Genomic DNA, 277,133 nt, shown 5'->3' with positions numbered 1-277,133 from the left:
TTACGTAGTGCATATTGTTAGTATCTAAAAAAGTATAGAAAGAGGAGAAAGTAATAGAAATTCGCTGCAGAATTTTAATGCTTATGCAAATTCACAAAATCCAGAGACAAAGAAAAAGAAGAATCGAATAGAAATCGTATTGTACGCAATTTTTTTTTTTAGTTTCTTTTTTAGTTTTTTTTTATAGAAACGCATACATTCAAAAGTAGAAATACACAAATACCTGCAAGCTTTTATGTAGTAAGTACATACACGCCTACAAACACACACACACACCCTCTACCCTCACCATTACCCCGCGTAAAACCAAAGCAACCCAGGGCAGACCAAAAACCAAAAACAAGGAGCGCAAAGTAGAAGGAAAAATGCGTAGGAAAACTTTTCGATGCCACACAAAGCAATACTCGTAACTTATACGATTAATTTTCTTGGTTGAATTCTCATGCCGTCTTTAGCTTATAAAGTGTAGAAAAAATAGAAGAACGCAAAAAATTAAGGACATATTTATAGAAGTCAAAAGTTAAAGCAAATTAGCGACTAAGAAGTTGGTAATCACATTGTCAGTAAGTAAGTAAAGTATAATCTTTTTAGGCAATACATATGTACGTATATACAATACATATGTACATATATTACGCGTATACAAACTTGCGTTTCACATTAACAATTCTCTTATTTTCTCGTTGTTTTTTTTTTCTTTCTTTACACAAACTTGAGTATCGTACACGCTAAAATTCCGCCCAATAAATTTTGTGATAAGTTTTTGACAAAAAGAAAAAATGCAAGTAAATGGATATTTAATGAAATACTATAAAAAATAAATAGCATTTGCTGTAAAAAACAAATTTCAAGCGAGTAATTGCAAATAATTACAAATATCATTCTAACACTACAACACTTACTTTTTTTGTTTTTGTTTTTTGTTTTTTTGTTTCACTTTTCACTGCATCTTAAGCGTAAAAAGAAAAAACATTATTCACTAACTAATATCAAAATGGCATGGAAGTACATAAGTGAGGTGTGAACTGGCTATAACTGCTTTGCAAATAAGTATAAATTAAGGCGCATAATAACTAAATAAATTGAAAAACTCATGAAAACCAAAAGTAATCAATGTGAAACTGCTACCTACCTTATAAAATGGAAAGAGTTGCCAATGTAGTTGTATTTATTGATGAAGAAAAGCTTTTGAGTGTAAAGGTGAATATGCATAGAGCAAGTAAGAACAGGAGAATTTGATAAGTTCTGATTGTCGCATGCCGCGCTGAGTAGAGGAGTAGGAGTCGAAGTGAAAATAAATAAATTGATATTTAAAAAATAATAAAATTATGAAAAATAGTAAAATGTTTATTTTAAATCAACGCATTAATTTATCACACAATTAAGGTATAGTTAAATTTTATTCAAATTAACGTGAAGCGCATTTGTGCATTAAAGTGTAATTAAATTTTGTTCGAACTCATGTCAAGCGCTTTGAGCTTTCACGCGAGCTTTTTCCAAAGCTGCAAGCAAAGCTGATAAACAATTTTCGGAAGAGTTGAAAAAGGTAAAACTACAGAAAAACTCTTCTATTAAAATTTCAATTCAGTGAATAACCCTATAAATAAATTTTCTTGAGGCTAACGTCTCTGAAAGCAAAGTGGTGTTAAAGAAAATTCAACAGAGTTGAAAAAAGCAAACTCACAGCAAAGTTCGACTATAACAATCTCTAAATTTTCTTGAAGCTAATGCCAATTTAATTTCAGCTTTTACACGAGCTTTCCCCAAAGTAATGGTGAAACAGCTTTTACTCCATTTAAAAAATATAAAACAGTTCAGGTAAATAACTCTAAATCTAAATTTTCTTGAGACTAAGATTAATACTGTTTGAGCTTTCACACGAGCTTTCGCCAAAACGATGGCACATCAACTTTTGCTCAAAGAAAAAAGTGTGAATTGGATTTGGTTCAGACCTAACTCAGCTAAATTTGAACTTTTACATGAGCTTTTACAAAACAGAAAGTCAAATCCTTCTAAGAAATCTGCAGTTCAGTTAGACAACCTTAAAACTAAATTTTCTGGAGACTAAAGTAAATTTCATTTAAAACTGAATTTGGGCAGCTTAATTTAAACTTTCAAATGAGCTTTCGCCACAACGATGACAAAAATAAATTTGTTCAAATAAATAAAAAAATATGGCAGCGAAATTGGTTGAGACTTACATCAGCTTAGCTGAAAACCAAGACTTTCTCAGAAAACTTCTGTTCATTTAACTGAACTGTAACCGTAAAGCTAAACTTCCCTTATGCTAAACCCAATTTCATTCGAGCTTTTGTACCAGCTTTCGCCAAAACGAGGGCAAAACTACTTTTACTCAACGAAAAAAATATAAAATGGATTTGGTTCAGACTTACGTGAACTAAATTTGAACTTTTACATGAGCTTTTACAAAACCGAAAGCCAAATCTCTCTAAGAAATCTGCAGTTCAGTTAGATAACCGTATACTAAACTTCCCTGAGGCTAACACCAATTTCATTAGAGCTTTTACATTAGCTTTCACCAAAACGATGGCAAAACAACTCAAAGAAAAAAAATATAAACTAGATTTGGTTCAGACTTACGTCACCTAAATTTGAACTTTTACATGAGCTTTTACCAAACGGAAAGCCAAGTCCTTCTAAGAAATCTACAGTTAGGTTAGATAACCGTAAAACTAAATTTTCTTGAGGCTAAAATAAATTTGATTTAGAGCTGAATTTGGTCAGCTTAATTTAAATTTTCACACGAGCTTCCACAAAATGATGGCAAAACCACTTTTGCTCAAATAAGAAGTATAAAAGTAAATTTTCTTGTGACTTATGTCAGCTTACTTTGGCCTTTTCCTGAGAAACTTCTTCAAAACTGAAAACCAAAGCCTTCTTAGTAAAGATTTTAAATAATGGTAAAACTTAATTTCCTCGAGACTATTATCAATTTCAATTAACCTTTCACATGAGCTTTCGCCAAAACAATAGCAAAACCAGTTTCGCTTAAAGAAAAAAATATGAAACAAAATGTTGTTGTGACCTACGACAGCTGAAATTGAACTTTCACATAACCTTTTTTCAAAACAGAAAGTCAAACCCTTCTGGGAAATCTTCAGTTGAGTCAATTGAACGTGAGAACAAAAATTTTTTAAGGCTACCATAAATGTCATTTGAGCTTTCATGCGAGCTTACGCCAAAAAGGAGCTTACCCATTTTTAGCCCGAATGTTAAATCTGTATTGCTGCAAGTCCAGGCCAACATCACAGGAGATAGCATCCAAACTGCAAAACTTTTGTAAATTGATGTCTACGCGCTTGGTGGATATCAAACATTGATTTACGCAAACGATGCAATCAGATCGCAACCAATATTAAAATCCGTAAGGAGAAGTGGGCCTGAATTGGATATACTCTAAGAAAACCAGCGATGGTACGCAAGAAATACCAGCGATGGCACTAGAGTTGAACCTCATGAGGTCACAGGCACAGAGGACATACCAAAGTATACCGGTGACGCAATCTTCACGAGGAATTATCCAGTAATAATTTAACCTAGATGCAAGCCAAAAATTGAAAAAGTGGAAATCATTGCATAATATTTTTTTGTGGTGGGTGACGTACGATTCTAAATGCCTTTGCACTTACAGCGACCGTCATTTACTGCGTCGTGTTGTATGGGAACTAAATCAATCTCTCCTCTCCTTCTGGGGAGACACCCTTTCCAGTACTACTTTTTGCATTACTTCGGGAGGACCCAGAACAGTATCCATAAACACCTAATTCTATTCACCCACGTCTGGGTGCACCGTATTTGTACCCAGCTTTCATGCTATAGACTCGTTTTCTTGTGTCGCTATCTGTGCGGCATCGCTTCACTGTGTCGAGGTCTATCTTTTTCCCGTAATACGTCCTCGATGTATTTCTTTACCGCGTTCCAGCTGTAATTACGCTCGCGCATTTTGCTGATTATGTTGCTCGGCACGAAGTCGCCAATCTGCTTCTTCAGAGCATCTCTTTCCGCGAGCCATCTGTCGCAACTGAAAAACGTTTGATCAGCGTCATCGCTCGGCGCTTCGCAGTACACGCGCTTGAGATCGCTTACTTTAACCATGTGCTATTGGCATCTCCGGAAATATCCATGGCTCGAGAGAAGCTGAGCTAAGAAGTAATTCACTTCGCCGAGGTTCGTTTGGACCCATTTTCCGATTGATGGAAAAAATTTCGCCGTCCATCCGCCACTCAGTTCAGTGCAACCATCGGCCTTGTCACCGCAGTATGGTCTATCATCTCCATGCAGCGACGCTAGTGATGACGTGTTTCTTCTTAGAGTCCCCCGACGGATATCTCCCCGCTGATCGCAAAGACTGCAGCGCCTGGGGTAGGCTGAGGTAACTCTAAGTGCCGCTGTTCGTTGCACAGCTTCCAGTGTTTTGCGCTTGGTTTTGCAGTTTAGCACCACAATTCCCCATACTTCGCTGCCGTATAGGAAAATTGAGTTTGTGGCCGCCATGATTAGTCCTCCTTTGCTCTAAGTTGGCCCACCGATGTTTGCCAATTATCTGCTTAGCATTCCCGTGACCTTCGCTGCTTTGGTAGCCGCATGCCGTATCTGGGCCCAGAAAGTAGGTCTGCATTCAAGTGGAATAGTGAAGCTATTTCACTACTTTTTGGGTCACTAGGGACATGTGACGGCCGCCGTAGCCGATTGGGTTGGTGCGTGACTACCATTCGGAATTCACAGAGAGGACGTAGGTTCAAATCTCGGTCAAACACCAACATTAAGAAAGACAGGCAGGCAATGGCAAACCTCCGAGTGTATTTCTGTCAAGAAAAAGCTCGTCATAAAAATATCTGCCATTCGGAGTCGGCTTGAAACTGTAGGTCCGTCCCTGCATTTATGGAACAACATCAAGACGCACACCACAAATAGGAGCAGGAGCTCGGCCAAACAGCCAAAAATGGTGCACGCCTATTTGCAAGCTAACCTCAAGTCGCAAGTGACTTCGTGTCTTCAAGATGACTTCGGAATATGTTTGGCGAGTTTCAGGCCGTGGTTCTCAAGCCATATTTGCGTCCTTATTATAACTTGGCTTAGCTTCCACCTAGCGTCTTCGATGTCCCGGGTGGTGTGACCGCCACTATATCGTCCGTTAAAAATAATAATAATGAATTTTTCACTGCTCTTTAAACAGATTAAAGAGTTATCAAAAGTTTAAGTACTATTAACACATTTTTGCTGAAAATTGTCGAACTCTTCACTGTCGTTACCAGATTTTACCTGGCAATACTTTATGTTAACTGGAGCCATAATATCTGGTGCAGCGCTCGCTTCCACTCTTGAAAAAAAAATGAATTTGCGTTACTTTGAACTGTAACTTTTTTTTGCTTCACATACTGAGACATTCAGCAGTGCAATTAACGCATGATATTTCTGTCTTTTACACTTTGAGCTATGGAAATTGCGCTTAACAAATTTTAATTGACTTTAAATTCCAATGAATGACTGTTGACATACAAACTTGAAGTGCGCATTGCTCTGTTGCATGCAAGGGAAATCTTCAATATTTCCACTCAGATCATTAAACTGTTTTATGCATATTTATTTGAATCTATAAAAATATATAAAGATTGTGTAACAAAATACACCGTTAAAGTTTACAAAGAGAATGCAACGAGTAAGTGAAAACTATAAAGATACTAAAGTATATATGTATATGTAAATGTATGTATATGTATATGAAGCAAGTGATGGGAACAGATGCGAGTGCTTGAAGAATATTACAAAAACACGAAAAAAAACAACATTCAAAAACGAAGGTAAAAATATGATAAATGATAAATGCGATAGCAAACAAAAACAATGGCAGATGCTAAAGCAAAAAATAGCAGCAAAAACAAAGTAAATTAAATAAAAATCACAGCAAGGCGAAGCGGCAAAAGGCAGGCAAGAAAATATTATACAAATATACAAATCAGCATTATTGTGAAGTGATTGCCGGTAATTGTGTGAAAACTAATAGCAAAGAAAATAATTCTGTAATTCTCCCAACTACGGAGAACTGATGAGTAAGTAAATTAAGAAAATATAAAAATAAGAGGAAAAATGAAAGGAAAAGGAAAAAATTAAAATAAAATTAAAAATAAAAATATTAATAAAAAATAAAAAATAAAAAATGAAAACAAAACACGATCACAGAAAAACTAAATACAACCAGCAGCTGTATGACTCTATCAATTATAAGCATTTTTAGCTAATAATTACAACAATTGCTACTTTGATAAAATTCGAGAGAAAAATAAAAGCGAAAACAATTTAGAAAATACTTGCAATGAGAAATTACAGCGGAGAAAAAATTAAAATAAAAAATAAAAAACTTACAAATACATACATACATGCATACGTTTATTAAGAGACAAAGTAATGGAAATAAGTAAAAGCAAATAAAAAAATATTTACATGTAATTTTTGTGCACTCATGAGAATGAAAACTCACTAGAACTCACAAGCAACAGAGCAGATAGAAAGTATAGTTTAAAGGAAAATAAGAAAAATAAAACTGAAAAAAATATGTATATGACTAAGTATTAAGGATAATGTGCTTTTTTGAAATGATGAATAAGGCAAATAAAGAAATCAATTATTATATGCGAGAAAAGGAAGCAATGCAGAGCAGCATTGGCAAAAAAAAAACAAATAAAAAAAAATGTGTAGTGAAAATGTTTGAGACAAATATTATTATTTAGTATGAAATTACAAAACAAAAATAACACACACACACAAAAATACTAAAACACTAAATGCAAAATACAAAATACAAAATACGAAATACAAAATACGAAATTCAAAACTACAAAATACCAACTACAAAATATAAAATACCAAACACAAAATACCTAATACGAAATACAAAATACAAAAAACCAAAATAAAAAAAATAAACCAAATAGAAAAAGGTAGCATTTTTTTATTTCATGCGGAAATTGGCTACGCATCTCAAGTAAATCGATTACTGCAAATCGATTTAAAAGCCCCGGCACTTAACACACGTAAAACGGTATACAAGCACACTCGATTACACACATGCTTACATAACTCACACACACATACATACAAACATACGAAACAATCATGTAAACACACAAATTCATGCAAAGAGTTAGAGCAGCAAAAACAAACAAAGCAAAAGACAAAGACAAGAACATAAAAAGCAAAATCATAAATTGCAAAAACACTACACTAGTATTAAAAACCAAAAACAAAAACATGTTTGTAATAATAAAAACAAAAAATAAATAAAATGCTCCTACTTAAATTGCAGTTAAGTGCTTACATGAAAGTGAAATGTTTTTTGAACAGCCTCCAGCCGCATATCCTTTAAACAGTATCCATGCGTATCGATTATACACACATACATACTTACATACATATACATATACGTTTTTTTTTTCAAATTCATGTGCTATGCGCATACCTACATATGCATACGTATAGAAACAGATAAAAACATGAATCGACATATAATTACATACGCATACATACGCCTGCATACATATACACTCAAATACATAATTACATACATACATTTTATTTCAATTCATATGCTATGCGCATAACAAGTACATACACACATATGCATGCATATACAAACATAGACAAACATGTATATACAAACATAAGCATACATAAGGATACATAAGCATACATAAGCAAATATAAGCATACATAAGGATACATAAGCATACATAAGCAAACATAAGCATACATAAGGATACATAAGGATACATAAGCATACATAAGCATACATAAGCAAACATAAGCATACATAAGGATACATAAGCATACATAAGGATACATAAGCATACATAAGGAAACATAAGCATACATACACAAACATAACATACATGTTCAATCAAATTCATACATACATAAATTTTTTTTTTCAATTCATATGCTATGCGCATAACAAGTTCTACATGCATATGCATACATATATAAACATGTACATACATATATAAATACATAGAAAGTACATACATATGCATACATACAAACACACATACGTACATACACCCATATATATGTATGAATTTAGCCGAAATTCTGATAGCTCAATAAATTTAATTAAATACCGCACTACGTTCCTTCTTACAACACTTACAAACATATGTACACACACACACACGTACTAACCTATGTATACACACACGCATGTATGATGCATGCAAACCGTGTGTGTGTGCATCGCCCAACAAATCCAAACAAGCTAACACGAAAAACTAATTACGACCAATAAAAACTGTTTGCCACACACACACGAACATGTACATGTCCACACATAATCCGTCATACCCACACATATGTATATATATGGATATGCATATATATTTAGTTTTCACTTGACGCATTTACATACATACATACAACTAATTTCAGAGTTAATATTTGTAAGCAGTACTACAACAAAACTAACAAACATATTTACATCAAATTATACAGTGCGTACCACAAAAAGGCTTACATGCAAAATATGTGCCAATGTATACCGAATCAGAAATGCATGCACACATACATACAAACTGCGGCATATAATGACCAACTTTAAAGTTTTTATGCACTACAACAAACATACACATAAATATGTGTATGTGTACGTACATGAGTATTTGCAAAAGTGCAACTATGTATGTATATGTGTGTATGTGTGGTATATGTAACATAATTGCATTACGTTTTTTGGTGCGCTATGCCATTTGCAGTTACCAAATAAGTTGTTTTTATGATATGTTTTATTTATTGATAAAATTCAAATTAATAAAAATCATTTAATGCTAAAAACAAAAACATCGGCGTTTTAATGGAATAATAAAAAGGGTGCGGCAAAAATTCGCACAACATTTTTATTACACGAAAAACACAATTTTTTCAAGTTGTTATTTCTTTATCTTCTTCTTCTTCCCTCTTCGTTCAATAATGTGTGTGACTAATTAATTAAAACACATTTTTGTGCCAAAATTCGTTTTTATTCATCAACATAGTCCCCTTTTAGGGAGATACAATCATTCCAACGCTTTTCCAATCGTTCGATACCGCCTTTGTAAAATGATTTTTCTTTGCCTTCAAAATAGGCCTCAGTTTCGGCGATTATTTCATCATTTGAGCCAAATCTCTTACCACGGAGCATCTTTTTGTGGTCTGCGAAGAGCCAGTAGTCGCTGGGGGCCAAATCTGGAGAATGCGGTGGATGGGGAAGCAATTCGAAGCCCAATTTGTTCAATTTTGCCATCGTTTTCATTGATTTGTGACACAGTGCATTGTCTTGGTGGAACAACACTTTTTTCTTCGCCATATGAGGCCGTTTCTTTGCGATTTCGTCTTTCAAACGCTCCAATAACGCTATATAATAGTCGCTGTTGATGGTCTGCCCATAAATATTATTCCATGCGCATCCCAAAATACAGACGCCATAATCTTGCCAGTCGACTGCTGCGTCTTTGGTCGCTTTGGGCGGCTTTTACCGGCTGCATGCCACTCAGCAGACTGCCGATTTGACTCTGGAGTGAAATGGTGGATCCATGTTTCATCCATTGTGATGTACCGATGCAAAAACTCCGACTTATTGCGCGTAAACATGTCGAAACAGCTCTTTGAATCATCGATTCGTTGTTGTTTTTGCTCCGGTGTGAGCAAACGCGGCACCCATTTGGAAAACACCTTTTTCATACCCAAATGTTCGTGTATTATGGTGTGTACACTACCTGCTGATATCTTTAGAATGTCAGCAATCTCCCTCACTTGCACTTTACGGTCGGACATAATGATTTTCAGTGTTTTTTCAACGTTTTCCGGAATAACAGCGTCATTTGGCCATCCAGTAGATGGAATGTCATCGGTGTCTGTACGACCACGTTTGAATTCGGCATACCAATAACAAATGCTTCTTTTTGATGGACCAGAGGCCGAATAATGTTTTTCAAGCCATTCCTGGCATTGAACAGTATTTTTTTTCATTAAAAAACAATGATAAATCAGCACACGGAAAAACTCAAAAGTAGCGTCACTTAAAGCACTGTAACTTGTAAACAAATGGTCGGATTAACATATGATTTAGACATTAAGCCTAAAAAGGTTGCCAACTTTCGAAACAAATATTGATTTAGTACTAGTGCCGCCATCTATGTGTCAGTCACACACATTATTGAACGTCCTGGTATCATCAACATATACCAGCAATTGTACGCTCTTATAACAAATCGTACTTTGAAGTGTAATGGCATTATAAGTATATAAAGGATGCCGACAAGAAAGATATAATACAAAACTGTGCCATCCTACAAATGAAAAGGCGAGGAAGGAAATAAGTGAAAGTGGAAGTAAGGAAATAAAAGTAAGTACATATCCATATAAACCCAAAGGTTTGTTTATTTTTTGTACTGACGTCACTCCACTGTCAAATTCGCCAAACACAAAGTTTGTGGTTCGCGGATGGCGCCACCTATATATTCTCTACATATATCGTGAAGTATAGATTTATATGGAATGGAATACCATGCAAAATGGCCACAATTTAAAAAAAAACCTGGTGAATTTCTTTGCCATTTCTTCTCAATTATCCAGTATGTTACATTCAAAATGGTATAGACACCCGTTAAGATAACCGTAGCTATGTGCCCTCCGGTGAAGAGAGGGTGCTGAAATCCCGTTACTAAGTTCTCTGGACTTAACCATTGATCTCTATCTGGGATCACAACATCATACTTCCTACCGAAGCTAACATAAGGCACCCTATTGCCCGCTGGCATCGAGAACTGTGTGCACCGCTGCGACAACTGATGGCATCTGAGAGTGGGCAGTGTTTTCTTCGTTTCCCCAGATGTTGGATAAAACAAAGTTAAAGTGACTATTGAAAGTAAAATGGGCGTCAATACTATAAGATGATTGACAGCGAAAGTGACATGAAAACAATTCTTGGTATTTAGAGATATGGCAGAATTACTACACCAGCGAACGAGCGCATTAATTTCCCATTGCAAATCATAAGCATATAGAAACAAATCGGCAAACATAAATCATTAATAAATATAATGAAGAGTAGATTAGGTTTGGCAGCCGCATCGCACATAGAGACAACGATGCCACTTAGACCACGAAATGGGTCCGTTGTGAACCGCGGGGGCTGAGCTACATTTCCCTCTCCATATTAAACCATCCTGAGCTTTTGAGAAAGTGTAAAAGGTTGTTGATACCTAAAACGTATAGATTATCTATATTCGTTAAGAAGTAGGATTTTAAAAATCGGTTCCTGCTTCTGGCTAGAGCCTGGGCATGTGCAAAATGGGTGTTGAATTGTTTCCAACTCCTCCTCATTTCTGCAGCTACGACAGAAATCATGCGTGTAAACGCCTAATCTCCTTGCATGATTTCCTATGAGACAATGTTCTGTGAGGGCCCCTACTAAGGTCCTGATTTGAAGTCTATTCAGTTTTATAAAACTCTTGGACAGACGTAAATTTAGCCTTGGCCATATTTGCCTAGCAATTTCACAGGTGTTAACGCTAATCCATCTTTGATTTGCAGACCTGATTAATGCGCCCTTAATGAGAAGCTTACAAGTTGCGAGAGGTATCTCCATAAAATTACTTTTGTCTGGCAAACTGGTACCTTCTCTTGCAATTTGGTCTGCCCTACAGTTTCCTGGTACATCTCTGTGGCCTGGAACCCAGCATAAGATTATACGATATTGTTTGGCCATCTCATTTAGAGATTGGCGACAACGTAAGCCACTCCTTGATGTTGATTGGAATGCATCCAGCGCTCGTAGGGCAGCTTGGCTGTCTGATAGAATGCAGATATCCGTTGATGATATTCTGTTAATCTTTAGCCATTTTACGGCTTCATGGATAGCGTTTATTTCCGCTTAAAAAACACTACAGTGATCCGGTAGTTTAAAGGATTCGCTTATAGAAAGCTCTTCGCAAAATAACCCTGATCCATCACCGATGTCCATTTTAAACCCGTCCGTGTAGATCTTAACGGGTGTTGGATCTTTTTCAAACCATTCCCGTCTAGAAGGGATTTTCATTAGGAAATTCCTTTCGAATCAGTTACTGGGTATATCCGTGTAGGAGTCTAAGATGGTTGAATGTCCATGTGTGACAGTCTTCCATTGTGAGCTCGCTTTGAGCCTTAAAGCGGAGCAGGCCGCTGAGTATTTGCAGAAGATATCTAGGGGTGGCAGATGTAGTATGATATCCAAAGCCATGGATGGCGTGGTTTTCATGACGCCACATATTGCCCCAAAATTCTGCCTTGTGGCACCTTCAGCACCACTGAAGATGCTATGATGATAAATAAGATTTCAAATATTGAAAGAAAACAGAATTAAAACCAAGTGTGGCTAATTTACTTGATAGAATTGTGTGAGCTTTAGATAAGTCCGTTGGAGTCAGAGGCCCGAAAAAATCATGACTTTCAATGACTTTCATGCTAGTCAATTGCTCTATTCTGCAAAATAAAAAACATAGCATTAATCAGTTATCAAACTGGCAAAAGAAATTAGTTTTATTAATAGATAATCTTGTGTCTGATCGATGCTTTTTTTTCAAAATAACCAATATGGCGGCCTCAGGAAATATTTTGCAGATTTTCGAGAAAAAAGCTGACAATTAATTGTTGAAGAAATTCAAAATTTTGGAAAAAAAATTCTTCAATCAGGCAAGAGTTTTTTATTCTTTTCAAAAGCAGTATAAATTTTATTGAAATCTACTAAGCGGCTTTTAAGTTACAGGGATCACCAGTTCAAAAAGCATAGTTTTGAGAAAAATGCATTTAAAGTTGTGCTATCGATTTATGTAGAGTTATAGGAATTATTTAATTACATACATCTATTCCTGGGCCATATAGTAGTTCTTCAGCCGTCATATCAGCTTCCAAAATATAGATGTGTTGTTGCCTAAGTAGCATTCTACCTTCTCGAATGTTATCGTTAGCGCACTTATCTGCCACTTTCATACATTCCTTTTTTCGGCATGCTCTAGCCTCCTTTGCTAATTGTTAAATCACTCGAAAAGTATTTGTAGGAATCACTTCAAATTTTCACACAATATTTAATATCAGACAAGATATTATACTTTAAGAAAATGCAAAAAAGAAATTCCATTTTGAACTGAAAACTTCTTTAGAATCGTTAGGAGTAATTTGAGACTCGATGAAACGAAAAAGCGACACCAAAAAGAAGAAGAAAAAAGATATACGTATATATATGTATGTATAGAAAATGCTTCATTACCAGGCACACAGAAGGATGGCATAAGCAAATTTAAATTTGTGAATTTATATATGTATGTATATAAGCGGATATATGTATATATGTTGTGTGTATGTACATATGTGCCTCGCCACAGCAAAACATACGGTAAAATTTCTCAAGAAATCCAGCGCGCATTCATAGGCACAGCATTGCATGTACAGTAGGGCGGGTCGATTTAAAAATCGCTCATTGCTCTATGAAAATCGTATTCTAGGGATCAAAATAAGAAACTTTGCCGAAGGAACCATACCTCTAAAACGAATTCTGATGTCCCCCAATTTCAAAATATCACCATTTTTGGCCTTTACATGAAAAAATCAGCTAAATGGCTATGTTTTTTCTTTATTTTTATTTATTTTTAATATTATCTATTTTTTCTCTTAAGAAATTTATTTAGTCAGAACATATGTAAATGAATGAATGTGAGTTATAGAAAAGAAACTAAAAAGTTCGACCCATATTGGGGGGCATCAGAAATCGTTTTAGAGGTATGGTTCCTTCGACAAAATTTCTTATTCTGATCCCTAGAATATGATTTTCACAGAGCAATGGGCGATTTTTTTGCCTTCCTACAAATCGACCCGGCCTAATGTACAGCAACCTTGAACAGGCAGCTGCGGTTGTCGAGCATTTAGAAACATATATTTACATACATATATGGGTGCAAACATATTTACGGAGCCGCGGGCACTCGACTTGACAAAAATTGAATATTGGCAAATAATTCTACGCGAAATATTCCAATATTGACTATTTTCGAATTGTCGCGAAAATTAGCATATGGGCGGCTCGTTTTATGAATGAAAGTTCTTGCTCTTAGAACTATGAGCTCGAATTTATAAATCAATTTTTTGATGATGAGTTTTTGTTGCACAGTACAATAGTTGAAACTGTTCGGCGCCGCCGCGGCTGTTCAGCGCTATGGAAACTAGGATGATGGCCGCTACGCCTGCGCCTATTAATGCATTTTGTTCTTGTAGTCGCTAGGCATAGAATTTTAGCTTTGGACGACATACGCATTTACAGGAATAAAGTGAGTGGCCTGTGTGTGCGGTTGTATGTAGATGCGTATGTGTATATTAATAAGCATTGTTTTGCTGGAAGTTCAGAACACAAATATGTATGTACGTACATAGGCTAGGCCATAGTATAGCATACAAACATATGTATAAAAAATTCAAACCAAGCGTCCTACGAATGTTTGTGTGTATGTTAGTACGTCTGTGTATATACGCGCTACGACGCTCATAATAGCAACCGCGTGTGCTGTATTGCGTCCGTATTTTTATATTCGTAAATATTTTCATTTTTAAATGTTTACCGCAATTATGCCGAAAAATAATGCAGAAAAGTGTCGTGAATATCGACAGAAAAAAACAACAATTGACACGGTATTTCAAAGATATGTTGACAACATCGAAACCAAAGCATTTGTATCATATTTTAGCTATCATAAGCCACTCGTATCATTTGTTGAAATTGAAAACATTGAGGATGAATAAAATAAAATGAAGAAAATAAAATATGAACTTTAGAGCAATATTATAATGAACCTATAATTATCCCGCTGCCTTCGTCTCATTCTCTCTCAGTTTGTTTTACGGAAGGTTTCACTTCTATCGCGTCTAACCGTTAGACTGGTATTTTTTTTTTTATTCTGACTTCCGCTAACCCCTTAAAAATATTCACCAAAAGCAGCCAGGTTGGAAACTGTAGGGCGAGAAAAAGATCTTAGTCGCAAAGTACTTATTTTCTTTTATAATTTCTTCGAAGAGTTTGAATATAATGGAAAGCTTCGATATCCCCCTGTAATTGCACAGAATATTCTTTTTGTCACTTTAGAAAATATGGGTCAAGTTGTGATTTTCCAAGCGTTAAAAAAACTCCCGAAGATAGAGATTTATTAAAAATTAGAGACGAATGACAATAGCCAGGAAGTTTTTGAGAAAAATTACTAACAGTGTGCGAACACACCCCAAAAAGACTTAAACTTAGTCAGACTTAGTTTTTTTATTTGCTTCTGAAGTAAATTCCTAAAGGATGCTGTTTTTAGGCGACTCTGAAAGGATGATTAAGAGGTCACATACTCCAGGAACGCCAAAAATGCCAAAAATGTGCTAAAAGAAAAACTGTTTTTAGAAGGGATAACAATAGAAATAAATATAAAAAAAATTAAGTTTTACTAAATTATTTATTATTATTAAGTTCAATTTTCTGTAACAAAAACTGTAATGAGATATTTAATGCCATTGACAGCAGAAACGATTGCGAGTACTTAGCCAAAATTACCCAGCCATTCCAGATAGCCTTTAGTAGTTCACTCTCAACGATCGCTTTGCTTACTTTATTGATGAACGAGTCATGACTATCCTGTATTGATATCAACCAAAAAAAGTTTAGCGCAAAATTTTGCAAAAAATAATAAATGTAGAGGTGACAATTAAAATTATCAGCTTTAAAACACCTACAATTTGTCGAAACAATTGCGCATAGCAAAACAAAAAAATTAAGCCGGCAACCAATTATGACGCATCAGGTAGAAAACAACAAAAACAATAAAAGCAATGTTACAAAAATATAATGGTAAAAAAAAACGTTTTTTTTTTTGTATCTCTGAAACCCCATTGACCGGAAATTAGTCGCGCACAACAGCCAGCGAAAAAAGCCAAAGGAAGGAGTCTGAAATGAATGGAAATTATGTCGTAAAATGGCTATAAATATGCTGCGACACCATCAGTGGACCACCGCAAAGTGCCAGTCATTTGCGACACTTCTGTACAGAATTTAAATTGGGTTGTTTAGTTTTTATTACACACCATTTGCATAGATACTTATATTTATTTTAATTTTAACACTTCTTTGTGTTTCAACTTAATTTGTTTGCTATTCATATTTCCCCTTTTTATTGTCAATTCTTTTAATTTTTTAGTCAGTTCATAGGAGAATATGCGTATTTGTTTGTGGTTGGCTTCTATGTGACGTTGGTTGTGAATGTAAGTGTGAAAATGGTTGACGAGCACTTCATCAATTGCAAATTCCATAATTGGAGAGGACTTTTTCGGTACACTGCCGACTAATGGAAGCTATAATAAATTCTTCTGCTTCTCGAATTGCCTATCCGTTTACATTTAAATGGATAAATAAATTACAAAAATTTAACAACAAATTTAATTTAATTTTTTCAAACTATATTCCAGGGCAGTGTGCACGAGCTGTCCAAATGTCCTCAGTTCGACCCACTCGCGAACACCAATTTGAACAAAAAGTTCTCGCAATATGTTCAGAAAATTCAAAATACAAGTTTATTCTCCAAAATTACTATTATTGCTTCAATTTACTCCCCATCAACTGCAACGCACTTATGCCAGCGTTTGATCCAGCTCTCGAATTATTTGTGGAACTCTAATTTCGGTATCGCCAGCAGAGTCGTTTGCGATTTTCCTTTACTTCCTTTTGGCTGTTTCGATTGATAAAACGCGTTCTCCGTAGCGGTTTTTTGACTCGATCAAACAGAAAAAATCGCAGGGAGCCACATCAGGTGAATTCGAAGGCTGTTGGATGTATTTGGTTCGTGTTTGATCACAGATAATGATGGCACAGTGCGACGGTGTGTTATCATGGAGCAAAATCCACTAGTTGCTTTCTCAAATGTTTTCATTTCTTTTTTTGGCGAATTGCTTCACGTGAATGGCTGATAACGCCCAAATAATAGTCCTTATTAACTCTCCTGTCTGACCTCCTGGCAAGAGATCCTGGTGTACAATACCGTTGAAATACAAAAAAAAACCATCCTTCTCTCTTTTGGACGTAGTTTTTTGTCTTGGTTCATTCGGAGGTCTCCACTCACTCGCCTGATGTCTGGATTGCGTGTCGCACTAATAAATCCACGCCTCGCCTCCAATAATGATGCGTTTGATGAATGTTGAGCCGAATTTGGCCTTGGAAATTATGTCTTAGGCGATATCAAAGCGGTCCCTTTATTTACATGAACTTCAAGTCGTTCGGGACCAACTTGGCAGCAACACGACGCAAATTCAAATCAAGAACTGCAATGTCCGTCCTAACGAATCCATAAGCAAAGTTCAAGTCTTTTGCCAGCTCTCTGATGTTTAACTTAAGTTAATAATCAACTTTCCTTTCCCTTCATTGATGTTTTCATCAGATGTCGACAGCCTGACACTACGTTCGTCATGCTCGATGGACTTACGATCTCTTCAGAAGGGTTCATACCACTCAAACGGCTGTTTTCTTTATAGTATCATTCTTCTTCTTAATTGGCGCGATAACCGCTTACGCGATTTTGGCCGAGCTTAACAAAGCGCGCCAGTCATTTCTTTCTCGTGCTAACCGGTGCCAATTGGACACACCAAGTGAAGCCAAGTCCTTCTCCACTTGATCTTTCCAACGCAGAGGAGGCCTTCCTCTTCCTCTGCTACCACCAGCTGGTACCGCATCGAATACTTTCAAAGCCGGAGCGTTTGTATCCATTCGGACGACATGACCCAGCCAACGTAGTCGCTGGATCTTTATTCGCTGCGCTATGTCTATGTCGCCGTAAAGCTCATACAGCTCATCGTTCCATCGCCTGCGATATTCGCCGTTGCCAACGTGCAAAGGTCCAAAAATCTTACGCAGAATCTTTCTCTCGAACACTCCAAGCGTCGCTTCATCGGATGTTGTCATCGTCCAAGCTTCTGCGCCATACGTTAGGACGTCATGCCCGTCTCTTGTAGAGTGTTAGTGAGTGAGACTCTTGTAGAGTGTTAGTTTTGTTCGTCGAGAGAGGACTTTACTGCTCAATTGCCTACTTAGTCCAAAGTAGCACTTGTTGGCAAGAGAGATTCTACGTTGGATTTCAAGGCTGACATTGTTATCGGTGTTAATGCTGGTTCCTAAATAAACGAAGTCTTTTACAACCTCGAAATTATAACTGTCTACAGTGACGTGGGTGCCGATACGCGAGTGCGCCGACTGTTTGTTTGAAGACAGGAGGTACTTCGTTTTGTCCTCGTTCACCACCAAACCCATTCGCTTTGCCTCTTTATCCAGTTTGGAGAAGGCAGAACTAACAGCGCGGTTGTTAAGGCCGATGATATCAATATCATCGGCATACGCCAACAATTGTACGCTCTTATAAAAGATTGTGCCTGAGCGATTAAGTTCTGCGGCTCGTACAATGCTCTCCAACATCAGGTTAAAGAAGTCACACGACAGCGAGTCACCCTGTCTGAAACCTCGTTTGGTATCAAACGGCTCGGAGAGGTCCTTCCCAATTCTGACGGCGCTGCTGGTGTTGAGCAACGTCATCTTACATAGCCGTATTAGTTTTGCGGGGATACCAAATTCAGACATAGCGGCATACAGGTAACTTCTTTCCGTACTGTCGAATGCAGCTTTGAAGTCGACGAAAAGATGGTGTGTGTCGATTCTCCTTTCATGGGTCTTTTCCAAGATTTGGCGTATTGAGAATATTTGGTCGATGGTAGACTTTCCCGGTCTGAAGCCGCACTGATAAGGTCCAATCAGTTGGTTGACGGTGGGCTTCAGCCTTTCACACAATACGCTCGCTAGAACCTTATAGGCGATATTTAGAAGACTAATCCCGCGGTAATTGGCACAAATTGCAGGATCGCCCTTCTTATGGATTGGGCAGAGCACACTTAAATTCCAATCGGCAGGCATGCTTTCATCCGACCATATTTTGCATAGGAGCCGATGCATGCACCTTACCAGCTCCTCGCCGCCATGTTTGAATAGCTCAGCCGGCAGTCCGTCGGCGCCCGCGGCTTTGTTGTTCTTTAGCCGTGATATTGCTATTCTCACCTCGTCATGGTCGGGTAACGGAACGATAATTCCGTCTTCAGCGATTGGGGTATCGGGATCTTCACATTCTCTATGACATGCGCAGCTGTCACTGTTTAACAGGTTCGAGAAGTGTTCCCTCCATAATTTAAGATTGCTCTGTACGTCAGTCACCAGATCGCCGTCTTTGTTCTTACAGGAAAACGCCCCGGTCTTAAAACCTTCTGTAAGCCGCCGAACTTTCTGGTAGAATTTTCGGGCGTTGTTCCTATTGGCCAGCATCTCAAGCTCCTCGCACTCACGTATTTCGGCCTCTCGTTTCTTCTGTCGGATAATACGTCTCTCTTCCTTTTTCAGCTCTCTGTAGCGTTCCCACATGGCTCGCGTTGCGCCCGATCGCAGCGTGGCTCTATAGGCGGCATCTTTTCTTTCGGCGGCAGCATGACATTCCTCGTCGTACCAATTGTTTTTTCGGGCTCGCCGGAATCCGATTTCTTCTTCGGCGGCGGTACGTAGGGAACGAGAAATGTTGCTCCATTGCTCGCGCATGCCGGTGTGTTGGGCAGTGCTCTCCGAGAGCAGGAGTGAGAGTCGAGTGGCGAATCTTCTGGCTGTCTGTTGTGATTGCAGCTTTTCGATGTCGAACATTCTTTGCGTAGGTAGATGTACGTTTTTTGCTGCACAGAGGCGTGTGCGCAGTTTGGCTGCAACAAGGTAATGATCCGAGTCGATGTTGGCTCCTCGGATCGTACGTACATCTAATACACTAGAAGCGTGTCTTCCATCTATCACAACATGATCGATTTGGTTTCGCGTTTTTCGATCAGGAGACAGCCAGGTAGCTTGGTGTATCTTTTTATGCTGGAATCTGGTGCCGCAGACTACCATGTTTCGGGCCCCGGCGAAGTCGATCAGCCTCTGTCCGTTCCCGGATGTTTCGTTGTGTAGGCTGAATTTTCCGACTGTGGGACCAGAAATTCCCTCCTTGCCCACCCTGGCGTTGAAGTCGCCAAGCACGATTTTTATGTCGTGACGGGGGCAGCGCTCATAGGAACGTTCCAAGCGCTCATAGAAGGAATCTTTGGCCGCATCGTCCTTCTCTTCCGTCGGGGCGTGGGCGCAAATTAGCGAGATGTTAAAAAATCGCGCTTTGATGCGGATTATTGCGAGACGCTCGTCCACCGGAGTGAACGACAGTACTTGGCGACGAAGTCTCTCTCCCGCAACAAATCCGACACCGAATTTGCGCTCCTTTACATGGCAGCTGTAGTAGACGTCGCAAGGTCCTATGGTTTTCTTACCTTGCCCCGTCCATCGCATCTCTTGGATGGCAGTGATGTCAGCCTTTACTCTCACGAGGACATCAACCAGCCGGGCAGAGGCACCTTCCCCATTAAGGGACCGGACATTCCAGGTGCATGCCCTCAAATCGTGTTCCTTATTTCGTTTGCAGGGGTCGTCATCAGTGTTGGAAGTTCTCATCCGAGGCTTTGTTGCTGTTTTCATTGGGGGGGCTTTTTAAGTGGCGGGTCCCAAACCCAGCGCACAACCAGCTATCAGTAGTAGCTAGTATCATTACCGTAGTTTAAATGAGACTGAACTGATGCATCTAATGCCTGGATGTGGTTACGACGAGCGGAACGAGTGAAAGAGCTAGCTGAAGAAAACAAAGCGCTCAAAGAAGAATTCCGGGCTGAATTCCAAAGACTTATCAACGTAAGCGGAGAGATTTGATATTCAGAGGAGTGGAGAAGCACTCTGCACCACTAATTTGGCAGTTATCTCTAATGTGAAGGTGCTCTATGAGAAGGATACAAAGCTAGGGGTCAGAGTAGAGTTCTCTGCAGATGGACAAAACTGATGTTACCTGTCACGTCCGATCGACGGTCGCAAATCCTTCTGTCATTTAGCAGAACGGAGTGCAGACAGATGGTTGAACTGATTACGGGCCACTTTCCGTGGGCGAAGCACATGGAAAAGGTGGGCATCTCAGACAATGTACTCTACCCAGCTTCTGAAGAGGAGGATGGGACGGCAGTCCACTTCCTGTGCGTCTGCCCCGCCTTCTCTCGAATCAGGTTTGGGGTCTTTGGTACTGATGTGCTAAAAATCGACCAAGTTGGCTCCTTGGCATCACAAGATCATCACAAGAAAATTAAAAAGGAAACCCGAGTACAGGACAATGGACTTAATGTTGTCTGAGTGCTGTACTTGCTAGTTGTCCGAACAAAAAAAGAAAACAAAAAACAAAAAGAGTTATCATCAGAAAATGTACTGAGGGAGGGAGGTACAAATTTTTTTCTAGCTAATTTGCCTGTTATCTGTGGTGTACTGATTAATTTATTGTTGGTCTTCACTGGAATCGGTGGTTTTATGTGGCGACCAGATCTTCAACTACACCAAATTCTGGAAAAAAAAACCATGAAAAAGATAACAACATAACTCATCATCTCTTTGTCGATAATAAGGCTGCTTTCGATAGCCCGATAAGGGATCGCCTATATGCCACTTGTGTCTGAGTTCCGTATGCCCGCAAAACTAATTCGACTTTGCAAAACGACATTTTGCAACACGTCCAGCTACGTCAAGGTAGGAAAAACCTCTCCGAACCTTTCCATACCGAGCGAGAATTCAGACAAGATGATCCACTTCCTTCTTCATCTTCATCATGGAAGGGATACTACAGAGAGCCGGAATTCACCCAAAATGGCATTATTTTCACCAAAAACGTGCAGCTCTTTGCATATGCTGATTACATTGACATCATAGGGAACTACAAACGAGATGTTACCGCAGCATTTTCCACTATCGAAGGACAAAGTATATGCCGACCACTAGGAAAGATACACGACGTTTTGGGTCTAGCAATTCAGCAGACAACTATTGGCACCTCCGCCACAGCAACAAACGATGTTGGCCTGGAGATAAGCCGACGAATCACGCTTTCTAATAGGTGTTACTATGGTCTCAGTAGACAAAACTAACACTCTACAAAAGGCTCATCTTACCCGTGCTACTACCGCCGAATGAACCACGAGCTGGTCATAGAGAAACGTTGGCTGGGCCACGTCGAGCGTATGGATGGAGAAGCTCCAGCAAAGAAGGTGTTAGTTAAAGGCAAGTTAGAGGACAACATCATAGGGGAAAACCATGCCTCCGATGGAAGGACCAAGTCCAGGGAAACAACAAATTGCGCGCGCAAAGCAGAGACGCCTGGCGAGACTTGTTATTGACGGCCTTAAGTAGGTAAATAACTGATTAATTTATATTCTCATTTTAGGATTAGCTTTTGAATAAAAATAAAAAAAATAGCTGTGTGCAAAAATAATCGTTTTGTTTATTATACCCCCGACTGCAAACTTAAGTTATACTCGTAGACGTACGTTCTGTTATATATTATTACGCCATTGAAGATATTTGAATTTAATATGAAATAAAGAACAACAACAACATTGCCGTAACAGTATCCCAACATTTCAGCGCTTTCGCACGATTGAATCCATTTTTAACGCAAAATTTAATACAAACTCGTTGTTGCAAATTCAAATCCATTTTTAAAACTTTTACAAATCGAAAACACGTGCAGAGGTATTATATATTTTTATATATATATATATTTATATATATATTATATATTTACTCAAAGCGATGCAACTTTTACAAATGTCAAGCAATGGCAATACAATTTTGGTAGGAATATTAATTTCCTATTATTATCTCTTACCTTCTTTATTTACATTTGACCAACCTAACTTTTTTTGTTTCCACGCCTTTGCCTTTTTGACACCCTATTACTTCTAATTCCCTTATACACCTCATCCAGAATTACGGCACCCCAATCGTCTTCTTCTTAACATCACAGTCCTTGGTGAACCACTGCTTCATTCACAACCTTGCGCCATCTGTCTCTATCTAAGGTTACCTCCTTACACCGCCGCGCGTTTAGCTCTTCAAGTCATCTCTCTCTGGGGCGTCCTCTGCTTCGGCCTCAAACAGGGCGTTATTCAACTGCCTTTCGAGTTGTTCGCTTCTTGGGCATTCTAAACGCATGACCGAGCCATCTTATCCTCTGAGATTTCATAAATCTTATCACAGCTTCGTTTTTTGCTAGCAGTCCCAGTTCATGATTCTATGCGTTTTCTGCGTAACTCGTCCAAAAACAGAACAAAATTTTGCGAACTTGACGCACGAGTTGCTTTAAATCGTGGACTGGCCTTCCGGCAAGATGTGTTTTCATAGTTCCCCACACATTTTCAAGGGGTTTGGCGTCTGGGGACTGGGAAGGCCAGTCCAAGCCTGTGACGCCATTTTCTTGTTTTGTTGCTTGTCAATATGGTTTTCTAAGACCAGTGGTTTTGATGATGTGGAACGGTAGGATATGTTCGCCTGCTTCGATGTTCGGTAGTGTTGATATTCACATCTATTCCCTTTTTAGCAAGAACTGATAGTACTTAGCGTAGTCACAAAGAAGGGTCCCGCATAAAAAGCTGGACGCTCACTTTATCCTGCTTTTTTGTCGTCATTCGCTTAAAGCCGCGCTCGGAAAAGTGATCCACATTTTTGTACACCTATACCGCTGATTCCACATCACAAAAAGCTTTTTTGATATTTTAATTACTTAGATAATTTCGGGCCTTTCGAATGCGTGCATAAAAATACCGCCTCAAAACGTTTCGCGTACTTCTCATTCATTTTTGTTTGGTTGCGTTTACGGGTAAGTTTCGAACGACACTAACCTGAGTTAGCACCGGCCTCGTAGCCCTTAAGTGCGACTATTACGCAGCAAAAAGCAGAACGAAATAGATTTTGAAGTTACAAGAAAAAACCCGATTATTTTCTTATGACACAGACTATAATTCGATAGGTACCGCCTTGCAGTCTTACAGGTCCATTAATTTTTCGCAATATTTTACTTTCAAATATCATTAGCTGATTAATGTGATTAGTTTTTAGCGTCCATATTTCACAACCATAGCTAAACACGGGGCGGATCAAGGTTTGGTATATTCTTAGCTTTTGGCCGTGAGATAATAATTAAGACTTAAGAAGCTTCAAATTAGAAAAGAAAGACTCCCTTGCTACTACCTCGTAATCCGGAGCTGGATCGGACCATAAACTTCATCTTTTTTTAACGTCCCGCCAATGTTAGGCTCTTTTTCCACTTCAATCTGTGTATTCTTGTATCCTACCATTTTTGATGTATAGGGTGGGCCATGTAAAATTTGCTTTTTGAATTGGCTATAAAAAAAAACTAATCAATATTTTTACAAACTTTTTTTATTCTGAAGATTTAACATTGTCATTTATGAATGAAAAATAATATCGTTCAAATGACTGGCTTTACAGTAGGCCATTCGAGCAACCCAATTTTTAAGCACAATTTCGATTGTTTGGGCTCCAATTTCATGAATGGCAACTTCGATTTCATGTTTTAAAGCATCAATCGTCTCTGGATGGTTCGCATAGCATTTGTCCTTAACGGCTCCCCACAAAAAATAGTCCAACGGGCTTAAATCACAGCTCCGAGGCGGCCAATTGATATCGGAATTTTGGCTGATTATTCGGTTTTCAAAAACGGTAGCCAAAAGTTCGAGTGTAACTTTGGCAGTGTGACAAGTTGCACAGTCCTGTTGAAACCAAATGTCGTCTATGTCATCCTATTCAAATTTTGAAACTCGTTGAGCATGTCACGGTAACACTCGCCATTTACTGTAACCGCGGCTCCTCGCTCATTTTCGAAAAAAAATGGCCCGATGATGCCGCCAGACCAAAAACCGCACCAAACAGTGACTCGTTGTGGATGCATTTGCTTCACTACAGTAACGTGTGGATTTTCTGAGCCCCAAACCCGACAATTTTGCTGATTGACGTAGCCACCGATGTGAAAATCAGAAAAGAAGAAGAAGACTCACCACTTTGGAAATAGGTTTTCAATATTTCCCAATTTTGTTGAAGCGTATAGCGTCCCATTTCGTAAATGTCAAACCTTTAAGTAAATTATGAACACATTTGACATGTCATTTGTGTTACTATTCTCAAAAAAATAGGTGGTTCAAAAAGCAAACGCTATATGGCCCAGCCGATCAAAGTAATTTAACGCATTATTAGACATCAAATCGAGTATAACCTTAAACTATCAACTATTTAATTTTAAACACATAGCATAGCTTAAGATCTTAGAGCTATCTTCTTTTTGCAGTTAGCTTTAAGTTTTGTAAACTTTTCTAACTGCTATAAATAAATAAATAAAATTTCCTTTCTGTTCTTTTTTCTCTCTTAACATTAAACTAACCTAACTTTTAATATTTTTTCCCACACTTTCGCTTTTTTGGCACTCTGTTGTTCCTAGTTCTCAGCCAAAATTACGTCACGTAAATATAAGTCTTTTTCCACTTAACCAGTGTAAGCTTGTATTCTATCATTCTTGATGTATCGGCTCATTTAGGTGATATCATTTTTGTTAGTTTTCTGCAACACAACCTTCAATATTTCATACGATTTGTCTCGCCCCCAATCACGAAAGTTCCTTAAACAGTGGCAAAAAAGTGACTTAATTATAAACTTTGCGTCTGACTTTAAAACTTAAATTTACCTATCCCACTCATACTTATGCATACATAGCCTATGTATGTGTGTGCATGCTATGTTGTTATTTTACTTGTTATGCTTATGTTAATATGTATGTAAGTATGTATGTCCAATATGTAAAGAGCTTTTATTATTTCTGATGTTAACATGACATTTTTAGTGTCGCATTTAAACGCCCCGCCAAACTCCCACAAACAAACAAGCAGCGCTACGCTTTAACATAACAACAACAATGAAAATGCAGCGAATGATTTGCATAATATTTTTATTATTTCCCAGCGAAGCGACCGCGTTTCAACATCAACATATCACATGCATACATATGTACCTATACATACATACACACACACACAATGCACCTATACATGCAATATTACTCGATGAGTCGGTGCGTTGATTCGCTTGGCATCGGGCATTGATAACAATGTGGCAAGCAGAGCTTGTAACGCATGAACGCATCACATGTGGATGTATGTGTATTACAACAAAAATCACGTAATTAATGCTAGCAACAGCAATAATAAAATTTAGCAGTAGCATCAGCTCCACTTAGCACCAATAACAATAAGCAACGCTACGTCGACTCGACATTAAATCGTACATTTGTGCACGTAACAGCAGCAATAACATGCGTCGTATGACAAAACCACAGCCGCAGCCACAGCCACAACTCCAGCCACAACCTACCCTCATCTACAGGTGCTTGAGGTGTGCTTGTTGTGAATAGCTGTGTATGCGATAGATATGTGTGTATATGCGTGCACTCGTGCTTAATGGAGTTGCTAATGTCGCGCGACCAACAGTGGAGCATTTCTGCTGATGCAGTGAGAAATTTGTACTGATTGAAAACAAATATCAACTATATTCCACCACTTTTATTTATTTTTTAACCCTTTAATTTTGAGCGTTTATTTTCAATTGAAGATGGATTACTTAGAATTATTTATTTACCACGAAGGGTTATTCACCGATTTCATGCCATTCAAACAGCACAGTAGGAGTTATATTCTAACAAAAATATCAATTAGGTCGTTAACTCTTTCCATCTCGGTGGTTAGCGTTGCTAACCACCTATTTTTTATTTTTTTTACGACGGTTGGGGACATTTATGTTTTTAATTTTGCACGAATATTGATTATTGCTTCCTTTTAAGTGAAGAGGACGCTAATAGCTAGAAATATACCCACCAGGTGTTGAGAAAATTTAAAGTAAAAATCCGTGGCCGCGCGTTTTTGTGAAAGCTAGAAGTAAAAATTCATAATAAATTCAATAACGCAATTTATGGTTTGATTTTTGTGCAAATTTAGTTCTTGTGGTGTGTTTGATACAGTGTAGTTGCTTTCTCGCTTAAATTTCGATTATTTTACGAATATTTTTTATAATCAGTGGTGGTTAGCAACAGTAACCACCGTGACGTAAGTATTCCTAGAATTTGCTTTTTTATACGGTCACTATGAGTGGGACTTTCTTTGGTATTTACAATATTTTAGGCAATTATTTCAATAATGCAACTATCATTGACGCAAAGGGAAATTGAAAAATGTTTGTGTGAAGATTTACCTTCAGGACCTGATTGTGAAGCCAGTTCCGATGAGGATGAAAATGTAGACACGCCTGAGTGGCCAGTGTCAAAATCGATATTGGATGTGTGTGGGGCAGATGTACAGAATATCCATGAAGAGCTATTCATATCATACCATTATCAAACTTTGTAAGTCAGAATAATAATGTTAGCTCTACGATCTTGCAGCCTCCTAAATGGAAAGGACCTTCTCTATGGATATACCTGGCGAGTTTGTTGAGAGTGTGGGCTTAGCTGATCATATAATCAGCTTGGAAGATGTAACACCATTCCGATTGTTTCGCATGTTTTGAAGAGAGGACTAGGTTGAGGTCATAAGCTTTCAAACTAACCTATACGCAACACAAGAAGGTAAACCTTTTTCTCCTACCAGTCCTTCTGAAATACAAACTTTCTTGGCCATAAATATGGTGATGGGTATAAAAAGCTACCGACAAAGATTACTGGTCTTCTGCTCCTGATTTACGTGACTCCTACATTTCCTCTTGTATGCCCCTAAATCGCTTCAGCTGGCTTCTTGGATGCTTGCATCTGAATGACAATAATCTCATGCCTGCTAGAAAGCATCCAGACTATGATAAGTTATATAAAGTCTGTCCTATGCTTGAAATTCTTCGCCGTAACTTCAGAAATAATTATAAACCATCCGCTGTAAAGAAATACAACAGCAATATGAACTTCGTTGATAAATTCGATCAATTAAAAGCCTGTTACTCCATCGACTGAAAATCCCAAAAGTAGTGGCAGCGATTTTTTTTTCATTTCTTGGATTGCTGCGTTATCAATAACTATATAGCTTACAAAGAGCTTCTGATTAACAGACCTCATTTGGATGAGTTGACATTGAAGGACTTTCGCCGCTCAATTTATCAGGGGCTGTTATCACCTTGCTCCAGGAAGTTCCGCGATCAGCAATGGATCAAGCCCAAGATCTCCTGTACCAGTTGTTATAAAACGGTAAAAGCCTAGCGTGCCTGCTGAAATCCGCCATGAGAGTAATCGACACCAACCGCTTAGAGGCACACCTAGAAGATGCGCATTTTGCAGTACCAAAAGCGTCCCTGTCCGCACAATATGGCAATGCAGAACATGCCACGTCCCACTTTGCCTCCGAAAAGGAAAGACATGTTTTTCAGATTTTCACAAGAAATAATTGTTTGTAAATTTATTACCAAATTTTGTATTGTCTTTTTTCTAAAAATAAATAAAAAAGTGAAGTAATTGAGTGCATTAGTTTTAATAAATTTTTGTACCCTTCAGTCATGGTGGTTACTGGTGGTGACCACCTTGTTTCTCAAAAACCTAACGATAAATATTTTTTTTTTTGCATTCGTGTGTTACTTGTATTCCATATTAACCAATTAACAACAAAAAATAAATTTTTTATGTCACAGTAAAGAGCGTGACAGAAAGAGTTAAAGGCTCAAGTCATGGGAAGCTAAAGGAACTCTGCGGATTAGCTAAACTATGGCGAATAGAAAAATCTAGAATCAAAAATTAAAAAACAAAAAATTGCATTTATGTCTAACTTTATCAATGCAAGTGCCAGCGGATATGTTCTGCCACTAAAGAAATTTTTATTTTTCCACTTCATTCACCCTACGAAAAAAATTTAACTTTTGCTTAAAAAAGTAGTTAAATTTTCCTCCTATAAAATAAAGTAAACGCAATGGATACTATAAAAAAGTATATACTATATTTGTTCTGGCGGAAAGAAAACAAGGCTTCGGTTTTAATAGACGGATATGTCCTTTCCATACTGTAGGGTTATATGTATGTGTACAGAAAGACTAAACTCTGACATTGAAGAAATAATCACTGAAACGAGGATAACCTGGGCAGTGAACACGTTCAAACCATTTAAATCACCGGACCCAGATGGATTATTCCCGGCCCAAATACAACATTCACTCAACTACATCATGGAGTGGTTGACGGCCATTTTTAAGGCTGCTCTGAAACTGAAAAGTGGTGATGGGACATCAGTATGGAAAGAGGTAAAAGTGGTCTTTATCCCTAAAGCGGGAAAAAGTTCACACACAACAATCAGCCTATCCTCCTTTCTGCTAAAAACATTAGAAAGAATTTTAGAAGAGCATATTAGGGCTAACATAAGCCTGGTCAAAAGCAAGTGAGCTAAGCGTCAACCCCAATAAAACTGAACTTATCCTATTTACCAGGAAACACAAAATTCCAAATATAGCTCCTCCGACTCTAGGTGGAACGGCACTGTCATTTAGTGATGAGGCCCGCTACTTAGGTCTAATACTAGACCGAAAGCTAACTTGGAAGGCAAATGTCGAAGATAGAGTAAAAAAGGCGACAATAGCACTATACTCTTGTAAACAGCTGATAGGACTAAGTTGGGGTCTCTCCCCATCTATCGTATACTGGCTTTACACGGCAATTGTCAGACCAAACCTAACATACGGCATATTAGTATGGTGGCTAGCTCTAGATAAATTGTACATTAAAAGAACCATGGCACACGTACAAAGAATGGCCAGTCTTTGCATCAATTTTAATAAATCCTTTGTCACAGTATTTCCTTCCAAAGTGGAATGGGATAACGGGCTTATTGTTAAGATAAATGACTTAAACATCTACACAGATGGCTCAAAACTGGACAACAAAGTAGGTGGAGGGGTCTACTCCGACAAACTCGGAGTATGCCAATCATTTCGCTTACCTGATCATTGCAGTGTATTTCAGGCGGAAGACACTGCCATAAAAGAGGGACTTAAAGAAATAAAAACGAGAGTATTATCCACAAATGAAGTCTTCATTTACTCGGACAGTCAAGCAGCAATAAAAGCGCTTGAATCAAAAACGCACTCGTCGAAAACAGTTCTAGAATGTTTTAAACTACTAGATGACGTATCTAAGTGCTACAAGGTGCACCTTATCTGGGTACCAGGCCACAGGAACATTGCAGGAAATTGTAAGGCGGATGAACTTGCAAGAACCGGTACAACGCTCGATCTCGAACTGGATACGGCGCTGCTACCCATGCCCATAGCCACTTGTAAATTACTTATAGACAGGGAACCCATCAAAAAGGTAAATACAAGCTGACAAAATCTCACAACATGCGAACTAAGCAGACAGACATGGCCGAACTAGAACAGCGGTCGATCGAAGATCTTGCTAAGATTCAACAGAGAGTCTATAAGAAAAATTATAGGTGTATTAACTGGTCATTGTTTAATAGGCAGCCACGCTAGAAGGTTAGGACTCCCTTACTTCGATTTCTGTAGAAGCTGTCTTAATACGGAAGAAGAGGAAACAGTCAGACACCTTTTATGTGAGTGTGAAAGCCTAGCTATGAGAAGGCTGCGCACTCTTGATACAGCATTTCTAACCGATGTAGCGGATATAGCCCATCTAAAACTAACGAAGCTCTGCTCGTTTATTAAAGCAACCGGATGGTTTGAAAAGGAACACGTAGAGTAAGGATAAGCTCCAGTGGTATCACAATGGACCTGCCGAAGGTCTAAGTGTGTCTTATGACAACCACCCTACCTACCTACCTATATGTATGTGTATCTGAATGGGACTTTAGGAAATAAATATGTATGTAGGTATGTCTGTCTGAATGGACCTTTAGGTAATAAAATTAATCTACCCGTTCACATATGACAGATTCGCTGCAAAATTGACAATCAGCTGTCAAGACTGTTTTAAAAGGATTTTCTTCATTGTATTATATATGCTTTAGCTATATTTTCTAATTATGTCATCTATTGAGGGCACTGTGGATTACGTCGTTTGGTATATACAAACATGCTTTTGTTATTATTCGAAGTATTTTAGATTGGGTCCCTTGAATTATTTGGATATTGTTTCTTTCTGTGCCCCAGATTACTTTTCCATGTTTCAAGATACTTTGCACTAGGAAGGATTTCTATTTCATTGTTCTTTATTATTTGTCTATATTTCTTAGGCTTTCTGTTTGTATATATGACTTGCTTCGTTTTATCTTTGTTCACTTCTATTGCCCATTTATCGAGCCATGTTACAGTGTCATTTATTGTTTGTTAAAGAATGTCAGTAGCTTTTTTTTCTATTTTATCTGATGTCATTAAAACCATGGCAACGCCATACAAAAATTCTCTTAAGGGGGTCTTCTGGTCTCCAGCGAAAAAAAAGCGATTTTTTTTTGCATAATTTTGTTGTATGTGTATGCGAGAATACGCCACAGAAAGGATTTTTTCAAAATCGCATTTTTTCACATTTTTCTGGGCACCGAAGTGTACCCTCCTCCGGCCGTTTTATCATAAACTTTATCTTTAAACGCGTTTCCCCGAAAATCGTGTTTTTTAAGCATTTTGGTCACACTTTTCATAGTAGTTATACTCCGATTTCAATGGTTTTGGTCTTAAAAGGTTCGGAAAACCTACCCCTAAGTTTCCTCGTGTACGATTTTTGAAATTTTTTTTCATTCCATTTTTATAACCTTTTAAAGTTCAAAAAATGAGCAAAAAAAATTTTTTTTGCAAATTGTTGCATAACTTTTGAAAAAAATTTAAAAAAAAAAATCTGTCACGGGAAAACTTAACCAGGGCAACTCTGAAGACAACGCATATCTAATTTTTGCTTTCTGATTAGCCAGGTGGAAAAACCGTGACCAAAATGGAGACCTGTTTCGTTTGGAGGTGGACGTCTTCAGCGCCATTTCAAGGTCGCGGGTGTTCATTTTTTTCAAAGACAAAACCATTTTTTAAAAGCCAAGACATGTACCTTTAAAATAAAAAAAAATTTTTTTTTAAATATTCACAGGATTTGTCACAATCAATCCCCAAAAAAACCCTTCATTTCAGGGCCTCGAGACCAGAAGACCCCCTTAATTAAAGCATTGCTAAAGGGTCTTCCAATAACAGGTGCCATCTATCGCTATCGAGAGATGACTAACAACTTTTTATGGCGGGTATTGGATGATATTGATCTGGACAACGTTTATTTTCAACAAGACGGCGCTACGTTTCACACAAGCAACGAATCCATTGATCTTTTGCGGGAAAAGTTTCCAGACCGTGTTATCTCTCGAAGAGGTGATCACAATTGGCCACCGAGATCTTGTGATTTAACACCTTGAGACTTTTTTCTTTGGGGCCACGTGAAAGAAATGGTCTATGCCAACAGCGCAGGGTGGATTCAAGACCTCAAAGAAGGAATTCAAGACCTCAAAGAAGGGACATAGGGCAGCCACTTTGCAATTCGGTTATGGAAAGTTTCATGAAAAGGATATTGTCTTGTACGCGTGGTCGTTGTGGTCATTTGCCTGATGTTATTTTCCACTATTAACGGCATACCTTCTTCTCTCTCCTCTTTATAATGAAATAAACATCCTATCATTTATATTAAAAAATAACATTTTTCTTTGAATATCAAAATAACACCTCTTATTAGATAACCCTATATAATGAAAGACTTTCCAACGGCGCAAAAAATTGGTAAAAACGGGACTATAGTTTTTGAGTGATGCTCTCTCGAGTTTTAATTTCTAAGTTTTGAAAGTTTTTATATATGCACATACATATATATACATACACACACATATACATATATGGCCGTTGGACACCTCTTTTAAAACCTTCGGTTGGATACCCGGGTCTGACCGTTTTTCATCCTGTTCGAGGATCCTTTTTGAAAGGTTATATCTACAAATCGAAAGAAAATTAAATTTTATAAAGCTAAAGGGAAGCTCAAGTCGTTAGCTATAATAAAAATATGTTGAATTCACGTCCAAAGTCGCAAAAGTCTGGTCACCCGGGTGTCCAATGGAGGGCTAATATCAATTGGATTTTTTTTTTAAAATGCTTGCATATGTTACCAATAAAATTATTATATAAACTAAAAATGACGCAATTTTAACGTCGGTGACTTTTGGTTGCGTTTAATTTTAATTAAATTTAGTTTCCTCAGCAAAAGCTATTAAAGCGAAAACAACAGCAATGACTCAATTTTGACACAGTTTTTTCATTACTAATCTCAAACAACATTCGCCATAACAAATTTTTCATAATTAATATTTTTCACCGCAATTTTCTTACATTGCACCACTGCACCTTAGCATTAGAGCAATTTGATTTGTTGTAAAGGGCCATCGGGTTCAATGTGCACGCTCTAGAGAGATGTCAAACGCTTAGCGTTAGGCCATACGATGCCATTACTGCGACGTAGAGGCAGAAGTGGAGAACAGCAGCAAAAAAAACGAACAACAAAGCAGCTCAACTTTGACTCAGAGGTGCGTTCACGCGACTATAGCCCGCACTGGCAACAAGTACCTACATAATCGCCGATTGGCTGCTGACTGCTGTCAGTCTGCTGACTTTTTGGCATTTTTAATTAGGCTGAAGTTGTGGTGCTGCCACTGTCACTGCAATGACAATCCGCTTGTGTCAACTTGCGCATTTGCGCGCCTCTCCACGAGACAGCGGAAGCGTGCATAAATTTTGCCACCTGCCAACTGCCACATGCCACTTTGCGCTACTTTTTTAGTAACGCCTTTTTTCAGCGCTGAGCTGAGCTGAGCGTGTTGTTTATGGGTGGATTGCCAAGTGCAATAGACCACCACGTCCTTCACCATTGCTACAGCACCCGACCTCACCTCACCACAACTCGGCTAACGTCGCTCCATTTTACTTGACATCATTACTTGCGCCAACTCCTCTGTGGACTACTTATTATTCGTTGGTAAGCAATTCGTATTTATTATGCGCTTTTATGGTTCAAGGTGAAATGCTAAGCTTTTGTGTACGTAGAGGCGGCAGGTATTTGTTCGTCTGTTCGTTTGTTTGTTTATTTGGCTATCGCTTTACATATTTGCATACACTTACATACATACATAAACGACTGTGCAGGCTACTACACTCTTTCTTCCATTTCTTCTTTGCTATTTTCATATACTAAACAAATTTGTTAGCGAGCTCTATTCTGTTGTAATTATTTGTATGCGAATTTGCAACGCGACTCGTTCGCACTGTTCAAGTAAGTTCCAGTTATTGTTATTGTTATTGTTATTGCTATTCAAGCTTTATTTTAATGTTTTGCTTTAATAGTCACTATTACGAGTATACGAGTCGCATGGCTTGTTTGTTGCTGTATTCATACATTTGTACTTTGGAAGTCATGCCAGAAGCTATTGCGTCATTTTGACCCTTTTTGTTTCATATTCCAGTTGCCAATGGTACGGGTGGTGGTAGCCTCTAAAAAGGCACGCATCCCCAATTACATCATACAAAGAGGTAAGTAATAAAATTCTCAATAAATTTAGCATTCATTCATGCATTTTTTAAGCACTCCCATTGTTTCGGTAAAATTCAGTAGATATGCGGACAATTCATATGCAAATTTCAGGAAAAAATTAATTTTCTATAATTAATAATATTTTTGAAAACAGTCAGTTTTCCTTGAAGCACTTGAGGTCACCGCAATTGTTAGAGAATTTAGTAGCAAATTTGAAATTAAAATGATTTACTTATAGTCCGAAATATGAATAAATATTTTAAATACATTTTCAAATATTAGTTTGGGGAAAAAGAAATATATTATATTCTCAGTAAATGGTTGTAGTGATCATAGGTGGGCACTTTGCAGTAACAGTAAAAATGCAGTAAATATAATATTTTACTGATATTGCAATTTAATTTTCATTACCAGTAAACTTTTACTGATTACTGAAAAATATTTGCAGTAAAAATATTTTTTTACTGATTACTGAAAAAAATTGCAGTAAAAATATTTTTTTACTCATTACTGAAAAAAATTGGAGTAAAAATATTTTTTTACTGATTACTGAAAAAAAATTGCAGTAAAAATATTTTTTTACTGATTACTGAAAAAAATTGCAGTAAAAATATTTTTTTACTGATTACTGAAAAAAATTGCAGTAAAAATATTTTTTTACTGATTACTGAAAAAAATTGCAGTAAAAATATTTTTTTACTGATTACTGAAAAAAATTGCAGTAAAAATATTTTTTTACTCATTACTGAAAAAAAATTGCAGTAAAAATATTTTTTTACTGATTACTGAAACAAATTGGAGTAAAAATATTTTTTTACTGATTACTGAAAAAAATTGCAGTAAAAATATTTTTTTACTGATTACTGAAAAAAATGAAGTAAAAATGTTTTTTACTGATTACTGAAAAATTGCAGTAAAAATATTTTTTTACTGATTACTGAAAAAAATTGCAGTAAAAATATTTTTTTACTGATTACTGAAAAAAATTGCAGTAAAAATATTTTTTTGCTGATTACTGAAAAAAATTGGAGTAAAAATATTTTTTTACTGATTACTGAAAAAAATTGGAGTAAAAATATTTTTTTACTGATTACTGAAAAAAATTGCAGTAAAAATATTTTTTTACTGATTACTGAAAAAAATTGCAGTAAAAATATTTTTTTACTGATTACTGAAAAAAATTGCAGTAAAAATATTTTTTTACTGATTACTGAAAAAAATTGCAGTAAAAATATTTTTTTACTGAATACTGAAAAAAATTGCAGTAAAAATATTTGTTTACTCATTACTGAAAAAAAAATTGCAGTAAAAATATTTTTTACTGATTACTGAAAAAAATTGCAGTAAAAATATTTTTTTACTGATTACTGAAAAAAATTGGAGTAAAAATATTTTTTTACTGATTACTGAAAAAAATTGCAGTAAAAATATTTTTTTACTGATTACTGAAAAAAATTGCAGTAAAAATATTTTTTTACTGATTACTGAAAAAAATTGCAGTAAAAATATTTTTTTACTGATTACTGAAAAAAATTGCAGTAAAAATATTTTTTTACTGATTACTGAAAAAAATTGCAGTAAAAATATTTTTTTACTGATTACTGAAAAAAATTGCAGTAAAAATATTTTTTTACTCATTACTGAAAAAAAATTGCAGTAAAAATATTTGTTTACTCATTACTGAAAAAAAAATTGCAGTAAAAATATTTTTTACTGATTACTGAAAAAAATTGCAGTAAAAATATTTTTTTACTGATTACTGAAAAAAAATTGCAGTAAAAATATTTTTTTACTGATTACTGAAAAAAATTGCAGTAAAAATATTTTTTTACTCATTACTGAAAAAAATTGGTGTAAAAATATTTTTTTACTGATTACTGAAAAAAATTTGCAGTAAAAATATTTTTTTACTGATTACTGTAAAAAATTGCAGTAAAAATATTTTTTTACTGATTACTGAAAAAAATTTGCAGTAAAAATATTTTTTTACTGATTACTGAAAAAAATTGGAGTAAAAATATTTTTTTACTCATTACTGAAAAAAATTGCAGTAAAAATATTTTTTTACTGATTACTGAAAAAAATTGCCGTAAGAATACTGTTAATATAATTTGATTTGCTATTAGCTATTAGCCTTTCTTAACACAAACATTTCAAAATTTGCATCGCTGAGTTTTTGCCTCCGTTCTACAGGTGCAGATGACGGTAACGGGGTATTATATTTTAAAAATACGTTTTTAATAGCCTGATATTTATTTAGGCAACTTGTTTCTTCTCGTTCGGCCAGGTATAAGAGCGTTTCTTGAAGATAATTTTCCGAGTCAGTGGAACCACGTTGTATGCTAATATCTATTTAAGTAAATATATGCATAAAACAAATATTTAATTGAAATATTGAAGTAAACTTGATTTGACAAACGAAAGAACGTAGGTTAATCGATTCTGACAAAGAAGCTGATAATTTATGTAAAAATAATATATCTTATAACCTCTACTCTTTCTATGTTGTATAGATATGTGTAGCGTGCAATAAATATTTATTGGCCTGTTTTTTTCTTTGCATCTTCGTCCAATTCTTTTGTTTGGATTGTACGACAGTTACAGTTATGGGGTTATTATTTTGTTATAATATTTAGGAAAATAAGAGAAACCAAAAAAAAGAAAGAACTATTGAGTACATAAATGATTGAATTTCGTGATGAGAGTGTATTACATTTTGACTTCCCATAAACAGTAAATATTATACTGATAATGCAAATCAAATTATATTATCAGTAATTTTACTGCAATTTTTGTCAGTAATCAGTAAAAAAATATTTTTACTGCAATTTTTTTCAGTAATCAATAAAAAAATATTTTTACTGCAATTTTTTCAGTAATCAGTAAAAAAATATTTTTCCTGCAATTTTTTTCAGTAATCAGTAAAAAAATATTTTTACTGCAATTTTTTTCAGTAATCAGTAAAAAAATATTTTTACTGCAAATTTTTTTCAGTAATCAGTAAAAAAATATTTTTACTGCAATTTTTTTCAGTAATCAGTAAAAAAATATTTTTACTGCAATTTTTTTCAGTAATCAGTAAAAAAATATTTTTACTGCAATTTTTTTTCAGTAATGAGTAAAAAAATATTTTTACTACAATTTTTTTCAGTAATCAGTAAAAAAATATTTTTACTGCAATTTTTTTCAGTAATCAGTAAAAAAATATTTTTACTGCAATTTTTTTTCAGTAATGAGTAAAAAAATATTTTTACTGCAATTTTTTTCAGTAATCAGTAAAAAAATATTTTTACTGCAATTTTTTTCAGTAATCAGTAAAAAAATATTTTTACTGCAAATTTTTTTCAGTAATTAGTAAAAGTTTACTGGTAATGCAAATTAAACTTCATTATCAGTAATATTTTACCGATTACTGCTATTTGTAATGCAGTAAATTTATAATGCAGTGTGCCCACCTATGGTAGTGATCGATATTTCGTAAAGTATCGTAGGTTAGGTTAGGTTATGCCGGTAGTCGGTCTACACGACCAACTCACTTACACCTTACAGGTCCGTTGTGATTCCACTGCGCTGCACGCGAACCCATTTACCTTCTTTCGTAGAACCATTTTGTGGCTCTTATGAAGCGTAGAATTGATCCCAACCGCAAGCCAGACAGCTCTGTAAGAGAATTAAAAAAGTATTTACCTAGACAACCTGCTCTGACTTTAGCTAGGGCTGGACAATTGCAAAGGAAGTGCTCAACTGTTTCTTCCTCTTCCTCATCTCTACAACTTTTGCAATATTCATGGGAGAATACTCCCAGTCTCAAGAAATGCCTGCCAAATAGCCAGTGGCCTCTTGAGAGACTAAGCAATTCCTTTGTTCTTTTCTTGTTTATTTGCGGCCATAGTAGCCTCGCTGTTACACATTTATCTTCATCTCTCCATGACCTATTGGCTCTTGGATAAAGTTGTTTTTTATTATTAGTTTACTTGTGGCCATGGGTATTCCAATGGTATTTTTATCGCTGAGCAGTTGAAGAGCAGTACCTTTTCTGGCTAGCTCATCAGCTTTACAGTTTCCCTCAATATATCTGTGCCCCGGAACCCAAATGAGGGTGACCTTGAATGCGACACTAATATCATTTAGGTCTGCCCGGCATTCCTGTGCAAACTTCGGACTGAGTATAACCGCATTCATTGCTTATTGGCCGCTTGGCTATCCGAGAAGATGTTTATAGTAGTTTTTATTACGGCATGCGTGTTTAGATATGTAGCCACTTCTTTTATAGCTAGAACCTCTGCCGAACCTGCAGTAGTCTGGTAGTCGAACGGATAGTTCCAGTCCTAATTCCTTTGAAAAAACTCCATAACCAACCTTATCGTCTAGCTTGGAACCGTCTGCATAAAAATTTAATTCCCCCCTTCTCCATGGCCTTGGTGTCTGTCACTCCTTTCTTGACGGTATACTCGTCTTGAAGAGCCTTTCGAAGGTAAGTCTAGGAGCAGAGTAGCCTATTTCTTGTTTGTGACTATTCAGAGAGTGCAAAATAGAAGCGTGGCCAAACCACCGGTCTTTCCATAGCGCAATACTTTTGAGTCTGAGCGCCGAGGCGGCGACCACGTTTTTCCCTACCAGATTTAACGCAGGCATATTGATTTGCACATCCAGCGCTTTGTTTGCGGTAGTTCTTAACCTTCATGTGCCCGGGATATAAAACTTACGTACCCGGTCGGCTTACTACATTTGTAGTAACTACGTAATTGCATGCAAAACCAATGTAATGTTCAGAAAAAAAGACTTGTATGGTGTTTTTTTACTTGTACGTGTGTAATAACCTTTTTATTTAAAAATATTGAATTCAGGTGATAATTTTAATACAAAAAATGTTTTAATTTTCAGGAGTTGAACAGCATTTTCCCAAAATATATGTTTCGGCATGTGCATTACACACTGCCGTTTTGCACCAACTACAGATTTTTCGTGTGTTGTTACGACTTCCTATTTCACAGTATTGACAAGGTAGAGGATATTTTGGTTGTTTATCGTTGGAAATATCAGGTAAAATAGATGAATCAACATTAGATGTAGCAGAAAGGGATCAATTCAGTGTTATTTCGATAGCTTTACGTGTTTGATGGAATCCCAGCACCCGGGGAACTTGAGAGCGCTGTTCAATTGCTGGCATAAAAAGCTGCTTAGACAAGCTCCGCAAGAACTTTCGTCGCGCGTCTGTGCTATGGTTATATGGATTGTTTTCCGAGTAAATGATGAATGATGCAAGTGCACTTATGTCCAGCATGTTATGAAACATGGCCAAGGGCCAACGCAATGTTTTGCGTTTCGTTGAATATACAGAAAGCATTTTATCCATTGCGTCGACGCCTCCTTTGTTTGCATCGTAATCAAGGATGTATTGCGGCTTGTTTTTCTTTTCAGCTACAATTGAATTTGTCAATGGTGTACTGGCAAGTATTATAACTGATCTGCCTCTTTTTGGAACATAAGATACCAAAGAACACTTTCCATCGAGAAACCCGAAAATGGAAGATTCTTCAGTACGATTGCGGTCAGCCTTCATTTCATATGGTACAAACGTTTTATTTTGACGAACAGTACCAAGAATAGCTAGACCTTTGGACATTAAATACTTGCCTAAGTTTAGCGATGTAAAAAAATTGTCACAAATAATAGTCCTTCCGCTGTTCTCCCAATAGCATACTAACCTTTGCACAACACCTTCACCTACGTTATTTGCTCGACCAGCATTTGAGTTTTTTCCAGTATATATTTCACTTTTGAGTGGATAGAACGACTTTGCATCGCATGCAAACCAAACTTTTATCCCATACTTGGCAGGCTTAGAGGGTATGTACTGAGTTAACCTAGTTCGACCGCGATAAGCAAATAATTGTTCATCCACAGTAATTTCTCCAGATGGTTGGTAATATTTGCGCAGATTTGCGTTCATTTGTGTCCACAATTCAGATATTGGAGCAGCCTTATCGGCTTATAGCCTAACTGCTCTTGTACGCTCGCTGTGAAATCTAATGAATCGAACAATTTCTTTGAAGCGTGACTTAGGCATTACTGCTCGATAAAAGCAAATGTATTCTTGGCCCCATAGCCCCTCCACATCTTCGTCATTTGATTTATTTACACCTGTTAGTAACACAAGACCTATAAATGCTCTTAGTTCAATTAAGGTTAATTTCTCCCAGATTCTTTTATCTCCAGTGCATTTTTTCTCGTTCCAAGTCTCATAGGCTTTCCGTGCTTTTTCATTCGTATCTACTAGAATTTGTTGAAGCATTGATGGAGTGAATATCAACTCAAAGACGTCACACTCAATTAGACCCTGGGTAGCTCGAGTTGGACCCACAACAGTGCTCCGAAATACATTATGGCTACTTACGCGAACAGCTTGGCTAGGAAAGTTCTTAAGTCATGCAGTTTGATCTCTAGCGATCAACGCATCATGTCGTTGGGTAATGGGCGGTTCGCCTGAATCAAAATCATCCTCGAAATCTGCTTCGAATATTGCACCCCCTTCTTGCTCATTATTGCGAATGTCGTCCTCTTCAATAATTAATTCACTTTCAGCGTCGGATTCTTCTTTATTGATACCAATCAAACCACCAGCGCCAATATCGTTCGGGTTGGAACTCTCATCATTGCCGGCATTGCTATCATCCTCCAAGTCGAAATGCTCTTCCTCCTCATCAAGCTCGGGCAATATGTTTTGCACAGGATCCTGAAGTTCTTCGTACCTTATTCGGTAACTAAGCGAAGCGACAGTTATAAAAAATTGTGTTGCGACAAGCTGAAGTCAACCATAAAATACTATTTTGCATACATTATAGTTATATGGTTACTACAAATGTAGTAAGCCGGCCGCAAGATGATGTTTTTTTCAAGTAGGGTCTAGGGTCAGGCAAATAATAGTTCGAGTGTTATTATACTCTTAATTGACTTTGATTTGATAATCAGGAAGCTACTAAAAAATTCGGGCATTGTTGTTTCGGAAAATTTTTTTTTATCTCACTTTTCTTCACAATTTACTATATTACAAATGTAGTAAGCCGGGCACATGAAGGTTAAAGCGCCAGAGATGCATGAAAAAGCTTTAAATATCGTAAGTAAGTAGCAATTTAAAGTTTATGCTCGTTGTCAAAGTGACATTTCACACTAAAAATATACGGGTTTTTGTTTGTCCGAATCAGTTGTAATTTACAGGGTATTAACAATGGAAGTCAAGAAAGAGAAAATTCGGTAAATTTTAGAGTTTTTCTTTGATAAAGGCGAAAATGCAAGCCAGGCCGCCGAAATTGTGAAAGGTTTTTATGGTACTGATACTGAAACAGCTAATTGCGTGCAATTTTGGTTTGGTCGATTGTGTTCCGGCATTTTTTATGAAAAAAACAAAAGAAAATGTCGATAAAATCACCGAAGTAATCGCAGTTAACGGTTAGTAGTCCTGGCATCGCTCAGGAACTAAATATCGACTATTAAACAGTTTTAAACAATTTGGGCAAACATTTTACGCAAAAATAATGGATATATTTTTGACGTGATAAGGTCTTATAATTCGATGTAGCCGGCAGCACGCACCAAAAAATGCGGCGTGACATTGCTCATACAGCGTTATCTTGCTCATGCGGCGTTACCTTGCTTGAACTGCAAGCGAGAGCGCAGAGCGAACGACAAAGAGGCACAATCGGCCCCCGCGTTCGGCAACGTTCGACATCTGGGTCTCTCCTACTTAAGTGAGCATATATATGTATGTATATGCGCATATGTATGTATATAAATCACATATTTGTATTTGCATATGCCTTCTTCCTGTGTGCATGGTAATGAACCATTTCTCTGTTGAGAATAGGAAAAGTAGGAAATGAAAGGGTAATGTGTCTTGAAATAGGCAAATCGATGATGTTGCTTCTTAGTGTTGTTGACTTATTAACGTCTGATCCACAATCGAAATTGAACATATCTTTCATGAATTTGATAAATGTTTCGTCATTTTTCACGTTTGTGTAAAGGTAACTTGATCAATTCCATTGCGACTCCATTTACATGGTAAAGCTGCGCGTTCTTTCTACCATGAAAAACCTCTTCATAAAAAACCGTTTAGGTCCCTACATTTATGGAACTAAATCAAGACGAGCACAATAAAAGATGGGCAATAAATTGAGTTATGTACTTTTTCCTGTGAAAATTAGGAAAAATTCTTAAGGTATCTTCTAAGCTTTAACTAAATATATCCGAAGAGATTTTTTCAATTTTTTTTTTATTTTTATAACATTTTATCATAAACAAATGGTATGAAACATTCACCGTGTAATAGTTTCATGAAAAATTCATGATTTCTCAGGAACGACCCCATTTCAAATTCACACCATATTACACAGGTTTTGTCTCGCACAAATCGAGATCAGAAGATAGCTCCTCCGATTAATACAATTTTTTAGTAGCTCGCGTCAAAATTAAAAGAACTAAATGTAAAAGACCTCATCATTTGTGGGTGATGACCGAACGTTGACTGAGTTAGGATGGGATGCTGCTGATAAAGCTACAATTGGATAATACAAAATGATTCCATTACATCCTCAATGCAGCTGACGCACAAAGGGCTCGAGGATATGCAGTATCTTACAGCATGTATACCTCGCGAACAGTGTCCTGTAAAGGCACCCTTGGAATTTTCAAGTTGAAACTTTATTAACCTTACCCAATCTGCCCTGACGAACCAGAGAGTGCAAGGCATATGCTATTCCGGTGCCCGACACCGAAAGAGAAGAACTTTGAGAAGATGACTCGAGTGTCTCCGATCCGCACGTAGCCAGAATGTCCTTAAAAGTTAGTCTACTTGCCAGCGATCACTAGGATCGTTTGATGCGAAGCACACATTTCCAGGAGCAGCCGGCAGGAATCACGAGGAAACTACCTCACAGGTGCCTTGTCTAGTCACCTTAAATGCCTAGCAGTTTCCTGTGATGTCCCTATGATTAAATACCAATATTAGTCTTATATCAAAGCGTTCTGATAAGATCAAAAGTGAGTCAAGCATTCCCCAACCAGTTTCGTGTGGAGAGATTCATCTCTGTGACAGTTATCGCTCAAATAAGCAAAGAACCGGCTACATCTTTGATTGCGGGCTGCCTCTGCTTGAACCAGACTACAGTGGTCTGGTAGCCTGAACTTCAGTCTAATGGGCACCTCCTCGCAAAATACTCTTCCGCCAAAATTTTCATCCAACTTCGAGCCATCCATGAACAGGATCGCATCCTGTCCACCCTTGATGGAAAGTAAGTGAAGAATGTGCCGCTTGGCCTGAGTGAAGATATAAATTGATCAGTCACCAGGGTGATGCACCCACAGTCTCTGAGGATACTTGGATTCTGCTCACTAGCTTTGTCCTCCACGTTTTCACAGAAACTTCTCCAAGGGTCCCTCTTCTTAGACCTATCTTATGCAGTTCCCATCCTGAGGGAGTCTTAATTCTTTTAGCCCTATGAAACAAGTCTCGGCCACCGTTGTCTTCCAAGGCGGTTTTTCCTTCTTTGGAAGTGTTCTAAGTAGACAAGAGCACTATTACAAGTTGCTTGCCTTCTCCGAGAGATCTATATTTTCCTTTGATGCTTCGGGGAGTAAGTCTAGCCGATTTCTGCAATCAGGTTCCTATGGAAGGATCTTTTTTGGCGGGTTCCAGTAAAAAAGAACTGAATATATCTATGATCCTCAAAGAATCGAGTTTTCATCACCCTTCATTCGGAGATTCAGTATAATAATTAGGAAGGGACCAGAGGGAGGTTAAGTTTGTTTTCCTAGCTGAAATAGTGAACAAGAACAATACAAAAATTTTAAGATTTACTTAATCGTCTTCACATGCAAAATACTTATGTGACTTACTGTAATTGTAAAATTATTTCATTAATTTTAGTACTTTAGTTGTTTTCATATATTTTTCACAAACTCACAAATCGAATTAGTTTTGCATTTGAGGTCGTCACTTCATTTGGTCTAAAACTTTTCAAGTGCATGCATACCTACCCACATCCATACATATAATCGTGTAAATTTCGTAAGGCGTAAAATGTTTTGGGTGGCAAGTTGTTATTTGTAATGCAAGTCGTTAAATTGAAAATGTTTAACCTTGTGCAAAAATGCAAACAAAATACCCAAACAACTTACCCGAACATTTAACATGTCTGTGTACTTATGTAAGTAATATGTTTGTATGTAGACTTGTATGTTATCTATACCGTAATATGCGTGCATACATTTAAAAGTATGCCAGCAGAATTTTTAAACACTCACATGCATACAAAGAGAGTGTAATTGAGTGGAGGAATGTGAGTATTTGAGTAATGCACAATTCACACACTTGCAGTGCCAAGAGGCGAAGATGCGAGGAATGTCCGATGTGAACGATAACAAAATCAATAAACAAATCACAACGACACACACACTCGTGCAGGTGAGGATGAGTAAAACGAATATGTGGGGAATATGCGATAAAAAACGAATAGCAATCAATGCAATGCAAAGCGCAAAGCAAATGTGGAGCTTATGGTAATTTGAGTATGTGCGTACGTATGTATGTATGTATGAATGTTGATACATAGGCCGTGTGTTGTATGCAATTATAAGCATGCGTGCATATGTAAGTGAGTAGCTGCATAGGTACTTAAGCCCTACTAATGATACCTCCATATGAGTGTGTGCTTGCAAATATATATTCATATTTATTTACTTCTTACAACTTTAGACTTGTGTGAGTATTTTTTTTAAGTGCTTAGCCATGTCTTGACACAGAGTGTAACATAAACTTAAATAATACATAAATTGCTTTGAGAAATGTATGCATGCCCTCGTAGTCATACGAAATGATATGAAGCAGTAAACATATGAAAAGGAAAAAACAATAGCAACACTATGCAACAAATCTTTGAGATCATTGTTTATTGTTTAAATCGAAAATCGAAAAAAAAATCGAAATTAAAAAAGAAATCCTTCGATCAGGCACGAGTTTTTATGTTTTTCAAAAGCAGTATAAATTTTATTGAAATTCACCATCGGTTTTGAGTTACAGTGATCCCTGGTTCAAAAAACATAGTTTTGAGAAAAACGCATTTCAAGTTTTGTATTCGATTCCGGAACGCCCGAGCGCCCTTTGTTAATTGTTGAATAACTCGAAAAGTATTTGTCGGGTTCACTTCAAATTTTTACACAATATGTTTAAGATATTATACCTTGAGAAAATGCAAACAGAAGTCACTTTTTTTTGGAAATTCTTACTAACCCTAACCCTTCATGTAAGTTTTTCCAAAGTATTATTTTTGCCTAAAACTGCAAGATTTAGGTACTTTTTCGTCGCTTATTGTACGAGGGTTACTTTTATATTTTGCTTATTTCTAAGATTGCGTGTGATGAGCTGTAATTTGACATTTTTTCAAAGAGTTCGGCATTTTTTTAAACTTAAACTTATGTAAGTATTTTGTTCTTCTTTCAGTAACTGTAAAAATCCATGTCCAATCCAAAAGCTGGCATCAGCTCGTGAAAAATTACATGCGATGATTCATTAAGCTTTTCGGCGTGGATTATCAAGACAGCAGTGCACTGATCAACTTACTTCGACTTTTGGCGTTGAAGCACCACACTTAGCCACTTAGTTACGGGCCCGTCGATCCTTGTAAACCGAATTTCCTGAAGGTCGCCCAAAAACAGTCGTTGTGCCAGAGATAATCGATGCTGATCGTATCTATATCACGAGATAGAGGCATTCTTAGCCATAGTGGGGCCAGCAAAATTTGGTCGTCAGGAATGAATGGAATCCAACTTTACTGGGCGGTCTAATTGAAGGACCTTACAAAGTCTAGCTGTTTCCGTTTATTCAACATTACTACAGAAATTTCTATATGGGTTTGGCATACTTCTGTGTTTTCTTTTATTCTTTCTTCGACGATTGGTCCAATCCTCTTCTGTTGGGGCTTTTAGTGCCTTATTAAGAAGTTTTCTGGACCGTTCACAAAGCTTCGAGAGTTCAGTGTTACACTAAGAGGCCGCTTTCCTTTGTCTGATTGCCTTGAATGGGCACAGTTTCTAAAAGCAATGGATTGAAGCCCCTTCTAATTTCTCCGTAGCATCTGCAATTATTTCTATTGCTTTGAATTTGTTCAGGTTTGGTAGCCGCTCTTTTACAAGCTCACCATACCAGTCTCAGACCACACTTCAAGGATTCCCCTACCATAAGGTATTGATATACAGGGTCCGGCACTCGAAGTGCAACCAATTAAAAAGGCCATAAATTTAGTTTGGAAAATTATTTTTATTCAATTCAATGTAAAAAATGTGTGAAAATAATACAAAATTAAGAATCAATTTACTCGATATGACTACCTTTGCCTTGCCTATGGCCTTGAGACGGTGCAGAAATGAGTCGCAAGCTGCTTGAATGTGACTTGCAGGTATTTTGGCCCACTCGTGGACAATGCCTTTTTTCAGCGCCTCGAAACTGGTGAATTTTTTAGTTCGGGCTTTGCTCTCCAAAATGGCCCAAAGAGAATAATCCATCGGACTCGCGTCTGGTGAATTTGAGAGCCATTGTGTGGAAGATATAAAGTTCGGAACGTTGTTTTTTAGCCATTCTTGGTTCACTCGAGCTTTGTAAGACGGTTACGAGTCCTGTTGAAACGTATATGCTCTGCCACCAAAATGGCATTCGCATTTATCTTGACGCCGGGCTCGATAAAAACGATTGGAAAGCGTCCATCTGCGGTCTTTGAGATCATTTTTCAGTATCCGGTGGATGCTACGGTCAGAAATTTTCAGTTCTTTCGCCATTTGATTGGCACTTCGTCGCGGATTTCGCTCCAGACAATTCTTCACTTTTTGAACCATTTCACGTGACGTTGCAATGTTTTGATGATCACCCCCATGACATTGGCGATGCTACCATTATCATTGTAACGAGAAATGGTGCGATGAACAAAAACTTTATTTACTTCAAGGGGCTCGAGCTCACGAACAATCGCTGGTTGTGATTTTCCAGGCAAATATAATGCAATCACAAACCTGCATTCGAAATCCATTACTGAGTTTCTTTTTTCGCGTTTACTTTCGGCAAAATGCTTCCGCGCGCTTTTAAACAATACTCTGGACTATCATTTAGCCTAACAGACAGCTGATGTCCGTGATGCCCGAGCGTAGGCTACACGAGCGGTTTGAAGTTGCTTACACCTCGAGTGCCGGACCCTATAGTATCAATCGATCAGAATTCGATGGACAATGATTTGGAAGAACAAAACTCGTCATTGGTTGATTTAATTTGCGACAATCTATTGGTACCCAAATCATTTGTCCGAATAAAATCCAGTAACTTGAGACCACTGGGATCGCATCAGCTGCTTCCGCATGCAATGTTCTGCGAGTTTGCATAACAGTCCACTATTATCCTCAGATTACTGGATTCTACACACTGGCAATTATTGTTTATAATCTGAAGGATTTTTCGGACAAAACATAGCGCTATTAGAACAACATTTGCCCCAAGTATATCAAGAAATATTTTTGACCGGGGCAGGGGCTTAAACTATACAAAGAGTCGCAACGTTTCTGCGAAAAATTCGGCTTGCGGGCGAATAGGTTTATTCACGAAAGCAACTCTCTTCTTCGATCCTTACACCTGGTTCCCACGATCGTTCAGTTGCTATTTGACCTGCCGCACCATCTTCGAGTTTACCCGCAGAAAAGAACTGACTTAAAACTATTGTTTATTTTAGTACATAAGACTATTAATACCAAATAAATAAACAACTTAAAAAAAAAAAGAACTGACTTTGATAGCTGCTTCGGCACCCAAGCAGATCAGTATCGCACGGCTGTTTTCACTCCTTGTAGCCCATTCGCAGTAATCACAGATACTTATATTGAACGCATCTCCTTGAAATACGAACAAAAAAAGAAGGTTGATAAGTTCCGTCTCGCGAAACATTGTATTAAAAGCTCTGGAGCTGGAGCCTATTAGAAATTTTTTAGATAGACAAGAGGAAAGTTTGCACTTCGACCTTAACATATTGTGAGCCCCTCTAGAAACTTGCTACGGTGCATAAAGTTATGAACAGTTGGAAACCTGTTCCCACCTTTATAGTGCAAATCAGTCCGTTGAGGTAAAACGCACCTAAATTGCCTACGGAACATAAGCTCCGCAGATTGGGTGGACATGTTTTTCATTATCCGATGCTATACTGGCTACATAGGCGGCCACCGTAGCCGAATGCGTTGGTACGTGATTCAAGGCTCCCTTCATAAATACAGGGTGGCGCACGAATCGTGCTACAAAAACAAAACGTAATAACTTTTTTTCTAATCAATGTACTTAACTTTTTGTTTTTTTATTGTATAGATAATTCAATTTTATTTTATGTAACTAATTAGTTTTGAAAATAATAGAACGTAAATGACCTCCATGCTCATTCACGCATATGCGACACCTGATGAGAAAATTGTTCATTGCGCACTGAAGGGTTGAAGTCGGGATCGCCTCAATTATTGTTGTGATGGACTGCTTCAATTCAGTCAAATTGCTTGGTTTTGCTTTATACACCTCTTGTTTGAGATAACCCCATAAAAAAAAATCTGGTGCAGTGAGGTTAGGTGACCTTGGGGGCCAGCGGAAAGTGGAATTTCTGGATATCAATTTATTTCTAAATTTTCGTTGGAGCTCCTCCATAACCGGTCTGGCTATATGTGCAGTTGCTCCATCTTGCTGGAACCAAATGCTGTTAAAAGGGATACGTCTTCGCCGCAGTTCTGGATAAAAAAACTCCTTCAACATGTTTAAATAACGGTCCCCATTTACAGTCGCTGTTACACCGTTTTCTTCGAAGAAGTATGGCCCGACAATGCACCTTGATGAAACTGCGCACCACACTGTGACTCGTTCTGGGTGCAGTTCCATCTCATGGAGTATTTGCGGATTTGATTGACTCCATATACGGTAATTTTGCTTGTTTACATTGCCGTTTAGATCAAAATGGGCCTCATCAGACATAAACAAGCAATTTATGAAGTTGTTGTCTTCTTCGGCCACTTCAATAATTTTTTGGCAAAATTCCAGGCGAATAGGCAAATCCAGAGGGTTTAATTTGCTTGTGATTTGAACTTTGTACGGAAACAAGTTTAAGTCATCATGAACTATCCGCTGCAATGACCGTCTGCTAACTCCAATTTGCGCCGACAAGTTACGAGTCGAAACTCTTGGATTTGCCTGAATTGACGATGCTACAGCCGCGATTGTGGCTTCGACCCGAACATAGGGATCTCGATGGTACGGTCTGCGTGCGATGCTTCCAGATTCAGCAAACATGTTCACCAGCCTCATAATGGTCCATCTGCTCGGGGGAGTGCCGCCAAACTCCCGCCTAAATTCCCTTTGGACGGAAATGATGGACTGCAAAGCATGGTACCGCTGCACTATCCAAATCCTCTTTTCGGTATCCCAAGCCTCCATTTTTTGTAAATCTAAATACTAATCTGCAAAATAAAAAAAAAAAGCCGATTACTCACACAGAAAAAAAGTTATTACGTTTTGTTTTTGTAGCACGATTCGTGCGCCACCCTGTAGAAGGTCGCCGTTTAGCGCATGCGCGTCGTGTAGCTACATCTGTTGGGCCACACACGCTATTACGGAACCATCCGATCGAGTCTGCATCTGTTTGCGTGATTTTAAAATGCCTCCACCTAGGAGAATCCCGCGGACTGTGAGCACTTCATTTCAGCTGCTGTAATACGGTTTCTCTGTGCTCAAGGCTTCAAATCAGTTGACATTAATCACCAAATCAGTGAAGTGTATGGTGAAAACATTATGAGTGATAGACTGGTATGGAAATGGGTTGGGGCCTTTAAAGTTGGCCGCATAAACATTCATGATGAGGAACGAAGTGGGAGACGTTCAGTCATTACCGATGAACTGATTCAAAAAGTCGACTGTAGAGTGAAAGAGAACAGACGATTCATGATTTCGGCCTTAACTGAAAAGTTTCCTGCTGTCTGAAGAAGTATTCTTTACGAAATTGTGTCCGAACTTTGAAATTATCGGAAATTGTGTTCACGCTGGTTGCCAAAAATGTGAAGCAGTGGTTGTCTAATCAGGCGGCAAACTTCTTTGACTATGGCATACAAAACCTGGTCCCAAGATACGATAAATGCCTCAATAGTAATGGGAATTATGTAGGAAAGTAGAGTAAAGAATGGCCTTTCAAGTGAATAAATTATTTTTGAAAAAATGTTTTTGTTGTTTTTGTATGTCAAAGCGGTACTTACTTTAAAAACACGACTCATATTAAGATTTATATCTACTTTTGTTTTCGGAAGATTTTTTTTTACCCCCAAATCTGTGCTGCACTGTGTAACCTAAGGTGAAATAATGCCACATGTACATATGTACGTATGTTTGTATGTATTTTATTTATCAAGCATCTAATAGCGTGAGTATGTATTTACAAATGCATAAATATGCACTAGAGATCATACAACAACAATACATTTAAGTACATTTTTTCCTAATTGGTTTTTATGCGATCAAATCACTGAACCGGATAAAAAGTACAAATTCAGATACCCATAAACTAGTTGCCTCCCCCGATTACTTATCATCAACGGTGATCATCAAACATGTCATCATATCAAAATCATTGAACAACAAACAAAACATGTGCCAATACTTTACTACATATACATATACACACACACGCACACACACATATGCCCACTTGAATACGTATTCTTGCACGCTGGCAGCGGCATCGTCGCAATTGAATAAATACTCACAATGCAGCGACAACAACGACATCGCTACCGCATTTGTCGCATGCCACATTCTGATACTTATACATGCAGACGTATGTAAATACATACATACACAAGCACATATATTCATTTGTGTAACTGTCTTATCATTTACGTACGATCGCATTAGTGGTAATATGAGAAAACTGAAAATGTAAAAAGATGCGCATGCGTAGCCAATCCCTGCAAAAAAATCGTAAAATATTTATTCGTAAACATCACTGCCTTTGTGAACACTGTAAAACGCTTCAAATGCGTAACAATAATAAAATTTATAGTCACAAAATATGAAATTTATAGTTAGAATAGAGCATTGAAGGTTGCTTCTGCTCGAATTTGAACATATGGTTTTTCGGATATAAAATATAGCTTAAAAAAACTAAAAAACACGCTTTTATTGCTAGTCGAACTAAAAAGTAGAAAATAAATTTTAATGACAAAGGGACCTATAATGAAGTAATAGCAAATCGAAGGATCAGTCATAGTCAACTACCTCAGAACAGAATTATAACAAAAATTAAGATACAAATAGAGTAATTCAAATTAGAGTTAAAAGCGTGGGATGCTTGATGTAGTAAATATTACAATCATTCTATACCTATGTACAGAAGGTTATGAAAGTGAAGCAAAATGCATCCCACGCTTTTAACTCCAATTTGAATTACTCTATTTGTATCTTAATTTTTGTTATAATTCTGTTCTGAGGTAGTTGACTATGACTGATCGTTCGATTTGCTATTACTTCATTATAAGTCCCTTTGTCATTAAAATTTATTTTCTACTTTTTAGTTCGATTAGCAATAAAAGCTTGTTTTTTAGTTTTTTTTTAACTATTTTTTATTTTTAGTATATGTAGGCGTTTACGAGTAATATACTATTACACAACCGCACACTAAATACTAACCTCAATGGTGCTGTGGAAACTAAAAATTCCCAATTTTTGTTTAAAAAAATACCCAATTCATGTTTCTACCGGTATGGCAATATTGGCAAATGTTATAAAAAATGCACATTTTTCAGCGCTCTCACGAGAAAAAGAGTTTCCCATCTAGTCATCTATGTTGTGTGTTCCGAGTCGATCAGATTTTTAGAAGCCAGTGAAAATTAAGCTCAAAGATTCCGTTACGGTCATTCATACATACAACCCGAGCTAATAAAAGTGTGTTAAAAAAATAAAATATTAATCCTGGCAATCCTAATAAGGATAATGGAAAATTTATCTCACATGTCTCACACTGCACTTGTTCTTCGTGACTATTTCGCCAAAAATTCCACGCATATCGTTCCGCAACCACCGTATTCGCCTGATTTGGCTCCGTGTGACTTCTGGCTATTCCCAAAACTCAAGAGACCACTACCGGAAATGGACTATTTGGCATGTTTCGGGAATTGGAAAACTCGTTGGTATAAGTGTATTTCATCGAGAGGGCATTATTTTGAAGGGGATGAAATTGATTTACAAGAATAAATGACGATTTTTCATTTTACAACCAAATTCACCTTACTTTTTGCCCACAGGTAAAAAAAGAAAATATTAATCCTGGCAATCCCAATAAGGATAATGGAAAATTTTTATCAAATTATTGCATTTTCATCGGTCCTTGATAGGTGTGCAAAATTTCAAGTCGATCAGATGTTTAGAAGCCAGTGAAAATTAAGCTCAAAGATTCCGTTACATACATACATACATACAACCCGTCCTAATAAAAGTGTGTTAAAAATAGTCAACACTCCTTTATTAGGCAATACTTATTAGACGGAAATCGCTTTAGCGGGCTCTTCCTGTGCGTAACTAGAACTTGTTTGCTATCTAATTGGAAGCCCACTATGGGAATGAAGTAGTAGTTCTGTTTTAAGAAAAAGTACCACAGTATGATAAACATTTGGCTTGGCAAAGCTGCCACCAAATTGTATAAGTGCCTCCCAAAGAATGGGATTTGAGCAGATTTAAAGCCCTCAGCTTCTTAAAAATTACAGTAATAGAAGCTATTTTATAGGCTTTTATGTCAGCAATAATGAAGATTTCCATACTCATAGTTTTATTTTTATGAGATCAAAGTGTCTTGACTCAAGTACGCATGATGGAATTAATTGCGAGGAAGCAATGCGCAAGATATGCAACAAAAATGTATATACAGAGTGTTTACGGTATTTGAAGACAACTTTAGAGTAAAAATAAATAGTTTTTATTTCGAATAAAATTCAATGAAGTTTCATAAATTTTGTAAACAATATAAACTTGCAATATATCGATAAATTCTTTCAATAAAAATTCCATTAGCTGCCATAACCTCCTCGATCCGGACCCGGAAACGATTGCATGATCGAATCAAACGTTCCTTTTTCACACTGCCCATAACGGTATTAGTTGCAGCTTTTAAAGAAGAAAAGGTGTTATGAGGAGGCTTATTGGTTTCGCGCTCAACTACACTCCATACGTAGTATTCCAGTGGATCCGGGCCGCCTTACTTGGCCATACGTTCGTAGTTATGTAGTCACGGAAATTTTCAGTCACCCAATCTTACGGCGTTAGCGCTTTGTGTCTTGCGGAAAGATGTATGGGCTGTCACCGCCTGCGCTATCAATCCAGGGCTTCCCTACTGTCTCTAGAACCTCAAAATATGCAGCAGAAGTCACTCGAAATCATTGAGTAAAGAAGTATGGTGGCATTACATGACTTTTGTTTTTTTGATCACAACACCTAAAACCATAACAGTGCATGACAATAGCAACCTCTAGAACATAGTTATGTTTATTCTGGTCATTTCTGCGAGTGGTCATTTGGCCCTGGTAAATTTTTTTTTGGTCAGAAAAAAAACCAAAACATCTCAGGCACTTCAGGTTTTCATCGCAGTGAGTTCACTGCGTTAAATTTAATAATTCATTAACCATTAATAAAATAATAATGAAAATTGCTTTAGTGTTGTGTGTTCTCCTTGGAAGTCAATACACTTCTGCATTCCCTCTTCCCAATTTTCAACTTTTGCCACTCAGAGAAGTAGATGCCTCCAAAACGAACTGCTTAAGGGCTTCAACAGCTTCTTCAGGCATTGAAAAACATTAGCCTCGTACTTTTTTTTAATATTCAGGAACAAAAAGAAATAATGCCAAATCAGGGCTATAAGGTGGATGCCCCATCAATTGGTTCATTTGAGTGTTCAAAAACCTCTTGTGTGAACCGATACGTGAGGCCTCGCATTAGCATTCAAGTCTGCAAACGATCGACTACTTTTGACGAAGGAGGTAGACGATTCGACGTTCAGCATAATAAACAACGACGCTTCCGCAATGATAGTGGCTAACTACACCAGCTCGCCAGATCTAACAATGCTAGCGCTGGTCTGATCAATAGCATTTACCAATCATCACCTCGTTTCAAAAACCTGCCTTCATTACTTTAACGATTCTAATTAGGTCGGTTTCGCGGAATTCACCGAGGAAACTTTTGCGACTCTTCCCATACCAGTCGTTCTAGCAAACGAGCGTCACCACCTACGCCAGGTCGATCCTAGGGATCCTCGAATAAAGGATATCAATTTTATTTCGACAACGGTTACACAACATAAGCGGACTACATGTGCGGAGCCCTGGAGACCTCCAACTTCACCTCTGGTGTGAGTAAGCGGGTCCCACTATTGAAATCTGGGAAACCCGCTAGTGAAAATATTTGAGTCCCTCCTATTTCCTTTTTTTACGAAACACCTGATCCCAGCTGCACAGTTCAGTCCAGTCAGTAATCGGCGCTTTTTATTCCTTTTCGTAACCTAGTACAACCCAGTGGGTTGGAGCAAACTTAGAGCTAATTACCAAAACTTCAACGAATTCAGAAGAATGGTTTCAGAGAGCGTAGACTACAAAAAGATTTCAACATTATATATATACAAGAAAATATACTCGTTTATTATACAAGGTGGCACATAATTAATCATCAACTTTTTTACTAATTAAAAAAAATTATTTTGAGTGATGAAAATCTTTATTTTGACTTTTACGCGTTCCATTGCTTGTCCGCTGGTATATTGCCGCTGTTTAGCTCACAAGTGTCAAAAATGATTGACTGACTTAAGACACCATTTGCAAAAATTATGACTCTTCCTATATGGTGATTAATTTAGCGACATTTTGTACATATGCCCCTATATCCATATATGTATGTGTATGCGGGATATACATTTAATATACAAGGCTTGTCCTCTAATTTGTGGCGCGTGTCTTAAATTTGTCGAACCAATTGGAGGCAGTTTTATGCCGCCTCTCAACGACAGATGGCTTTTATGAGAAGAAGACTATGTAAGTATAAATATTATAATGATAAATATGTATTTCGGTGTCCTAATTTACTGAAAGAAATTCCTTATGATAATGCAAGAATTGAGCAGAGCTGCTTTTTGAAGGTCATAGATAAGATACTTCTACAATTTGAAGTTTTTGAGATTTACGTGAACGAGTCCGTGAGCCGATATGATAAGTGGTAATATGAGCGTCCACTGCCGCTTGATGTAAATCCCCAAATCGGGGTATTTGATGATTTTCTCTGTGTACGTTTTATGAATATTTTAGTTCACTAGGAACACCAATGGATATGACAAACGCGGGATGCTCATTTTAATTTACTACAAATACATATGACAGGTCTATTAAGAGTTCGTGGGGTATTCGTAAGGAAACCTCTCATCTGCCTGCAAGCTCATATTTTCAGATAACAAAGTGTAATATACGAAGACTATGGCTTACATAACATTTAAGAACAAATAAATAGATTACAAAATATAAAATGTTTATTAATTTTTTGTTAAAATGTAAATCATATTTTAATCCTTAAATGCGCCAAATTTTCTTTCATATTATATAAATATGTTACATCAGAATCTATTTAGGACACTAATAATTATAAAAAAGTTTTCTCACCATTTTTTGAGTATTATTTTGGCGAAAAATCGTAAGCACAACAATGATAAATAGCAATAAAACATCTCCAAATGGTAGTTTATCTTTCCAACTATCAATGCGTTATTAAAATAAAAGTAGTTTTCGATAAAAAAAAAATTATTTTTCCGTCAACTTACCTGCAAAATTATAGTTTTATCACCACTTGCGATGATGATATCACTTCACTTTGAGAAAACAACAACAAAGGAATGATAAGTGTTGTTAACTGTTAAAATATATGTTTCTAAAAGGTGGTGCAAAATTAAACCCCCCATTGGAAAATTTATAATTTTTGTAAATCGCGTCGTTGCGAATTAGACAGCCGAGGTATACAAGCAAAAAAGTAAAGTAACGGAGCGCGTAAAGACCAAAATAAATATTTCCATCATTGAAAATCATTTTTTTTTTTTATTTAGTAAAAAAGTTATTCAAAACCAAGGTTAGGTTAGGTATATCCAGTGGCGTAGATAGCTTTTTGTGATGGGGGGGGATATAATTTGACAATATCTTTTTTTAGATTCAATATATTTTTATCGGTTTTCTTTTTCCATAATCATGGGAATCACTTACCATACTCTATATAAACAAACAAAAAATTACGAATAAATTTTTTCACTTGGATGCCCTCAATATGCAAAAAATGCTTGCATCAATTAAAGAAGAAAATCAAGTTTTCGGGATTTTTTCGATAACTCATCTATGACTTCATCAGCTGTGATTGGAATATCATGATGAATAGCTGGAGCAGTCAATCCGTTCAAGCGATCAGATTCCACCTGTCGATCCACCTAATTCACCCTGATGTTGAAGAAGAGATGAGAATCTCATATGAGTTTTTGATGTAAGATTTTCACATGTGATTCTGGTATGTCGTTCTCATATAAGAATTTCGTGGAATTCTCATGAAAAAATCTCACATGAAAATTTCACATATGAGAATAAAGGACCAAAATTACATGTGAACATCTCGTAAAAGAATCTTTTATGTAATTCTCACTCGTTTCTAAAATTCTGGGTGGTGCTTCTAAAAGTATTTTTAAAAGGTGATAATATCATACAAATAAAATGAAATCGATACGAATTATTTGACTGGGTGAGTTCAAAGAATATTGAAAAGTCATGGATAAACTTATCAATAATTTATGATTGAAAAGACATTATGTATTTTATAAAAAATGCTCGAAACCTGCTTCCTTTGCTTTTTTCCAATTGTCGAATTTCGTTTTCACTAACTGATCCAAATTTTGCGATCCCTTGCCACCACATTTAGCAAATGCTACACACGAAATACAAAATGCTCCTTGGTGTAATTCTGAGTAGGCAAGCCAGGAAAATTCTTCCAGCCATTTATAACAAAACTTTAATCCTCGAGCTTCAAACTTTTGCAGCAACGGAAGCACATAATTTTTAGATGGGACCCAAACATTTTTTAATAAATCGAACCTTTGGGAATCATTGAAACGCGTGTCGACAAAATTTCCGATGTCATTTTTATTTATAACTTCTTGAGGGATGCATTGTTCAACACTCTCTCCACTCTCATCGAGAGAATTTTCTTCGACTGTATTTTCACTGCCTGACGCTTCACAACGAAGTTTCTTCGCAGTCGTTTCAGCAGATAATTCTGCATTTTCTTCATTTTCGCTATTCTTAGCAAAGGGTGTTCTTGCCACTAAAAATCTTTTCATCATAAGATGATAAACAAATAACAATGCAAACGTGATTATGGAATAGGTTATAAATCCGCAATATTGACTCTATGTTCGATTATCGAACTTCAATACGTCCTTATCGATGACAGCGCCATTTAATGCCTTTCAATTGGTAAGCCCGTTTAGGCGCGGAAATTCTATTGTGTTCAAAGATTTTTTCTTTCTCTTCTTTCTTTCTTTTAAAGTGGTTTAAATGATGTCATACTGCAAAAAGGTTGAAGACATTTCGAGAAATGGACGCATATACCTGCATGTATAAGTACAATTTTTCAAAAATTTTAGTTTCAATTTCTCATGGGGGGGGGGATTGATCCCCTTGATCCCCCCCCTATCTACGCCACTGGGTATATCTGGCTGATCTGCATAGACCTCACGTAAGCCACAAGGGTCCGTAGTGTTAATAGTGTTGTTGGTGTCGTGTTATGTATTGAAGCAAGTTCCAATATTTATTGATACTGTCAATGGTGACAGATAAGTAAGTATGTAGGTATGGAATTAATTGTTTTTTTTTTCGGTCTTATTGTAAATTTGCTTTACTATTTTTAGCAAAATTTTTTTGAATATTATATAAAATTAAATGCTTATTTGTTGTTGTTTAATTTGATAGTTATATGTATATATGTGTATATGAATGCTTAATTTTTTATTTGAAAAAACGATTCTGAGAAGCTGCATCGAAATTCTCGTCATATTTGTAGATATTTAATATAAATAATAATAAAAAAATCAAAAATAGTAAACTTACATTATATGCGCAACTTTTTAATTTATAGCATCCATCTTACTTTGATTTGCTACCTTCGGTTATTGTCGAATATACGAGTACATGTACGAACGAGTACTACTGCCAGAAACATGTTGAAGAGAGATTTGTTCTCAACAACACACAAAACAGCAATACTACAATGTTGCTAAAAACATGTATGCACTACTGCCAGAAACATGTTGAAGAGAAATGTGTTCTCATTATAAGCAGTTTAAGCTTTTGTCAGCAACATCCTTCAGAGATGAAAAGTATACGTGGGACAATGTCCCGTCGGTACTCCAAACAAAATTTTTCATTCCTTCCTTGGAAGTGATAAAATAAAGTTAATTGCTTTCGTGCTGCAAGTTCATAGCATTATTTTGGTAATCCTGTAGGAGGTCGAGGCTTACCATATAGACTATGCTTCCAGAGCTAGTTCCTCGTCTAGTTCCTGCTTCAAATCTGAGAGTGAGAGATATACAAGTATGTTCGACGTACTCATCCTAGGCAACCGAATGTCTGCCTTAGCAAGCTCGTCAACTCTCTCAATACCCTCTATTCTCTTATGCAAACCAAAATTGATTATGATAAATTTTGCGCCAATTTATATTCCTAACATAAAATTTGTTCAGACTACATTGAAGAAAACTAAGCAAAGTGGTTGCAAGAGCGAGTTTTCAATTCATTGAAGAAAATAAAAATGGCCTTTTAGAATGGACTCAACGCCATTTAAAAGACGCTATGTTAATAGCCACAAGTAAAGGCCAAAATCTCGCTTCTTGCATTTGGATTGAAATGCCTCCAAAATCTTAGTCATCAAAGTAATTGTAACACCCGATTTTTCGAAAGTCTTTCGAGGCGTATTCGCTGATTTCTGGTAAAATGATTTAGCCGGCATGAGTTATTTTGAAAAACCCTTTGCAACTCTAAAACGATTTTATTTTACAACACTGTACAGTGCATCGTCAAATTACATATAAGTACTTACAAATATAATACAAATATAAAATTCTCAACTAATCACTTAGTGACTAGAATAACTACAAACTAATAGCTAACGAAGTGCCCTTTAGAATCGCTACAACCTAGAGAAGCCCTTACCCGCCCAACTGCAGCACCCAGCAACGCTAAGCATCAACGGCTCGGTCTCTAGGTAGAAAAGTGCAGAGTAGCGTTAGAAGTATTTACATGCAAATACATAAACATACTAATACACACACATGTATGTGCATATCGCAAATGCATGCCAAGCAAGAGTTTGCTTTTATCTATTACCTGTAAAGCAAATGAAAAACTAAACAATTTGAAGATTTGATGAGCGGGTTAATTGACACAAATGGATGCTGAGCTCAACCAGCTGAGCTGCAGTATTTGATACCGATTTTTAATTCCCACTGGAGAATAACACTCATACGCCAGAGAGGCGCAAAACACGAGGCCGCGCGATCACGCCGGTGCACGCCGGATGCCACTCACCGAACTACACTTCCCCCTGTACAGGTATATGGTACTACGAACAAAAATACAACATACATGCATGCATACTATGCATGCCCACATATAGTACATACAACGATTCATATGTAAATATTGTATCCGTTGTTAAAAGTGAGCGCGGTTTGCGGCTAATGAAAGTGAGTGCGCGCTGAGCGTTTGTGTTTGCGGAGTGCGCTCGAGTATTTGATTTGATTTGATTTGATTTGAATTGAATTGTCAACTTGAAAATTTGTATTTGTATGTATTAAATTTTATTTGCGAGGCAAAAGCGCAACGGTTAACAAGTGAAACAGTAGAAGCGCGAGTTTCAAGTGAAATATTTTTTGCAATGCAAAACTATAATTAAAGAATGTGAATAAAATATAAAGCTTAGCGATAAATGCTGAAAATAAAATCAAATTTAAAAAATATGCATGCACACATATGTACATATATTATATAATTTAAAGCAACAACGCTCCTACTAACGGATTACGCAAGTTAAGCGAAATGTGCGCGGAACAACAATGAAGTAAATTCAAATCAGTTGCTGTGGCAAAAAGGTGTACGACTTGAATTTAAAAATATAAAAACTAAAAAAACACAAAATATGTAAAAAATTAAAAAAAGAAAAATGTGTATAAAAAAATTACAAGCAAAATATATTAAGAAAAATATATTTAAAAATTAAAAAAATAAAAAAACAAAATTAAAAATTAACTCAATAATTAAAATCAAATCCACATATTTTTCGAGTATTTAAACAAATATATTTAAAATGCAGCAATGCCAAAATACATATTTCCCAAACAACGCGATAACTTACTTATGAATTGTTTTACTACATTTTATTAAAAACATTTTTTCTACAAAGACGAAAAACGAGCAATTTCATGGGAAAAATGTGTTACAAAGGAAGATAGGAAATATTACATGGAAAAAATTAAAGCAATATGAATAAAAATTAAATCATTTTTAAATAACTATCAGCAGCTACAGATAAAAAAAAGTTAGTGATTTTCAGCCATTAATTTTTTTTATATTTTTTATTATTATAAATACAGTAATTAGTTTTAATTTAACTAAAACAGCAATACAATGGAACGCAAAACGTATTACGAATAATATTAAAGTGAAAATAAAATTTAAGTAACATAAATAAAAATTAATTATAAATTAACAAAAACCAAAACCCAAATTTAAATATAATAAAATTTAAGGAACATAAAAAAAACAAATTTCAATATGAGAAAATTTAAGTAACATAAATAAAAACCATGTAATTATAAATAAAAATAAAAAAAAAACACCAAATAAAATTTAAGGAACATAAATAAAAAAAAACAAATTTCAATTTAATAAAATTTAAGTAACATAATTAAAAACTAATTTTAAATAAAAATAAAAAACACCAAATTTATTTATAATAAAATTTAAGTAACATAAATAAAAAATAATTATAAATAAAAGTAACAAAATAAAAGACACCAAATTTATTTATAATAAAATTTAAGTAACATAAATAAAAAAAAAACAAATTTCAATAAAATAAAATTTAAGTAACATAAATAAAAACTATAATAATTATAAATAAATAAAAAAAAACAAATTTAAATATGAGAAAATTTAAGTAACATAAATAAAAAAAAAACAAATTTCAATAAAATAAAATTTAAGTAACATAAATAAAAACTAATTATAAATAAAAATAAAAAAATAAAAAAAAACAAATTTAAATATGAGAAAATTTAAGTAACATAAATAAAAACCATGTAATTATAAATAATTTCGGCCACCGTAGCCGAATGGGTTGGTGCGTGATTACCATTCGTAATTCACAGAGAGGTCGTTGGTTCGAATCTCGGTGAAAGCAAAATTAATAATAAAAACAATTTTCTAATAGCGGTCGCCCCTCGACAGGCAATGGCAAACCTCCGAATGTATGTCTGCCATGAAAAAGCTCCTCATAAAAATATCTGCCGTTCGGAGTCGGCTTGAAACTGTAGGTCCCTCCATTTGTGGAACAACATCAAGACGCACACCACAAATAGGAGGAGGAGCTCGGCCAAACACCTAAGAGAAGTGTACGCGCCAATTATTTATTTTATTTTTTTAATTATAAATAAAAATAAAAAAACACCAAATAAAATTTAAGTAACTTAAATAAAAAGTAATTATAATATAAATAAAAGTAACAAAATAAAAAAAAAAAACAAATTTAAATATGAGAAAATTTAAGTAACATATTGTAAATAAAAACTAATTATAAATAAAAATAAAAAAAACCAAATTTTAATATGAGAAAATTTAAGTAACATAAATAAAAACTAATTCTAAGTAAAAATAAAAAAACACCAAATTTAAATTTAATAAAATTTAAGTAATATAAATAAAAAGTGATTATAAGTAAAAAAAAAACAAAAAAAAATCGAAATTTAAATATAATAAAATAAGCTGTGTTTTTAGAACCTACACCAAATGCATTTTTTTTCTTCCTATATTAATCCCACCTGTAGTACGACACTAAGTAATTCTTTCTACAGCTTGGATTTCCTAACATTAATCATTATCAATATTACATTTTGGTTAAGTTTTTGTGTGAGTTTACAAGTGCATGTACATACATAGCTTTAAATTATTCTAGTTATCAGCTGAGTTGGGTCTGGTCGTTTGAGCCGCCTGGAGTTTGCCCTTTCTGCTGATGAGAGTTGTCGCATGCCAGTATTTGTATGGTTCATTAAACGGGCAATATGATTTGTGCTGCGTTTGCGGATGATTTCTGCTACTGTATCGATGTTGAGATGGCGATGAATATCTTCGTTTGGGGCGTACCAAGGTGCATCGGTTATAGTTCTGCGTATTTTTGATTGCAGTTGTTGAATAATGTCAATGTTACTTTTACTTGCAGTTCCCCAGATTTCTATGCCGTATGCCCAGATTGGCACAATCACAGTTTTGTATATAAGGGTTTATTCAGCAATGACAGTTTCGAGCGCCTGCCAAGTAGCCAGTATAGTTGTCGGAATCTGTTTTTTATCTCATTTCTTTTCAACGTGATATGTTCTTTCTAGAGAAGTTTAGAGTCAATAGTCATTCCAAGGTATCTTGCTTTTGTGCCTATCGGGATTTGTGAATTGTTTATTTTCAGATTCTTGTGTTCTACTTTCTTGTTAGAATAAACTACATGAATCGTTTTGCCACTATTGATTTGTATACCCCAAGCATTAAACCATGTTAGTGTTTTCATCAAAGTCTGTTGTAACTTGTTTGTTGCTGCTTCTAAGGTTTTATGAGTTGCCAATAGGACGGTGTCATCTGCAAAAGTTGCTATCATGTCGATACTTGCAGGCAAGGGAATATCAGCTGTGTACAGCACATATAGTACAGACCCTAGTGCACTGCCCTGAGGTACACCGGCTTCCATGAGTTGCATGTTAGAGTATTTGTCTCTATATTTCACATAAAAGTGTCTAAGTAAATATTTTCTACGAAATCTGAATTGGTATGAAGGTAATAAATGAAATTAAAAACAATTTATTTTATTGTGAATGCCATATTTGAATTAAATTTCATTACATTAATCCAAAGTCAACCTTCTTCTTCTTCTTAATTGGTGCGATAACCGCTTACGCGATTTTGACCGAGTTTAACAAAGCGCGCCTGTCGTTTCTTTCTCATGCTAACCGGCGCCAATTGGACACCCCAAGTAAAGCCAAGTCCTTCTCCACCTGATCTTTCCAACGCAGAGGAGGCCTTCCTCTTCCTCTGCTACCACCATCTGGTATCGCGATTAAGTTCTGCGGCTCGTACGATGCTCTCCAACATCAGATTAAAGAAATCACACGACAGCAAGTCACCCTGTCTGAAACCTCGTTTGGAGAGGTCCTTCCCAATTCTGACGGCGCTGCTGGTGTTGAGCAACGTCATCTTACATAGCCGTATTAGTTTTGCAGGGATACCAAATTCAGACATCGCGGCATACAAGTAACTCCTTTTCCATTCGATAAATGAAGCTTTGAAGTCAACGAAAAGATGGTGTGTGTCGATTCTCCTTTCATGGGTCTTTTCCAAGATTGGGCGTATTGTGAATATTTGGTCGATGGTAGACTTTCCAGGTCTAAAGCCACACACACAGTCAACCTACATTTTAATAAAAAAAAATTTTCGTTACTCGGGTGTGGATGTGCCTAACACACATACCAATCTAGGGTCTCCAAGAATTCGATACATTTCACAGATTTTAAATTATTGAACAAATAATTAAAAAAAAAGGCTAATAAGAGTCGGGCCTCCAAAGGCAACGGACCTGAGTAAATTTCTGAATAAACCCATTTGTCTTTTTGGAATCGGCATAAAGCTGTAAAAATCGAAACTAAATAAACTGTGAAAAAAATAGAATTAGCGAAATAAAATGAGAATTTCTTTTATAAAATTTTTTGTCCGATTTGTTTCTTTCCATACGAGTATGTGTGGGGTGGTCCATCTAGCATTTGAAATTTGAATATTTAAAATATCATCTGCGATGTGTTATATAGTAAATAAATAAATTTCATTAAAGCGAATGGGTCTGGTGGTGAACGAAGAAAAGTATGATACCTCGTGCCGTCAAACAAGTGGTGGTCGCTCTCACCCATTGGCACCCACGTCACTGTTGACAGTTATGATTTTGAAGCTGTAAGAGACTTCCTTTATCTAGGTACTGATATTATTCTCAGCCTTGAAATCCAACGGAGAGTCTCTCTCGCCAGCAAGTGCTACTTTGGACTAAGTAGGCAAATGAGTAGTAAAGTCCTCTCTAGACGAACAAAACTAGCACTTTTTAAGTCAGTACAGTGAGATTGAGGTTCCTTTGGGCATTAATACGAGTATGACGAGCTTCATTAAGATTTTGCATGATCACTTAGTGATAAAAAATATATGTTCGCGTTGAATTCCCGAAATTTAAAAATGCCCTGGAAACGCAGCTGGACAAAGTGTTTCGAAAAGTGGTTCAAAGCGAATGCAAAAGTGGCACAGCATTGATCATCATGGCGAATATTTTGAAAAACAGTAAAACCGTTTTCGCTCAAGAATGTTCGTTTTGCCATTGTTAGGTCAGAAATATAAATGCTAACCCTCGTTTGTTTTTCACATGCAAAGTTGGGATACTCAGAGCTTTTCTAAGGGCGAGTAGCCTGTAATATAAACAGCAACCCTCGTATATTTTACACATGTCAAGTTGAGATACCCGTAATATATGTAGCAACCCTCGTATATTTTCCACATGTCAAGTTGGGATACCCGAAATATGAGTAGCAACCCTCGTATATTTTCCACATGTCAAGTTGGGATACACGAAATATGAATAGCAGCCCTCGTATATTTTATGCATGTCAAGTTGGGATACCCAGAACCTCTCGAAGTTCGAGTGGCACTACTGAGCAATCGTTCGTTCATTAACCTTTCATGGATTTGGTCAAATATTTGCCCTTACTTGAGCAGCCTGAACTGGCATCAACAAAAATGGATCGTCCCACCCTCTAATTCGACTACTAAACATTCAAAGGTTCTCCAGCTGTACAGATTTCCCCTAAATATTTGTTTTTATTTCGTTTTTCCCCCTGCAAATAGAGAGTCCAACACTTTCATGCCACTCCCGCCGAATGGCAGATGTGCCCTTTTAACATCGGCAGTGCACTCGAAAATTCCACAATAAAAATTAATAAACTTGAACTATTATGCAATAAATACAATAATAAATACAATCACCCATGCATACCTAAGTACGTATTTAATTAATCCTCAAGTGTTTATAATCACAATAATTTAGCTAAAGCTAATTCTCTGCGGAATTTATTTAAAATAATTATAAAATCACTACAAATTGCAAACTGATCGCAAACACTCGCAAAATAATACACACGCACATATGTATGTGTGTATGTGCAAGCACCAAATTGCAAACAACGGCGTTGGAAACAATTTTATATAACAACAAAATTCACCAAAAGTGCTAACATAATTCGAGTGCCTACAAAATCTGCATTGCGCGTAATCTAAATACATATGTATGTGAGTATGTGGTGCGCGGTGATACATATTTACGAGTATTGTATGCATCAAAAGTGCTAATTGTGCCAAATTCGCCTACTCACATACACATATAGATATACATATTCATATACATATGCATACATACGAACATTAATGCAAACATTTACGGGTTAGTAGGCATTTGAGCGCAATTTTGCAAAATATACAAGCGAAACCTTTAATTTTAGTGTTATTGTAGCATTATTGCAAATGTGTTTGTAAGTTTGTGAAATTCTGAATGCATATACATACGTGTATATGAGTTTGTGTTGCTATATTTGCAAATCATTATTGGCATCGACGTCAATCAGTTTCGTTCAATCATTAGTCAAAATTATTTAAACGGAGGGCAGAATTCTGTTAAGCTGCCTGGCACTTACACAAATACATGCGCAACTAACGTAAATTGTCATATGTATAACAATAATAATTCATGTAATACACCCACATCTAATGTAAACAACAAAATGCCAAAATCGTCATTGCCACCAATGCCACAGCTGGTTCTGCTGAAATTCTCACAGCCTTTGAAGAGCCTGCTCGCCACAGCACTCCTGCTTTGCTGCCTGCAATCGTTGCAAATCAACTGCCGTAAGTTTTGATATGATTTTATTTGATTTTATTTGAAATGTGTGTTAAATGAAATCGCCAGCTTTTAGCGACAAATTTATTGGTTTTTTATTTATTTGGCATTATTAGTTATCAGTTGCATGCAGAATTAATGTTCAATGCCACAAAATGACATGTAAGCATATGCAGACATATGTTCATATTATACATGCACACATGCACACATAAATACATACATACTTACATATATGTTTATCTTTTTTGGCGGAGGAGGGGAAGCATCAAAAGCATATGGCCGAAGCTATGGCGTGGGACTTTACCCCGACTAAGCCCCCCTCATATCCTACGGGATGTCTCCTGGAACTTCACCGTTAAGTAGTACTCAATCGTCTGTTATTGTCATTCTGTTTTGTAGATTGTGTTAAGGAGCTTTTCCTAGGGACCTACGTGCATATTCCGCGTATTGAAGGTTCTTCATGATATTTGCGGCCACTACGCATGTAATTTTCCAGTTTTCATCGTTTTTGCACATATCTTTGTGGGATAAGATTTGTGTCATTTACGGTTTCACCAAACGCTCTCTCAAGCATATTTCGTTTATTAACACATTGACTGCCACGTCGGCCATATATGTGTGACACTGTACTATGCGGTTTAAGCCACGTCGGACACATACATATGTCCGGCACGACTATTTTTCTCTCTCACCATGTCGCACAGCAACGATTGACGATAAATATGATTTTATTACAATAATAAAATATATGGCTTCCCATGAAATTTCTGTTATAGTGACTTCGGCGCAGCTCAAAAAACAATTGGAAAAATTGGTTTTGAAAAAAAAATTAAATTCATTTTATTGCAGTAACAAAAAATTTTTTACATATTATTTTTACAAAGTAGTTATACAAATGAACCCATTAAACTTGTTTGTGGTGATTCCCAAAACATTCTAAACACATGAATGGCTCTTGGGGACAATCCGGGCAATACGTGTATACTCTTTTAGCCTTCTTTCTGGCGATCTCCTTTCCTTCCATTTGTTTTATTCTGGAATAACATAAAGTACATGTTCGACGTAATTTTCTATTACTTGCAACTTAGTTTTATTTTTAAAATATGAATATTGCCTGATTTTGGCTTCATATGTTTTTCTGGCTCCTGCAAATTTAGAAGTGATAAAGTAATTTGTTCTCTAAACCATCGTATTTGTGCATTATTTTTTTTCGTAGCTTTCTTGTACACTACAAAAGCATTTACTACTGATAGTCCGAGCAAATATTCTATACCCAGTTTGCGGTACCACTTCACGCCCTTCCTCAAAGTAGTAGCATAAGAACAGTTCTGGTCTGATAAATCAATCCCTGCTTTTCCTTTGTTGTAAGCAAGTATGGCTATTGGATTTTTCTTATTCTTCTTCGCCAAGCGACGTTTTGAGCCAGAGGTGTTACTGATGGTTGATGGTTGGTCAAGGTCAGAAGCTAGTGCTTGTTCGCCATTATCTTGAGCTTCTTCTACCATTCTTGGACTGTGTTTTGTTGACAGAATCCGTACATCACGAGCATCGCGCCATTTCAGTACCACAATTCCATTTTGCTCTTCTCTATGAATTACCTGACCTTTTTCCAATTTGGCATCAAACACTTCTTTGGGCACATATTTTTTGTTTGCTCTTAGTGTACCCACAACGTGGGTATTTTGTCATAAAAAGGAAAGTGCCAACTCATAGCTTGTATAGAAATTGTCAATGAACAGTGTTCTACCTTGATTTAGTAAGTCCTGCGAAAGTTCTTCGCAAACTGATCATCCCAGGATTTCTTGCGTAAACCTCTGACTTTCCTGAGTAAATCTTACTTGCCCATGTATATCCTTCTGTAGAACATAGCTTGAATAATTTTATGCCATACTTACGGGCTTCGTTTGGAATATACTGTCGAAATACTAAGCGACCCCTCCAAGGCACAAGAGTCTTATCAATTACAAAATCCTCAGCTGGGTATAAAGTTTCTTGGTATTTTTTTGCAACATATCTATAAGTGGTTGAACTTTTCCAGTCCTATCCCCTTTTGGAATGGTTTCATTGTTGGCGAAGTGTATATTTGCTAGTACTAACTCAAAACGGTTCCGCGGCATTACCTTGGGCGCTACATTGTTCTTATAAATTTCACTTGTAGACCAGTATGATGGAATATCGAACAAGACCCGTTCATAATACAAGTCCCAAGAACTTTTTCATTTCATCGCTATTAGTTGGAGTCCATTTTTTCATTCGACTTTCGCGTTTCAATTCTTTTGCAATCAGTTGTTGCTCAGCGTATCTATTTGTTTCTAATACGATGAGGTTGATTATTTCGTCGTCAATAAACAAACGAAAAACATCAAATGGGGTGACACTTTGTGGGACATCTACTTGTAGCCCTGATTTTCCCGAAAAAGTAAATGTTTTATGACGACCTTCGTATTCAGACCAGACAGCATTTATAATTTGGGGTTCACCTGCGACCCGATTTTCTTGTTCTTCATCGCTTTCTTCCCTATTCTCTTCTAGTGCTAGGCTTTCAAGAACTTCTTCTATATTATTTATGACTTTCTCATCTTCTTCACTTTCCGAAGAGTATGCAGTAGGATTATACATAGGATCCTTTACAGAGTCATCAGAGCTATGTATAATCTTCATCTTCTTCACTTTCTGGAATTGCGAGTATTTTTTCTAACTCAGTATCTGATAAAAATGTTCTTTTCGACATTCCGTAACACAAATATTATCAAACAATATAACGCGATCAAGTCTTCTTGTTTACTGAGCATGTAATAAGCTTTGACTTGTTTCTGTTTGCAAAAACAACATACTCCCAATTGTTTTGTTTTTGCAAAACGAAGTAGAGCTTGTACGACGACGATGTATTTTGATGTGTATCCAATGTTTTTGTTGTGCATATACATATGTATGTCCGCCATGGCCCTGAGTTAAAACTAGTCGGTAGGCGCCACGTCGAACATATGTGTGTGACATACTAATTAGTTAAAAACTGCCTGCTTCTAAGCAGAAAATATTACCAGCACGACCCTAAATTCCAATTTTGACGTCTCTGATGAGGTTAAAAAAAAATGCTGTGGCCCCAGAGCATCTTATTTGCTGAAAGTGCCTTGGCAGTCAATGTGTTAATGAACCTCGGGCATTGGAACAAGATATGCCTCGCCGTTTCGTGTTCTTCAGAGCACTGCGGGCAGTACGGATCGTTTTCAAGATGGAACCTGTGTAGGTATGCTTTGAAGCAACCGTGTCCAATAAGCAAATGTGTGATACAAAAATCAATTTCTCCGTGTGTTTGCCCAATCCACATCGCAATGTTTGGAATCAGCTCAAAGGTCCACCTACCTTTCTCGGATTGCTTCCACCGTACCTGCCATTCTTCAATTGTTCGCAGCCTTTCTTCTCTTTTAACTACGCTCGACGATTTCTGCCCAATGGTGTTATGCAACCTCTACATCTCAACCGCGAGAAGGTTGATGGGCACCATTCCCGTTATCACATGGATTGTGTCATCTGAGACAGTGCGATAGGCACTGGCAACTCGCAAGGCGCCAAATCTGTATGTGGCTCGTTCGTGTTGGAGGTACGATGGCTTCGTGTTTGCCCAGATTGATGCTGCATACAGAATCACTGAGCTCGTGACAGTTATCTATGTTTATCTACTATTAGGAAATGTATGTATGTATGCACATAGGCAATGCACATAGCCTATGTACTACAGAGCCACTGAACTGATTTTGATTGAATTTTGGTGAGCGATTGCGAGTGTGCGTATGAATCTTTAAACGTTGTTTTTTTTTTGTTTTTCAACCGCTAGGTGGTGCTGAAGTCGAGATATTTATAAAAATCATACTTTTTGTTCTATCTGATTAGAATGTACCCTCTATTAGCAAGTCCATTCTGTCAAAAAAATATAGGGAATTGTTCATTTAAAAAGCGCGCGTTTCACATACCTATGACTAATTTTTTCTTTGCTGGAATGTTGGCACAAGTGTAGTCTATAGTGTCACAGAGATTGTCAATTAGCTTGTTTTTGGCATTTAATTATATCAGTCAACCGCCGATGTGCTCTGCGATTTTCACTAGGGATAAAAATATCGAACAAAGAATTTGTCTTAAGCTTCGTCTGCCGAATCGTTGAAAATGTTGCAGAAAGCCTATGGCGAGTGTGTTTTATCAAAAATACGGTACACGGGTCTACGAATGGTATAAAGCTTTTGCAGAGCGCCGAGAAGTCGTGGAAGATTTGCCCCAATCTGATCGCCCATCAACGTCTTCAACGGATGAAAACATCGACAAAGTCAACGAAATGGTGCTGGGCAACCCATCATTTAAGTTTGGGGGAGTTAGCTCGTGACCTTAGCATGTCTCACGGATCAATTCGTAGCATTTTACGCCATTAATTGGGCAAGAGACGCGTGGCTGCTCGACTCGTTCGAAGAAAGTTGAATTTCTTTCAAAAAATTCATCGGAGGAAGGTGGCTAAAGACATGCTTGAGCAAGTGAATTCGGACCCAATGTTTATCCAGCGCATCATAACAGGTGATGAGCCGTGATTACATGAGCTTAACATGCGAACCAGTCAACAGGCGGCTGATGTGGCTGAATGGCGCTATTCCTATGGGCCGAAACCCAAAAGACCACGTCAAAGTCGGTCAAAAGTGAAAGTCGTGCTACTCGTTTACTTTGATTATCAAGGTGTTGTGCACTCGGAATTCATTCCAAATGGTTCTACGGTAAAGAAAAAACATTATTTGGAAGTTATGTAACGTTTGAGAGAGAATGGGTGTGGGAAAACTCATGGATCTTGTGTCATAATAACTCACCGTCTCACAAGGCTCACACTCTGAACACTGTTTTGACCAAAACCTCAACAAATTTCATCGAATAACCACCAAATTAACCGAATCTAGCCCTCTATGACTTTTTCCTTTTCCCAAAACTTAAATTGCCACACCGCGGACGCCGCTTTGAGTCCCAGATAGAGGCCATGAAGGAGAATTCGCTGAAGGAGCTGTAGAAAATCTCTTCAAACTGAAGAGGCCCATGAAAGATCGACGCTACGCTACGAAATATTTTGACGCAAGTGTTAATATTATATATAATAAATTTTACAATTCCAGTGAAAAATCCGCAACTTTTCTTGCTGAGTCACCCTAATGTGCATGTGTGCAATCTCAGTACTTTTCAACTAAATATTTACATCGTAAAATGTTTGAATCAATTTTCTAGACACGCAAGCAACTGTCTTTATTTGTCAATTAAAGTTTTAAACGAACTCACAAATTCAAAGTGTTTCAAGGTCAAAGGTACTTTATACTCGTAAGCGCGCATACATGCACACACATATACATACCACATACACATACAAATAGGGTTTTGATGGGAGTTTTAAAGGTGTATAATAAAATAAATAGAAAAATTTTGCTTTTTGGACTTGAAAATTTTATGACATTTAGCGACATTTGAAATACACACATCGACACAAATTTTGGGCCATGAACCAGATTACACTTATTGTATTTATTGAATCCAAATATGAGCTCAGAACAGTGCCAGCTCGACATGTTACATAACCTCAAATATAGTCGAAAATCATGTTGTTGTGTTTTTAGGCTGGAATATTCTTAACACAGAATCAGTATTTAGCACCTCAAAAATATTTTAATTATTGAAAAAGGTGGCGCAAAATTAATCATACAATTTTGTTTTTGAATCACGTTCTTACTAAATAAAAAATAATAATAATAATTTTCAGTGATGGGAATCTTTATTTTCAGTAACCAAGATCTTTATAAAGGGTTTTCCAATAAGAGGTGCTATTTTGATATTCAAATAAAAATGCTATTTTTTTAATATAAATGATCGGATGTTTATTTTATTATAAAGAGGAGTGAGAAGAAGGTATGCCGTTAATAGTGGAAAATAAGATCAGGCAAATGACTACCCCGACAATACAGGACAATATCCTTTTCATGAAACTTTCCATAACCGAATTGCAAAGTGGCTGCCCTATAACCTCGATAGCCTCACGAATTCCATCTTTGAGGTCTTGAATCGACACTGGACTGTTGGCGTAGGCCTTATCTTTCACGTGGCCCCAAAGAAAAAAGTCACAAAGTGCTAAATCGCAAGAGCTTGGTGGCCAATTGTGATCACCTCTTCGAGAGATAATACGGTCCGAAAACTTTTCCCGTAAAAGGTCAATGGTTTTTTTGCTTGTGTGGCACGTAGCACCGTCTTGTTAAAAATAAACGTCGTCTAGATCAATGCCATCCAATTCCGGCCATAAAAAATCGTTAATCATCTCTCGGTAGTGCAATTCATTCCAAAATAACACCTGTTATTGGAAAACCCTTTATTTTGCTACCTAAGACACAAAAGCCGCTTATTCGTAATTGGCTGAAATGCTCACCCGCCATATGCAAAATGTCAGACATTAAGTCTCAGTTCAAGCGCAATCCTAATCTAGACATAAATCTTTTGCACAAATACACTGACAAACTATCCATTAACTGACGAACTGGCCGAGCAATTAAAAAATTCGTGCTACAGAAGGCTTAAGATCGGATCGAATTATTCCTCGTTGTAGCGAAAATGTCAGAATGTGGAAGAAATCAACATCTATCGAATCCGAAACATAAATGCTATAGAAAGTATCACTGGCGCGACCCGAAGCAATATTTGGTCACTCTTGAGATTTATGGGATCGTCAACTTAAGTTTTTAGATAAAAACAAAAAAACGGAGTGTAAGAGAGAAATAATGAGGGACTGCATAGGACCAATAGAAAAAATTACTGGAAAACTTGGTAGTTGACAGGAGATTTCAAAACAAACCCGACAGCTTTACTACAAAGCTTAGCTGTCAACAAATAGTTTCAGAATCTGTCGAATTCCTCTAAAACAAGTTCTTAGGTGCGGTATGCACTTTGAAAGGGAAAGCGAGCGCTCTAAAAATAAGTTCCGATGACATCCCGGTTTGTTAGTTTTTAGTCTGCAGTCAGCAACAACATTCAAAAGAATGAGAACGGAAAGGGTGTTGACAGAGCAGGTTTGTAAAGTTGAAGCAATAAAAGTTGCCCTGTATGAACGCGGTCTTACTAATATACATTAAGTGCTTCCAATCAAATGTATTTTTTGCCAGCTCCTTTATAGTGCTGCCAACATATAGTTTTTATGCCAGTTGCTTCATCTATTCGCCACTTGCTAACGCTTGGCGATTTCAAGACGCTTGCAAATAAAAATAAAATCACTCACACGTCCCACCCTCATCATTATCATAATTATGTATAGTTGACTAAACAAACCTTTTCGTCGATTTCAAAGTTGATTTCGATAGCACAAACAGGAACTGCCTCTACGCCGCTATATCTGAATTTGGTATCCCCGCAAAACTTATACGGCTGTGTAAAATGACATCGAGCGCTACGGTAAACTCCGTCAGAATCGGAAAGGGCCACTCCGAGACGTTCGATACCAACCGAGGTTTCAGACAAGGCGATTTCCTTTCGTGTGATTTCTTTAATCTTCGACTGGAAACAATTACTCATGCTGAAAAATTATTCGGCCTGAACAACAGCGCAGTAGGTTCAGCGTACACCAGTCTGGGGAAGGTGTCCTCGTATCTTGGACAACAAGTCACATGTTGGCAACCACGAACTTGAAGTGCTGAAGGACTTTATTTATCTAGCTACCAGTGTTAACAGCCAGAACGACGTCAACCTACACAGAGATTAAACCGTCCTTGTATACCTATGGCGCAAAAGCTTAGACGATGACGGCAACTGATGAGAGAGTACTGGGAGTGTTCAAGAGAAAAATTCTCAGAAAAATCTGTGGTTCTCTTCGCTTATTCAATGGAACAGCGAGCTGAATGAGCTACACCGGGATGTGGACATAGTGGCTGTGCTGGCTTGGCCGTATTTCAAAGATGAACGAAAAAGCCCCCCACGCAGTACTTCGAGAGGGAACCCACTGGTGGACGGCAAGGAAGACAAAGATCTAATCTACCTTAGGAAGATCAAGTGTGGCACTCGGTGCCACCAATAGCAAGCAGCGAGCGAAGCAAGATGTCGCAATGTGTGTTCGGCCAAAACCGCCATACTGTTGTAGTGCCATCGAAGTTAAAGTACAGCCATCTAAGAAAGTAAATAACTCTGCGCATACGAGTGCCTCCTTCACACATTATTTCGAGAAAATTCTTACTCAGCTTCTTCTTCGATTTGAGTTGCATGTCTTAATGTCACACGTGACATCAGTTTTGCGACACCTCGGAATTTCAGATGGTTTTTTGAAAAGCTTCTTCTTGAGAACAAGAAACTAACCTTCGGCCAAAACTCATAAGTAATACGTACATACTTAGACTTTCTGCGACTGCGATTTTGGCGACGAAATCTCTCTCCAACAATAAATCTAACACTGAATTTGCGCTTCTTTACATGACAGCTATAGTAGGCGTCGCAAGATCCAATGTTTTTCATACCTTGCCCCGCCCATCGCATCTCATTATTGGCAGTGATGACAGACTTTGCTCTTACGAGGATATCAACCAGCCGGCAAAGGTATCTTCCCCATTAAGGGAGCGGACATTTCAGGTGCATGTCTTCGTCGTCATCAGTATAAGTATTGGGTATGGGAATAAGTTTCCGCCCTCGTAAAACAGGTGTCGCTGCTGATGCTATTTCTGTGTTCGCTTTAGTAATATATTGGTGATTTGATATGTGAGGTCTCGATCGCAGTAGTGACATTCGTTTGAAGCGTAAAAATCCTTCTTTATCTGACTTGCCTGAAATGTCTACGTTCGTCACGATTCACGGGAAGCCATGCTTTATTATTACCTTTCAAAGACAAGTGCAGCTGAAACGCGTCGTATATTGATCAGTATTTACGGCAATCATGCTCCATCAAATACAACTTGTAAAGAGTGGTTTCAACACTCCAAAGTGGCAATTTCAACGTGAGTAATAAAGATTGCAAAGGGGCACCGAAAAAATTCGAAGATACTCAACTACAACAATTATTGGATGAAGACGCATGTCGAACTCGTGATGATGTGTCTAAAGAGTTGAATGTGGACAGATCAACCGTCAGTAAACGTTTGCACGCGATGGGAATGGTTCAGAAAGTAAGTAACTGGGTGCCACATCAATCGAAGGGGAGGAATATCGAGAGACATTTGGTGACGTGTGAGATGCTTCTTGAACGGCAGAAAAGAAAAGGTTTTCTGTATCGCATCGTCACTGGCGAGGAAAAATGGATCTATTTTGTTAACCCTAAGCGTCGAAGATGTTGGAGCCTGCCAGGTGAACCAGGTACATCGACAGCAAAAAAATATCCCTGCTTCAAAGGTTATGCTTTGCATCTGGTGGGATCAGAAGGATATCATCTATTGTGAATTACTTAAACCATCTAAAACCATTACTAGCGATCGTTACCGACTGCAGCCAATGCGTTTGAATCAATATCTCAAAGAAAAGCGGCCGGAATCGGACGGTAGACATTACAACCTGATTTTGCTGCAAGACACGGCTACACGTTGCTAAATCGGTCCAGAAATATGTATTTAGAAATATTTAGAGGGACTGAACTGGAAAATCTTGCCCCACCCGCCGTATTCCCCAGCCATTGCACCTTCGTATTACCATCTATTCCAATCAATGCAGTCAGCCCTTATTGAAGAGCGGTTCACTTCTTACGAGTGCATCGCAAACTGGCTCAATGAATGGATCAAGTCAAAGAACTCAAATTTTTCGGCAGAGGAGTCCGTGGGCTGCCTGAAACATGGACTAAAGTTGTAGCTTCCAATGGCACAGACTTCACATAATAGCATGTATTATTAATTGTGTAAATAATTCGGAACTTTGGCTAAGAAAGGGTGGAAACTTATTCCCATACTCAATAGCTTTCATCCGAGGCTTTGTTTTCGTTTCCATTGGGGGGCGGATTTTTACGTGGCAGTTCCCAAACCCAGCGCACAGCCAGATATCTTGGGGTGCTTCGCCTTCTCACATTAGCTCGCTCTCGAACGGATACTCGGAAGATACCCAGAGGATACCCGGAATTAGTAAGCTGATTGAACCATATACAGGAGAATCATTTTACCTTATTTTTCTTTTGTTGGCAGTGAATTCATTCTGTTTGCTTTCTCTTTCGACTTTTTCAAAGCTTTGCTTTAGATTCCGCCGACCAACGATGTAAATATCACCTGCGTAGGTCAATAATTATACTGATTTCCCGTACTCGCTTGAACTAAATACATATACGATTTTCACATGCACATACATATCCGAGTATAAGCACCTATTTGCCTAACAAATTTACTTTAATTTTAACTTAAAGCGAACAACTGCGCCATAAGCTTTTTTGCTACTTTCAAATAAATAAAAAACACATCTCTCTTTTACCTGCCTATTTTCAGATGCCCTCCTACTCAAATGTCCACTTTATCAAATGCATCTACAGAAAATTGTTGGCTTCCGGCCGCCACTGGAATATCTAACCGCACAAAACCTCATCTACTCACCAGCATACAATTTTAAGGATCGCAATCGCCACAGGCGTGAAGGTTACAGCATAGTGGGTGCGACAGATGGCCAAAGCCAGAATCCGGCAATTGCCAGCGATACAGCGAGCGCCATTTGTTGGCGGATGTGTAATGAGGATAGCGATTGTATGGCCTACGTTCATCTATTGGACACAAACGAGTGCTATGGTTATTCGTATTTTGAGCGTTCGCAACGCTATCAGGCCATAGCCAATGAACTGCCATTGGTGGCGGATGCTGAGGCGCTGTTCTATGAGAAAACCTGTCTGAAAGGTGGGTGGCAAATACCAGTTTTAACAGCTTATTTTCCACATTAACTTGAAATCACTGTTTATTTGCACTTTTAATTTTTTTTTGTTTTTTCTGCTCTCTGTATTGATTTTTATAGTGCCCGAAGTGTGCAAACAACGCAAATGGACACTTACAAAAATTCCCGGTACGAGTCTGGTGTTTCAGGGAAAGAAGACAATAGCGACGCTGGTCACGCGACGTGAATGCGCTGAGCGTTGTCTGTTCGAAAGCGAATTTAAATGTCTGTCCGCATCGTTTGCGCCATCGTACCGCAACAATCGTGAGAGGTGAGTGTTTGGGCATATCGGTTTGTGTGTGTGTGCGTGTATGTGAATTGCACAGTGTATAAGTGCTAATTATAAAGAGTGTATGACAGTAGTGAATACACCCACCACCCATCAGGTGTTGCGAGCTGCGAATTCCATCAGCACAAACCAAATACGTAGTGAAATTTCAAATATGAGTTCTATGGCTTTATCGGCTGGATTTCAGTGCTGAAAATGGAAAATGATGCGCAGCATTGCCGAGCTGTATGAGCTCACTGCAATTACAATTAGTTAGCTGTTTTTAGCGTTACGGTTATTCAATACTAGTAATGCGCGCGATTTGCAATTTTAAATTCGATATGTGAATATTGTGAAGCAATGAATCATTTACTGTTTCGCTTCGCTGATTCAACTTAAAAAATATTTATAATTTTATGCGAATAATTGAACATCTTCGGAGAACTGTTAAGTCCCTTATAATATTTGCTTGAATATTCATATATATATATATATATATATTGGCGCTATATATGAATTGGCGCTACACCCTCTGGGTGTTTGGCCACTCTCCTCCTCTTATTTGTGATGCGCGTATTGTTGTATTTTCATAAATGAAGAGACCTACAGTTTTATGCCGCCTCCGAATGACAGATGGCTTTTTATGAGGAGCTTTCTCATGGCGGAAATACACTCGGAAGTTTGCCATTGCTTGCCGAGTGGCGACAGCTTTTCTATCATTTTTGGAATGCATAAATTAGCTATTGGTCAAATTTATTTTTATTATGTTTTATTTTTATTAGTTTTTTTAAAGGGGCCATTTTGTTGGCATATCTTTTGAGAGGTATTAAGTAGAAAATCGACAAATAACCAAAAAAAAATTTCGAATTTGCTCGAGAGTCGTTTAAAATAATTAAATCATTATAGCCCCCCAATAGAGTCCAGAGTAAAAATTAAAGTTGTTTGGCTTATCGCTGCTCAATTTAAGTAGAGCTAGAAAAGTGCGTACCGCCAACATTTCGAGATATGTTGCATATATACAGGGTCCGGCACTCGAAGTATAGCCAATTAAAAAGGGCATAAATTTTGTATGGAAAATTACTTTTATTCAATTCAAAATAAAAAATATGTGACAATTATATAAAATTAAGAACCAATTTACTTTCGCTCGATATGACCACCTTTTGCCTTGACTAAGCCCCTGGAACGGTCCAGAAACGAATCGCACGCTATCCGAATGCGACTTGTAGGTATTTTGGCCCACTAGCGGACAATTTCTTTTTTCAGCGCCTCGAGACTGGTGAATCTTTTAGCTCAGACCTTGCTCTCCAAAATGGCCTAAAGAAAAACTCCCATCGTTTTGGAAGTTTACGAATTGCTCAATTTGAAAAATTTTCTCGTCAAAAAACGCAATGATCGGAAATTGGCCGCTTTCGGTCAAGCAAAGCAACTACTTCTATTCAAATATGAACGAGACGTTATCAATAAAACGGTCCGCGGATGACATATGGCAAAAATAAATTTTTTGTTTTTTGGTAGGACTGTTATAAGCTTACATGGCAAATTTCAGCGTGATATGTCACATAGTTTGTTTTCTGTGCTACTGTTAACAAGTCAAGCTCGAGTGTGTTCTTCGAATTTAACGATGGAAATTCAAGTTGAACAGAGAATTTGTTTGAAATTTTGTTATTCCAACAAAATTTCGGCTTCAGACGCCTTAAAAATGTTGCGACAACCTATGGGGACTCTGCTCTATCGCGTGCACGTGTTTTCCAGTGGTACAAATCGTTCAAAGAGGACCATACATCAACCCAAAAAACCACGCCAAAGTCGCTCAAAAATTAAGGTTATGCTGACTGTTTTTTTCGATTACGAAGGTGTGGTGCACTCGGAATTCCTTCCGCAAGGCCAATGGTTAAACAAACTATGTGACATATCACGCTGAAATTTGCCATGTAAGCTTATAACAGTCCTACCAAAAAACAAAAAATTTATTTTTGCCATATGTCATCCGCGGACCGTTTTATTGATAACGTCTCATTCATATTTGAGCAGAAGTACTTCGCTCTCTCAAGTCTGACTTGTTGCTGCTTTGGTAAGATCATACGCCTTATGGCACTTCGTCGGATTTTGCTCAAGTCGCTTTTCACTTTTTGAACCATTTCACGTAACGTTGCAGTCTTTTGATGACCACCTCCATCACGTTTCGCGATGCCACGCCTAGGGGCGCATACATGTCTACTGCTACCACGCTTTCTCTCTTTACAGCAACTACCTCTTTTGGTTGGTTGAAGTAGTGTTGTTGCTCTTTGGGCCTGGCCCCTATTGGTCCTCTCGGCGATTCTAAGCCGATGCACTTTGCTATTTGCTGCGGCGAATTGGGCGCATTACGCCCGCTATTGGCAGCCGTGCGGGCTTTACTTGCTTTTTGCGATCGTGCTCCATTTTTTCGGTTTGTGTGCTTTGATTGGCGCGCACAGTGGGTGGCTTAGATATTCTGATGCTGCCTCTCTATTTCGCTCACCACGTCTTTCATTGGAATGTTGATATGCCTCTGCACTTCCATCATACTAATGAGCTCTTTTATTTTGTCTCCCATCACACATAGCGGTTCCCCGTCTGATTCTCGCTTTGTCGCTTGCTCCCTTTCCTCTTCCTTCTGATGTTGCGTGTCGCTTTTTTCCATGTCTGGAGTTTTATGCTCGCATTGGCGCTTTTCAGCGCGCTCTTGCTCAGGAGTGAGTATTTTTTTTCTCGTCTCAGAAAAGGATTGATCGTATCGCTCTTTTCTTTCGATTCTCTGCATATGCCCGGAAACTCATTCGGCATGTTGTTGGGTGGTTTGCTCATACCCAAGGCGAATTTATTATTAATAAATCCACCTTGCTCATACCTATGGGAGTCAGGTGTCATTCACCTCTCACCGTAGCTATCTGAGCAATTGTGCAGATGGTAATCAGCTATTCTCTCTCTTCTCACGAAAACTTTGCACCGTTCGCTAAATAATTTGCCGTTGTCTGAGCAGATGTGCTTATATTAAGAAACTGTTCTCTCTCTCTCAGCAACAACACTTTTCACCGTTTGTTTAAGGCAGTAGTCTGCTTTAGAAGCCGAAAAAAAGCGTTTTTTTAGCAATTTTTTTTGAAAGGGAAGGAAATGATTGCGGTAAACGGAATTTTAAGACGATAGTGTACTATATTTAAGGTTTAAAAAACAATATTTATTTTTAAAAAATATTGAAATTTTTTAAAGTTGTAAGTATTTTTCTGGAGCGCCTGGAGTCTGCACTTGTAAATCGGTGCCGGTGATGGAGGTCGTGCGATGCATCTGAAACAGTCGAACCAAATTTTTTTTTAATTTTTATAAGTTTCTTTTCTTTATGAACTAAAAAAATACCGAAGAAGTTATAAAATTCCAAATTTTTTCGAAGTTTGAAAAAAAAATTCACTTTTTTAAGAAAAAAAATTGACTTTAAGTTGCAAAACAAGTAGTTTAAATAATACTTTTGTCCAACTTTTTTAGTTCAAATAGAAGATAATTTAATACTGAAGCTAGATCACTTTGGTTTTTTTCGATCGGACATATATTCTTTTTGCTATCGCCGGCACCGTTTTCTAACACTTGTGAAAATGAAAACTCGAGAAAACGCGCTTTAAAGTTCTGCCTGAGCATTCGCACCTGGTCGACGCTCGGCCACCAAAACTGCTTTAGCTTCGAAAATATGTCGAATTGGCCTCTGGAATTTTAAAGACATATTCTTGGATAGTTTTGGAAGAGATTTAAAACAAAACAAAAAAATCGATTTTTTGAAGCCTGTAAAGCAGACTACTGCCTTAACTACCCTTTCTTTTTTTTCTATTATTGATGGTATGGATACTGATAATGTGGTTTCGACACAACGCTGCAGCACACAACCGCCAAAATATTCAATTTGTTGTGAGAGAAATACCTTGGAAGAATACTTTCACACTATTCTGCAGCAATTTGGCTGCCAAGATTTCCCATTTTATAGCCTTTGGACTATTTTTTGTGAGATCACCTACAAAAATCGTGTTTACGTGAATAAACCTGAAGCAATTGAAGCTTTGAAGAACTAATTTCAAAGACACATTCTCTATTGAGCCTAAATGTCGTCGACAATTTTACCAAAATAATCGACAGCTCTAAATGTGATTGGGGAGAATAGCTGAAAAATATTACATATTTTCTTTTTATTCGCCTCATCTTCGTAAATAGTTGTATCAATAAATATATAATGAAATCCCATTCAAAAGATGGATTTAATTTTAATTTCACTTTGAGCTCCCTGCACAAGTCTATGTTAAATACGTACTTAATTACATACAACTGTGCGTACAGTTTGTGTAATTAGATGCTTATAAATATGTTATTGAAATTACACGTTAGCACGTCTCACGAATTTCACATAAATTGTAATTATCATTACTGTTATTCTGCACCTCCTACCGCCCACACAAATAGCCCAAAAGCTACACTATGGAGCAAAAGTGAAAATAAAAAAATGCCAAAAACCCGATAAAAACAGCTCATGGGGCTTTAATAGGTTTTACGTCAAGGCCTATAAATTCTGATTTATCATTAAAAACTTTAGTGTTTTATTGAACTTCTATTAAGATGCTTACTCACGCTACGGCTATGAATGTTTAATTGATTAATTATTCTGAGAAAAGCAAGCCATTTAGTGTCTGACAGAAAAACGTGCTAAGTCGATTTAAGTTGTGTTTTTTATTATCTTTCTTCTTATATATAAAAATGAATGTTTGTCTGTATGTCATCGATGAACTCAAACACTACTGCACCGATTATTATAAAAATTGGTACATATATCTATTTTTCCACGGAGAAGGTTTGTAGAATATGCTCATTAATGCCACTCGCCACCAGACGGCGCTGCAGAGGTGCAACTTCTGCCCCGTTCAACCGATTGTCATAAATAATGTCATATTCCAGTAATGCATTGGGTCGTCTGTACACTGTTCATCCGAACAATACAGAATGATTCTATCGAAGATGCGCGCGGTGGTACAGCCAAACTTTTCTTCTTTCACTAATTTTGGCAACCATACGATCACAAAATAATATTTCACTGGCTATTGCATCATCTGGAATTGCGGAAACTCTTTTAGATGGTGGCCGAAAAGCGCATTCAGCATTCAAACTGCCGTTGAAATTGCCACATACTGAGGCACCAACATGCAACATCAGCAAAAACTCGGGAATGGGAAAAGTTCTCCAAACGTGTAAAATTATCATATGGAACGAATGTACAATGTCTCACAAGAAAGCATTGGAAGCGCTTGATCGTGCACTGCAAGATTTGAGAGGAAACAGACGGATCTTCGGTGGCGCACTCATTTTATTGTCTGGTCTGGTGATTTTCGACAAACACTGCCCATTATACCATGTTCAACACCCGCTGATGAACTTAATGTATGGCTTAAATCATTAATTCTATGGCGTCATTTACAGAAATTGACTCTGAAAACTAACATGCGCGTACAACTACAGCGGGATGCAACGACTGGAAATTTTGCAAAACAATTATTGGATATTGGAAATGGGCGAATGGAAATTGATGAATCTACACAATGTATCACCCTACCAGCAAACTTCTGCAAGATCACAGAAAGCATCGAGGAAAAAAACGTTTTCCCAAACAAAAACCAGCATTGGCTCAGTACGCGTGCTACTACTGTGGGCAAAAAGTAAGGTGAATTTGGTTGTAAAATGAAAAATCTTTATTTATTCTTGTAAATCAATTTCATCCCCTTCAAAATAATCCCCTCTCGATGAAATACACTTATGCCAACGATTTTTCCAATCCCCGAAACATGCCAAATAGTCCATTTCCGGTATAGCCATCAGCACCTTCTTCGATTCAGCTTTTATCTTCTCAATCGACTCGAAACGCGTTCCCCGGAGCAGTGATGGTAAATGATTTTTTGAAAAATCCCTACACAGCCCAAAAAAATTCCCTACTTTTCTCTACGCTTACAAAATATTTTCCCTACACAATTCCCTAAATTTTTTATCCTGCGTTTACACTATAATGAGATTTATTTTTTCAGAATCCGGCACGATTTCTTTTAAAAGTGGAATTAAATGGTTCACCACTTGTAGCGCGACATTATGCTCAGCGAAGAACATGCTAAATCTTGATTCGAAATTTCTGGAACCATTTGGTTTACTCGATTTAAAAAAAAGAAATCTGTTTATTTTGGGTGTCTTTTCTATTACCTTCATTTTTTTTTTGGTGCATTTCTGATTCGGTGCGCTTCTGAAAATCAGACTTGCCGCAGTTCAAAACTTTGTCGCACGCAGCGCATTTGCATTTGAATGGATCGTTCGCCACAGCTTCCAACCAGCCACTAAAATTGTCGTCGTCGAGCCACTTGGTATTGAATTTTTGTTTCTGATATACCATATACTTGTATTGTTTTTTCTGGTATTCCTCCGAAGAGTCAGTCGAAGAGGGGGAACTCATATATAAGTATATATGCATTTTAAATATAAAAAAGCTAAAACTAAATTAATTGCAAACTTGCTTCAAAAGTGAAAAGCACCAAAAAACTAACAATTTTCGCGCGAAGAAAAAATCGCGTTAGCGTTAACGAGAAAAAAAACGGCAATGTTGCCGTATTAACGCTTTTAAAAGTATTCTGCCATTAAGAAAAAAAGTCTAGCATGAAACCTTACCGCGGATTTTTATTTTAAATGTACTTTTCTAATTTTGCCCGCTATTTTACATTTGTTTCTGTCCTTCTTAAAAATTCCTTACATTTACAGAATTTAACAAAATCTGTCCTTCTTTTCCCTACACCCACATTTTTCGACATAAATCCCTACATGAAGGGAATTTTCCCTACATTTACCATCACTGCCCCGGAGTGGTCTCTTGAGTTTTGGGAATAGCCAGAAGTCACACGGAGAAATCAGGCGAATACGGTGGTTGCGGAACGATATGCGTGGAATTTTTGGCGAAATGGTCACGAAGAACGAGTGCAGTGTGAGACGGTGCATTATCGTGATGCAAAAACCAATAGTTGTTGGCCCATAATTCTGGTCTTTTTAGACGAATTGCTTCACGTAAACGAAGCATAACGCTCAAATAATATTCCTTATTAACAGTTTGGCCAGGTGGAGGGAATTCATAGTGCACCACACCACGAAAATCGAAAAAAACTGTCATCATGACCTTTATTTTTGAACGACTTTGACGTGTTCTTTTCGGTCTGGTCTCGCCTTTAGCACGATATTCGCTTGATTGGTCGGTTGTTTCAGGGTCGTAAGCATAAATCCAAGTCTCATCTCCCGTAATGATGCATTTGAGCTTGTCCTGATAGTCTGAAAGCATTGTTTCACACACATCAACGCGACGACTTTTTTCCAAGAAATTGAGAGTTTTCGGTACCAAACGAGATTTTACTTTTCGTAGGCCCAAATGGTCTTTCAAAATGGTTTTCACAGATTCTTCTGATATTCCGATCATATCAGTAAGGTCTTTAACGATTTTTGAGCACTAACTATTTCACTTTATTGACGTGTTGGTCATCTGTTGACGTCGATGGTCGTCCGGAGCGCTCCAAGTCATCAACACGTTCTCGACCCTCTTTGAAGTCTTTGTACCACTTATAAACATTTTTCTGCGACATGGTCGAATCACCAAATGCCTTCTGCAACATTCTAAACGTTTCCGCTGCCGAAATTTCATTCCGCAAACAAAATTTTATGGCATTTCTCTGCTCAATCAAATCAGACATTGTAAAAATCGAAAAATGCGCTCTTGATCGATTGGTAAATAAATTCACCTTACTTTTTGCCCACAGTAGTATATTAGCAGCCAAAAACATTGATGGCAATAACATAAACTTCACCACTCAGCATGGAATGCCCAGTCAAACGACAACATACAGGGTGAACGATATGAAGTGTTACCTATTCAAAACGGGAGCGTGTCATTATTCTGTATTACAAAATTCTGGGTGACAAAATTCTGTAAATTGCAAAAAAATTCTGCTTTTTAAAATTCTGCTTTTTTAAAATGCTGCTTTTTAAAATTCTGCTTTCTAAAATTCTGCTTTTTCAAAATTCTGCATGTTTAATGCGAAAAATTCTGCTTTATTCAAGTTTTGTGATTTTCGTCATACAAGAAGTACCAAAATAAACATTTATTCCATATATATATGTTTAAGCGATAACAATATTTTAGTTTGCGAATTTCTTCTTCCAACAATAACTTTCAGCCGCCGATGCCACGCTTCAATATTGTTTTGTGTTCTAGGAAACGTTTCTGTTTGCGATGCATTATGGTCATGCACTGACCAAAACTCGGGAGAATATTTGGAATTATTATTATTTATATCAATATAATTTTTATCAAACCAAACTAGTAATTTTTTTACACTTTCATCATCGCAGTTATTAAGTAATGCTTGAAAGTAATTCGGTATTTCTCTTGGCGGTACGAAAGCTTTTAATCATTCGGACTTGCAGTGCGAATTCCACCGAAGTCCCATATTTTTGAGCCAATCTATACATAAAAAGAACATACTATTACTTAGTATACATACACAACCATAAAATAGGCTTTAATTACCTCTCCTTCTGAACCTTTCGCCATATTATTTGTCCAAAATGGAACAAACAGTATTTGGGAAACATTGCTTAATTGCCGATATGATACCCATTTCGAAATCGCAAATTATACGCTGAGGGTATAAATTTAGTTCATGGTTACCTGCAATCGTCAGCAACTCGTTAAAAACAGCGACATATGACTTCAACGTTTTTTTGCTCATCAAGCAAAAAACGAGAGGCACGATTTCGCCATGTACTCTGCCATGTATGGAAAAAAGTTGCCTCATAACGCGAGGAACAACATGGAAAGTTCCATCAACAGCCCAGCAGTCACTGCTACTCAGCATTTCCAATGAAGATTTTGTCCCCAATATTATAAAAAGTTCATCATCGACCCACTTTTCTGCTAAGACAAAAAGCTCGCCTTCAAGGACATATAAATTAAGTGGCATATCAATATCATCTACAGTTTTTGGTTCTTTCATGTTCCATTTCTTTTTTCTAGTCCGCATTATTTTACTTTTTTGGGCCATTTTAGAAGGTAAAGCATCACGGCTATCGCTCGTAGTTAGCACAATGGTTTCTCGAATTATCTGGCTAGCCGGCAAGCATGTTTTTTTAGACAACTCTTTAAGCTTTATATTAGCATCGCGAACAAAACCTTCCACTGCCTCAGGGCTATGGGTATGTACACCGGACCTTTTAATCACACAATGGATACCGTCTTTTAATTCAGTCACCAATCGAGATTTACAGTGACACGCTATTCTCTTGGAACACGACCAATTATATGTCCTTTGTTTTGTTATTCTTTCTAAATAATAGAAATACCCATCAACACCCAACATTTCCTTATTTTTTTTGTTTTCAAAATTCTTATTTCGGACATTTTTATCAATATAATATTAAACCACGCTCTTTCACAAAAAGTCAGCACTTAACAGAAGGTAAACAAACAATATAAGAACCGTTGTAGACAGGTGTGGTGAAATTGTAATTCCTCATTTGTGATAGAAGTTCTCATCTCCAGGTAATATTTGATTGCAAACATACCTATGTACATACCAATGTATAAATGTTGTCAACTATAATTAACGTAGGTATGTACATAGGTATGTACGAATATGTTAAAAACAATGGGGCGCATATACTCAAATTGTGTAAAAAGTTTTACTAACAAATAACCATACCTAAATTTGACAATGAATATCCCACAATGTTCTGTATTACAAAATTCTGTATTAAAATAATAATGTTAACAATGTTAAAGAGGTAATGTAATTATTTTGTTAACATTATATTTTAATACAGAATTTTGTAATACAGAATTTTGTAATACAGAATTTTGTAATACAGAATTTTAGAAAGCAGAATTTTAAAAAAGCAGAATTTTAAAAAAGCAGAATTTTAAAAAGCAGAATTTTAAAAAGCTGAATTTTGTTTTTAGAATTTTGTACATACAGAATTTCGACACCAACCCATTCAAAACACCATAACTTGTTTGTGTGAAATTAGTTTTTATTGACTTCAAAGACAAAGTTGTTCAAAAATGATTACAATTTTAACATACATACATATATTCACTTTAGCTCAATATGACCACCTTTTACCTTGTCTATAGGCTTAAGTCGCATTCACTTTGACACCAGGCTCGATAAAAACGATTGGCGAGCGTCCATCAGCGGTCACTTGCGATGGGAAATTGCTTCGAGTGACCGTACGTAGGCTCAAATTCTCGTATGAGCGTTCGGCCAAGTAAACACGATTGTTTTGATTGTTTATTAACAGCTCAATGGGGAAATTTTATTCATCAGAAAGCACAATGTTAGGAAATTCGCCACATTCGTGCAAGCGCAACAACTCCTTTGCTCTTTCGCACCGAACTTTTTTTTTGCTGGGGTGAAAGATCGTATGCTTTTTGGAACTTGTAAGCCTTGACCTTGAGCTCATTTTTTAATATGCGTCGAATGCTGTCTTCTGATATTTTCAGTTCTTTGGCCATTTTTCTTCCACTTCAACGTGGATTTCGTTCAAGTAAAGGCATTACTTTCCGAACCATTTCAGGCGTTGTTGCGGTTTTTTTGGTCCACCTCCATAGCGTTTTGCAATGCTACCAGTATCATTGTAACGTTTTATAGTGCAATACACAAACATTTTATTCACTTGGAGGTGACTGAGCTCACGAACAATGGCTGTTGTGATTTTCCAGCCAAATATAACGCAATCACACTATTACGTTTGAATTCCATCACAGAATAAAAAAAAGAGGTTGTCTGTAAAGTCGGTTTACTGACGATAGTTTAACGTGACAACGTCATAAGAAAATATTGATGGAATTGATGCAATTTTCAAAACAAAATTTTAATTTTATTTGTTTGATAGATATTTTGTATGCATATATAGAAGGAGGTAAATGGAATCGCAATGGAATAGGTCAAGTTACATTTACGCAAACGTGAAAAATTTCGAAACATTTATCAAATTCATGAAAGATATGTTCAATTTCGATTGTGCATCAGACGTTAATAAGTCAACAACACGAAGATTTGACTTTTTCAAGAAACATTACAGTCGAAACACTCCCTTTCATATTTCCTACTTTTCCTCTCATCGTCCTATTCTCAACAGAGAAATGGTTCATTACCATGCACACAGGAAGAAGGTATATGCAAATACAAATATGTGAATTTATATACATATGCGCATATACATAGGTACATATTTATGTATGCTCAATCAAGTAGAAGAGCGCCAGATGTCGAACGTTGCCGAACGCGGGGGCCGATTGTGCTCTTTGTTGTTGGTTCCGCGTTCTCGCTTGCAGTTCAAGCAATGTACATTAGCTTACATTTGCGTACAGAATGGATTCGTACATTTGATATGTCCATATGACTTGTATGCATCTTTACATATAGATTTGTTCTTTTTGTTTGAAATTTGCGCGAAATTTTATATATGCATGTTTATATGTATTGGCATAGGACATATGTATATTATATATATATATAGAATTGGCGCGTACATATATACATATATTAGTCTATGAAAATTGCACCAAAGTATATGTATATATGCATGTTTATATACATATATTAGTATACAACATATCTTATAAGGTATGTGGTAAATATTACCATACATTTTTTCCTTCATATATAATAATAAATTAGTAATAAAAACATTAAAACAACAGGTATTATTAACAACTAGTCAATAATTATAAATTCGGTAAGGATGATGATGATATACTTGGTTTTATTTTAAATTCTTCAAGTAAATCAAATTAATAATAATCAATAAGAAGACATATGCAAATACAAATATGTGAGTTTTTATATGTACATATGCGCATATGCATACATATATATGCTCACTCAAGTGCAGATGTCGAACGTTGCCGAATGCGGGGGCCGATTGTGCTCTTTGTCGTTCGTTCCGCGCTTTCGCTTGCAGTTCAAGCAAGGTAACGACCATGGGCAAGGTAACGACGAATGAGCAAGGTAACGACACATTTTTTCGTGCGTGCAGCCGGCTAAATCGAATTATAAGACGTGATCACGTAAAAAAATTCAACAAAACTGAGACGCAAATACTTTTTGTGGCTTATAAACAATATATTGAACTTAGAAAAATGTTGACGTTGATGTCATGAGCTGTTTTACAGATACAAGCAGTGTGAAGTTGGCAACACTTCATATCGTTCACCCTGTATAACCCCATCGATACTTTGGAGAATCAAGCCGAAGCTGTCCACTATCCAACTGAATTCTTGAATTCGCTTGATTTGCCAGGCATACCGCCGCACGTTCTTACATTGAAAATTGGCGTACCCATCATTGTTCATAGAAACATTAATCCAGCGCGACTTTGCAACGGACGCAGACTCTCAAGAAAATAATGAACAATGTTATCCAGGCAACAATTTTGACTGGAAAACTCAAACGTGAAGACGTACTGTTGGCACGTATCCCAATGATCCCGCCAGATATGCCATTCGAATTCAAACGTTTCCAGTTCCCGGTGCGACTCGCTTTCGCAATGGCTATTAACAAAGCACAAGGGCAATCGTTACAAGTGTGTGGATTAAATTTGGAGAATCCATGCTGCTCACATGGACAGCTCTATGTGGCTTGCTCAGGGGTCGGAAAACCTTGTGATTTATTCGTCTACGCACCAGATGGAAAAACAAGAAATATTGTGTATCCCACAGCACTTCAATAAACTTCGAATTGAAACTAAACTTTGTAATGTCACAATTTTTTCGAAACAAACAAAATCAATAAAATGGTTTAGAATGAATTGATTATTTGTGTACTGATTTTTCTTTAAAGGTATTTTTCTTAAATTTCTCGCAGCAACGCCCGCCGGGTACAGCTAGTACTTATATATTTAAAGCATATATTTAAAGCATTCAATCTCGGCATTGGCCAATTAATCAAACAATTCGATTATTCACTCATATTTACTTTATTCCCTGAAAAGTCCCATAGTAAAAAATACTCGCAACAATACACTTTTTTAATTTTCGCAATAAGAAGACGCCGGGAGCGCCTTCTAAAATCCAAAATTTGTTTTATTATTATTTTATTATGTTTTATATTTATTTAACGCTTCGCGCATTCACTGTTCCTCCATAAAATAATTTGATCTAAAAGGCAATTGATATCAGGTAAAAATATTCTATGACAACAATTACTTTTTATTAGAGGCTATTCCTCAATTTTAAGGCTTATAATTACTTTGTAGGAGCTGCTGAGTATTATTTTAAACTCGTTTTTAGATACACAACGGTATTTATATGCACTAATACACCGCGCTACAAAAATCTATTTTAGTTTTTTTGTGCTTTACAAGAAAATTTTCTACACTAAAGATTTTGAATGGTAATGCTGCATACGTAGTTTTAACATTTTCTCTTTAATTTAATTTTTTGAAGTATTTTATAGTTTCATTAGCGGAAAGGTAAATAGGGGAATCCATTGCGTATACTTTATTTCATAGGAGGAGTTTAACTATCTTTTACGTTACGCAAGAAGAGCAAAGTTGAAGCGTTTATAACTACATATATCGGGCGTTTTTTTGAGAGCTTGGGAGCATAAAATGATAATGCAAAACAGAAATATTGTTGGAATGAATTGCTTCATTATACAGGGTGGACCATATAGCGTTTGCTTTTTGAACCACCTATTTCTTTGAGAATGGTAACACAAATGACATGTCATAATTTACTTTAAAGTTTGACATTTACGAAATGGGGTGCTATACGCTTGAACAAAATTGGGAAAATGGGCAAAAAATCGTTTGACCGAAGATGAGCATTTCTACCGAAAAATCTTTTCTGATGAAGCTCATTTTCACATCGGTGGGTACGTCAATAAGCAAAATTGTCGGATTTGGGGCTCAGAAAATCCACACGTTACTGTAGAGAAGCAAATGCATTCACAACGAGTCACTGTTTGGTGCGGTTTTTTGTCTGGCGGAGCCCAACAATCGAAAATGTGCTTCAAAATTGGGTTAATAGAATGGCCTACTGTAAATCCAGTCGTGGCAGTCATTTGAACGATATTATTTTTCATTCATAAATGACAATGTTCAATCTTCAAAATAAAAAAAAAGTTTGAAAAAATACTGATTAGTTTTTTTTATAGTTTTTTTATAGCAAAAAGTAAATTTTACATGACCCACCCTATATGTGGTAGATAATTTTATGAATATTTTATTATATTATTTATTTTTTTAATAAAATATCCGGCACAGGTCTCGAGTTACATGGTCCATTCGATCGGCCCAATTTTTGATAACATTTTCCAATAAATCTGCCCATATGGCGTCAAAGCGGCCTCGGTAGTCCAGCGTAAGTGCACTAGCCTGCCATCCCAGAGGTTGTGGATTCGAAGGTTCAAATCCCACGTAAAGCACGGTCGTCACACTTTTCCAAATTTACCTACTTTCCTAGTTTTTAAAAACAAAAAAAAAAATCTCATTCCTCAAACCCAAAAACCTATGCTGCCCATTCTTACTCCCGCACAACAGTCAGCGCATTATTTGCATTGTGGCTGCTAAAACAAGCAAAAACAAAGAAAGAACAGTTACACATTGCATCAGTGGCACGAGCAGGAGGAAGGGGGCAACTGCGGTAATAGCGCAGACACACTAAATTTACCGAAGTCCTCAACCATCTGTATGATCCTTCTGCCAGAAAAATGTGACACACAGATGGCACTCCAAGCAATAAGAAGACTTCTCTCCTAAGCAGCGACAGGTGGGCATTTCCACCACTTAGGACTGGTAGGGCAGGCAAATCACCTACCCTGCCAGAAATCAAATAGATTAACGAAACCAACACAAGACAAGTCTTGTCGAGGCCCTATGCTTCCATGTGGAGTGAACAAGGAAAAACAAAAAAAGAAATGGCGTCAATCATGGAAACAAAAATCCAAGCAGCTTGGCTCGTTAGGGCTCGTCATTCACCATAACGGCAGCTCATTACTCATTTCTAAAGTAAATGAAAACCAATGTGAACTATGTAAAAATTTTTTGAAGATTCCTGATTTCCCCAGTTCTTAGATGTTCCAAATCATTAAAAATTGTGTACCTAAGTGTAATAGAAGGTGCGAGATCGTCTCTTTCTCTTCTAGGGTTAAACAGTTTCGGGAGAAGTTATGTTACTGCACGCCCATTCTTAGGAAGAAAGAAAATTCATCAACATTTTTTTATACTTTATACGGCTGATTACACATCACAACTATTTCGATTTTTTAATCACTTTTGCAGCCGCGGCGTACGATAATGTCGGCCTTTTCGAATGCGTGCATAAAAGTACCGCCTCAAAACACTTCGCGTACTTCTCACTCATTTTTGTTTGGTTGCGTTTACGGGAAAGTTTTGAACGACACGAATCTTAGCACTGGCGTCGTAGCCCTTGAGTGGGACTATTATGCAGCAAAAAGCAGAACGAAATATATCTTGAAGTTAAAAGGAAAATACCGGTTCTTTTCTTCTGGCACAGACTGTAATTATTGCCATCAGCCTAAAAAATACTGCAATAGTCGGGGAGCCGAAAACTAAAGGAGATGTCCAGATATTCGGAATATACGCCTCCGCCCACCCTGACGTCGAGCTTTTAGCCATCTGTGTATGCATTGATGGACTTCCCAGTTTACAACGTCCTGTTTCCAGTCTCCTATTTATATTTCTATTTAGCACAAGGCCAAGATATTTAACCCTTTCTGTTACTCTAAGAGTTTCCTCGCTAGCGATAGGATCCATAATTCCATCTCTGTTAAATCTTTTGTTTTGTTCAGAAAAGGAATTACTGCTCCACTCCTTATCGTTTCACCATTCACCATCGATTTGCCATTCATTGTCACATTTTCCCATTAGTAATTTAATGTTTGTTTCAACAATAGCAAAAACAGGAAGTAGAATTCGCGACATAAGTGAATCTTACTCCAATTAGTTAGTATAATAAAAATACAATAAAAAGACAATAGCAAACTCAAAACTCATTAAAAGCTTCAATTAGAAGCCGTTAATATGAGTAGTTTTTAATAGTTTTACTTTGCATTAATTTCAAAATGGAAGTATTAGCGAACGACATTGTCAAGCCGTTTGTACATGACTACTACTCAACTGAGCCCGGGTGCGAAACCTGTGTACAATGCAAACATCAAATGATGGACAACTTTTTTCTGATGCGATCGGAATCACAAACCTCAGAGAGCATTTCTGCCATTAACAGTTTCTTATAAAAATCAATTGCAGTCGGCGGCATAAAACTCAGGTCCCTTTAATGTAGGAGAGCATCAAGATGCACAAAACCATTTGAAGAAGAAGTCAGACCAGTTGTTCCCTTTGTTGAAGATATGCTAGAGTGTTGAATTCCAAGCTTGAAATGTAGTGTAAACGGACTTGAATGTAGTAGACCATTTACTGCCTAATCCGAAACTCTTTCTTGAATAGGATGAACACTATAAACATTTTTCTTTTGATTTATTTATTACCCCCGGTGTTATAAGCAAGGGCATGTCAATAGACTACGTCGAGGAGAATTGATCGAGAGACAGGAGTAATAGTCAAGCTGCATGTAAGACATCACCGAACTCTCTAACTAATTCATATCTGGTTCGGCAATGCAAGTCACGGCTTGACAATATTGATGTACAAGACTGACTATTTTGATTCTGGGTAACTCGGAAGTAACTTGGAATGAGACAACTAATCATTAGATCAGACTAGAATGTGGACAAGGAGTGAGTGAGAACTAGGCGACATCGGAGACTGTAGATGGGATAAGCTGAAGATGTGAAAAATCTGAGAAAATCTAGCGATATAGCCGCTTTAACTGAGAAGCTCGAATTGTAGACTGCTTTTGGGATTGTTAATAAATTACTTTTAAAGGTTCGAACACCAAAATGTAATCGGCATATCAGCCAGAAGAGAACGCGTAACACTTTCTGTAAGTCGCACCTTGGCTAAGATTAACTATTAACGTTTTTTGGAAGAGGCGTCTTGAGAGCAATGAGTCTCGAAAGCATCTAAAATATATACATGCTCCTGATTCCGAAATTTTCGACTCTTTTTTTCTTCTCATATGGCTCCGTCATGCAGCAACAATATATCTCTTCTAGAACCAGCTTGACGGATGAAAAGCTCTGAACTATGCTAGTTCTAAGTCGTACAACTTTATTTTATTTATTTTTTATTAAGCCAATAAATATAATAGATTCTTCTAGTATTAGGTAGTATATTTTAAGGAAATGAAATTGCCGATGAATTAGCCAGCTGCGTATCAGCGGTTACCCCACAGCGACGAAAGCTAATAATCGGAATTAATTCTACGGCGGCCGCCGTAGCCGAATGGGTTGGTGCCTGACTACCATTCGGAATTCACAGAGAGAACGTCGTAATAGCGGTCGCCCCTCGGCAGGCAATGGCAAACCTCCGAGTGTATTTCTGCCATGATAAAGCTCCTCATAAAAAAATATCTGCCGTTCGGGGTCGGCTTGAAACTGTAAGTCCCTCCATTTGTGGAACAACATCAAGACGCACACCACAAATAGGAGGAGAAGCTCGGCCAAACACCCAAAAAGAGTGTAAGCGCCAATTATATATACAGTGGCTCACAGCTTATTTCGTGTGCCCGTTTATCAAAATAAAAAAGTTTAATATTTTTGTATAAACTTTATTTAGAAAAAAAAACTTAAACGCATATTCAAAGATAAATTATTTCTTGTTACAAACATACATAAATAAACTTAAATTATTTCTTCTTAAGTAATATATTTACAGCAAAATCAAAATTATAAGTAAATCCACGTCACACCTTATTTCGTGTGCTTAACCAAACTAGAAAAAACATGATTTTTTTTTTAAATTTATTAAGTTTTTACTAATCTAATATTTTGTAGGGTAGCCTTTTTGTTTTAATACACCTTTTAACCGGGATTGCATGGAGCTAACAAGTTTTCCAGTGTATTCAGGAGATATTTTCTCCCACTCCACTTGCCATGCTGGTTTTAGATCTTGTTTGTTGCTTATGTTATGTTTTCTAATTTTTTGATCCAGAATATTCCATAAATTCCCAATTACATTGAGATCAGGTGATTGTGCTGGCATTTTTACCACATTAGGGCAATTCCATATAAGCCACCGTTGCACTAATTCCGACTTATGCTTCGGATCATTGTCCTGATAGAACCTGAACCTGTCCCGAATGCCTAATTTTTCAGCACTTTGTAGTAAATTATTTTTTAATAAATTCAAATAAACTGTTTTATCCATAATTTTGTCGATGAAAAGCAAGTTTCCGACACCAGCTGTTGACGTGCAGCCCCAAACCATTACATGGCCCCCACCGTCTTTTACTGTACCACGCAGATTCTTCGGGTCCAGCTCCGCGTTGGGCTTACGCCAACGAAAGACTTTCCATCGGAACCAAAGAGGTTGAATTTGCTTTCGTCGGCGAAAATAACGTCATTCCAAAATGTTTGGTCTTTATTAACATGGTTTTCGGCAAACTCCACCCTTAATCTTCTGTTACGCTCATTAACAAACGGTTTGTTTCGAGCTGTACGACCATGGAAATCAGCTTTGCGCAGAATTCTTCTTATTGTTTCAGGATTACATGACTTACCAAGTATTTTTTCAAGCTCTTTTGTCAAAGCTGGCGCACTAATTCGTGGGTCTTTTTTAATTTTTCTTAATATCCACCTTTCATCAGCTTCTGTAAAAATTTTGTTTGGAGCTTGGCGGCCTTTGTCAACCACTCTTTTTTCACGAGAAAAGCGTTGAATAATGTACTGTACTGTGGAAGTACTTAAATTTACAATTTCAGCAATTTTTTTCTGCGACTTTCCATTTTTGTAATGCGTAATCACTAATTCGCGCCTTTCAAACGACGTACGACGACCCATCACGGTATTTTTAAATTAAGCTGGACAACCGACTACTTTCAATGTGTAAACTAAACAAGGATATAATCTAATATACTATGCAAAACAAATTTCCTATAATTGCTAACCGGTTTACTGGCACCGATAACGGTAAAAGTGAACACACGAAATAAGCTGTGACGTCAATTTACCTAGTATTCTGTTTTTGTTGTAAATATTCTACTAAAGCAGAAAAAATTTGAATGCATTTATACATGTTTGTAATTAGAAATAATTTATCTTTGATTGTGCATTTAAATTTTTTTTAAAGTAAATCAAATAAAAATAATTTTACAATTCTTTAGTTTAACATACAGCCACACGAAATAAGCTGTGAGCCACTGTATATATATAATTATGAAATGAATCAGCAATTATGTATTCAATTTACATAAAGAGCGATGGTCCAGTCTAGAACGGTACACAAATGGGAAGTGTTTTATGACAAACCCAAACAGAGAACTGTCTAACTTTCTTCTAAAACTTGGAAAAAGAGACATTCGGTTGATGGTCGGTATTATTACAGGACACAACCCATGGCGTCAGCATATGGCCACCATTGGAATCATTGAGGACCCGGTTTGGCTGTCTTGCTTAGAGGGGGCGGATAGTACTGAGCATTTTCTCTGTGAGTGTCCTACATTTGCTAGAGCAATGCTACGAATTTGGGTTCCAATGTCATGAGATCGAGTAAAATACGTTCTCTTAAACTGGAAGATATTTACAGATTGGCCAAAGAATCTGGAAAATTCTCACAGGACTAGCTATCTCTGTCTCTGTCTCTGCCTCTATTCTATCCTATCTCTTTCTCTCTGCCACTTCTCTCTCTTCCTCCTTGACTATCAACCCTTTTACTTTCCAACGCTTCGCATACAATGAGCTTTTTAGCCTGAGTATTTTAGGAGTTATCAAATCCCTCGCTGCCTTTTAAATTTCAATTTCAGATATATTGTACAGGGTGGCTGATGAATTTTGCTACATTAAGAAACTCAATTAATTTTTTTTTTTAGTGTATGGAATTCATTTATTTTTTTTTCAAGTTGAAGGTCATTAAATTTTATTAAATGTAGCTTAACTAGTTTTAAAAATAATTGAATTTAAATGCCCCCCATGCTCGTTGACACAAGTGCGGCATCTTAGTAAAAAGTTGTTCATTGCTGCTTTGAGAGTTGCGACAGGAATAGCCGCAATTGTTGCCCGAATGGATTGTTTTAGTTCATCCAAATTTGTTGGCTTTGTTTTATAAACTTCTTGTTTACATAAACCCCACAAGAAAAAGTCAGGTGCAGTAAGGTCAGGCGACCTGAGGGGCCAACGAAATTCGGAGTTTCTTGAAATCAGTTTATTGGGAAATTTTCGTCGCAACTCTGTCATAACAGTCTGGGCTATGTGAGACGTTGCCCCATCTTGTTGAAACCACACAGAGTTGAAAGGAATTCTCTTTCGGCGTAGTTCTGGATAGAAAAATTCTTTCAGCATTTTCAAATAACGGTCTCCAGTAACCGTAACGGTGTGACCATTTTCTTCAAAAAAATAAGGCCCGACAATACAGCGTGAAGAAACCGCACACCACACTGTCACGCGAAGAGGATGCAATTCCGTCTCGTGGAGTATCTGTGGGTTAGAAGTACTCCATATTCGACAATTTTGTTTGTTCACATTGCCGTTTAAATCGAAATGGGCCTCATCAGACATGAAAAGGCAGTTTAACATGTTTTGGTCTTCTTCCACCATTTGCAGGATCTTCTGGCAAAATTCCAAGCGAATCGGCAAGTCTGCTGCATTCAGTTTGTTAACCATTTGAATTTTGTAGGGAAATAAGTCTAAATCTTTGTGCATTATTGTTTGCAAAGACTGTCGGCTGACACCAAGTTGAGCAGATAAGCTTCTTGTTGAAACCCTTGGATTGCTTTGTATAGCTGCAGCTACAGCAGCGATCGTTTCCTCCGTCCGAACTGGTGGGTTTCGATGATAAGGCCTTCTTGCGACTGTTCCTTGCTCAGCAAAATTATTCACCAGTCTCATTATGGTCCATCTGCTCGGGGGATCGCCGCCAAACATCCGCCTGTACTCTCTCTGTACCAAAACTACGGACTCCAGTGCGTGATAGCGGCGGACTATCCAAATTCCTGTTTGCGTGTCCCAGTTATCCATTTTAATAAATTTTAAAGATCAATCTGCAAATTAAAACAAAAATGGAACAGATAACTTAAAAAGAAAAAAAGTTATTCAATTTTTTTTTGGTAGCGGCTTTCATCAGCCACCCTGTATTTTAAGGTTAATAAGCATTAAAAAACAAAGAAAGTACAATTAAATTATTTGTAATAAATATTCAAAGATTTCAATAGGTGATCTTTTGAAAAGTCAATCTCAATAAATTTAGATAATTTATTAAATTTAATTAAGGTAGCATTTCGAGCGTAAAGAGATTTTAGAGAGCCCAACATAAAAGAACTCCGAATTACGAAGAGCTTTGTCCGTAATATTAAAGAAAATCCTCTCAAGAAGCACCGCACAATCAACAGCAGCACGGATTAAATAAAAAAATAAAGACAAAGATAAAATTAGTCTCCTGTTCTGCAAGGATTTTAAGTTAATCAATAAGCACTGCGTCATAGGTAGGGATAAGATCCGAAAAGCGTAAATTCATAATCATCATTAGGCGCTACGGCTCTGTGTTAGCTTTGGCCTGCTGTGTTAGCTTTTCGTTGAGCTCTCGTGGGGACCATTCTCATGGTATGACCTAGCCATCTTAGTTTTTGAACTTTAATAAACCACATAACATTTTCTTCTTTTATAGGTCCAGTTCATGGTTCCATCTTATACGCCACTAGTCGTTGTCTTGACTGCACCGAAGATTAGCCTCACAATTTTTCTCTCGAATACTTGGAGTTTGTTTTTGTCTTTTTCAATTATTGTCTAAGACTTCGATCCGTAGCAAAGAACTGGTCAGGTGGTTAAAATGCGATTTCTAGTCAAAAAATCAGTCACAAGAGTGGATCGATGAGATAGTGTGTTATCATGCAATAAGTGCCAGCTTCCTCCTTCGCAGTATTCAGGGCGAATTCGACGAATACGGTGCAACAAACGCTTCGAAACGCCAAGATAGAAAATTGCATTGACGGTTTGGCCCGTTGGCACGAACTCCTCGTGGACAATTCCCTTGGAATCGTAAATACTAATGAGCATCGACTTGATTTTTGCCTTCTCCAAACGCGAGTTTTTGAATAGTGGCTCGTCTGAGGCCTTCCATTCGGCACTTTGACTCTTAGTTTCAAGTTTTTGTTGGTAGCACCACGTTTCATCACCAGTTACAATGTTGTAAAGGTAAATCTCGTCTTTTCTCGCCTCTTTAATCAGGTCTTTCGATTGCTGCATTCTGAGCAATTTTTGGTCCTCAGTCAACTTGTGCGGAATGAAACGTGCACAGACCTTTCGTAAGCCCATATGATCAGTAAAAAATGCGACAAATCGATGTTTTGGAGATATGGAACTCCGAATCCATGAATTTCAACGATTATTTCGGTTCTTTTTTGATAAATTTACGAACAATTCGATGGAATTTTCGGTGATTACTGATTTTGGGTTCATTGTCATTTATGTCCGCACAACCATTCTGAAACGTGTAAACCACTTATGAACTCTGGCACGAGATAGACAATCATCGCCATAAACTTTTTTCACCAATTCAAATGTTTCGGTAAACGTTTTACCGATTTTAAAACAAAATTTGAAAATACCTCTTTGTTCGAAACTCATTTTTGTACCGATGACACAAACATACGGACACCTTAGACGCAATAACTTCGCTTCCACTGAACCGAACGTCACCAAACTTTCATTATTAAAAAGATGGTGCCATGGAAATCATTTCTTCTTCGTTTTGTTTATTTTGGACTTTACCTTGTATATACAGGGCCCGCCATATAACTTTACGGAATTAAAAATGCTATAAAAAAGAAACTACTCAATATTTTTCCAAACTGTTTTTTTATTTTGAAATACAATCCTTCCGGTTAATGATGGCTAGCCATGCTTCATCCCATACGATCGGTCCAATTTTTCAACACATTTTCGATTGTATGCGGCTGTATTTCAGCTATGACATCAGTCTTCAGTCCATCAATTGTTGCTGGTTTGTTGGCATAACACTGGTCTTTGACGGCACCCCAAAGATAATAATCCAACGGCGTCAAATCGCAGCTCCGAGACGGCCAAACGATATCAGAATTTCGGCTGATAATGCGATCTTCGAAGACAATGCGCAAAAGATTGACCGTAGCATTCGCTGTGTGGCAAGTAGCGCCATTTTGTTGGAACCAAATGCCACCAATATCCTCCTCTTCAATTTCTCGGAACAAAAATTCGTTCAACGTGGTCCGATAACGCTCTCCATTGACGGTTACGGCCACTCCTCGCTCATTTTCGAAGAAAGATAGACCAATGATACCTCTCGACCAAAATCCGCACCAAACAGTGACTCGTTGTGAATGCATCGGCTTTTCTTCGAGTGCGTGCGGATTTTCTGAGACCCAAATGCGGCATTTTTGCTTGTTAACATACCCGCCGAGATGGAAATGAGCTTCATCCGTAATTTTCGTACACATTCTGCAACATTACCATGATTTTTAAAGTAATTTCGCAATATTTCCCAGCGTTCTTTGAGCGTATACACAACCATTTTCGTTCAGCGGAAGAATAAAACTAATTTTCTGTCAAATCAGATGACAGCTAAGTGTTACCATTCTTCAAATAATACCATATCCGTAACGATAGATGGCGGGCCCTGTATAAGCTCATATTAGCTCTAAGTGGTCTGTAAAAACTACTATTATGTTATAGACTTGAAATAAACGAAATGAAATGGGAATTTTTATCATTCCTTTACAGAGGAAAATGGGTCGTAAATAGTTACGATCACGACAACCTATAAAATACCAAAAGAAATTAACATTTATACATTTCATTTCATTCTTAAAAAGCTGCGTGCATTTGGAACACCCTTTAAACTTCATCACACCCTAATGTTAGGAATGGTGTATCATTTTTAATCCATTTACAATTTTTTCTAAAGCTACATTTTTTGTTTATTGTGTCAATGCACCACATTATGTTAATCCCGCTTGTACGAGATTCTTCTTTTTTCTACTCTCGCACAGATTCAGTCAACATGTACCACAGGCGGAACCGCACAGCAATCAGCAACAATATCAACACCAACAACAATCACAACACAACACATTGGGACGTTGTATACTCAGTGATAAAGATAAAATGATACAACCCGATGCTTTCCGGGCTGCACCCTACGATGAAGAATACATGGAAAATCAATGTTACGAGCGACCGATCGAGAACGATAACTGTTCATACGAATTGTATGCGAACAGTAGCTTCATTTATGCGGAAGCAAAATATTTGGGTCTAACCCAGAAAGAGGTGCGTTTGCGTTGTGTGAGGTTACTTTTACGAGTGTATGTCTGTATGTATGTAAATGGTATTTTAGAATTAAATTATAAAAAATGAAAAAAGAGAAATTTGTGCAACAATACAAATTTGTTACAATTCATTGGTTGCTTTGATTCAAAAGCGTAGATTAATTGAATGTATTTTTTCGATTTGAATAACTTTTTCGCTTTCTTTAATTTAAACGAAATTATAACCTTAAAATGTGTTTAGTTATATTTGTTTTTTGTTTTACCTATCATTAATTTGTAGTTTAGTATTTAATTTCATGCTTTATATAACGATTTTCCCCCTCAAAGTGTCAATCCTACTGTACGCACGAGACGAAATTTTACTGCCAAGGCGTTTCGTTTTACTTCGAACGCGATATAGCCAACTCGGAGTGCCTGCTGCACTCAGAGGACATCATATCGATGGGACCACGCAGCTTGAAACTGCGTGAAAAGTCTGTCTACATGCGTCGTGTCAAGTGCTTAGATGGTAAGTGTTCAACACGATTTTTATAAAATTTAAAATAAAGACAAGGAAACCCGCAACGAATAAAGAAATTTTCCTCCACAGTGCAAGTTCTGTGTACACAAGAGGAGATGACCATCAAGTATGCGCCGAAAGATTGGTTTCATGGCAAAATGTATGCGAACATGCATTCGAAACAGTGTATGGTGCTGGGTAATGGCACAAGTAGCACAGTGCTGCGTCTGCCGATCGGTACTGAGGTCAAAGAGAATCGTTGCGGCATATTGCGTGCTTACGAAGTCACCAAAGCATATCAAAGGTAAGCGAGTAAGCTTTTTGGCATTCACCGAAGCAAACTAATAATTTGGTTATTTCTCAACTATTGATTACCTACTTACGTACTTATTAACTTATGTACTTTGGATTGCAGAATTTTCATATCCGCGCTGGTGGTGATACAAAATAATGTGAACGTGCAAACGCAGGGCGACCGACTCATCAAAGTTGGTTGCATAATGAGCAATTCGACGATGCGCAAGGATGGGCACACTGATGGACGCAGTGATGAGGATGTGGTAGAGGGCGAAGATATACCAAACGCTATTGCATTAGAATCATCATTGGAGTTCGCACAGCAGTAAGTTAGAAGAGTGAATATGATTTTATGATGCCACTTGTCTATTGTGTGGTGAAATTTTCTACACAATTTTGGTTAGGAGAACGGAGCGGTGTTATGGTATACTTATACAACCGCCGGGACTGAAGAGGTTGTGATAAACGGTTCACTGGACAGGGCTAGTTTACTGGGGCGGCAGCCCTTGGTCGGGAAAAACCCGAGTCATTTCGGAAACGTAGAACCGGCTACCATAGGAATGCAGGCTGACGAGATACAGAACAAAACTAAAATATATTTATTGGGCCAGACAGTGTGTAGACGACATTCATCGGGAGACTGTCACCACCTTCCTAAGCTTCCGATCACCGAATACCGTAATCGGAGTCCAATCACCACCTACAGCAGATGAAGAGCTTCAGCTTCCTCGTGAGACCGCATAACACTGGCACAATTACGTTCTGGATATTGTAGCAGGTTAAACTCCTACTTATCCGGAATTGACCCTGACATACCAAACATATGTCCTGCATGTGAAGGCACCCCACACGGCACTAACCACCTTTTCACATGCCTCTTAAAACCCACTCATCTTACACCCCTCTCCCTCTAGACCCAACCTGTCGAAACAGCATGTTTCCTGGGCTTACCTATAAATGAGCTAGACAACGAGGGCGGGTGATATTCACTACACTGAGAGGGCTTGTATTACTGCTACAACAACAACAAGAGGTGGTCCCCGCGCTATCTGTGTGGTTGGCAAACGTCAGTGAGAGGAGAATAAATTAAGGTGTGCCGCAGAGTGGCGTCATCTCACCTTACTTTTCAACTTCTATAGTTGAACTTCGACGCCAACCACCAGAGGGAGTCTCACTGGTCTCCTACGCTGACGAGTGTTCGATAATGGCGTCCGGCAATGGCACTGATGACTTGTGTTCCAAAGTTAACGTTTATCTCGCGAGCCTTTTCCGCTTTTTCACTAAGTGGAATCTGCAGCTTTCCCCCACCAAATCTACGGCGGCCCTCTTTGCCACCTGGACGACGGAGGTCGAACTGCAGCTAAAAATTAAAGTGTATGACACACCAATACCAAGAGTTAACAACCCCAAAATTTCGGGTGTTACCTTCGATAGTTTGATCTCCTTCTTGACGCACACAACCGCAATTGCCAGTTAAGTCCAAAACCGCAACAAGGCCCTCAAATCGCTAGCCGGTAGCACTTGGGGCAAATGCCAAGAAATGTTGTTAGCGAAATTTAAAGCAATTGGCCAATCGGCTCTGAATTGTTGTTGTTGTTGTGTTAGCATAAACATTCCCCATACATGTACGCGCAATGCTGCTGGAGTGACAGCCCTGGGCCGAATATAGATCCTGGTCGTTCCGGTAACGTATAATCGGCTATCGGAGGAACGCGCCCATCTGGTCTCCTAGTACAGCGTGTTTTTTTTTAGAGGTTAGGTTTTCAAGTTGGCACTTTTTTCGTAGATGGCCTTTTTGACAGCTGTCACTTGATTTATGCTCAGTTTGGTTTGCCATTTCATAATGAATAGACTTACACCTGAACAACGTTTGCAAATCGTGTAAATTTATTACGAAAATAATGGTTCGGTTCGCGCGACGCATCGAAGAAAATTTTGTTCAGCGATGAAGCTCACTTTTGGTTGAATGGGTATGTCAATAAGCAAAATTGTCGCATTTGGAGTGAACATAATCCACAAGCCATTGCTGAGACGCCGTTACATCCTCAAAAAGTCACTGTTTGGTGTGCTCTATGGGCAGAGGGAATCATTGGTCCATATTTCTTTAAAAATGAAGCCGGCCATAATGTTACAGTCAATGGAGAGCGCTATAGAGCCATGATTAATGACTTTTTCGTGCCTGAATTGGACGATGTTGATGTGGACGACCTTTGGTTCCAACAAGACGGCGCTACATGCCATACAGCCAACGCAACAATCGATTTATTGAAGGAAACTTTTGGTGAGCGCATTATCTCGCGCCGTGGACCTGTGGCGTGGCCTCCAAGATCGTGCGATATAACACCGCTGGACTATTTCTTGTGGGGCTATGTGAAGTCGCTTGTCTACGCAGATAAGCCCGAGACGATTGACGTCTTGGAAGAGAATATTCGGCGCGTTATTGCTGACATACGGCCCCAATCGCTGCAAAAAGTGGTCGAAAATTGGGCCTCTCGGCTGGAATTTGTTCGAGCCAGCCGCGGTGGCCACTTGCCCGAAATCATTTTTAAAACATAATGGCAAACCCTTCTCTTTATAATAAAGCTAAATTCTTGGCCATAACATTAAATTATATGCGTTTTATTTCATCTTGAAAACCTAACCTTTAAAAAAAACACCCTTTACTAGTGATTCACAGTGATGTAAACTCCAAGCTCGTCAGAGTACTGTTACCAGTACACACACGGAATGCCTCCTGACATCTCCCTACATCATTGCTGAGTTGTTAGCGCAGGAACCACCTCTGCAGGCATTTCCTAGAAGGTGAGCCACGTCCTAGCCGAATTAGAAAGCATCTATTTAACTACACAGACGGAGAAGAATGAGACATCTTGGCTGTATGCCAGCGGAAAAAAGGCACCTACACTCAGCCTATGTCAGTTCTATCTTAGATTTATTAAGTGAACTGTGTTTGAATGAGGTACGGTGTAGAGAGCACAAAAAAACCACGAGGTCGAAGGGCAAACCACATTTTCATTTATTCATTAAACTACACTGACGAAATTCAGGACCGAACATAGCAACTGAACCAGACAATATATAGACAGTTATTGAACGACATTCGTCGCGAGTCCTTACCATTTCCTTAAACTAAAGCGCCCGAATGCCGTCGTCAGAGTTCAAATACCACCCATTGCAAACGAAGAGCTTCAGCTACCTCATGAGACCCGTTCAGGATATTTAAGTAGATTAAAACCATTCCTTTCCAGAATTGTCACACGGCGTGTGAAGGCCGTACGATACCAACCACTATTCATATGCCCTCTTAAACCCATTCCCCTAACCTCCCTCTCTCTTTGGACCCCACCCATGGAAACAGCATGTTTCCTGGACCTACCGTTGGATGAGATAGACGATGACGACTAGTGGCTTGACCATACTATCAGGGCTTGATGAACTGATCATTGTGAATTATAATACTCAATTAAATCCCGTTCGCCGTAGCCGGATGGGTTGGTTCGAACCCTCGGGCACGAAACACCAAACAGCGGTCGTCCCTCAGCGGTGGGCAATGGCAAGCCTTCGTGTTTAATTTTGCCATGAAAAAGATCCTCCAATTGCGTTGTGGAACAACATAAAAACGCTCGCTTTTATGTGTCGTTTGTGTACAGCCATCGATACTACCATTCATGGAAGAGTTTTGCCTAACCCACTAACGCCTAATACCATGTGCTTCTTTAACTCTTTACCTTAAAAAAGCTATTTTACCACATTAAACAGGCGTTAGGCCAAAAAGGGTTGTGATTGTTGGGAAATGTTTAACCCTATTAGCGCATGATATGAGACGTGAAAACTTTTTTTGAGAATAGTGTCAAGTGAAACAAGATTTTGATATTATAACTCTTATTAAGCGAAATTGTTTGAATCTTTTTAATTTTTTTATTACTTACAAAAAGAGTGTGAAAAACTCTTTGTCTAAAATAGCTTCTTCTTTGCTTTTAAATAATTGAAGCGACATAAAACGTCTACTTTATTTTCATTACACTGTGCTTTTATTTTATTTTTATTTATTTTTTTTGCAAAGATTTCGATAGTTAATCTAACTTAATTGGCACCTTCTATTTAGATTGGTTTTCTGTGGTTGCCCTTTTTTCATGATGGCCTGAGAGCCCATTGTGGTATCACTAGTTTGGGCTCTCAAGGTTCCATCCTAATTCCCAATGTCGTGAAGCCGCTTCGACATGAGAAGGCACCCGCACGACACTAACCACCTTTTCACATGCTCCATCAAACCCACTCATCTAACACCCCTCTCCCTCTGGACCCAACCTGTCGAAACAGCAAGTTTCCTGGGCCTACCGTTACATGAGTTAGACGAAGGCGACCGGTGACTACACCCAACCGCCTCTTCGCCTCTCGAATAAACGAAGAAATAAATTGTGCTGAATAAATAGCTGGCGATTCTAAGTCTGATGTGCATCCAAAGAAGTAAAGCTTCAACCAGCAATATCGCGTCTTGGCAAAAGCGGAACAGCGACAGAGAAAGTGTTCAACGCTCTATACTTCCTCTCCATTCCTTCAACTGTGACAGAAGTCCACAAGGTGATTCCGTGGTACATCTAAATTCACTGACGTTTTATCGGCCTTTTCGTTATGGTTGCTGAGAGTCCATTTAGAAACAATCTTAAGATAGAATTCTGTACCTTGGGTTCTAGGCATAATGGCATTCACCGTTTTATGCAGCTATAAGATTTGTTAGCTGAAAGTGACGAAAGTTTGATGTGGAGTTCTAGTTTTACGTCATATATATACTGGGTTTGATGGAAAAGTAATGAGTTTTCCCGTTGGACCTTCCCCTTCTACTACAAACCGGTCCCAGTTCGCTGGCAACAGCGGTGCAGTCAACATCACTCCGCGCGTGAAAGCTGTTTTAAAAGTGTGTTAGGATTTTGCAGTGGCGAAAATGCAGCAGTCGTTGGAGCAGCTTTAATCGATCAAATTTTGCATAAAGCTAAACAAAACGTGTCCCGAAACCATTGAGCTACTCAAGGAGGCTTACGGGGACCAATCTCTATCCAGTGTCCAGGTAAACCGGTGGCACAAGTCGTTCAAGGAAGGCCGGGGGACGTCGAAGACGAACAGCGATCTGGAAGGCCTTCGACGACGTAAACAGACGAAGATGTGAACCGGGTTCGTGAATTTTTAACAGTGACCGTCGTGCTAGTCTACGTGAGATCAGTGAACGCGGCATTTTACAAAGAAGTGCTCCTTCGGCTGAAAAACCGTGTCGCCAGAGTTCGGCCCGACCTCGTCAACAATTGGACCCTTCATAACGACAATGCGCCGGCGCATACCGCCTTACTCTTCACCTCTGCATTGGCCAAGATGGGGGTTCGGGTGCTTCCGCACCCTCCCTACAGCCCAGACCTGTCCCCTCCGGACTTCTTCTTGTTCCCGCGCCTGAAAAGAAAGCTGAATTGGAGGCGTTTCGACTTCATCGAGGCGATCCAAAAAACTGTGACAGCCGAATTGAACGCGATTCCGGCGGATGAGTTTAAAAAATGTTTCCTGCAGTGGAAGGACCGCTACCAGCGGTGTATTGACGCTCAAGGGTCCTATTTTGAAGAATATTAGTTGTAACGGGTGATCAATCATGAGGTGCTTTTTTCAATAGTTAAAAAAAAAAAAAAAATGTAAATTATGTTCAAAACCTTTATTTATCATTTGAAAGGACATTCTTTGACATTTACTTTTTGAATATGACTTCATTCAAATGTTGGCCGCAACTACGCTTAAGGTGGTCCATTCTGAAAGTCCAATTTTCAATCACTCGTTCGAGCATTTCGACTGGTATGTCGTGAATAACAGGCGTAATGTTGGCTTCCAGAGCTTCAATCGTAGCTGGTTTATCAGCATAGACCTTGGACTTCACGAATCCCCAAAGAAAAAAGTCCAAAGGTGTGATATCACAAGATCTTGGTGTCCAACTCACAGGTCCTAAACGTGAAATCAGCTGCTCTCCGAAATGACTTCTTAATAAAGTCATTGTTTCACGAGCTGTATGGCAAGTGGCTCCGTCTTGTTGAAACCAAATGTCGTAGAGATCATTAGATTCAATTTCAGGTAGCAAAAAGTCCGATATCATGGTACGGTAGCGAGCACCATTCACAGTTACGTTGCGGCCATCATCATTTTTGAAAAAATATGGACCGATGATTCCACCAGCCCATAAACCACACCAGACCGTTGTTGTCTCTGGGTGTAAAGATAGCTCTTGAACCTGTTCTGGTTGCTCTTCATCCCAAATATGGCAATTTTGCTTATTGACGTAACCATTGAGCCAGAAATGCGCCTCATCGCTGAACAAAATTTTGCTCGAAAACAGCGGATCTTCTTCAATCTTTTCAAGAGCCCAATCAGCAAAACGGTGACGTGCAGGAAGGTCATTCGGCTTTAGTTCTTGTACGAGCTGTATTTTGTATGCTTTTAAATGAAGATCCTTCCGTAAAATTGACCAAGTTGTTCCATACGACAGTCCAAGTTGCTGAGAACGGTGCCGAATCGATTCATCGCGGTTTTCACGTACACTCTATGCTACTGCCGCTATATTCTCAATGCTTCTTGCTGGACGTGGTCTATTCGGTCGAGAATTATCCACCAATGAATATTCGGATTCAAATTTGTTGATGGTATGTCGAATAGTGTTTAAGGCAGGCCGATTATGTTGACCATAATGCGGTCTAAGCGCACGAAAAACATTTGTCACAGAACGCTGATTTTCATAATACAGTTGAACAATTTGTAGACGTTGTTGCGGTGTGAGTTTTCCATGATGAAATGCCAAACGCTGTTCAACAAATCCACGATGACAGTTTGCCACAACTCGCGCGCGATCTGTAAAAAAAACGCAAATGAAAAAAACTCCTCCTAATTGATCACCCGTTATAAGCCAAAAGGTTTAATAAAACTGCTTAAAAAAAAAATAAGGCTCATTACTTTTCAATCAAAACCTGTATTTTTTTTTTTTTGGATACAGTATATGTATGAAGCAAAAAACAATTTCCAATACATTTTAATGTATTTTTATTTTTTTAATTTTTCGTTTATCAAATTTGCTTAGATTTAAACCTTTTTTGTAAATAAATCTATCTGTTTCAAAGGTATTCAGTTAAAATCGTTCACTACTTTTTTATATAATCTCAGTTATTTCTGAACTGATTGTTCGAATGTGAGGTGAGCCTGGGATAATTTTTAATATCCGACATAAAACATACAATGGCCTCGGACATTTTTATAAAATGAAGTTTCGTTTTACGTATGCTAACAAATAGTTTCTCATTTACATCTCTATCCTCACAGCATGCTGCCAAACGAGGGCTCACTACTCTTCAATAGCACCGATGTGCCGCTCCTGCCAAAAGTCGTTTTACAAATTGTCGATCTCTCGCATCAACACGAAACAAATGATGTACAAATTGGACAGAATTTGGAATTACAAATCATTGCTGAATACACGCAACACCAGCAACAGTTGGTTAACTATGCACTGCCACCACTGCCCGACTTTCGTGCGACCTCGCTGATCGCCAAAACTCAGGACAATCAAAATTTCGTGCAACTAATCGATGAGCGTGGCTGTCCCATTGATGTGGCGGTATTTCCTGCGTTGGAGCGTGTACGCTCCACTACACAAAATATGCTGCGCGCACGTTTTCATGCCTTCAAATTTGCGGGCTCTTCGTTGGTGAACTTCGATGTTAAAATACGTTTTTGTACTCAACGTTGTCGGGAGGATAATTGCTATCCTTACGGTAGTGATGGTGGTGGTGGTGATGGCGGTATTAGCACCAGCACCAGCACCAATGAGGGTGACAGCTTTAGTAGTACTGCCGCGAACCGTGTAAGACGAGCTGCAAGACGGCGTCGTGAGGCACAGGAGCCAGATTCAACGCTTTCCGGTCGTTTTAAAGTACAAAATCCGGTTTATATATCAACTGTGATGGATGTGGTTGAAGACCCCCTGGAGGTGATGAATTCAACAGATGACTCAAAGACGGAAAATATGTCACTTCAAGATTTGGGCGTACTGCCTTTGAACTATAATTTGCATGTACGCGGCCCAGATCAGGTTAGCAGTAATAGTTTCATTTACGGCGAGCGTGGCATCTTATTGATCGCGGGCATTGGTGGGTGCTACTAACATACACACATACATGATGAATACTACAATATGAATTTTTTTCTTTTTATTCCATTTATTTAGATCGCATGCAATTTGACAGCCTTTGCTTGAATCAAAGTCTGCTCATCGCTGTAATGATCTTCTGGCTTATCTTCCAAGTGGCGCTCATGTTCAGTTGTTGCTATGTCATACAGAAGTACAAGCGTTTGGCGGTAATGGATGAAGAGCGTCGCAAGATCAAAGAGAGTCTGGACTATCTCGAAAGTCGACGTGTGCATTGGGCGGATCAAGGAGGTTACACACTTTGATGCTAAGCAATTCTAAATTAGCACTTCTTTGTATTAGATTGTAAATAAAATGTTATGGTATCACTAAGTAAAAGACACAAAGGTCACTTAATTTAATAGCGAATCAAATCGACTACGCACAAGGTTTGTTTTCATAAAAACTAAAAATTTTGAAATTAGTATAGTTATTTGGGAGTTGATTATTGAAGTGAAACTTCTTAGGCGTCGATGGACGAGTGAGAATGGAGAGTAAAATTTCAAGGTCATGCAACGTTTTGGGCGTTTTCGTTACGCGAGAGAGAAAAAAGATATAACATATAGGAAAAGGAGAGAGAGAGAGAGAGCTATATCTTATATATATCTTAGATACACTTTAGGCTATTTTTCCTGAGTTTTTCTTTGTGGGTGATAATTTCTAGTTAGAAATAACACTGCCTACTTTTTGGCGCGTGTTTGTTGGTGCAAACTTGTAGGAAATATGCCTACTTTTTGGCGTTATATTTCCTTGGTGCCTACTGTTTGGGGCATTTTTTGATCCCAATTTTCTTGTCGTTTTTTTTTTTTGGTGCCTACTTTTTGACGCTTATTTCCGTTTCCTGGCTAATGCTTGTGCGTACTATCAGGTCAGCCCATAAGTTCGTGCGTTTTTTAAAGGTGGTTTTAAAATTAATAAAAAAGATGTTTAAAGTATTTATTAATCAATAATATATTTTCTTTCATTATTTACAATGTTTTCCCAACATTTAGGCAAATTTTAAATTCCCTGCTCAAAAAATTGTTTGTCCTAGGAGCCAAAATACGCTTCGATATCCCTTTTTATAGTATCTTTTGAGGTGTAGTTCTTGTTACTCATACGGGATTGAAGTTTACGGAAAAGGTGATAATCACAAAGTGCAATATCCGGAGAGTATGGTGGATGCGGCATTAGCTCCCATCCGAGCTTGTTGTTGTTGTTGTTTTAACAGCATATGTAGCCCTGTCTGTGTAAGTATATCATCGGTCGTCTTCGTCTAGCTCATCTTATGGTAGGCCCAGGAAATATGCTGTTTCGACAGGTTGGGTCCAGAGGGAGAGGGGGGTTAGATGAGTCGGTTTGAGGGGGCATGTGAAGAGGTGGTTAGTGTCGTGCGGGGTACCTTCACATGCCGGACATGTGTTTGGTATGTCGGGATCGATTCTGGATATGTAGAAGTTTAACCTGCTACAGTATCCAGAACGTAATTGTGCCAGTGTTATGCGGTCTCACGGGGAAGCTGGAGCTCTTCATCTGCGATAGGTGGTGGTTGGACTCCGATTACGGCATTCACTGGACGGGAGTTCATGAAGGTGGTAACGGTCTCCCGGTGAATGTCGTTTATTGACTGTCTAAATACTGTCCGGTCCAGTAGGTTTCGGTCAGTTTTGTCCTGGATTTCGTCAGCATAGTCTAGGAGGTGTCTCCTGACGTGCCTGGGAGGCGGCTCAGGCTCAAGCAGGTGTCTGCAGGGGTGAAACCTGCGATAACATCCCAGCAGGAACTGCTTGCTGAGCAGTTTGTTGTGGTCCGCTACTGGGAGCATTTGTGCCTCGTTGTGTAGATGTTGGATGGGTGACATCAGGAGGCACCCGGTCGCTGTCCGAATGGCGGTATTTTGACATGTCTGTAGCTTTGTCCACTGCGAATCACTGGTTCCAGGCGACCAGACAGGCACAGCATAGTTTAGAACCGGCCGGCCAATTGCCTTAAATGTCGAAAGCAACAGTTCTTTGTCTTTGCCCCAAGTGCTGCCGGCCAGCGATTTGAGGACCTTGTTGCGATTTTGGACTTTTCTGGCAATTGCGGTTGTATGCGCAGAGAAGGAGAGCAAGCTGTCAAAGGTTACACCCAAAATTTTGGGGTTATTTACAGTCGGAATTGGTGTGTCGTCGACTTTTACCTTAAGGGACAGCTTGACCTCCTTTGTCCAGGTGGTGAAAAGGGTCGCCGTGGACTTGGTGGGGGAGAGTTGGAGATTCCTCACAGTGAAAAAGCGAGAAAGGTCGGTGAGGTAGTTGTTCACTTTGGAACACAGGCCATCGATGTCATTGCCCGACGCCATTGTCGTGCAGTCGTCAGCGTATGAGATCAGGGAAACTCCCGCTGGTGGTTGGGGGAGCTTCGAGATGTAGAAGTTAAAAAGCAAGGGAAAAAGGACACCACCCTGCGGTACACCTTGCTTAATCTTCCTCTGCTTTGATATTTGATCTCGAAAAATCACTGAAGAGTGCCGACCGCTCAGGTAGTTCGCGGACCACCTCTTCAGCCCTGGCGGGAGTGTCGACTGATAAATGTCATCTGTATCGAAAGCCTTCTTTAGGTCCAACCCTACTAGGACAGTCCTCTCGCAGGGGCGGTTTTGGTTAAGCCCGCGATTTATCTGGGCGTTTATGGCGGTGAGTGCAGTGGTGGTGCTGTGCACTCGTCGGAATCCGTGCTGATGTGGGGCTGGGGCCAGGTCTCCCCCACTAGCCCTGTCTAGTGTATCGTATATCTCCCATCCGAGCTCGTTCAGCTTGCCTAATGCTTGCCTTGCGGTATGAAGTCTTGCGTTGTCGTGTTGAAACAAAACTTTGCGTCTATTCACTAAAAGACGGCCGATTTTTGTTAAGTGCCTCATTCAGGTTTGATAGCTGATGGGAATAATAATCGGCAGTTATCGTCTGGCTTAGTTCCAGAAGTTCATAATAAACAATACCGGCCATATCCCACCAAATAGACAGGAGAATCTTCTTGAGGTGAAGGCCATCTCTGGGGTCGGTTCTGGTGTTTCATCTTTATCTAACCAATGGCGTTTGCGAACAGGATTATTGTAAAGGACCCATTTTCCATCACCAGTAACGATGCGGTTCAAAAAACTTTCATTTTCAAGCCGTTGCAGCAGCTGAGAACACACATTCACTCTCTGGAAGGTTGGAAAGTCTATGCGGAACCCATTTTCCCAGCTTTGAAACCCTTCCTAACTGAACCAGGTGCCTGTGAATAAATTTAACCTCTGAGCTATCATATCGACTATCAAATTTGGCTCAGCTTCCACGAGTTCTAGCAGGCGTCGGAGTTAAAGACTTCAGAACGTCCAGCACGCGGGGCATTCTCCACGTCGCAGTTACCACTTCGGAACTTTGAAAACCACTTTTGCGCAGTCCTTACACTCACGGTATCCTCTCCGTGAACAGTGTTTATTTCTGCAGCAGCAGTTGCATTTTTACCACTTTTATAAAAAAAATACAAAATATGCCTCTTATACGCGTTCGAAGATTCCATTTTATTTTTTATTTTAACAACACGTGCTTCTATCCACGATTAAAATCACTTGTTGAATGCACAATGTGTCAAAGAAAATATAAATAGTTCCGTTATATTCCGCGATTAATTTTTTGTATGCAAAAATCATACAAAAGTGAAATTATGGGTAAAATACGCACGAACTTATGGACTGACCTGATATAAAGCGCTATCCATTCTGGCGTCGGATTTATTGGTATTGCCTTGAGGTAATTTGAGCCGTTGCTGCGGTCCTGGAATCGCTGCGTTCGTGCGCGTGATAAATGCTCGGAGTAGTGCGCGTTGTTGCCACGGTTTGTGTCCGGCGTTTACCTACACCGGTCGACCCTTCTCCGTTTTTTGTAAATTTTGTCTATTTGTATTCTATGCAAATGTTGTGCATTTATTTAGATATATATTCTTTCTCTCTCTCCCTCTCTCTCTCTCTCTCTCTCTCTCTAATTCTCTCTCGGGTTTCTCCCTCTTTCTTTGTCTGCCTTGAAAGTTTCACTTCTGTTATGTGTTCTACGCTACACGCACTGTTTTTATTCAACTATTTACCTCTGCAGCCATTGCCCTAAAGCTGGTTAGCATTCATTTCCATACAAAAATCGTGGCAGGTTATTGTTATTTCATAACTTTATTACATGCTTTGCACTCATAAAAGCCAACAGAAAACTAGGACACAGACCTCTGCAGCTACTTAGTATTAGAAAAATTTCACAGAGTTAAGCTTTAAGCACTTAGCCTCTACAATATGTGTGAATATGCAGAATATAGTATTTATTTTATAAATAGTAAATTTATAGCAACCATTTAACTCCTGTATATTTGATTTTGTCGTTTGTAAATCGACATCTTTTAAATTAACTAATTTAGTTTATGTTTCAAAAAACTCTATATTGTATATATGTATGCCTACATATGCAGCGCTGTAACTACATACATATGTATGCCCGCGACCAAATAAGCCATGCTGTTTGGACAGCGCTTTAAGAAAGCGGCGCATCGGTGTCCAAGTGGTAGCTACGCACTGGCGAGAACCACAATGGCGGATACTTTGATGGTGTAAGCTCAAATTGTGATGTCGTCTCCACTTTGTTACGCGTCTGCACCACCGAATAGTGTGTCCATAGCAAGCGTCCGTACTTTCGCTTTGCTGTATTTGTTATGCGAAATTCAATACAATATTTGATGCTGTTCGGCTCATCATTGATGCTGTTGCGTCGATGGCGCGCATATTGATGAGTATTACTACTATGTGATTGTTGTTGTTGTTTCTTTACCACAATAGTTATAGTGTCTCCATAAAGTCGATAATGGCCACATAGCACTTCCGAGCGTAATTGATGAATATTCTTAAGTTTATTCACACCCTGTGCTGGTTCATCGGCGTTGGTCATCATGAGTACACGTCCATCACCTAAAAAGCGTACATAACGATAATATTCCACGAGCTGTATGGGTCGATAGTATTGATCTTGAAAGCTGTTTTCGCCCATACGCAAATAGGTTGTCTTGCTAATGTAGCAACCGTTAAAAATTACACGTTCGCGCATGATAAACATTTGACGCCACGACGTGTACACGATGGGTGTTGTGTCTGCTGACTCAATTAGGTTGTCTGTTGGTCGGTCTGCCGGTTCGCTCAAAGTGCCGAGATTAACGCCCCAAACTCTGGTGAAAAGAAAATAAATAAATATAAAAAATACGCATTTAAAAGAATACTCATTGAATAAACCTACTTTGCGCATGCCAAGCGCCATAACTCTTCGTCGCGTGCACACAAATACAGTCCTTTGCAAACAGACGCACATTGTTCCAACGAGTGCATATCTAATTGCGCCGACACTACCCAACGCAATATGTACAATAATATTTCCGGCGGCAACTCGGATATGTGCGCTTCCGTGGTAATAACGCCCGCATCACGGCTGCTATGCAGTAAACGACCGCCGTTACCGGTCAAATCTAATTGAAATTTTTCATATAAATCTTCGAGTAACTCTTCAGAATCTGAGCTTTCTTCGGGTCTTTCGATTTGTAGATTCGGGTCGAACACTTTGATTCCTTCAGTAAAATTTCCACCAGCGGCTGCTGACTTTACTTTTTGTAACTCATAATATTTGAATTCAATATCTGGCACAATTTGCACAGCTTTGCGGTAGAGTGGCAATGCATCATAAACCTTGCCTCGCTGTTCTAGCTCTACGGCACTTCGGAATAGATTCTCTGCCAGCTTATGCTGTTCAACCTCGACGACATTTTTAACATCGTTTTCTAGATTTTTTGTAGGTGTTTCAGTTTCACTCTGATTCTTCAATTCACGTTGCCAATTGTCGCGAAACACTTCCAACTCTGTGCGAATGTCAGTGGAAAATGTGTGTAAAGGAGAATTCAACACAGCCACTTCTGTCGCCGATTGTGATGCAGTGGATGATTGTCGATGGTGACTTAGCACATCATCTTCCGCACTTAGTGTGGGAACCACCGGCTTTGACATGATGTTTTCTAAACAAAAACCAATTTAATGTTTGAATACATACATACATATGTGTAAAAGCGCTACAAACCTTATAGATAAGATGCCACAAAGAAGAAGAAATAATCAGCACACGCACAGTTGTGAAATTATTCAGATACCAATACAAACTTGTACAATGGCAGCACACCGCTTAGCACTACGTTTTGCTTGGTAAATATGACTTTTACTTAATTTTTACTACTGCGGTAGTTACTCTATGATTGGAGAAGTCGCCGCTCACAATTTAGGCGTGTTCGGCTAGTTCACGGTCGCTGTATCGTATGATGAAAGGGCGTGAATATTGTTGGCACACTGCAGACACCGGGAGGCGACGGCACTTAAAATTGAATTGGGTATTTTCGCAGGCTCCAACAGCTACGATAGCTGGCACGTTAGAGAACTTGGCGGTGAAGAGATACAGAACCGGCGACACTTTAGGCGTAATCACGAAACAATTGGCCATTATAGGCGGCAAATAATCAATGTCAAGGTTGAAAGGTACACAACACTTCGCGTTTGAATGGAGTACTTTTTCGACAGGTTTTCTTTTTTTCAAAAGTTCACTTTCACAGTATTTTCTATGCCGGCGATAGAATTTTAACTTCAGTTTACATATATGAACATTGAGACACTAAATGCGCTATACTAAAGTTTTTGCCACATTTAACGGGAATAAATATTTTTAACTTTTTATAGAGCAATTTATCAAGGTAAATTTGTCCTTTCTTTCACCTGCGCTTACCAAATGCGCATTTGCACTTTTCACTATGTGATATGTATGCCTGTATCCTGAAATATTTCTTTACTGCGTACGCAGTGCCCAAACTTCGTATGGATCGCTGCAGATTTACCTCACTTTACAATTGTTGCATTTGCTTTTGATAGGCGGTAAATTGTTGTCCAGTTAGTGTTGAATCCATCGTTTTGTTGTTATTTTTGTCATGGATAACGTTTTGTATCCCTTTTCTAATTCCCGATTGCGTGAAAACCACTACTCGTATTTAGTCAAAACAAAACAACAAACATACGGACTTTGACAACTCGACAATCAGCTGATAACTGCATATTGCGCAAGAAGGCGGCAATGGTTACACTTTTAAGGGACTTTTAATGAAAACCCGCAAGTATTCAAAAAATAATAAATCATATCGCTCATTACTGCAAGAGGGTCATAATCTAAAAAAATTAAATTTTGAGAACAAGGGCTTAAAAATTTTCAATTTACCATGATTTCCCAAGTAAAAACGTAAAGCTAAATACACACCAGGCAACCATTGAAGCAACGGTTGCAGCAACGTGTTGCCTTTGTTTAAGAAACACGTTGCGACCGTTGCTTCAATCTCAGTATTGTGTATAACTGTGGTGCAGGAAAGGTACAAGCGGAAGATACGTAAAATTACTTCTCTTATTATAATTGACGAACTTTCGTAGAGAAGAGATGCAACAAAAGAAGAGAAAAAAAATCTGGCGAACACGTTGCGACCGTTGCTTCAATCTCAGTATTGTGTATAACTGTGGTGCAGGAAAGGTACAAGCGGAAGATACGTAAAATTACTTCTCTTATTATAATTGACGAACTTTTGTAGAGAAGAGATGCAACAAAAGAAGAGAAAAAAAATCTGGTCCAAAAATTGGCGTTTAAAAAAATCGAATTTTCGAACGAGAGGCTGCTGAAAGAACTGAAGGAAAATGAGCCAGCGGACTATAAAAATTACATGAGGATGGACGAAGCCCTGTTTAGAAAATTGTTGGACTTCGTAAAGGCCAAAATAACGAAACAAGATACCATAATGAGAGAGGCAATATCAGCAGAAATTAGACTGGCAATAACTTTGCGGTATCTTGCAACAGGAAACGCTTTTGCGGACTTGAAATTTTTATCAATTTTATTGTATTCATTTTTTAATTGTTCGTATGCTTTTTTTCTAAAATTTTTATTTTTATATTTTTCACTACTTATATCCCACAGCTCTCTCAAATTTTTATATTCGTTAATAAAATTAACATAATTTTCATTATTTTCAATTGCCATTTTTTCCTTTTTCACTTTATTTTACTCCGCACGAACCTTCTTCTTTGCTTGTGTTCAACGAACTGAACGAGTAAAAGCAGTAAACAATGATACACACGAAGCAACGGTTACAGCAACCTATCCCAAAAATCAAATTTATTTGATATTTCAGGCAACGGTTGCAGCAACACGAAAATCATTTGGCAACACAGCTACACACGAGGCAACGGTTGCTTCAACATGGCCGAGTTGCTGCAACGGTTGCCTGGTGTGTATTTAGCTTAACATCCAGTGAGATACTGTAAATAATAGATATCGCCATAAATTAAAAAAAAAAAAAAATAAATAAATAATTGGCACGTACACTTCTGTGAGGTGCTTGGCCGAGTCCTTCCTCCTCCTTATGACGTGCGTCTTGAAGTTCCACAAATGGAAGGACCCACAATTTTAAGCCAACTCCGCTCCGAACGGCAAATTTTTTTTCATGGCTAAAATACACTCAGACGTATGTCTGTGTCTGCAGAAGGGCGATCGCTATTATAAAAAACTTTTTCTAAAATTTTTGCTTTTTTATGCACAGCTTTTGCAGATTTCTGCATATTTATCTAAAACCAATTTTTTTGTTATTAATGAGCGATAATGAGATGTTAATGAGCTATAATCCATTTTATTAAATAATGAAAATAACATGAATCAACTGTGAAGTATGAGTATTTTGAGTGCTGTAATTTTGATAATGTTTTTTCTCTTCGTAGTTATTTTTCCCCTCAAAATAGCAGGTCAATTGGCATGCATTATAATGAAACTAGGGTTTTTATAGCTCGGGTTTTCACAATTTGCAAAACTGTACTTTCTAACAGCAATTTTTTGGTTTTTTAATTTACTTCATCGATGCACACTAGAAACAAACCAAAAATGAGGGTCGAAAGAACTTTTAATGCCTATTACAATGGTATTAAAGTTTAGAAACTGAAAATAGAGGTCAAAAATCAATTTTACGCATCTTAAAGGATTTGCCGACGTAACTGACAGGTAATGACAGCGGTTTGTTTATTCAGGGAGCCTGACGACACAGAGAATTCGGAAGGCGCGACCTTGTATTCTATCATTCTTGTCTAACGATGGCTAATTTGTTTAACGAACACAGCTACTGTTAAAATTTCGGGAGCTGGCAGCTCTATTCGTTGCTTTTGTTTGTTGGATTGCGTGCATTTTACTTCTGCCCGGCACAAGGAATTTGTGTTAAATTGCACTTTGCAATGGCAGGCGAACCAGAGCCATCAACTTCCGAAGAGTTTATGGAGATAAACCAAGCCTTAATTACTGTTAAATGGGGTGGTAAGGAATATCTTATAACCGACCTCACCGATCAGGATACCGTGGCTGTGCTGCGTCATGAAATCTTCAAACTCACACAGGTGCGACCACAACGGCAAAAACTGATAAACCTCAAATATAAAGGTAAGATGCTCGTCCTTATTTTCGTTGTGAGCTGTGCATCTAGAGCGTAAAGGGATTAATTTTATTTGACAGGTAAAATAGCGCCTGATGACACTAAAATATGTGTGCTGGAGTTGAAACCCAACTTCAAGTTAATGATGATTGGTTCTACTGAGGCTGCTATTGAGAGTGCCTGCCAGCTGCCCGACGATATGGCTGAGGTGGTAGACGATTTTGACGTGGCCGAAGAAGAGAACTTAGTGGAGAAATCACCCGTTTACTTAGAGAAAGTACGACGACGTGTTAGAGAGTATAAAATTGTAGAGATTTCACCACCACGCGAAGGCAGGCATTTGCTTGTGCTCGATATTGATTACACACTTTTCGACCATCGATCTCCTGCCGAATCTGCTTCGGAGCTAATGCGGCCGTACTTACATGAGTTCCTTGAATCTGCATACCAGCATTATGACATAGTTATTTGGTCGGCGACCGGTATGCGTTGCATCGAGGAGAAAATGAAAATGTTAGGTGTAAGCAGTAATCCCAATTACAAAATAATGTTCTATCTGGATTCCACTGCCATGATTTCGGTTTATACGCTTGAAAGGGGAGTCGTAGATGTGAAACCACTCGGTCTAATATGGGGCATTTATCCACAATATAGTTCGAAAAATACCATCATGTTTGACGATATACAGCGCAACTTTCTAATGAATCCGCGCTCGGGCTTGCGTGTACGACCTTTTCGTCAGGCACATTTGACCCGTCAGATGGATAGAGAGCTGCTAAAGTTATCAAAGTACCTGAAGGACATAGCGGAAAGCTGTGACGACTTCAACAAACTAAATCATCGTAAATGGCAACAGTATGATCCGAATAAGTCACATAAAAAATGAGACGATAAGAAACTGAGTGAATTTTATAAATATTTGCCCGATAGACGAGTAATAGAATTGTAAATTATCACTTCTGCATCGTTAAGAAAAACTTACAGAATATTTTTTAAGATCAAAAATTGACCACTCATAAATTTTTTGGTGCAAAGATTAGAAGTTATAATTTAAAAAATAATTCATATACTTTGAACTTCTTTTAAACCTTACCGGGCATGTTTCTGACAGTAAGAGTTTGAAAATAAAACCGCAATTACATGTTAAGGGGTTAGGTGGGTTTCAGAGGTTGAAAAAAAGAAGATTTTGACTTTTTTTTTTTCGTATATAAAATCATATATTTTACTTAAGGGGGAAGTCTACTGTGACAAGGGAAAAAACAGGCTTATTTTCCGGATTTTATTTCTAACAAAATATTGCTCGTACATAAAATCTATTTAAACTCTTATCTTTATTATATATTTAAGTTTTTGAAAAAAAAATTTTAAGTCAAAATATTCAAAATGGCCGCTGTGGCACTTCTGCAAGCGCAGGTCCGCTTTTCTTAGGTGCCTAAACGGTGTACATGAAATCTTACGTTTCGGTGATCTAAAACAAAAAAACAAAATATTGTTATCATATACATAGTATTGACTCTCGTCTGACGTAGGATTATGTCGATAAAAAATTTTGGCGTTGAAAAAAAATTCTTGAAATTTTTTTCTTTTTTTTGCCTAAAATTGATGTTACTATTGTTTATAACAATTTAACAAATAACGATATCAAAAAAATCCTATGTCAGACGAGAGACACTATTACAGAGAATATATAATTAAATTTTTAAGCTGATTCATTTATCAGAACTCGAGATATCGTGTGCACCGTATACAAAAACTTAGTTTCGAGAAAAATGCGTTTAAAGTTTCATGTGCCGCAGGTACGCGCTTTGGAGCGCTTCGGGAAAAGGTCGAAATTTCAACGAAGAAAAATTTAGCCAGCTGTAACACATATTGTACCTTATTTAAGAGGGTTCAAAGTATTTTTTAAGCTAATAAAAAAAAAATCGATTTTTTGAAAAATTCACAGTAGACTTCCCCCTTAAGCAATTCACTGTATCTAAGATACATATATAAACAGTATTTTGTGAAATTTTTATTTAAAAATAATTGATGTTACTATTGTTTATAACAATTTAACAAATAACGATATCAAAAAAATCCTATGTCAGACGAGAGACACTATTACAGAGAATATATAATTAAATTTTTAAGCTGATTCATTTATCAGAACTCGAGATATCGTGTGCACCGTATACAAAAACTTAGTTTCGAGAAAAATGCGTTTAAAGTTTCATGTGCCGCAGGTACGCGCTTTGGAGCGCTTCGGGAAAAGGTCGAAATTTCAACGAAGAAAAATTTAGCCAGCTGTAACACATATTGTACCTTATTTAAGAGGGTTCAAAGTATTTTTTAAGCTAATAAAAAAAAAATCGATTTTTTGAAAAATTCACAGTAGACTTCCCCCTTAAGCAATTCACTGTATCTAAGATACATATATAAACAGTATTTTGTGAAATTTTTATTTAAAAATTTCGAAAACTCAGCCGTTGGTACCTCATCTTCCTTGACGTCTCAAAAAAAAAATGCTCTTGCCGTGGACAGCATAGCTCATTATTGGTTCATCTAAAATCAGAAAACCAAACGGATTTCGTTAGTACATGGATAAATCGCGTTGTTGTACGAAGGAAAAAAAAAATCAAAATTTGAATTTATGACAGGCTTTGAACCAAAAAACACAATTTTTAGTGAAATTTTCGACACACATTGGCTAAAAAAAAATTGCTGTAATTAACAAAAAAAAAATCCAGTTGCGGTTATTAACAGTCGATTCAAAATGCTTCTATTGTTGCAACGGTTGCCTTGTTTGTAAGCATTTATTATTGCTAAATAAGTATAATAAATACAACACAATACTGGTGATCATCGGATGGCCTTAGGCAGAATTTGTAAGCTTTCAAATAATTTCTCATTGAAAGGGAAAAAATGTTTTCTTTATTTAAATCCCAAATCACAGTATTTAGTATATGATAAATATTTTAAATACAATATTTAATATATTTTAATTTATATTAAAAAGGCCATGGTATAAATCTTAACGGCGCAGAAGGATTATATGGCTGCCAAATGCTAAAATTAGTATAAAAAAAATTGTTGCATTTTTCTATAAATATTAAAAACGAAGCATAAAGCCTACGCTCACAGTTAATTGGTACATAAAATTACTCGTCTATTTACGCACATTGTTTAGCAAAGAAGTTTTTTATTTACCAACTATTCATGCCGTTATTTAATTACGATAGAACTGGCATATCGCATTTAAGTTAATTTCGCAATCTCGTTTAGAAGCTTCCTAAACCACAAAATGCTATTATAGTTATTAAAGAAATTTACAATAAATATAAGTATATGATGTGTGGACGTCTATTTTTATGAAAACGGTTGTAGAAAACTAATTTAAAGCAGTTGACTAAGCTTTAAAGCGAGAAAAATAAAAATTAGATTTTAAAATAAAATAAATGAAACAACATAAAACACTCATAAACTTTTTACCTACGTCTCATTACCACCGTGAAGATAGTGGAGCGTATAAAATGGAAAAATGAAACGAATTGGATGGCGAATTGGAAAAAAAATAAAATTATGGAGAGCTTATGAAATCAAATATGTACCATTTTGATCAACCATTTCCGTCAATTTTCCGGTATCGCCAATATTCTCTAAGTGTAAAACTGTCGCAGTTTTCCGACAATAGATTCCAAAGCATTTTGTAGATCTCTTTGAATTCAACATTGTCCAATTGAGGAAGTTCTGCAGAGTTCAGTTATAATCGAAAGTCTACGGGTGCACACTTGTATTCACCATCAAAACTTGCCTTTGTTTTTTTTATATTCTCTTTATACTCAGTCCTGCTATAAGTTCTGTTACAAGTTAAGTCCGTTATAGATATGAAATTATAATACTTTTTAAGTGAAAACTTCTTTAGAATCGTTGGGAGTGATTTGAGAAAAAGTGAAACGAAAAAGCGACACCAAAAAGAAGAAGAAAAAAGATATATATATATATATATATATTTATTTATTTATTTATTTATTTATTTATACAGAAGGATGGCATAAGCAAATTTAAATTTGTGAATTTATATATGTATGTATATATGCGGATATATGTATATATCAGAAATCGTTTTAGAGGTATGGTTCCTTCGGCAAAATTTCTTATTCTGATCCCTAGAATATGATTTTCACAGAGCAATGGGCGATTTTTTTGCCTTCCCACAAATCGACCCGACCTAATGTACAGTAACCTTGAACAGGCAGCTGCGGTTGTCGAGCATTTAGAAACATATATTTACATACATATATGGGTGCAAACATATTTACGGAGCCGCGGGCACTCGACTTGACAAAAATTGAATATTGGCAAATAATTCTACGCGAAATATTCCAATATTGACTATTTTCGAATTGTCGAGAAAATTAGCATATGGGCGGCTCGTTTTATGAATGAAAGTACTTGCTCTTAGAACTATGAGCTCGAATTTATAAATCAATTTTTTGATGATGAGTTTTTGTTGCACAGTACAATAGTTGAAACTGTTCGGCGCCGCCGCGACTGTTCAGCGCTATGGCAACTAGGATGATGGCCGCTACGCCTGCGCCTATTAATGCATTTTGTTCTTGTAGTCGCTAGGCATAGAATTTTCGCTTTGGACGACATACGCATTTACAGGAATAAAGTGAGTGGCCTGTGTGTGCGGTTGTATGTAGATGCATATGTGTATATTAATAAGCATTGTTTTGCTGGAAGTTCAGAACACAAATATGTATGTACGTACATAGGCTAGGCCATAGTATAGCTTACATACATATGTATAAAAAATTCAAACCAAGCGTCCTACAAATGTTTGTGTGTATGTTAGTACGTCTGTGTAATATACGCGCTACGACGCTCATAATAGCAACCGCGTGTGCTGTATTGCATCCGTATTTTTATATTCGTAAATATTTTCATTTTTAAATGTTTACCGCAATTATGCCGAAAAATAATGCAGAAGAGTGTCGTGAATATCGACAGAAAAAAACAACAATTGACACGGTATTTCAAAGATATGTTGACAACATCGAAACTAAAGCATTTGTATCATATTTTAGCTATCATAAGCCACTCGTATCATTTGTTGAAATTGAAAACATTGAGGATGAATAATAATAAAATGAAGAAAATAAAATATGAACTTTATAGCAATATTATAATGAACCTATAATTATCCCGCTCCTAATGCTGCCTTCGTCTCATTCTCTCTCAGTTTGTTTTACGGAAGGTTTCACTTCTATCGCGTCTAACCGTTAGACTGGTATTTTTTTTTTTTAATGAAGTTAGTTTTAACAAAAAAAAATTTATTTTTCATTCGAAATTGTCACCATTTGCTTTTACAGAAGCCTTCAAATGAGTAGGCCATTCAGCTATTGTAGTACGCACGGTTTCCATGGATATTCACATCGATGCTCGAGCCAAAAATTGTTTGAGACTCTCCAAATTTCTGTGAGGTCTTCGACAGGTCCTTTTTTCCAATTCGGTCCACAAACTGTAGTCCAATGGATTCAGAACTGGACTTCCAGACGCCCAATCTTCTGCGGCTATGAACCCAGGAATATTATTTGTTGGCCACTGCTGGGTGGTTTCTGTCTTATGGGCTCGACCGGAATCTTGCTGGAAGATCCAACGCTCTTCATTGAAGAGAGTACTGCTCAACTGCTTCACCACGCCTTCTAAGACATTCTTCTGGTACACTTTTTGCTTATTAAAACCTTCTTCAACAGTGAATATTTTCTCATCTGTGAAAAGATTTTTTTCATGGACGTTGACCGCGCGCCACCGAAGAAGTTGCTGGCATCTGTGGAGTCTAATTTCCTTCAAGCGCGTTGTCAAAAGCTGATTAGTTGAGCGATGGAAGGCTTTCATGTGGAGATCATCTCTAATTAGTCTTGACATGGATTTGCTCGATACATTCATTTCCCTGGACATGATTTCATGCTTTCTAAGGGGATTTCTGCGAATTCTTTCTCGAACTGTTTTTATGGCTGCAATATCACTGCAATGCGATTTTCCACAGCTTCCCACAACTCAATTAGTTGTGAACATTAGCGACCTGCATCAATCATCTATACTTCTATACTAATATTATAAAGAGGAAACTTTGTTTGTTTGTTTGTTTGTAACGAATAGGCTCAAAAACTACTGGACGGATTTTAAAAATTCTTTCACCATTCGAAAACTACATTATCCAAGAGTAACATGGATTACATTTTATTTTGGAAAAAAATAGGGTTCCGTAAGATATTTGGATTTTTCGGACACAAACTGAAAAAAATCTTATATATAAAATAAAGTCAACTTTTTGTGTGTGTTCGCTAACCGGCCGTGTCTGGTCCACGTTTTGGTCTCTATCTCGAGACCCTAGTCACGGAGCGGCATGAAAAATACTCTGAACTAAAGGATTCACCAACAGCTTCCATTTGATACCCATATTGTACATACACATCCGAAGGTTACCTGGGTCCACGTTTTGACCTACATATATCTCAAACCCTATCCACCAATAGGTACCCTATATTACTTCTATCACCTCCAAAAACATGTGTACAAAGTTTCGTAATAATCGGTTAAGTAGTTTTGGCGTGAAAGCGTAACAAACAAACTTACATTCACATTTATAATATTAGTAGGGATAATGGTTAAAAAAGCTCCAATGCTTAATAAAACATATAAATTGAAACGAAAAATGGATGATCAGGAAAAAAGACGATTGTTTATTCATATGCGTTGATTTAAAATTTAAAAACAATCTTCTTTTTTCCTGATTTTCAATTTATATTTTATATTTACTCAAAAACAAATAGAAAAACAAAAAATATTGTTTATGCCAAAGCGCTTGAATAAAGAATAAAAAAATAAATAATATGAAAACCATATATTTTCTGTTCTAAACCATATCTATTCTATTTTAGTGTGCCCAGCGAAGGGGGCCGGGTTTGCTAGTTTGAAGATATAGTATCAGCTGCGAGTGCACTTACTTTTATTTTGAAATATTATTTAATATTTTGCTCTCCGCCGTAGCTGAATGGGTTGGTGCGTGACTACCATTTGGATTTTAGAGAGAACGTAGATTCGAATCTCGGTGAAAGACCAAAATGAAGAAAAAGTTGTTTCTAATAGCGGTCGCCTAGGTTTGTTAGCACTTTGTTTGAACACATTTCGTTGTTATATTTTTCCTTTACATTGTTTACATTACCGTCTTTAAGTAACCTGTGTCACCTTCTGCCTTCCAGACATATTGAAATTTAAGCACAATTTTCATTAGTTTCTCATATTTTATTTCGACTCTCCTTTTTCTAGCTCTCGTGCAATACATAAATTCTAAGATTAAATTTTTATTTAAGATCAGAAACATAATTGCAAATTTTAGCTTTAAACCAATTTAAATAAAAACAACGCTACGTATTCTACAATCATTTTACTTAAGAAACTAAGTACACAACAAGGCCTAAATGCATACATACATATTTATGTATTAAGCAAATAAAATACATTGTTTCCCTGCTTAAATTTAAAACAAATTGTCTATCCGAAATTGCTTTGGCATTGCATTTAGATTTATTTTAATTCGCAGTTAGTGAGGAAAAAATTCTACAAACATAAATAATTTATTATAATCAGAAAATCTATTCTAAAATATGCAGATATTTACTAGTCGGTCACTTGATTTAGATTGAATGACTAAAAACTTACAAGCTTCGCTTTGTTCCTAAAACTAACTCGCTGAGAGAAACCTATTACCTAATTATGTCTGAATTTGCGGTTGTTATATTCTTATATTAAAAGTTTCTAATCATTTTACTCAAGTTGCTGCTGGTTATAATTTAAAACTTCTAACTGGTAAATAAGCTTTCTGGTTGCTCGCCTGTTGTAGTAGTTTAAAAAGTCCGTCGTATATTGTAGCGACAGGACTAAAAGTATTTATGTATGTATGTAAAGGGTGTGTTCTTAGAGCTTTGGTTATTCTATTTTATTAATTGAAGTAGTTTCACTTTGTAAACGCATCTAGGTACATACTTTAGTAATTTAACACTTTAATAGTTTGAATGTAATGCCGTTAGACCTAAACACGGGTACTTTGGTTTCTTTCAAGTGTAAGCTAGGCCTATGAAATTCACAAAAAATTAAGCATATTCGCTAGATACTAGGATTTTCAGTTGCCTTATCACGCCCACATCGCCAATCTTCGTTTTGTTTTTCTTTCTACTTATTGTTCTGCTTGTACGACGACTCGTTCATAGCGCATTTTGTCTGGTGTATCCCAGCAGCATTTGAGGCATGTGAACACCAGGACGTTACCATATTCTATGGGCACCGATTCGCTGTTCTGTTGCAAACGCAATTTCGGTATGAGTGTAGAAAGGATTTGAATCTCACAAATGGTCTCGCCGTTGCAATTCGCACACTTAGGTATCGGTTCGGAAAGTGGTCCCATTAAAAGTGGTAGTGTGTCGCGTGAATACCTGTAGGGGAAAAATTTTAAAATATTACAAGTGGAAATTTAGAGTGTATTTCAAAGTAAATCTATCTAATCTAATCTCTAAAGATTAAATATATATATGGTGTATAAGCTTAAATCCGCTGTTTTTTAGTAAAAAAAAAACCCATTTTTTTTTATAGAAAGCAAAAAAATAATTTATTCAAAGTATTTGCCCTCGCTAGCTATACATTTTTCCCATCTCTCGGGCAATTTGTGTATACCACGCCAAAAGAATTCTTCATCTTTCGAGGCGAACCACTCGTCAAGCCATTTCCGGACGTCTTCGTACGAATCGAAGTGCTGTTCGGCGAGCGCGTGACCCATCGATGAAAACAGATGATAGTCCGAAGGGGCCAGGTCTGGTGAATAAGCGGGATGAGGTAGCACCTCCCAATTGATTGTCTCCAAGTAGTTTTGGACCATTCTTGACGTGTGCGATGGGGCGTTGTCGCGGAGGAAAATCAGCTTCTCATGTCTTTGTTCATAACGAGGCCTTTTTTCACGCAAAACACGGCGCAATTTGATGAGTTGTTGGTGGTAGCGATGAGAATTAACAGTTTCACCAGGTTTCAACAGCTCATAGTAAACGACACCCTGCTGATCCCACCAAACGCACAGCATCGTCTTGCGTCCAAAGCGATTAGGTCTTGATGAAGAAGTTGATGGTTGGCCGGGATCGACCCATGATTTTTTTCGTTTAGGATTCTCAAAGTATATCCACTATTCATCGCTAGTCACCACAAGATGCAGGAACGACTTTCTTTTATGCCTAGCCAGCAAGATTTCGCATGTGTTTTGGCGTCGCTCCATCTGTCTATCGTTCAATTCATGGGGTACCCATTTTCCGACTTTTTGGACCTTTCCCATGGCACGTAAACGCATGGAAATGGCTGGTTGAGTGACACCTAACTGCTCGGCAAGCATTTTTTGCGATTGGGTATCGTGCTTATCCAAAAGAGCCTGCAATTCATGGTCCTCAACTTTTCTGGGCCGATTTTCACGCTTCTTGTCACTCAAGTCAAAATGGCCGTCTTTGAACCGACGAAACCAGTCTCTGCAAGTTGTTTCCGATAATGCACTGTCACCATAGACCTCCACAAGCATTCGATGCGATTCGGCAGCCGATTTCTTCAAATTAAAGCAAAAAAGTAGAGCTTCCCGCATATGCTCTTTTTTTGGCACAAAATTAGACATGATTACGCAAGGAAAAAAGTGTGTTGCTGTATGAAATCACTGATGATGTGCAGTGATTGATGTAAACAGGTGTCGAACCCATGCAAAAAAAAATATGGCATTTCTATGGTAACTTGATATGCTCACTAACGCCATTTACGAGCAATCAGCGGATTTAAGCTTATACACCGTGTATATATATATATAATTGACGCGTACACCCTTTTTGGGTGTTTGGCCGAGCTCCTCCTCCTATTTGTGGTGTGCGTTTCGATGTTATTCCACAAATGGAGCGGCCTGCAGTTTCAAGCCGACTCCGAACGGCAAATATTTTTTATAAGGAGCTTTTTCATGACAGAAATACACTCGGAGGTTTGCCATTGCCTGCCGAGGGGCGACCGCTACTAGAAAAAACTTTTTCTTAATTTCTCTCTGAATTCCGAATGGTAGTCACGCACCAACCCATTCGGCCACGGCGGTCGCCCGTTGCAATTTTCCAACTCATTATTTTTTTTCTGAATTTCTATTTAGCACTCAAAGCCCATTTAATCGCGCCTAACCTTACCTTATTATCTGGCCTGGATTTTGTTGCAAAGTACTAACGAATTGATGGAAAATTATGTCGCCATGCGCCGGCAAAGTTTTCTCATAGGTTTCTGCGTCATCGCCACCTCCACCTCCTTCACTTGCACCAACAATCGCACCAGCACCGTTTGGCGAATGTGCGGCCTCATCTTGCCGCTTATACTCCTGATATAGTTCACGTATGTGATCTGCCGATAGCGTACCACTATAGTTTTCATATTCACCACATTTGTGACGCTGCTCTATGTCCACTGCGATAAAGAAGGGTTTTATAGTGACATCGGAAATCTTAGCAAGGGGACCCAGAGCTGCCGGCGTTGCGGTGTGTTTCAAGAGTGCAATTAAGTCACGCTCCGGCTTTAGTGGCGTCTCCACGAGCACAACATCCGTTTCAGCGCCCTCTATTTCAGCACAAATGGTAGCGGTAGCACCACCGAAGCCCATAATAGCACCACCATCGGCAGCAGCTGCAGCTGCAGCATTACCGGCCGCACAATTGGCGTTTGGGTCCTCAGCCGCATTTTGCGGTGAATGCATATCCAGCTGACCGAATCCATAAACTAGTTCGTTATCCATTGAATTGCTTTCATCATCATCATCTTCATCGGCTTCACTATTGCCTGAATCGGCACGTGGCAAGTGTGCACCACGTGTGGGTGAATTATCATTCTTCCCAATCACATTGCCGTTTTCTTCGTTTTGATGCTGCAACTCATCTGCACCTGTATCCATGCGCTCCACACCATTATCGGCCGCAGTGCAGCTCTCATCTACAGCTTCGCCCCAGTCATCGGCTCCGCTACACCAAGCAATTTTTTGTGGTTGCGTTGCATTGGCTGCTTGTTTATTGCCCTTCTTTTTCTTTGCACTAGCACCGCCAGCTGTCAGTGGTGGTGGCACGGCGCTAATTAATTCCGCTTCACTTGGTGTGTCCAGATGTTGTGTCCGTACACATAGCCAACTCTTCGAGCTTTGAGAGCAAGCCGGATTTAAACATGCAAATACATACAGCGTGCGGTGAAATTGTGACTGTTCCAATGGGGCATACAATTGTACAATTAGCGGACGTGCTGTGCCACAGAGCGGGCACGAAGGCACTTTTATCTCACCAGTGGGCCAATCCTGTAAGAGAAAGACACACTTTACTGACAAAGAAAAATCAATTTTAATTAACTCTGTAAATGATGCGTCAGCGCAACGCATCACAACGCACAGCTGAGACTGCGGCGCGGCAACGGATGTGCAGTGTGAATTGGACAAAAAGGGCAAATCTGTTTGTATATTTTAAATCATTTACAACTGCACTCTTGCACAAATGATATTATTGCACAACGTAGTACTCACCGGCGTTCCACCAACTTTGTTCACCGTACTGTTCAATATAGACCCGTGTTTGCCTGTAATTTCCTCATCCTCAAAGCCAAGATAGACAGTACTTTTGTTTTTCGCCATTTTCTCACTTACACTCTAACCAATTAACGTACTATTCACTTAAAATTAATAGCTTCGATTTGTAAATGATATTTCATCAAGTCTTGCGATTTTTAAAATAAGGATATATGTAGGGATTTCTGATATTGAGTTGTTTGATTCAAGTTATTGCAGCAAACAAGGGCGAGGAAAAAACACGAGTGGATAAATCGACAATGTGATCCTAAAAGTATGCCAGTTTTTAATAGTATATTCAATAAGTAAGCGCGTAAAACTGACGGTGTTCATTGCGGGATGCCATTGTGCTTAAAAGTACTCGGTTTTTCGACATTTTTTACCAGGGTGAAATTGAAATAAAATTTGCTGCAACGTTATGCCGCTGATGTATTTCACAATAATAAAGCAAAAGTTTTAAAGTACACCTTACAAAATGCTTTAGTTTTATCAGTACTACTCGTCTTTTTATTTACGCTGCTATGGCCATTTCGTTATTGGAGCGCACAACCAGATTATAAATTTCTGCCTAATACACAGTATCATTTGAATTGTTGTGAACGCAGCCTCTGTCAGCTTGGCATTTCTGATTTGACAAATTCCATGTTGTGGGTGTGTGTGTTGTGCAAGTCAAAAATTACCAATTCTTCGCTTACACATCAAATGGCAGTCGTGTAAATAAATAACAAATTTCTTAAATTTAATGTGAGTAGAAATTTACGGAAAATGTTGCATAGTATACAACAAATCGTATAGTTCACTTTGAAGTTCTAACATTTTCGCAAAGCTATACGCTTGTGCATAAATAAGAGGCGCAATTGGTCAGTGCAGCAACGTAAACACTTGTCTCAGAGGTCGACGCGAGACCCGCCCAGTTTCCAATCGATGATTTTTGCGCTGCTGCAGTTTTTGCATATGCACATAGTGCGCACAGCATCACCGCTTGCATCATCGTACTAATGTTGTTACTTGTTATCTGACCTCGTTTCAGTGTAAAAATTACTCTGCAAAATGACGGAAAAGATCACATTGGCCGATGCGTTGTCCAATGTGGAAGTGCTCGACGAGCTGTCGCTGCCTGATGAGCAGCCTTGCATTGAAGCGCAACCATGTTCAATTATATACAAAGCCAACTTTGATACAAATTTTGAGGATCGCAATGGATTTGTTACGGGCATAGCTAAATATATCGAAGAGGCGACCACACATGCTAATCTGGTGAGTAAGCGCACAGCTGCAGTTGATAAGAATGTGTTAATTTCGTGTTTATTTATCTTGCAAACTTACAGAATGTTTTGCTCGATGAGGGACAAAAGCATGCGGTTATGCTTTACACTTGGCGGTGCTGCTCGCGCGCCATACCTCAACCAAAATCCAATGAGCAACCTAATCGTGTGGAAATTTATGAAAAAACTGTGGAGGTACTCGCACCAGAGGTCAACAAATTACTCAATTTTATGTACTTCCAAGTAAGCATATTTGTATACATACATAAGTGGATGCGGTATTTTGATCCAATATAATTAAATTACAGCGCAAAGCCATTGAAGCGTTTTCGGGTGAGGTAAAGCGCTTGTGTCATGCCGAAAAGCGCAAGGATTTCGTCTCAGAAGCTTACTTGCTAACATTGGGTAAATTCATTAACATGTTTGCCGTGCTGGACGAATTGAAGAATATGAAATCGAGCGTGAAGAATGACTACAGTACATATCGGCGTGCGGCACAATTCCTCAAAGTCATGTCGGACTCGCACACATTACAGGAATCACAAAATTTATCAATGTTTCTTGCTACTCAAAACAAAATACGCGACACGGTTAAAGATACGCTCGAAAAAATTGTTGGCTACGAAGATTTGCTCTCGGATGTGGTAAACATTTGTGTGCATATGTTCGAAACGAAAATGTATTTGACGCCAGAGGAAAAGCACATGCTGGTGAAAGTAATGGGTTTCGGCCTATTTCTGATGGATAGCGATGGCTGTAATATAAACAAATTGGATCAGAAGAAGAAGATACGTTTGGATCGTATAGATCGCATTTTCAAAAATTTGGAGGTGGTGCCACTATTTGGTGATATGCAAATTGCCCCATTTAATTATATAAAACGCAGCAAACATTTCGACTCGAGTAAATGGCCGCTGTCCAGCTCGAATGCAATCAGTCCACAAGCTGATCTAATGGTGCATTTGCCACAAATACGCGAAGATCATGTGAAGTACATTTCCGAACTGGCGCGCTACACTAACGAGGTGACAACAACGGTCAAAGAGAATCCAACGGATGCCGAAAATCGTGCAACATCTGATTTAGCGCTGCGTGGGTTGCAACTGCTCTCCGAGTGGACAAGTGTGGTAACTGAATTGTACTCATGGAAACTGCTACACCCAACCGATCATCACCAAAACAAGGAATGCCCTGTGGAAGCAGAGGAATATGAACGTGCAACGCGCTATAATTACACTTCTGAAGAAAAGTTTGCACTTATTGAAGTAATTGCAATGATTAAGGGATTGCAGGTAATATTTTGTTTGCTTCCGCAAATTCAGTTGTAACAACAGTTAATCAATACTAATTTGTTACTTTCCATCTAGGTTTTAATGGCCCGCATCGAAACCGTACTTTGCGAGGCGATACGTCGCAATATCTATGCCGAGCTGCAGGACTTTGTGCAGCTAACATTGCGTGAACCGCTGCGTAAAGCTGTCAAAAACAAAAAGGATTTGATACGCAGTATTATAATGTCTGTGCGTGAGACCGCTGCCGATTGGCAGAAGGGCCATGAGCCGCTAGACGATCCTGCCGGAAAGGGCAAAAAGGACCCTGACGGAGGTTTTCGCATTCAAGTGCCACGCCTGAATGTCGGCCCTTCATCCACTCAATTGTATATGGTGCGCACTATGCTGGAGTCGTTGATTGCTGACAAAAGTGGTGGCAAGCGCACGCTGCGCAAAGACATTGATGGCAATTGCCTTATGCAAATTGATACTTTTCACAAAACCTCATTCTACTGGAGTTATTTGCTTAACTTCAGTGACACACTGCAAAAATGCTGCGATCTTTCGCAATTGTGGTATCGTGAGTTTTATTTGGAAATGACAATGGGGCGTAAGGTGAACAAGTGTATGGTGAAGCATCAACACAATGAGGAGTGCAAAGATTTGATTACCATGGAAAAGCGTATACAGTTTCCAATTGAGATGTCTATGCCATGGATATTAACCGATCACATATTGCAAACGAAGGAGCCTTCAATGATGGAGTAAGTGGATGATGAAAAGATTTTTTTTTTTGATTTCCGTTAAATTTTTTTTCTTTTAATTTTCTTTACATATTTTTTTTATTTCCATTAAATATAATTTTTTTTATTTTCATAAATTTTTTTTTTTTAATTTTCTGTAAATATTTTGTTTTTTTATTTTCATAAATAATTATTTTTTTAATTTTCATTAAATATTTTTTTGTTTTTAATTTTCATTAAATTCCTTTTTTCATCTCATTAAATACCTTTTTTAAATTTTCATTAAACATTGCTGTTTTTTTATTTTCCCTTTTTTTAATTTTCATTAAATCTCTTTTTTCTTTTCATTAAATATTTTTTTTTTTTAATTTTTATTAAATATGTTTTTTTTTTTAATTTTCACTAAATTTCTTTTTGTTTCAATTTTCATTAAATTTATTTTTTCTTTTCATTAAATATTTTTTTGTCATTAAACATGTTTTGTTTTTAATTTTCATTAATAAGTTTTTTTTTTGTTTCATTAAAGACTGTTTTTTTTTAACTTTCATTAAATTTTTTTTTTTTTAATTTTTATTAAATTTTTTTAATTTTCAATAAAAATTTGTTATTTTCATTAAATATATTTTTATTTCAATTTTCATTAAATTTATTTTTTAATAATTATTAAGCTTTTTTTTAAATATAGTTTTTTCATTAAGTATTTTTTCTTTTATTTTCATTATTTTTTTTTTTTAATTTTCCTTGAATACGTTTTTTAAGTTTCGTTAAATATTTTTTTTCATAAAGTATTTTTTTAATCTGATTAACTATTGTTTTTTTTTTTAATTTTCTGTAAATATAATTTTTGTCATTAAATATTTTTAATTTTTATAAAATATTTTGTTTTTTTATTTTCATTAAATATTTTTTTTTTAATTTTCTTGAAATATGTTTTTTTTTAATTTGCATTAAATAAATATTTTTTTTTTAATTTTCATTCAATATTTTTTTTAATTTCCATTAAATATATTTTTTTTATTTTGATAAAATGTTTTTTCTTTCATGTTCACTAAAAATTGTTTTCTATAACCTTCATTAAACAATAATTTTTTAAGTTTTAGTAAATACACTATATATTTTTAATTTTGATTAATATTTTGTTTTAATTTTCACTAAATATTTGTTTTTTTTTATTTTCATTAAATTGTTTTTTTTTTAATTTCATCAAATATTTTGTTTTTTATTTGTTTATTATTTATTTGTTTTTTGTTTTTTAATTTTCATCAAATTTCTGTTTTTTAATTTTTGCTAAATATTGTTTTTTTAATATTTGTTAAATATTTTTATTTTTAATTTTCATAATTTTTTTTAATTTTCATTAAATAGTGTTTTTTTATTTTCATCAAATATATTTTTAACTTTCATTAATTTTTTTTTTAATTTTTCCTTTTTCATATTTCTTTTTGTTAATTTTTATAAATTTTTTTTTTATTTTTATTAAATACTTTTTTTTTAATTTTCAATAATTTTTTATTTTCATTTAATATATTTTTCTTTAAATTTTTTTTAATTTTCATAAAATATTTTTTTAATTTCATTTTTTAATTTTCCTTACAATTTTTTTAATTTTCATTTAATATTTTCGTTATACTTTTCTTCAAATATTTTTGTTTTTAAATTTTCATTAATTTTTTTTTTAATTTCCATAATTTTTTTTAATTTTCATTATATACATATTTTTTTTAATTTTCATTAATTTTTTTTAAATTTACATTAAATTTTTTTCTTTTAATTTTCATTAAATATTTTTTTTATAATATTAAATTTTTTTGTTTTAATTTGCATTAAATATGTATTTTTTTTAATTTCATTGAATATTTTTTTAATTCTCATTAAATATGTTTTTTTATTTTTTAATTTTCATGAAATATTTTTTATATTCAATATAGATTCGTTTTATATCCACTGGATTTGTACAACGACTCGGCACATTATGCTCTGACGGTATTTCGCAAACAATTTCTGTATGACGAAGTGGAAGCAGAAGTCAATTTGTGTTTTGATCAGTTTGTTTACAAGCTAAGCGAACAAATTTTCGCACATTACAAACAATTAGCGGGCAGGTATGAAACGGTGGCAATGAATGTGGAAAACTATTTTAATGATTTTTTTAATTTTAGTATTTTTCTGGACAAACGTTTTCGTTTGGAGTGCGAGGTTCTAGGTTTTAATTTCCATTCATATCCGCGAAATAATCGCTATGAGACGCTGTTAAAGCAACGGCATGTGCAATTACTAGGTAAGTTTTCAGCTTTCGTCACATTGCAATTAAAAATATGTTTTTTATTTAATAACTCAAATAATCAAAACTACTCACTTACTCTACTTAGGTCGCTCCATTGACTTAAATAAACTCATAAATCAGCGCATCAACGCAAATATGCACAAAAGTGTGGAGTTGGCAATCTGCCGCTTTGAAGGCAATGACATAACGGGCATTGTGGTAAGTAAAATTATTGTCCGAAAATCGTTACATCCTTCTGATTAAAATATGTCTCTCGCATTGAACAGGAACTCGAAGGCCTTTTGGAAGCTAATCGCATTTGTCACAAATTACTTAGCAAATATTTAGCGTTGGACAATTTTGATGCCATGGTAAAGGAGGCCAATCACAACGTACTAGCGCCTTATGGCCGCATCACTTTGCATGTGTTTGTGGAATTGAATTATGACTTTTTGGTTAACTACTGCTACAATGCGGCAACCAATCGGTAGCACAGCTCACATTTTTTTTCACTTATAGTTGTCTAATTTGTAAATTTTTTTTGTTTTGCCTTGCATAGGTTCGTACGCAGTAAAGTGAATTTAGCCTCATCACAGCCCATACAACGTGAGAAACCACCGCAAATGGCACATTTTTATTTGTGGGGATCGAAGCAGTTGAATGCCGCCTACTCCACACAATACGGCCAGTATACGGGCTTCATTGGTGCACCCCATTTTCATGCGATGTGTCGTTTGCTCGGCTATCAGGGTATTGCCGTGGTCATGGACATCATATTGAAGGATATTGTAAAGCCACTAATACAGGGCACGCTGTTGCAATTCACCAAAACCTTAATGGGTGCAATGCCGAAATCTTGCAAACTGCCGCGTTGCGAATACGGCTCACCGGGTGTGTTGAGTTATTATCAAGCGCACCTCACAGATATTGTCCAGTATCCGGACACAAAGACCGATCTGTTTCAGTCGTTCCGTGAGCTGGGAAATTGTATTATTTTCTGCTTGCTTATCGAGCAGGCCCTATCGCAGGAAGAGGTGTGTGATTTGTTGCATGCAGCGCTCTTCCAAAATATATTCCCGCGCCCATTTTGCAAAGGTACGAACTTTGAATTTTGTACGAATGAAAATGAGAAAATGAGAAAAATATCTGTTAAAATTTTTATATTTTTGTAGAAAATGAAAAACCTGAAGCCAAACAGAAGCGTTTGGAGGCGCAGTTCGCTAATTTGCAGATCGTATCTAATGTAGAAAAAATTGGCAATGCAAAGGTAAGCATACACATGTACATATACATATTTATATTTGTATACAGACCGCGAAAAAAATTTTTCACCTCGACATTTTGGTGCTTTGGTAGTTTGGACTATTTTTTTAAATTTTTTTATAAAAATAAAGAAATCATTGCCTAACAAATACCCATATTAATCCAAATTTCATAGTTCTTACAAAAATTAGGAAGTTGGACAAATTTTCATCAAAATTTTATAATTTTTATTCAACATTAAAAAACGTGTACGCAGCTTTATGGCCTATTAAATTTTATAAAATGCAAGTTTGATATTGAGAAAATTCAGTTGATGTTTTACAATTGTTTTTCAAGTGTTTATTAAAACAAATCAGGATATTTTTTTTATATGACAAAATACGCAACATCGTCGGTGGAAAAATATCACAAATCAACGAGAATTTAGAGCCACTTAAGATTTGTACTTTATTACACTAAAATTGAATGGTCAATAAAACTGCATACCCAATTTCTTTTTTAATTCTGTTTAAACATTTTTTTAAATTAAAAAAAAAATTCTCGAATTCGTAAATATCGAAATATGTATAAAGTTTGACACTTGGTCTTTAGTAATATATATTTTCATAAAAAAAATTATTTAAATTAAAAAAATAAAAAGAAAAAAAAAAAATTAAAAAAATAGTAAAACACAAAATAGTAAAAAACCAAAATAAAATAATTAATAGTAAAAAAGAAAAATAAAAAAATAAATATTCAAACAAAAAAACAGTATACAGTCCGCGCAAAAAATTTTTCACCTCTTTATTTTGACCAGCTTTGACTTTCTTTCTTCTTTTTTTAATGCTCATTATTTTTTATAAAAGTATAGTGCATTGCTTAAAAACCCCAGATTTCAAAGTTTATAAACAAATTAGAAAAAATTGGACAAATTTTCATCAAAATTTTTAAATTTTTCATACCAATTTTCAAATTTTTCATCAACATTTTTAATCAGCTATGGCCCATTAAATTTTATAAAATGCAAATTTGAAGTTACTAGAAAATCCAGTTGACTTTTTATAAATGTTTTTCTTGACGGTGTTGCGCATTTTTTATGGAAAAAATACGCAAGGCCGTCGAAGAAAAAAATTATTAAAAGTCAACGAGGATTTAGAGTCACTTAATTTGTACTTAATATACTATAATTATTGGGCAATAAAACTGCATACCCATTTTTTTTAATTCTGTTCAAAAGTTTTGAAATTATGAAATTTTGATGGAAAATTTTCCAATTTTTTCATTTTTTGCATAAAAATTGAAATATGGATTAACAAGATTTTTTGTTTTGAAAATTTGTCGAATAAATCTTGTATAAAGTTTGAAACTTTGATTAATCGGGTTTTTGTTATATTTTCATAAAAAAAATATATGTATATACAAAAAAATAAATTTATATTAAAAAAAAATAAATATTAAAAAAATAAATAAATAGATATTAAAAAAAAATAAATATTACAATAAATAAATTTATTTAAAAAAACATATAAATTAAAAAATTTAAATATTAAAAAAAAAATATTAAAAAAATAAATTTATTTAAAAAAAACTTAAAAGAAAAATTTATCTTAAAAAAATAAATAAATATTAAAAAAATAAATAAATATTAAAAAATAAATAAATATTAAAAAAATAAATAGATATTAAAAAAAATAAATATTAAAATAAATAAATTTATTAAAACAAAAATAAATATTAAAAAATAAATTTATTAAAAAAAAATAAATATTAAATAAAAAAATAAATATATATTAAAAAATATATATATTAAAAAAAAATATTACAATAAATAAATTTATTAAAAAAAAAAATTAATATTAAAAAAATAAATATATATGTATTTAAAAATATATAAAAAAAATATTAAAACAAAAATAAATATATCTTAAAAAAATTAATAAATATTAAAAAAAGTAAATAAATATTAAAAAAAAAATATTATAAATTTTACAATAAATAAATTTATTGAAAAAATATATATATATTAAAAAATATATATTAAAAAATAAAAAATAAATTTATTAAAAAAAAAATCTTAAAAAAAAATAAATTTATCTTAAAAAAATAAATAAATATTAAAAAACAAATTTATTTAAATAAAATAAATAAATATTAAAAAAAAATAAATGTATCTTAAAAAAATAAATAAATAGCCAAAACATGTCAAAAAGTCTAGGTGCTATATTTTTGTCGAAGACTACTCACTTTTCTTTTACTTTCCAACATTCAGCAAGCCATGATTGCCCGCGAAGGTGATTTGTTAACACGCGAACGCCTCTGCTGTGGTTTGAGTATTTTCGAGGTGATACTCAATCGCATCAAAAGCTATTTGGATGATCCCGTCTGGAGTGGGCCGCCACCGGCAAATGGCATCATACACGTCGACGAGTGCTCTGAATTCCATCGCTTGTGGTCAGCGCTGCAATTTGTTTATTGCATACCAGTACGCGGCACAGAGTACACCATTGAGGAGCTGTTTGGCGAGGGCTTAAATTGGGCCGGTTGCGCCATGATTGTACTGCTGGGCCAACAGCGACGTTTTGAGGCTTTGGACTTTTGCTATCATATTTTGCGCGTACAACGCGTTGATGGCAAAGACGAGGATGTAAAGGGAATTGTAAGTTGTTTACTCATCCGCATACGTTCATCGTGCACCTAAATATTATTTCACTTTCAATTTTTCAATTCGCAGAAACTGAAACGCATGGTTGACCGCATACGCCGCTTTCAAGTATTAAACTCACAAATATTTGCTATACTCAATAAATATCTCAAAGGTGGCGATGGCGAGGGCTCCAACGTGGAGCACGTACGCTGCTTTCCGCCGCCACAGCATCCCACAATGATTTCCTCACACTACCAAGATCCGAATAAATTGCGTCAGAGTATGACAAATAATTAAACGAATACACACTAATTATTAAATATCTCCTCTATCTATTATTAAAATTATTATATATAAATTATTGTAATGGTATGCTAGATACACTTGTAAGGGTACATATAAAGCTTATTGAATTTATATATGTATGTATGTATTATTTAAGCAGTACAATTTTCTTTTTCTTAAACTAAAGTTGAATTTAATACGAAACAATCAAAATTTTTTATTCGCATACAATGAACATTTTTTCTCAAAACTCAACTACATATTTTGCAAAAATATTTATTTATACAATTAATAAGCTATAGGAGCGCAGCATTTGAAATTCAACTCTAATAAGATTTATGATTATTAATGATTGGCTATTGAATGCTATGCGGAAATAATGGGAGAAAGTAGGCCAAAGATTATACAACAAAAAATAAGGCAAGAAATTATATTTGGCTTTAAATAGCGAACAGTGTTTACAATAATTACAATAATACCCGAATATTTACATATACATATACATATGTATTAGGTAGACAGAAACCAAACCTTTAAGGCGCAACAAAAAAACAAAAATATGTTCAAAAATATTGCATTCAGTAATTTCGCTTGTATGGAATTGTTTAAACTGCATTTATCGCAGATCAAAGTATGAATTGAAAAAGCAAAAAAACAAAAAAAAATGCGTGCATATTAGAATTGCATTTACAAGAAATTAGTACATGTCTCAGAAGGCGAATCAATATTCCATATGTTTAAAAATGCTGATAAATAAACATTTTACACATTTTCTAACAATGCGAAGGTGTTTTGTGTATATTTCTGAATTGGGAAATCCCAAGGCGCATTCAGTAAAGGTGGTGGCACTAGACCAACAACAATGTTTGTACGTTTGTTTTCAAACAAATCATTGGCAAAATAGAAAACAAAAAATGAATCAGCTTTGTTTCATTCTGGGTTGACAGCCACATGGACACGGCGAAAGAAAAAAGCAAATCAGCTCATTTACCGATCCCACCTTGAATAGATTCGCCTTGGGAAATACTGAGTTTTGCCATAAATTCTGTGACAAATTTTACAATGCATACGGCAAGAACAAATTCGCAGAAAAAAGTGCCGTTATTTTTGCTTTTATCTGTATGCCTTGCCTACTCATGAATTATTCGCAGTTTCGTCGCGAATTTCGCTTGTTAACAATGGAGTGGGGAGCTAAGGAAAATCGCACTGCAGTGATTGCATGACAAAAGAATGGTAAAAATGCAAGTGAGATTTATGAATTGCTGAAAAAAGTTACAATAATATTTCGAGAATGTTTACCGCACGATCAATCGATTTACCCAAACGTCTGAAGTGACAGACAGAAAAAGAAGTGATCATCCTCGCGTGCGTGGTTCGAACCAGTGCCATAAAAGCCGTTCGAGAAAAAATTCGCAGAAATCCCCATAGAAAGCAGAAAATCATGTTCAGGGCAATGAATGTATCGAGCAGAGCCATGTCAAGACTAATTAGAGCTGGTATTCACATGAAAGCCTTCCGTCGCTCAACTGGCCATATTTTCATAGCGCGCTTGAAGAAAATTAGACACGACAGATGCCAGCAGCTTCTTCGATGTCACGCGGTCAACGGTTATGAAAATATTATTTTCACAGATGAGAAAATGTTCACTGTTGAAGAAGTTTTTAATAAGCAAAACGACTAAATCTATGCTAAAACATCTAAAGGTGAAAATCATGTTTTTCCAAGGCTTCCGTGTGGCCACCATGCAGCCTCCGTAATGGTTTGGTGGGCGAGTATCTTGTAAAGGCGTAACATCTCTTCATTTCTGCGAAAAAGGGGGTTAGACCGGGACAAAAGTGTACCAGGAGGATATCTTAGAAGGCGTGGTGAAGCAGTTGAGCAGTACTCTCTTCAATGGGGAGCTTTCAGATCTTCCAACAAGATTCCGCTTGAGCCCATAAGACAAAAACCACCCAGTAGTGGCTAAAAAACAATATTCCTGGGTTCATAGACGCAGAAGATTGGGCGTCTGGAAGTTCAGATCTGAATTAATTGGACTACAATTTGTGGTCAGAATTGGAAAGCGTGACCTGTCGAAGACCTCACAGAAATTTGGAGAACCGCAAACAATCTTTGGTTCGACCAGCGACGATGATATAAGTATTTGAAAACCGTGCGCGCTCCAATAACTTATTGGCCTAATCGTTTGAAGGCTTTTGTAAAAGGAAATGGTGACCATTTTGAATGAAAATTTAACGGTCTTAACGTGTAACAGAATTTGGGGTAGGACTTATACTAGTACTTATACATATTGCGAGATCATTTAAGGGGTTAGGGGTAGTCAGAAACCCGAAAGAATGATGATTTTCAATAATATTTTTTTATTAGTCAATTGCTTTATTTTACAAAAATTAAAACATAGCATTAATACATCATGTTTCGACTTGGCTTAAGCAAAATTAAAAAAAAAAATTAATAATTGTAAAATTTATCGCTGTTTGTGTGGCCCCCGTTTCTCCAGAAGTCCCTTGCGATGATCATCTCAAGTCCTTGGAGATTCATGTAAAATCAATCGGACAAGAGAAATTAATTTTATTAATAGATAATCTTGTGCCTGATCGAAGCTTTTTTTCAAAGTTAACAATATGGCGGCCTCAGGAAACATTTTTCATATTTTCGAAAAAAAACCGACTATTAATATAATTGTTTACAAAAAATCGAAATTTTTGAAGAAAAGTCCAGCGCCTGATCGCCACGAGATATTTATGTTTTTCAAAAGCAGTATACATTTTATTGAAATCTACCAAGCGGTTTTTAAATTACAGTGATCACCAGTTCAAAAAACATAGTTTTGAGGAAAACGCATTTAAATTTGCTATCGATTTCCGGAGCGCTCGAGCGCCCTTTGTTAATTGTTGAATAACTCGAATTTTCACACAATATTTTTATGATATTATACTTTAAGAAAATGCAAAAAAAAAACATAAATCAAATTTCTTCGAAAATTCTGACTACCCCTAACCCCTTAATCACCAAGAAGTGCAAGCATAAAACTCAATAGAAATCTTCACTCCTTCCGCTTCCAATAAGAGGTGTTATTTCGATATTCAATAATAAATGATCGGATGTTTATTTCATTATAAAGAGGAAGGTATGCCATTAATAGATGGAAAATAACATCAGGCAAATGACCAGCACGACCACGCTTACAGGACAATATCCTTTTCATGAAATTTTCCATAACCGAATTGCAAAGTGGCTGCCCTATGTCATCGATAGCCTCACGAATTCCATCTTTGAGGTCTTGAATCGGCCCTGGTTGGTTGGCGTATACCTTCTCTTTCACGTAGCCCCAAAGAAAAGAGTCGCAAGGTGTTAAATCACAAGATCTCGGTGGTCAATTGTGATCACTTCTTCGAGAGATAACACGGTCCGGAAACTTTTCCCGCAAAAGATCAATGGATTCGTTGCTTGTGTGGCACGTAGCGCCGTCTTGTTGAAAATAAACGTTGTCCAGATCAATACCATCCAATTCCGGCCATAAAAAATCGTTAATCATCTCTCGATAGAGCAATCTGTTCCAAAATAACACTTGTTGTTGGAAATCCCTTTATTTCGGAAACTGCAACAACGGTGACTGGAGACTGTGGTTCAGAAGTACATACCTTTGCATCATTGACCAGTTCCCATTTAATATATGACTTCAAATAAACTTTATAAATTTTATCTATAATAAATTTATTAACATTCTTCATTTTAATCATACTTTTAAACTAAATTTAGAACTTTGACTCAATTCGCAAATTTTAATGTGCGTATTTTTACTTTGCGATCAGCTGTTTTTAACGCTTGCAAATTCTTACAAGTAAAAATACATCCAGTCAAATTTGCAACTTCCCCTCAAAGTGGAATGTCTTTTTGCTCTCTCACTTTCCCCTACTTTGCAAGTTGCGGTATTGCAAATAATCCTCAATATTTTTCCACGGGAGATAAAATACCAAATACCAACTTACACATACGACTGCTAAGCAATATGCGTGCTTGTGCACATTTGTAGGTAAATGTTATCGAGTAGTTCTCCGCAGTTGTTAAAAATGAAGGCAATTATTATTTACTATATTTATAGCCACATTTGTAACTAAAAACGCGATAACAAACGTTCATTATGGAAGAATTGACTCAAGTATATTTCCACGCCCACAGCATGACGTACTTACTATCGCATACATACATGCGTACGTATGTAATCTCATATTTGCACTTGCACTAAGCTGTAGTAGCGATCACATTTCTTGTTATCGTTGTTGCTGGAGGCTTGATTTATGCAGTTCAGTGTTGAGCGTTGCACAGCAGCATGGAAAACTCAACAGCTGACGACTTTCAGAAAAATAACCAGAAACAAATAAAATTGGGCTTCATAAAAAATGGAATTGGCATTTATTTATTAACTAAAGCTACAAGTACAAGCAGTAAATTTTTTAACTCTGTGTATACTATATGTGAGTGTGTATGTGTATGTGTTAATTAACCTATGGAATTCAGAATTTCTAATAAAACGAGTTACGCGATAAATTTATTTATTAAGGCTACAATGGTGCTAATCACTTCTGCATATATGTATGTATATATATGTATGTAAGTATGTGTGTGCATACATGTGCATACACATACATGTACGTATTACTTGTTTTTGTTCCTTGAAGCTTAGCAGCGCACTACAATGCTTTCCGCCGATGAACAGCCATTGCTGCTGTGCCCATTCGTTGGCTTTTCCTTCGTGTGGTAATGATACATGACGTCGAAATTGTCCAGATAGTTGCGCGGCAGTCGCATCTCGATAGCGTCCGCAGCCAGATAACAAGCACCATACGCCATACTCTTTGTTATGGTAACCAGTCTCAAATCGAATGGTATGTCATGTTGACGCATTTCATGCTCGAAACCCTCGCGCAACAGGTGCCAACTATGCCAAACGGAGCCTACGCACACCACGCTCAGATAGCCGGTTTTGACTAACTCATCTTGCACTTTTGGGATCAGCGCTGCTATGCTGCGCGCAATGCAGCGACCGGCATTGTTGAAAATGCACTTGGCGAGCGCATCATCTTGGTCGGCGGCGTGCGCTAGCTTCTTGCAGAGGCTCGCATAGAATGGCTTATCGAATTTCGCGTAGCAGTGTGGCAGTAAGTCGAAACGCGTGTCGACATTGAAGTGCTGCTTGATTAGTTCCCAAACGCAGTCGATAGGATAACGGGATTTTTTCAAATTGTCAATGTCATCGAATACAATTTTCATGGCTTCGTGTGCGATGTAAAAGGCTAATTGAGAGGAAAAGAGAAGAGAGAGATAAGAATTAAAATCAAATTGGTTGCATAAAATATTTTGTTGCTTAATTGGAAGAGATTGAAAGCGACCTGAGCGGATGTACTATAGCAAAATCTCAATAAATGTGGGTTTGAAATTTTAATACATTTGTGGAAAAATTTCGCAAGCAATAATCGCCTAAGTCAAAAATCATGCGTTCGAAAAAAAGCACTAGGGCATTTTTTTCGATTTTTCAAATTTTCGTAGTACTTTTAAGAGGACAAATACAAATTTCGAAAACAAATTTTTTTTTCATAAAAAGTTAATATAATCCTTTAAGATTAAGTATTATATTTCTTATATTATATTGTATGTAGATCGTCAACCGTGACGACTCTATTATTTGCGTTCGAGCGCTGAGAGAGGTATACCTGTACTTACGTTGCCGATTTTAGACCCGTTTTTCTCAAAACTACATATATTTTTCGAATTGGCGCACACGATAACTCGGAAAGTTATTGACCGATCTCCCTGAAATTTTGCACACATCTTTTTTATGATATTACTTCTATGTGAATTTACAAGTTTTCGAAAGTTTTTCGAAAAAATAATTTTTTCGAAGCAAAAATAGTAGGAAAATTCGCCCCAAAATTAATTTTTTTTTTAAGCATTTTATTTCGCGAATTTTTTTCCATTTGTTTTCAATTCATATAGAAATTATGACATTAATAAACAAAAAATTGTTTGGTTTTTTGTATTCAGGTCACCGATTGAGAAGCCCCGCTGCGACCTTCCTGGAAGAATTGAGTGTACATCCGCCATTTTAAATGATAAAAATAAGAAAAACAATTTTTTTATTATTTTATGGTACAAGTAAACTGTATGCCAATTTTGAAAACAATATATTGACTTCTTCATTTTAAATAATTTTAATGAAAATCAGGAAAAATATGGCCGTTTACAGGTATCTGTCCCCTTAAGTGCTTTTTCTTATATTTTTGCTAAGAAAATTGGCTATAATTTGTTATTGTAATACTAATAATAATCAGTAAAATAATCCATGCGAGAAAAAGAACTGGGAATCTTTTTTTCGATCTTTAAATTTTTCCTAGCACTTTAAGTACTTTCACTTACACTTACAATTTCCCTAAAAAATTGTCTAATTTGTTTTTGTAAGGTTAGTAATTATTAAAAAAAAATACGAGTCTAACGGTTAGACGCGATAGAAGTGAAACCTTCCGTAAAACAAACTGAGAGAGAATAAGACGAAAGCAGCATTAGGAGCGGGATAATTATAGGTTCATTATAATATTGCTATAAAGTTCATATTTTATTTTCTTCATTTTATTATTATTCATCCTCAATGTTTTCAATTTCAACAAATGATACGAGTGGCTTATGATAGCTAAAATATGATACAAATGCTTTGGTTTCGATGTAGTCAACATATCTTTGAAATACCGCGTCAATTGTTGTTTTTGATCGTGTTGTCGATTCAGTGCGATTGTTATACATTTTTAAATTGAATGTTGTATTGAGAAAGTCAATTGAAGGAACCGCTGTGTCTAATGCAAAATTTACGTTAAAATCGCCACTTTAAATCATTGGAACTTTATCGTAATCTTTTCTAAGTATCCGCGATACTTCTGGTGTATACTTTATTAAATTTTCGTGAATGAATTCCGTGATGCTATTTATTGATTTTTTTTCTGTCGATATTCACGACACTTTTCGGCATAATTGCGGTAAATATTTAGAAATGAAAATATTTACGAATATAAAAATACACACGCGGTTACTATTATGAGCGTCCCCAGCAAAACCTGCGTGACCGAAACTCTAACACAATTACATTTTTTTGAATGTTACAAACACATATGCACGCAGGTTTTGCTGGGGCGTGACCGAAACTCTAACACAATTACACATATGCACTCGTATTTGTTTGAAAATCGACTTTTTTTTTGGTTCTCCGTCACCTTTGGAAAATGTGTAAACAGTAAGCAAACTTTATTCATATATTTTTCCTCATTTTTGCATCAGTAAAATTAAACAAACGCCGTAGCGGAATGGGTTGGTGCGTGACTACTATTCAGAATTCACAGAGAGAACGTCAGTTCGAATCTCGGTGAAAACACCAAAATTAAGGAAAACTATATTTCTAATAGCGCTCACCCCTCAGCAGGCAATGGCAAAACACCGAGTGTATTTCTGCCATGAAAAAAAGCTCCTCATAAACATATCATAAAATAAAATAAAATATCTGTTTAAAAAAAATTTTTTTCTTGTGATTCGAACCAAGGATTTTGGATCGAAAGCTCACATTGCTAGTCGCTCGGCTACCGCGCCATGCTGTCGTCGCTGGCCTAAAAGTTATTTAGTTCGTCGATACGTTTATATCAACATATAATATAACGCTTCGTAACTAAATAACTTTTAGGCCAGCACCTACAGCATGACGCGGTAGCCGAGCGACTAGCAATATTAGCTTCCGATCCAAAATCCTTGGTTCGAATCACAAGAAAAAATAAAAGTTATTTTTATTTAGTTCGTCGCTACGTTTATATCAACATATAATATAACGCTTCGTAGCCAAGTTGGTCGCTTTTTTCGTTTCACTTTTTCCCAAATCACTCCCAACGATTCTAAAGAAGTTTTCACTTCAAAAAAATAATCCCAAAGATACCTGTTGAATTACGTGAATAAGTACAGTGAACATTTTCAAAAGAATTGGCTTAGTAGATTTTGATTTTGAGTTATGGCGTACACGGACTGAAAAAAACACAACTTTCCGAAAAATTCCGAAAATTTTGCAGGTATAAAAGCCCAACTCTGAGAAGAGGATGCTCAAATACGCATTACCTCGTAAATTTTGCTCCCATCGTCTAGAAATGTGTTCATTTTAGGTTTATCCCCATTCACACCGCTTAAAAAAGTCTCGAAAACTAACTAAAAATAGTGAAAAGTATGCGAGTGCTTGTTTTCGTAATACAATTTTTGTTTAGTATAAAAAAATTAAAACATGGATATGGCCCCGAAATCATTGCTTCATATTTTACGAATCCCGAAGACTTGTGATTTGCAACTGATAGATTTCCTATTCGCATTCCTGCTGGAAATTTGGTTATGGATAAATAACGACGACAATTCAAGAAAATTAAATTATGGAACAGTTGCCGGCTTATAAAGTTTTTCTATATTATAATAATATATACAGGGTCCGGCACTCGAAGTGTAACCAACTTCAGACCGCTTACGCAGTTGATGCACGGGCGATTGTACGTGAGCTCGAGCACCTTAAAATAAATAAAGTTTTTGTTTATCGCACCATTACTCGTAGCATCTGATACTGGTAGCATCGCGAAACGTCATGGAGGGGGTCATCAAAAGACTGCAACGTCACGGGAAATGGTTCAAAAAGTGAAGAAGCAAGTTGAGCGAAATCTCCGAGGAAGTGCCAATGAAATGGCGAAAGAACTGAAAATTTCTGACCGTAGCATCCGTCGCATACTGAAAAATGATCTCAAAGTCAGGCCTTACAAGATCCAAAAGGCGCATGAAAGCAGCAACAAGCCAGACTTGAGAGAGCGGAGGAGTTGCTTCGCTTGGCGGACAGCGGTAAATTTCCCAACATTGTGGTTTTTGACGATACGATTTTTCAAATTGAGCAATTCGAAATTCCCAAAACGATAGTGTTAATTTGACCGACCGTTCATACGAGAATTTGAGTCATCGATTGGCCACCAGGAGGTAGCACCAGCCACAGTTAATGGTTTGGACCGCAGATCTGCGTTTTCCAATAGTTTTCATTGAGTCCGGCGTCAAAGTAAATATGTAATATTATCGGGAAAGTATTCTGGAGGTTGATTTGGAGCCGTGGGCAGACAAACATCTCGGCGGCAGCCATGGACGTTTCAACGGAACTCGGCACAGCCTCACAAAGCTCGAGTAAACCAAGAATGGCTAAAAAAGAACGTTTCGAACTTCACAACGCCCACACAATGACTCTCAAATTCACCAGATGCGAATCCGATGGATTATTCTCTTTGGGACATTTTGGAGAGCAAAGTCCGAACTAAAAGATCCACCAGTCTCGAGGCGCTGAAAAATGCCATTGTCCACGAGTGGGCGAAAATACCTGCAAGTCACATTCGGGCAGCTCGCATTTCGTTTCTGGACCGTCTCAAGGCCATAGCTAAGGTAAAAGGTGGTCATATCGAGCAAAAGTAAATTGATTCTTAATTTAATATTATTTTCACACATTTTTTACTTTGAATTGAATAAAAGTAATTTTCCAAACTAAATTTATGGCCTTTTCAATTGGTTACGCTTCGAGTGCTGGACTCTGTAGTAAAAATACGGAGAATAATTCTAATTGGAATTGGACGGCGAGTGTAATTACGAACTCAACTCGATCGCTCTAAACACGAGTACAGATGCGAATACAAATTGGAATACGAAAGGTAATGCGAATACGAACTCCACTAAAAATAAAAGTAAAAAGTTCAGTATGAACATGAAAATGTATATCAACATGAATGCGGAGCAAAATATCATTATAAGTTCGAGTTTAGACGCAACAGTTTTGTAAAGACAATAGCAATACATTCACGCTTTTTTACTAACACATTCTCACAATTCTCTCAGTGCCCTCGACACTGTCATTGATTTTTCGAAGCCAGTAAATTTGGCAAATAATTTCATGTAACTGGCCAATTCGGCGACGCAATAAGGTCCTCAAATCGCTAGCCGGCAGTACATGGGGCAAAGACAAAAAAACTTTCTTGGCGACATTTAAAGAAATGCAAGCCGCTTCTGATCTAAGTAGTGCCCGTCCGGTCGCCTGGAACTAGTGATTCGCAGTGGGCAAAGCTCCAGATCTGTCGAAATGCTGCTATCAGCTCAGCCACGGGATGCCTCCTCATGTCCCCCCGGCAACACCTTCACAACGAGGCTTCCATGTTCTCGCTCAAAGAGCACTGCAAGCAATTTCTGCTTGCGAACTACCGTAGGAATCACTCTTGCAGACATTTGCTAGAGCCTAAGCCACCTCACAGCTGAGTCAGGGGACATCTCATCAACTACGCCGGCGAAATCTAGGACAAAACACAAATGTAATTACTGGATCGGACGGCATATAAACAGACGCTAAACGACATTCGGCGGGAGATTCTCATCGCCTTCTTAAACTCCCGACCCTGAACGCCATTGTCGGAGGCCAACCATCACCTATTGCACACGAAGAGCTTCAGCTGCCTCGTGAGACCCACATAACTTTGGGCCAATTACGATCTGAATATTGTAGACTCATACCTATCCAGACTCAACCCGACACACTCAAAATATATCCGGCATGTGAAGGCTCACCGCACGATTCTAACCACCTATTCACATGCTCTGTCAACATCTATAACACTCCTCACCCTCCGGACCCAACCTGTCGAAACAGCATTTTTCCTGGGCTTACTGTTAGATAGTTAGACGATGACGATCGGTGACTATGCCGCACTGGAAAGGCCTTGTGCACCGCCACCCAAAGATTACGGTGGTATGGACACGTTTTAAGAATGAGCAGCGAAAGAACGACCAAAAAAGTATTTGAAGCAAACCCTTAAGGAGCAAGAAGGAGAGGCCGGCCAAGGAGGACATGGGTGTAAGACGTAGAAGACGATATACCAAAGATGAAAATCTCACAACATAAAGCGAAAGCGGACTATCGAGAAGAATGGAGGCGTATTGTAGAGGAGGCAATGGTCCACCCCGGACTGTAACGCTAAGATGATTATGATATAATTAGACACCCTTTTTTGGTGTTTGGCCGAGCTCCTCCCCTCCTATTTGTGCCGTGCGTCTTGATGTTGTTCCACAAATGGAGGGACCCACAGTTTCAAGCCGACTCCGAACGGCAGATATTTTTATGAGGAGCATTTTCGTGGCAGAAATACACTCGGAGGTTTGCCATTGCCTGGCAAGGGGCGACCGCTATTAGAAAAATGTTTTTTCTTAATTTTGGTGTTTCACCGAGATTCAAGAACCTACGTTCTCTCTGAATTCCGAATTGTAGTGACGCATGAATTCATTCGGCTACGGCGGCCGTCGAATACTCGACAGCTAATACTCGTACGTATGTCTTCAGAGCATTGCCTGGTGTAAAGGAAAGGTAAGAGTGAGAATGCCAGTGAGGAAATGCTAAGTCCACTCACAACTGTTTAATTTATTCAGCTAAACTATATAACTATATACTAACTATAATCATAGTACCTTCGTAAAATTTTTAATTATTTTTTTTTATATTTTAATTTAAGTTCAGCTTCTAATTTTGCATAGCTTAGTACTTTTCGTCATTTCTTCGATTAATTTACTCCTTTCTTTCACTCTCTCTTAATCGTTATTATTTCTTTTTATTCGTTGTATTTGTACTCACCACTGCCTTCATCGCCCATAAAGTGCCCCCAGCCGCCACAGGTGTAAGTGCTGCCATCAGGATTACGCAGCAAAGCATTCGAACCTGTGCCGCTAATCACCACCATACCGCCAATGGGTGAGGCCGTGAAAACGCTGCCCATTGTATCGCTGCAGACTACATAACTGTCGGCGATTTCAGGAAAGGTGTTACGCATCTCATACTCAAGCTCCTGATTTGTGGCTTCCTGGAAAATAAATCACAATAAATTCATTCCAAGGTGGTTTGGAAGAAATTACGTTTGACAGAAATTAGGAAGTACTAAAGGGTGTTTTTTTAGAGGTTAGGTTTTCAAATTGGCACTACTTTTTTCGTAGATGGTCTTTTTGACAGCTGTCACTTGATTTATGTTCAGTTTGGTTTGCCATTTCATAATGAATAGACTTACACCTGAACAACGTTTGCAAATCGTGCAAATTTATTACGAAAATAATGGTTCGGTTCGCGCGACGCATCGCGCGCTGCGTCCAATATTCGGTCGACATAATCGTCCATCAGAGTCACTAATTCGATTAACCATGGATCGGTTTCGTACCACGTTTACTCTAGTGGACAATACGCATCCTCAGAGACGTCGTACAGTGCGCACCGAAGACGCTATTGCTGCTGTGGAACAGAGTATCGAAGAAGACCCGAATGAGTCCATCCGCCATCGCGCGCAGCAGTTGGAGATGTGCCCATCCACTTTATGGAAGATTTTGCGGAAGGATCTTGGTTTGCGGGCTTACAAAATCCAACTCGTGCAAGAATTGAAGCCGTACGACCATCAAGCGCGTCGCACGCTCGGTGAATGGGCCCAAAACGAGATGGCCACCGATCCCGATTTTCACAAGAAAATTTTGTTCAGCGATGAAGCTCACTTTTGGTTGAATGGGTATGTCAATAAGCAAAATTGTCGCATTTGGAGTGAACATAATCCACAAGCCCATTATAATATAAAGGGTGTCCGTTGGCAGAATTATGAATTAAAAGCTAAATTAAAAAATAATCACTAATGAGACAAAAGTTTATTTCAGTTACTATTACAAAGAAGACAAGTGCGAATTTTTTTTTTTTTAATTATTTCCTCTAATTGTTGACCGCTACGTCGAATACGATTTTGGAATCTTTCCCTCGTTTTCCGCGCCACTCGCCATAGTAGAAATGCCGGACTACCCTTAACTTCGCGAACAATGTTTTCTTTTAGTGCTAAAATGGTCTCTGGGCTTCTTTCATAGACTCTACTTTCAAGGCACCCGCATGGACAACAGTCAATAGAGGTAAGAACGGGCGGCCTGGGTGACCAGGATATGTCACCGAGACGGCTTATAAATTTGTTGGGGGAGAAATCACGCAGTATCGCCAAGGTCTCTCTGGTCGTTGCACATGAATCATTGGACTTGAAATATGCTTCGATAGCAAAGGTACGTTGTTCGTCCGTCCATTGCGACATCGTGACTAAATAAATAACTCGCACGAATAACAAGCTAACGCGGACCGCTTAGCGATTAGAGAGAAACTTTAAATTTGGAACCTAATTCTGCCACCACATACCCTGTATATATAATATGAATCACAAAAGCATGCACAAAAAATCTCATATTTTTACAGATCTTCTCAAGTTTTTGCATACACGCCTAAGATACAAATAAAATAAAACGCGTTTAAGTCTTAAAATCTTTAAAAACTACATGAACAAGTTTGTGAATTTTATTTTGTGCAGAAAAATAAGATTCAGGTTGGTTTTGTTATTTTCCTTATTTTTCTTCAAATATTAACTTGCATCGAAAGATGAATTTTTCACTGGAAATGTCTTTGTGTATGATTTGGCATTCTAACCATCTTCAAATTAGTTCCTCATTTTTTAATTCAACTATGAACCATGAACCATGCACAAAGTTCACTAAACTGTTTCAAAAACGTGTTTCCTAAACAAATATGGAAATTTATTCATAAGGCGAACTTTTATCTCTCTTACCTGTTCGCAACCGCTCAGACTTAAACCCAAACTGGCTAGACGCACTTCAGATTCAATGCCAGCCTCTTCTTTCGCACGCTGCACCATGTCGGTGATTCGTCGCGCTACTTCCGGTATGCCAACCATCCAATGATTGGTGCCAAGACCAGTGGTCAACGCCAGCGAGTTTCCCTGTTCATCGCAGATCACAAGACGTGAGTGTGTGGCGCCACTACAAAAATAGGTAAGTAAAGGAGAATTTTGATAAACAAGTGCAGAAAAAAACCATCTAAAAAGTTTAAAATTAGGTATTTACGCATTCAACTTTGCACTGCGGTGACCATTAAAAAAATATAAAAATACCTCAAACTTATACTGAAAATTCAACCAGTTAAAGCTGGCGATCTGTTAACTAGCTTATGTCATTAAGAAAACAACACCGAGAAGAGCAAGATACTCCCAACCATGGATGATCCCTTACATAGACATTCCATTGCCCGCTAAGAACGCAGTACGAATAGTAATCAAGTGGGAGCTGGTGGTAAGGTAGACCAAACTTTCGTAGGGAAAAAGTTCTGAAGAAGTAAATGAGAGACATCCTTTAACCATCAGAAATGGCTTCTTCCACTCCCTTAAAGAATAAGTAGACAAGATATAGTGTTGGACCGGCTTTTAGTAACTACAATTGATCATTAGGACACTCGGCTGCTGCAAAGCCTTACTGAAAACAGCAATCGAGTGCAAGAATTAACCCTCTAGTGCATAGAAAAGATTTTTTATAATAAAATTATGTTTTGTACTAATTAGAGGCCATAAAACACAAATATAATATTATTTTTATTTGTACGACCCGAATTCGCTCTGTGGCCCTGGAAATTAGCACCCCGCCTCTGGACGGTCTTATGCAGGTAGCTTAAAAAAAAATTACTAAAAATACAATACCACTTAAACAAGTAAACAGAAAACGTTTATTTATAAAAATTTAAGTAATATATAAAATAGTATACAGATTGTTAAGTTTGATTCAATGTCTAAGAAGAACGAATATATGTACATATACATTTACTTAGAAATAACTTCCCACCATATCTTCAAAAATGTCCTTTATTCAGCATGAAATTCCTTAAAACATGATTTTTTGACAGACATGCAAAGTGGTATGTTGCATTTTTCGCAATAAACTTGAGTCTCCGATTTACATGGCTTGTTACGACATTGACGTTTACTACTTATATCGCAGAAATTTGGCCAATGATTGAGACAATCATACCTTATATTGGGTGGTGGTAGGTACAGTAACTTGCTTCCCTTTGGTACTTCTTCGGCTTGTTTTTCTGCAGTAGTGGGGCGACCTAATTTTTTCGTTTCCGATATGAGCAGGAGAGTTTCGACGACTTCTTCCCGAAATCGTGGAAGCTCGACACGCTGATGTTTTTCACGATTGATGCGATGGTATAAAACGTAAGCATTCACTATTGCCAAGTCGATAACATGGTGAAATATACGAGATGGCCATTTACCAGTCTTCATGCGAATTTTGTAGCGACCAATTAGACTGTCCATCAAGTCCACTCCGCCCATGTGCCGGTTGTATTCTTTGACAATGTTTGGACAGCTCACATATTCATACTGTTTTCTATTGCGGTTATAGCGACGGGACAATGTGTTTCGGTCGCTCGGATTATTCGAGTTAAATAGTCAGCGTGGTCTCTAGATGGTCGTTTCGATCCATCAGCGAAATGTATGTAGCTCCGAATTTCTTCGAATCGATTTACTGGCATGGCATTTTTTATTGGTTGAAAAGAATGTCTGCCCCAATATGATCGCACATTCGGAAAACGATATATAGACATAAATATCAGTATGCCAATATATTTTCGTATTTCTTGCACTGTGCAGACGAAAGTTGAATTTATTTTCTTCTGACGAGCATAGAGATTGGTTTCGTCACAAATCAGTTCCAATAGCTCTGTATTAAAAAAGTATGCGAAGCATTATATTTATTTGAAGATGATTTTTACGCCATAGTAAGTTTTGAAACTCTTTCATATTGTATCGAAGATTAGCAACATCGCATTCAAAGTGCGCTGAAGAAGTTGGTATACCCCTTCCCTAAAATTCGTCTGTTCCTGTAATTTCAATTTCTCCTTGTGAAACCGGTACAGACATGCTTTTTAGATTTTCTTGTGGACCAGTTGGTACAGCAAGGGAAAGAGAAAGATCAGATACAGAAATGTTGTTTGCTGTTTCTTGTAGAAAGGAATCATTTTGATTGGGGACCACAAAATCTGGGTCATTCACGTCGTTGTCTCTATCGAAATCATCGCCTTCAATTTCCTCATCACTGTTTTCGCAAAAGTCCATAAAGTCGTTGAACTCCTCATCTGACATCTTCGGCAAGTCGTATTTGCGTTTGCGTCCCCACCGCGACATTTTTCTAGTGATAAAAAATATAAATCAGCATAATATGTGAACTTGAAGTTCAAAATAATTGAACATTTTTTTTGAACGCACTGCATACGGCCTCCTGTAGACGGTTGCAGCATGAAGCATACAGTGGCACAATGTACATAAAAAAAACTTGGAGAGCACTTTATTTCACTCTACACTTCTCAATCTACTTACCAAATATTTTTTTAACCCAATATTCCAATATGGCACTTCTTAGGAAGTCTCACAAAAACACCTTCTCAGAAAAATACTTTTTTCGGTTATTTGATCACTTCTTTTAATTCCACTTGCAAAATTTTTGTAATATGAGCACATGCAGCTTTCACGATCAAGGGTAAACTGAAGAATATGAATCGTGTAAGCTGTATGACAAACAAAAAAGCACTTCGTGTTTTTAGTTTATTTTTTTTTTTTTGCTTTTAAGTGTTGCCCGCCTGTAGGCGGTTATATGCACTAGAGGGTTAATAATAATAATAATTGGCACTCACACCTTTTGTTGGGTGTTTGACCGAGCTACTCTTCCTATTTTTTGGTGTGCGCCTTGATGTTTTTTCTCAAATGAAGGGTTACACGGTTCGGAGGCGGTCGAAAGACAGATGATGTTTCATGAGGAACTTTTCAAGGCAGAAATACAATCGGAGGTTCACCATTGCTTGCCGAGGTAAACACTTTTTCTATCATTTGGAGTTTTACTGCGGTATTTTTAGATATCAAGCAAGCATTCGATAAAGTTTGGCACCCGGGGTTACTCTATAAAATAAAAAATTGGCTTCCAGCTCCTTACTATTTAAATATATTATAAAGTCATATCTTAGTGGTCGTCCGTTCTATGTACATGAAAAAGATGAATCTTTAGAGTTGTACTCAATTAATGCTGGAGTTCCTCAAGGGAGCGTATTAGGCCCCGTTCTATACACAATATTTACCGCTGACCTACCGATTAACAGTAACATATATGCGGCAACATATGCTGATGATACAGCTTTTATTGCCACAAACTGTAATCGTAATGACGCATCACTTTACCTACAACAACAACTGAATATCGTTGAAAAATGGCTAATGAACTGGAAGATGGAGGTTAACACTCAGAAGTCTGTTCAGATAACGTTTACTTTGAGAACCGGGAATTGTTCTCCCGTATTTTTGAATGGCTCTACCATACCTGAAAGTGAAACTGTCAAATACCTCGGAGTACATTTGGACCGAAGAATGACCTGGAAAACCCCCATTAAAGAGAAACAGAAACAACTCAAGTTTAAAACGAAAAAAATGTACTGGCTCTTGGGCTCGCGATCACAACTTAGTCTTGAAAATAAAGTACTGCTCTACAAAGCTATCTTAAAGCCAGTATGGACATATGCAATACAGCTTTGGGGAACAGCGAGTAACTCAAACATTGAAATCCTGCAAAGATACCAGGCTATGACTTTACGAAGCATTGTTGGTGCTCCTTGGTACATAACTAACTTCGAAATTCACACAGACTTAAATGTACCTTATGTTAGAAATAAAATCACCAAAGCCTCTCGAAGATACCTAGACAGACTGTCGTACCATGAAAACTTACTAGCAAGAAATCTTCTACACAATAGCATGGAAAAAATTCATATTTTGGATCTCCCAAACAGATTTGAGGAAACATAATTGATTTGTAGCGAATACAACTGTTTTACAATATATTGATTGGTCTCAATGGAGCGAAATCAATCCTGTCCTAATTCTTATAATATATTTAAAAAATTTGCTGATTGTCAACTGATAGATTGCAAATAAAATTTATTCATAATAAAAAAAAAAAAAAAAAATTTGGAGTTTCATGCTCGGGGATTGCCGGAGTGCAAAAATTATAAAATATGGTATATATTACGCACATTGAAGTAGGTAAATGAGTAGTTCTTATGATCACCTAACCTTCGGGGATTATTTAAGGATTATGGTCTGAAAGGTGTCAGCAGCCACAATAACCTGGCAGAGAGAAGGGAAAATTTAACGAAATTCTGCACATTCATACAAAGCGCACCATTTCGGTAGACCTCCACGCCACCAGATGAAAATCTGTTCAACTTTTCGGCAGGGGACATTTTGTGGGTAAAGCTCAATTCTATATAATAATAAATGTTTGCACGACAGTCGATTCTATTGTTACTTCAGTTGTACTATCCAAAAATGTATGACAACAACAAAATAATAAAGGCCAATTCTGCAGTTTCCTCAGAGAAAAGAGAAATGCTGGAATGTACTAAGTACTATACTTCGGCCTAATGTTGATCATATCCAAAATCTCATAAGAGCTCGAAAAATTATTATTTTCTTTGCGTGCAATAAAATTCTATGCCAAATGAAAACAAAGAAGTGCTAAATTCAGTCCGGAATCACCTTTATATACGCACGCATACTATAGTAAAATTTAATTCAAGCAGGCTGTGAATTTTAGGAATCAAATAAACTAATCCATGGTTTATTGCAATTTTGATTTGTTTATTTAAGTCAATGGTAACAACCTTACCGACTAGATTTAAGGTAATTAGATATTAGAACTTCAACATAAAATGGTTTATAAGAGCAAAGAAAGGGATGGTACCTTGATCTGAGTAGATCTGAACAGGCAATGGCACCAGATATCATATAGTATATATGTAAACGTTAAGCTTCGAACAAGTCGTGGGATCTCAAGTGGTATGCATTGATAAGCAGGCACATAGCACTGTAACATATGATGACAGGGGACTATCAAATTATGAAGGTTGAAGAGCAAAGTGTACAAACTTGCGTTGAACTCTTTCAAATCTAAGAGAATGTGTGGAATACATCGGATTTCAGATGATGGAACTTCGAACGAACTAAAGCGTTATATAAGATTTTTCTAGTGAATGGGTCTTTAATGTCATTAGCATAGCGTTCCAATAAACTAAATTGAAATTACAATAAATAAAATGAGGCAAGAATTACATTTGGAGCATAATACAAGGTGGCGCAAAAGTAACCTTGCGATGTTTTTTGGCTGTAATATAAAAAAAAATGAAAAACTTTGATTCTTCTTGTGGATTATTTTTATTTGGTCTTTTAATTTTTTTTACATCAAGTCGAGAATATGATGTCATGTAAATGGCCGCCGCCACAGTTGATTGCCATTTGAGCCCTTTTTATGGCATTTTCCATCACTTTGGCCAAAACTTCCGGCGATAGGTCCTCACATTCTTGACGGATATTGTCTTTAAGAGCTGCAAGAGTCTGAGGCTTGTTGACATAAACCCGCGACTTCAGAAAGCCCCACAAAAAGAAGTCTGGAGCGGTCAAATCAGGCGATCTTGCTGGCCAGTGCAAATCGGCAAAACGGGAGATTAGGCGCCCGGGAAATGCATCTTTCAGCATATCGGTTGTGGCACGTGCAGTGTGTGCCGTTGCACCGTTCTGTTGGAACCACATGTTTTCCAATCCTAATTCATCAAGTTGCGGCAAAAAGAACTCGTTGATCATTGCTCTGTAGCGCTCACCATTCACAGTAACCGTTTGGCCCGCGACGTCTTCGAAGAAAAAAGGTCCGATGACTCCTCCAGCGAAAACAGCATACCATACAGTGACTTTGAGCGGGTGTAATGGCTCTTCGTGGGTTACACGCGGATTTTCAGTGCCCCAGAAGCGTAAATTTTGCTTATTTACGTACCCGCTAAGATGGAAATGGGCCTCATCATTCATGATTATTTTTGATGAAAAATCATCTTCCTCTTGGTGGTGATTAAGGATGGCTTGAGCGTATGTTAGACGCGATTGGCGGTCAGCAGCTAACAGCTGATGCACCGTCTGGACTTTGTACGGAAACATCTTCAAATCTTGTACAAAAATTCGCTGTAAAGATCGTCGACTGATATCCATTTGCATGGCACGTCGTCTGGTCGATGTCGACGGCGCTTCCATGACATCCTCGGCTACAGCAGCAATATTCTCTGCAGAGCGGCTACTCCGGGGTCTGCCATGCCTGGCAGCATCTCGTGTTGTGCCAGTCTCTTCGAGGCGAGCGGCTAAACGTCGCAGTGTTTCACCAGTAGGCGTTGGACGGCGAGGAAATCTGCGACGAAATTCACGTTGTGCCAAAGCCACCGACGTTAAGCACAACGCCACCTTGTTAGCGCCACCTGTTATTAAGCAGACGAAAGGGTATTCGTGGACTTGGAATACGTCATGTGATAACACTTACTAGTATTAAGGCATAGTTAGTTTTGCAGAGCCCAATCAATCAGAGCATTCAAGACTTCCAGTAATAACTATGTATCCGATAGAGCGGGATTCTGCGAAAAAGTTTCAAATCGTCTGCATAGAGTAAATATTTCGAATACTTGAAACACTGACCAACGGCATTAATGAAGAGCATAAAGAAGATAGAACCAAGAACGGTACCTTGTGGTACTCCAGAAGTTGACACAAATGTATAGGATTCAGTATTCCCAATTTCAATAAATGAGATTCTGTTTGACAAGTATGCGTTCAGCCATAACAGGAAAGCCGAGTGGAAGTCTAGATTTTCAAGTTTCCAGAGGAGGATTTTGTGCGAGACCGTGTCAAATGCTTTCGGATAATCGGTGTGTATGGTGCCAACTTGAGACTTACTCTTAAGGGAAGATGGGACCTTGAGACTAGGAAATAACGGCCATGCATTTACGCCACGCCGACGGTGGCCAATTTACGTTTGTTATTAGCCGCATAAAGCTACTGATGAACTTCACCTGATGTATGATATTTAAACCCATTATATCCACAGGTCTAGCGAAAAAGTGAGAGCCCAGATGTCTTAATCTTTGCCAGACGAGAGCAGGGCAGCTGAGAAGAAGCTGCTAAGATGATTCCACCTTGTCCTCCAGGCAGTTTCTGCAGAATGGACTTGAAGCAATCCCAAGTCTCACCGCATGGACACCTAACGCACAATGTAAGGAGACCAACCAAATTCTAGAGCTGCGGCTTTGTTAGCCTTAGGAGTTCCCTCGAGCACCCCCGATCTACCTGTGGCAAGAAGGATCTCGTGACCTTGCACGTGTGCACAATAGCGCAGCGCTCGCTGAGTTGACGCGAGGCTGCTTGGCTGTCGGAGTAAATATTAACTTCATTAACGGTAATTACGGAAGTGAGCAACCCCCGCGTGTAGCGGTAGTTTTTCCTGCAATGTTCACGGGTGCCATATTCAGCATAACGTTAAGCGCCAGAGTAGAAATGGTACGGAGCGTCCCACTGTTAGTCCTAAAATATAAAAAAAGTGGACGTGGTTTTACCCAAGCTCACTAATATTTATGTCAGATCGAAGTGATATGGGGAGCAATACGTGTACTAACCAAATCTAAAAACTTACTAATTTCAGGACAGTCTCGGGATCCCGGAATTACAAAATAAGATCCCTATAACCCCGCAGTCAATAAAGTCCCGAAAATTGTTCGAAAAAGTTTCCTCTATAATGCACTTTATTTGGGTACTTATTAATAGTTTTCATGAAGTGGCTGTTATGCTATGTATATGTATGGGTGTGTGCTACTCAATCAAAAATGCCATACGACTGAGCAGTTAATAGAAACATATGGCCGTTCACATTCACACATATACGGAGATTGGATGCGCTACATAATACCTACTATTACAGTTTATGTACCAACAACTAGACTCAGCTTATTTCACACAACCATAAATGAGAGGCTCGCCTAGCTATCTAATTAAAATCAATTTATGCTTTACATGAAGCCAACACTTGTAAGTTTATTTACACACACTTATACATTCCGGATTGCTACACTTATGTAGTTAGAGGCTTGGCAAGTGTTTTTCGTTTATCTTTCTTTATTCGTCTATATATAGATACACATGTACAATTGCGGTAAAAATAATAGCAGTGCCTCTAATAAGCAAGCAATTAGTGAGGCCCTTACATGCTTTATTTTTTCATATTACATTTTTTTAGAAATTATACTGTGAGGTGGTTACGCCAATTCATAGCTCGGCAACTAAACTTGAATTTTAGCTAAGCAAAATTTAAATATAACCATCATAACATACGAATCGAAAAGACCAACACATAGCTTTTAGGTTAGATATTGCATTCACCTCTTTTTCAGTTAGTACTGAACCGATGGTTTGCTGACTTCAAACGTGGTCGTAGAGACACCGGTGATGCACAACGCAATGGGCATCCAAATGAGGCGGTAACACCAGGAAATATCAAAAAAATCCACAAAATCGCTTTGAATAATCAAAAAGTGAAGTTGCGTGAGTTAGCTGACATCGTAAAGATATCAAAAGATGCTGTTCGTTTTATATTGCCTGAGTATTGCACTATGAAAAAGCGCTGATCAAAGTGGGTGCCGCGTTTGCTCACTGTCGACGAAAAACAAGTTAATCAGATCATTGGCAAAACTAGATGAATTGAAATTCGTATTGCTCCCCCAATACGGTCGATTCGCCAGACTTGGCCTTCAGCGACTACTGGCTGTTCGCAGCCTTAAAAATTCCTCGTTGGTAAGAAATTTCGCTTGAATGAAGAGGTTACCGCTGAAACTGAGGCCTATTTTGAGGCAAAAGCTAAATCGTTCTACAAAAGTGGTATTGAAATGTTAGAGCGGCGCTAGAATGGTTGCGTTGTTCCTGATGGAAATTACGTTGATGAATAAAGCTAATTTTGAACAAAAATATACGTGTTTTCTTTATTAGGCTCGGGACTTTTCAGCCCATGTGTTAAGTTCCATTTTGCTGAGATTTTAATTTTGTTGTTTTTTAGTTTAATTTTTAGTTTTTGCTAAGCTGTTTCTGTTTTCTAAATGTGTTTTTAAACTTTGTTGGATTTATATTTTATGTGTCCGGTTGCTGACCGTAAGTGGGGAATGAAATTGCTTTGAGTGCCTGCAAATAAACTTTAGTTGTGGTCAAAATAATGAATATTACATTGTTATGTGAGTGTACAATTGGAAAAAAGTAAGACGTAATGGTGCGAAGTAATTATTTATTTTGACGTTTTAAAGCTTAAACTAAGCTAGCGTAACAATAATGCAAATCCGCTCCGCTAATCTTACTGACTTGTGAAGCGAGGCTACGTAAAAAATACAAAAATTCCAGACATATATAGGGTGGGCCATGTAAAATTTGCTTTTTGAATCGGCTATAAAAAACACTAATCAATATTTTTTCAAACTTTTTTTTTTATTTTGAAGATTGAATATTGTCACTTACGAATGAAAAATAATATCGTTCAAATGACTGCCAAGACTGTCTTTACAGTAGGCCATTCGATCAACCCAATTTTTAAGCACATTTTCGATTGTTTGGGCTCCAATTTCATGAATGGCAACTTCGATTTCGTATTTTAAAGCATCAATCGTGCTGATGGTTCGCATAGCATTTGTCCTTAACGGCTCCCCACAAAAAATAGTCCAACGGGCTTAAATCAGAGCTCTGAGGCGGCCAATTGATATCAGAATTTCGGCTGATTATTCGGTTTTCAAAAACGGTAGCCAAAAGTTCGAGTGTAACTTTGACAGTGTGACAAGTTGCACCGTCCTGTTGAAACCAAATATCGTCCATGTCATCCTCTTCAATTTTTGGAAACAACTCGTTGAGCATGTCACGGTAACGCTCGCCATTTACTGTAACCGCGGCTCCTCGCTCATTTTCGAAAAAAAATGGCCCGATGATGCCGCCAGACCAAAAACCGCACCAAACAGTGACTCGTTGTGGATGCATTTGCTTCACTACAGTAACGTGTGGATTTTTTGAGGCCCAAATCCGACAATTTTGCTTTTTGACGTAGCCACCGATGTGAAAATCAGAAAAGAAGAAGAAGACTAACCACTTTGGAAATAGGTTTTCCATATTTCCCAATTTTGTTCAAGCGTATAGCGCCCCATTTCGTAAATGTCAAAACTTTAAGTAAATTATGAACACATTTGACATGTCATTTATGTTACCATTCTTAAAAAAATAAGTGGTTCAAAAAGCAAACGCTATGGCCCACCCTGTATATGCCTCTATTTTATGGACTTGGATATAGTGTTTTTGAAATAAATGTATTCATCAGCATCTACTTATATGTATAAATCATCTAGTCATCGCGATGCATTGGAACGTCAATGAAATTAAGACTCTTCCATTCATTTCATTCTTCATTCCATTTTCTTATCTAAATAAAATTTAACTAATTTGCAGACAAATTCGACATTTTGCTACTGGATTTATTCTAGTCAATGACGGACCAGAATAATTTTTTGGATTAAATACAAGCAACTGAACTAGAACATTTTCATACTAGTTTTGCTTTTCCTGCAGGGTGCTTATTTAGTTCTATTTTTGAACTAACACATACATACTTACATATGCAGGCATATAGATTTGCCAATTCTTGAAAAAGTGTCTATAAAAAGCCTAAGCGTATGTGCGAGAACATGCATATGCACATACATACATACATGCATACATGCATATGAGTTCATCTACTTGCGTGTGTTAGTGGGCAATTGATTCTGTTAATTTAGTTGATGAAATGCTAAAATGAATATGCCCTCGAATGAAAGTATCTCCATATGCACTTACACATACATATGTATTTATGTGTATGTATTGTATAAAAATACATTTGGTGTTATTGGACCCCATTTAATTAAACGAATTTTGCATCAATCAACATTTATTTGTGACGTACGAAGTCCATGCATTAATTAGTTCAAAAAAAAGGTTAACACGTGCAGTTATACCCACTTGAATAACGAACTTTGTTTTTTTATAGAATGTAGAATACTTTCGATTATGATATCTGTCAAACCAGCTGTCCAATTAAGCGTATATTTCACACATTCTCCTTCTACTTTTAGTGTAATTTAGTAAATTATTAAGAAAAGGCGTTTGAACAAATTTTAAATTTATTGCTAAACTCATTTAAATCAATTAATTTATTTCAAGAGTTTGCAAAAAAAAATTCAAAGTGTATTTCGCCCGTCTTATGGCATACCTACTTACATTGGCTTCAAAACTGAAGGTGAAGCTAACGGCGTTTTTGTCTTGAGTGAACAGTTTGGAGGCCAACATTTGTTGCACTGATGGCGAGATAAGGCCGGTTATGCTTCCAAAAGTGATAGTTATCAAAAGACGGATAGTTATCAAAAGACTTGGCAGTGATAATCATTCCGAAATGATTTATAAATTTTGTTTAAGAGTTCTATTACTATGCAAGAACAATCGTAAAAACCATAAATATTCTTTAATTGAGGTAAACAGACACTTATGGCCAGTTATTAAACAGCAAAAGGAAAGTCTGGAAGATAAGATACTGCCAAACGTGCCAAGGAGAGTCGCAAATAGAAATTCCAGTAGCAGGCACACTCTGCACATGAAGTACCTTTTGAAATAACAGACAGACTGTAGATTATCTTTCTGGCATTAAATTTTTGCTGCCTGCAGCCTGCACTGCTATAGGCAAAATTTATTATTTTATTATTGCTAATTTGCCAAAGTGTTATGGAAGATATGAAAATGAAATAAAAACTGATGAAACTGATGACGGTTACGATTTAAAAATATAGTAAGAGGGTTGGCTGTACACAGATCAGTTTGGATAGGGAAATTTTGCGTTGTTCAGAAAAACCATACTGCGTTTTCCATTTAATTTTTAAGGAGCTCACTGTGTATTTTGTTAAAACCAAATATCGTCGATGTTTCGCTAATTTATTTATGGAAACAAAAATTCAGTCAGCATGGCCAGATAGCGAGCCACAATTGGCGCGTACACTTCTGTTGGTGTTTGGTCGAGCTTCTCCTTCTGTTTGTGGCGTGCGTCTTAATAGCGTTCCACAAATGGAGGAACCTAAAGCTTTAAGGGGTCCGGGTGGTCTAAATTTTTCAAAACATCGAAAGTATAGGCTTTAAAGAATATAGTGTCAAATTTTTGGAAGATATATCCAGTATCTTGGATTCTACAGCCGTTTTAGCAGGTAGAGTCAGATTCGTCATCAATTATCAAAAAACTATTTTTTTTCGGTTTGGTGTTGTCAAAAAAAAAAAAACTATTGAAACGAATCTTGTGCAATTTTAATATCACAACATCAATGGCTATCGCCCGTACTAGAATCATATTATTATTTCAATTATTTTGTAGTTTTTTGATTAACTGAAAAAAACAATTTTTAGAGTGTCAAATTCAAAACCGCGCTATTTTGTCAAATTTGTTTTTTTTTTCTAGTAGCGGGTCATAGCTACAGTCATACTGATTATTAATTTTTTTGGTTTTTGTGTGTCAGATAAAAAGAAGAGCCAAAATGGACAACACTGTCCGAGTCTAATTTTTCGATAGGGTCAACTTCAGCGCCATTTTAAAAATTTGTGGGGCATTGCCTGTAATTGCATGTACGCACTGTACAACGCATTGATACAACAATCGCAGCGTGTGTGCTGGGCGTAGGGATTGTTGATACAAAAAGGCAGCGTGTATACGTTGCTTTAGTATGTTTGTTCCTCGCATTCGTGCAGGTTGATAGTAGTTGGTGGAAGTTTGATTGTATTGGATAGCAGTTGGTTGTTTGGTTTTTGCTATTTAGTGTTGATTCAGCTAAAAGAGACATTTCTATCATTTATTAATATTTCATTGTATAATAAATATTTGCCTGTACATACACTTAAAAATCTGCCTATAATAATCAATAAAAATATAAATTGGAAAAACCCAAAAATTATTAAAATTAAAAAAACTTTTAAAGAGTTGGCTTAAGAGATCCCGGTGGTCTAGAGCTCGAAAATTTAGAAAAAAAACTTTTTTTTCATTTCTGTATATAAAAAAGTTAAATAAAAAGCCTAAAAAATATATTTAAATTCATTCCTTTTTTATTTTTTTATTGTAAAAATAAATTCCTGAAAATACCTTAAATTTTCGTGCTCTAGACCGCCGGGACACCATTGCCATTGATGTTGTGAACAACATATTAAAATTTCAGATGATTCGGTTGAATAGTTTTTTTTTTTGACGACACCAGGCCGGAAAAAGTAGTTTCGAGAAAAACAAGTTTAAAATTTGAGGCACAGAAGCGCGCGGACCGCTCTCTACCTAGTTAATGGGCTGTAGAAGCTATAATATTGGGAATTTCCGCATGCAAATTTCACAGTATATTCTTAAGATACTAAACTTTTGAAATATTGGAAAAAAACAAAAAATCGATTTTTTGAAATTTCTAGACCACCGGTTCCCGTAAGCTAGCAAGAGCATAGGATTGTAAACAGCTGCTTCTCGTACTAGAAAATTATTGCAAGTGAAAGTTTATTTGCTAAAAACATCCAACTTCCCCTTAAAATGAAATGCCACTTTACGTTTGCAATTTCCACTTCAAGCTTCATTTGCAAGCTTTTCAAGTATGAAGACAAAAAAACGTGATAGTTTATAACAAGTCTTATGAATTGTCACGTACGTGTACAGAACTCATGTAACGGTGTGTGAGTAGAAAATCATTGTACTAATTTGTGCAGCGAGTACAGTGAGCAAAGAAAATGCACCAGTAAGTACCAATATTATTGCATAAATGCGTAAAAATCATGTAGAATAGTGATAAAATTGCAGTAAATAAATATTTTCCTTTGATAACATTTTTAATACTTCAATCAAAGTTATTTCCGATATCATCAATGCCATACCGCTGAAACACCTACTATCGCAAAGCTATCAAGTTGAGAGCAACTTTCCCAATTATTTTTTTTTTTTTTTATAATCGCAGTCAGGCTAAGCAAATTTGAAATGTTTTACCGAAAAGTTTAATTACCTTTTAGGTGTTCATACGAAAGGGTGAAAAAATTACTGCAAAATGCATTAAATAAGCAACTTGCCATCTCTGACCTCACCTTTAGAATTTAATATGCACAAAAGGAAAGTTGGTATTTTCAACTGACGCAATATTAATCTTAATTATTAATTCGACGGCCGCAGTCGCCGAATGGATTGTATTATAAAATTGATTGATTGATTGATTATAAAAAGAGTTTTTTTCTAATAGCGGTCGCCCCTCAGCAGGCAACGGCAAACCTCCAAATAAATGGCGTATACTTATATACAAGGCGCGTTTCATAATCATAAGACACCCCTAATTTTTCAAAGTATTTTAATTTATAGATTGCAGAGGAAAATAAAAATTTTACACATCGATTAAAGTAACAAAAGTTATCTGCTTCATTACAGAACTTAGACTTTTTTTTAATACATCAAGACATTTTTAGGAAAAACGTATTTCCAGGCGTTTCAAAATGATAAAACACTGTTTAATTAATGTGATCGTTTAACAAAAGTATATTTTTTTCGAATTTTTTTTCTGTCGCCTAGAATATTTTAATATTCTATGGAAGCACCATTTGCTTTAGCGACACAACCTTTAGCGACCTTTTTTTCATCGATTCTGCTAATTTTTTAAATAAATTTACATTTAGAGAAGCCCATTCTACCTAAGCTCCCGCTTTAAGCTCGTTGGTGTTATCAAATTGGCGATTGTTGGCGTAAACTCTTCTGACTAACATAACCCAAATGCTTTTTATTGGGTTTAGATCCGGAGAACACGCCGGCCAGTCTATAGTTTCTATGGAGCAATCCATCAAATACTGCATTGTTTCCCTGCTTACGTAGATTCGGGCCTTGTCTTGCTAAAAAACGAAGGGCACTTCCCGATTATCCTGAATAAAAGGAAGGAGACTATTTTCCAAAACGTTTTTGTAGTGCCCACTATTCATTCGCGTTGATTGTTGCTTTCGATGTAAATGCACTCCAAACCATAACAGAACCTCCACAAAGGTTGCGCTTGGAAAATAAGAGGGGGGCGCAAATCACTCCGATAATTTAAAAAACCATCGGGTCCATCAAGGTTCCATTTTTTTCATTTGAAAATTTAACCATTTTAAAAAATAATATGAAATTCGGCAACATTAAAAATGTTCCAAATATCTTACTGTGTCCCATTTGCTGTCTAGGTGTTTTTCTGCAAACTGAAGACGCGCCAGCTTGTGCCATGGCAAAAGATTGGGTCCTTTTCTTATAATGTTAATTTTTTGATAATTTTAAATGATTGCACCTCTGTAATGTACGTCAAACTGTTGTTTTTGAGACCTTACTTTGAACAAGAGCGGCCAAGTTGGCGCAAGATTTAGTCGAGTTAGAAACTTTTCCTATGATTGCTTGCTGTTCTCGACTTGATAGAGATAATTTTCTTCCAACGGGCTTCAAAATGTTATAATTCTTAGGACTCCGTAAAAAATTCCAAATAACACAATGAATTCTGCCTGTTTTTTTTTTTTGCAATTAATTTGATTGACAAGCCTGAATCCTTGTAGGCCAAAATTTTTCCACGCTCTTCTTGTGATAATAGTAAACCCCTCGGCATTTTAGATTAAACTGAATAAAATTATAATCAAAGTCATCCAAAACAACAATCAGCTCCTTCTACTTCTCAAAAGCTTATTTTCGACCAGTGTCTTATCATTACGAAAGGCCGAAAAGACTAGCAAAAGTGGAGCTTCATGGAAAAAGTCAACGGTTCTACAAAATAGAGTTAGCTTTCGTACCAGAAACAATTGATGGGAAGTCTTAAGTATATAACTGTTAAAATGACGCAAAATAAAAGCTACTCCGGAAAGTAAAAGCGAGCTTATGGTAGTTCAAAAATTGTATACCAAAGGTGTCTTATGATTATGAAACGCACCTTATATTAAGGGGGGGATAGGGTTTAGCGCTAAAAAAAAACACTTTTTTGTTGAATTTTTTACAGAAATATGGCTTAAGATACTTTAATAAAATCAGTTACATGTTATTGTACATCTTTTCAATAAGTTTTTAAAAAATATTAATAATAAAATATTGACAAATAAGCCCATGACAGGGTTTTTTTGGAGATATGTTTTTCGAGAGGTGCTCTGCGGTGCCAATCGGCATTCGTCGTAGAATCATCTGAAACCAAAAAAGTCGAATTTTTCAGTTAAAGTATGACGTAATGCTCCCCCCCCCCCCCCCCTCCACATGAATAAATTTTTTTTTTCATTTTTGTAGTTTTGGTGGCAAAAAAACGTAAAACGAGCATTTTTGGCGAAAAATTTCGCCATATTTGTAAGTGAAAAACAACATTAAAAAAAAAAAAATAAAAAAAAAACAGTGTGGGAGGGAGGTATTTTTGATTTAGAAAACGTGTGCCAAATTTGAAAAGAATCGGTTGAATAGTTTCGGAGTTGTGATTGGCACCGACTTTTAAGAAGTCGTTTCGGGAAAAACGCGTTTGAAAAAATGACTCTGAGAAATTATCGATGCTCCGCATTCGAGGTAGAGTGCCTACAAAGGCTATAACTTTGAGAGTTCTGCTGCGATCCACTTAAAATTTTGACACAACATTCTTGAAATGATTTACTATAAGATGAGTGAAGAAAAAAATTTCGATTTTGTGACCCTACCCCCCCCCCCCCCCCCCCCCCCCCCCTTAATTTTACTTGTATAGAGTGTATTTGCCCTTACTATTGCTAATTTTTGCCCCTATGATTTCTTCTCATATACAAAACGTTGCAAAATTATAAGCACACCACTACTTTTTTTTATAAAAATACTACAAACAAAACCATATAACTCAAAGTTTTACTCTTTGCATAAAATGTTAAAACAATTTTCAAACTTTTATCAAAACATTAACCTTTTTTACCAAAATTTTTTGTGGGTATGCAATCTTATAGCCCATTGAATTTTAATATAACAAAGTGCAAGTTTAAAGTGACCAAAGAATACCCTTGATTTTTGGGATTTTTTGTTTTTGTGTTGACGGTACTAGGCGCTTTGGCACATACAAAAAACGTCTTACTTTATATAGAAGAAAAGACGTGAACCCTTAGTGAAAAACTAAAATTTAAAGATGAAATTTTGAAAACAAAATTTTTTTTTTTTGTAGTATTATCTATGGTTGGTTGGTTGGTTAAAGTGGTGATTCTTCCAGAATCCAACTAGCGCTTCCGCACCATTTTGTTGCCACCTCCTCGTTACCAACTTGTTTAACGGTTATTTACATCATTACTATATCCAGCCCGTGCCGTTCAGGAGCCTTCAGGTTGTTGACATCTAAGCCAGAAAGTTGTTCGAGATTCCCGAACAGCGGTTTGCCCAGGGTTAACATTCTGTCCTTTCATAGAGCAGGGCATTCACAGAGGAAATGGAAGATTGTTTCCTTTTTCTCCGGTTGTTTACAACTGTGACATTATGTGTTGTGAGGGATGCCCATTTTGGCTGCTTGTTCTCGGATAGACCAAAAGCTAGTTATGACTGCTTTTAGTTTCTAAGTGTCCTGTCGTGTCATGCTAATTAAAGCCGACGATTGCTTGAGGTTGTAGGTGGGCCATAACGTTCTGCTAATTTTGCATTTCGTCTGGTCTTTCCACCTACAATCCGCGACGCGGAGGTATTTTTGACTGCATCAAATGGTGTGAATCTGTCAAATCGTAATTCATGGCAGATCCCCCTCTTGCCAGTTCATTTGCTTTTTCGTTACCTTCAATGTTCCGATGTCCCGGGAGCCAAATTAAGATTACTTTATGGTTTGCACTCAAGCTGGTGCGGCTTTTCCTACTTTGCTCCACCACTTTAGTGGTTGTTAAAGTCGCGTCCAGCGCCTGGATTGCAGCTTGACTATCCGAAAAAATAGCGACATTACCCTTAAAAGAGAAATCTGTGATTAGGAGCCTACAAGCCTCCCCAATTGCCAGTACTTCCGCCTGGAAGGCACTGCTGGTATTCGGGAGACGCACAGATTTCTCAATTTTAACTCTGGGAGAATATATACCAGCTCCAAAACCGCAGTTCATTTTACTGCCTTCCGTATAGACTGTAGTGTCGAAGTTTTTTAGAGAGAATCCCTTATTCCATTCTTCCTTACATGGGAAGAGAGTGGCAAAATTCCTATTGAATGTTATCGTCGGGACGGTATAGTCAGTTCTCACAGAGATTAACTGCGTTTGTCGCAATAGTAGACTAGCATGACCATAAGTTTTTTCTTTCATTCAACCTAAATGCACACATGGCTGCCTTCTTCTTAATATGTAGATCTATTGGAAGAACGTGTGTTAGTGCATTGAGAGCCTCTCTAGGACATGATCTGATTGCACCGACCCTTATTACACAGGCTGATCTTTGTATTCTGCCGAGTAATTTGGTATTGAATTCTCTCCCTAGAGCTTTCCACCAAACTACCGAACCATACGATAAAGTCGGTCGTATAACCGCCTTATACAGCCATAATGTACCTATGCTTTGGTTGAAGACCCCATCTTCTTCCAAGCATACGTTTACAGGCATATAAAGCAATTTCTGCTTTCCTTATCCGTTCTTCGACATTTAATTTCCAGCTAAGTTTGGAGTCAAGAATTACCCCTAAGTGCTTTGGTGATAGTGAGAGAGTTTGTCCGTTAATATTTGGTAGGATAAAAGTTGGTACCTTATATCTGGTGGTGAAAAGCATAAGTTCTGTTTAACGCGGGTTTACACTTAGGCCACAGTCTGTCTATATCTATATCTATATATATAAAGGAAAATCCTGTTAGTTACACTATTTATAACTCGAGAACGGCTGAACCGATCTGGCTGAAAATTGGTGGAGAGGTAGCTTAGAACCAGGAGACGGGCATAGGATACTTTTTATCCCATTGCGTTTCCGTGAAGTCACTATAAAATGTGGTCTAACAAAAACACATCTGATATGGAATAACAAAACGCAAATGACAGCTAAACGTAATTTTGTCTATGGTTAAGTAGAAAATTTGATAATATAAATTTTGTCAGAAATATATAATCACAGTAATTTGTATTCTCTGTAAATCATCATTATCAATGCCGCAACCAAGACGATCGAATCTTTCCCGACAAAGCCGTAATGCAAGAGGGATACGAAACATTGCGAATGAAACGACTGAAGAAGCACAAGGAATTGCCCGTGAAGAGCGCCGCGTTAGTATGGCTCGTCTTGAGAAGAATCACAAGAGCAAAGCGAGGCAATGCGAAATCGTCGAGCGAATAACAGAGATCAACAAGTAGATTATTTTCAACGCACAAGAAGAGAATTATCAAGTGCTGATTTGAATCGAGCAGCGTTTCGATATGATTGCAACTCTGATTACTGCTTGCATCCTAGCGTTTGCATTGGGCCAATGAACGTAGTTAGCGAATGGCGCATTGAAGTTTTCCGGAGAAACGCCCGGATTGTGTTGCCTTGGTGGAAGAGTGAAATTGCCATTATTGACTTCGCCACCTGAGCCATTGCATTCATTGCTTTGTGGCGAAATACCAGAATCATGTCGTTTTCTTGCAAACACTCAAAAATACATGGTTGTTTCCAAATGACCTCATTTGGGGCAGACATTATCGAAGAACGAGGATTTAATCCGACATTCAAGGTATTTATTGATTTGTTTTTGAACTTACTATAATTATTCATGCATATTATGTTTGCTGATTATAAGAAAAATTGTTTATAAATAAAATATACTGCCTTTGCTTTTTATAGATACAAGGACAGATTCACCATCGAATTGGATCATTGCAACCTCTCGAAGATGCACAGCATACATTTTTACATATATACTTCATGGGCAACATGGAAAAACAACATGATCGACGTCAAGGGATCAATGTAAGAGTGCTTTGGAACGCATGCCAAATGATGACTACAAAGTCGTGATCAGAGCAGATAAACGGCATGTTTGGGTTGGAAAACCATCTGCGTTGTTTGTTCTTGCACCTGATAATAAAACAAAAAATGTCGTATATCACAAGGTACTTAACTGAAGAGTGCAATCTATTAAAGCTTCATTGAAATACTTGATTAATAAAAAAATTAACTTAATAAAATAAAAAATCTTCTTTTTTATTGCCTCTAGGGCGGAACAAAGTTCGCCGGGTCAGCTAGTTTTTATATAAAAAAATAATGGTGTGTTTATAATTTTGCAACGGGGTGTATATGAGAAAACATCGTAGGTGTACGAATTAATAGAGGTTAAGGCAGGTACTTATATTACATACTTATATTACATTCTAAAAATTCCCCCCTATGCATTTGTGAAATGCTCGTAATAAATTTCTAACAAATCCCTTAAATGCGCATAGGTACTTGTCATGAATTCTATTTCGTCAGTCGCAACTAGCTAAATAATTTAAGTGCTTCTCGCAATCTATTGTGATTTATTCTCATTGTAGCTGCATACAGAAATCGTACATGAAATGCAATAAACAGAGCAGTTCAAAGTCGCCATGTTGCACTTAGTGATAAGTGAGATTAATTTGCATTGCTGTGATTAATTCGTAAAGCGTAGAAAAATAAAATGAAATAAATAAGTATGTTTTTGCGCTGAAATATTGTTATCAGGCATGTTTTGTAATTTATAGCAGTTATATAACAATCGCCTGTAACAGCTGAATGAATTGAGTTACATATAAAAATAAGCACATATTTTATACAGGGTGTTTGAAAAGTGTTGAAAGCGGCACTTATTGGCTTACTGTAGGGATCACAAATTCATACGCCATTTTATTATTCCATCTCTCATTTGCATACAATCAACTGAAAATGTCAATTCATTCCTTATTTACGATCGAGTAGAATAATTGGAAGGTGGCACTTTGAACTAAAGGTCTCTTCTGAAGCGTTTATACCACTTGTAAGCAGCTGTTTTCTTTAGAGTATCATTACCGAATAAGTTTCCCAACATTTCTTAGGCTTTCGCATCATTGAACCCATTTTGAAAGCAAAATTTAATACAAACTCGTTGTTGCAAATTCCATCCATTTTTAAAACTGCACGAAACTGCTCGAAAACACTTGCAAAGGTAAAGGGTTTTTCAATAAGGGCGGGTAGATGTTGAAATGGAATAAAATGGCGTTTGCTGTGTAGCACGTAGCGCCGTCCTGCTGGAACCACATGTCGTCTAGGTCCATATGGTTCAATATGGGCCATAAGAAATTGGAAGAGCCACCACGTCTACCGAAAAATGGGCGCAATGCGCGCAACGTTTGCGTTAATAACCACCCATTTAGATAATAAAATTTTATCATTTGAACGTGCTGCTCAATCGTGTAACTTGCCATGATGATTTGGCATAAGCAACTGAATAATAAACAAAAGATTTGACAGATGTCACCAAAACCAAATGGCTGCCACAGGACGCCAAAATCGACCCGCGCCAATTGAAAAACGCTTTAGATTTACTCAAGACGGCGTAACTTTTACAAATGTCCACCAATGGCGGTAAAATTTTACTAGATTAGTTAAGCGGGGAAACCAGTTTAGACTGATCAAAAAATCGACTTTTTTTTATGGCACAAATTGTTAGTATAAATAATTTTCAATATTATTTTATCACAATTAGGTTCATATTCTTAGGAAATTTGTTGTTAACGAAAAAAAAAATGTTGTTGCTTACAGAGAAAAATTGCTAATCGGATGGCGATCGACCATAGACAGCAGACTCTAACGTCACTATTTCCGGTAGAAATGACTTGAAAAAATTTAAGAGTGTACTTAAAAATATAAGTAAAATACTCTCCAAGTTTAAACAATTTCTGATTATTCCTTTCTTGTTCAAAAAATTCACGAAAAATACCAAAATTTCGGTCTGCTAAACCGGTTTCCCTCCTTAATCTCAGATGGCCTAATCTAACCTATCAAAAACAAAAAAAGAACTTAAATCAGTTGAGATCGTCACCTGCAGGTTGTTTCGAGAATTTTTTAATCAAGATGGTGTTCTTGTTTATAAGCCATTTGAGATTGTAGTGTCAGTGTTTTTTACAGTGAAAAGAACCGAATATTTTGCATTGATAAAATTCTTTTTTTTTCGAAGGTTCATCAGAATTTTAATATTCTTCACCAGTAAACACTTACTGAATAACGAAAAAACAGCAGTGAATAGTAAAATTTTACAGATTTATAAAAAGTTTTAGTTTTAGGTATTACAACCAATGAAAAACAAGGGCGCAGCGTATAACAAACGCAATGCAGCGCAAAATTAATCACCCTATCAGAAGATTCAAAATTTTTGCAAATGGCGTCGAACGCCAATCATATTTGATACTTCTTAAGGGGTTACGCCACTCTAGCTACTGTAAAAAAGCAGTTTTTTAAGGATTTTTTTTACATTGAAAGAAAGGTGCCAGGAAAAAACTTTTTAAGTATATTATTAAGCATGTATTTAAGTGTAATTACAAATATTTTTATTGAAAAATATTACAAAATGGCGCCTTTGGAGTGAATCTCTGAACGCGCCCTGCGAAAAAGGCACTTCACGGCAAGCAGTACAACTGACGTAAATGTCCACCTAAACCAAATTAAAAACATTCTTCTCAATCGACGTGAGTATAGCTGTAGAAATACGTACGGGATTTTAGAAATATTGAAATTTGTGTATTTTGCAGATGTTTGAAGTCAAAAGTAGAATTTTTCGTCTAAAATGGAACCGTTAATTGTTTATAAAAATTTTTCTAATTAATTAATAAAAAAATCCGTACGTATTTCAGTGCGGAATAATGTTCTAAAGATCCTTGTACAATTACAAGTGAAAATATTAAAAATTGTTTGTGTTATGCTGCTTGCCGTTTTGAAAAATCACGTTTTGAGATAAACACGCTTTAAATTTGAATAGTCGGTTCAGAGACGTCAGAGGCGCTCGCGCAAAAGTGCGAAATATTAGAGATAAACATTTTTTTCACGCATAGGACTTTTTGTTTTATATTCTAAAGAGTTTAAAGCATCTTTTAAGCAAAAAAAAAAAATTTCGATATTTTGAAAATCCTAGAGTGGCCTAACCCCTTAAGTAAACAGCTGCAGTACACAGATAAGCAATGGAGCGCGCAGAGGTCAAAATGAAGATTTCAATCACTTAAAATAATTTTTTTTATTTAGTTTTAAAGACAAAATTGTATGATTCATTTTGCGCCACCTGTTATTTATTGCACTGGTTGGGTTCGTATTATTTCTCTCTCTCGGCGCGCCGTAGCCGCATGGGTTGGTGCGCGACTACCATTCGGAATTCACAGAGAAAACGTCGGTTCGAATCTCGATGAAAACACCAAAATAAGAAAAACATTTTTCTAATAGCGGTCGCCCCCCGGCAGGAAATGGCAAACCTCCGAGTGTATTTCTGCCATGAAAAAGCTCCTCATAAAAATATCTGCCGTTCGGAGTCGACTTGAAACTGTACGTCCCTCCATTTGTGGGACAACATCAAGACGCACACCACAAATAGGAGGAGGAGCTCGGCCAAACACCCAAAAAGGGTGTTCGCGCCAATTATATATATATGTATGAGGTTATGATTTATGTTCTCTTTGGATAAGCTACATATACGAGGTGTGTTCAAAAAGTATCGCGAATTTTGTGTTTTTTCAAAAATTATTTATTGATTCTTGTCCCCTTCAAAGTAATCGCCATGAGATATTATGCATTTGAGCGAACGTTTTTTCCAATCTTCGAAGCACTTCAAAAAATCATTTTTTTTTTTTATCTTGTTCAGCTTCTCCTTCGATGCCGTCTTTATCTCGTCAATCGTAGTGTAGCGTTGTCCTTTTATGGGCCTCTTCAGTTTCGGGACCAAGAAAAAGTCACGGTGCCTGTGGCATCATTAGTGTGTTGTTTTTGGCCAAAAAGTCGCGCATAAGCAACGATGTGTGAGCAGGGGCGTTATCGTGATGCAAGAGCCAATTTTTCTTCCACAAATTCGGCCGTTTTTGGCGGATTGCGCATGACTTGCAGGTAATATTCCTTATTGACCGTTTTACCCTGTGGCAAGAACTCATGATGCACAACGCCCCTGCAATCGAAGAGAACGGTAAGCAAAACTTTTACGTTCGACCGAACTTGGCGCGCCTTTTTCGTTTTTCGGTCTTGGTTCGTGAGGCAGCTTTCATTGAGATGATTGAGCTTTGGTTTCCACGTCATAACAAAAACCCACGATTCGTCATCAGTTATGACTCTCTGGAGCAAATTTGGGTCGTCGCGCACAGAGTCCAACATCTCATTAGCAATGTTCATGCGATGCTGCTTCTGGTCGAAATTGAGCAGTTTTGGTACGAATTTTGCGGCGACCCATCTCATGCCCAAATCATTGAAAAAAATCGAATGGCACGAGCCAATCGATATGTCTAGGTCCTCAGCAACTTCTCTAACGGTGATTGGACAATTGGCCAATACAATTTTCCTCACTTCATCAATTTTTTCGTCTGTTGAAGTGCTCGGGCGTCCGGCTTTCGGTGACGCTTTTCGTCGTTCACATCTTCTCGGCCTTATAAGAACATTTTGTACCACCGATAAACGTAGCTTTGGTCCAAAGCAGCTTCTCCGTATGACACAGTCAACATTCGGAATGCGTTCGCGCACTTAATTTCGTTTTTCACACATAATTTGATTCAATTTGGGTCGAACTTTTTAGTTTCTTTTCTATAACTCACTTAAATTAATTTTTTCATTTACATATGTTCTGACTAAATAAATTTCTTAAGAGAAAAAATAGATATTATTATAAATAAATAATAAATATTATTATAAATGAATAAAAATAAAGAAAAAACATAGCCATTTAGCTGATTTTTTCATGTAAAGGCCAAAAATGGTGATATTTTTAAATTGGGGGACATCAGAATTCGTTTTAGAGGTATGATTCCTTCGGCAAAGTTTCTTATTTTGATCCCTAGAATACGATTTTCACAGAGCAATGAGCGATTTTTAAATCGACCCGCCCTAATATATATATATGTAAAGTTTATACCGCAACAAAAACCATTTAACGCAGAGTTTCGAATTTTGTATAAAATGTATGAAAAACGGCGAATTTTCATCAAAATTTTAAATTTTTTAATCAGAATTTCTGGAAAAATTTCGAATATACAGTTTTGTTCAAGGCGAATATATTAAAGGTGATATTTTTTTCTTTTCGGTATCTGTAAATCAGCTGATTTGTTTTTTTTTTTCTTTCGCCGTGTCCATGCGGCTGTCAGCCCAGAATGAAACAAGGCGAATTTATTCTTTGTTTTCTACTTTTCCAATACTTTACTGGAACAATCAAACCTACAAAACATTATTGTTGGTCTAGTGCCACTACCTTTAATGAATGCGCCTTGGCTTTGTTATAGCAAAGTGCAATTTTGAAGTCGTTCAAAGTTTGCGTTGATTTTTGACAATTTTTCCTGCCGACGGTGTTGGGTGCTTTTCTCCATATAAACAAATATTTCGAGTATATAAAAGCCATGCTAATCTTTTTTAACTTGGATACTATAAAAAAAAAATATTGAAAAACGAAAAACTTAAAGCAATTATGATAATAATAATTTTTTGTTTTTTTATAATTCGAATCGCAGTCTGCACTTGCAAACTACGGCTGTCGGCTAATAAAAAAAAGCAATATGCAGCTTCTGTCTCAGCATTCATATAATCATGCCATGCCTAATATCCGGATTTCTGTTCACTCAGTTACTCAAAACTTGTCGCATAAATATTGCGATTTTATCAGTTGCTAATTGACTGTAATAACAATTATTTATTTAGCATTTATTTACAACGATGTAGTCAAATATCAGAACATTCACAAGTTGGTTTGATAAGGAAGGTAAATTACTCATCATTATTGAGTCATAAGCGAGGTTCGTCTAGACATAATGTAACCACTTATGTATATTCAAAATACAAGGTCCTTCAAGTTCAAGGTTACTTTTTATAGTTTTATATATTGGGTTGGGGAAAAAGTAATGCCGTATTTTGTCAATTGAGCGCGACATTTAAACATATCTTGCGTTGTACTTATTGCATCGGGTCACCCTAAACGGCGATTTGAAGACGACAATCTGTACTACAAGTGTCTCTTTGACAGTGTTGTGATCGTACGTTTCAGTCTTAAGTTATAGCGCTTCAAAGATGGAGTCCACCAAGCAAGAAATTCGTCATATTTTACGTTTTTACTACCTTACAGGTAAAAATGCAACGAAGGCGGCGGCAAAAATTTGTAAAGTTTATGGGCCTGCTACTGTAACGATTCGCACAGCACAGCGTTGGTTCGATCGATTTCGTTCTGGTGTAGTAGATGTCGAAGATGCACCCCGTACTGGTAGGCCAATCGTCGTAGTAGTCGAAACTGATAATATCGTTGAAATTATCCAAAGAGACCGGCATTTGGAACCATTTGCAGAAGATTGTATTCCAAAAAAAGCTGGATGTTTGGGTGCCACACGTGTTGACGCAAAAAAATCTCTTGGACCGACTCAACGCTTGCGATTCTCTGCTAAAACGGAACGAACTTGACCCATTTTTGAAGCGGATGGTGACTGGCGATGAAAAGTGGATCACGTACGACAACGCCAAGCGAAAAAGATCGTGGTCGAGAAGCGGTGAGCCGGCCGAAACCATCGCCAAGCCCGGATTGACCGCCAGGAAGGTTTTGCTGTGTGGTTGGTGGGATTGGAAGGGAATTATCCACTATGAGCTGCTCAACTATGGCCAGACCCTTAATTTGGTCCTCTACTGTGAGCAACTTGACTGTTTGAAGCTAGCGATTGACCAGAAGAGGCCAGAATTGGTCAATAGGAATGGTGTTGTGTTCCACCAGGACAACGCTCGTCCTCACACATCTTTGATGACCCGCCAGAAGGTACGGGAGCTCGGATGGGATGTCCTATCGCACCCCCATATAGTCCGGACCTGGCACCAAGTGACTATCATCTCTTCCGGTCCATGCAAAACCCCCTTGGTGCTAACAAGTTGGCCTCAAAAGAGGCTTGCGAAAACTGGTTGTCTGAGTTTTTTGCAAATAAGGAGGGGAGTTTTATAAAAGGGGGAAAATGAAGTTGCCTTCTAAATGGCATATTTGACTTGCATCGGATAATTCTAAGTACGTTAAATAAAGCGTCAAATTTCGATCACAAATGCGACAACACCTTGTGGCCTATTGTTGCAAGATGCTTGCTAAGGAAATTTGACAATTGATGCTTTGAAAGGTGTGTTCGATGGAAATGGTCCAAAATAATGTGCAAATATTATTAAAAAATTTGCCGATTTTTACGGCGATTAAGCGAGCACTTGACGGATATTTGAAGATTATCTCCAATTATTGATAAATTTCAGAGCTTTAAAATATATTGAGGAGGTTCGCGCAAGAAAAAATATCTAGTTGTTTTTCTAGTTCTTTAAACACAAGGAGGATAGATTACAAGGTTTGGCCATCCGAAGCAAAATTGTGAGAATAATTTCGGCTGCCAGGTCACCGGAGGCCCGGATGTAGAATTTTCTCATTCGCACGTTGTTCAGGCGACAACGAAGTAGCATGAGCGAAAAGACTTGCATAACACCAACACAGTTTCTGTAATTTTTATGACAATTTGTGAATCACCTCATTATACAATATTGTACCTGCTGATACTATTTTTGTGTTCGCTCTAGTAATATACTGGTGATTTGAGGTATCGATCGCAATAGTTGACATTCCTTTGAAGCGTAAAGATCCTTTTTTATCTGACTTCAAAATGTCTACGTTTGTCCCGAAAAAAACAGCGTTTGCGGGAAGTCATGCTTCAATATTACCTTTCAAAGAAAAGTGCAGCTGAAAAGTGTCGTATATTGATCAAAATTTACGGAAATCTGGTTTCATCAAATACAAATTGTCAGGCGGGGTTCGACGCTTTCAAAGTGGCAATTTCGATGTGAGCGATAAAGATCGTGATACTCAACTACAACAATTATTGGAACCCTTGCTGATATGTCTAAAGAGTTGGATGTTGACAGATCAACCGTCGGTAAACGTTTGCACGCGATGGGAATGGTCCAGAAAGTAGGTAACTGGGTGCCACAACAATTGAAGGAGAGGGATATCGAGAGACGTTAGGTGACGTGTGAGATGCTTCTTGCTAAATTGGCCTAGAAATATATTATTTAGATGGACTGAATTGGGAAATCTTGCCCCACCCGCCGTATCCCCCAGACATTGCACCCTCAAATTAAGGGGTTACGCCACTCTAGCTACTGTAAAAAAGCAGTTTTTTAAGGATTTTTTTTACATTGAAAGAAAGGTGCTAGGAAAAAACTTTTTAAGTATATTATTAAGCATGTATTTAAGTGTAATTACAAATATTTTTATTGAAAAATATTACAAAATGGCGCCTTTGGAGTGAATCTCTGAACGCGCCCTGCGAAAAAGGCACTTCACGGCAAGCAGTACAACTGACGTAAATGTCCACCTAAACCAAATTAAAAACATTCTTCTCAATCGACGTGAGTATAGCTGTAGAAATACGTACGGGATTTTAGAAATATTGAAATTTGTGTATTTTGCAGATGTTTGAAGTCAAAAGTAGAATTTTTCGTCTAAAATGAAACCGTTAATTGTTTATAAAAATTTTTCTAATTAATTAATAAAAAAATCCGTACGTATTTCAGTGCGGAATAATGTTCTAAAGATCCTTGTACAATTACAAGTGAAAATATTAAAAATTGTTTGTGTTATGCTGCTTGCCGTTTTGAAAAATCACGTTTTGAGATAAACACGGTTTAAATTTGAATAGTCGGTTCAGAGACGTCAGAGGCGCTCGCGCAAAAGTGCGAAATATTAGAGATAAACATTTTTTTCACGCATAGGACTTTTTGTTTTATATTCTAAAGAGTTTAAAGTATCTTTTAAGCAAAAAAAAAAAATTTCGATATTTTGAAAATCCTAGAGTGGCCTAACCCCTTAAGTGCAAACTTTAAATGCAAAAGATATTCAAACAAAAAAAAAACAATACAAACTCTGAAACGTAGTAACCGCCGACTATGGCTAGTTTTGATCAAGACGAACCTATTAAAGTTGATATCAATAGACCACCTGATTTGTTCTTTTTCTTGCGCCGTGTACATTACATGTCAGCATGACGAAAAGCCGTTACATTCGCACCAACGTCAAATGCCTTTAGCTGCAACTGGATGCCCGCTGTTCAACGTAGTTCGTCTTTTTTATTTTTTGCTTTCGTACAAACTTTTGACGTGACATTCTAATATACAAAGCGTTAAAGCAGGTCTAGTGCCACCACCTTCAATGAATTCCCCTTGGTTTTTGAATTAAAAAAGTTAAAGTAAAAGTAAGCAAAAACAATGCGCTTTTCAGAATTTTACTTACCCTTCAACTCCACCGAAATATTTCATTGTTTCTTATCCAAAAGCAGATATCAGTCAATAATAAATCTTGAGGCTTTACGACGCGCTCATAACCTGTAGAAGAACAAATAAGAGAACATGGGAAATATTAGAAGGTGGAAGTAATTTTGCTTAAGTCAAGCCGAAACGTGATGTATAAAGCAACTGACTAGCAACAAAAATAATTGAAAATCATCATTTTTCGGGCCTCTGACTACCCCTAACACCTTAACAAGTTCATGCAAAGAAACTACACTTATTTTTGCTGGTTAAAAAAACAACTGAATGCAAAAACAAAAAAAAAACAAGGCTTTCCGAAGAATTTTCAATGCATGTAATTCGAGTAAGCATAAGAATCAATTTTGCAGCAATAAGCATTAAAACTCTTTTGGCAAAAAAAAGGCACTGAAAAATAATTGGTCTGAACATGCAATTAACTGGTGGCTCATGTAAAAATGTGCACGTGAACTTGCTCCAACTTATGCAACAACATGTATGGTATCCCTTTTCAGTGAGTAGAATGAGAGCAATGGCATACATACATACATGCATACATACATACATACATACATACATACATACATAAACCGACTCAGGAAATTCTACCCGTCAACTTTTGGATTTTTAAGTGATATTTGAAGCATAAAACATTTGCTTTGAAATACAACTCAAGAAAAGTTGGATAAATATGTATTAAATACCGATTTATTGATCACAAATCAAAAGCAGCTACATACATATGTAAGTCCAAATAAATTTTTTTGTGAAAAGTCCACATGTATGTACTTTAATTACAAGTAAAGTTTGTTACCATTGACTTGAATAAATACGCCAAATAAATAATTAACTTTTGATATGATTTATTTATTTATTTTTTAATTTATTTTTCTTTCTTTTCATAGTTCATTGAAGGTTTCCTCACTTTTGACATATGATTTTTAACACTCCCTTAGAAAAAGTGGCATTTAAGAAGGTGAAGAAACTGGAACAAATTAAGTCCTTCTTGCGAAAAATGGTAGCGAAAAAGTATTTTTTTACTTAAATGAAAACATACTGCGAACGGCTTACAAAATAAATTTTAATTAATATTTGAATGTAAAAGCATCTTTAATGAGCAATGTAATTATACATATAATATTTAAAATTTATGTGTGTAAATAAATATATTGTACAAACAGAAGTTATTAGCGGAAATTAACAAGTCTGATATTAAAACAAAAAAATATTTCACTTAATCCAAGATTACATTTTCTGAATTAATTTCTAAATTCAAAACCGATAGCGAAGTTAAGTAGTTTCGCCAATATGAAGCTAAGCAAAGGAGGGTCATATTATTTCTTTCATAAAATAAATGGATTCATCAAACTTTCCTAGCAGCGGTTGCACCTTGACGGGGAATGAGTGACAAGCCCTCGAGTGTATTTCTGCAATGAAAAAGCTCCTCATAAAAAACTATCTGCCTTTCGAAGTATGCTTAAAACTGTAGGCCTCTCCATTTGTGGAACTTCAATACGCACACTACACATAGGAGGAGGATGAACGATTATGCGCCATCTATACCTATATTTATATTTGTTATCGACGAGAGAGATCTAAAAGTTCAACTCAATGGTTCTAGGAACAGCCATTTTTATTTTAAACTTGCCCTCAATATGAAGGTGTGTCTGCAATCTTTTGATGTGTGTCTACAATCTTTGATGGTTCATTAGATAGCTAATAAAACTAACTACTAGATAACGTTCAAAATTGTTTATGTTTTATTTTGACTAGACACTCAAATCGAGGGAGCAAAATAAAAAAAATCCCAATTTCTCTGCGACTATCTTACCACTTATAGAAATTGGGTTATCTAATCTAACAGCGTCAAATTTTAAACTAAAACAGTTCACTATTTCAGGAGCTAAAGTTGTTTGAACTCAGTCACAGAATATGTAAAATTATTTTATGGATAGCGAAAAATTCGAGCAGTCAATTAAGCCATAAAGTCTAAAAAGTTCGGTATGAAGTTTTAGCTTTAGCCGCATTTTGTTAACAAATTGCGCACTATTTTTACAAAGATCCTTATATGCCACCAGAAAAGCAAAATATAAAAATACAACCTAAAAAAACCGTGGTGGGTCAATCAAATAGCTAAGCATAGGTCAAAATAATGATTTCCATCATTTAAAATCGTTTTTTTTTATTTAGTAAAAAAGTTATATTTTTATCCGGCCAAGAACTGGCACTTCAGCAGGATTCTGCGTGCATATATGGGTATGTTTATGCTGCTACAACAACAAAAATAAACTGAGACGTATGAAATTATATTAAATCTTGGGAAGCGGCTATGCACGAGTACGTCAGCTTAATCGAAAAAGGGTTGGAAACAAGAAAGTTCACTCTTGGTGTGTTTGTGGACATTGAAGGAACTTTTTTCAATGCTACCTTTGACTCTATGTGCCCTTCCATCAGAAGTTATGAAGTAGAAGAAATCAGTGTCAGATGGATTCACTCTATGCTATTCAAAAGACTGCTTACCATGGATAGAGAAGGCGATGAAAGAGTCAAGGTTGAGGTTAAAAAGGATTGCCCACAAGGCGATGTACTCTCACCCCTACTTTGGTGCTTTGTTGCGGACTCTCTTCTTAATGATCTCCAGGAAATTGGACACATCCAAGCCTACGCTTACGATGTGTGCGTATTAATGTCAGGACGATCACTTGAAGCTATATGCAATGAAATGCAGGTAGCTCTAAATAAGATTGAGCATTGGTGCGAATTGCATGGTCTTTCGGTGAATCCTATAAAAAGTACCTCAGTGCTTTTCACTAGGAAACGCAATATGGATGGCCTGTTGCTGCCCACATTGAAAGGGATAAGACTGCAACTGTCTTCTGAGGTTAAATATTTAGGATAGTAAGCTTACCTGGAAGAAGCACGTCGAGCAGAAGGTCTCTCGAACACTAAAAGTAATCTGGCAGTGTAAGAGAACCTTTGGCAGGAAATGGGGTCTAAGACCGGCAATAGTACATTGAGGGTACATCACCCTGATTAGACCCATTATTACATACGCCTCTGTATTATTGTGGAAAGCTACAATGGAAGGCTACAGAGAAGTGTGTGCTTGGGTATCACAAGTGCCATGAGTACGACATCTGGTGATGCCCTTAATGCCACCGAAAGGATGCGATGAAGGCGAGGTACAGGCTCAAGTTAAACGGAGTCTGAGGAAATGAAGAAAGCACTGGCCACTGTCAGATATACCATCAGACTGATCTCGATGCCAATGGACAATCGGGTGCCTGTCGTTAGCTTCGGTAGGAAGTATGATGTTTTGATCCCAGATATAGATCAATGGTTAAGTGCAGAAAACTTATTAACGGGATATCAGCACACTTTCTACACCGACGGATCCAAACCCAGTGATGGTAGCGGATCTGGATGGTACTTAGACGAAGACACTAAGTACTCCTATGCCACAGGACAGATGGCCACGGTATTATTTACGGAAGTCTTTGCCAAGTTGAACATGGCATACTGGATATTGAGGCGGGGTAGCAGTATTGGAATTCGTAGTGACAGTCAAGCTGCACTGAAAGCCCTTGCTAACTCAGGCTGCTGAAATTAGTCGGTGAATATAAGACAAAACTGAATAGCGTTGAAAAACACAACAAAGTTAGTCTTATTTGGGTGCCTCTACATTGTGGTATTACAGGGAACGAGTTAGCTGATAAACTGGCTAATGAAGGCTCTGCAATCATACTACTAGGCCCTGAACCTTTTATAGGAGTCAATTCTGCATCAATTCAACTATGGATTGACGGCTTCATATGGTCTACCCATAGAGGACGTTGGTCTGGGTTCAACTCGTGCAGAGTAGCCAAGTGCTTTGTGAAAGAACCAAAGGAAAATAGCGACCTTTCTCCTAAAACTAACACAGGGCACAACGTCTGTGGTCAGCATATGTCTGTCATGGCGGTCGTCAACAGCCCGATATGCCTATCCTGTCTTGAGGATGACAATACTGCAGAGCATTTTCTCTGTAGCTGTCCCGCGTTTTCCAGAATCGGACTTAGGGTATACTGAGTATGGATAAAGTTCATACTCTTCCGGATCTCTTAAGAATGAATCCAAGAGATTTGTGTAAGAGTGACCTCAAACTAATTTTTCCATCTTACCACCCACATTTTATCTTTCCTATCTCTATTCCTTCTGCTGAATTCTATCCGGGTCTCCTGACTGAGTGCTTGGACTTGTCCAACCCCCAATAAATCTAATCTAATCTAATGCAATATATTTTGTTACACAGTTTTTTAATACATCACTATTTTAACATAAAATTCACACAAAAAAATTAAAAATTATAATAATTTAAAAAAGGAAATAATGATAAAACTTAGTTTTCAGGGTCGTTATTTCATTGTTAGCGTTAAATTCTTAAAATTATATGCTAATAAGCTAATATTGGTACTGTTTTGCGGTATTTATGTACGTATGTGTGTCATGCTGTCACCTCACATACGCAAATAATCTATTATCACTCTCACTATATTTTAGCTCATTGACTTTATCATTTTTGACATATGCAGTTGTTGACAATATTTGCGTCTGGTTGGAGGTTTCGAGGTTTAGAAGAGGTTTGCAACACATATAAGTACGTGTGTGTGTGTGCATTTAAGGCCCGAGGACATTGAATTAATACCGACTATTTTTTCTTTTATATTCCCATTTTAAACAACATAAATTTACTATTTTACTATGATTATTATAAAGCCTTATGTGAGTAAAAAACTGACTGATTGGTATTCAGACAAAGTTTCAGTAAATAAGCAGGCACAACAACTTTGCTACCTCAAGGGCAACTCGGCAGATCTATTCCGAAATATTTTCTAAAAAGTTCACAAATAAAAAAAAGCAATTTTATTGCAAGTACACTTTAAATGTTTCAATAAAAAGAAACTCTTTGTTAAACATATCTGGAGCATTTTGAATAAAATGTGTCAATTTCCTTAAACTTTAGATTATACTTTGTATGTACGCTAATATAAAAATTAATTGTTTTTATTTTTTATTACTTTTTTTTTTAATTTTTTTTTTTATTTATTTTTTATTTTTTTTTTTTTTTTAATTTTTTTTTAATTTTTTTTTTTTATTTATTTATTGTATTCATTTTTTTTATTAGTTTTTTGTTTTAAATTAATATATACAGTGGTGGCCATATCATATGCAACAAACACAGTATTTACGGAAAATTGTTTGTACTTTACCATTAAACTTTACAGAATGTTGATTGAGAGTTAATTTATTTTAGTTTGGTATGTACACTTTTAATTTTATATTTTTAAATTAAACAAAATTAATTTAGATATAAAAAAAAATGTTACCTGTATAACACAACTTAACGTGGACAAAACAAATGCAACTTTTTGAAAGCTATCGTGAAAAATAGTGAAACTAGTATTTTGTTGCAAACCTATTGCATTTTATGACTTCGGCGGATCGTTTCGGCATTGACGCAATTAAATTATCAATGGTTTTCATCGGGATCGATTTCCAGGCTTCTTAGAGTTTATTAAAAAGTTCATCGCCATTTCTAATGCTAGTCCTGTCTATCCGCCTGTTAACCAGTTCCCACAAGTTGTCAATCGGGTTGAGATCCGGGGACTGTGGTGGCCATTCCATAACATCAACTTTATTTCCGGTAAACCAAGACTTTACATATTTTGCCGTGTGTTTCGGATCATTATCCTGTTGGAAGACCCAACGCACTGGCATTTCCCACTCAGCATATGGCAGCATTACATCTTCCAAAATGTTTTTGTAGCCATAGCGGTCCATAATTCCATTAATTTTATGTAATGGTCCAACTCCATTTGCAGAAAAGCAGCCCCACAGCATTATATTGCCTCCACCATGCTTAACCGTTTTCTTGCAATAACGAGGATCATACCGATTATTCACTGGTCTTCTCACATAAGACATTCCATCACTACCTATCAAGTTAAATTTAGACTCATCGCTGAATAGGACTGTTTTCCATTTGCTGATCGGCCAATTTAGATGCTCCTTGGCAAATTTCAAACGCTTTGCCTTGTTCTTCATTGAAATCATAGGTTTGTGTGCAGGACGGCAACTTCGCAGTGAAGCTTTCAAAAGGCGTCTACGCACACTTCTCGTGGATATTTGCAAATTTAAGTATTTTATTATTTGTCTTGGAACAATTTCAGGATTCTTTTTTGCCAGTTGTACTATCAAGTTGTCTGTCCTTTGGCTGGTTTTGCATGTGCGCCCTCCTCGGTGAATAACAGCAACCTCTTTTCTTGTAACAAACCTTTTAATTATTCGCGAAATCGTACTTTTGTGTATGTTGTATTTTGCAGATATGCCTTTCTGTGTCATTCCTGTCTGAAAATCTGCAATAATTCTATTCCGAAGTTCAATTCCAAATTTGTCTCTTGTCATTATCAAAACCGCGAAACTTTATTTAAATAAACACACTAATTTATTTGCAGGAACGGTTGATATTATATTATATGCAGTATACAAGCTATTTTGAGTGACAGATAAACCAAAGACAACGAATAAAGTACCGTTACAATAGTGTTACTTAAACTATTTTGAAGAGTTGCATTTGTTTTGTCCATGCTCTTTTAGGATTGATGTAAAAATGGGAGTCTATCTTCTTTAAGGGAACAAATACTTTTCGTTTGAAAACGTAAAATAAAAATATACATTCGAAACTAATATAATTTCCCATTAAATCAACATTCTGTAAATTTTAATGATAAAATATGTACACATTTTTGCAAATAGGATGTTAGTTGCATATGATATGGCCACCACTGTATATATAATATTTTTAATTTTTTGTACAAAATGGTAAATGTAGAAAAAGACGCGAAATTCATAAAAAAATTGTGGGTATCAAAATTGCCGCGCCAAGAAATTAGGCCCGCCGGCAACGAAATATCCACAATAACTTTTAAGAAATGTTTTGCTCTGTTGGCGCTCAGTGAAAAAGCAGAAATTAACTGACAGCCTGCTTAAAAGAGCAATTGGAAACAGTTACATATTTTAATATTTTTTGAATTTTTTTTAAACCTAAATTACGTTATATTTAATTTATTAAAGTATTTTCTTTTCTGTTTCGTATTCTTGAGGCGATCTTTAGTATCGAATGCAAGTCAAGAAGCTGTGACGGAAACTGATATACGAGTATTTATGAGTTATAGGTACATATTTATTTGCTCCATGCAGCTGTTGGTAAAATGTGTGTCTGTTTGGCGACTTGAACTTTCGCACTTAATTGAAAACGAAGGTTTATTCAAATGTAAGTATGTATGTATGCATGTATGTATGCATGCATGTACATACATGCACGCCTGCTTCTTGATTTGCCACCATTCGCTTTATACTTTAGGCCTTGAAGAGACTGGTCGATTGAGTGAAAAAGTAAAGTGGTTGGCATTTTGCAATTTATTGCATTCCTAGCGAAATTTTCTCGCTTGCTTTATCTTAAACACTTTTTCGCGAAAATTATACAATTTTTTATTAGTTTTTGGATATGAGTATTTAATAATTAGTCACACACAAGCCACTTGCAATATCACTTTATTGTGCTAGCTACAACAACAACAACCGTACTTTTTGCATTTGACGTGTGTCTGTGTCCGCTATTTTGTTAGATACCTCTTCCGCCAACTCGTTTTTTGGGTGTATTTCCAGTATTTGGAGATTGTAAACAGTGTTTAGATTTACTTTTCAATGTACACTGCCACGTCGTTGATTGATTGCACTTTTATTTCGTCAATACAAAGATATGTGAAGCACTTGTAATTGAACAAATAGTAAATAAATTCATTCACTAGCACGAAAATTGCACTGAATAATTGCACACCATCTATAAAAGTTCTAGTATAATAAGTAAAGTTGTAGAAAAATGCAATACCTAGTGAAGGTATGTGCCCTCTTTTATTGGTATCCGCTAACGTCAAAACAATAATAAGCTGCTCAACAAAAACAGGTTTAATTTTGACTTGACGAATGCGGCTGACTGACTACCCTTCCGTACAAGTTGAAGTGTATACACGAAGTGACTGCGTTTGCTGCTGAAATTTTGTCTATACATGCGACCACCGAAACAACAGTAAAAATAACAACATAAAAACAAAAAACACCAATGACATTCGACGACGCCAAACAACAAAAGTATAAACACAAACACGAATGGGAAAAATCTGCGAGTATTCGCAATACATTTTGTATCTCAGAGTAGACGATCTAAAATGTTCCTACCTGCTACACTGACGGGAGTATTAGCTGTGTTGATAAGACAGATGGGTGTGTGATAACAAAGTACTCCAGAATGGCAGGTGAGAGGTGAGATTTAAAAATAGCAAAAATAAAAATTACAAATATTGTTATAATCTGTCAGTGGAAAAAATAAAAATTACAAATATTGTTATAATCTGTCAATCGAAAACAATAAACAATTTGACTTATCTCAGTTATTATTTATAATACCTTTGAGTGTACAAATATTCACTTTTATTAGGAATATTAACAATTTTAATTTTATTAGGAATATTAACAAAAAGTACATACGTACATATGCAGATATGCCAGTTAAGTAATAAGTGCGTACTTTTATCAGAATATCGGCTGAATTGACACAGTCCGCCCTTCAAATAATTTCTTTATTTTAATTTTTGAAAATATACCACTTTTTATAAATAATGTCATAAAGTAAATATTATTAAAATAAAAATCATATTTAAACAGATGGAGAGAGAAGGTTCGCTGGAGTATAATAGCGCACATTCGTATCGTTGTAAACGAGCCTTCGTAGTAAGTTCTCTGGTACAGTACTATCTCGATAATCCGGACACCCTTAATGTTAGGGGTCGTCCGGATTATGGGGGTGCCCGGATTATAGATGATTTTTTTTTTCAACTAAACGTTGTTTTTTTGGAAATGAACATAACGCAATTAAATTTTTTTTTCAACTAAACGTTGTTTTTTTGAAATGAACATAACGCAATTCAGATATATGTACGTACATAAATAGTTTTATTAAATACAGTACAATCATACTTACATAATAATATGTACATCTGTACATAATCAAACATTTTTTTTATTTAGTATGTACTATTTCAAAAAAATTATTAATATTGGTCTGCTGCGAGTTCGCCAGCAACATTTTATCTGCAGTCTTAAAACTAAAATATCTATAGCCGAAGCGTCAATTTGTTCTGCCCATTGTATAGCCTTGGAAAAAATATTTTTTGCTTCACCGCTACTTATAGTATTTACCGCTTCAACTATGGTTCAATCAGAATCAGCTTCTTCTATATTATTATTTTCCTAATAATAATGTCCACTCAATTCAGTTTGTTACTAAAGAATAAACACAACGCGTGATTTATGCTGTTGCATTTCGTATACATATACCATATTGTTGTTAAAGTACCGCTATTTTACGAAAAACTCACAAAGCAAACTAAAAATTAAAATACATATGTATGTACATATTGCGAAGCAAATTTGAAAAATGTCCGGATTATAGAGTAAAAAATGTTAAACTGTCCGAATTTAGCAGTTGTCCGGATTATAGATGTGACCGGACTACCGCGTGTCCGGATTATCGAGATAGTACTGTAGTTAGGTTGCGAAAACGAAATTAAATTGAGAGCCTGATTTTTTGAGAGACACTCTTTCCGTCTGATAACAGTGGAAACAGTAAAATATGTACATGTGTACATACATGTGCTAGTGTGTTTTTTTTTTTTTAATTTTTTCGCTTAGTTCGCATTTTCGCTATTCAAGTTTGTTTTGCTTAGGCTTCCTTAAGTTGCTGTTTTATTTGATTTATTGTAAATAACACAGAGAACGACGTGTAGTTATTGTTGTGATTAGAAATGATTCCCTGTCACACAAATATGTGTACATACATACATACATCATTATTTCTGGGTGCTTATACCCAAAGTTAGTAAGTATAAGTTTATGGTTAGGAATTGTCGTAAGAAAAAAATTATTATTTCTAGAAATCTAAAATAATATGTTTAATTATATCTGAATAATATATTAATACATTTATTTAGTTTACGAATTTTATATCCCACTCTATGAATGCCAATCCGACGAATATACGAATCGGAAGCCGAAAATGGCTAGTGCCCCTAAAACTATGCTATCGCTTTTATAAATATATATAAGTATAGGCCTCTTTTCACCAAGCGTTAGCAAGTGGCGAATAGATAAACCAACGGTATAAAGAATTTGGTAAAATATCTTGGCAGCGCTGGAATAGAGCTGTCTAAAATTACATTTGATTGCAATATGATGAGTTATCCCAGTTTTATGAGATATAATAAAGACGAATTGCGTACTGAAGATGGCGTCTTGCTAAAACAGTTACTTTAGTTTTCACGATTTTGAAAAGTCTGACGTCAGGTCTTTTACCAATACAAAACAAACAAAATTAAGGACAAATTAAGTGAATTACGTTTGTGAAAATTCAGTGAATGCCTTGGCAATATTGTGACATTTAAACTGAACAAATAAATGAAAACGAAGTGCGCGTGTTAAATTCTGAAAGCACAAATTAATAATACAAATTAATATAAAGCCTCCAAATCCGGATTTTTTTTTTGTTTTTATGCTGTGGCAAATATGTGTGTGTGTAATTTCTTGTGTTTGGTTGTTGTTGTATCAGCACACATACATACATGTACGAGAAGTGCTGCTGAAGTGACAGTCCTGGGACGGATATATGGTAAATCTCTTTTTCCTAATTTATTTAATAGTTATAGTAATATAGTAGTAATTTAAGCTCATATTAGATCTAAGTGGTCTGTAAATATTATGTTTTAGACTTATAATAAACGAAATATTATAAATCTGGGTCGTCCCGGTAACGTAGAACCCACTGTTGGAGGAACGTCTTATGTTTGGTAGTTTCTATTATTTTCCTCTACTCTGCCTCTTCACAAAAAAGTAATTCCCCTTCTGTTTGTTCGTTAATTCATGGGCTCTGCCGAAACGGCAAATTCGAAACGGCCAACCATGTAATCTATCATCTTTGAGGCATAGCCATACTCGCTAGCGGCGAATCTTGCTCCATAATTTTGTTGTTGCTTTCACATGCAAATTTTTCGTCAATTGAGACGTGCCGAGAGAAGGGAGAAATCAGACCTGCTCAGGCTTAAGACATACAGAGGGTTGTCCACGCGGTTAGTGGCCACGTACTCCTCTCGTCGTCTGGCGCCCCCAGCCTCTTTGGCTACCACCTCGACCATTCGCAAGGCAGCCGGTTCTACATCAGCGGAATGCGTCGGGTTTTTCTCGACCAAGAGCTATCACCCCAGTAAACTAGCACTGTCTAGTGTTCCGTACTTTATTGTGAACAGAGAAGTAACGAATAGAAGAGGCTTTATACATTAATAGTTAACGCTTACACCCTTTATTGGATGTTTGGCCAAGCTCTTCCTCGTATTTGTGCTATGCGTCTTGATGTTGTTCCACAACTTTTCCGCATGTATGAATACATGAATGTCGTACATAAATTAGAGTGAGTTCTATATTAGCGAACTGACTTTTAAAGTCAGCACTAATTCTTGAAAAATCTTTTACGGCACTTTGATAGCTTCACTAAACGATTTTGCAACTTATTATGAATTCATGTGTTTCAAAATCAGTTTTTTCAATAATATCTCAATATTCAATTTTACACAGCACTGTCCACATTGTGAATGCCAACTAACAATAAAGAAGAAGAAGCACCACAAAAATTCGTGCAATTGTTTTCGTAACCTACGTAAATTATTAGTATCTTAGATAGCGCTTTAGTTTAACAATTACTAACACTTCTGCGAAAATGGATATGCAAAAGTATACTTTGCAATCGATACGCCAAGATTTGATTGATAACAATTTACAAGTCAAAGCAATAATTCAGGTAAATATGGCCAAAGTGGACAGATATCGAATTGTTTAATGCCCACTATGTTTTTAAGGATATATTAACATATCGTGGTAATATCCATGAATTGGAGGCACTAAATGAAGCTGGACGTGCCAAATTGGCCGCACTACGCAAAAGTATTCAACATCTCGACGATTGGGCACGCGACACAGGCGATGCTGAGCTGTCCAAAGAGGTGGACTCCCATAGAGATCAATTTTCAAAGACTCTACAAGCCTTTCGCAAAGCCAATATTTCCACTCGCATCGAAATTGAAAAGGCTAATCGTGAGGAGCTAATGGCCATAACAGGTGAAACTGATTTGCGACAAAGGTCGTCTGCCGCAGTATCAAGTCACAATCGCGGTAGTTTAGTGTCACAAGAGAACAATGTGACTGAGAAGATGTTAGCCATATCACGGCACTTGTCGGAAACAACACAAAAGAGTGCTGTTACACTGGAAACTTTGGTGGCGTCATCGCAAAACGTAGAATCTACGCGTGATGAACTACACAACACGGCCGGTTCGATTTCGCAGTCAGGGAAGTTACTGAAAAAGTATGGACGACGGGAGTGTACAGATAAAATGTTGCTCTTCTTTGCATTTGCGTTTTTCCTGGCTTGTGTGTTTTACATTGTTCAAAAACGACTGTTCTAGATGACGTCATGCTCTAATAACCTTTGTGGAAGGCAGGAGATGGTTCGGACGGGTGTATGTAAAGTGTTTGTTTAGGGAATTTCCATTTAAGGCAATGTACAGCAAAATATAGGTTCGTAGTTTAATGGGGAGAAGCTTTTCTAAATGGGTGAGAATTTAAGCCAAACCGTAGTGTTATTTAATATATATATATGTATGCGTATATAATTTATTTTTTATATTTTATGAAATTACTTAGCAAATTTTCCATGCTATTGTTCGCATTTAAGCTTGATTTAGGTAATTCAAATAGTTATAATAGTAATAAAAATATAACTTACGGGTGGTTAAATACGTTTTCTGCCACTTTTATTTAGGCTATAATTTTTGAGCGAAAATTTTAAATAGAAAAAGTAACAAAATGTCAATAGATTTTTACTGACTATAATGGACAAAACAAGCTTGTAAAGGCAGTGAAATAAGGAATTATAAAAAATGTGTGCCGGATTCACCCTTTAAATAAAATTATAAGATATTGTAAACATAATTAAAATCTTTAAACTAGCCCACTAAAATACTCGTTTGTGTTTTATAATAGACACGAAAAATTATAATTATAAAGAGACCTTAGCACATGTTTGGGTTTTTTCAATACATTTTTATTCACTATACAACAGATTTTCTTATAGGAAAGGTGGCACTAGACCAACAACAATGTTCTGTACGTTTGATTGTCAAGGCAACGTATTGGAGAGACTAGAAAACAAATAATGGATTCGCCTTAGTTCATTCTAAGCTGACAGCCACATGGACACGGCGAAAGAAACAAAAGTGCGTGTAGCGTAGTACACATAACAGAAGTGAAACTGTCAAGGTCGAAAAAGAAAGGGAGAGAATGAGAGAGAAAGAGAAAGAATATATATCTTAATAAATTCACAACATTTGCAGAGAATACAAATAGACAAAATTTACAAAAAACGCAGAAGGGTCGACCGGTGTAGGTAAACGCCGCACACAAACCGTGGCAACAAAGCGCACTACTCCGGGCGCTTATCACCCGCACAAACGCAGCGATTTCAGGACCGCAGCAACGCACAAATTACCGCAAAGCAATACGAATAAATCCGACGCCGGAATGGATAGCACTTTATAGTAAGCACAAGCATCAGCCAGAGAAACGGAAATAAGCCCCAAAAATTATGCACCAAAAAAATTGGGTCCAAAAATGCCCCAAAAAGTAGGCACCAAGGAAATATAACGCTAAAAAGTATGCACCAAAAATATATTTCCTACAAGTTTGCACCAACAAACAAGCTCCAAAAAGTAGGCAGTGTTATTCTCACAAGGAAAAACTCAGGAAAAATAACCTAAAGTGTATCTAAGACATATATAAGGTATAGCTCTCTCTCTCTTTTTCCCCTACGTTATATCTTTTTTCTCTCTCGCGGAACGAAAATGTCCAAAACATTGCATGGCCTTGAAATTTTACTCTCCATCCAAAGTTGCTCCACGGTCTGCATCATTTCTGCTTGAAATGTTGATGCTGATGATGAATTCTTGTAAAATAAAATTATATTTAGTTTAGTCTGCCGAGTCGGATTTTCGAATTTCGAAAAATTGTGCAATTAATGGCATTTTAGAAAAATGTATGCGTTTTACGTCATAAATATCAAACTTTAATTATGTTTATAAAGTGTTTTAATAAAAATATCAAAAATCAAATCTATAGATAAATTCGAAAGTGAATATTAAAAAAAAAACCGCGTTAAAAATATTAAAAACTGTATGAGTTAATATGCAGACCGTGCCGCAAAAAGTAATTTCGAGAGAACCGAGTTTAAAGTTGGAGGTACAGACCGCCCTCTACCTGGTTAATGGGCTGTAGAAGCTATAATATTGAAAATTTCCGTAAGAAAATTTCGCAGTAAGAATTTAAGATACTATACTTTCGAAATAATCGATTTTTTTGAAAATTCTGGACGTATGTAACCCCTTAATTGAAATTTTTACAAGCTACTCCGAAATATTAAAACAATCAGATGTAGGGGTATGTTCAACAATGCATTATAATGCGCAACATACCATTTCAGAGTGAGCAGTGCGTTCAAAAATGCAAATATGGCAGTACTGCAAATGCAACGCGTTCTTAAACGTCATTTTTGTATCAAAAGTCGTGCATTATTTGCAGCAAAAATTTTCACACTGCCAATAAATACGCTAGTACAATGTCTGATGAAAAGTGGGTATTTAATTATTTATTTTAGCTTTTAACACAAAAATTTATGAAAAATACGATATTTAAACTTTATTTTATTATACTTTTCTTGGTTTTAGTGATTACTTTAGTACATCGGAGATAAAATTACTGCTCAGTGTCCGACTGAGCATGGAGAACGAGTTCACGTCGGGAAGGAGGAAAAAGAGCGTGCTCTGGGCTAAGGTCGTAGATGAAGTAAAAAAAGTTAATAAAGATTTAAAAATAGATAGAAACATCGCCCAGCGAAATTTTTCTAATTTACTCATCACATATAAGCGAATAAAAAAAAGATATTAAACTTTTGATATTAAACTTTTGACAAGATATGTCCTTCTTTTAAGCTTTACACGGTTTTTTTCTTAAATTTAATAAAAGACTATCGGTTTTTTCCTCACATACATCGTCCGTGACCAAACTTAGTAACAATTCCATTTTACTGCACAGCGCGTTCTTAAATGCAACAAATCTATTTGCAATTTTTCAACAAATCTATCAGTTGCATGAATTATCACATTGATAGTGCTGCCAGCGCTGCAAGTACTGCGCATTATAATGCGTTTCTGAACATAGCCTAGCGCTCAGCTGTCTTGTAATCTTATCACTTGTCACTTCAGAAAGTAGGTATTAGTTTATTCAGGAAATATTATAAGCAAAAAAAATATACATTCAAACATAATTCCGAGTTGTAATTTAAAAAACCGGGCTTTAAGACGCCAGTCTTTCTTATTAGCGTCATTGTGAATGTCTGCTACAACATATTGTAAGAAGAAGAAAACTGTCAGATGCACATTTTGTTTACATCTGTTGCGGCTTTTAATATTTGTGATAGAAACTGAAAATTTGCGGAAATATTTAATTAAAAATGTCAAAAACACATTCGAATTTAGAAGATTTGCGAACATATTTCAAAACACACGGCAAAATCCGAGAGCAAAAGGCGCACACATCGAAGGTGAGTGGCAGTTTAATTGAAAAAGTGATGGTTTGTGTAAATGTAAAAATGAATGTATGTTTTCATTAAAGCAAATTAATAACATTTAAAAATAAAATAATTACGAAAGATGAAAATATGCATCTGCATTAAATTATCAGAATAAACATATATGTATCTGAGAAGTAAATATCCATAAAACCGCAGGCAAAACTAATGAACAACTTTACTATGAGCCGGCTTCATGTGATTCGAAGTGCTTCGGCCATTAAATCAAATTATAAAAGAAAACAAAAATGCTGCATTTTTCTAACAATATTTCTTTTTCTTGAATAATATTCCTATCTGACTTCTGTTCACTAGGTGCACTCTGTTGGCTGGAGCTGTGATGGCAGACGTTTGGCCTCTGGCTCTTTTGACAAAACGGTGGCTGTATACACACTGGAACGCGATCGTGTGGTAAGTGCGCATTGCTTTCGATTTACATTAACTTATAAACAATTTTTTTTTACTTTCAATTTAGAGCAAAGAAAATACATATCGCGGTCACACCGGCTCAGTGGATCAGCTTTGTTGGCATGCTACAAATTCAGATCTGCTCAGTACGGCTAGTGGTGATAAGACTGTCCGCATATGGGACATACGCGCCGGCAAATGTTCGACTGTTACAAATACAAAAGGTGAAAATATAAATATAACATGGTCGCCTGATGGCAAAACCATAGCTGTGGGCAATAAAGAGGACTTGGTGACATTTATAGATACGCGCACAAATAAAATACGTGCCGAGGAGCAGTTCAATTTTGAGGTAAATCCTATTTATGCTTGCAAAAGTATAAAGCGCACAATATTTATAGAGTAGCAGCTTGAGTTTTATGTGGACAATCTACTGTGGATTGTGGAGGTGATTAAGTGCCAAATGAAAATTTATATTTTTCAGGTAAACGAAATTGCGTGGAATAATTCGAGTGATTTGTTTTTCTTGACCAACGGCATGGGCTGCGTACACATTTTAAGTTATCCCAGTCTGGAATTGCAACACGTATTGAAGGCTCATCCTGCCACCTGTATTTGCATTGAATTCGATCCCACCGGTAATGGTTTAACCGAAAATATAATATTGTAATGCGCTGTTGTGTGCTAAATTAAAATTCTTCCTTGTAGGTAAATATTTTGCCACAGGCTCAGCAGACGCACTTGTCTCGCTGTGGGATGCCAATGAGTTAGCCTGTCTGCGCGTGCTCTCTCGACTGGATTGGCCAGTACGTACGATTTCTTTCAGTCACGACGGAAAACTGTTGGCGTCGGCTAGCGAAGATTTGCTCATCGATATAGCTCATACGGCAACAGGCGAAAAAGTTGCAGACGTTACTGTAGACGCGGCAACTTTTACAGTGGCCTGGCACCCGAAACAATATTTACTTGCCTATGCTTGTGACGATAAAGATGGTAACGATCGAAGGCGTGAAGCGGGTAATCTAAAAGTTTTTGGTTTTTCGGAGTAATTAGGAAAATGTGATGGAAATGATTTTTAATAAATATGAGCTTAAGGAAAATGTGTTGTTGTTGTTGAAGTGGTTGAGTATTTGTACTGAAATAATTCTATTTAGCGACTAGCGCCGTTTTACTGCCACTGTTCTCGTGTGATGTCTTTTTTTGCGGTTTGAGTCAGATTTATTTCGTGGGATCCAAGTATAGCAGCAAAATTTGTATATCTATGTCTGAGTTTTCATTAATTTGCTGTAGGAAAGGCTTATCGAAAGAGCGAAGTCTTGCTGGACACTGTTGTTGTTGTTTTAACAGCATAGGTAGCCCTGTCTGTGTAAGTATATCATCGGTCGTCTTCGTCTAGCTCATCTAAGGGTAGGCCCAGGAAACATGCTGTTTCGACAGGTTGGGTCTAGAGGGAGAGGGGGGTTAGATGAGTCGGTTTGAGGGGGCATGTGAAGAGGGGGTTAGTGTCGTGCGGGGTACCTTCACATGCCGGACATGTGTTTGGTATGTCGGGGTCGATTCTGGATATGTAGGAGTTTAACCTGCTACAGTATCCAGAACGTAATTGTGCCAAAATTACACGGTACTCTCGGGGAAGCTGAAGCTCTTCATCTGCGATGGGTGGTGGTTGGACTCCGATAACGGCATTCGGGGGTCTGGAGCTTAGGAAGGTGGTAAGGGTCTCCCGATGAATGTCGTTAATTGCCTGTCTGTATACTGTCTGATCCTGGAGTGGTCTGTCCGTTTTGTCCTGGATCTCGTCCACGTAGTTGAGGAAATGTCTCCTGATGTGCCTGGGAGGCGGCTCAGGCTCGAGCAGGTGTCTGCATGGGTGAGGCCTACGGTGACACCCAAGCAGAAACTGCTTGCCGAGCATTTTGTTGTGCTCCTTAACCGGGAGCATGTGCGCCTCGTCATGTAAGTGTTGGATAGGGGACATCAGGAGACATCCTGTCGCGGTCCTGATGGCAGTATTCTGGCAGGTCTGAAGCTTCGTCCACTGCGTATCACTGGTTCCAGGCGACCAGACAGGCGCGGCATAGTTCAGAACCGGTCGGCCTATTGCTTTGAAAGTCGACAGCAACATTTCCTTGTCTTTGCCCCAAGTGCTGCCGGCGAGCGACTTGAGGACCTTGTTGCGATTTTGGACTTTTGTGGCAATTGCGGTTGTATGCGCAGAGAAGGAGAGCAAGCTGTCAAAGGTTACACCCAAAATTTTGGGGTTATTTACAGTCGGAATTGGTGTGTCGTCGACTTTTACCTTAAGGGACAGCTTGACCTCCTTTGTCCAGGTGGTGAAAAGGGTCGCCGTGGACTTGGTCGGGGAGAGTTGGAGATTCCTCGCAGTGAAAAAGCGAGAAAGGTCGGTGAGGTAGTCGTTCACTTTGGAACACAGGCCATCGATGTCATTGCCCGACGCCATTATCGTGCAGTCGTCAGCGTATGAGATCGGGGAAACTCCCGCTGGTGGTTGGGGGAGCTTCGAGATGTAGAAGTTATAAAGCAAGGGAGAAAGGACACCACCCTGCGGTACACCTTGCTTAATCTTCCTTTGCTTTGATATTTGATCTCGAAAAATCACTGAAGAGTGCCGACCGCTCAGGTAGTTCGCGGACCACCTCTTCAGCCCTGGCGGGAGTGTCGACTGATAAATATCATCTAGTAGCGTGGAATGGCTGACTGTATCGAAAGCCTTCTTTAGGTCCAACGCTACTAGGACAGTCCTCTCGCAGGGGCGGTTTTGGTTAAGCCCGCGATTTATCTGGGCGTTTATGGCGGTGAGTGCCGTGGTGGTGCTGTGCACTCGTCGGAAACCGTGCTGATGTGGGGCTGGGGCCAGGTGTGTCGTGTAGAGTGGGAGTAGAAGGGCTTCAAGTGTCTTCACTACTGGGGAAAGGAGAGTTATCGGCCGATAAGACTCCCCTTGGTTGGCGGGTTTCCCAGGTTTCAGTAGTGGGACCACTCTCCCTGCTTTCCACTTGTCAGGGATGATGAGAGTGGCCAGGGACAAATTGAAGACCCTTGTGAGGAATCCTACTCCCAGGGGTCCCAGATGCTTCAGCATCAGCGCGTTTAATCCGTCAGGGCCAATGGCTTTCGATGATTTCGACTTGTTAATGGCCCCCTGAACCTCATCACCGGAGAGAGTAAGTGGCGCACTGTCGTTCGTCAGTTTGTGCAGCCTTCTGGTAACACGACGTTTGGTTCTGTCGCCCGGACGATGCAGTATGAAAAGCCGGCTAAAATAGCTCGCGCATCTCTTCGGGTCCGACGAAGTACAACCGTTGAAGGTGATAGCCACCTTGTCGTTGTGCTTCGTCGGGTTCGACAGGGACCTAACGGTGGACCAGAGCTTACTCACCCCAGAGGTGAGGTTACAGGTCTTCAGGTGCTCAACCCATTTGGTCCGCTTATGTTGATTTACCAGTTGCCGGATCTCCAAATTGAGATCCCTTATGCGGGGATCCCCGGGATCGGCCTGGCGTAGGTGGTCACGCTCGTTTGCTAAACTGGCTGCTTCGGCTGGGAAATGAGGACGGATGTCCTTATAACTTCCAGCTGGAATGAAGCGAGCCGCAGCAGCTGTGAGCACCCTGCGGAATGCGCGTTCGCCCATGCGCACATTAGTGGGAATGGGAAGAGCGGCGAAGATGTCCTCGGTGAATTCCGTGAAGCCGGCCCAATTAGCTTTTTTTGAAGTTAAAATAGGACCGGTGATTCGCGGAAATGAAGTCGGCAGGTCTCTCAATCGAGACGATAATGGGCAAGTGGTCTGATGCAAGCGGTAGCATACATAGGTCGCCACGTTATACTATTTATCAGACCCGCGCTAGCTATTGTTAGATCAGGCGAGCTGCTACAATTGCCCACTACCCTGGTGGGGGCGTCGTCGTTCACAGTGCTGAATGTCGAGTCGTCTATCCGCTCTGCCAATTGCTGTCCCCTACGATCATTTGGAAGGCTTGAATGCCAAAGATCGTGATGCGCATTAAAGTCACCTACAACCAATCGGTTTTCACCTCTGATGAGCGCACCTATATCAGGGTGATATCCTGCCGGGCAGCAGGTGACAGGGGGTATATATATGTTAAATATTTCGCGCTCGGAATCGCCTGACCGGACAGCTATGCCTTGACATTCTAAGGTGCTGTCCCTGCGGTCGATTCCTTCATCGATGAGACGATACTGCACTGTGTGGTGGACTATAAACGCTAGGCCACCACCATTTTCTCGCTCGCGATCGTGTCTGTGCACGTTATAGCCATCCCTGGTGATCAGAGATGACCGAGCGTGCAGCTTTGTTTCTTGGACCGCAGCTATTTTAATACTGTGCCGGCTCATAAAGTCAACTATCTCGTCGACCTTACTCGCAAGTCCGTTGCAGTTAAACTGGAGAAGCTTGAAGCTTTTCAGTGAGGTCTGTGTAATCCGGGGGGTGAGTGACGCGTGGGGTTGTCTACGTTGGACCTGCTGCGCAATCCACTGTGGTTGTTGCGGCCTGATGGTGGTGGGCGGCTGCGCCTCCGGGGGTGGTGGTGGGTGCAGAGCTCTGCAGCAGGGGGCAACGTAGGCAGTTGTCCACTCACGGGTGGTGCGCAGGCCGGAACATCTCCGAAAATGGCATCAGCCATTGCAGGAATTGCATTGGACTGATACCAGATTCCGAGGTATTACGGTCGGACACACGGAGCAGACTGTACGGGGGAGATCAGGAGCTGCTGGTTTGTCCCCGCACTGGGGTTGGAGCAGGAAGGGAGGGGAGGAGTTGAAGGGGAGTTGTGTTGCTCCGATAGGCTCCCCACCGTGGAGGTGTGGGTTGTGGTGGCGGTTGGTAGTGCCGGCCTATCAGGGGGTGTAGTAGCCGTGGAGGCATCAGACGCCTGCTGGCGGGAGCAACACGTGGCCACATACCGTGTGGACCACTCCCTGTGTGACTTAAGGCCTGAACAGGTCTTAAGGTGGCTCCACCCGTTGCACTTATTACACCTAACCGAGGTGGAGTTCGGGTGAAGCCGTTTGTGGCAGACGCAGCAGTAGAATACTTCTGGCCCAGTGTTGGATTCCACTCCAGCCCTGAGGAGAAGCATTTGGAGCAGGATTGCTGTGACGTAAGGGGTGGGGTGATATACGATACACTAGACAGGGCTAGTATACTGGGGCGGCAGCCCTTGGTCGGGAAAAACCCGAGTCATTCCGGTAACGTAGAACCGGCTGCCATGGTATTGCTTGCTGGACACTCGCATAGGAAGCTTAAGTCTGGCTGCATGATTCATTACCTTCTATATTCCTATGACCGGGAACTCATATCAGAGTATTTGAAGTCAATGACCAAGCAAATTCTAGTTCCTTTCTACACTGTAAAACTAGTTTGAATGAAATATAATAGGAATGTTGTTGTTGTAGCAGGAGGAGTACTACTGAAGTGACAGTTTTTGGCTGGATATAAATCCGGGTCGTTGCGGTTACGTAGAACCGACTGTCATGGGAATCTAAGGCCTTGCTAGCTGCTGGGCTGTCTACAAAGATGGCTATTCTTGCGACCATTTCTTTGTAGTGTTTCAGTGACTTGCATGCTTCTCTGATTGCTAGAAGTTCTGCCTGGAACACGCTGACATAGTCAGCAAGTCGTTGATTTGGATAAGTTGTGCGACTCCAAATACAGGCCAACTCTCACACCACAGTTCATCTTAGAAGCGTCAGTGTTGATTTCAATATTGAAAACTAGAAAATAAGCAGAATAATGAAAAAGAAAAATAAGGAATAAGCAAATTCTGCAAATGCATTCCTTGTAAATGAGTAATGGCTAATTGAAGTTCCAGCTCGATTTAAGGATTAATTTAAATTGTATGATTCAACTTCAGTCAACAGCCGGTACTTATGGAGTTAGTGCGAAAGTTTCAAATTCAATTGCAAAATTGCAGTGTTTGCGCTTAATTCACGCCCACTCCAAACAGGCGCAGGTGAAGTTTAAACTCAATCGTCTCGGTAAATGTTCTAAGCACGCGAACAACCGATTTGCATTCAATTCTTTGCTCAAAAAGGAACGTCTCCTGTGGCGATGAATTTGTGTGCTAATAAAGATGTATGAGTGTACATGTGGAAATACTTGCACTCATGTGTGTTTGTATATATGTACATATGTGAGTCGTTTCGATAAATCAGCGCAATTGTAAAAATTTATTTTCATTTTAATTTGTTTCGAAGTGGTTTCTGTAAACTTTAACCATAAAAGCTTACGGTAAATGAGGTGATTAATTTGAATGTAGGGCAGTAGTAGGGTTGTATTGGAAAAATGGAAGGGAAATTAAATTTTTCATAGATTAAACTCGAATTATTTTCTGCAGACTTTCAAGTGCCTAAACAGCTGCTTTAGGTATATTCTGCTTATTGTACAAAACTACAAGTAAAAACGCATGATGGAAAGAATAATGAGATGGCGCCTATCGTGGTACCGTTACTTTCTTCTTAATTGGCGCGATAACCGCTTTCGCGATTTTGGCCGAGTTTAACAAAGCGCGTCAGTCGTTTCTTTCTCGTGCTAACCGGCGCCAGTTGGACACACCAAGTGAAGCCAAGGAGGCCTTCCCCTTCCTCTACTACCACCAGCTGGTACCGCATCGAATACTTTCAAAGCCAGAGCGTTTGTATCCATTCGGACGACATGACCCAACTAACGTGGCCGCTGGATCTTTATTCGCTGCGCTATGTCTATGTCGTCGGAAAGCTCATTCAGCTCATCGTTCCATCGCCTGCGATATTCGCCGCTGCCAGCTTGCAAAGGTCAAAAAATCTTACGCGGAATTTTTCTCTCGAACACTCCAAGCGTCGCTTCATGGGATGTGGTCATCGTCCAAGCTTCTGCGTCATACGTTAGGACGGGCATGATGAGAGCCTTATAAAGTGTAAGTTTTGTTCGTCGGGAGAGGAACCCATTAGTTCAAAGCAGCACTTGTTGGCAAGAGAGATTCTACGTTGGATTTCAAGGCTGACATTGTTATCGGTGTTAATGCTGGTCCCTAAATACACGAAGTCCTTTACAACCTCGAAATCATAACTGTCAACAGTGACGTGAGTGCCGATACGCGAGTGCGACGACTGTTTGTTTGATGACAGGAGGTACTTCGTTTTGTCCTCGTTCACCACCAGACCCATTCGCTTTGTCACTTTATCCAGTTTGGAGAATGCAGAACTAACAGCGCGGTTGTTAAGGCCGATGATGTCAATATCATCGGCATACGCCAACAATTGTACGTTCTTATACAAAATTGTGCCTGAGCGATTAAGTTCTGCGGCTCGTATGATCCTCTCCAACATCAGGTTAAAGAAGTCACACGACAGCGAGTCACCCTGTCTCACCCTGTCTCGTTTGGTATCAAACGGCTCGGAGAGGTCCTTCCCAATTCTGTCGGCGCTGCTGGTGTTGAGCAACGTCATCTTACATAGCCGTATTAGTTTTGCGGAGATACCAAATTCAGGCATCGCGGCATACAGGTAACTCCTTTCCGTACTGTCGAATGCAGCTTTGAAGTCGACGAAAAGATACTGTGTGTCGATTCTCCTTTCATGGGTATTTTCCAAGATTTGGCGAATTGAGAATATTTGGTCGATGGTAGACTTTCCAGGTCTGAAGCCACACTGATAAGGTCCAATCAGTTGGTTGACGATGGGCTTCAGCCTTTCACACAATACGCTCGCTAGAACCTTATAGGCGATATTTAGAAGACTAATCCCGCGGTAATTGGCACAAATTGCAGGATCGCCCTTCTTATGGATTGGGTAGAGCACACTTAAATTCCAATCGGCAGGCATGCTTTCATCCGACCATATTTTGCATAGGAGCTGATGCATGCACCTTACCAGCTCCTCACCGCCATGTTTGAATAGGTCAGCCGGCAGTCCGTTGGCGTCCGCGGCATTGTTGTTCTTTAGACGCGTTATCGCTATTTTCACCTCGTCGTGGTCGGGTAGCGGAACGACAATTCCGTCGTCAACGGTTGCGGTATCGGGATCTCCACATTCTCTGTGACATGCGTAGCTGTCACTATTTAATAGATTTGAGAAGTGTTCCCTCCATAATTTAAGAATGCCCTGGATGCCAGTCACCAGACCGCCGTCTTTGTTTTTACAGGAAAAAAAGTTTACCGTTACTTTGCTCTGAGCAAATTTGACAATGAGTGACGTCGTACTAGCGCCAGTATGGCAAGATTACCATTTTCGTAACTTTATTTGGCATTTATTTTGTTATTTAGTCTCGAAGCTACTGACTTGTGCTCTTAGTAAAATATTTCTGTTCCTTAAATTTACTTGTTTCAAGAAAGGTTCATGGTTCAACCTGTTGGGTTCATGGTGTACAATCCACGTCGTACAGTTCTCGCTGATACTAAGTTGTTGATTTCAGCTGATAATCTACATTTCATTTAACAATCTATGGTACAATTACCTTACAGACTGAACAAAAGTGTGAAGAAAAGCAAACCAAATTTGGCAAGAAATCAAGCAGTCTGAAATTGGATAATGAATTATAGTCTCGCGCGAGCAATGATACATCCCTCGGAAATTTAGTCTTAAAGATTTTCTCATAAAAAGGGTAAAAATGGCAAAGACTTCTTTGTGCAACATTAAAGATTATCCGCTAAAGTAGAACTGGACAGGCGACGATGCAATTAACAACCGAGAAAATAAAAGAAAGTGAAAGGACTGTCCTTCTCTTTTCTAAATATACTAAATTAATTAACTTTAAAAAAGAATTATAGGATGGAACAGGCGCCTCAAATCGTAGGGAACGTAATGCCTGCTTAAGAAATACTTTTTGAAGCGCTCAATTTTATCATCGAAAGTTGGTCGAAAGGTCTTCAAATGATAAGAGTGAGAACGAACAAGAGCCGTAAACAGCAGTTTATAGGTATACGGATCAGAAAATTCAGTTATATTGCGACGAATGAAGCCGAGAACCGAATACGATTTTGAAATAATAAAATTAATGTAACCACTGAAGGAAAATTTCGTATCGAATAAAACTTCAATATCCTTGAACTCTGTTATACTTTGAAATGCATTGTTAGAAATTGTGATAAAAATGAACTGACGCCTCGAAAATGTTAATTGAAAACATTTTTAATATTCAAAGACAGACGCGACTTCATGCATCAACGATGAAAATTGTTCAAGTCGAGTTGCTGAGCATCTACTGAGCCCTTCACAGATGAGAAAAGAAGGAAAGAGAAAAAGTAAAACATTTGCTTATGTCATTGATAAAAGTGACAAAAAGAAGTGACCATAAGATACTCCCTTGGGGGACACCTGACGTAGCAACAAAGCGGTTCGATAAAACTCCATTAATTTTTGTCACGCACTGTCTGTCAATCAAATATGACTTAACCCTTTCGCTACTGCTAGGACACTGATATCCCACAGCATGTTCACTTCACACTGAAACTTGCAATTTTGATAGGAAACTCAACCAAAATGTTCTAATCAGTAGCTGCGAACAATACTTACAATTTACCGTTATCCGCATTCCACACTGTTTCAATCGTGTTTAGTTTTGATCAGTTGTTTGTGAGCAGTCGCTAATATTGCATCAAATTTACGCGTAATTTTGGTGAAATAATACGTATTTTTATAAGAAGTGTTGATTTTTCAAAAGAAAAATATTGCCCTTTTACTGGTAAGTACAAATATATATTTTAATAAGAGTTTTGTGAAAAATATTCAGCGAAAATTAATTTTGGGATGCATGTGTCCCAGCAGGGCATTATATAGGGACATATATGTCCCAGCAGTACGTTGTACATAATGTATCACACAGCTAAATTTTTTATTTTTGCAACCTCGTAGACAGCCAAAATGTCGAAATTAAATCGCGATCAAATTAGTGCATTACTTCAAGAAGATGATGATGAATCCATGGAATCAGGAACTGATTTTAGTGACGAAAGTGATGATATTTATAGTCCTGAGTTAGATAAAACCACTGGCAATGACGATTCTTCGAGCGATTCAGAGGAGACCGGATTGAGTGACGAGAATGGTGACATAGACGATCGACCTGCACGAGGTGAGGAAGCCTCAGGCACGGTTATTTGGAGCACACCGAATGAGTCGTTTGTTTCAAGAAAATCGGTTAGTAACCACCGCGAATGCAAAAATGCAGTAAATATTGGGCGCCACTCAACCCCCACGAAATTTTTCGTAAATTGTTTCCAAGAAGCATGTCTTTGTACATTGCCCAATGTACTAATGAGAGGCTCAGGAAAACAGTATTCCAACAATATATGCCACTTAAGCCAGTGAAACGGGGCATCAAAATGTGGCTTCGCTGCGATTTTTTGATTGGATACACCTATGACATGAGTATATGTTGTGGAAAAGAAGGATCTGTCCTTAAAGGGACACTCGGCGAACGAGTTGTGAATGATCTTGCAGCAACGATTTCTAACCCTGACGTGACACTTTGCTTTGATCGTTGTTTCACCACTGTTAATATTATTAATAACATACAATATCCAGTACGAAGTCAAACTAAAACCCTTTAATTAATTTTTTAAGTAACTTTCTTGATTGCAGGTACCATAGCGGTAAAGTGGCAGGACGTCAAAGAGGTAATGCTGCTCAGTAACTGCCACACATCTGAAATGTGCACTGTTAGACGCAAAATGAAAGATGGAACTGAGGCAGAGTTTCCATGCCCTGACATCGTAAAGACGTACCGCGCAATAATAGGCGGTGTGGACTTGGCAGAATGTCGGGATTGTATGATATATGCAGAAAATCAAATAAATGGTGGAAAAAAGTATTTTATCGTGGTATGATGATGGCTGCTGTAAACACTTGGGTTATATATTCGGAGTTGAATAGGAAGAAACCTGCCTTCTTACCATTGCTGGTCGAGATTACTGAGTCGCTAATTGAAAAAGGAAAGGAATCTACCGCATATAAACGATCCCGTCGGTCTAGAATATCATCGAATAGGTACAAATCAATGACTAATGTGGGGGATCATTTACCCATAGAGCAGTCTAAAAGACGTCGGTGCGTAGCATACGCCAATCGAAAAGTCGCGAAAAAAACAAAAATTATTTGCCGGGCTTGTAATTTGCCATTCTGTATACAATGTTTCGCTTCATCACATTCATAAAATAAATAAAAGTGCAAATCATATGTTATTACCAAAAAAATGTTTCTACTTTCTAGGTGTAGTTTGTACCCTATTGGGACAAATATATCCCATTTTTAAATACCGTTGGGACACATATGTCCCACCTCAAAATACCGTTATCTACATAAGTTACAAGCTTCATCTAATATAGTTTCTACCCACATAAAGTACCAATGGGTATCTAAAAACTCAAACATAAGTTTGAGCAAATCCCCTGCAAAAGTCGGAGCGAAAGGGTTAAGTCATTGCAGAAAGGTGGAGTGAAAGTCCAAGTAAGTCAACTTATTTGCTAGAATCTCGTGTGACATTTTGTTAAATGCCTGAGAGAAGTCAGTGTAAAGGTTTTGGAGTTCTTTAGAAAACGATGACATACAGAATTCGCTAAAAACAGCGAGATTAGTAGTTGTAGAACGGCCAGTTACAAAACCATGTTGGTTTGGTAACATATTTTTTTCTTCCACTTTTAAAAAAGGTGTGATGATTGTAAATTTCAATTCATTTAAGAAAATGCCCGTAAATAAAATTTTATTATTTATTTAAAAATAATCTCAAGAGGAATTACCAACGCTGGACAATTCTTAAGCAAAATAGCTGAAGGACCATCAGCATCTGTGTGTGACGAAGATTTGAGAGAAAGTGACCACTTGACAATGTCATCAGATGAGATGTGCAGATTGCCGAAATTAAGAGATGAAGATATCTCAAATGAAAGGTCAGGGGACTCCTCATCAGCCGGGAGGTGCTTCGGCAGATGTACTTGCAAATTTAAAGGATCCCTTTTGGCAAGAGTCACCACTAAATTATTAGTAGAGCAAGTCGTTTTCTTTTTGACACCAAGTCGTTTTGTGGATTTTTTGGGTCTAAGGGAATTTACAACGAAATTTTTGGCCCGTAAAAGTGACTAACCGATAAATTAATACACTTTTTTTTTGTTTTCGAAGCCTGTGCAACTGTGCAATGCTGCGCTCGGCACATCTTCGAAAGAAATTCATATTAATTATTAGTTATCAAAGGAACTAATATACAAGGTGAAGTTCCAAATAAACAAGACTGGCGTCATAAACATTTTTTGATGGCACCATCTTTTTAGTGAGTTAGTGTGTTGGAAGTTACATCCCCAACTGATTTCCATTAAAAGCTTGATGACATTCGGTTCAGTGGAAGCGAAGTTATTGCGTCTAAAGTGTCAGTATGTTTGTGTCATTGAAACAAAAATGAGTTTTGAACAAAGAGCTAATATCAAATTTTGTTTTAAATCGGTAAAACGTTTACCGAAACATTTGAATTTATGAAAAAAGCTTACGGCGATGATTGTATATCTCGTGCAAGAGTTCATGAGTGGGTTACACGTTTTAGAGATGGTTGTGCGGACATACATAAATGAGAATGAACAAACGGGCCGCCCAAAATAAGTAATCACGGAAACCTCCATCGAAATTGTTCGTAAATGTATCAAAAATGAACCGAAATCATCGCTGAAATTCATGGAATCGGCGTTGAATATCTCCAAAACATCGATTTATCGCATTTTAACTGATTATTTAGGCAAGTTAACTGAGGGCCAAAAATTGCTCAGAATTCAACATTCGGAAGAAGAGGCGAGAAAAGACGAGAACTTCTTTCACAACATTGTAACTGGTGATGAAAGCTGGTGGTTCCAACATGAACCTGAAACTAAGCGTCAAAGTGCCGAATGGAAGGCCCCAGACGAGCCACCACCCAAAAAAATCGCTTTTAGAGAAGTCAAAAATCAAGTCGATGCTCATTTGTTTTTACGATTCCAAGGGAATTGCCCACAAGAAATCGTGCCAATGGGCCAAACCGTCAATGCAATTTTCTCTTTTGGCGTTTTGAAGCGTTTGTTGCGTCGCATTCGAGCCGAATACCGCAAAGGAGGAAGCTGGCGCTTATTGCATGATAATGCACCGTCTCATCGATCCACTCTTGTGACTGACTTTTTTGACTAGAAATCGTATTTTAACTATCTATCACTCACCGTTTTCGCCTGATATGGCTTCCTTTGGCTTCAACCTTTTTGAAAAATTGTATTTGGCCATTAAAGGAAAACGTTTTGCGTCCATAGAGGCCATCCAAAAGGCTTGTGCCGACATCCCGAAGAACATTCCGGTCTATGACCTGAAACACTCTTTCGAAAAGCTTTTAGATCGCGCAAAACAGTGTATCGAGGCCAGAGAAGCCCATTTTGAATAAAATAAACTCGAAGTTATCAGAACAAAGCATCTGTCGTTTCTATTTTAGCTCAGTCTTGTTTATTTTGGACTTCACCTTGTATTCGTATACATTTTTCACTTAATTGTGCCACAAAGTGCCTATTTTAGTGGCCACGCAAAATTACACCTCATGAAAATAACCAAATCTGTGCAACGAACAACGCAACTCAATATTATACAGTAGGTTCTGTTTTTATGAGGTTTTGAAATAGTGCGGTTTTTTTTTTAATTACAAAATGTATGTCGACCTATCGGGAATTGTACATATAAACAAGATTCTAAACCAGCTAAGCAAAAACTCATCACAGATTACATCAGAAATGCTACCCCTACAAGTATGGAACCGCCTGCATAACTATCCAGATCAGACGTGTACATTTCCTCAAGTGTCGAAAGTGATTTTACGCCAAATCCTAAACGAACGCGCAACATATGGGTATTGTCTGATTCTATTTCTGACTTAAATTTATTTTTCGATTCTGACGTTTCTTAAATAAAGATGTAATTTTCAAAAATACAATATTTTGTTTATGCGATTTTATTACACTATTTCAGATTTTTGCGGTTTTAGCACTTTTGAAACGTATCCATAGTTTTACTATAGAACTAGTAGCTTTTTTTATGCTGTTTCTTGCGGAACGTATCTACCGCATAAAAACAGAACCTACTGTATAACGGGTCTTTTAAATTCAAAACAAAGCAGTGATGCAATTTGTAGAAAAAGCGAAATTTCAATAATAGCTTTAAATTTTTCCGAGCGGCATAAGGAAATCGCTAGATAAAGGCAGCGTACCTATTTTAGCGATCATATGTGTACTACTATGCATATAAATGGGAATACAATACCAATTTTCTGCTTTCTAAACTCCTACACCACAACTTTCTGTGCCACCTTACGCAATGCGTACCTCAATTTTCCAACTAATATTTTTCTGCTGCCCAGTAAAACTTAAATTAGAAGTAAAATTGAAAAATAATAAAGTTTTTGTGTGCTCCATCTCCATATAGAGCACATACAGGTATGTATGCATGTATGTGCGTACATGTAAATCTTTAAGTGAAAATACACACATGTATGCATGCATTCGTGTGTGCATTTCTCGCACTTGCTGAGCGGTGCTCAGCCAACTCTCGTGCCAACAAACATTAAGAAATATTCAATTGCGGTGTGGCCATTGTCAGGCGACCATAGATGACCAGGCGACTACTCCACAAAACTAGTTGGCTGATTCCCTTGTTCATATTGTTTTTGCTTTATTTTGTGCCACACTGGATGGCATTGCTTTACAATTACGTTGAACATTTTTATCGGTTTTTCTTTGCTGCACTCATTGCTTTTTATTTGGGGGAACTGAAATTAGAATTGACAATTTTATTATGGTTAAGTGGGAAGTTTTAATACACCGGCCGGGACAATACGTGGATGTGTGATGCATGCACACACATTAGGGTGGGTCGTATTTTTCAACTTTCGAAAAGTAGCCCGCTCTCCAATAAGGGCTGACTGCATTGATCGTAACAGATGGAGCAAGATTTCCCAATTCGCTCCCTCTTAATATTTCTGGACCAATTTAGCAACGTGTGGCCTGGCTTAGTCATGCAGCAAAATTAGTTTGTCATGTCTACTGTCCCATTCCTTCCGCTTTTCTTTTTGAGAGTTCAATTCAAACGCATTAGCTGCAGTCGGTAGCGATCGCCAGTGATGGTTTCAGATGGTTTAAGGAGTTCATAATAGATGACACCCTTCAGATCCCACCAGATGCACAACATAACCTTTGAAGCATGAATATTTTTTTTTCGCTGTCGATGGACCTGGTTCACCAGGCAGGCTCCAACATTTTCGATGCTTGGGTTATCATAATATATCCATTTTTCATCGCCAGAGACGATGCGATGCAGAAATCCTCTTATTTTCTGCCGTTCAAGAAGCATCTCACACGTCACCAAACGTCTCTCGATATTCCTCCCCTTCAATTGATGTGGCACCCAGTTACCTGCTTTCTGGACCATTTCTATCGCGTGCAAACGTTTACCGACGGTTGAAGTGTCTACATTCAACTCTTTAGACACATCACTAAGGGTTCGAGATGCGTCTTCATCCAATAATTGTTGTAGTTGAGTATCTTCGATGTTTTTCGGTGCCCCTTCGCGATCCTTATCCCTCACATCGAAATTGCCACTTGGAAAGCGTCGAAACCACTCTTTACAAAGTTTTATTTGATGGAGCGTGATTGCCGTAAATACTGATCAATATACGACATTTTTCAGCTGCACTTTTCTTTAAAAGGTAATAATGAAGCATGACTTCCCGCAAATGCTGTTTTTTCGGGACGAGCGTAGACTTTTTTGAAGTCAGATAAAAAACGATCATTACGCTTCAAAGGAATGTCAACTATTGCGATAGATACCTCACATATACACCTTCAAATCACCAATATATTACTTGAATGAACACAAAAATGGTATCAGCAACGACACCTACTTTACGAGGGCGGAAACTTATTCCCATACCCAATAATTAAATACACTTTAGAGCGATAAGTTTCATTTGACATTAAAGAAACGTCCGATTTTGGGTTGTTTTGTGCCAGCATCTTTCTGAGTTTCTGCATCGTTTAGGCAAGCATTGTCTTTCTCTGCCCAGTCCAAGCATATATTGAATGCTGGTATTGCCTCCTCCGATGCATTTTTATGCGTATTTAGCATCACATCGTTAGTTCCCTCACCGACTGTTTCGTCATCTTCATTGCAGTATTCTTTATTTAAAGCTGTGAGTTACGAATGAGGTTCAATAATCCGTTGCTCAATTTCAGATTGGGATACTTGCTGCCATGGTTCTATTTACTTCCCGAAGCAGAGAAACAATGAATTGAATATTGGATGCGCCATCAGCTCCATATCTGTAATCGTAACTCCGAAAGAAAAATGGCATCGCCACAATCCACTTTTTGAAACATTTTTTGAAACGATGACTGAATTGCAGTTGCAGCAAGAGCATTCCATGCACTAGCCAAAAATCATATTATATTTTTGAGGTCGATATTTCGCAGTGACTCATCTATAGTTTCTCCTCGCGCAACAATGTGACTTTAGAGGAATTCTTTGTAGTTCAATTTAGTAAGCTTTACAACGTTTTGGTCCAAGAGATGTATGTATTAGAACCGTACAGTTTGAAGGAAAGCACGTTACTGATATTTGGACATTGTAGCTCTTTAAGGGGTGGTCTAGAGCTCGAAAATTTTATCAGGAATTTTTTTTGACAATAAAAAAAATTAAAAACGATATTTAAATTTCTTTAGCCTTTTATTTAACTTCTTTTACATACAAAAATGAAAAAAAAAATTTTTTAATTTAAATAATTTAAAAAAATGGCGAAAAATTGGACCTGGACGGTGTTATCCATTTTGGCTCCTCCTCTATTTATCTGAAACACAAAAACCAACAAAATTATTTATCAGTATGACTGTAGCTCTGTCACGTACTAGAATAAAAACAAAATTTTACAAAATGGCGCGGTTTTGAAATTCACAATCTAAAAATCGGGGTTCTCACTTTTTTAATCAAACATATTAAAATTTCAGACGATTGGGTAGAATAGCTTTTTTTTGACAGCACCAGACCGAAAAAAGTCGTTTCGACATATAGTAAATGAGTTTAAAGTTGAGGTACAGCAGTGCGCGGACCGCTCTCTACCTGGTTAATGGGCTGTAAAGGCTATAATATTGAGAATCTCCGGATGAGTACAGTACATTCTTAAGATACTAAACTTTCGAAATATCGAAAAAACAAATAATCGATTTTTTTAAATACCTAGACAACCGGGTCCCCTTAACTCGCCTTCTTTGTCGCCCTTTGAGTACATCATCATCTATTAGCTTTACAGTTTGAGGTGGGCTTTAGTTTCCTCAGCAATCTTCTCCATTCAACACGATCCAGCGTTAGAGGTTTCCAGCTTTGGCGCCTATTTTTTAGGTATGCGGTGACGTTATGGAGCCAAGCTGTTTTTGGTTTGCCAAGTGGTTTTGAGCATTAAGGATTGTAGTACAACAGGAGTTTGTGTGATCTAACGTCATCCATACAGATCATATGATATGACCTCCCCGTCTGATGCGTTGTGATTTCATAAAGCTTACAATACCACAGCAATCCTTTAGTGCGCCTGATTCTGTACTCGCCATCTTCTTTGGAAGATTTTGCGCATGAAGGAACTCTTTTACCTCTTTATTTATGCAATCTTTGATTGAAACAGGATTCTTTGTTTTGACAAAAAATGATGGATGGAACAAATGTTCTGTGGAACCATTCTTCAAAGCTTAGGCCATCCGCCCACTTTTAATTCCTTTTTAAAAAACAGTTATATCTGCAAACAATTTTAATGAACGCGGATTTGCTAATTTTTCGATAGTCATTATTTTTTTACTTTATGATTTCCAGAAGCATTTGAACACGTAAGGAACTTTATTCTCTCCTTGTTGATCTTGTGCCCCGGAGCCGAGGTTTCTTTTGAGCCCATAAGAGCTTTAGCGGGTAAGAGCTACCAAAATAAACCAGACTCATCGGCAATGTGTATCTGCTCTTTTGTCAAATATAAATCCTTTTACCTGGACTCTGAGTTCTTATGAGCCCACACCATGCAAAATTTAACGCAAAACTGTCGTTTCGTCAATAAATGAATTAGACGGTACTTCCCCTAAAGTCGCAAGTACTGAGTACGAAATGAAAAAAAAGTAGATGGAAGAATCGAGTCTCGACTGTATACTTTCCTGCAAATTATCGTATGCGAAACACTTGAATTAGTTACATATATGAAGGTGATAAATAATGTCATTGAGTATGTTGTTGTTGTTGTTATAACAGTTCACTAAGTCTTGCCAGTGAAGTGTAGTCACCGATTGTCATCATCTAACTCATCTAACGGTAGGTCCAGGAAACATACGGTTTCGACAGGTTGGGTCTAGAGGGGAAGGGGTGTTAGGTGAGTGGGCTTAAGAGGGCATGTGAATAGGTGTTTAGTATCGTGTGGGGTATCTTCACATGCCAGAAATATTGAGTATGTCGGGGTCTATTCTGGATAAGTAGAAAGGTAATTCGCTTCAATATCCAGACCGTAATTGAGCCAAAGTTGCGCAGATCTCACGAGGCAGCTAAAGCTCTTCGTCTACAATGGGTGGTGGTTGGACTCCGATAACGGCATTTGGAAGCCGAGAGCTTAAGAAGGTGGCGGGGGTGTCCCCATCGTCACGTCCTGAGCGTACGGCCTCATGCGGCGCTTGAAACTTTAAACGCGATTATCTCAAAAACGTGTTTTTCCAAAAATGCTTTTGCGGTGGACGCGATTGCAAAAAAAGTATTCAACCGATTTTTATAATTTTTTTTTTAAATTGTTCGTAATTGATGTCGCCTCTTAGTGAACGATCAACTTTTTATGTATAAATTTTTATTTTGCAGACATGAATTTTTTAATGCCAATTTTAGGACTGTAGAAGTGGAGTTTTTTAAAAACATGTTCCTATTTTCACAAAAATCAAAATATTTAATATATTGATCGTTCACTAAGAAGATATAACCCTATACTAATGAAATCTTTTCGATTTTTTGATTTCAGTTGACTTGGTGGACTTGAATCGCGTCCACCGCAAGCCTCTTCCAAAAAAAGGGTCTTGGGGGAAAACGCCATAACTCCGCCATTTTTAAATATTTTTACACAAACAAAGCCTTTTTTTTCTTTAAACATTGTAATATCCAATAATAAAAACTTTTATACAATAAAATTATTGCTACATATCTTAAAAAAAAACCCAACTTTCGCTAATTTCACCGGACCACAAGGTATATAACCCCTTAATGGTTTTTCTTTGATTAATAGAAATCTTGAATATAATCATCATCGTTATCATTGGGCAGCTTTACAGATCGGAGTGATCGTTCACGATTCGATGCCACGCACCTCGATTCTAGTTCTCCAGATTCTAACGCCCAGTGTCCTCAGGTTCATTAAAACTTCTTCAAACCATGTTAGTCTTGGAGGTCCTCGTGCCTGGCGCTACGGGGTTGTATAACACGATTGATTTCTAGGGGCGGCCATCTTTCAAGCGCGTAATATGACCCAACCAGTGCAGTGTTTTTGACTTGACGTAGATATTTCCCGATGACCTTACCATTAGTTCTTCATGTAAGCGTCCTACTACTACTGTCTCTTCAGTAGTTCTTCATTGTACCGTATCCGGTAGAAACCACCTTGTAGTCGTAGCGGACTAAATACCCTTCTCAGCACTTTTCGCTCGAATACTCCTAGACACGATTCATCTTTAGAAGTCATTGTCCAGCACTCACGCCAGAACTGGCCGTATTATTGACTGGTAAAGACATAGTTTGCAATCTCTCGTAAGAAGATTAGATTTCAATAATGTGGAAAAAGTGAAATATGCTCCGTTTCCTGCCGCAATCCTGTTTGGTATTGTGTTGAGATATTGTCGTTTTGACATTTTCGTGACGCCCAGATACTTAAACGATTGTACGCCCTCGAAGCGGTAAATGGCAATTACTATGTCTGCTGGCTGTGCCCTCTACACCTTGCGTGAAATCTTCAGATATTTGGTTTTTTTGCATTTCTTTTGAGTCCTACGGATTCAGCCCCTGTCTCAATATTGCGAAAAGGTTGGCCTGAAGATAATATAATACCTTTTTCAAATTTTTCAATTGCTTTAAAAATTAGAAAAAAATACTTAACGTTTTTTATGTATTAGAGAAAGAATGAAAGTAAATAAATAATTAAAAGAACAATGTTTTGGTCAAATAAGAAGCACCCTTATATACATATGGATATGTATGTATATGTGAATAGGAACACATTTCACTATAAATTCACATCTGTTTAAGCCACTTCCAGATAATTTCCGCTAAAAATGTAGGGGACATCCTTATTGGTGTCATAAACTACTGCAAGTATCCTTTTAAAAATGAAATGAAATGAGGAAAGTTAAATATCTTCTGTTTCATTCATACATATTCACGCATATTAAGCTGTATGAGAAAGAACAAATAGTCACTTTATTTCTTTCACCTGGCTACTTTCGGAGTGGCGCATCCAGTGAAATCAATTTTCAAAGATATCGTTGTTGTTGTAGCAAAGTCAACAAAGGCTTACTATTATTATTTCCTATGGTTCCAGTGAGGAACAAAAGGCCTCCAAGGCTTGCTTAATGAATTTCCTCTTCCTCGATGACATCGAAAGGTTGGCCCAAGCGATTAGACGAGGCTGAATCAAAGACAAATGGGAATGGTGTGGCTTGGTTTCCGGGAACAAATGCAGAGATGGTTAGTCAAAAAATGAGCTTAAGTTTGTCGTGACGCAAATATATTGGGCTGGGGAATAAGTTCATAGCGTTTTTATATTTTCTTTTATTTTACGATTTGTTTGCTGTTTGACGAAGAGTAAGTATTCATTCGATAGAACTCTTTCTGCTCTACAAAATTATGTTAATTGTATTTTTGAGTTATTTAATTTTTGATTAGTTTTGAGGCTTAGAAAAGGAATACCCAGGATGCAAAAATCAACATTTTCGACACCTGCTCTGCTTTGCTTTTCATCGAGGTCAAAAAGCTGCCGAAGCAGCTCCGGACATTTGCTACGTGCTTAGAGAAGGTGTCATAGGTGAGTCTACAGCGCGGAAATGGTTTGCAAAGCTCAAAATTGGCGAATTTGAGGTCGATGACACGTTCCGCAGCGGAAGGACTTCTGAATTCGATGAAGCTTTTGAAGAAGATGGGTTGCTAAACCAGACGTGAATTGGCGGAAAATGTGAACTGCGATCTGAAAACGATTCTCAATCACCTTCACTCAAGGGATTTACCGAAAAATTGGGAGTCTGGAAGCCTGGGCACCTCACGAGTGCAACGAAAAACACAAAGGCCCCTATTATGAGTTACATTCGATCTTCGATATTCGTTGGTTGTCGAAGATCGAATATCGAATGTCAATTTGGTATTATGAGCGGTGCAATGCTGTCGAAATTTTCGTTGTTTACCGAATTTAGAGTCGAAAGCAATTTTGCTTTCGATTGTGTAGCGTATTGTGGGAAAACTTGTTAAAATGTAAGTTGTTTGCGATTATTTATGGTTTTGTAGTAACCAAATAATAAATATATACTAATGTTGTTAATTTTATGCAGGTCGAAAGTCTTGAGTACCAAACAGCAATTAGAAACGCTAGTTGCATTAATGGAAGAGAATCCACAATTCGCAAAAGGGATTTGCACCAAAGTTCAAGCAGCAAAAAAATGTAAGGAATTTACAACGGAGCTGAATTGCTTGGGACCACCAGTTAGAACGGCAGCAAAATGGATTAAGGTTAATAATGGCTTTTTTTTTTGTGATGTTTATAGAAATACATTTTTATTTTCCCTTGGCAGGCATGGGCTGAAATACGTAGAGGAACTGAAATTCATATTTTTTTCGAATGACGAATAATTGAATAAAGAAAATTTATAACAATAAAACAGAAACTGTGGCGTAACGGTTTCTATTTAATGGCCCTTATTATGAGCAACATTCGATCTTCGACTGTAGTCGAAAGTGCTGATCGAACGAATTTTCATTTGGTATTATGGTGCTCATTCGTTGAAGAATAGGACTATTGTGAATTTCGATCGCTCGACGCATTTACAATAGATAATTTTTTCTCAGCTGATACAGCAAATCAAAATAAAAGAACAACCGATTGTGTTGAAATTCTTTGCTAACAACATTTTTTAAAGTTAAAAAAAAGCATTTTTTGTGAAAATGAGTACAACGGAGTTGTGGTTCGACGATTTATCGGACGATGAAAGATTACCGGAACTAGCTAGAATTAGAAAACAGTTGATGGGGCACATCCAACCCCCTAGAAATGACTTCCACTGAGTACGTTTAGAATTTTCGAAATGTGTTGACGTACTTAATATTACAGAAATTTTCTTACAGATTTTTAAAGAACTTTAGATTATCTAAAGAGGCGTTTATGAACCTACTGTCCAGTACAGAAAACCAGTTGCAGCAGTGCACTCGAGCCAAATCCATTCCAAATATTTTAAAGCTAGCCACAGTTCTGCGATTTTATGATCAGGCATCGTACCAATTGAGTATTGGTAATGAAGGTATGCTAGGACTTGCTCAACCCACTGTGTCCGTTGTGCTATCGGAAATAATAGATGTCCTGGAAAATTATATTTGCCAAAGATGGATACAATTTAGTAGTACAGAGGCTGATCTACAACAAAGAAAAGCACATTTTTATAGCAAATACAGCATAAGAGATGAAATCTCTTGAATATTATAGAAAAATCTAAAAAGTATTAAATAGAAACCTTTATGCCACAGTTTCTGTTTTATTTTTGTTATAAATTTTCTTTATTCAATTATTCGTCATTCGAAAAAAATATGTATTTCAGTTCCTCTATTTCTATAAACATCACAAAAAAAAACCATTATTAACCTTAATCCATTTTGCTGCCATTTTAACTGGTGGTCCCAAGCAATTCAGCTCCGTTGTAAATTCCTTACATTTTTTTGCTGCTTGAACTTTGGTGCAAATCCCTTTTGCGAATTGTGGATTCTCTTCCATTAATGCAACTAGCGTTTCTAATTGCTGTTTGGTACTCAAGACTTTCGACCTGCATAAAATTAACAACATTAGTATATATTTATTATTTGGTTACTACAAAACCATAAATAATCGCAAACAACTTACATTTTAACAAGTTTTCCCACAATACGCTACACAATCGAAAGCAAAATTGCATTCGACTCTAAATTCGGTATTTAACGAAAATTTCGACAGCATTGCACCGCTCATAATACCAAATTGACATTCGATTTTCGATCTTCGACAACCAACGAATATCGAAGATCGAATGCAACTCATAATAGGGGCCAATACTTTTTAGATTTTTCTATAATATTCTAAGAATTTAATTTCTTATGTTTTCTGCTTCTCCGTTATTTGACTCCACTTCAATATCTTCAGCATCATCGTAGAAAGTGGGTTGAGCAAGTCCTAGCATACCTTCATTACCAATACTCAATTGGTAAGATCCCTGAGCACAAAATCGCAGAACTGTGGCTAGCTTTAAAATATTTGAAATGGATTTGGCTCGGGTGCACTGCTGCAACTGGTTTTCTGTACTGGACAGTAGGTTCATAAACGCCTCTTTATATAATCTAAGGTTCTTTAAAAATCTGTAAGGAAATTTCTGTAATATTAAGTACGTCAACACATTTTGAAAATTCTAAACTTACTCAGTGGAAGCCATTTCGAGGGTGTTGGATGCGCCCATCAACTGTTTTCTACTTCTAGCTAGTTCCACTAATCTTTCATCGTCCGATGAATCGTGGAACCACAACTCCGTTGTACTCATTTTCACAAAAAATACTTTTTTTAACTTTTAAAAATGTTGTTAGCAAAGAATTTCAACACAATCGGTTGTTCTTTTATTTTGATTTGCTGTATCAGCTGAGAAAAAATTATCTATTGTAAATGCGTCGAGCGTTCGAAATTCACAATAGTCCTATTCTTCAACGAATGAGCACCATAATACCAAATGAAAATTCGTTCGATCAGCACTTTCGACTATAGTCGAAGATCGAATGTTGCTCATAATAAGGGCCAAAGAAAGTCGCCTTCAAATTCCTTTTCAGAACCTTGCCCGCCATCGAGCAACACGCGGTCATAAACAGCGCTTTTTGTACCGACGTCACGGGAGATGAGAAATGGTGCCTACACATCAATATGAATCAAAGAAACGAGTGGGTGGCTCCAGGAGATACGCCAAAGCCGAGAGTCAAGTCGGATCTTCATTCAAAGAAGTTATTGTTGTTGTAAATGTACAAAAGTGAGGGAACGAGATGTTATTTGTCTCGATATTTGCTCTAAGCAAAATAGTTAACTAGCGAAATGGATCTTGATAAAAAAATGCTGTATTTAAAGACTCATAAGCGAATTCGAATTCAGTGTACTCGCAGAGGAGCGCAGACAAAGAACTATGTAAATAATGGACACAAAAAACATTGGCGTAATTTAGATTTTAGATCTGTCATTGCGATGGTTATTTCTTTCTATTTCTTACGGTATTTGCTACTACCTGCCAATTCATTTTAAACTCTTTTCTAATTTCTTTTTTCTTTAACAATTGTTCAATATTTTTCAATAGATTGCAATTACTATAACGGCTATAATGGCATGATGCTAAATCGGGCCAGAACAGACCTGTGTCTGTATGTTGTTTTACGAATGACAGCAAACGTTTTTTGCAAACACTCCTTCATATAAATTTCTTGATTTATAGGGCCCGTGGTAATAAATGCTTTGCTTTTCATGCCACACTGGCAGATGGCTTGCCAAACCAAATATTTTTTAGGGAACTTGTACATCATATTTAGCTTAAAGGCACCTGGAACTTCTTCTTTCGTCATTGCGGTATAGAACTCAGCGCCATGAAACTGCTTAAAGTCTGCTTTGACGTACATATGTTTCTTCGTCCATAAGCACACAGCCATATTTATGGATGTCTTGACTGTATACGGGGGTGGATTGATAAGTCTTTAGAATGAAAAACTAGACATTGGTTTTTTAACAAAAAAATGATTTATTTTTCAACATAATCTCCTTTTAAGTCAATACATTTTTTCCAACGCTTTTCTAACATATTTATTCCTTCTCTAAAATAAGTTTTTTCAAAACCTGCAAAATAAGCATTTGTTTCAGCTATAACTTCACTATTTGACACAAATCTTTTTCCGCCGAGCCATTTTATTATATTTGGAAAAAGGAAAAAGTCACTGGGAGCTAAATCTGGCGAATATGGCGGATGAGGGAGCAATTCATAGCCTAACTCATTTATTTTTTCCTGCGTTTTCCAAGATGATTGTGAAGGAGCGTTATCATGATGAAAGAGGATTTTCTTCTTCTTCAAATGTGGCCGTTTTTGCTTAATATTTTGGTCCAATGTATCCAACAAAGATGAATAATATTCAGCTGTGATGGTTTTATCCTTTTCAAGATAATCTATGAAAATTATACCTTGTGCATCCCAAAAAATAGATGCCATAACCTTACCAGCTGATGCAACGACCTTTGCCTTCTTTGGAGCACTTGAGCCACGTTCTACCCATTGTTTGGACTGTTCTTTACACTATGGTGTATAGTGGTGGATCTACGTTTCATCAATCGTTATGAAACGACGCAAAAATTCTGATGGATTTCTGTTAAACATGTCTAAACCAACTTTTGAAGTCGACATTCGGTTCATTTTTTGCAAGGAGTTAGCAAACGTGGCACCCATCTTGCTGAAAGCTTTTTCATACCCAATACCGCATGTATTATGTTATGCACACGTTCATAACTAATGTTCACAATGTCAGAAATCTCTCTCAATTTAATTCTTCGATCTTGTGTGACAATTTTGTACACTTTTTCCCCCGTTTCTGGAGTCATTACCTCTTTTGGCCTCCCAGAGCGTGGCTCATCTTTGGTGCTTATCCGACCACGTTTAAACTCGTTTACCCAATTGTAAACTATTGCATTTGAGGGTGCATGTTCCCCTAATACTGTCCGCAACTCCTCAATAATTTGTTTCTGGTTTAAACCTTTCAAATGAAAGTACTTTATAACAGCACGAAGTTCCCTTTATTCCATTTTTAATAAAAATACAATAGTGTTTGGCAAAAATAATTCTCAAAAAAGTACCGTTTGACCATATGTTATGAAATTTTGACAGCTCGCTTTTGATAGTTCACTTTTAACGATCATAATAATTAAGTAAATTAATGACCGATAGATGTCGCAATTCTTAAGACTTATCAATCCACCCTCGTAATTTTGACACTTTAGCACTCTTATTTGGTTTATCATTTTGATTGGGTGCTACAATCTTTTTATATGATCGTAAACCTTCACTTTTGCGCACTTTTTCGACACACTCGTATTAACCTGTTTCGCAGCATCTCTAAATGAAAAGCAAGCTTTTTTCGCAATAATGACACCACTTCTTTGGCTTTTGACTGCGAAACCATACCTTTCTTTTTTCCACTTTCAGGCCTTCGTTCAACCGACAAGGTTTTTTAAATTTTTTAACACATAAATTACCGCAATTTTCGGACTACGTAAAGTTTTTGCTATGCCATTGTGCAAGAATACTCAACTTGTCACCAATTGATATTGCAGCGGAATGCCTAGCAGCTAAATCCGCCATAAAACTCAGCGCGACAGGCGAATTCACCTGTAAAACATTCGGACATAGCTCAATAGGCTTTAGTTATGGGGTCCAAACGGACTATATCACTCCGAAATGCAATTGGGTGAAGAAATTCCGAACAACAATAGAAGAAGAGGGGTGAAAAAAAGGAATGAAACCTAACTCAAATACTCTTAATATATTTATCGATGGCTCAAAAATGTTAGACGGAGTAGGTGCAGGGATTTATTGCACAGAGCTGGACATCAGGCGGCCAATTGAGCTCCCGGACCATTGCAGTGTTTTTCAAGCAGAAGTCTTTGCGGTAGGAAAGGCTGCAGAAATGGCACAAGTAAGGACATCGAGCAACTCCAACATAAATATATACGTTGACAGCCAAGCTGCGATAAAGGCAATAAACTCATATGAAATTTCATCTAAAAATGTTCTAAAAAGCAGGGAAGCCATAGAGAGACTAACCGCACAGAGACGGTTGCATATTTATTGGGTACCCGGACATAAGGGCATTGCAGGAAACGAACCTGTAGATGAGATTGCCAAAAGCGCTGTTTACAGACAATTCGAACAAGAAAACGACATACTGAAACCTTTAAATACGGTATATAAAGGCATCGCTGTGTACATGAAAATACGTATAGATAGGAGATGGAATAATCTAGTCACTTGTAGAACCGCGAAAATCATGTGTACATAGAGTGCAGATAAATACGTCCGATTCGTACTAGCTCTGTCTAGAAAAGAAAACAGAACTATCGTAGGTATGCTCAATTATTAAAGGTTTGCTCAGTAAGCAACTTTCTCGTTCTCTCTTGACAAATCGGCTCCCTTAGCAAGAAACTGGGTTGCCAACTCTAGAAATTTTAAGTAAAAGTGGAGGAAAAGTAAACACATTTCATTTTCAAAATGGTCTGCTTACGAGCAACAACTCGCTAAAGAGTTTTCATCGGTATGTTCAGGACTATGATAGTACGACGAGTCATGACATGATAGCGTTACTGACGCAATCCGAGATCGATGAGAGGCGAATTTACAAAGCTTTATTTCATATGATGTGGTGAGACGGATGTGGTTAGACGGAATTCAAGCATTTCCCAAAGAGTTACTACAGTGAGAATAATTGGATAGTCCCGACGCGACCGATAACATTGCATATCTCATTATAAACAAGTTGGGATTGACGTAACTTGTTTCCAATGAGCCCACCTTACCATGGATGGATGAAACGTCTAGAGTAGGCTTAGCAAAGCACAGTACCAGTGATCGGTTTTAAATTTAGTGATTAATTCACAAAATAAAATCTTAGATTAAGTGAAATAATTTCTTTTTTTTTTATATTAGACTTGGCAATTTCCGCTAAATTTCTATTTGTACAATTATTTATATTAAAATATTAATTAAAATTAATTTTTTAAACCGTTCGCAGTTTGTTTCCATTTAAGTAAGAAAATATTTTTTTGCTACCATTTTTACCAAAAAGGATTTAATTTGTTCAACTTTATTCACCTTCTTAAATACCACCTTTTGTAAGGGAGTGTCAAAAATCGAATGTCACTAGTGAGGAAACCTTTAATAAATGAATCATGGGTATGCTGATAGGCCACAATTTAGGAATCACAAACAACGATAGCTGCAGATTTTGCAATGAACTATAAGCTAGGGAAATGATGAATAATGAAATTGATTTTCTTGAGCGCTGAAAATACAGGGTGGCTGATGAAAGCCGCTACCAAAAAAAAAAATTGAATAACTGAAACGCTAGAACACCTTCTATGTTCGTGTCCTGCATTAGCTAGAACCAGATTAAAATGCTTAGGAGCTTTACAATATGAGAAGTTAGAAAACCTCTCGGGTAGAGAGCTCCAACGTTTACTTAGATTCGCAAAATACGCAGACGTATTAAAGGGTGTTTTTTTTAGAGGTTAGGTTTTCAAGATGAAATAAAACGTATATAATTTAATGTTATGGCCAAGAATTTAGCTTTATTATAAAGATAAGGGTTTGCCATTATGTTTTAAAAATGATTTCGGGCAAGTGGCCACCGCGGCTGGCTCGAATAAATTCCAGCCGAGAGGCCCAATTTTCGACCACTTTTTGCAGCAATTGGGGCCGTATGTCAGCAATAACGCGCCGAATATTCTCTTCCAAGACGTCAATCGTCTCGGGCTTATCTGCGTAGACAAGCGACTTCACATAGCCCCACAAGAAATAGTCCAGCGGTGTTATATCGTACGCTCTTGGAGGCCACGCCACAGGTCCACGGCGCGAGATAATGCGCTCACCAAAAGTTTCCTTCAATAAATCGATTGTTGCGGTGGCTGTATGGCATGTAGCGCCGTCTTGTTGGAACCAAAGGTCGTCCACATCAACATCGTCCAATTCAGGCGCGAAAAAGTCATTAATTATGGCTCTATAGCGCTCTCCATTGACTGTAACATTATGGCCGGCTTCATTTTTAAAGAAATATGGACCAATGATTCCCTCTGCCCATAGAGCACACCAAACAGTGACTTTTCGAGGATGTAACGGCGTCTCAGCAATGGCTTGTGGATTATGTTCACTCCAAATGCGACAATTTTGCTTATTGACATACCCATTCAACCAAAAGTGAGCTTCATCGCTGAACAAAATTTTCTTCGATGCGTCGCGCGAACCGAACCATTATTTTCGTAATAAATTTGCCCGATTTGCAAACGAGGTTCAGGTGTAAGTCTATTCATTATGAAATGGCAAACCAAACTGAGCATAAATCAAGTGACAGCTGTCAAAAAGACCATCTACGAAAAAAGTAGTGCCAACTTGAAAACCTAACCTCTAAAAAAAAACACCCTTTACAAGATGTCTACTACAAAGAAACGTAAGAGTCTAGCTCCAACTGGTAACACTAAGGATCAATAGGTCTATGTGATGGCTTTCAGCCAGCCAGGTCAACATAGCCTAACCTATACCATTTTGCGACATGACTACTTTCTTGCTTTTTGCCCACAATTTTCTCCGCAAACTCACACTTACACATCACACATTTTGAAGAATATGTAGAAGTTACGAAAAGTGAATAGGTCAAAATGACAACAAACTCTATGAATATGTGTATTAATTTTTTTTCGTTTTTTAGTTTTACGCAATTGACGACTAAACATTATCGACTTTATCGACATTATCGACCCTCAATTTTCGAGTGATAGTGAGTTGTCGTTTCTTGGCAATTCCCATAGTGACTAGGAGCCATCTTTAGATGCCTGGCGATGTTTTGAAGAACAATTTGTTAAAGGTGGACTTGAAAGGATATCTCTTCAAATGGAAACAACTCCAGCGTATACTCTCGTTACACCAACCTATAGTAGAAAAAAACTTGAGATGCCAATCGTAGAGGAATAATCTTTGAAATTAACAGTAGAACGTCAAACACCTCCTTCCCTAGAAGAATAAATTATTCCGTTTATGATTAATGTGACGAGAAACACAATTCCTTATTGTTTGCCCAAACAATTGGCTATGTATTTTCAGCGCTCAAGAAAATCAATTTCATTAAGTCACTCGATGAGCTACGTATGGATAAGCAGTTGAATAAAACAGCTTACTCTTATTTTTACAACGTAACCTGTGTAATACATACATAATAATGCTTTAAAGTCACAAAGGAACTCCATTTATTTTCACTTTGTCAGCGCATCGTCAATATGTGGATGCTACATTTTTCATAACTTATCGACAGTGATGTATTGTACGCGCATATGCACGTGAAAATTTCAGAAGGAGCACACATACATATACTTGCCTATAAATGCCCTGTAAGACAATCTTAACGTAACGTAAATATGTAAATTTCTGTTTAGCACAATTTCGCCAACTGCGAGCCAGTGACCAGTAGCGACGTGTGACAGTGTCAATACAAAAAGGATCGTAACTTTCTAGTGCGTTACGAGAGAGAGAGGAAGTTACTTGAATGTATCGAGAAACTTAGTCTACGAGGAACGCACAATCACATCCTGCTCATATGGGTCCCAGAACACAGGGGTATGACTGGAAACGAAGTAGCGGATGCATTGACTAAAGAAACTGCAGCCTCGTTATTAATGGGGTCCGAGGCGTTCCTTGCTATGGCACAACACTTCATCAAGGAGAAACTTAGAAGTGAAGAGCCAAGGCTAAGCGACCTGAGCTGAAGCCAAATTATGAGGCAACGCCAGGCGAAGTCTTTAGGTTAGGTTAGGTTATGGTGGTAGTCGGTTTGTACGACCAACTCACCTAGACCTTACATTATCCGTTGTGATATCACTGTGCGATAGGGGAACTTCATTTATTTGTTTTCATTAAACCATTTTGTGGCTCTTATGAAGCGCAGAATTGATCCGATCTTCACGAACAATTCCGTAAGAGAATTGAAAAAGTATCGACCTAGAAAACCTGCTCGGGTTTTATTATAGCTAAGGCTGAACAATTGCAGAGGAATAGCTCAACTATTTCTTCCTCTTCCTCATCTCTGCAACTTCTACAATATTGATGGGAGAAAACTCCTAGTCTCAAGGAATGCCTGCCAAATAGCCAATGACCGGAGACGCAAGCCACGACTTTCCAGATATATTCCCTTGAAAGGCTAAGCAGTTCCTTTGTCTTTTTCCTATTTATTGGGTAGTCGAGAAAGCCTTTTCGTATTTCTTATCAAGCTTCAACTCATTTTTTTTATATTTATAATGAACTTTATTAAACCAAATATATACCATTTTGCTCGACCACCTTTTGCCATTTTTCATCTAGAGACATTATTCCATCAGTGTAAAACTTTTGTGGTTTCTCGGCGAAAAACTGCGACAAGTAATTTTCACAGGCTTCTCTTGAAGCCAACTTTACTCCGTTAAGGGAGTTCTGCATAGACCGAAACAAATGGTAGTCCGATGGTGCAAGGTCAGGGCTATATGGTGGATACATCAAAACTGCCCAGCCAAGCTCTCCCAGGTTTTGCCGAGTCATCAAAGATGTGTGTGGCCTAGCGTTGTCCTGATGGAAGGCGACGCCCTTTCTGCTGATCAGTTCTGGCGGTTTTTTTCGATTGCTTGCTTCAATCTCATCAGTTTGTTGACAGTAAAGTGTACAATCAATCGTTCGAGCAGGCTGGAGCAGCTCATAGTGGATGATTCCTTTTCAATCCCGCCAAACACACAGCATAACCTTTCGAGGCGTCAATCCTGGCTTTGCGACCATTTGTTGAGCTTCACCACCCTTGCACCATGATCTTTTTCGCACATTATTGTCGTATTTGATGCACTTTTCGTCTCCTGTTACCATTCGCTTCAGTGGTTCGGTTTCATTTCGTTTCAGCAAAGAATCGCAGATGTTAATTCGGTCCATTAAATTTTTCACAGACAATTCATGTGCTACCCAAAAATCGAGCTTCCTTTTTTTATGATGAGTGTTTAGTGCCTTGGCGATGTCATGGCAGCTTATGTGACGGTCCTGGTCAATCTTTTCCATAATTTCATCGACTTTTTCAACGATAGGTCGACCGGAGCGAGGTGCATCTTTCACATCGAAATTTCCAGAACGGAAGCGAGCGAACCATTGTTGTGCTACACGAACTGATAGAGCATCGTCTCCGTAAACTTCACAAATTTCATTGGTGGCTTGCGTGGCATTTTTCCCTTTTTTATACAAAAATTTCAAAATATAGCGAATTTCTTCATGATTTTCACTCATTTTTGAACAGCTATAACTTTTTTCAACTTCTCCGAATTTAATTTTTTTGTGGTTAAATGAAGCTTAAAATGTCACCTTTCTAACACCATATGATATGACACAATGTGATTCGTAGCACTGGAGATAGATGACTCCAACGACATCTATTGACAAAATACGAAAAGACTTTTTCGACTACCCAATATTTGCGGCCACAGTAGCCTAGCTGTAACGTATAGTATATGCCTTCAGGAGAAGTCTTTACTGGAGTAGTATAATCAAAGGAGGTGCAGGAAACTCATAACACGCCCTACGGATAAACTGAGAATGTTCACGGCCATTGCCACGGACCACGACAGATTGCATAATCATCTTCACAAGATTGGGATATGGACCACTGATTCCTGTTATTTCTCCGACCAGTCACCGAGGACTCCAGCACACCGTCTTCTTGAATGTGACGCTTTAACGCAAAGAAAGTTGAGATTTATTCGCTGGATTCGACCGAAAAAAGGCAAATACGCTCAGCCCAACCCAACTTTATCTTAGGCTTATTAAGGAAATTGGGTTTGGATGAGGTACTGTGATGAATAGTTAGATTAGGTAAGACTTGGCTGATCCTGTTATTGCACATATATCAAAAAATTAGTCCATAGTGATACCAAGTGTTTGTATGGAGAGTTTACGAGGGGTGCCTTTTATATTTCGGGATTTGGCAACCCTGGTGTTACAATCTGGCAACTGACAGCTGTATCGCAAACTTTGACATTTTTTGGCTTTTACGTACTCAGAACGTTTTGAAATACCAGCGCTATTTGTGGTGTTTACAGTAACTTAAAAGATTCATCTCGGTCCAAAAATGGAATTAAATCGTGAACATTTTCGTGCGATTATTTTTTACAACTTTCGACGTGGATTAACTCAGCAACATTGCATGGATGAACTTAATTCATTTTTTGGCGATGAAGCTCCATCAAGGACCAGTGTTTATCGATGGTATGGTGAATTCAATCGCGGTCGTAGTTCCCTCCAAGACGAATTTCGTGAAGGTCGTCCAAAATCAGTTGTTATTCCGAAAACCATTGATGCTGTGCGCGAACTGATATCGCAAGATCGTCATGTGACCTATCGTGAGATTGAGACAATATAAGGCATTAGTGGGACCAGCATACATTCCATATTGCATAAACATTTGACTGTCAAACAAATTTGTTCGCGTTGGATCCCACACAATTTGTCAATCGCTCAAAAAAAGGCTGGTGTCGAAGGCGATGCTCAAAAAATACGATCGCGGGGTTTCGAAACACGTCTATGACATCGTGACAGGTGATGAATCATGGATTTACGCGTATGAGCCCGAAAGTAAACAGCAGTCGACTGTATGGGGGTTTCAAGATGAGCCAAATCCAACAAAAGTTGTTCGCACACGAAGCACTTCCAAGCAAATGATCACCTGTTTTTTCGGAAAAACTGGACATGTCGCAACCGTACCACTAGAACAACGCAGAACAGTAAATTCTGAGTGGTACACAACCATTTGTTTGCCAGTTGTCTTCCAAGAAATTAGGAAAACCAATCGCCAAAAACGGATCACTCTTCACCAGGACAATGCGAGCTCTCACACATCGGCTCAAACAACTGCATTTTTGAGCACCCAAAACATCGAATTAATAGGTCATCCGCCGTATAGTCCTGACTTGGCACCGAATGACTTCTTTTTATTCCCGTACGTAAAAAACAAACTAAGAGGTCAACGATTTTCGACACCTGAAGAAGCGGTTGCGGCATTCAGAATGCATGTTTTGGAGGTACGTCATTCGGAGTGGCAAAAGTGCTTCGACAATTGGTTCAAACGCATGCAACAGGGTATAGATCTTCATGGAGAATATTTTGAAAAACAATAAAGTGATTTTCGATGATTAAAATTTGTTTTTTCTCTCTAATCCCGACATATAAAAGGCACCCCTCGTAACAGCTTTATATTGTATTTTGTCTTTAATGCACAGTTTAGAAAATTTAGCTAGGCTGCTAATTTTTTGATCTGCCACACTTTCTAAGGTTGAAAATGATGCAGAACCTAAGCATTTTATTCGTGTTTAGCTAAGTGCAGGGCAGTAGCAGAGTAAGTGTTCCAAAGTTACTGTGATGAAAAGCGAAAAGTAAAAATGAGAAATTAGGTTAGATAACAGAAAGAAGAAAACTGATTTGTAAATGAAAAATTTAAACAAATATCGACAATTACGTCAGAACTTTCTCTTAGAGCTGAGTTTCTTACTTACTTACTTAGGTGCCGCTACCACGGTAAGTTGGTTTTGGCCGAATCCAAAATAGCTCGTCAGCTGTTTCTATCCTGCGCTCGCTGGTGCCAGTTAAAAATCTCGTGCGCTGAGACATCCTGCAGCACGTGGTACTACCAACGAAGACATGGTCTTCCCACCGAGCTGAGTTGCGGTACCCCGATATATGCAACCTTTCTGCATTCTCTCAACCATAGTGTTGGTCATAATTATGAATGCACTAGAAAACGCACGTTCGAAATCGATGTTTTTCTCTACGGGGCATTTTAACTCTCGAAGGCAGTATCAGTCATAGCAGACAGCTTCCTGTCGTAATTTAAAATGATACTCTGATGAGTGGATGATGACGTTGTCATTGTTATTGTACTTGTACGAGTATACGCATGTGTTGAAGTTAAGGTGTAAGAAATGTTTATGGTTGTAGTGGAAATACATATGGCAGTTGGATTACCTTCGTATCGACTGCTCGTATGTGCACGGCTATTGAGTACATTTGTAAGTACAAACAAATATGTTAATATTTTTGTTGTCTGACTGTAGTTTAGCTGCAGTTATAATAGGGAAACTGCGCGAATTTATGTGGTTCAGAGGATACACAAGTAAATATAACAACTGTACTTTGAAGTGTATGGATGTACGTATCTGTATTTTTTTATACGAAAATGTAATAATTAAAGTCAAATAAAAATAAATAAATTTTAATATTAATATTTATTAATACAGTCGAACTTCTCTACTGTGAACTTCCATATAATGAAGCTCTCCTTATAATGAACTGGTTTCGAAGGCACTGCTTTTTCGTTCTACTTTCGGTGTATTTTTGTCTCCTTATAATGAATTTCTATATAGTGAAGTTTTCTATATAATGAACAAATTTTACAGTTGGAAATTCAAGCGTCCTAAGTTTTTGTCTCCATATATTGAATTTTTTCAAAAGTTTTCTGTTGCAAAAAATTACAGTTAGATGTGGACAAACTGTAGTGAGGGGAATCCCAAAATTAAAACAGAAAGAGCTGAGCTATTACAGTTTTATTCAGTGATTGAAGTTAAAATGACGCATCGAAGCAGCATTTCGCTTGAAAAGAAGTTATTAATGATTAACAAAGGTAATGAAGGAAAGAAAAAAAAAGAAGATATTGCCAATGAATTCGGAGTTCTTCCCAGCACTTTATCAAATATTTTAAAAAATAAGGAAGTGATTTTAAAAAATGCGGAGGATTTGGCAGTAAATACCAAACGCAAAAGACTTCGACCTTGTCATTTTGAGGATATTGACGAAGCAATGCTGAAGTGGTTACTCGTTGCACGTGGTAAGAATCTCCCTTTATCTGGACCATTATTGAAGCAAAAGGCCAAAGATTTTGCGGAAGCACTAGGACACCACGAATTTGAGGCAAGTACAGGTTGGTTAGACAAGTTCAAAAGTCGGCATGGCGTTATTCAAAAGACATTATGTGGGGAAAGTGCTGACGCCAACATAGAAAACCGTGATGAATGGGTAACGAACGTCTTACCGAAATTAATTGAAAATTACAACATTAACGACATTTTTAATGCCGACGAGACTGCTTTGTTTTTCAAATGCTTGCCAACTAAAACACTGGCATTCAAAAATGAAAAATGCTTTGGTAGGAAGCAAAGCAAGGAGAGAATAACTGTCCTGGTGGGAAGCAATATGACGGGATCAGAAAAGCTAAAATTGCTGGTAATCGGAAAGGCCAAAAATCCGAGGTGCTCCAAGGGAATAAAATCTTTAGGTGTCGATTATGAGTTTAACAAAAAAGCATGGATGACCAGTGAGATTTTTACGAAATGGATTGTAAAACTCGACAAAAAATTTTGTGATCAAAACAGAAAGGTGTTGTTTTTTGTTGATCACTGCACTGCCCACCCTCAAGATGTAAGAGACAAGTTGAGAAACATTCATCTCGCTTATTTTCCTCCCAACATGACTTCGTTACTGCAACCAATGGAGCAAGGCATTATCTACAACATGAGACAACATTACAGAAAACGAATTTTAACGAATATATTGACTCAAGTGGATGAGGGAAATTCTGTTATGGCCATAGACTTGCTGCAAGCAGTTCGAAATCTTAGCAATGTATGGAATATCTATGTTAAACCAGAAACAATTGCCAACTGTTTTAAAAAGGCTGGATTTTCAAAAGATGCTATGCAGATTCCATTTGAGCATTGGGATGAAGGGGACCTTCTTTCAATATCGGATTTGGCTGCTCTACAGTCTTCATTTAAAAAAGTAGCAAATATCGAAGCATTGTTTGATGACTACGTAAATGTTGATAATGGTGTGCAGACTTGGGACAACCCATCCGAAGAAAATAATCTCAACAGCATTTTTGAAAGTCGCGGAGTTCCAGCTGAACCTGGTAAGCATTTATCTTTTTATAGTCAAACAAAAATTTAATATGTAAATATTATTTCAGATAACGATGAACACGATTTGACCGTTGCAGAATTGGCAGAAACTGAGGAGGCATTACCTACGTTGATACAAGCTGCTTCATCCATTAGCGTAATTAGAATTAGAAATTTGTGGAAATGAGGAGTGACGTGCCGATTAATGTTTTCAACTCTCTACATGATTTGGAAGCTTTTATTGAAAATGAAAAATGGAGGACTGTAATTCAAACCAAACTCACTGATTATTTTAAATAAAATTATAATACATAAAAAATCAATGTTTCTTTATAATGAAGTTTCTATATAGTGAAGTGATTTTCAGGTCCCGTGCGAATTCACTATATGGAAGTTCGACTGTATGTTAATATTATTCATAAATAAATTCTAGGGAATAACAATCAATGGGGCATACAAAACACCCAACATTGTCAGTAGAAAAAATTAACAAAAATCAAAACTTGAAACTTGTAGTTTAATATATTATATCAAAAATGGACTATAAAACTGCATACTCGAAAATTTTCTGGAATTTTTGATTAAAAAGTTTGAAATTTTTATGAAAATTTTCCGAATTTTTAGGAATTTATGGCCGATGATTCCTCCAGCCCATAGGCCGCACGAAACCGTTGTTTTCAAGGGATATAATGGCTGTTCTGGAATTGCTTCATGTTGCTCTTCAGCCCAAATGCGGCAATTTTGTTTATTAAGCCAAAAATAGGCCTCATCGCTGAACACCATAAGTTGATCTCAGCGCACAGTGGTCCGGCGGCCGGACAAAATTCAATTTTTCAACATTTTTGAAATAAAAATATGATAATGCAGATGTTTTCTTAAATATTCAAGGTAAATTTCCTGAAAATATTACTTAATTTAAAAAATTTTTCATTGTAGTTTTTTGACTTTAAACATGAAATTGTATGCAAATCGTACTTCATACAAGAGTTTCATTTTCATGTCTGCAAATAAATATTACCATTTGATTGTTAACCAAATATTGAAAAAAAAGATAATTGAATATATTAACGGAAACAGTAATAATTCTCTTAAGTTGTGGTACAAAATCCAATTTTTTTTTTTTGAAATTTTATAATTTTTCGAAAATTTTTTTTTAAAGATAATTTTTTCGAGTGGTCCACACCGGTCCACTTGAACTCAACATGAGTGATGTAGCCACATATTTCAGCTTTGATCTCAAACTGAAACCTGTTGCGCAAAGTTGCGCAAATTAAAAATAATGTAGCATTTGTGCATTTACCCACAGGCAAAACGTTACATATGGCTTATGCAATTTTGTGTAAAAGACAGAAAAAGACATCACAGACCCCATCAGCATTAAGAGACAACTAAAAAAAACAATGACAGATTTATTAAATGCTTTGCTTTGTTCATCAGATGTAGTTATAATTACAAAAACTAAGGTTCCGGAAAACAAGCCAAAACCATTTTCAAAAATTTGAAAAATGATCCAGCCTCAGAAAACAGCTCATCAGAAACCGAGTATTCTGAATCATAAAAAAAAATTAAAAATGAAAAACAAAAAACAACTACAATAAATATCCAAAAAAAATTTAAAAACTAAAACAAAAAAAATTTTTAAATTAAAAATAAAAAAAAAATTAAAAAAAAAAAAAATTAAAAAATTAAAAAAAAAAAAATTTAAAAAATTAAAAATAAAAAAAATCTAAAACCAAAAAAAAAATGAGGAGAGAATAACCTTACCGTAAACCTCCACGTGTTACTCTCTGGGGTCGTGAAAAATGTAAAAATGAACTCACCAGCTAATTACGGAAGTAACAATGTATTTATAGTATTCAATGAATTTAAAATTTGCTAAAACTAAGGTCAGGTTCGTCATACTGATCCTTAAAACCCCTAAATATATGTTTTCAGCTTAATTAAATGAGTTTTTGAATTTTGTCCGCCAACGCCTTCTGGTCGGACCATTGTGCAGCGTGTGATGAACACTTTTCACAGAGCGTCGATTTTCGTAATACATTAACACGATTTATAAACTTTGTTGAGACGTAAGTCTTTACATGATGAAATGAAAAAATTGAAATTTGAATTGGTCGAGCCAAGAGATTTGGTGACTCCTAAAACCATCAGGCTAAAAAAACCCATTGTATTTAGAGTTCTGGATAGACGGTAGATAGTCAAGGAGGAAAGGAGAAAAGTATCAGGGAAAGAGATAAGAAAGAATAGAGACAGAGACAGAGGTAGTTAGTCACAAAACACTTTGCAGTTTTGATGATGAAATGTCAATGAATGCAGAAAAACAAAAAAATGTTATATTTAGTTTGACAGTAGTCACGCGTGATCTGTCAAAAAAAAACACGAATGGAAAAAGTACCTCCAATCTGTCTTTTCTCTCCCTTTATTTATGCCCCTATTCCATCTATATTTTTCTTCTTTTCATCATAAACAACCGTTAAGCAAACAAACTTATAATAATACCCCATTGCACTACATAGAAGTGGCGGATATATAAAAATATACAATATAGAACACGATCACGAACATCATACTTTTGCATGAAACATTGTATAATGCAATTCCCTATATATTTGTAGTTTTGTTAATCCGTGAAAAAGTTTTCGACATTGCACAAAAGTTATGCATTTTGGTTGCTGCCCATTTTTCGTTTAGTTTTCGATTATTTCTTTTCAGTTCTTTTCATTTCTGCTGCAAGAAATAGAACCAAATAAACGCTCCAACTCGAATTTGAGCTCACAAAGGAAGAAATATTTTATGAAAACACATAAAACTTCACAACAACAACACGCTCAACAAAATAACAACACGTCCGCGCGCGCGCTTGAGTAACAATGACACTAAAGCAGCAGCAGCTACTAGACGCCATGCAATTTCAACGACTTTCTGCAACTTTCTGTTACTTTTCACTGGTGCTATCTTTGTGCCGGTGAATGACAAGGCGCCTGCCACTCCCACTTTTATAGAAGTCGTACTTTCACTGCAGGCTGGTTGACACTGGCATGCAACCTAGCTAAATAGCTGATGGTCGGGTAGCTGGTAGTTGGTGGCCTCTGACTGGCAGTTTGTCTCAGAGGCTGCATGTTTGCCTTGCCGACAGTCGCAGTGCATCGTTTTTTTCCGTAAGCGTAAGCTTGAATGCCTGCCGCCTGACTATTCTAACTGCTTGACGTGTTGTACATAAAATGATAGTGGCTGTTTGGCATAGTCTTTCGCCTAAAAGCGCGCCTCGTTTGTCAAACAACTTCCACAATGGATAGAATGTAAAGGGAACATTACTTGTATCACAAGTTTGATAGCAATAAAAAACAGCTGGCGCATATGCACATACATACGCACGTATAAACGTACCAACTGCAGTTTAAGCAGCGGCAGCAACTTCAATGGCAGCAAATTTTGTATGGCAAAACTTTTATTTTCTACTACAATTTGGAGGTTTGTCATATTTATGGCTTAGGTATAGAATTTTGCTTTCCTCTCTTGTTGCCCTTCCAACACGACTATGATTACTATGCGGCAATATTGTATGTGTGTACGTACTCATGCAAGTCCTTAAATTAGGTTGAGTTAAATTGTAACGGTTGCCCATTGAGGCTCATAGCCCATTATGATGCCGCATCAAGAACTTGTCCTGTTCTCACTAAAACCAATGTGAACTGTTCGAAAGTCGTATAAGATCCCTAATTTCCACAGCGCTACATCTTTAATTGGAATAGTATTTTTCAAGCGGAAGTACTCGGGATAAAGGCAGCTGCAGGATTATTAAAAACCATCCACAACAACTATTTTTTCAGATTGTCGAGCAGCAATCTTAGCTTCAAAGTCACCTACAACCAATTCAAAATTGGTCAGATAAAGAAGAACTTAATGCTTTAGCGCGCACGACAGACAACACTGTCTTCTGGGTACCAGGCCATAGAAACTTAGAAGGAAGTGAGAAAACTGATGAATTGGCTAAACACGAGGAATCCTATTACGAATCCGAATCGGTAGAAATAGGCTGCCCCAAAAGGGTGCGCAAAGGGTGATCTAGTCGCTATTCTAAAAACAGGCCGTTGATAGATGGATTAACATGGATACCTGCAAAATAAGTAAACAAACGTGGCCCAATTTCAACAAATCCAGAACTGACGAGTTTTTAAGGTGTTAAGTGCAGTCAGAATTAAAAAAAATATTTTTGCATTTTCTTGAAGTATAATATCTTAAAAATATTATGTGAAAATTTGAAGTGAATTCGACAAATACTTTTCGGGTTATTCAACTATTAACAAAGGGCACTAAGGCGCTCCGGTAATCGATAGCAAAACTTTAAATTCGTTTTTTTCAATACTAAATTTTTTGAACTGGTGATGACATCTTAAAAACCGCTTGGTAGATTTCAATAAAATTTATACTACTTTTGAAAAACATAAAATACTCGAGCCTGATCGAAGGATTTTTTTTTTCAAAAATTTCGATTTTTTTTAACAATTAATTGTCGGTGTTTTTCTCGAAAATCTGAAAAATATTTCGTGAGTAGCCATATTGTTAATTTTCAAAATCATAATTTTTTCGCGCCTCTGTCAACCCTTTACCCCTTAAGAAAGCCAAGAGCAGGCATATTCAGAATTACGTCAATAATAACCGTCCACTGGCCTTTGGGAGGTCAGGCAAGGAAGATGGGGTGACCGTACAACGATAGATGTAGAAGCTGCAATCAAGAAGAAGCTAAGAAAACAGTCTTTCACAATCTGTGTGAGTAATTATCAAATCTGAGTGCTCTACGCCATAGAATGCTGGGGGAAATCTCAATGGTTAACTTGAAAGAAATTGCAGAAAAGAAAATAGACGACATGGGCAGATTCACAGTTAAATCAAGATGTTTCGACTAATAAAAAGCAGTGGGTTCTACAATTGGTGCATCAAAATGGCATATTATGTGCTAACTGGGTCTGGGCTGTGTTCAATGAGAGCAAACGAAGCATTCGTCAGCATGTATACTTCTGCTGCAACCATTTTTTTCCGTTATGCATATTTTCAACAAAAAGTTCTTGTTGAAACATGTATAGTTCAGTAAATAAGCGGGTATATCACAATACCCAAAGTTACTCTACATATGCGACAGTGCGAAAGAAAATGTATTTCGAGGAAAACGCGAATAAAGTTTTCGTTCTTGCGCATCTTTCGTTCGACGCTCATCACTTCACTGACTTTATAGAGACTTCTTAGACTTTCTATTGAGCTTAAAACATGGAAAATATATTCTTTAGATTATAAATGAATTTTTAAAGCAAAAAAAAGGCAAAAAATGGAAAATTTGAAAGTGCTGGAGCAGCTGCCCCTCTTAAACTTTTTTATCTAAAAAATCATCAACAAAATTGCACACAAATTAAACAATTTACTATTGGCTTTATTCTAATCAATCACGAATTGGTATGATTTCTGCCATTAAATACCAGCATCCGAGCCACAAGGTTTGGCTTTTCTCTGCAGGGATGCGATGTCTTCTGAAAACTGTGTTTGTATTCATGTAAAGTCGAGTGTGTACACGAAATACTCATACATACGCACTCGTACATAAGCAGATCATTGCCAAAGGAGCTCAATTGTATGTTAAAACTACGTGTAGACATGCACCCTAATTGCAGCAATTAAGTTTTAAATTGAGACACTGACAATTAGGTGTCCCTACACACTCATTTCGGCTTACTCAATTAGCGTTTGACAGCTGAAGATATTTTGATTTTGTTTGTGAAAACTTGTGCTTGCGAATTTGGAGCCATGGAGGGAAATTCAGCTTCAAAAGATATTTATTTTAGTAGTCCATACCAGAGAAATTGAACTCAATGCCATAGAGTTTTAGACTAATTAATACATGTACAGAACTAGCGAGTAGAACTGGCTAAATGTTTGCCACATTTATGCATTTTTGACTGCTGTAGGGTTATTTTTCAAAATAATGCTATCGAATTTTCAAATGAAATGCTTAATTTATTAAAAAATAAAAGCATTAATTTGAATTATATTTATAGAAAATATTTAAAAATTTATTACAATAAAAAAAAATTATAAAAATAACAAAAATAGAATAGAATAGAATATTCAGTCAATTTTGCTCGGCGATAACTATTATTACATAAAATTTAATATTAATAACACTGTGCGACAGTGATTTTATACTTTTATGGAGACCTAGTACAACTTGTAGGTATAGTAAAACTAAGAAAAATGGTATAGGAGAAATTTCCAATACAGCACCAAAATCTCGTTTTATGGTCATAAAACCGTTTTTCAGTAGGTTGATGTGAAGAATCACTCCTAACTTCGCCAATTTCCATCCGATTTCGAATTTGTTTTTTAGTTCGAAAGAACAAAAACAAGCCTTTTTGACAGTGTGTTGAAAATTTTTCTGAAATGACAACTGACGAGACTGTAGACGGAAGTATTTGGAATTTTTTTATTTTTTCTCTATTTTTTCAACTTTGACATAATTTTTCCGATATTATCCGTTATTGAGGATTTTTTTTAGTACACTACTGTTATAATATAGTAAATTTAATTTTGCAACGATATAACAACATGCCTCCATCAATAACATAATGAACATTTTCTAAGCTTTTCAAATTAATCTGAATTTCTGGGAATAATTCGTAGAGAGTTGATTTTTTTGTCTTTCGCAGTTGGCCATCTTCAAACAGAGCAAGTGGATATGGTGCCAGTTCATAATTCATATAAGTTTTTAGTTCATCATCTGTTTTTTTTTTTCAACACACAAATACGTTGAAACAGCAACAATGGATCAACGGGAATAACATTGTCATGAATTTTTATTTTATTAGTTTTAGCCAATAGAGCATTTATTTTATCTTTCCTTAATAACTTCAATTCGTGCACATTTTTCCCTTCGATTTTCTTCATAACTTTTAAACCTTCGTCAAAAGCATTGTAACAATTTATACTTTTATCACCGGTAATTCCAGTGGCAATTGACATAATTGCATCTGTATCAGGAAAAGGACTGTGTTCTTTGAAAAAGTCTACCAATCTTTTTACATCGATACCATCCCTTTCTATTCTAGCATCTGTAGAATCACTGTGTTGATGACTTTTATTGAAAGATATGTCACAAAAATGTTATATGCCTTCAATAATATCTTTACTATAAATAACTCCTCTGATCCATTTATAAACTACACTTTCAGTGGCAACTCGTTTAAAAGGACCCCCTTCGACGCTCATTCCTTTCATCAATAATCTGATCACTTGCACTACCAGAAAAGTTTGACTACCTGCTCAAGGTCTCTTCGACCCTTCAAATAAAATCGAACGTTGGGAAGATGTTTGTCTTTATCTATTTAAGTAAAATTTAACGTAGAACTAAAAAAAAATTATTTCCAACTAAATATTATATTATGCTCCAACATATTAATTTTTCATATTTTTTTGTTTAAACAATGAAAAAAATAATTGCCCAATATAATATTGGTAGAAGTTACAATTTAGAGCATACAAAAGAAAATCCTGTTGTTTACATGGCAATTCATTCAGTCCCTATGAGATCCGAGGTCAAAACCCCCGGGCGCTCCACTACCATTCTTTCTGAACTCTTGACTAAAGATCGTCGATGTTTTTTGGGGCCATTTCGTGAGATGCTAACCGAAAGTCCACAAATTAACCATCGGGTTTAAATCAAAACTTTGTGCTGGCTATTCTCAAAACTGAAAGCCCTGATTTTTTATTCAACGTTCAATAATTTTGGCGGTATGTTTCGGGTCCCCGCCTTACTGAAGTATAACCTTATAGTTCCAATGGAAAAATCACTACTTAATATATTTTGTTGAGACACCTTAACACAATATTTATTTTTCAATTAGATTGAGTCCATCCCTATTTACAGACTCACGTCTAACTGTGTGCAAATTTGTCGTCCTCTGAGACAAATTCTAGAATAGTTTACAGTCAATTAGTGCAATGTCTGCTTTGCGGTAAGTCTTTGTTATTGTTGTTTTTAGTATGCTGGCTGTTTTTACGGAGCTGTTGTTGTATGCAATGCTGTGGTGCATTGTTGTAACTATTGCATTGCGGTTTGTGCTTGAAAGCTCAAATGGATGTTGTTACTTTACGTTGTTTTTGTTTTCCTCCAAATTGGAATGTGGTTGCGGTCAATTATGCAGCTTTGTTTGGTGTACACACAGGTGCTTGATGTGTCTTAAGGATGTGACGTTTTGGTTTCAGTTTCCTTTTTGGTAAATTAGACAAATATATTTAAAATTTTTATTATTGTCTCGAATTTTGTGTAGCTCTTTGTAGGCAGCAGCTTAAAATATTAGAAAACATTTCGTTTGGTTTTTTAAGAAATTTCTAAGCCAAAGCATTAGCTTTCCTCAACCTGGAGCCACTCCTCTGTTAGTGTGGAAATGCCTTTTGTGCACCGTATAAATTATTACTGTTTGCTTAAGCGCCGATTATGAGACGCATACTGCATAAGGCAATGATTTCCACTTTTTTCTGTCGTTGGTTGCTTGTGTAGCTTGCGACCAGGTAAGATTGTTGCTGGCTAATTCTTCGTGAAGGCTGCGTTGCCGGGATCCTTTGGTCGTCCTATGCACCTGTAACATTGAGGGTTCCATTCTAAGCCTGTCGCTGGTGTTTCTTCCGCTGGTTTTCTAAGAGTATACCCGATCCAAGATTTTAATATTGATTGCATCGTCTGTGTAAATCACAATGTTCCACATCCAGTTTGCTGGCTACCAAGCGCGGAAAAATAAATTTACAAAAATTTGCAATTTGGATGCTATTTCTTATGGTGCTGGCCGTGCAATAAAACAGATTAAACATTTTTGTTAAAAATGTAGATCTTAGTCTTTTCGGTAAGGTGTGTGGAGTGCCATACGTTTTTAAACATTGCACAGGCTGCTTTTTTTAACTTGGCTGGTATGTCGCCTTGGACGCCACTATCTGCATTAATTTAGCTCCCAAGATATGTAAACTCCTGAACCTTGTCGATCTGTTGGCCCAATAATAGGCTGGGTAGCATTGATATTTATTCGCCGTATAAAGGCCACTTCCAATGAAAAATACAAAGTACGCAAAAAATAAAAAAAATATTTAAAAAATACGTAACCAAATTTTTAATGGCATATAAGAAATACCTGAAAAGAACTGTGATTTAAGTCCAGTGAATCTAAAATTAGTTTAACTTAACTTACAATACAGATTCTGAAAGCAAACATCTGGCAAGTGTCATTCTCTCGTAAGAATCAGGAATCTGCATAACTTTAAGCTTCTTACTGTAAGACAAGTTTTGGCTAATCGGTAAATGCAAATGATTCAAAAGAAGTCAAACATTTTTTCGCATTAATTCTGATGAAATTTGGTGGATAGGGTCTGCTATTGTTAAACTTTTTTTTAATTTTCTTCATTTTTTTGCAACCCGTTTTTGAATTATAAATCAAATAATCGCTTTAAGAAAAAAAAAAATTAAAGATTTTTTTCATACATACTTTCATATGGAAATTTGGTAACATTTTTTTTAAGTTTGATATATTTTAATTATTTTTTATTTCTGCTCAAATCGAAATCGAAACTTCAAGGTTTTTCTTTAAAATACAACTTCATTCTGAAAACATGGTTACAAGTGAATCATACAAGGCATTACCCATCGCTGGCTACTACTTTTTCCCATCTTTCTGGTAGATCTCGTATACCACCGCGGTAAAACTGTTCATCTTTTGAGGCTATCCACGGATCAAGCCAGTTTTTAATGTCTTCATATGAATGGAATTGCTGGTCAGCTAGGCCATGTGCCATCGATCGGAACAGGTGATAATCGGACGGCGCAATATCTAGAGAATAAGGCGGGTGAGGTAGGATTTCCCATTTCAATGCTTTCAGGTAGGTTTTAACGGGCTTGGCAACGTGAGGCCGAGCGTTGTCATGCTGTAGAATAACTTTTTCATGCCCCTCCGTGTATTGCGGCCACTTCTCGCGCAGTGCTCGGCTCAATCGCATCAATTGAAGTGGATACCGATCCCCAGTGATGGTTTCGCTTGGTTTTAATAGTTCATAATAAATAACACCAACTTGGTCCCACCAAATACATAGCATAACCTTCGCAGCGTGAATATTCGGCCGAGGCGACGACGTAGAAGCATGACCGGGCAGTCTTCATGACTTAGTTTTCTTTGGATTGCTGTAATGAATCCATTTTTCATCACTCGTCACAATGCGATGAAGAAAACTCTTCTTTTTTTGCCGCTAGAGCAGTTGTTCACAGGCAAGAAAACGACGTTGAACATCCCTTGGTTTTAACTCATAAGGAACCCAAGTCCCCTGTCCAACACTTCCCGCAAATGACGATTATTCGGCACAAAATCAGACATTTTCACAAAACCAAAATTATATGATACCAAAACAAAATCACTAATGTCTCGAAGCAGTTTGTTTACCATATGTCTAAGCTTGGTTTATGACGTTTAGGTTGTGTTAGAATCGACTAGCACACACTGCTGGCAGCATCTATTGACAAACAGCGGAAACTTAGTTGCACACCTAATAATTTTTTTGTAAGCATTTTTTTGAATTACAAATCAAATAATCGCTTTAAGAAAAAAATATTTTTTCCATATTTGCCGTTATAAAAATTAAAAAAATAAAATTTTATTTTAAAGTTTAATATAATATATTTTAATTATTTTTATTTATGCTTAAATTAAAATTCCGAGTTTTTCCTTTAAAATTTTTTTTGAAATCTTCTTTAATTTTTGCAAGCCTCTTTTTGAATTATAAATCAAATAATCGCTTTAAGAAAAAAGAGAAAGCGGAAATAAAATTCAATATTATTTTTCATATTTGGCAATACAAAAATTATAAAAATATTATAGAAATTTTGGTAAAACATTTTTTAATTTTTTTTTATTTATGCTCCAATCAAAACTTCGGGCTTTTCTTTTAAAACTTTTTATAAAATTTTTTTTTGTAATCTTTATTTTTTGCAAGCCTCTTTTTTTCAATTCTAAATGAAAAAATTGGTTTACTCAACATTTTCTAAATTCTTTTTTTCTTATTTTGATATTTAATTTTTTTTAAATTTTGAAATTTTTTTGTTCGAAACTTAGGGTTTTCCTATAAAACGATAGGTATCTTTTTATGGAAGGAAAAAGTTTCATGATTGAATCTTGGTCTTGAACGCGCAATTCCGCCTCGGCGCAGAGCAATTAATCAACGTGCAATTGCTAGAAAAAATAAATAAATCTATAACACATGAATAAATAACTAACTACCCCAGGTTGATCAAAAATAACGACTAAAGGAGATTAACAAAAGTAATGGGCCTAGAATGTTCTGGAATGTTCACATTTGTAAAAGTTATGCCATCTTGAGCAAATCTACCTCTTTAAATGTTTTAAATTTTTTCTATAATAGTTTTGAAAATGGGTTTGGTTTTGAAACAACGAGTTTGTAATAAATGTTCTGTTAAAAATGGATTCTTCTTCTTCTTCTTAATTGGCGCTATAACCGTTTACGCGATTTTGACCGAGTTTAACAAAGCGCGCCAGTCGTTTATTTCTCGTGCTAACCGGCGCCAGTTGGACACACCAAGTGAAGCCAAGTCCTTCTCCACCTGATCTTTCCAACGCAGAGGAGGCCGCCCTCTTCCTCTGCTATCACCAGCTGGTACCGCATCGAATACTTTCAAAGCCGGAGCGTTTGTATCCATTCGGACGACATGACCCAGCCAACGTAGCCGTTGGATCTTTATTCGCTGTGCTATGCCTATGTCGTCGTAAAGCTCATACAGCTCATAGTTCCAACGTCTGCGATATTCGCCGTTGCCAACGTGCAAAGGTCCAAAAATCTTACGCATACGTTAGGACGGGCATGATGAGAGTCTTGTAGAGTGTTAGTTTTGTTCGTCGAGAGAGGACTTTACTGCTCAGTTGCCTACTTAGTCCAAAGTAGCACTTGTTGGCAAAAGAGATTCTACGTTGGATTTCAAGGCTGACATTGTTATCGATGTTAATGCTGGTTCCTAAATAGACGAAGTCTTTTACAACCTCGAAATTATAACTGTCTACAGTGACATGGGTGCCGATACGCGAGTGCGCCGACTGTTTGTTTGAAGACAGGAGGTACTTCGTTTTGTCCTCGTTCACCACCAAACCCATTCGCTTTGCCTCTTTATCCAGTTTGGAGAAGGCAGAACTAACAGCGCGGTTGTTAAGGCCGATGATGTCAATATCATCGGCATACGCCAGCAATTGTACGCTCTTATAAAAAATTGTGCCTGAGCGATTAAGTTCTGTTAAAAATGAATTCAATGGTGCGAAAACCTTAGAACTGTTGGGAAACTGTTTCGGTAATGATACTTTAACGAGAATGACGAACATAGTGACAGGCCGTTGACATCGAAAACTGATGAAAACATCAGTAAAGTGAAAGAAAAGTTGGTCAATAACCGCAATTGATCGGGTCAACAGCTGTAACGGAAAAAAGGAAGTAATGGAAAAATGGAAGACCGAGTCGGTTGGCTATACCGAAAATAGAGTTCCAGAAATGTTTCGAGGGTTGATTCAAGCGCTGGCATAAGCCAGCCATGTTTTGCGCTCTGCCAAAAAACGTTCCGGAGGCTAGAAAGATATAGAAAACACATCTTAAATGGAGAGTTATCTAATGAAATCACTTCTCTATATACTGTCATAGAAAATGACGCTGGATACATAAAATATGGGCTGTGAAGATAAGGAATCTCGTATCTGGACCAAAACGCAATGCACCAAAAAATAGATTTAACTTTTTAAACGAGCTTTAACGACGTTGAACGTTGCACGCCAACCTTTTGAAAAAAATTGAATACAACACCACTTTGTGGAATTTAAGAAAGTTTTCGACAGCATGAGGTATCCTTGGTCATTTGTATGTTCGACATTCATGCAATATTGCATGAACATTTGAACGTCAAGAAGACTTGATCTCGTTCAACGTTCTTTTGGACTCGTGTTAATTGGTGTAAAGAAATGTTGACAAAAATCAGCCGCGATGGTTAAAAGTACGTCTATGACATTGTAACAGGTGACGAGCCTTAGATCTATGCATATGAGTCGGAAATAAAACAAGAATCGACAATATGGGTATTCCAAGGCAAGCTTATTCCAATAAAAGTTGTTCGCCGAAGAAGTACCTCGAAGCAAATTGTTGCCAGCTTTTTTCAGAAAATTTGGTCATGTCACAACTGCACCAGTTGAGGAACTTAAAGCAGTCAATGATGAGAGGCACACAATCATTTGTTTGCCAGAAGTTTTCAGAGAATTAAGAAAAACCACCCGCCGAAGATGAAGCAACCTTCACCAAAGTAATGCGAGCTCTCATGCATCGGCTCACACAAAAGCGTTTTTCAGCACTCAAAAGATCGAATTAATGGGTTATTCGCCTTACAGCTGAGGCTTTCCATTTCAATTCAACAGGGCTATTCGGCGCATGTTCTTCGATTTCGATTTAACTCAAATATGTTGCTCTGTTTATGTTTGTTTTTTGCAAATTAAAAAAAATTTTCAACTACTTTTTTGCTATTGTTTGCACACGAAGTCGCTCGTGCAAATTATGACGATAATTTTGAACCCAGAATCATTAAAATCGGTTCATTTTTGTTATGAGCAATAAAAAAAAATTCTTATATAATTAAAATAATCGATTTTGAGCCGAAAAACAAAAGTGCCAATAAATCTTGAAACAAATTATTTTCGGGTGAAGAAAAAAATACGTGTCTCATTATTTTGACCAGAGAGCGACATATTTGAGTTATCTCGAAATCGAAGAACATGTCCTGAATAGCCCGGTTGAATTGAAATGGAAAGAATTGACAAATAATGACTTATGTTTTGGCCTTGGAAATCAAAAATAAAATGCGAGGCCAACAATTTTCAATTCTTGAAGGCGCTGTTGAAGACTTTAAATAGCATGTTTTTGAGGTATCCAGTTCTCTGAGTGGTTAAAGTGCTGTCAAAATTGGTTCAAGCGAATACGGAGGTGTATTGACTTTCATGCAGAATATTTAAAAAACAAACACTAAGCTCATTTTCATTATTATTTTACTGCGTTTTCATTATTGGGCGCAAAATATAAAGGACAATCCTCATATTTTACACACAAGCATAGGCGATGGCATAATTATGTGGGGTGGAAATTTATGGAATTGGTTGAATGGAAGGGTTACTGGGCATTTATGTCAAATAAATATTAAAGAAGCTGCGCCTAAACATTTCATGATTGTCTGCGCCTGGTTATTAAATTACTCAACATTGAAATATGTAAATCTTTGTTTATCGCATTGTTTGGATTATTCTAAAAAAATTTCTAATTCAGGTTTTTTAATAAAATTTGCACCATTATTATTATTATTATTTATTATTTATTGTTCGACTTTTTTTTTTAAATACACATTGCATTTCATTTTTAATCATTAACATTAGAACGTACGACAGTGACACTAGGTCATTTGTCGAAAAAAAAAAATCTTACATTTTACATATGTTACTATGGTACTATGTATTGAATTCGTTTAAAATTAATTTTTTATATTCTATAGCACCAGTCATGAACTTAAATAAGTTATTATATCCAGAAGGGCCAATACCATTTAAAATTTCTATGATTTCATCTCGGTTTAAACTATATTCTCCAAAAAATCGTTGACGAATTCTTTTAAGTATCGGGCGTTTTCCTAAGAAATGTGTGATGTCTTCTAATTCATTTAAGTTACATAAAGTATAATTTAAATCCCTTTGGCTTCCCAAATATATTAAATCACATCTCGCTTTCATAATGCACATAGTTTTATAGATTCCAGTATTATCGTTTAAATAGCTTCTGGCGTTGTTATGGTCTAATTCCTTATATAATCGGGTGCTTTGGTGTGCTCTTTCCCATAAAGTTCGAATATTCGAATCATGAACATTTTCTAGTATAGAAAATATTTCTATTCCACTCTCTTTTATTTGAAGTGCCCCAGTTACATGTTATATTTAACTTTTGTGCCAGATTACTAATTTCTTCAACCCAAAATATCTGTTTTTCTAAAATCTTTTTTGATAGTGTATGAGGCAATCTATTATCATCATATTCAAATAACGTTTTGAATATATATTTTAAATGAAGCTGCAGTGTATACAAATGAAAACTTGGAACATTTGTCTCATTTATAAAGAGTCCCTCCTCCAAGCAGTCGTGCAGGTCATTCAAGTAAAGAGCAAAGAGCAATGGTGAAAGCAGGCACCCTTGCTTTACTCCTGACGATATTTTGAATCTTTCACTCATTTCATCTCCTACTTTCACTATCGAACATGTATTTCTGTAATAACTTTGAATAAAGTTTGCCATTTTGGTGGAGATTCCTATTTCACGAAGCTTGTATAGCAATAGTTGTCTAGGGACAGTATCAAAAGCGGCTTTAAAGTCCACAAAAAACGCGTACACTTTTTTCTTCTCCCTAAACTTAATATGGACTATTGCTGCTAGGTTATATATGTTATCTACGGTTGAATGTCGCTTTCTGGAACCTGCTTGAAATTCTGTTAAAATATTTTTATTTTCTACCCAGCTTGTGAGTCGCTCATTTAAAATGCCCATCATTATCAACACAATTCATGAATGAGATGCCTCTATAATTGGAGGGAGATTTCCTATCGCCTTTTTTAAAGAGCGGATGTATCAGACTTTTTTCGAAACATTCAGATAGTTGGCCCATATTATATGGCCTATTAAAAACGTTTGCCAATTCAACAAGAAACCGGTCATCGGCATTTTTAAAAAACTCATATGGGACCTTGTCTGAGCCTGGAACTTTTCCACATTTCGTTTGGCTTACAACAAAGAAAGATGTTTTTAGTGAAAAATTTGTGTGTGGCGGAAAATCTTTCTTAGGCTTGCCATTGCCCGCCGAGAGGCAACCAATTAGAAAACACTTTGCTTTTATCACTCAATGTTTCATGTCCACAATGGGGTGTAAACCTGGTGGTAGAAACCAAAAGTTGCTATCTCAAATATTATTAATTTTTAAGTCTCAGGCATCATCGGAGGCGGCTTAAAACTGTAGGTCGCTTCATTTGCAGCACAACATTAACACGCATGCCACAAATAGGAGGAGGAGCTCGGCCAACTACACAAAAAAGTGTGTAAGCGTCATTTATACATGTCAATATAGCCTTTTTTGTAAATGCATGCTTGTATGTATGTATGTATGTGTGTATGCATTTAAGTTAATTAAGAAAACATCAAACGAACGGATTAATTGTAATCCAACTACATTTATATTTAATCCGGCTAAACTATCAGTCCCACTATATTACGTGAGGGCAGGTAACATGAAACTAATTTAAAGTGCAAAAGGGATACGGATGTGCTTTCTTCACATACTCGCTTAAAATCCTGTAACAAGTGAAAACTTACATACACACACACACACACACACACACACACACACACACACACACACACACACACACACACTTTCACGCCAGAAGATGAGCACACATTTTTCATTTTTGTGGCCTTAACTGATGCTGTGCAGCAGTTCTACAAAAACTGTAACATTTAACAGTCCCGGAACTACATACCTCAAACGCTGTTCAACCAGAAAATGTTAAACTGCTCGCTCGCACTGTTAAGCGCCAATACCAGTGAGAGCACTACAGCTGAGCGCATGCAACAAATTCAGCACTCGGGCATTCTATGCGGTGAGTAAACTGAGAGTGAGCGCTTGAAACAGATTGTGAATGCGCTGCAAAGGACTCTGGGAGCTGTGAAAAATATATAGCAGAATATAACATTGGGTATTAAATGTAAATGCAATGTAATTTTTAGCGCATGCGATAATTATTTTTTCACCTTTTAATTGGATGATAATTTAATGAATATTTATAAGAAAGCAGCCAATCGGGTTGAGCAGTTTGGCAGATTGTTGTGCCTTTTTTGCTCATCCCGTTTAGCATTGACCCATTTTTTTGTGAGCGCAATTTTTACTATACAGTAGGTATTGTGTAAAATAAGGAGGGAGATAATTGAATTAACGCATTCAAATTATTCAGATTTTTTAATTCGTATGAGTTGAATTGAGTCTTGCGAAAGTTGAAGTCACTGCGTAAATTAAATCAAATTTGAGAAAAACTTTTAAAATTCAACTCCGAAATTTTGAATTGCATTTAGCAACTAATAGCGGGAAGCGCTGAAAGCCCTGCAGCAATCTTTGAATTTATATTTGGGCTGTCATCAATTTCATGCTTTTACTTCCACTTTAGCTTTTTCTTGTCTCCAAATTAAATCAAGTGAATAAACATGGAGAAAAGATGCAAAAAGATATGCAAATGTGATATAAAAGTTGTAGAAGTTCTAAGCTCGGCGGTGGAAATGTATACAACGTAGCTGCATCCCATCAAATAGCAACAATGGCATCACTACAACAGCAAAGCAGCGAAGCAAATAAAAATTACAACAACAGCGATGCTAGTCGCTCATTCAAGTTGGTTGGCCTTTTATGCGAATGCCAAATAAATTCAACATTTTCGGGTTTTTGCAAGTAAAACTTTCCTCTTGCAAGTGCGGTTGCGTTTTTACTTTTACTTTTATTTTTATTTTTTATTTAGTTTTAGTAGTTACAGAGACACTTTTCATTTAATTTTGCTCTTTTTTCTGTCACTTCACTTCATTTAATTTTATTTCAACTTCACTTTGTTTTATTGCGACTTGGAATTTATAGAAGCGAAACCATTAATTGTGACAATGTAAACAATGGAAAGTTTTTGACAGTACGAAGCGCATATGGTGGCTGCTCTGGTGGCGGTGGTGGGGGAACTAACTCGAAAATTGGTAAAGCAAAGCTTTGTAGGAAGGCAAGTTGATAGTCGAGTTGCGGTGAATGACTGTGCACTTGCGGTTAAAGGTGGTGTTGAGGGTAGTGTTAAAGGTGTTTGTCTGTGCACTTTGCGCTGAGATGGATTTGCGGAACGTTTATGGTTGTTGACGATAGAATATCTTGGTATGAAGGTATGTTTGTATGTGTAAATACCTTAAGTAAGATTTTTTATAAAGGGTGGTTAAGTTTCAAGGGCCGGTGTTGATTTTGAATAAAATACAAATTATTGTCATTTCTCTTTATTATGATAATATTGGTATAGTTCAATTACGTATTGAACAAAATATCGCCAAATGGCCGCCGCGGCCTCGGCGGCACACCTCCATCCGATGGTTCAAATTTTCGATGACACTGAGGCATAATTGAGGTTCTATGCCGTTAATGTGCCGAATTATCTCATTCTTTAGCTCTTGAATTGTTGCTGGCTTATCGACGTACACCTTTTCTTTCAAATAACCCCAAAGAAAGAAGTCCAACGGTGTCAAATCACATGATCTTGGTGGCCAATTGACATCGCCGCAAGGTGAGATTATTCGGCCATCAAATTTTTCACGCACAAGAGCCATTGTTTCGTTACCTGTGTGACAAGTGGCACCGTCCTGTTGAAACCACATATCGTCCACATCCATATCTTCCAATTCGGGCCATAAAAAGTTCGTTATCATCTCACGATAGCGAACACTATTCACAGTAACTGCCTGACCGGCCTCATTTTGGAAAAAATACGGCCCAATGATGCCGTCGGCCCATAAACCGTACCAAACAGTCACTCTTTGAGGGTGCATTGGTTTTTCGGCAATCACTCTTGGATTATCATTCGCCCAAATGCGGCAATTCTGCTTAATGACGAATCCACTGAGGTGAAAATGTGCCTCATCACTGAAGATGATTTTTTTCGATATGTATTTTGATTTGAATGCCCGTTTTCATAATAAACCTGAATAACTTTAACGCGTTGTTCGATTATGTATCTTTCCACTGTTCAAATTGGGTTAGTCTGAAATTGAAAAATGTCAAATGAAATACAGAAACAGCTTGACGTTTAGGTGTGGTTCACATTCAACATCGGCCCTTAAAATTTAACCACCCTTTATGAAGTGCACAGAAAATCTATGAAATTAATTATGTGTGTGTGTGTGTGCGTGTGCTAGTAGCTCACTATCAGACAAAATCTATAAACGTTGGGGAGTAGTGTTTCGAGTGTTTCTTCTTTATTGGAAAGCATAAACTAACTGAAATCAAATTACTACATTTCATGATTCAATAATAAAAGATTGGGTAAAGTTTGACAACTGATTTCAAATGCTACTTAAATCATTGATGCAATTTTAAAGTAAGGGGAAAACGGGCATATGTTTATCCCCTGAATTTTATCCCTTTATCGTGAAATTTTATTTTGAAAGCAACTCTTGAAATATATTATTTACGAGGAAATATAAGAACCCCAGAGCTCAACTTCCCTCACTAGGGGCGCTCCACTGATGCTTTCTGACAAGGTAAAGTACCTAGGTATTATGCTTGACGGCAAGCTTACATGGAAACCCATTATTGAGGAAAGAGTGAGGAAGGCAACAATCGGCTTATATGGGTGCAAGGGCGCAATTGGCTAAAGATGGGGCCTTTCGCCTAGAGTTGTTTTTTGGCTATATAACACCGTAGCCGAATGGGCTGGTGCGTCACTACCATTCGGAATTCACAGAGAGAACGTAGGCTCGAATCTCGGTGAAACACCAAAATTAAAAAAGATTTTTCTAATAGCGGTCGCCTCTCGGCAGGCAATGGCAAACCTCCGAGTGTATTTCTGCCATGAAAAAGCTCCTCATAAAAATATCTGCCGTGCGGAGTCGGCCAAACACCCAAAAATAGTGTAAAGCCTTCTTGTTATATGGGGTCATAGTCTGGTGGAACTCACTAGAGAGGATGAAATTGGTGAAGAAGCTGGAGAGAGTTCAAAGATCGGCACTCTTTGTAATCAGTGGAGCACTTCGAACGCCTCCTACTCTGGCGCTCAACGCAATGTTAAATGTGGTACCCGTATACATCGCAGGCAGAATTGCCGCTGCACGTACCGCAATCAGACTGAGGGGCTCGGGCTATAGGCTCAACCTCACTTATGGGCACTCAAGCATCCTCAGAAACTTTGAGTTCATCCGCCTGTCAACGGATTAATGTATGTCCTCGCTTAGTGCAACCAGACCTTTCTCCACTCATATTCCAAGAGTGAATGGGGGGTTACACTTAGGGACAGGGCCTGGTGAATTTGTTCACGGATGGATCGAAGTGGGAAGGAAAGGTTGGCGAAGGAGTTTTGCGAGGAGCTCTCCGCCAGACTCAAATTCAGGCTACCGGACCACTGCAGTGTCTTCTAGGCAGAGGTAGCTGCATTCAAAGAGGTAGCTGATTGGCTGCTCACATGCGTACTAACAGTCAAGGAAGAAATAATTTACTCCGAAAGCTGAGTGGCAATAAGGGCCCTCGGGCCAGTGACGGTGCATTCGAAACTGGTCAGGGAAGGCTTGGCCTCACTTTCGACTGCGTCCGATTCTTTGCCATAAGCCTCATCTGGGTTCCTGGTCACGAAGAAGTGAGAGAATTAGGATCCCCCTGACTACCTGTGGTCTGCTCCTGGGAAGATGGGCATCACGCCAACTCAGCAAGCGTTGGGTAAGTACACAAACATGTAAGTTCGCGAAATCCTTCTGGCCACGTGTGGATCGGGCGAGCTTCTGAGGTTGACAAAATATCAGCTCTCGAATCTCGTGGGTTATCTCAAGGGCACTATGCGCGAGGAATGCACGCTGTGAGACTTGGAATTACCTCGATCGCCTCCGCGTGATGCACCCTGGGTAGCGCGATGCACAACGGTGGCGACCGCCTCCCTCGATCGTTTAGTTAAGTCGCTAAACAGGAGGGCTCCATGATTCTCGGAGTGATGAACAGCGGTAGGGAAGACGGCACTACCTCTTGAGAGGAATGGAAGAGGGTAGTGTCCGCTATCTCCGCAGTTTTTATGAGGGTAGTGAGGGAAAACCCTTCGATATTGGCACCTTTACGTAGATATTGGCATAGTTAAGCGAAGGAAGGAATGAAAGGAACTGCTCCGGCGAAGAGATGTTTGAAACGGGAATTGGCGGTCGACGGCGAAGAGAACGTCTTTGTGTCCGATGGAAGGAACAATTTGTAGATTACCTGACTTCTGTTGGCTTAAGAAACTGGAAAAGGTGTGCGGAAAACAAAGACTCATAGCGAGGCATTATTCGTTCGGCTGTAACTCGATAATGGGTTGTTACGGCAAATTAAGGGGCTATATACCTTGTGAGCCCGAAAAATGCACGATTGTGATACTTTTTTTTTAATATGTTTTAGAACTTTTATTCAAATGAGGCATATATTAGTATTCTCGAAGAATACATTTTGGTGTTTTATTTTAAAAAATATTATTATTTATTGTTGATATCGCCCCTCCACCGAAACGCCGTTTTTTAGAAGAGGCTTGCGGTGATCACGGTAGCGCATGAGGAGCTCAACTGAAATCAAAAAAATTAAATGATTATTGTAGAAAAAAAGTTTTTTAGTGAATCTGAAACCCCATTTGCACCAAAAAAACGATTTTTGAGGGGCTGAAAAATTAAAAACAAAATTAATTCCAGCGACCTATCCAAATATTTATAAAAAGTTAACCGTTCAGATTCACGAGGTTGTAACTTCGAATAATTAAAAAAAAAGTTTATGCAAATCGGTCAAATAGTTTTTGATAAATAATGATCACCGCGACGGTATTTTCAAAACACACGGCTTCGAGATAATCGCGTCTAAAGTTTTGCGTGCACTTCATTTATGGATAATTTGCGCGCTTCCACGGTCTGTAACTTTCGTTCTAGTGCTCCGATCTTTATGATTTTTTGAATTTATATTTTTAAGATGATGTACTTTTAGAATATGCCATAAAAATGTTTCGATTTTTTAGTCCAACACAAGGTATATAACCCCTTAAGTAAGTAAGTAAGTTTAGAGACGATTTTATAGTCGATTTGCTTTGTTTCTCAAATAGTAGCAGTAAATCTTTTGTTTGGTCCTTAATTATTATCGATATAAAATATAAGAAAGTGTTTTCTAATAACGATCGCAGGGAGGCAAGCAAAGGCGAAATTTCCAGTGTGTCTCTGTTATCAGAACTTTTCTCTTTGTCCTTTTGTGGAATAATATTGATTGCGTGCCAGAATTTGTAGAAGAAGGGCGGTCTAAACACCTGACAGAGATATACGTCTCTCACTTGCACTATTATTATAACTTCTGCTCAAATATGAACGAGACGGTATCAATAAAACGGTCCGCGGCTGACATATGGCAACAATAAATTTTTTGTTTTTTGGTAGGACTGTTATAAGCTTACATGGCAAATTTCAGCGTGATATGTCACATAGTTTGTTTTCTGTGCTACTGTAAACAAGTCAAGCTCGAGTGTGTTCTTCGAATTTAACGATGGAAATTCAAGTTAAACAAAGAATTTGTTTGAAATTTATTTTTGCCATATGTCATCCGCGGACCGTTTTATTGATACCGTCTCGTTCATATTTGAGCAGAAGGTAGAGTTTCAAATGATGGGTAGAGTCTATATCACTCATCTTTTGCATGGTATAAAATTCATTGAAAACTTCTCTCCCGAAGAGAAGAAGAAATTTTAAATTTTTTATAATCAAATTTTCGATCATTTTGATTTTAAAAATTTAAGGTGCCTTACACTTGTTGGCTGCCAGCGCAAGAAAAGTTCAAAGTAACAGATTTAGATTTAGATTACTTCGAGGCTTGCACTTCGACCTCATAGTCTTTTGTGACTTCTACTCATCATAGTCGAAGACCCTATAGAAGACTTTGAACTCCAAACAGTTACGTTCGGTATAAATTGCGCGCCATATTTAGCTATTCGAACCCTATTAAAGCTAGCCGATGACGTCCAAGATACACACTCTATAGCATCGAATATTCTTCGCAACGAAATGTACGTAGACGATGTGTTAACAGGAACCCATGACCTATCAACTGCTAAAAGAGCAAAAGATGAACTAATTTCTGCTTTGGAATCCGCTGGATTCGCTTTACGCAAATGGACCTCAAATGACCCAGAAATATTAGCAGAACTTCCTCAGGAACATAAATTAGACATGGAATTATTGAATTTACCCGAGTTCGACAATACTAAAACCCTAGGTATACGATGGAACTCCAAAAAAGTCAAGAGGGAGAATAAACAAACGCGAAGGCACAATGTATCGCAGTTGAAGGTGGCCGAAGTGGCAAACGCATACACTGATGCTCTGAAGTCAGCTGAAAGAAACAACCCTGGTGAGTCGCGTGATCACTGGCCCGGTATTAAAAACATTTTTATAACTGCTGCTAACAACCACATTGGTTACATCAAAACAGACCGAAAAGAATGGATATCCGACGAAACTTGGAATCTTATTCAACAACGGAAAGCTGCCAAAGCCGCATTCAATACCGCTAGAACTCGAAGCGCGAAGCTTGATTCGCAGAGAAAACACAACTTACCAAATCGCATGGTTAAAAGAAGCGCGCGTTGCGACAAAAGAAGACGAATCGAAAACATTGCTAAAGAAGCACAGGCCGCAAGCGAGACACACCGCAGCAGGGACTTGTATAAAACAGTGAAGCAGCTAGCGAACCGCCCGTCTACCACTAGTAAGTCAATCCGAGACGAGAATGGCTCGCTTGCCAGCTCAAGTAACGACCAACTCAAAGTCTGGGAAAACTTTTACAAAACTCTACTCTCCAACACTGATGGAAGCAGCAATTTACAATGCAATTGCGATAGACACGCTGATAACGAAAGCGTTCGGACGCAATGCCCCTCCATGAAAGAAATTGCAGATGCAATAACAACATTAAAAGCCAATAAGGCGCCTGGCATTGATAACGTCGCACCAGAACTATTAAAGGCAGACCCAATTACTAGCGCTAAGCTCGTTCAACCTATCATCGAACGCTTCTGGTCAGACGGGCACCTTCCAGGCGAGCTTAAGGAAGGAGTTATAATAAAAATTCCAAAAAAAGGCGATCTCTCGCAATGTACTAATTGGAGAGGAATTACACTTATATGCAGCGTTAATAAAATCATTGCCCATATTATAAATAAACGAATCCACGAAGCTTACTCGACATCAATATTTCGTGAAGAACAAGCGGGCTTCAGGCCACGCCGATCATGTGTTGACCACGTAAACAGCCTTCGGGTAATAGTGGAGCAAAGCGTGGAATATCGGTCACGGCTTTATTTAATATTTATCGACTTTGCTAAGGCATTCGATACTCTTCGTCACGACGCTATTTGGGCCGCGCTCCGATGTAAAGGCATTCCCGAAAGAATGATTAATCTCATTATAAACTTATATACGGACGCACGCTGCCGAATCCTACATGAAGGACAGCTAAGCGAGCCAATAATTGTTAAAGCTGGAGTAAAACAAGGTTGCCCGCTCTCTCCAACTCTCTTTAACATTGTCCTTGACGCCATTTTAGGTCAGGCTCTTGCTAATCAGAGAGGCATCACATGGGGTCTTCGTGGATCCTTAAACGACCTCGATTACGCCGACGATATTTGCATCCTTGCGCACAACTACGACGACATGGCACGAAAACTCAAATCGATATCGACACTGGCATCGAAAGTGGGACTCAACATCAATGTCTCTAAAACCAAGGCCATGCGCATAAATGCAAACAACACGCGCCCATTCCTACTAAACTCAACACCTTTAGAGGAAGTTCAAAGTTTCTGCTACCTAGGATGCATTATCTCAACCTCTGGCGGCTGTGCGGAAGACATCGAAAACAGAATAAATAAGTCGCTGCAAGCATTCGGTCAACTGAAAAACATCTGGAGCTCCTCATTCTTGTCGCGTGGCACCAAACTAAAAATATTTAATTCCAACGTCATATCCGTTTTACTATACGGATGTGAAACATGGAATGCTGCGCCACGGCTAATACAACGCATGCAATCTTTTACAAATCGATGCCTTAGGCGTATACTAAAGATAAGGTAGCCAGAAACTATATCCAACGACAGACTGTGGGAGCTGACGAACCATACGCTCATCAAAACAAATATTCTGAAAAGAAAGTGGAACTGAATCGGCCATACGCTCAGAAAACCCGCACAAGATATCACGAGGCAAGCCATTGAATGGAACCCACAGGGATCACGCAGAAGGGGACGCCCAGCGCATACTTGGAGAAGACAGCTAGAGAAGGAGATAACATTAAGTGAAATGAACTGGAATGAAATTAAAAGAATGTCATTGGACAGGGACAGATTTAAGAGTTTTGTTGTAGCCCTATGCTTCACTATGGAGTAAAAGGAATAAATATATATATATACTCATCATAGTACCTCATACAGACCCAGCTCCCTTATTAAACTCAAGATAGAGCTGGGTTGGATTGAGCGTATGCGCCTTTCTTCTGGCTGCAGTTGGCCAATATGTTGTTGTTGTAGCAGTATACACATTCCCCATACATATATCGGGAGTGCTGCTGAAGTGACAGCCCTTGGCCGAATATAAATCCGGGTCGTTCTGGTTACATATGTATAACCGACTGCCGTCGGAACGGTTGGCGGAGAAGTCTCAACCTTCTTCGCGCTATAGCGCTGCACTCAAGAAGGAAGGTGCACTGGAGTCTCCTGGTAATAAGTAGGCCATCCTCCATAATAATAAGCACATCACCACCCGTCTGCATGGTAAAAAACAAACAATGAGACCGATATACAAAAGCCATAATTTGGCTACAGATATAAAAGTTTAAATATAAGTAGAACAAGCAACAATTTCAATTTTCAGTTTGCAAAAGTTTCAGAGTAGCCCGCAGTTGTACGGGTAGAATGCGAAATGAAGGTAGCGGCGTAAGCGTGCATTCATACATCTCAATAAGATAAAGTGAAGGTGAAGGGGGGCATAACTTTGAAGCAACTACAAGTATTTCGCCTAATGGTTAATGTAAAATTGAAAGTTTCCTGGCTCCTTTTAGAGAGCCTGCAACAACCATTACATACCAATACATACAAACATAGTTACTTTTATGCTGAAAAAAAAATTTGTTTTTAAAATGCTAACAAAACGAAAAGTACAATAGAAAAAAGGTGGTAGAAAACTTTGAAGAGTAAAATGGATTTTTTGCACTGATTTGAAAATAAAAGACGGCGAAGAAAAATAACAAACAAAGTAAAAAAAGAGAAAATCTGGAACCATGACAGCTGTTGCACGTACGACTGACATGTCTCTGCCTCGGATCGAGCTTTCAGCTGCATTCATACGAGTGTACCTGCATGCCTCTGTATTACAGCGTGTGCGTTGTGCTGTCGTAATTGCACAATTCGTCGCAGCGTAGTAAAGAAATCACAATTTCCATTGCGAATGAGGAGAAAATTGAGAGAAACGAAATAAGCAAAGAAAAAATATCGAGCTGCAAGTGCAGAAATAACTGGCAAATTAAAGCCGGTAAATGTGAAATTGCCAAGCGAAAAAGTGGTTTTTTATAAAGAAGAGATGCACTGGTGAAAAGAGAAAGTATAACTACATACTTGTGCCATTTACACGCCAATTGATTGATCGACTGGCCATGCGAGTATGCGAGTGTGGATATACATATACGAGTATATTTTCGATTATGAACTGGCACACTGGTATGAATAAGTACAAAACGCACAAAAGTATGCAACAGATTGGGTGATGAGGAGATGAGATAAATGTGATAAAGATAACTTTGCATATGTACAGTGTGCAGCAGAAGTCTTGATACCCTACCACTTCGAAGATGTTCTATAAAAAATATCACGAAAGTTTTTGTGTATTTTAATACTTTATTAAAAATTAACTAACTCCAATTGTTCCCGTGTGAAATATTAGAAATTTTAAACCAACTCATTCTCAAATATGAAAGAAAAACCATGGAAAATCTGAAAATCAGCACAGCAAAAGTGTTGATACACTTGCAATAAGGTATTTATGTATGAAAAAGTTGAATAACAACTTGAGAAAAACTACATTTAAATCTAGTAGGATATCCTCGTAATCGTATAGCCGCTTTTAGTCGGTCAGGCATTGAGTGAATCAAGTTTTTTGTATAATCCGAATTTAAATTTTGCCAGTCGACGTGGAGCAAGGTATTAAGTTGATTTTTGGAAGTTATGTGACCGCTTCGGTAGAGGTTGTGGATTCGAATCCCACGTAAAGCACGGTCCTCGCACTTCTCCAAATTTACCTACTTTCCCTGTTTCTAAAAAAAACACAAAAAAAAAAAAAATAATTCCTCAAACCCAAAACCTTATCCTTCCAATCCTTACTCCCGCACAATAGTCAGCGCATTATTTGCATTGTGGCTGCTAAAACAAGCAAAAAACAAAGGAAAACACACAGTTACACATTGCATCAGTGGTGCCAGCAAGAGGAAACGGTCAACCGCAGTAATAGCGCAGACACACCAAGTTTAGCGAAGTCCTCAACCATCTCTCCGATCCTTCTGACAGAAAAATGTGACACACAGATGGCGCTCCAAGCAGTAAGAAGGCATTATTCCTAAGCAATGACAAGTGGGCATTTCCACTATTTAGGACTGGTAGCGGCAGGCTAATCAGGCAGAAATCAAAATAGATTAACGAAACCAACGCAAGGCAAGTCTTGTCGAGGCCCTATGCTCCCGAGAGGAGTGAACAAGGAAAAAAACATCAGTTTATAGGAGATCAGGACAAGTTCCCCATGAAGCAGCACAATGAACTTTGAATTTGAATAGTGGACAACCTAACCTAAATTAGCTGTAGTATTGCCGTTTTATTTTTTTGTAATGTTTTTGGCAATGGAACTGCAGAGAGTTAGGTGGTAATTATGTGGACGATAATATTCCAAAGCCATAAAATTACCTCTGAGTTCTGGCCAAAGCACGAACAAAGCGTTTTCTGTTGCTGCACGTAGCTTATGTTGCCTTATCTGGAGTCTATTCAAGATGGAGCTGTCAACGAAATAATCAGAGTATTCAATTCAGTTTCACATTTATGTGGCGATCGCTCATCGGTAAGGCCATTGTGTTCTTCTACTTTCATATTTTCCCCATTTAAGCTACCTCATTTGGAACTCTTTTCTCTCTCTCTCATTTTAAGCTGCTGGATAAACCAACATACCCACTGACAGTCACTCAAACGCACTGATGCAAATCACTCTCGTTACCATTGACATGCCACAATGCGCTTTCAGGTTGTGAAGGTGAGTACAACAAAGTTAATGTGGTTTTTCTTTGGTTGTGGTTGCCAACTTGTTTGTTGACCGTAGGCAATGTGCAAATATTCTGTCAATTTTAATGATTACATCATTGCGTCTCCTCAATCTGTGCGAATTGTTATTGCAACTGCAAATTCTGCCACTCATCCGACGTTTGAGTGTAGTTTTTTTCACTTTGCTCATTGAATGTGATGCGGTGCTGATGATGTAGTTGTTCTAGCCATTCATATTTGTTCTTGAAAATGGCACTTGTGACAGCATCGACGACATTGATGCTTTCATTTCCCATCCGAGTGCTGATTTTTTTCAATATCAATTTTTTGCCTTTCTCCTCTTTTTCACACACTCAATCGGCAGGTTGTTTGCGAACAACTTGTTGAATTGCAAATATTTATGCAAGGTTTGCATACTGAGTATAATTGAGTAAATAAATGCTGCGGACGGATGAAAAAAGAAAAAGTTACTGGGGCTTATAAGAGGAGGTCAACTAAAGCGGTAATTGGAGTTCAAGGAAAATTTATTTGTATTCGGAATTTTGTTAAAATGTAACACTGAACAGAGTTGCTTATTGCATTGCGCTACAGTTCGATTATTGGAAAATTTACTGAAGTAGGTCACTGAGCTGGAAAAATAATTCGAAGGTGAATGCAAAACTCGTTGAGTATCATTACTGCATCTACTCATAATATCAAATAGAAAGTTCTTACGATGGCAACATGAGAAAGTTTTAAGTTTATTTCCGCTATCGTGAAAGTTACTACTATTTTTCAGTTGTTATTGTTTTTTAACCTTTTTAATTTCAAATGATTTCCCATGTAAAAGAGTTCTAATTGGTTGGAAATTCTAAAGTTTGTAGAATATCAAAAAACAAGAAAAAAAAATGTATGCAAAACATAGCAAAACGTTTTCATTTTACGCACATGTATCTTGTAATGTAATACTGCCCAAATGACCAATAAAGAATATGACCACTTGATAATTCATATATGAAAATTATTTAAATGTCTTTGTTTATGCAAAATACTTGGAAAGTTTTAAGTAATTTTAGGAGCCTTCGGAAAGTACTCCTTAGTATGGTCATTTTACAGAATTAAGTTTTAAACAGGTGGCAACTCTATCGAATATTTAATATTTTCAGATATATGATTTTCTGTAGTCTTATGGTTTGACACCCATATAGTAATATTTGAGTTAACTTATTACTTAAATTGAACTAATAACCCTTTTAAACAGGTGGCTACCCTCCACAAAAATGTGTTAAAAATAAAGATTTTTCGCACCCCTTTTGTCTGATACCCACATAGTAGTATTTCAGTAAACTTATTTATAAAATTGAACATATAACCCTTTGAAATAGGTGGCAACTCTATCCAAAAATCTATTCAAAATAAAGATTTTCAAACTTTTTTTCTTTGACATCCATATAGTATTTTTTTAGTTTACTAATTTATCAAATTGAATTAGCAACCCTTCGCAACAGGTGGCAACTCTCTCCAAAATATTTATTAAAAATGACGATTTTTTATACTTTTTTCCTTTAACACCAATATAGCAATATTTCAGTTAACTTATTAACTAATATCAACTAACAATCCTTCAAAAGGGTGGCAACTCCCTCTCCAAAAATATATTCAAAATAAAGATTTTGCATACCACTTTCGTTTGACCCCCACGTAGTAGCAGTTCAGTTAACTTATTTAAATACTAAATTCAACTAACAACCCTTTCAAACAGGTGGCAGCCCATCACAAAAAGAAATGAAAAATAAATATATTTTGTACATCTATCGTTTGAAACCCACATAGTAATATTTCAGTTAACTTTTTTATTAAATTGAACTATCAACTATATTAAACAAGTGGCAACCCTTCAACAATATTTTCTAAAACAAGCTTTCTTAAATATTTTTTCTTTGATACCCATACTGAGTTATTTTAATTATTTATTATTAATTAATTTAACTTAATTTCGAAACAGGTGGCAGCCCCATTCAAAATTATATTCGAAATTATGATTTTTCAAACCTCTTTCATTTAACATCCATATAATAATATTTCATAGTTCTTGGTGATTTTTAACGAACAGTTTAAACTTTTGTCAGCAATATCCTTTAGAGGTAAAGAGTATACTGAACCCAGGCACTTGTAACGAGCTTTGCAGGGCAGTGGCCAAGCAGAGTAGTGGCCAAGCAGAGCAGTGGTAAAGGAGGTGTTCTAACGTACCCCTTTCTTCTTCACATAAGTTACACGCGTCGTTCTGGACCAATCCCATTTTAGCTGCGTGATATGGAATGAGACAATGTCACGTCAGTACTCTAACCTTCCTTCAGAGTGATGAAATAAAGTTGGTTGTTTTCGAGTTGCAAGTTTGTAGCATTATTTTGGCAGCTTTGTATGAGGTTGGTTGTTCCCATATTTTCGGTGCTTCCAAAGCTAGTTCCTTGTCTAGTTCTATCTTCAAAACTGAGAGTGAGGGACATACTTATATGTTCGACGTACTCATCCTAGACAAGCGAATGCTTGCCTTAGCTAGCTCGTCAACTCTCTCATTTCCTCTATTCTCCTGTGCCTTGGTACCCTGTAAATGTTGACCTATCTAGTCTCGCAGAGTTCATCCATTTAGGATCTACAGTGTTGCACCCATTCCGAATTAGTCATTACAGCCATTATTGCTTTAATAGCTCCACATCGATAGTCAACGATGAAGATGCTTGTGCGAGAGTCGAGAGGAATAAATTCCAATGATAATTCAGCTATTTTGGTTACAGCATAGGTCTCAGCTTGAAATATGCTACTATGATTACGACGCCTGAAAGACTTTTGTAGATCAAACTACAGGCAAAAGCCTGTCCGTCCCACTCCTTTCATCATTTGGATCCATCTGTAAAGAAATTGTGTGCAGGGTGATCGGGTACTAAACCCTTCTGCCAACCATTCTGTTCTATTGCAAAACCAGACTTCTTGCCAAGGCTGAGTTTCTTACTACAATAGTTTTTACTTGAACTTGATTTTTCAAACAGGTGGTAACTTTCTTTAAAAATACTTTCGAAACTAAGCTCTCCTAAACATTTTTCCATTTGACACCTGTATTGGAATATTTTATTGAAATTGCGCCCAGCCAGCGCAAACGCTGAACATTGATGCGCTTTATTGTGTCCACATCGTCTTAGAGTTCGAGGTTCGTTCGGCTGTAGCAGTACTAAAGATTTCCCGAAGTATCTTCCTCTCGAATACACCAAGAGCGGGTGCATCAGTCTGTGACACAACCCATGATTAAGTGCCATGAACGTGTAAGATGAGCGTCTTGTAGAGTGTTAGTTTTGACGGGCGAGAGAGGTCTCTGCTATACATTTGGCTACCGAGACCATAGAAACACCTATTCGCAAGCGTGACTCGTCGGTTCGGTTTATCTCCAGGCAGGCAGCGTTTACTGTTGTGAGGGCGGTGCCAAGAAATATATTAGGTGCGCAACTAAGTTCCCTCTGTTTGTCAATAGCTGTCGCTAGCAGTGTGTGCTAGTCGATTCTAACATAACCTAAACGTCATAAATCAAGCTTCGATATATGGTAAACAAACTGCTTCGACACATTACTGATTTTGTTTTGGTATGGTATACTTTTGGTTTTGTGAAAATGTCTGATTTTGTGCCGAATAATCGCCATTTGCGGGAAGTGTTGGACAGGGGACTTGGGTTCCTTATGAGTTAAAACCAAGGGATGTTCAAAGTCGTTTTTTCACCTGTGAACAACTGCTCCAGCGGCAAAAAAAAGAAGGGTTTTCTTCATTGCATTGTGACGGGTGATGAAAAATGGATTCATTACAACAATCCAAAGAAAATAAAGTCATGGGGACTGCCCGGTCATGCTTCTACGTCGTCGCCTTGACCGAATATTCACACTGCGAAGGTTATGCTATATATTTGGAGGGACCAAGTTTGTGTTATTTACTATGAACTGTTAAAATCAAGCGAAACCATTACTGGGGATCGGTATCGACTTCAATTGATGCGATTGAGCCGAGCACTGCGCGAGAAAGGGACGCAATACGCGGTGAGGCATGAAAAAGTGAAAGAACGCTCGGTCTCACGTTGCCAAGCTCGTTAAAACCTTCCTGGAAACCCTGAAATGGGAAATCCTCCCCCATCCGCCATATTCTCCAGATATTGCGCCGTCGGATTATCACCTGTTCCGATCGATGGCACATGGTCTAGTTGACCAGCAGTTCCATTCATATGAAGGCAGCGAAAAATGGCTTGATCCGCGGATAGCCTCAAAAAATGAACAGTTTTACCGCGACGGTATACGAGATCTACCAGAAAAATGAGAAAAAGTAGTAGTCAGCGATGGGCAATACTTTCAACGATTCACTTGTAACCATTTTTTCAGAAACAGCGGGAACTCTTTGACATTTTTCGCTGAAATGCTGGATCCAAAACGTCGTGCATCTTTCCTATAGGACAGCATATACGAGGAGTGCCTTTTATATTTTGTTGATTTGCCTTTTATATTCGGGCTTCAAAGACGTCTAATGACATCGTGACAGGTGATGAATCATGGATTTACGCGTATGAGCCCGAAAGTAAACAGCAGTCGACTGTATGGGTGTTTTAAGATGAGCCAAATCCAACAAAAGTTGTTCGCGCACGAAGCACTTCCAAGCAAATGGTCGCCTGTTTTTTCGGAAAAACTGGACATGTCGCAACCGTACCACTAGAACAACGCCATTTGTTTGCCAGTTGTCTTCCAAGAAATTAGGAAAATCAATCGCCAAAGAAGGAGCACTCTTCACCAGGACATCGGCTCAAACAACTGCATTTTTGAGCACCCAAAACATCGAATTAATGGGTCCTCCGCCGTATAGTCCTGACTTGGCACCGAATGACTTCTTTTCATTCCCGTACGTAAAAAACAAACTGAGTGGTCAAAGTTTTTCGACACCTGAAGAAGCGGTTGCGGCATTCAGAATGCATGTTTTGGAGGTACGTCATTCAGAGTGGCAAAAGTGCTTCGACAATTGGTGCAAACGCATGCAAAAGTGTATAGATCTTCATGGAGAATATTTTGAAAAACAATAAAGTGATTTTTGATGATTAAAATTTGTTTTTGTTCTCTAATCCCGACATATAAAAGGCACCGCTCGTACTTCGTCTTGCCCTCGTTAGCCCCCAGACCCACTCTAATTGATTCTCTTTCAATGGCGGAAAATGCTGCGGTAACATTTCGCTTGCAGTTTCCTATAATGACAATGTCATCAGCACATATATAAAGAGCTGGACACTTTTGGTGAAAATAGCGCCATTTTGGTGAACATCGGCTCCCCGCAGTCCCCCTTCCATAAGGAAATTTAAAAAGTCGCACGATAATGGAATGCCTTGTCTGAAACCTCGCTCGATATTGAAAGGTTCGCAGATGTCTCTCATAAACTGATTACCTGCAAAATTCTATTCAAATCTGTTCAGTCACAAACCCGCAAACGTACAAACTTTCACTTTTATAATATTACTAATAACTTGGAATAGAAAGCTCCATTTCTTTAATAAAAAAATGTTGATGTATTTATTAAATAGTCAACTTAAAAAATCCACCTTATGAGAGAAAAGACCTACGTGTAAATATGCTTCGAAGAATTCGTATAAAATTGCATATTCAAGCCTTTCATACATACACATAAAGATAACGTCGCAACGCTTTAAACCTGAAAATTATACATACATAGTATGTAAATATGTATGCTTAAGATGTCATGCGTGAAATTTAGCGATTTTAAGACCACCAGAAAACTTTGCAAGTTTGGCTCCTTATACTATCTGAATTATTACGACGAATACGAAGCTTACTAGAAAGCGTGTCTTTGCTTAATACGCCTGAGTGGATTTTTTATGAGTAAAATTTTATGTTTTATATAATACTGTAGTAATATTTTTAAACAAGCAAAGTTAAATGAAAATTTGTCGCAATCTTAATTAAAACTCGATGTGAATAAAATCTGCCTCAAATTCCACTCATTTAGTATCAATTTTGTGGCGTGTAGTACAGCTTTTTGTCCCAGCTACTGATGATATAATACTTTAAATTTCCTTAAAAAAATCTTAAAATATTAGTAGAAAAAATACTAAGCATACTATACGAACGTTAGTACTGTGCAATGCAATAAATTATCATAAATGCCACATATTTTAACACATTCAGCGGAAATTTAAACTCGCGTGCTACGTGGCGTATGAGTAATCTCTTACCATTCTGCTGTTGATAACCCCAAGAAACGCAATCACTTACGGTGTGAACCAAATGCCGCTTGGTCAACACATTCCAAGCATAAAATGTTAACGATTAATTATTTTGCATCAGTCAATGCTAACGTCAATAGTCTCAGCTGGGCTTGCGTGTCAACATTGAAGCAAACAGGGCAGTGAATGAATTTTCGACTTAATCCGACAAATATGCCGTCGCCAGGATATAATTTTTTTGCTGTAAATTCTCGATTTTTGTTTTTATTATTTTCTTCACGCGCTTTGATGTATATTTTTTTTTACAATTTACAATACACAACGTCAGTAACCTCAACTGCCTTGTGTGCTACTTTTAGCTTGTTTCTTTTGATTTTTTTAATGCCTGACGCCGCTGCTGTCGGCACTATTTTGTCACAATGCTTTTCATGTCCACACACACAAATGTTGGCATACATATGTATGTACGTATGGAGGCATTCGTTTATCCTGTTGATAGCACCTTTGTTACGAAGTCCTTACTATTACTGAGCCGTCTAGTGATTGTCGCCCCTTTTGATTGCTGACTTGGCAGGCAGGCTGGCAGGCTGGCAGGCTGGCGTGCTGGTATGCAAATGTGAATGCATTTTAAATATTGTAATTTGCAAGTACGAGTACCTTGCGACATTTCACATTAACACCTTTTTTCTTTGACGCACACACACTTGCGAACAAGTGTACACTTCACTTTGAACTCCTTATACTCCTATTGTTCATAGCTTAGTTGGCTTTTGTGGCTTTACTGCAAAGCATTTCTTGGTAATTTCTTTTGTTTTATTTTGGTTTGTTTTTTGCTTTTTCACAGAGGTTTCGCAGGCAGTCGGGCACCCTGCTTTGCGTATAAAAAAGGAAAAGTAAATAAAAGATTGTTGTTACAATTAAAGTTCCATTTTTTCTCAAGTATCTGCCACCAAAAACTGTGTACAAGCAAACGTTTTTTCATGCTTTTGTATGCGTTTGGCTGGTTTTAGTCAATTGTGTAAGGATACTTTTAAATGAAAAAGCTGTTGGCGCATAGAACTGGAGAAGAGTTGCATGCGTGTATGTGCATATGTGTGTATGTGCGTATGTTATTATGGGTGCATGTGTATCCATTACATCCTTTCCCATGTGCGTTTACATTTATGGCGAAGAAATAGGAATAGAGGGCTTATGTACAGTTGTGGTCAGCAAAATAGCATAATTATTGTAAAATTATATTTCGTCTCGAATTTAAGTTAGGTTAGATTAAACGGTTGCCCTGCGAGGGACCCACTGGGTCAAAAAACTTGGAGTACTGGAGTACTTACATACATTCACGTGCATAAAATCGAAATGTATGTCCATTGTATGATATTTTTTTTATTTGTAAGATCCGTTTCAAAAGTGACGCCTACATGTCAGTAGTGAATAATTCCTAGATCGTACCTTTTTTTATATCACCTTTGACATTAGTCAAGTGGATAGATGCACAATTTTTACCACGGATACTTAAACGATGGAATTGAAGCCAACAGATCATTTTCAACGCAGATCATTTTCGAGAATTAGTTCTTTGAAAAGATGCTGGTTTTTCACGCAAAATCATCTTTAGTGATGAAGCTCATTTCAAAATTTGTCAGCAAACAAAATTGCCGCATCTGTGTAGAAGAAATCCATCGATTAATTTCAGAAAAATTATTAAATATATTATTAGATGTATATACTATTAGAAATATGTTTTTCTTAATTTTGGTGTTTCACCGAGATTCTGTGAATTCCGAATACAGGGTTGCCCTTATTCGACGGACCCATATGGCAACCATGTATCTTTTGACAGAGACGTCAGATCGCTTAATGACATACCGCGTTGGAAGTGTCAGTCCAAGCAGATTTTTACCAAGGAAGAGTACACGCCACGCGAGCTCTCCCAAATTGTTGAAATTTACATTCAACAAAAGAAGTCAATTGTGAAAACTCAACGTGCGTATAAAAGATTAAATAATGTGAAAAGTGCGCCTTCTAAGAACACCATTAAACGTTTGTACGAAAGGTTTTCGACTGGTGATGCTCTTTCTAAACCAAAGAGGCCAAATCAAAACCGACCAAGGCGTCACCAAGGACATCCCAAAATCACCGTTCTCAGCAGTTGGGCATTGCTCGGACCACTTTACAACGAATTATCCGCATTGATTTGCATTTATTCCCCTATAAGATTCAATTGACGCAAAGATTGTTGCCTGCGGACAAGCCTCGGCGATTGGAATGGGCCCAAAAGAGTCATCAAAATGGCTGAAGATGACGAGCAATTTTGGAACAAAATCATCATCCGTTGAGGCTCATTTCTTATTGAATGGGACGGTAAACAAGCAAAATTGGCGTATTTACGCCACTGAAAATCCTCACGAAATTCAAGAGGTACCTCTTTACGACGAAAAAGTCACTGTTTGGTGCGGCGTTAGTGAGAAAACGATTATTGGGCCGTTTTTCTTCGAAAATGAAGATGGTCAAGCTGTTACCGTCAATCAGGAGCGTTATCGCGATATGATAACCACTTTTGTGATGCCAATTATTCGTCGAAAGCGTATGAGGCAGTTCTGGTTTCAACAAGACGGCGCTCCACCACACACAGCTTGCACCACAATGGATTTTTTGAAGAAATTGTTTCCTCGTCATTTGATGTCGAAAAATGGCGATTTTGACTGGCCACCGCGTTCGCCCGATTTAACGCCACCTGACTTCTTCTTGTGGGGATATTTAAAATCAAAGGTTTATATTAATAAGCCAAAGACAATAGAAGAGCTCAAGAACAACATCCGTGAGGAAATAGCCGCTATTCCAGCCAAAATGTTAGCCAAAACTATGGAAAATGCTGCAAAACGGGCACAATACGCCGTACAGGCTCAAGGCGGCCATTTGAGAGATATCATATTCAAAAAGTCATGTCAACAAATCTACTTGAACCAAATAAAATGATTATTATCGTCAACATCAAAAAAATTGTGTTTTTCTTTGATTAAAAAAAAAAACACATGGGTCCGTCGAATATGGGCAACCCAGTAGTAATCACGCACCAACCCATTCCGCTACGGCGGCCGCCAAAAAATTATTAAATTATTATGATTATTATTACAATAATTGACCCGTTTTTCTTCGAAAATAAAAAAGAGATAAAAATGAAACAGCTGTTACTTGAGAATAAAAATCTCTATAGACAACTGACGGAAGATTATTAAATCTTTATTTTCAACAGGGCCTTAATTTTCGATCTATATTTTCAACAGCATGCAGTTGCAAGTCGTACAACATGGGAAAACTTTGCGTTATTGCATTCTAAGCTTTCTAGTCGATTAATTTCACATAAAAATGTCATAAACTGGCCATGTAGATCATGCGATCCAGCTCACACGTCTACTTTTGGTGAGGATTTTTGATAAGTAAAGTCTACGTGAATAAGCCAGCAACGATTCAAGAGCTGAAACACAATATTTTGATCGAGGTTGTGGAACTAAATGCGAGAATATGCGAGCGAGTGCTTGAAAATTTTCGCATGACGCGGCTGCAGACATATTCATAGTGGGCATTTAAATGTTGTAATTTTTCACATATAATAATTGAGAGAGCCGTATTTTGAATAAAAATATTGAAACCTAAAAGAATCTAAATTTTTACATGTTTCATTCTAAAACAACATTGAGGCACGTTTTTGAAAGACTCTCTACATTAACTCTAATACCGGAATGTATAATCATCATCATCATTCATAGCACTCCTTAGCTTAGAATGGATAATCGAGAGGAGATGGAGCGGGAAACAGATTGGACAGCAAGGCTGCACTGCAGGCCCTGGAGAACGCGAAACA

The 277,133-nt window shown here is 37.4% G+C and overlaps 8 protein-coding genes across 14 annotated transcripts; 5 read left to right on the top strand and 3 right to left on the bottom strand.

The window, feature by feature from the left end:
- Positions 1–60,511: 60,511 nt before the first annotated feature.
- Positions 60,512–111,831, top strand: LOC129239117 (uncharacterized). Of its 4 annotated transcripts, none has more exons than XM_054874426.1 (10): positions 60,512–60,792; positions 66,037–66,890; positions 77,322–77,720; positions 77,836–78,025; positions 102,192–102,471; positions 102,798–102,978; positions 103,060–103,273; positions 103,385–103,591; positions 110,605–111,431; positions 111,509–111,831. In XM_054874426.1, the coding sequence occupies exons 2-10, from the start codon at positions 66,713–66,715 to the stop codon at positions 111,733–111,735; spliced, it is 2,703 nt and encodes a 900-aa protein (XP_054730401.1). In that variant the 5' UTR covers positions 60,512–60,792; positions 66,037–66,712; the 3' UTR covers positions 111,736–111,831. The 4 variants fall into 4 exon arrangements, with proteins under 4 accessions (XP_054730401.1, XP_054730426.1, XP_054730411.1 ...); XM_054874451.1 differs by having other exon boundaries at positions 60,518–60,759; positions 66,611–66,890; XM_054874436.1 differs by having other exon boundaries at positions 60,518–60,759.
- A 3,784-nt stretch (positions 111,832–115,615) lies between these two features.
- LOC129239110 (F-box only protein 9) lies at positions 115,616–118,514 on the bottom strand. The gene is made up of 3 exons (XM_054874415.1): positions 117,568–118,514; positions 116,740–117,505; positions 115,616–116,671 (listed from the first exon to the last, which is right to left on the bottom strand). The coding sequence occupies exons 2-3, from the start codon at positions 117,495–117,497 to the stop codon at positions 115,987–115,989; spliced, it is 1,443 nt and encodes a 480-aa protein (XP_054730390.1). The 5' UTR covers positions 117,498–117,505; positions 117,568–118,514; the 3' UTR covers positions 115,616–115,986.
- A 2,226-nt stretch (positions 118,515–120,740) lies between these two features.
- Positions 120,741–122,208, top strand: LOC129239100 (ubiquitin-like domain-containing CTD phosphatase 1). The gene is made up of 2 exons (XM_054874405.1): positions 120,741–120,990; positions 121,063–122,208. The coding sequence occupies exons 1-2, from the start codon at positions 120,789–120,791 to the stop codon at positions 121,866–121,868; spliced, it is 1,008 nt and encodes a 335-aa protein (XP_054730380.1). The 5' UTR covers positions 120,741–120,788; the 3' UTR covers positions 121,869–122,208.
- A 6,028-nt stretch (positions 122,209–128,236) lies between these two features.
- On the bottom strand, positions 128,237–132,903 carry LOC129239097 (programmed cell death protein 2-like). Its single transcript, XM_054874391.1, has 3 exons — positions 132,579–132,903; positions 131,215–132,356; positions 128,237–129,459 (listed from the first exon to the last, which is right to left on the bottom strand). The coding sequence occupies exons 1-3, from the start codon at positions 132,684–132,686 to the stop codon at positions 129,204–129,206; spliced, it is 1,506 nt and encodes a 501-aa protein (XP_054730366.1). The 5' UTR covers positions 132,687–132,903; the 3' UTR covers positions 128,237–129,203.
- A 358-nt stretch (positions 132,904–133,261) lies between these two features.
- Positions 133,262–143,113, top strand: LOC129239088 (cytoplasmic FMR1-interacting protein). The gene is made up of 13 exons (XM_054874384.1): positions 133,262–133,364; positions 133,651–133,877; positions 133,949–134,128; positions 134,194–135,177; positions 135,253–135,920; positions 137,828–138,001; positions 138,059–138,177; positions 138,269–138,381; positions 138,450–138,649; positions 138,722–139,257; positions 139,335–139,429; positions 141,674–142,060; positions 142,136–143,113. Exons 2-13 carry the CDS (start codon positions 133,671–133,673, stop codon positions 142,343–142,345), a joined length of 3,873 nt encoding a protein of 1,290 aa, XP_054730359.1. The 5' UTR covers positions 133,262–133,364; positions 133,651–133,670; the 3' UTR covers positions 142,346–143,113.
- A 3,607-nt stretch (positions 143,114–146,720) lies between these two features.
- Positions 146,721–198,619, bottom strand: LOC129239054 (N-acetyl-D-glucosamine kinase). 4 transcript variants are annotated; one of them, XM_054874351.1, is made up of 5 exons: positions 198,535–198,619; positions 185,593–185,684; positions 156,037–156,247; positions 154,041–154,266; positions 146,721–147,630 (listed from the first exon to the last, which is right to left on the bottom strand). In XM_054874351.1, the coding sequence occupies exons 2-5, from the start codon at positions 185,616–185,618 to the stop codon at positions 147,017–147,019; spliced, it is 1,077 nt and encodes a 358-aa protein (XP_054730326.1). In that variant the 5' UTR covers positions 185,619–185,684; positions 198,535–198,619; the 3' UTR covers positions 146,721–147,016. The 4 variants fall into 4 exon arrangements, with proteins under 4 accessions (XP_054730326.1, XP_054730309.1, XP_054730318.1 ...); XM_054874334.1 differs by lacking the exon at positions 198,535–198,619 and adding an exon at positions 193,537–193,707; XM_054874343.1 differs by lacking the exon at positions 198,535–198,619 and adding an exon at positions 193,278–193,501.
- Positions 197,361–198,541, top strand: LOC129239080 (vesicle transport protein SEC20). The gene is made up of 2 exons (XM_054874372.1): positions 197,361–197,550; positions 197,609–198,541. Exons 1-2 carry the CDS (start codon positions 197,470–197,472, stop codon positions 198,212–198,214), a joined length of 687 nt encoding a protein of 228 aa, XP_054730347.1. The 5' UTR covers positions 197,361–197,469; the 3' UTR covers positions 198,215–198,541.
- Positions 198,620–201,218: 2,599 nt separating the features above from the next.
- On the top strand, positions 201,219–202,931 carry LOC129253348 (THO complex subunit 3). The gene is made up of 5 exons (XM_054891689.1): positions 201,219–201,402; positions 201,745–201,840; positions 201,905–202,189; positions 202,322–202,475; positions 202,546–202,931. Exons 1-5 carry the CDS (start codon positions 201,313–201,315, stop codon positions 202,884–202,886), a joined length of 966 nt encoding a protein of 321 aa, XP_054747664.1. The 5' UTR covers positions 201,219–201,312; the 3' UTR covers positions 202,887–202,931.
- Positions 202,932–277,133: the final 74,202 nt, after the last annotated feature.

This window comes from Anastrepha obliqua, chromosome 1 (genome assembly GCF_027943255.1).
Source record: "Anastrepha obliqua isolate idAnaObli1 chromosome 1, idAnaObli1_1.0, whole genome shotgun sequence".
Taxonomy (NCBI): domain Eukaryota; kingdom Metazoa; phylum Arthropoda; class Insecta; order Diptera; family Tephritidae; genus Anastrepha; species Anastrepha obliqua.
The sequence above is the reverse complement of the archived record's forward strand: the minus strand, read 5'-3'. Positions and strand labels throughout refer to the sequence as shown.

Coding starts and splice junctions, on each gene's coding strand:
- LOC129239110 (XM_054874415.1), bottom strand. CDS start 117,497: ATGTCAAAGCCGGTGGTTCCCACACTAAGTGCGGAAGATGATGTGCTA. Junction 116,672..116,739: donor TGGCGCTTGGCATGCGCAAA/GTAGGTTTATTC, acceptor TCTTTTCACCAG/AGTTTGGGGCGTTAATCTCG.
- LOC129239054 (XM_054874351.1), bottom strand. CDS start 185,618: ATGAAATATTTCGGTGGAGTTGAAGG. Junction 156,248..185,592: donor TATTTCGGTGGAGTTGAAGG/GTAAGTAAAATT, acceptor CTATTTTTGTAG/TGGCGCCACACACTCACGTC. Junction 147,631..154,040: donor TATGGGCGATGAAGGCAGTG/GTGAGTACAAAT, acceptor CCTCTCAATTAG/CCTTTTACATCGCACACGAA.
- LOC129239117 (XM_054874426.1), top strand. CDS start 66,713: ATGTATAACAATAATAATTCATGTAATACACCCACATCTAATGTAAAC. Junction 77,721..77,835: donor TGAGAAAACCTGTCTGAAAG/GTGGGTGGCAAA, acceptor TGATTTTTATAG/TGCCCGAAGTGTGCAAACAA. Junction 78,026..102,191: donor TACCGCAACAATCGTGAGAG/GTGAGTGTTTGG, acceptor ACTCTCGCACAG/ATTCAGTCAACATGTACCAC.
- LOC129239100 (XM_054874405.1), top strand. CDS start 120,789: ATGGCAGGCGAACCAGAGCCATCAACTTCCGAAGAGTTTATGGAGATA. Junction 120,991..121,062: donor GATAAACCTCAAATATAAAG/GTAAGATGCTCG, acceptor TTTATTTGACAG/GTAAAATAGCGCCTGATGAC.
- LOC129239080 (XM_054874372.1), top strand. CDS start 197,470: ATGGATATGCAAAAGTATACTTTGCAATCGATACGCCAAGATTTGATT. Junction 197,551..197,608: donor AAGTCAAAGCAATAATTCAG/GTAAATATGGCC, acceptor TATGTTTTTAAG/GATATATTAACATATCGTGG.
- LOC129239088 (XM_054874384.1), top strand. CDS start 133,671: ATGACGGAAAAGATCACATTGGCCGATGCGTTGTCCAATGTGGAAGTG. Junction 135,178..135,252: donor CAATGATTAAGGGATTGCAG/GTAATATTTTGT, acceptor CTTTCCATCTAG/GTTTTAATGGCCCGCATCGA. Junction 139,430..141,673: donor AAAAAATTGGCAATGCAAAG/GTAAGCATACAC, acceptor TCCAACATTCAG/CAAGCCATGATTGCCCGCGA.
- LOC129253348 (XM_054891689.1), top strand. CDS start 201,313: ATGTCAAAAACACATTCGAATTTAGAAGATTTGCGAACATATTTCAAA. Junction 201,403..201,744: donor AAAAGGCGCACACATCGAAG/GTGAGTGGCAGT, acceptor TCTGTTCACTAG/GTGCACTCTGTTGGCTGGAG. Junction 202,476..202,545: donor CATTGAATTCGATCCCACCG/GTAATGGTTTAA, acceptor TCTTCCTTGTAG/GTAAATATTTTGCCACAGGC.
- LOC129239097 (XM_054874391.1), bottom strand. CDS start 132,686: ATGGCGAAAAACAAAAGTACTGTCTATCTTGGCTTTGAGGATGAGGAA. Junction 132,357..132,578: donor ACAAAGTTGGTGGAACGCCG/GTGAGTACTACG, acceptor TTTCTCTTACAG/GATTGGCCCACTGGTGAGAT. Junction 129,460..131,214: donor AATCCAGGCCAGATAATAAG/GTAAGGTTAGGC, acceptor TTTCCCCTACAG/GTATTCACGCGACACACTAC.